This window comes from Phyllostomus discolor, chromosome 5 (assembly GCF_004126475.2).
Source record: "Phyllostomus discolor isolate MPI-MPIP mPhyDis1 chromosome 5, mPhyDis1.pri.v3, whole genome shotgun sequence".
Taxonomy (NCBI): domain Eukaryota; kingdom Metazoa; phylum Chordata; class Mammalia; order Chiroptera; family Phyllostomidae; genus Phyllostomus; species Phyllostomus discolor.
Genome location: NC_040907.2, coordinates 89,412,025 through 89,700,382, shown reverse-complemented (window position 1 = coordinate 89,700,382; position 288,358 = coordinate 89,412,025). Strand labels below are relative to the sequence as shown.

The following is a 288,358-nucleotide window of genomic DNA, read 5'->3' as shown; positions in this document are numbered from 1 at the left end:
GCAACTTTCTCAGAATATTTTTAAAGTAGCTCTGTTTAAGTTGAAGTCGATATCATATCTGGCTTAACAATACATTTTTGCTATAGTTTTTAATTGTAACTCATCTGAAAAACAGGTACATCAATTTTTAGTCATCTGCTTTGATTCATCAGAAAACGAAGTGTTTAATCCAAATTAATGTAATAGATTATAAAATACTTTTTGTACATATTGTGTCTAGAAGGTCTGAAACTTCATTTTGGCTTCCTGGTCTTCTCCCTCCTCCTAGCTCAGGGTCACTATGCTCCTGCACCACACAGGGCCACCACCTCATATCACCTGGTAAGAATATCCCTCCCTTCTTCCCTGTATCATTCTTCCCTGGGAAATAGTGGAAAGAAACAGAAATGAAAACAGCTTTCTCACTGGTGTCTCTTAGGAATAAGCTGGGGTTCTTTACAGGTGTTCTACCTGCTACCTGCTGTCAGACTGATTGTGTGAGTCTCCAGAGAAAGGCCAAAAGCCCACAGAACATCTCGAGAGCTAGTCTACCACTGATTATGTAAAGACTTCTTTAAATATCAGGAATAGACTGCTCGTGGATAATTAAATTAAAAGTGACCCCTGGAGAGCACACCACATTCAGGAGAATAACTAGTATCAGTGCAAGAAGTGGAGACAAGCAAGCCAGCAATTCCCAAGGCCTCTTGTCAATAGGCCCTTAAGCCTCTGAGAACTCAGAGGCCTCTGGGGTTCATTAGCTCCTGAAGCGCTGTTCCCATATAGGCAGCTCTATTAGACGGTTCTTTCTTTTACTGAGCTGGAATTTCTCTCCACCCCCTGGGAACAGCTCTGTCTGTTAGGGGCATACAGAATAGGCCCAGTTTTTTTTGGATGAAAACACCATTCTGCTTACCTCCAGATTAAACACGTTGATTCAAGTAAATAATTTTCACATGAAGGGTTTTTTTTTTCAGTCCCCTCACCAACCTTTGGAATTCCTTCTAATTTCTCTCTGTCTGACTGTGCTATGTGATGTAAGCCTCCTCCTTCTGTGCCCCCCACTTCTTGCTTTAATCTCCCTCTCCCTCTCATCATGAACTCTCCCAGCCCCCCTCTGATGGAAAACACTGGATGGTATCCACTACATGTTACCTCCACCTTTTAAGTTTGGTTAGATGGCTCTACCTCTTTTATAAAACAACCACTTACATTCCTAGAAACATTAATGATGTATATGCGTGAATTTGAATATGTATTCTTGGTGTAATCGGTAATTCATATGTATTACTTTCTGTGTTCTTATACCCAGGAAAGGCAGCTGATATAGGGTGGGCTGTCCTTCCAGACAGAACTCATCCAAATGTCCTCTGATGCAGTAACAGCATTACGTGTTTCTACCGAGTGCTCTTTGATAGCAGTCACTGCTCTGAAAGCTTTACATGGAGATTCTTGAACCCTCACAAATTTGCAAGGTAGATGCAACCAAGGCTTAGAAGCAACACATAGCTTACCCAAGGCTCCACAGCTGTTATGGTAGAGCCAGGATTAGAATTCACCTTCCCAACCTGTGCTCTTTGACATGGGGTCTAATATAAATACTTGTTGATTTACTACAAATCAAAAATAAACTCTAACCTGTGTCCCAATTTTCTCCATTTTGGTGTTCATCTGAAGAGTTTTAAGCAAACACTTAAAGTATTTTTTGAAGTCAGGTGCCTCGGTAAAGATCCAAGGATTTGGTTATATACCAGGATGTGTTAATTTCTTCGTGCTTACTCTTAACAAGATTTACAGCGTAATCATTCAAACACATCAAAATAGTATTAATGTCTTCCTTTCCTACTAGGTGAACTGTAACACAGTGACTTTTTTGTGCTTTTTACAATAAAGTTTATTGAGGTATAATTTGCATGATAAAACGTATACCTGTAACTACCCGACTATGACAAACATGGTACAGAGGGTTTCCATGAAGTCAAAAAGTTGCCTCGTGCCGCATTTTACAACTGCTCGTCTCTTTCCCTTATCCAGACAACTGTCTCATCACAGTAAACAGCAAGTGCTGTCACGGATGTGTGAGAGAAGGGAACCCGCACGCACTGTTGGTGGGAATGCAGATGGTGCAGCCACTGTGGAAAGCAGTATGGAGTTGCCTCAGAAGATTAGAAATGGATCTGCCTTTGACTAGCAATTCTGCTCCTGAGATCTGAGAAACCCAAAACACTAATTTGAAAAAATATATGCATGCCTAGGTGTGCGTTGCAGAGTTATTTTCAATAGCCAATATTTGGAGCAGCCAGTGTCCATCATGGATGAGTGGATAAAATCTATAGTTCTAATTTTTTAGGGAGGAACTTCATGCTGTGTTCTCAAGTGGCTGTACCAATAGCAATCCCACCAACAATGTACATTTCTCTATATTTTCTTCTAGAAATTTTGTATTAAGTTTGGTCCATGATAATTTTGGTACCAGCTGGCACAATAATATAACCATATTATGTTGACTATTACTCTTTTTTTAATTTTATTTAATCATTGTTCAAGTCCAGTTTCTCCCATTTACCCCATTCCAGACTACTCTTTCGGCTGTACTTTACATCCTATGATTATTGTGTAACTACCATTTGGTACTTTACTTCCTCTACCTTTTTTACCTAGCACCCTCTAACCTCCCCTCCCGTCTAGCCTATTAGCCTGTCCTCTGTGTCTGTGAGTCTGTTTTCATTTTGTTTGTTTATTTTGTTCTTTAGATTTCACATAAAAGGAAATCCTGTGGTATTGTATTTTTTCTGTCTCACTTAGTTCTTTGCCTAATTACCCTATCGTTCCATCCATTTTGTCGCAAATAGTAAGATTTCATTCTTTTCTGGCCAAGTACTATTCGATTGTATATTGTACCACCCATTTTCTTTTTCCTCCTCTCTCTTGTGGGCACTTAAGTTGCTTCTGTTTTCGATATTGTAATTCTATGTACCTCATGTAAACGATGCCCCATAGGGGTGTTGCCTACCTCTTTTCAATTCGTTGTTTTGGATTCCTTTGATCACACCAGAGTGAACACATGCTGGGTTATAGATAGTTCTTTTTACTTTTTTGAGGAAGTTCCACTGGTTTTAGTGGCTGCAACAATTCCTCCCAAAATCCCCATTCCTTCTTCCCACTTCTTGCCCCGCTTTATTTGTGGATTTATTGGTGAGCTCGCATCTTTTTTAAAAAATATCTTTATTTGATTATGCTTTTACAGTTGTCCCACTCCCCCTTTATTCCCCTCTGCCCTGCACACCTCCTCCCACCCACATCCACCCCCTAGTCATGTCCATGGGTCATACATATAAGTTCCTTGGCGTCTATATTTTGTATACTATACTTAACCTCCCTCTGTTTATTTTCTACTACCATCTATGCTTTTATTCCTTGTACTTTTCCCCTCTCCCTCTCCGCGATAATTCCATTGTGATCTCCATTTCTGTGATTCTTTTCCTGTTCTAGTTGTTTGCTTAGTTCGTTTTGTTTTTTTTAGGTTCAGTTGTTAATAGTTGTAAGTTTGTTGTTGTTTTACTATTCATATTTTTAATCTTCTTTTTCTTAGATATGCCCCTTTAACATTTCATATAATATGGGCTTGGTGATGATGAACTCCTTTAACTTGACCTTATCTCAGCTGCCCTTCCACTCTAAACAATACCTTTGCTGGAAAAAGTAATCTTGGATATAGGTCCTTGCCTCTCGTGACTTTGAATATATCCTTTCAGTTCCTTCTTACCTGTAAGCTTTCTTTTGAGAAGTCAGCTCATAGTCTAGGGAACTCCTTTGTAGATAACTCTCTCCTTTTTTCTTGCTGCTTTTAAGATTCTCTCCTCTTTAATCTTGGGTTAATGTACTTATTATGTGCCTTGGTGTGTTTCATTGGGCCCAACTTCTTTGGGACTCTCTGAGCTTCCTGGATTTCTTGACAGTCTATTTTCTTTGGCAGATTGGGGATTCTCTTCATTATTTTTCAAATTTTTGCTCTTCCTCTTCTCCTTCTGGCACTCCTGTGATTCAGATGTTTGGAATATTTAAAGTTGTCCCGGAGGTTCCTAAGCCTCTACTCATTTTTTTAAATTCTTTTTTCTTCATTCTGTTCTGGTTAAATGTTTCTTTTTCTTTCTGCTCCAAACCATTGATTTGAGTCCTGGTTTCCTTCCTATCACTGTTGGTTCCCGGTACGTTTTCCTTTATTTCATTTTCATAGCTTTCACTTTTTCCTCTATTTTGTGACCATATTCACTGATTCTGTGAGCTTCCTGATTACCACAGTTTTGAACTGTGCATCTGATAGGTTAGCTATCTCTTCGTCACTTAGTTGTATTTTTTCTGGAGCTTTGATCTGTTCTTTCATTTGGGCCATTGTTTTGTCTTGTTCTGTCTGTTTATGTTGTAAGGGGTGGGCCTTAGGTGTTCACCAGGGCAGGGCTACCCAAGTCGCTGTGTTGTGATGCTGTCATTGGGGTAGGGGTCTGAGAGGCAATAGTGCCACTGGCTCCACTTTCCACAGGCTTTCAGTCATTTCTGGGGCTACCCACAAGCAAATGGGGCCCTTCTGGTGCTGATTCCAGATGGGTGGGTTTATGTACATTCTAGGACCCTGTGGATCTCTCCAGTGAACTCTCTCATGAGGCTGGGAGTTTATCCTGACACCACAACCCTCACAGGTTTTTTCAGTCAGATGTTTTGAGGCTTTATTTCTCCATGCTGGAACCCTGGGTTTTGTGGTCTATCTTGCTCCCCAGTTCCTCCTCCCAGTTTATCTGCATGCGAATGTGGGACAGCCCACTCCATGAGCCACCACCTCTTCTGTTCTGCCAGCTGCAATCTTGCTGTGAGTCCTCTCTGCCTCAGGATGATAGCCATTCTGACCAGTGTGAGAAATCTCATTGTGCTTTTAACCTGCATTTCTCTGATGATTAGCGACATTGAGCATCTTTTCATATGTCTATTGGCCATCTGTATGTCCTTTTTGGAAAAGTCTGTATTCAAATCCTCTGCTTACTTTTTAATTGGGTTGTTTGGGATTTTTTATTTTTTGGTGTTAAGTTATATGACTTCTTTATAAATTTTGGGTATTGGCCCATTATCAGATGTATCTTGGCAAATATATTCTCCCAATTTGTAGGTTTTCTTTGTTTTGTTGATGGTTTCCTTTTTTGTGAAAAAAAAATTAATTTGATATAGTCCCACTTATATTTTTTCCTTTGTTTCCCTTGCTGGAGGAGGTATATCAGAAAAAAAAAATTACTAAGAGCAATGTCAGAAAGTTTACTGCCTATGTTTTCATCTAGGAGTTATATGGTTCAAGGTCTTATATAAGTCTTTAATCCATTTTGAGTTTATTCTTGTGGACAGTATAAGAAGGTGGTCTAGTTTTGTTTTGTTTTGTTTTGTTTTTGCATGTGTCTATCCAATTTTCCTTGTACCACTTATTGAACAGATTGTCTTTATCCCATTGTATATTCTTGCCCCTTTTTTCCTAGATTAATTGATCATGTAGGCATGGGTTTCTTTCTGGGCTCTCTATTCAATACCATTGATCTATGTATCTGTTTTTATGCCAGTACCAATGTGTTTTGATTACTATGTCCTTACAGTATAGTTTGATATTAGGTAGCTTGATTCCTCCAACTTTGTGCTTTTTTTTCTCAGGATCATCGTTGCAAAGAGGGGCCTTTGTGATCCCATATAAATTTTTTAAATACTTTCTCCCTATTTCTGTGAAATACACCATTGTGTCTTGATAGGAATTGCATTGAATCTATAGGTTGTTTTAGGTGGCATGGACTTTTTAGTGATGTTAATTCAATAGGGAAAACACAGGATATGCTTCTACTTATTTGTATTTCAGTTTTTTGCTTCAGTATCTTATAATTTTCTGAGTACAGGTCTTTTATATCTTTGGTTAGATTTATTCCCAGGTTATTTTTTGATACAATTGTAAATAAGATGGTTTTTCCTAGTTTCCCTTTCTGATGATTCATTATTGTATAAAAATACAACTGATTTCTAGATATTTATTTTGTATTCTGTTGTTATACTGAATGTATTTATTAGTTCTAGTGGTTTTCTGGTAGAGACTTTAGGGTTTTCTATATATAGAATAATGTCATTTGTAAATAACAACACTGTTACTTTTTGCTTTCCAACTTGGATGCCTTTTATTTCTTCTTCTTGTCTGATTACCTTGGCTAGGACTTCCAGTACTATGTTGAATAAGAGTGGTGAAAGTGGACATCCCTGTCTTGTTCCTGAAGTTAAGGGAAAGGCTTTTAGTTTTTGCCTCATTGAGTATGATGCTGCTAGAGTATGATTTGTCATATATGGCCTTTATTGTGTTGAAGTATGTATCCTCTTTTCCCAATTTGCTGAGAGTTTCTATGAATGGGTGCTGGATTTTATCAACTACATTTTCTGCATCTATTGATATGATCATGTGATTTTTATCCTTCATTTTGTTTATGTGGTATATCATGTTTATTGATTTGCAGGTATAGTACCAACTTTGCATCCCCCAGATAAAGCTCACTTGATCACGGTGTATAATCTTTTTAATGTATTGTTGGATCTGGTTTGCTAATACTTTCCTGTGGATTTTAGCATCTATATTCAGCAAGGATGTTGACCTATAATTGTCTTTTTTTGAAGTGTCTTTATCTGGTTTTGGAATTAGGATAATGCTGTCCTCATAAAGTGAGGCTGAGAGTTTTCCCTTCTCTTGAATTTTTTGGAATAGTTAGAGAAGAATTGGTGTTGATTCATCTTTAAATGTTTGGTAACATTCGCCTGTGGAGTTGTCGATCTAGTACTTTTGTTCGATAGGAGTTTTTTATTACTACTTGGATTTCACTAGTTGTAATTGGTCTACTCCAATTTTCTGATTCTTCCTGATTTGGTTTTGGAAGATTGTATGTTTTTAGGAATTTATCCATTTTGTCCTGATTATCCTACCTATTGACATATATAATAATTGTTCATAGTATATTATTATAATCTTTTGTATTTCTGTGGTGTCATTTGTTACTCTCCTTTTTCATTTCTCATTTATTTGGATTCTCTCTTTTTTTTCTTGATGAGTCTAGCTAAAGTTTTGTCAATCTTCTTTATCTTTCAAAGAACCAGATCTTGGTGTCATAATCTTTGTATATATTTTTTTAGTCTCTATGTCATTTATTTCTACTGTAATCTTTACTATTTCATTCCTTCTACTTACTCTGGGCTTTGTTTGTTGTTCTCTTTATTTCTCTTTTAGGTGTAAGGTTGGATTGTTCATTTGAGATTTTTCTTGCCTCTTGAGGTTAGCCTGTGTTGCTATGAATTTTCCTCTTATAATTGCTTTCACTATGTCCCTCAGGTTTTGGCTTATCCTGTGTTCATTTCCATGTGTCTCAAGGTAACTTTTGATTTCCTCCTTGATCTCATTGTTGATCCATTCATTATTTAGTAACATGTTATTTAGCTCCCACATGTTTGTGTGTCTCTCAGATTATTTTCTTGTGATTGACTTCTAGTTTTATACCATTGTAGTCAGAGAAGATGCCTGATATGATTTCAACTTTTTTGACTTTATTAAAACTTGTTTTGTGTCCTAACATGTGGTTATTCTAGAAAACATTCCATGTACACTTGAATATATATTCTGCTGCTTTGTGGTGAAGTGCTCTCTAAATATCAATTAAATCCATCTGATCTAGCATGTCATTTCAGGCTTCTGTTTCCTTGTTGATACTTTGTTTGAAAGATCTATCCATTGATGTCAATGGGGTATTAAAGTCCCATACTGTGACTGTATTACTGTTGATCTCTCTGTTTATGTTTATTAGGACTTTCTTTATATATTCAGGTGCTCCTATGTTGGGTGCATAAATGTTTACAAGGATTATGTCCTCTGATTGTATTAGTTCCTTTAGCATCATGTAATGTCCTTTTTCTCTTTTTTAAGTGTTTTCAGAATTTTGTTTATTTATTTTCAAGGAGAGGGGAAAGGAGGGGAAAAGAGAGGGAGAGAAACATTGATTTGCAAGAGAAACATTGATGGGTTGCCCCTTGTATACTCTCAACCAGGGACCTGTCCAGCAACCCAGGCACAAGCCCTGACTGGGAAACAAACAGGTGACCCCTCACTTTTCAGAACAATGCCCAGTCCACTGAGCCACACCAGTCATGGCTGTCCTTTGTCTTTTGTTATGGCCTTTGTTTGAAGTCTGCTGTGTCTGATATAAGTACTGCTACCTCAGCTTTTTGTTTGTTCCTATTTGTATGGAATGCCTTCTTCTAACCCTTTACTTTCAGTATGTATGTATCTTTTGTTTTGAGGTGGGTCTCTTGTAGACAGTATGCATGTGTGTGTGTGTGTTGTTTTCTTTTTTCTTTCTTTTTATTTTAATCCTTACCTGGGGTTATATGTTTACTGATGTTTGAGAGGAGGACAGGAAAGGAGAGTGAGGGGGTGGGAAGAAAGAGAGAGAGAGAGAGAGGGAGGAAGAGAGAGAAAGAGAAACATCAATGTGTGAGAGAAATACCAGTCAGTTGCCTTCAGTATGTGCCCCAGCTGGGGATCAAACCCACAACTGTTTGGTGCACAGGATGATGCTCCAAACAACTGTACCACCTGGCCAGGGCTGGGTCTTGTTTTCTTATCCATTCAGCTACCCTAGGTCTTTTGATTGGTGCATTTAATCCCTTTACAGTTAAAGTAATTATTGACAGGTACTTATTTATTGCCATTTTATTCTTTTTATTTATGTTTCTTTCTATCTCTTTTCCTTTTCCTTTCTCATTTTTAAAGGAGACTTGAGCATTTCTTAAAATGCTTGTTTGGTGGTAATAAACTCTGTTTTTTTTTTGTCCAGGAAGCTGTTTGTTTCACCTTCAGTTTTAAATGATAGCCTTGCTAGGTAGAATAGTCTTGGTTATAGGTCCTTGCTTATTAACTCCAATTCCTTCTGACCTGTAGAATTTCTGATGAGAAATCAGCTGACAGCCTTATGGGAGCTCCCTTGGAGGTACATAACTATCTTTTTCTTGCTGTTTTTAAGATTCTCTCTTTATCTTTAACCTTTGCCATTTTAATTATGATGTGTCTTGGTATGGGCCACTTTGGGTTTATCATTTATTTGTTTATTATTGTTTATTTTATTATAACTGTCTAAATTTCTTTTTTTCTCTTTTGCCCCTCCGTTCCACCCAGCCCACCCCTTTCACCTGCAGTCAATCCCCTCATTGTTGTCCATGTCCATAAGTCATTCACACACCTTCTTTGACTAGTCCCTTCCCCTTCCTTCCACCATCCCCCCTCTCCTTCTACCCCTCCTACAGCTGTCAGTCCATTCCATGTTTCCATGTCTCTGGTTATACTTTTCTCATTAGTTTATTTTGTTCATTAGATTCCAGTTACAAGTGAGGTCATATGGTATTTGTCTTTCCCTTACCAGTTTATTTCACTTAACATAATATTCTCCAGTTCCATCCATGCTGTCGTGAAGTGTAGGAGCTCCTTCCTTCTTTCTGCTGTGTAGTATTCCATTGTGTAAATGTACCAGTTTTTTGATCCACTCATTTACTGATGGGCACTTAGGCTGTTTCCAGCAGTGGCTATGGTAAATAGCACTGCTACAGACATAGGGATACATAAGTTCTTTTGAACTGGTGTTTCAGGATTCTTAGGATACATTCCCAGAAGTGGTATCACTGAATTATAAGGCAGTTCCATTTTTAATTTTTGAAGAAATTCCATACTGTTTTCCACGGTGACTGCACTGGTCTACATTCCCACCAACAGTACACTAGGGTTCCTTTTTCTCCACATCCTAGCCAGCACTTGTTTGTTGATTTATTAATGATAGCCATTCTGACAGGTGTGAGTTGATATCTTATTGTGGCTTTAATCTGCATTTCTCTGATGGCTAGTGATGTTGAGCATTTTTTCATATGCCTATTGTCCATCTGTATGTCCTCCTTGGAGAACTGTCTATTCAGGTCCTTTGCCTATTTTTTAATTATATTATTTGTGTTCCTGATGTTGAGTCATATGAGTTCTTTATATATTTTGGAAATTAAGCTCTGTCAGATGTATCATTGTCAAATATGTTCTCCCATATAGTTGGATTCCTTTTCATTTTGATGATGGTTTCTTTAGCCATGCAGAAACTTTTTAATTTGAGGTAGTCCCATTTGTTTATTTTTTCCTTTATTCTCCTTGCCCTAGGAGATATATCAGCAAATATATTTCTATGTGGGATGTCTGAAATTTTACTGCTTATGTTTTTGATAGGACTGTTATTGTATCATGACTTATATTTAAGTCCTTTATCCATTTTGAGCTTATTCTGGTGTATGGTATAAGATGGTGGCCTAGTTTCATTTTTCTGCATGTACCAGTCCAATTCTCCCAACACCATTTGTTGAAGAGACTGTTTTTATTCCATTGTATGCCTGTGCTCCTTTGTCAAATATTAATTAATGATAGAGACATGGGTTTACTTCTGGGCTCTCTATTCTGTTCCATTGATCTATATGTCTATTCTAATGCCAGTACCAGACTGTCTTGATTACAGTGGCCTTGTATAGTTTAATATCAGGTATTATGATCCCTCCAACTTTGTTCTTCCTTTTCAAGATTGCTGAGGTTATTTAGGGTATTATTTGGCTCCATATTAATTTTTGGAATACTTTTTCTATATCTGTGAAATATGCCATTGATATTTTAATAGGAATTGCATTGAATCTATAGATTGCTTTGGGTAGTATGCACATTTTGATTATGTTAATTCTTCCAATCCATAAACATGGTATATGCTTCTGTTTATTTATATGTTCCACAATTTCTTTCTTCAGTGTTGAGTTCTTGCTTGTGGCTCTGTGCTTCCTGGATTTGTTTGTATTTTTTCTTTACCAGGTTAGGGAAGTTGCAGCCATTATTTCTTCATACAGTTCTTGATCCCTTGCTTTCTCTCTTCTCCTTGTGGTACCCCTATGATGTGAATGTTGTTATGCTTGATGTTGTTCCAGAAGTCTCTTACACTTTCTTCATTTTTAAAAATCTCTCTCTCTCTCCCTTCCTACCTCTCTCTTTTGCTGCTCTGCATGGGTGTTTATTGTTATCTTGTCCTCTTAATCACTGTTTAATCTTCTGTTTCATCTAACCTTTTATTAATTCCTTCAACAAAAGTGTATTCTTCATTTCATGTATTGTTTCTTCACTTCTGACTGGTTTTCTTTTTTAATAGTTTCTATGTTCTTTTTCATACTTCTGTCTCCTTGTCTACGTTCTCCTTGAGATCATCCATTATTCCCCTAAGGTTCTTAAGCACCCTTATAACCATTGTTTTGAACTTTATATCTGATGTCTTGGTTGCTTCCATTTCATTTAATTTTTTCTGGGGATTTCTCATGTTCTCTCATTTGAGGCATGTTTCTTTGTCTCCCCATTTTGTCTGTCTTTTTGTGTTTGCCTCTGTATATGAGGTAGATCTGCTCTAACTCCTAAACTTGTGATGGTGGTTTTATGTTATAGGTGTCTTGTGAAGCTCAGTGGTGCAATCTTCCAGATACCCAAGTTAGGTACTCTGGGAATGTCTCTTATGTGGATTATATGCACCCTCCTGTTGTAGCTGAGTCTTGAATGCTGTTGGTTCACCTATGTGTATGGTTAACCCTCAGAATGGCTGACTATAAGCATTGAACTTGATTACAGAGTTTAAGCCTCTGTGCAGGGTCTGTCCCCCTAAGGTGAAGCTATTTCCAGCAGGGTCTGATGCCTGCTTGGATCTCCCTCTGGGTATGCTGCTAGTGTGGTTAGTTAGGTCAAGCTCTGATGTGGTCTGAAGCCCCCCAATGGTTTTTTGGTTCTGGGTCCACTTGGACAAGGTTCTGGTGCAGGTTGATGTCAGATGCTGCTGTAATTGGTCTTGGGCTATATATCTGGCACTACTATGCAATTTGCTATTTGTGGCTTCCTTTACTGGGCCTGGGTATGCATGGAAGGGACCAGACTGTGTGCAAGGGTCAGCTTCCTCCAGTTCTGAGCTGGGGGCAGATCAATAAAAGGTCCAAGCCTCCCTGAGCTCTGCCTCCACCTGTTGGCTACTGTGCCATTCCCTGAGATATCCTGATCCTCCTTGAGAGTCTTCCATGGAAAGACTGTAGATTGGGCTCAGACTTGTTGTATCCCATATATCCTTCCACAAGGCATGAGCTTCATAGCTCAGTTTGACTGGGGAGGAGGATAGGACTAGTGAATCTACCGTTTTGGGGTAGCATAGCTAGGCTCTCAGTGGGGGACGTGGCCCCTACTCCAGAAAAATACCACTCAGTCTCTGCCTGAGTTTCTGACCCTTGCTCCCCCAGAAGGAGCATACCATAGGTTCAGGTTGGGTGCAGCCAACAGACCCCTCTGCAAGAGCAAGCTCAGCAGTACAGAGCTTCTGAGAGTCAGAGAAGCAGGTCAAATGACTCTCCTGTTGGGTGAGTGGAGCAGGCTGAGCTCACAGGGAATAAGAATGGCTCCCCCTTAGCTTTAGCTGCACAACCCACTGCCCATTTGAGTCCCAGATGAAATCCTCTCAGGGAGATGTGCTCTAAAGGTCCCAGCTCTGCACAAAACTCTGATAGCCCTGTGGGACTGAGCTCAGCAGGGTGGAGCCTCTGCAAGTTGGAGGGACAGGTCAAATGATTCTCCCACGAGGGGAGTGGCATGGATTGAGCTCACAGAGGTAAGTGCCCCTCCAACAGCCTTAGCCACAGAACCCAGTATGAGTCTGAGTCTTGGACAGGTGCCTCCCAGGGAGATGAGCTTCTAAGGTCCCAGCTCTGCATAGCACTCTTATCTTCCTGTGGGACTGAGCTTAGCAGGGCAGGGCCACTGAGTTGAAGGATAGGCCAAGTTAATCAACAGGTTGTTTGGGGGAGTGCTGGCTGTGCACACGAGGTGGGAAGGAGTGGCCCCTGTTTCAAAGCTACACACTTCAATTATTATCTGAGTCTCTGCCAAGAGCTTCTCCAAATAATGAGTGCACCAGTGGTCCCTGTTGGGTGCAGTCAGCAGACCTTTCTGTGGGACTCAAGCTCAGCAGGGTAGTGTTGCCAGTAGTTGGAGGACCAGGCAGTGCACTCCCCAGCCTGGTGCTATAAGAGTAGGAGTGCTCAACCCTGAAAAGATGGCATCTGGGTTTCTAGCAGATACCTTCTCTCCCAGGCAGACTGGATCCCTGCTGATTTTCACCACTAGATGCTATGCAGGCTCCTCTTCCAAGCTCTGGTGCTCTCGGTTGGGGATCCAGATATGGGGTTGAGATTCCATGCTCTTTATGGGGAACTTTTGCAGCCAAGATATTCCTTCAGATTCTCAGCCACCACATCAGGTGTGGGGTCTAGCCCTTTCCATGTCTCTGCCTTTCTTACCAGTCACTCTGTGGCTTCTTCAGTAAATTCTTGGTTATAATACTTCTGTTCAGCTAGCCTTCAGTTGGTTATTTAGGCTGATTGCTCTATAATTTAGCTGTAAATCTGGTTTGGTGCCAGGAGAAGGTGAATGTAGCTTCTACCTACTTGGTAGCCGTCTTGGAATCCATCTCATTGAGTCAGTTTTTCTAAGTTTGTGTTGTTCAACCATATAACAGCTATTGTAAGTTCTCTTGTATTCTCTTGTAAGTTTCATGTAGTATGAGCCAGTATATGTGCAGCCTATCCCTTGCCGAAAGACCCACAGGGAACTCTGTCAGAAATTTTTACCCACACATGTCCTCCAAACCCTGAGTAACTCCCTCTCCTTTGTGCCCATCCCCCATAGATTCCAGCAACTTTTACAGCTCCAAACTCTCATCATCTCTGTCTCCCCAGATCAGGAAAACTGCCATACACTCTTTGGGTTTCAGGTCTCTGTACCATGATCAGGAAATTTTCCCTGTAAAACAGCCAGAGCAATCAAAGGGCACTTCCTAGGTATTACCCTTCTCTCAGGGATTAAATTCTTGTGATGTTTTGTGTCTTGTGTCCAGTACCAGAAGACATTTGCTTCATTTATTTTGTCCATTTTTATAATTGTTTACAGTGGGAAGGCTAGTCTAATAGTAGGTACTCTATTATGACCACAGATAGAAATAACTCTTTGTGTTTATAAAAACAAAAATTATTAGTGAGGATGTCCAAACTTCCATACACAGAATATGTGGCCTCCGAGGACCTGGCTTGTCTACTTTGTCTATTCCTCCAGTCTTTTCTCTTGACGCACTGCCAAGCACTTTGTGCCTCAGACAAACTACACTTCTTAGCATTACTTTCTTTGCCTCACACACCACAGAAGAGGCTGGTGTGCTTGCTCCTCTGGGTTCTCAGGTGTTTGATGTATTCTGTATTTTTTTTTTACCTCAAGTGTTCCCTTACCCTCTTCTAGCTAACTTGTGGTCTTCAGAACTCATGGCAGCTCCTATGGCTGGATGACATGGCTCTCTTTTCTTCTTCTTTATGCTTACTTCTATAATAGCACTCAGCATAGCAAATTAGACTACTCTGTTCATTCTTACTTTACCTCTTCCACTTGTGGATAACTATTACTTATTTGTCTCTAAACAAATAAATACATAGAAGGTCCTTAATAAATACTTGCAGAATGACTAATGCAGTGCTACTAACAGGTACTTTAAATTAAGGCATATTTTTAAATATTTCATGGTTTAAGATAATTAATTAGCTTTATTAAACCATCTCAGAGTACCAAGCTATAGAAATAAACTAGAGTCCTTCAAGCCCAACTCCTGCCCTTCAACCTCAGAGAGGTAGCATCTTGAGGGAGTGGGAGAATGGGAATAGTGGTGTTATCTCATAGACCAGACTCCGTAGCAATCTGGAGTGAGACATTTCATGACTTTTTACTTTTATGTTCTCGGTTCATTTGATAATTTGATTCATGGCCTTGGGGCTGGTTTTCCTTTCCTGTGACAGGTCACCTGAGACTCTACCCATAGTGATCCTTCTGCAGTACTCCTGGTACCTCCTCCACAGCTTTAAGGCTTCTGCAATGGCTGGTTTCCCTTGCTAGAGAACAGCCATGTGACATCTGAACATTAGGTTTCAATAATTTGGGGACCCCTGTTTGCACTCCATTTTAGCGCCCATAATGTTTCCTTGCCCTTCCATCTCAAAGGAGATGACTTTCCTGGGTGGTTTACTTTCTCATTTACATGAGCATTCTACAAAGGACATTTGTATGATATTCTGAAATATAGACTCTGATACTGAAAATAAAACTTTCTTAGGACTGTATCTTCTCCCTGGGAAGAATGACTTATTGGTCAAAGCCCCTGCTTGCTGAAAGGTATTGACTCTCTAGAGCCCCAGCTGTAACTTCTTTGAAGGACCATGATGTCTTATTTTGTACGTGAAAACCACCAGCATTTATATGGGTAAACACAGTCATCTAGGAAAGAATCCACAGCTTAATACTCAGGACTAGACTTCATGGAAACTGAAGTTAATTTTATTAGCAATGGACAGATCAGTCTGTTAATAATAATAATTTTATGAGTTGGATAAAATTCACCAGTAGGAATATCAGAGCCTATTGAGAGGATTCTAAATTTCTGTCTTGATAAAAATTTCAAGTTTGTTAAAAATTTCATCAATATGGATCACCCTTTTTCCCCCAGAAATGGTTTCTATTTCAAATTTATTGAACATGTAAGCATGTAGTTATATAGATACTCCTCTTAAAATTTTAGTGAATGTTCTGATTATTTTTTACATATTGGAAAAAGAACAGGGAGTTGGTTTTTATGATTTTTTAAATATATTATTTGGCCAAGGAACCTAAAAATCTCCAAATCCAGCCTTGGCTCATCAGCCCGCTTTTCTGAAGGGACTCCAAGGGAAATTTAAGAACAGGGAACAATAGCAACATGAAACAATGGAAAGCAAAGTTTAATTTCAGCTGGGACTTTAACCTGGCTCTGCAGGGTTGAATGGCAGTAGGCTGGGCTGGGTCGGGATTGCAGAGCTGTCTTCTATATAATTGAGAGTAGACAGACCAGAGTAAGTGTCTCCTTGGCCCACTTCAGTGATCCAGAAGAAAAGGGGATAGGAGACAGAGCACATTTTCCCCAGCCACTAGCATTAAGCTGGCCTAGGCTGTCTGCCCTGGGATTTTTCTTTTTCTTTTTCAAGTATATTTTATTGATTATGCTATTAGAGTTGTCTTATTTTTTTCTCTCCTTTATCCACCTCTGCCCTGCACCCCTCTCCCTCCCACATTTCACCCCCAACCCCTTAGTTCATGACCATGAGTTGTATATATAAGTACTTTGGCTTCTTCATTTCCTATACTATTCTTAACCTCCACATGCCTATTTTGTATCTACCATTTATGCTTCTTATTCCTGTGTGCCTTTTCCCCCATTTTTCCCCTCCTCCTCCCCACTGATAACCATCCATGTGATCTCCATTTCAGTGATTCTGTTCCTGTTCTATTTGTTTGCTTAGTTTTTGTTTTTGTTTTTTAGGTTTAGTTGTTGATAGCTGTGAGTTTGTTGTCATTTTACTGTTTGTAGTTTTGATCTTTTTCTTAGATAAGTCCCTTTAACATTTCATATAATAAAGGCTTGGAGATGATGAACTCTTTTAACTTTACCTTATCTAGCAAGCACTTTATCTGCCTTTCCATTCTAAATGAAAGCTTTGCTGGATAGAGTCATCTTGGATGTAGGTCTTTTCCTTTCATGACTTCAAATACTTCTTTCCAGCCCCTTCTTGCCTGAAAGATTTCTTTTGAGAAATCAGCTGATAGTCTTATGGGAACTCCTTTGCAGGTAACTGTCTTCTTTTCTGTTTCTGCTTTTAAGATACTCTCCTTATCTGCAATCTTGCATAGTTTAATTATGATATGTCTTGGTGTGTTTCTTCTTGGATCCAACTTCTTTGGTACTCTCTGAGCTTCCTGGAAATACGGAGCTTCCGGACTATAGTTTTAGGTGGTGTGAAGATATAGGTCATCTCCCACGTGGAAAACCAGTGGGAAGCAAGTCAGCACACAGGACCTCGCCCACAGAGAGGTTTTCCTGTGGGGAATCAGGCCTGCATTGTACCTAGGCCACTGTGAGACTTGCTTTTGCTAAAACTCCCTCGCCTTGAATTGAGGCAGCAAGTGCTTACTGTAACTTCCTAAAGTCTGTGCTAAACCTCGCAAGTATGAAGTGTAAATGGTTCAACCACTTTTCCCCTTTCTCTGCAACATCCTTCTCTTTGAAGTAATTAGCAACATTCTTTCCTTTGTTATCTGTAAAAGGTAATCACCTGCAGTGAATCTGTGCATAGTAAATAAGGACCATCCTCAATGTAATGTACTCCAAAAAAGTAATAAAAGCTTGTCCAAGCAGGGGGTGGGGGGCTCGCTCCCTCTCAGAGAGTGGCCACGCCATGCCTTTTCTCCACAGGACTTCTGTAGTCCGTGTTGTATTTGTCTCTCGGCCACAACACACAGATCCTGCCAGCCAGAATCCGCATCACCGTACTTGCATGTCTAGTTCCTTTGCCAGATTGGGGAAGTTTTCTTTCATTATTTGTTCAAATAATTTTCAATTTCTTGCTCTTTCTCTTCTCCTTTTGGCACCTGCCCTGGGATTTTTCTTATAGGCCAGTAGTTTCCTGCCCAATTGCCACACTGGAGAAAAGATAGAAGAGAAAAAAAAGAGAAGACAAGTGCCTCCTGACACAGCCACAGAAAGTAGGGACGGGCATATTAGGGGTGTGGCCAGGGGTGTTGAAGGAGTGTACAAGTAATTGGAAAAAACAAGAACCACTGAATTATACTTGTAATATTTTCTATTAGTAGAACTTTATTATACATTTTAGTGTTGACATATTTTGATGATGATATTGTACTGTGAGCACAAATATTTCTCAGCCCTGTCAGCCACAGGTTTGCTCTTCAGTCATTGCCACGCACATCTGTGACACAAAATAGACACTTTCACATGATTCAAAAAAAGGGATAGAGATTTGTGGGTGGATACAGCATTTTGCTCCAACACTTTCTTTTTTTTCTTCATCTTTGATATTCTTTATGTCCTCTGGTTCAAATATGATTTATCATGTGTGATATTGTACATAACTTAGGTGTCTTTCCTCCTTGGGAAAGTCTAAGGCAACAAAATGGATGTTCTGCTTCTAACTCACCTTCATAAGATGTGCTGAATGGCCAAATAAAATTTTCTATTGACTTATGGCCTAAATGGAATTTAAAATGAATTTGCACTAGTGTTTGTAATATTTAAAGATTATATTTTATTAAATGTTATGTCAAATGTAATATATGTATTTATATATTTAATTTATATATATTTATATAGATATATTTATTTTATAAAATATATTTATATTTAATATAAATTAAATTATATATTAAATATATTTATATAAAAATTATAAATATTAGTTAAGTGTATAAATATATTTATATATTTCTATTAAATATATAATATAAAAATAAATTACATAAATATATAATATAATATTTAAATATAAAACAATAAATATTGTATTATATAATATTATTAAATACTATACACACTAGTGCAAAACAACCTACATATAAAAGGCTAATGATCTAATCTTCATTATTGTTTTATTTATTAAAAATTGTATAAAATGGGTTGGATAGAAAAGCAGTAGTGTTTTTCCTCAAGTTATATACCTAGCATGCTGTCTTATGCAGTTGTTTCCATTGCAAGGCTTGTTCTCTATGTATTTAAGTATTTGACAATTTTTTAATTCTTGTACATATGTTAATAGTTTTCACAGACATTATAAGTTACAGCATGTTACTCTTGCATAGCAAATATACATTTATTTTAACTAACTGGTAGAATTTCAACTAATAAAGTATATAAAAAATTTTATCTAAGTTTCATTAAGTGAGTGAACTGGATGGGCATGTCTTATTGTAAATTGATGTTCTTCTGATTAGAAATTGGGTCACATGGTCATTGATCATTCTCAAGTTAAGGGTAACTGAAAGTGAAGGATAATTCAGCTATCTGGACTTCCCTATGCCAAGGGCAAAGCTGAAGAAGAATAGCAGATTTGTGTCATAGTGAAAGCTGCAGCTGAAATTTGGTGCATCATAATATTTACTTACATTTTTCCTTATTTTTTCTAAATAATTATTTATGGCAATATATACTGTTTTGGCACTTGTTATTTGGAACTGTGTTCTTAAGGATTTCTAAATAGTTTTTTAACCAAAATTTTCTTTTACTTTATAATTTTATCATATCATGATAAAATAAAGCATACTTTTACCTATATCATTCCTTTTTAAAATTTTTCAATTGTTGTTCAATTACAGTTGTCCTTATTTTTCCCCCATTACTCTTCCCCGCCTCCCCCCGTCTTTGTCTTTGTCCATGGGTCCTTTTACATGTTCCTTGACTTAACCATTCCCCTTCTTTCCCTCATAACTCCCCTCCCCCTTCCCTCTGGTTACTGTCAGTTTGTTCTTCATTTCAGTGTCTCTGGTTATATTTTGCTTGCTTATTTGTTTTGTTGATTAGGTTCCACTTATAGGTGAGATCATATGGTATTTGTCTTTCACTGCCTGGCTTATTATATTTTATGTATTTCTTATGGACTTGATCTGTTTCTATTTTATAAATTTATCTGTCAATATAATATGTTAAAATGTCTTACAGTGATTGGTTTTGTCAAAATTTTTGTGTACTTTTTAAAACAAATTCTCCTATGTATGTTTGGTACATTGTCATTCATGTATGAGTTCATTGCACTGTTTTCTGCCCATGTGTGACGATGGCTAGTTGCTTGAATTCTCTGAGCTTCAGTACACTCTTTTATAACCTAGGATGGTAAGGCTCACTTTTCTGTAGTATTTACTGAAGGATTAAATGAAATAATTTGTATAAAGGAGAAATTGTACATTTAATGGTAGTGATTACATCTTCTTTGTGTATTATGCATTTTATCAGTGGCATTTTTTATTGTCTGATGCAGTCTGAGTTTTCCCTGACGTCAAATTAATATCATTGTCCCTGCTCTCTTTTGGTTTTAGTACACCTTAAATATCATTCCCTATTGTTTTGTTTCATTTTTCTATTGTGGTAAGATATGCATAACATAAAATGTACCATTAGAACTTTTATTATGTGTGTAAGTCATTGGTATTAAGTGCATCCTCATTGTTGTCAACCATCAATCACCACCTTCCCTCTCCAGAACTTTTCATCTTCCCAACAGAAACTCTGTCCAAACAACACGCTAATCCCCATTCTTCTCTCCATCAAGCCCCTGAGAACCTTTATTCTACTTTCTGTATCTATGAATTTGCTTCTTCTAGATTCTCATCATACACATAGAATAATATAATACTTGTCTTTTTGTGCCTATTTCACTTAGCATAATGTTTTTAGGGGTCATCCATGATATAGCATATATCAAAATTTTATTTCTTTTTTTGGAGGAATAAAATTCCATTGCATGTATGTTTACAATTTGTTTATCCATTCATTTGTCAATGTACACTTAGGCCTGCAACACAGGCATGTGCCCTGACTGGGAATCGAACCTGCAACACTTTGGTTCGCAGCCCACGCTCTATCCACTGAGCTACGCCAGCCAGGGCTGTAGTTGATTTTTACATTTTAACCCAAAACTTTCTTTAATCTTAATTATATCAGTAATTTGGCAGGTATATAATCTCTTTATTTTATTAGGGCTTGCCTTTAATGTTTAAAGAGTTATTTTCCAGTCTCTATTTTTTTACTCTAAAGTTTGAAATTTTTGAAGATGCTTTTTGACTTAACCTCCTTTTGCCCACAACTTCTATTTGAGCTCTAAAATAATTTAAAAAGTAAATTTAAAAAATTAAAGCAGTTTATAATAGAAAATAAAACTAAAAGTTTTATTATTCTTTTGATAGTGAATAAATGGTGTGGAGAAAATAAAATAAAATTTAAATTATTTTTACTTCTTCATTATTACTCTATATACTTTCACCTCAAATTCCAACTTCCTTTATTTTTTATTGTTGTTCAAGAACAGTTGTCTCCCATTTGCCCCCACCACTTTCTACCACCACCCACCTTCCTTAATATAATCAGGAGTTTTAAATGGAGATTACTGTTACTTTATAGTTTTTACAGGTATATACATGTTAATTTTCAAGTGCTGTTTCACATTTGCCTTGAGTTTAGCAACCATATTTGTGAATGTTTTCTACGACTCTGCCTTTAACGTCTTTAGTGGTTATAGCTAATGCTTTTGGTCTCTAGTTTTTATCTTTTTTATTTGTTTCATCTTTTAGTCAACTAAATAGACTATACCTCCAAGTAATTTTTTTCAAGAGAGAGTGAATACAATGTAGGTTTAAATCAGAGGTAGCTTTAGCACGGCACTCATAAGTTTAAGCTTCAAGTCTTCTCATTTGTAGTGCCCCTCCCAACACCCTATCCCTAAAGTTGAATTCATAGTGCTACATATTCTAATGAAGTTCCACAAATTGTTTTAATTTTGGACTCCACAGAGCCTGGAACTGCCCCTGATTCTCATTCACTAATCTCTGAGCATATTCATCTGTCGCTTTCACAGGAGAAAGACAGAGCTAAAGTCAAAAAGCAATCAGATTTTTAAATCTTCCTGGGAGATAGACTTTTCCTATCTGGAATTCACATGAGAATTGTAATTCAAAATTTTTGCCACACTAAGTCACCCCCACTCACTACAGGTCCCTAGCCTGTTTTTTTCTTCTAACTGTGGAAAGACAGCAATGAGGTAAGAATTGGAGACTTTATTCCAGTTGACTCATATAGAATAACCCGAATTTTCAGCCAGCTTTTAGAGTACATTTCTATTCCAGGTTTCAGACAGTACAATAGGGATGACATGTTGGCCTGTCTTCTTCCAAATATGGCAGAACTGCCAGAACTTACAAGAAACAGGGGTTAATTTTTTCAGCCCAGTTCCACTAGGCTTATAATTTGTGGCAAGATCAGCCAGACTGTTTTCTTAAATAACAGTGTTATTGACATATAATTCACATGCCATATGAGTCAACCTTTTAAAGTGTACAATTCAATGGTTTTTGTAAATTCACAGATATGTGCAACCATCACCAAAATCAATTTTGGAACATTTTCATCACCTCGAAAGAAACAACTCACTGCTGAGCTATCACCCCCTAACCATTCATATCCCCCATCCCTAAGCCACCATTTATCTACCTCCTGTGTTTGTAGATTTTCCTGTTTTGAAATTTTATATAAATGGTATCATGTAACATGCAGTCTATCACAAAGACTGTCTTCATTCCTTTAGTACAATGTTTTCAAGGGCCATTCGTGTCGTAGCTTATATAGGTACTTCATTCTTTTTTTGACCAAATAACATTTCATTGTACACTATGAATATCACCACATTTTTTTCCATTCATTTTTTTCAATTGATAGATATTTGGGTTGTTTCCACCTTTTTTCTTTATTATAAATAATGCTGATGTAAGCATTTGTGTAAAAGTTTTTATAGATATATGTTTTCATTTCCCTTGGGTAGACACCAGTGAGTGGGATTTCTGAGTTATATTCTAAATCTATGTTTAACCATTTGAAGAACAACTACCACACTGTTTTCCAAAGTAGCTGCTCCATTTTACATTTGCACCAACTGTTTAGGAAGTTTCTGATTTTTCCACATCCTTATTAAGTACTTGTTATTATCTGAATTTTTGTGATTGTTGTGGGTGGGAAATAGTATCTCCTTGTGGTTTTGATTTACATTTCCCAGATGACCAGTGATGTTCAGCATCCTTACATGTGTTTATGGCCATTAGTATATTTTCTTTGGAGAAATGACTATTCACATGCTTTGCCCATTTTTAAATTGGATAATCTTTTTATTATTGAGTGGTAAGAGTTTTAAAAAATATATTCTATAGTCCCTTATTAAATATGTGATTTGAAAATATTTTCTCCCATTCTGTGTGTCAAATTTCCACCTTCTTGATAATGTCTTTTGAAGTGTCTGATTTTGATGAAGTCCTGTTTACCTATTTTTTTCTTTTGTTGCTTGTGCTCTTGGTGTCCTACATAAGAAAAATTGCTTACTTCAAGGTCATGAAGATTGATGCCTATGCTTTCCTCTAAGAGTTTTGTAGTTTTAGCTCATATTGTACACTTAGGTCTTTGATTCATTTTGAGTTAGTATTTTTATGTAGTGTGAGGTAAGGGTCCAACCTCATTCTTTTGCATGTGGAAATCCAAATGTTCTGGTACAACTCATTGAAAAAACTAGTCTTTTTGTATTGAATTGTCTTGGAACCCTTTTCAAAATCAACTAACCTTAATATAAGGGGTTATTTCTGGACTCTATTCTGTTCAATAGATCTGTATATATGATCTTATGTCAGTACTACAGTCTTGATTTCTGCAGCTTTGTAATAATTTTTGGAATCAGGAAATATTAGTCTTTCGACTTTCTTCTTCTTTTCAAGATTGCCTGTCTCTTTGGGGTCCCACAAAATTCCATGTGAACTTTAGGACCAGTCTGTCTATTTTTGCAGAAAAACCAGCTAAAATTTTAATAAGATTGCATTCAATCTGTACATAATTTGAGAAGTATTTTCATTTTACCAATATTGCATTTTCTAATCCTTGAATACAGGTGTTTTTCCACGAGTTTAAGTCTTTTTAAATTTCTTTCAACAATGTTTTGTACTTTTTAGTGTACAAGTATTGTGCTTCTTTTTAAAAAGATTTTATTTATTTATTCTTAGAGATAGGGGAAGAGAGGGACAGAGGGAGAGAGAGAAACATTGATGTGTGAGAAAAACAGCCATCAGTTGCCTCTCCCAAATGCCCCCATTGGGTACTGGCCTACAACCCAGGCATGTGCCCTGACCAGGAATTAAATGGGCAATGTTACACTTTGTGGGACAACACTCAGCCAACTGAGTTACACCAGTCAGGGGAAGTCTTATACTTCTTTAGTTAAATTTATTCCTAAGTATTTTATTCTTTTTTATTTTAAAAAATATTTTCTTAATTATGCTATTACAGTTGTCCTGATTTTCTTCCTTTAGCTAACTCCCTCAGGCAATCTCCATATCATTGTTCATGTCATTGGGTCATGCAGGTAAGTTCTTCGGCTACTCCATTTCCTATGCTGTACTTTACATCCCCATGGCTGTTCTGTAACTACCTACTTGAGTTTCTTAATCCCCTCACCTCTTGACCCATTCCCCCACAGCCCCCTCCCATCTGGTAACCATCAAAATGCCCTCCACATCCATGATTCTGTCTCTGGTAATCTTGTTGCTTAGTTTGTTTCTTAGATTCAATTGTTGATAGGTATGTGTTTATTGCCATTTTATTGTTCATAGTTTTGATCTTTTTCTTAAATAAGTCTTTTTAACATTTCATGTAATAATGGTTGCTGGTGATGAACTCCTTTAGTTTTTTTCCTTGTCTGGGAAGCTTTTTATCTGCTCTTTGATTCTAAATGATACCTTTGCTAGGTAGAGCAATCAATCTTGGCTGTAGGTCCCTGCTTTTGATGACTTCGAATACTTCTTGCCAATTCCTTCTAGCCTGCAAAGTTTCTTTTGAGAAATGAGCTGACAGTCTTATGGGAACTCCCCTGTAGATAACTAACTGCTTTTCCCTGCTGCTTTTAAGAGTCTCTCTTTATCTTTAACTTCTGGCATTTTTATTATGATGTGGTTTGGAGTGGGCCTCTTTGCATTCATCTTGTTTGGGACTCTCTGTGCTTCCTGTACCTACATGTCTATTTCCTTCACCAAATCAGGGAAGATTTCTTTCATTATTCTTTCAAATAGATTTCTAATGTCTTTCTCTCCTCCTTATAGCACCCCTATGATGCGAATGTTGGAACGCTTGGAACTGTTCCATAAGCTGCTTACACTGTCCTCACTTTTTTGGATTCTTTTTTCTTCTTATTGCTCTGCTTGGTTGTTTTTTTTTCCTTATGTTCAAAATCATTGATTTAATTTTGGCTTCATCCACTCTACTGTTGATTCCCTGTAAATTGTTCATTTCCATTAGTATATTTCTTTTATGCTGTTGAAATACTCACTGAGTTCCTTGAGCATCCATATAACCAGTGTTTTGAGTTCTGCATCCAGTTGATTGCTCATTTCTATTTTGTTTAGTTCTTTTTCTGGAGTTTTGATCTGTTCTTTCATTGGGCCATGTTTCTTTATCTCCTCATTTTGGCAGCCTCCCTGTGTTTGCTTCTGTGTATTAGGTGGAGTTGCTTTGACTCCATTTCTTGGTAGCATGGCCTAATGTAATAGGTGTTCTGTAGGATCCAGTGGTACAGCTTTCCCTGTCACCCAAGCTGGGTACTCAAGTTGCACTCTCCATGTGGGTTGAGTACACCCTCTTCTTGTAGTTGAGCCTTATTTGCTGTTGGCATGTCTATGGGAGGGATTTACCCAGGTTACTCAGCCTCAAGGACTGGCTATGACCACTGACCACCAACCTGAACCCTCTGTGGAAGATCAGCTATGCCACGGCAGGGTGGTGGTACTCTCACATAGTCTGTAGCTGTCCACTGGATATGCAGGCTCTGGGGTTTCCTGGATGGTATTTATCAGGGTCAGTCACTAACTGTATTCCATCCAGGGCCACCAAGCATGAGCTACAAAGCAGTGTGCAGATAGCTGCTGCCTGTGTTGGGCTTGGAGGTTCCTAGACAGAGCTAAACAGATCCAAAGATGGCTACAGCTAGTACCAGGCCTAGAGCCACTTAGCCAGAAATACAGGACTGGGGGCTGGCCCATAAGTTGGGTGTGGCAGAGATTCAGGTAAAATTCAAAGCAGAACAGTTTAAGCCATGTTGATGGGATCTCAGGTATAGTTCCTGCCTGCCCATTCTGTGGCTATGTGGAGGGAGGGCTCAAAAACAGCACAATGGTCTCAGCCCACCTTTCTGTCTGGGAGAAAGCTGTCCGCTGGCTCTTGCTTGATGCCAGACATTTTAGTTCCTCCCTGTTTGCTACTGGTGCCTTTCAAGCCGATACCCTGGTGGTGTTGGTCTCAGAAGGAATACCTCTAAGTAAGTTTGGCGTGGTCACTTTAAGAGGAACTGTCAGGGAGTCCAATAGTTTGTTTGTTTGTTTTTTTCACTGACTCTAATTTCACTGTTTTTTACACCAGAAGTTATGAGGGGCTTTTCTTTCTGGCAGTGGTACCCTGGGCTGGGGAGCCTAATGTAAGGCTAAGACCACTCACTCCTGAGATATCCCTCCTGAATTTTTATCCACCACATGGGTGTGGGACCCACCTGTTCTGTATCTCTGGGTCTCTGCATCTCCTATGCTTCTGGGTTGATGTGGTTTCTTTAGTTCTGTAGTTATCAGGTTTCCATTCAACTCAATTTCTGACAGTTCTGAGTGATCTTGGTCTGTAGTTTAGTTATAATTTTGATGTGGTTGTCTGAGGAGGTGACCCTTGTTTACCTATACCTCCATCTTCTAATTTATTCTTTTTTAAAGTTTTTATTTATTTTTAGAGAGAGAGGAAGGGAGGGAGAAAACGAGGGAGAGAAATGATGGGAGAGAGAAACATCTATTGGTTGTTTCTAGTATGCACCCACTGGGGACTAAACCTGCAACTTAGGCATGTGCCCTGACTAGGAATCAGACCAGACATCTTTTGCTTTGCTGAACGACACTCAACCAACTGAGCCACACTCATCAGGACTTAAGTGTTTCATTCTTTTTATTCTATCATAAATGTAATCATTTGCTTAATTTTAGTTTCAGTTGTTCTTTGCCAGTATATGAAAATATTATTCATTTTTGTATGTTGATCATGTATTCTGCAAATTTACTAAACTTGTTTATATAGTTGTAATAATTTTTAAAAAATTCTTCAGTATTTTCTATATGCAAGATCATGTAATCTGCAAATAGAGTTAGGTTTACTTTTTCCTTTCCATCTGGATGCCTGTCATTCATTCCTTGTTCTTGCCTAATTGGCCTCGCTAGAACATACAGTTCATTTTGAATACAAATGATAAAAGCAGACACCCTTGTCTTGTTCATGATCTTAAGGGAGGGCAGTTCAGTCTTTCACCATTAAGCGTGATGTTTGCTTTGGGTTTTTCATAGATGCCATTTATTGGCTTAAATAAGTTCCCACCTATTCCTAGTTTTTTCAGTGTTACTATGATGAAAAGGTGTTGGAATTTTTCACATACTTTTTCTGGTACTGTTGTGGTGATCATGTGGTTTTGTTCTTTATTCTGTGAATATATTGCATTACATTGATTGATTTTCACATGTTTTGAATCAATCTTCTTTCATTACTGGAATAAATCTCACTTTATCATGGTATATGACCTGATTTTTATGTTGCTGGATTTGGGATGCTTGTATTTTCTTTCGATATTAGTCTGAAGTTTTCTTTTCTTGTGGTATGTTTTTTTCTGGTTTTACAATTAGGGTAATACTGGCCTCTTAGAATCAATTGAGAACTATTATTTAACTTCTGTTGTTTGGAAGTGTTTATGAAGAATTGGTGTTACTTACTCTTTAAAGATTTGTCAGAATTCACCTGTAAAAGCATCTCATCCTTAGCTTTCCTTTGTGGGTAGTTTTTGATTACTAATTCAGTCTTTTTACTTCCTATAGGTCTATCCAGATTTTCTATTTTTTTTCTTGAGTCAGTTTCAATAGTTTGTGTCTTTCTAGGAATGTGTACATTTCACCTAGACATACAATTGTTGATACCATCCCATTTTTATTTATGTAATATCAGTAGTAATGTCTCCTCTTTTATTTCTAATTTAATAATTTGAATCTTCTTTGTTTTGTTGGTCTAGTCTTTCTAAAATTTTCTCAATTAAACTAAAAAGTGTAGTTGATCTATATAGTGAACCAACTTTTTGTTTTAGAGGTTTTTCTGTTGTTTCTCTATTTCATTCATCTCTGCTTTCATTTTTATTGTTCCCTTCCTTCTGCTTGCACTGAATTTAGTTTGCTCTTCTTTTGCAATAGCTTAATGTGTAAGGTTAAATTATTGATTTGAGATCTTTTTTATTTTTAATATAGGCATTTATAACTATAAATTTTCCTATAAGCATGGCCATAGCTGCATTCCACAAATTTTTATATGTCCTCATTTTATTTATATAAAAGTATTTCCTAATTTTCCTTGTGATTTATTTGGCCCATTGGTTATTTAAGAGTGTGAAGTTTAATTTTTACATATACCATGTATATTTCTTTCCCAAATTACCTTCTATTACTGATCTCTAATTTCCTTTCATTGTGGTCAGATAAGTGTACTTTGTTTGGTTTCAGTCCTTTTAAATGTATTAAGGCTTGTGTTATTTACCCTGGATAATATTCCATATGCACTTGAGAAGAATGTATTCTGCTGTTATTATGTGGAGTGTTCAAATATATCTATTAGATCTAGTTAGTTTATAGTGATGTTCAAGTCTTCTATTTCCTTGTTCATTTTCTGTTGTAATTTTATTATTATTTAAAGTGGGTTATTGAAGTCTCTAAGTATTAATTGTTGGAATGCCTATTTCTTTTTTCAGTTCTGTCAGTTTTTGCATCATGTAGTTTTGGTCTCTGTTATTGGCCCCATACATGTTGATAATTATTATATCTTTTTGATGCTTTACCCTTTTATCATTATTAAATATCCTTTGTCTATGGTCTTGATGCTTATTTTGTGTGATAATAGAATAACCACTCCAGTTCTTTGTGCTCAATCTTTGTGCAGTATATCTTTTTCAACCCTTTTGGTTTCCATTGATTTATCTTTGAATGTAAAGGGTGTCTCTCTTAGCATATAATTGGGTCATTAAAAAATTTTTCTTATCCATCCTGCCAGTCTCCACATTTTGATTGAAGTGTTTAATCCATTTACACTTAATATAATTGCCAATAAGGTAAAATTTAGGTATACCAATTTCTATTTGTTTTTTACATATTATGTCATTTTTGTTTTTTATTCCTTCATTACTACCTTTTGTGTTAAGTAGATATTTTTATTTGTTATATGTATATTTAGTCATTTTCTTAGTGGTTTCTCTAATAATTACAATCAACATCTTAACTTATAACAATCTTCTTTAAACTAATACAAATTGAATTTCTATAGTATTTCTCTTACTGTGGTATTTTTAACAAAATTTTTCTCTTCCATAACTTCATTCCCTACCTCTGTTGTTTTTCCCCTTTTTTAAAATATATTTTATTGATTATAATGTTAACCATTGACCCATTTTCTTCTCCCCTTTATTCCCCTCCACCCTGTACCCCACTCCCACTGGCATTCCCCCAACTTAGTTCATGTCCATGGGTTATACATACAAGTTCTTTGGGTTCTCCATTTCCCATACTATTCTTAACCTTTTCCTGTCTATTTTGTATCTGCCATTTATGCTTCTTATTCCCTGTACCTTTCCCCCCCTTATTTCACCTCCCCATCACTGCTGATAACCCTCCTTATTTCTACTTGTTTGCTTAATTTTTGCTTTTAGTTTTGTTTTTCTTTTAGGTTCAGTTGTTGATAGTTGTGAGTTTGTTGTCACTGTGCTGTTCATATTCTTGATCTTCTTCTTTTTCTTAGATAAATTCCTTTAACATTTCATACAATAAGGGCTTGGTGATGATGAACTCCTTGAACTTGACCTTATCTGGTAAGCACTTTATCTGTCCTTCCATTCGAAATGAGAGCTTTGCTTGATAGAGTAATCTTAATGTAGGTCATTGCCTTTCATGACTTTGAATGCTTCTTTCCAGTCCCTTCTTGGTTGTAAGCTTTCTTTTGAGAAATCAGCTGAGAGTCTCATGGGAACTCCTTTGTAGGTAACTGTCTCCTTTTCTCTTGGTGCTTTTAAGATTCTCTCCTTATCTTTAATCTTGGGTAATGTAATTACAACGTGCCTTGGTATGTGTTTCCTTGGGCTCAACTTCTTTGGGACTCTCTGAGCATCCTGGACTTCCTGGAAGTCTATTTCCTTTGCCAGATTATGGAAGTTTTCCTCCATTATTTGTTCAAATAAGTTTTCCATTTCTTGCTCTTCCTCTTCTCCTTCTGGCACCCCTATGATTCAGATGTCAGAACATTTAAACTTGTCCCAGATATTCCTAAGCCTCTTCTCATTTTTTTGAATTCTTGTTTCTTCATTCTGTTTTGGTTGAATGTTTCTTTCTTCCTTCTGGTCCAAATCGTTGATTTGAGTCCCAGTTCCCTTCCCATCACTGTTGGTTCCCTGTGCATTTTCCTTTAATTCATTTTCATAGCCTTCATTATTTCCTCTATTTTGGGACCATTCTCAACAATTTCTGTGAGCATCCTGATAACCGGTGTTTTGAACTCTGCATCTGATAGGTTGGCTATCTCTTCATCACTTAGTGGTATTTTTTCTGGAGCTTTGAGCTATTTTTTCATTTGGGTCATTTTTTTTTGTCTCAGTGCACCTGTTACATAGTAAGGGGTAGAGCTATAAGTATTTGCTAGGGTAGGGCAACCCACTTCACTGTGTTGTGGTGCTGTATGTTGGGGAGGGGTCAGAGAGGAAACAATGTCACTTGCTCAGCTCTCAGCCAGCTTTCAGTCACTTCCTCTGCTACTCACAAGCAAATTGGGCTCTTCTGGTACTGATTCCCAGGTGGATAGGTTTGTGTACATTTCTACGAACCTGTGGGTCTGTCCAATGAACTCTCCTGTAAGGCTGGGAGTTCCTCCTGCTGCTGCAACCCTCATAGGTTTTTTCAGTCAGAGGCTTTGAGGCTTTATTTTCCCATTTCAGAGCCTGGGTTGTGTGGTCTGTCTCACTCCCCAATTGTTACTCCCAGTTTATGTGCACCCAAATGTGGGATTGCCCACTCCATCAGCCACTACCTTACCCACCCCGGTCCTCCAGCCACTGCCTTGCCACAAGTCCTCTCCACTCCAGTTGCCCATCTCCACCCGTCCTACCAGTCTGGATGAATGGTTCTTCTTTAACTCCTTGGTTGTTGGACCTCCATACAGTTCAATTTTCTGGCAGTTCTGGTTGTTTTTATTTTTAAATTAGTTGTTGTCCTTGTTTTGGTTGTGCAAGGAGGCAAATTGTATCTATGTACACTTCCATTTTGGCTGGAAGTCCTCTCCCTCCTCCTTTTCATTATTATTTTTATATATTTTACAACTTTATACATTGTATGCATATCCACACAGATATATAATTATTGCTTTATTTAGCTATCTTTAAAATTAGATAGCAAAAAAGTTACAAAAATACATATATGTTCTCTTTTATATTTACCTGTGTAGTTACCTTTACTGATATTCTTTATTTGTTTATATGGATTCAAGCTACTGCCTATCATCCTTTCAGGTGAAGGACACTCTAACATATTTATCTAATGTTTTTCTTGCATTTATCCGAAGTGTTTCTTACAGAGCAGCTCAGCTAGTAACATTTCTCCCAGTTTTGTTTATCTGGGAGTGTCTTAACTCTCCTTCCTTGTGTGGTATGTTTTTCTGGTTTCACATCAGGGTAATACTGGTTGTAATCATTTTGAATGATAGTTTCTTTCATAGAATTCTTTGTTGACAATCTTTTTTTTTCTTTCTTTAGTACGTTGAAATAGCATCCGATTGCCTTCTGGCCTCCATGATTCCTAATGAACAATTAGCTTTTAATCTTATTGAGGATCACTTATATATAATGAGTCATTTCTTCTTTGCTACTTTCAAAAGTTTCTCTTTAGGCCTTGATCAACAGTTTGATTATGAGGGCCCCAGGTATTTATCCTACTTGCAGTTTGTTGGTTGTGTATATTAATTTTTTAAATCAAATTTTGGACCAATTTTTTCAATTATTCTTTCTGCCACTTTCTCTCTTTGCTTGTGTTCCAGGAACCCCATTATGCATATGTGGATGTATTTGATGGTGCCTTAAATGGCTCTGGAGCTCTGTTTTTCTTCATTGTTTTTCCTGTTTTCTTAGACTAGATAGTCTCAACTGACCTAAATTCAAGTTTGCTAATTCTTTCTTCTGCCTTCTCAAATCTCCTCTTGAACCCTTTAGACATTTAAAATCTTTTTTAAAGGGTTTGTTTATTTTTAGAGAGAGGGGAAGGGAAGGAGAGAGAGGGAGAGAAACATCAATGTGTGGTTACCCCTCGCACGTCCCCTGCTGAGGACCTGGCAACCCAGGCATGCGCCCTAAGTGGGAATCGAACCGCAACCCTTTGGTTCAAGGCCCACATTCAATCCACTGGGCTACATCAGCCAGGGCCAGAAATTTAAAATTTTTAATATACTTTTTAGCTTCAGGATTTCTATTTGAAATTATAATATTTTTATTTCTTTACTGAATCTCCTTCCTCCCCAGAGTTTGCTGCTTTTGTTATTATTTAATGACTTTTCTGAACTAATTCTGTAAAATCTATATTCTTGGCTGTGTTTGGTCACTGAAGTCTCTTTTTGGTTAGTTTAGTGGACAACTAATGATTGGATGCATATTTTCTTAAAACACCCGACACCAATAAGTCTCTCATTCTTTGTTGAGAGCCTCAGTGTGCGTGTGGGGCATGCCTTCAATATTCAGCCAGGCAGTCGACAACTCTGCCTTAGCCTTCACTTCTTGCATGCACAAAGCTTCAAAGTTATTCAGAAACAACAGCTCAGTTCTTTTCTGAGCCTGCACATGGTCTTCTAGACTCCCAGGAATTTGTTGGAGATTTTTATAACCCCCTATGGGCATCTCCTTCTCCAGCTTTTCCTTAAGTGTTTGTGTCAACCTGTTGTTTGCCATAACTGTTATCACCACCTCAGGCAGCTTTGATATTAAACAATAGCCACTGATTTTTCTTTTCAACAGTTACCCTAGGTTGGGGGGCAGGGAGGAAGGAAGCTATTTATATTTGGTGAGTTCTGAGTCAGATTAAATGAAGGCAATTCTCTGAGTGAGGTTTTCCAAGGAACTTGCAGGCAGGTCAAATAATGACCATTCTCTAGGAATGGGGCTTTGGAGGAGCTCCAGCCCCATCTGCTTCCTCCAGTGGCTGCAGGCTTCTGACTCTCACTGTGATTGTGGATTGTTGGTTTACAAGGCTACTGCAGAGGTCTGTAGGGAGGGATGGCTGTATGGCAAGTTAAAATAACTCAAAACTTGCTATTGTAACCAAAATGCAGGCTTTCCAAAAAATGCTGTTCTGATCATTGCACACAGTTAGTTAATTTTCAAGGTTTTGAAAAATGGATTTGGACAAATTTGGGCTGTTCTTATTGCTTTTATGGAGGAAGATGATTTTCAGAGATTTTTACTTCACCACTCCCACCTACGTCACCCCTTTTAAAATCTCTAATCAGATTGTACCACAGCCTCCATAAAATCTTTCTAACAGCTTCTCTTTACAGTTGAAGTGCCAATTCCTCAGCAGGGCCTGTCAGGCTCTGCAGGGCTTTGCCCCTGCTGCCCCTCTCGTCTCACACCCTGTTGCCCTCTGCTCTTTTGCTACATGGCAGCTGTGTCCTTCTTCCTATTCTTTGAATGTGCCAGTCTTGTTCCTTCAGGCCACTTGCCTCCTCAGAGAGGTTATGCCTTCCCCAGCCCAGCCTCGCTGTCTTTATTACATCTCCCTGTTTACTTTATTTATCACATTTAGCACTATCTGAAAAGCTCTTGTACTTTATTTCTTTATTGTATATTTGCTCTCTACTTCAACTGAACTGTAACTGTTGTGCGAGCCAAAGCATTGTCTGTTTTCTTCTCTGTCACATCTTGCTGTGTAGAAGACATTAGGATTTATTGTTGAATGAATTAAAAACTAAATTTACAGTTTACAGACAACAAAAATAGACCTACTGCAGTTCTTAAAGGGGATTTAAAATTTGTTTTTATCCCCTAAAATTTCTCAAATCTGTCTTCTAGCTATTAAAATAAAGTTCATAAGCTTTCTCTTTAAGGACAGTTTTTACAATTGTTTTATTAAACTAATTATAGTCTACATTAATCATGCCCAATATAGTTCTTAATCCCTTTTTACTCTACCTTCATATTTTAAGACCTCTGTTTATGTTAGAATTCAACTCTGTGTGTTGTATAATTCCAAAGACCATTTTTCCTTCTTTTAATAGTAGAAAATTATCACAGTAGAGAAATTCTGAAGAATTTCAGTTCCTAAAGTGGGAGACCATAAGATGTGAAAGAAAGTTAAACTGTAATAAGCTATAAAACGCATAACCTATGAAGTTCAGGTTGTAAATGAGGCTCTTCAGCATATGAATTTATTCTGCATGCTATCACTTAATATACTCAGTGTTAAATTATTCCCACAGAGTAACCAAACCAAAGCTGTATTTAATGTAAGAAAACTTTCCAGCTTTCCCTGCCATTTTTATGTTTAAGAATTATTTTCCCTCTTATGGAACTCTTTGCAGAAATGAAATGTGTGAAATTATTGTGAGTCCTTTATTGGCATTCTAGTGCGGAGCACGCTGAGGTGTGGCCTGATGACTCACTCTGCATAACCAACTCCGCTCTATCCAGGAACTGAGCCGTGTCCATAAATGTAAGAGATCCAACACCAGATGTCAAAAAGTCAATGTTTATTCAGGAAAGGAAATATGTCATTGAGTGATTAACTCCTAGCAGCTATGGCTAAGCTTTTGAATCATCTGAATTTATTTTAAAGTGACACGTTCCTTCTTTACTTTGTAGTTGGGATTATTTACTAGGCACTTGGGTCTTCAATGAGAAAACAACAGGGGTACCTGTTAACATCAAGTGTTTCCTTTTTATGGCTAGTCTGTAAAACTTAGCCTGGGAAATTCAGCAGTTAATAATTTCCCACTCTGAGAGGAGCTTGAACATTGACAGGGTTGTACCTGGGTGGACTGCACTCAGGTAAGTACTCCCGGAGGCGGGGAGTAGCCTGTACACGTGGAAGGATGTGGAGACCAGGACCAGATGGCAGTGAATGGTACAGGCTGCTTATAAGAAAACTTTTATTCAGGGAACATGTGGCCCCCGAAAGTTTACTATTTAAAAAGGAGAGTGAAAGTTAGCCCTATTCTTCCACTGTAGATGAGTTGCAAGGTATCTCATTGGCTTGGCACATGAAAGGCTGAGAGACCCTGGGAAATGTGCTCGCTTACAGCATGATGCTAACAGGATCTAAGGATGCCATCTGATTGATCTCAGGTCTGTTTCGTGGTTCAGGGAAAGGGAGTCAAACCCAAGGCCACAAGCAATAGTCTTAACCATTCACCCAAACCATTTAAAATTCTGTGACACAATTATCTTCTTGGTTCCACAGGAGATAATGGAAAACTACTTGTAGAAGTCACTTTCTAAATGCTGTCCTCTTAGTTTATTCAAGTTCCAAGTTTATTTCTAAAAAGAAATGTTTCTTAATGTGGATGAAGGTATTTTAATAGCTACATAAACAGAGAATTATACAGATTATGTAAAACATTTAAACATTTGTTAGCCTGTTTATTTAACCAGTATAGAGTATGTGTTTGGGGTCAGGTCCTAAAAATACAAAAGCCATAAGAAAATTCCTGCCATCAAAAAACTGCAATGTAATTAATACCAAGTTTTTGTTATTTGGAATATACAAACTTCTTGAGGGAAAAACAATAATATGAGGTCACATGAAATTCAAATATTTGGACTCATTTCTATAAGTAAATTTCTCATTTTTTATTCTTATTAAAACTATCAAACCTATCTGTTGTGATGTTGCAAAATAATGGTAAATATTTTAAAAGCTTTCTTTCTGATAAACATAATATATACACATAATAATATTCAGCCATGCAGCATCATTTTAACCGATGATGGACCACGTATGCAGTGACGGTCCTGTAAGATTATAGTGGAACTGAAAAATTCTTCTCGCATAGCAACGGAACCGTCCTAACGTCATAGTGCAGCATTAGTCACCAGTTTGTGTGATGCTGGTGCCAGTCGCTATCCTGTCCTGCTAATCATATAAAAGTGTAGCACCTTGTTATGTACAGTGCATAAAACTTGATAATGACAATAAACACTATGTCACTGGCTTACGTATTTACTATACTATATTTTTATCATTATTTTGGAGTGTAGTCTTTCCTATAAAAGTAAATATTTACTGTAAAGCAGTATGCTGTGTTATAACAACAGCAGCCTCACGTATCTCATATCCACTGCATGCCTTGATTGCATCCTTTCTCTAGAAAGAAAGGGTGCTTGATTTAATCTGGTGTTGTTTATAAATTTAGTATAGCCTAAGTGAACAGTGTTCATAAAGTCTACAGTGGTGCACAGTGATGTCCTTGTCCTTCACGTTCAGTCACCACTCCCTCACTGACTCACCCAGAATAACCTCCAGTCATAAGTGTCCCATACAGTTGAACCATGTTTTATCTTTTATATCATATTTTTTCTGGTACCTATTCTATGTTTAGGTATGTTTTGATACATAAATACTTTCCATTGTGTTACAATTGCCTGCAGTATTTAGTAAAGTAACATTCTGTTTGCAGCCCAGGAGTAATAGACTATATCACATAGCCTAGGTGTGTAGTACACATTACCATCTAAGTTTATGTGAGTGCACTCTATGATGTTCACACAGCGAAATCATCTAATACCGCATTTCTCAAAATGTGTCCTCATCATTAAGCAGCACATGACTTTATACAAATGAGTTCTAGGTACTTTTAAAAAGGAATCTAGAGTTCCAGCCAAGCTGGAGGCATAGATAGAAACCCTTCCTTTCCTCATACAACCAAAAGGAGAATCACAACCAATCTAAAAACAATAAACAACCAGAAGTGCCAGAAAATCAAACTGCATGGAACCCTGACAACCAAGGAATTAAAGAAATAGTCAACCAGACCAACCAGACCAACCAGGCAGGTAGCAGCAACACGGGCCAGACAGGCAGACAGAGAGAAACTGAGGCAAGGCAGCGGACCTCACAGGCAGGGCTGTCTGAAAGGACCCTCAGTGAGGTGGCAGACCACTTGGGTCAGGCTGGCCAAATGGGAAACTGAGACTCAGAGCTGACTGGGGACCATGGCAGGGGTTGCCACAGTGGGAGAAACTGTCAGTCTCACAGAGAGTTTGTGGGAAAGTGAGGCTAGAGCCCAGCAAGCGAGCTGCATTGTTCCCTCTCTGACCTCTCCCCCACAGGCAGCACCACAACCCAGCAGACAGGGTTGCCCTGACCTGGTGAATACCTAAGGCCCCACTCCCTTACAACTTAACAGGTACACCGAGACAAAGAAATATGGCTCAAATGAAAAAACAGAACAAAACTCCAGAAGAGGAGCCAAGCAACAGGGAGACAGCCAATCTGTCTGATGGAGAGTTGAAAACCCTGGTAATCAAGAGGCTCACAGAACTGATTGAGCTTGGTCACAAAATGAAGGAACAAATGAAGACCACCCAAAATGAAATAAAGCAAAATGATCAAGAAACCAACAGTGACAGGAAGGAAACCTGGAATCAAAGCAACGGTTTGGAACAAAAGGAAGAAATTAACATCCAACTGGAACAGAATGAAGAAATAAGAATTCAAAAAAGTGAAGGGGGTCTTACAAACCTCTGGGACAACCTGAAATGTTCCAATATCTGAATTATAGGGGTGCCAGAAGGAGAACAACAGCAAGAAATTGAAAACTTATTTGAACAAATAATGAAGGAGAACTTCCCCAGTCTGGCAAAGAAAATAGACTTCCAGGAAGTCCAGGAAGCCCAGAGAGTCCCAAAGAAGTTGGTCCCAAGGAGGAGCACATTAAAGCACATCATAATTAAGTTACCCAAGATTAAAGACAGAGAGAGAATCTTAAAAGCAGCAAGTGGAAAGGAAAGAGTTACCTACAAAGGAGTGCCCATAAGGCTATCAGCTGATTTCTCAAAAGAAACCTTACAGCCAAGAAGGGACTGGAAAGAATCATTCAAATTCATGAAAGGCAAGGACCTACATGCAAGATGACTCTACCCAGAAAAGCTATCATTTAGAATGGAAGGGCAGATAAAGTGCTTCCCAGATAAGGTCAAGTCAAAGGAGTTCATTATCACCAAACCATTATTATATGAAATGTTAAAGAGACTTATCTAAGAAAAGGAAGATCAAAAATATGAATAGTAAACTGACAACAAACTCACAACTATCAACAAATGAACCTAAAAAAATAAAAGAAAAACAATGAAAATAAAAACTAAGCAAACAACTAGAACAGGAACAGAATCAGAGAAATAGAGATCACATGGAGGGTTATCAGTGGGGAAGGGGAGGGGAAGAGCAGAGGGGAAAGGTACAGGAAATAAGAAGCATAATTGGTAGGCATAAAATAGACAGGGAGAGGTTAAGAGTGTTATAGGAAACAGAGAACTCAAAGAATTTGTATGTACAACCCATGAACATGCACTAAGGAGGGGGAATGCTGAAGGGTTGGGAGAGGTGCAGGCCTGAGGGGGGATAAAGGGAAAAATTGGGAAAAGCATAATAGTATAATCAATAAAATATAGTTAAAAAAGAAAAAGAAAAAGGCATCTATATTGAGTATCCTATTTAAGAATATAGCTCTGGGGAGCTGTAATTGCTTAGTTTTTCATTCTTATTCATTGTAAAAAATTTAGAATATGCAAACCAAAATGAAGAAAATACAAATTTCTATAATCTAATCACACAGATATGAGCAGATACCACTCAGATATATTTCAGAATATATCTTTTAGCTTTTTATTATATAAATAATAAAGATTTATTGTATCTGTAATAATAATTAAAATCTCGGCATATTGCTAAGCCTATCACATGCAATATCTCAATTAATAAATGGTCTCAGGCTCTGCATGCATTTTGTGGCAGTTTTTAATTGAGTATATTGTATAATACTTTCTTTTCACTAGATATTCTATTAAGGCATAATTTTACATGGTTGCGTGGTGTTTTAACCATAGATGTGCTTAATCAAATTAAAAAAATAATTTATCCTCAACCGAGGACAATTTTTTCATTGCTTTTTAGAGAGAGAAAAAGGGAGACAGAGAAACATCGACTTAAGAGAAAAGCATCAATCAGTTGCCTCCCGTATGCACCTGCACCAGGGATGGTATGTGTGTGGACCAAGGGTTGCACACACCTGGGCCTGGACCGGTGATCAAGCATGCAACTTAGGTATGTGCCCTGACTAGTAATTGAACCCACAACCTTTCAGTCATGGGGCAACACTCCAACCAAGTGAGCCACACTGGCCAGGACTCAATTTTTTTACATTTTTTGAACTTTTTTTGCTATTTTAATAAATGCAAGCGATGAACATATGTTGTTTATAACTGCAAACGAAACAAAACCCACAAGCAAGAAAATATTTTATCACCTCCAAGATTATTTCCTTAGTATAAATTTCTAGAAATAATTCTGCAAACAAGTACTTGAGCAATTTTAAGGCTTTTAATAGATTTTGACAATAGAATATTCCTTTTGCATTCAATATCTATATTTCCAGAACACAATGGACTTAATGATGAGTGGATATTTTTCCATAATGTAAACAATGTAAACAAGTGTACATTTAAGACACAGAGTGACCTATGTTACTTCTTTCAGGCTGTCCTTTCAGCAGCTACAGCCTGTGAGTTGCCAGGAACTCAACTGACTGGCAAAACTTCAAGACACTTTATTCAGTTCCTGGCACCTATTTGTAACACTTGTGTGGAGGGGTTCTACAATTGCCTTTATTTCAGCTCAAAAAACAAATTCAAGTAAGTGTTATAAGTTTAAATGTCTAAATAAGATTTTTATAGGTTAAAACCTACACTGCAACTTTTTTTATAACCTCTTCCTATTATAACATCCAAGTTCTGAGACATGTGGCTGAATAATTATCAAGAAAGATTAGAATGAGAGTTGAGTCTAGCCCAGCAATGTGATTATGTTTGAACTTGTAGCTCACTTGTAGCTCTGAGGATGTTACACCCTTTTAGGCCCTGCACATCTTGAGACATACAGCTTGCACGGTTAGCCCTAGAAAAGTCACCAGAAGGTTCTGGATGCTCTCAACACTGGCACCAAAGAGATTGCTTAGATCCTCTAGCTGCCCTTGTCAATGTCCTACAATAATTGAGAAAATAAATACAGAAGTCATAGGTATGTGCATTTCAAATAGTGGGGACATTAAGAGGTCAACTGTAAAATACCCTTAACACAAAAGGAGAGTCTATTCATTTTTCAAGACCAAAGAAAAAGCCAGTCTTGGCTAAGTATTAGAGAACTGTGAAAATTCCACCTAGGAAGACAAAAAGAATAATGGTCAGGCAAATTTGACCTCATATTTCTCCCCAACTCACATACTTTCCAGTTCCATCATTGCTTTGGATTTTATTCTGAAACTTTCTTGCATCATTTGGTACTGTGATTTCATTTTGTTTGTCCCTTAGAGAAAATAGTGTGATGTAATTGGAAACTTAAAAAATATATATTTTCTCACATGAATACCAAACCTATAAGTTAAAAAACAAAACCAAACCCTAATTGTTTCAGTCTCTTCCCCCTACCCAATGAACAGAATGTAGAACCACTCATATGTGGTCCTACAAAAAAAGAAATTGACTGGTAACAGTAGTTTCTTCTTTGCCAAATCAAACTGTAAAAACATAGTTATGTATCAGCTGCACACCAGTAGGTTTATCATTAGTTTGAGATATTCTACCATATTTCCTGTGTTAGTTTAGAAGGTGGGGAAGTAGTTGCATGTTTGCTTTGGTCTCCTGTGGGTGCTAGCTGAGAGTTCTATTTTGTTCCACATTATATTACTTACAAGTCATTTATTAGGTTGGCCAAAAAGACTGTTTAGCTTTTTTTGTAAAATAAAAGACACACTTCATTTTCACCAATACCTTTTTGATTTGGATATTTTGAGTATGTCGGCTATCTCTCACATTGTAGAACATTAATTTTTCTCAGTTAATATCTTGATTTGATTGCTATCAACTTTAACTGGTCTGGCCAACCATGGATCATAGTCCAGTGAGAAATCTCCAGCATGAAACTTCACAAACCACTTTTGACCCTTGTGATCAGTCACAGCACCTTCTCCACACACTGCACAAATATTTTTTTGCATTTCAGTTGCATCATTATGTCTCTTGAAATAATAAGCATTATATGCTAAAAATGTTGCTTATTTTCTTCTATCTTCAATATTAAAATGGCTACATAAAAATTCACCAATTTTGATTTTTTTTAAATGCATGCTGTCATGACAGCTGTCACAATACTTATCTAACAAAATTGCATCAAACGAAGTTAAAGACAACTAAGCACTATTAGAGCCATCTTACAGAAAAAAAAAAAAAACATAAAATTTTGGCCAACCCAATATAATGGCTTGTTGACTTCATACTCTATCTATACATTTCAAAGAAGCACTTAGAGTCAGTTCAGAATAGTTTTTAGGTGACAGCATTTTTAAGGCTAAAAGAACTTCTTGTAACATCAATGGTACATTCAATAAAAGTCATTTGACAGGTTTGTGATTTTAAAAATGATTTTTTGCCTTGAAGTAGAAAAAATTTATGAATTTAATTTAAAGTAGGACACTTTAGTTTTAGTTTCTGTAGAGTTAGCTAGGCCCAAGGGAGTATGATTCCTTGTACAATATTTGAAGTCTCAGTATTATACATTGTGTTAGAAATGTTGTTGCTTTTCAAACAGGTTTTCCATCTAAAATATGACTTTTTCAAATTTACCTACTCCTTCAGTATGATTTTTTGTGCTTATATCATATGTGGGAATATACCTTCAATTTTATAGGGAAAGTTAATGATGACAAAATAAGCAGAAACTTATTTGCTCACCCACTTTCAAAAAAGAGCTGCATCCCATAACATGAGATGTGACTTGGCTGGTGTAAAACCCATCAAAATGTAAGATACATTAAGTGATTGAATTTAGTATTTAGCAATATCTTTCACTGGATTCAGTGGTCTTTAACTGGTCATTATTTATAGTATATATACAGGGGTGGGCAAAAGTAGGTTTACAATTGTGGGTACACAAAACACAGAGTAGTATTATTTATTTATAAATTACTTTATTATGTATTATTATTAGCTTACTTTTGCCAACCCCAGTTTTTTAAAAAATGATTCTTTTATTTCAACAAGAATATTTATCACTCATTTACTAAACATCTATTATATGCCAAGTCTTTACAAATAATTGTTTTCTGTTGGAAATGGTAGTAACTGTGAAAAAGTCTTCATTGTGCTCTTTTCAAGGGAAATTAAACATTCAATTATAAAATGGCAGTTACAATTGCTTTAGTTATTGATGGATACTTCCATTTTTAAAGACATCTTTCTAAAAGTTTTCATGATACATGCAAATGCTTAATATAGGATTTCCAAATTCCTTGTTACTTATCTTGGCTGTGTGTGTGTGTGCATGCACGTGTCTTCCTTTTCCTTCAGTCCCCTCATTTCTCCCACAAGGTCCCACTGTGTGCTGGATTATGAGAAATTATATTTCTTTGAACATACCCAGTGGTATTGCAAAATGCTTCTTCATGACAATTCTCCCTTCTCTGATGGTTTTTCTTTTCAAAGTCACTCTGTAAAAGATGCCTGTGCTTGGTTATATTAAAACTAGGACTTCCAAGAAACACTTGAGTAACTGAAAGATTAGAACTTGAGGAGGAAGGCAAGACTGACCAGGTTCCTGGAACCTGGCTGTCCCTTGAGTATAGCTCTTGCTTGTAGTACCTTCACATGAAAGTGCTCATTCTCCCATGTGACTGTCCATGGGCACAGGAGATGAGGTGGGTGTCATGCATGCTCCTCAGTGCTGTTTCTCACAAGGAAAAGGAGAAGTAAACTAGAAGTAGCTTTTCCATTGAGCAAAATCCCCTTTTCTCTTTTGGAAATGGAAGATAGAAGACCTGAAAAGACAGTTCTCCCAAGAAGACATACAGATGGCCAATAGATATAAGAAAAGATGCTTAGCCTCACTAGCTCTTGGGGAAATGCAAATCAAAACTACAACAGAGATGCACCTCACACCTGTTATGATGACTGTTATCAACAAATGTAATCACAAGTGTTGCAGAGGTTGTGGGGACAGGGAAAGTAACACTCAATGCTGGTGGGAATGTAAACTGATGCAGCCACTATGGAAAACAGTATGGAGGCTCCTCAAAAATTAAGAGTAAAACTACCTATGACCCAGCAATCCCTCTTCTGGATATTTCCCCAAAATATTTGAAAACATTTATTTTCAAAGATATGTGCACTCATCTGTTCATTGCATCATTATTCATGTGGCCAAGACATGAAAACAACCAAAGTTTTCTTTGATAGATGCCTGGATAAATGATAGATGCATGTATACTGTGGAATACTACTCAGCCATAAGAAAAGATGAAATACTGCCATCTGCGACAGCATGGATGAATCTTGAGAATGTCATGCTAAGTGAAATAAGTCAGAGAGAAAAAGTCAAGCACCATATGATTTCACTCATATGTGTGATACAAAACTAAAAGCAACAAATGAGCAGACAAGAAAAAAACTCTTAGACACAGACAACAGTATGGTGGTTACCAGAAAGAAGGGGCATGGGGGAACAGTAAAAGGTAAAGGGGGTCAAACGTACGATGACAGAAGATTCGACTTTGGGGGCTGGGCACACAATGCAATACACAAATAATGTGCCATAGAAATATACACTTCAAGTCTATATAATTTTATTAACCAATGTCACCTCAATAAATTTAATTTTAAAAAGCCTCAGCGGAGTCTAAAAGATTAAAGTATACAGTATATATAAGATCTAAAATAAAAAGAAATGGTAGAAATACCACCTTTGTCACAGCTTCACAAATCTCTATGAAGCGTCCCAGAATTGTAGAATGAAGAAAATACAAACTATGACATCTCTGTCTCGGGAGGGAGATAGACAGTCAATAGCTAACAATTGATGAACACTGTCTGAGAGGTGTGAAGAAGTAGAATTAGAGAACAGAGAAGTTTCTATTTGACTGGAAAGGACAGAAAATCAGAGAATGTTCCTGGAGGGAGTCAACACCTGTGTCGCATTGGAGCTGACTATACAGAAATAGGGACTGTAGACACAGAACCAGCCTGGGCAAAGGTCTGGATGAGAGAGAGAACCCATCAGCCAGTGCTTCAGTGTCTTGGCAGTGAGGGTGTGAGGCTGGGAGTGGTTAAGAAATGAATAAGGCAGATGTTGGAGATCAGGCATTTAGATTTCATCCTGGCAAAGTGGGAAGCTTTGGTCACTTCTTATCAAGACTGTAATGCCATACAAATTGTATTTAAATTTAAAAGATTAGCAGTGAGCTAGACTAAATGGTGGGAAGGGTTGTCAGGAACATATATAAAGGACACTTGGACAAAGCTAAAGCGGCTGGGATCAAGGGTGGGAAGCAGGGATGGCTGGGGTTGGGGGCAGTGGTGGGAAGGAGTGGTGGTGGGGAAATGGAGACAACTGTACTTGAAAAACAATTTCAAAAATGTGAAAAAAAAAAAAGACTAAATGGTGGGAGCATGGTTAGAGGAGACATACAACCAGCAAAATCAAGCCAAAGAGGCTGAAACACCCAATTAAGATAACAGAGAGAAGAGAGATAGCCATAGGAACTAGCGAGGAGATTGGATGGATGAGCTTTGGTTGGGTGAGATGGAAGGTTCTTGGTGTCTCTACTGGTGGAATACTGGTGACCCCTCCCAGGTCAGAGAGCTCTCTCTCCCTCTCTCAGCTCCATAACTCAGACCTCACAGTCAACTTCTCTTCCCTCTTGCTCTGTCCCCTTCTCTATCTTTCCCATCTCCCAAGGTAAAGCCAACTCTTCTTTCAGAGTGACTTCCAATCTAGAAACTTCAGAATTCTGCTTAACTCCCCTCTCTTCCTTAGCCCCCCACTCTCTGCTAGTCCCCAAATCTTGGTGCTACTGAGAGGTTCCAAAATCTGGCTCCTTTCTCTGAAGCCCCTGCTCCTGCTCTGACTCAGACCTTAATTTACTTCTTTATACCTCTCTTTTTTTCTACTTTCCACCATCAAAATTTTTGCACTGATTAGCACTAAGAATGATTAGAGATGGGAGAAAGTAAAACTCATTCTGCCTAGCTAATTTCAATTCTTTGAAGGTGTAATTCAAGCAGAGCACTAATGACATTTAGGGAAATTTTATTTTGTTTTTTAATTATAGTTGAAATGGGGAGATATTTTTAAATAACAATTTAATCTGCTTTTTTTGTTTTAGTAAGACTTGATTGAATAACAGAATTATAACAACTTTTTCTAGAACATACTGAATTACATAAATAGCAGTTCTTCCTCTAAAATTACCAATGAAAAAACTACCTGCCCCTCCCTGGCCCCTCTTTTCCTCAAGAAAAAGCTAACATATTTCAATGAGGAACAAATTTTTTAAAAATTTACTTCTATTGTATAGCAAAGTGGTTATATATTCTGGGGAAAAAAAAACAAATTATGGCAAGGGATTACTCTTGATTATGGCAAACATCTAATTCAAATACTCTCTACCATTTCATTTATTCCAAAATATAAAACAATTACTTAAGAACACTACTCTTCCATTGTTTTGTGAAGGTATGTTGGGAACTTACCTGCCTCGCTTCAGAAGCTGTAACCCCCTCATGGCTAAGGCTGAGTGAGTGACCTTGGGACCATAAGCTACTAAGGAGACAAAGCTTATCTCCCTGACAGGAGCACTGCTTCTGCTCCTTTTACTTCATCCATAATTGGCCCCCGATGTTTGATCAGTTAGCCAATGATGGGTAAGATTCCCCAAGAGGGCAACAACCTCAGACAGGCATGATAATGGGGAGGCCTCAAGGAAAGACTTGGGGAGCTATAGCAAAAGGGGGTGATGGACCCTTGCCCCTCAGCTTTGACATAGCCTGAGTCCTCATTCTGCCTGCAAGAAGTCTCCTAATCTCTTGACTGCCTTGCTTCCCTTGCCTGACTTAAACCTGAAACAATGACAGAGGGCAGTGCAGCCCTGTGCTGGAAAGGGTGGGTATCCCAGGTGATCAGACCTAAGAAAGAATACATAAAATCCTGTGAAACCTGCTTTGCTAAGAATGCTCTCCATTAAATTATAAGGGTCTGAGCAGGAAATGAGTTTGTTTCCCAAAGTTTAGTAGCCCTTTAACTAACAGACCCTGACTCAGAATAGGTCCTTATAGTTCTTTGTATGCAATCAATTGTTTGATCCTTACTGCCTAACAATGATTAATGAGCTTTACTTGTATTCCTGTGCAAATTGAAAGCCAATAAAAATCTGTCAAGGCAAGGGTCGGGGCACTTTCCTCTTGAGAGAGTGGCTAGGCTGCTCTGAGGTGCTCTGCCCTTGAAAGAGTAGCTGTGCCATCCCTTTTCCTCCACAGGACTTGGTAGTCCATGTGAATGTATCTTGTCTCCTCCATTACGCCATGGACACTGCGGGCCGGAGTCCGAGTCAAAAGTAGAACAAGTTGCTTGAGAGCTCATGTCAAATAATTTAGCCTATTTAGAGCAGCCACTGATACTAGATGTAGTTAATGAGCACTAATTGCTATTTAAAGACTGTATTTGATGCCTGACTAGTAAAATAAACTCTCATCTCTCATGATAACCCATTGTTCCTGAAACTTTCTCTGCTTGCTTCAAGGATGTTTGAAGATTTTTATTCAGGATCTCTATAGAAAACTCTATTGAATGGACAAGGCTTTCTATATTGCTGAACATATGTATTTCTAGAATGGGCAGGCACAAACCAGAAACCATAGAAGCCATCCATAGGAGAATTAGAATCCCTATTCCATCTTCTTAGAATACAGCTTGAAGGCAAACAAATAGACAATATATGAAGTTATTTGCACTCTTTGTTGAAAGTCATGATACAAATATGATCACAGGAAAGGGGATTTTAAAGGACCAGAGGTGGTGAGTTGCACACATTTATAAGGAAACAACACTTATTTAGAATTGAAATGGCCAGCATTGAAATGCTGTGGGGATAGGATGGGACATTACTATAATCTGGAAAGTCTCTGTTGGTGAAGTGACACAAAACTTCCAGGAGTTTGTGGAGCTCTCAGGCTACACTGGAGCAGGGGCAGGGGCACAGGGGTGTTCCTAGCAACCTGGGAGACTCAGCCTACCTTGATCTGTGAAGACCCCATTTTCTGTGAAAACACATTCACCCACCCAAGACCTCTGGTTTTGGAGGAATCTGTACCATGATGTAAACTATTCTGATGGCAGAAAATGCAGAGATGTTGAGAGTCAGACATTTGGGTTCCACGCTCACCTTTTCCATTTGCTGGTTTTCTATAACATGCAGCAAAAATCTTAATGCCCTTAACTTTGATTTTTCTCAACTCTACACCAAGTGGATAATACAATTTTCCTTATGTACCTCTAATAGTGTGATAAGGGGGGTCAAGGGAGTGGATGGATGTAAGGACAGTTTTGTGAGATGTCTTTATAAAGACAGGTGCTGTTCTGTGCTTTGGTATCTGCCTGTGCAGTTTCTGGAGGCCAGGGAATCCTGTGAAAAGAAAACTGAGTTGAGAAGAGGAACTCTTAGGGGGACTTTGTTTTATATCTAATGTTGGCATAGAATAAGATAATAAGCATGTATTAATAGATTACTTGCAATATTTAAAAAACTGAAAAGTGTAGAAATGGGCTATGGTAATTTTTGAAGGAATATTTTGTCAGTTATAGAAATTTAATATAGAAGAAGTGAGTAATTTGCTTTTCTCTTTGAATATAGGTCCATTCTTTATTATTTGGAAATTTAAAAAGTATTGATAACAAAGAACCTTTTACATAAGATTTCAGAAAACATATTTGATGGTAAAAACATAACCTGAAATAATGTTAGATTAGTTCTTATTTATTCCTTTACTTATACCTTTTGTACATGTACACAGTGGTAACATGCTATATCATACAAGAACCATTTTAACATTTGAAAATATAAAAAAATTATGATATAACTTAAACCCAGGTAAGAAATATGTTGTGCCTGAATGTGCATATTAAATTCATAAATAAAGCAAATAGTCTTGTGGCTCTTTATAGAGATTTACTTAGTATAAACCCACGTATCTCAGATCCAGTAAGTTTTTTGAGGCATAATACAATACAACATATGTTTAATTAATTAGTACTTTGAAGGGAATATCAAGATTAAAAGAGGTGGCTGCAGCCCCTGAGGAACTGACATTATAGCTGGGGATGCACTTTCACTTAAATTTAGTACAATTACATTGCGATCAATGCTGAGGCAGGACCACAATCAGACAGCAGAGATAAGTGAGAGCCAGGACCCCCATGGCGGTGGAGCCTAGACCATTTGGGGGAGGGTGAGGAAGAAGACTGTTTAAAGTCCTAATAATATATTAGACTTCTGGCCAACATGGAGGTGTAGGTAGATACACTTTGCCTCCTCGTACAACCAAAAGAAGGACAACAACGAATTTAAAAACAAAGATAACCAGAACTGCCAGAAAATTGAACTGTATGGAAGTCCTACAACCAAGGAGTTAAAGAAGAAATATTCAGCCAATAGGAGGGGTGGAGACAGGCAGCAGGGGTGGGAAAAACACATGGCAAGGTGGCAGCTGGTGGACCAGGCAGTCCCACATTTGTGTGTGGATAAACCAGGAGGAACAACTGGGGAGCGAGACAGACCTCACAACCCAGGGTTCCAGTGCAGGGAAATAAAGCCTCAAAACCTCTGGTGGCAAAACCTTGTGGGGGTTGCAGCTGTGGGAGAAACTCCTAGCCTCACAGGAGAGTTTGTTGGAGATACCAACAGGGTCCTAGAATGTATACAAACCTACCCACCCAGGAATCACCACCAGAAGGGTCCAATTTGCTTGTGGACAGTGGGGGAAGTGATTGAAAGCCGGCTGAGAGTGGAGCAAGTGCCAATTGTTCCCTCAGACCTCTCCCCCAAATATAGCATTACAATGCAGCTAAGTGGGTTGTCCTGCCCTGGTGAATACCTAAGGCTCTGTCCCTAACTGTGTAACAGGTGTGTGGAGAAAAAAAAAATATGGCCCAAATGAAAGAACAGACCAAAGCTCCAAAAACATAACTAAGTGATAAAGTGATACCCAACCTCTCAGATTCAGAGTTCAAAACACTGGTAATCAGGATACTCACAGAAATGTCTGAGTATTATTGCAGAAACAGAGGAACAAGTGAAGGCTATGAAAAGTGAAATAGAGAAAAATAAACAGGGAACAACACCGAAGGGAAGGAAACCAGGACTAAAATCAATGATTTGGAGTAGAAGGAAGAAATACAGCCAGAACAGAATGAAGAAACAAGAATTCAAAACAATGAGGAGAAGCTTAGCAACCTCCAGGACAACTTTAAACATTCCAACATCTGAATCATAGGAGTGCCAGAAGGAGAAGAGGAAGAGCAAGAAATTAAACATTTATTTGAAAAAATAATGGAGAACTTCCATAATCTGGCAAATAGACTTCCAGGAAGTCCAAGAAGCCCAGAAGGTCCCAAAGAAGTTGGACCCAAGGAAGCACACACCAAGACACATCATAATTACATTACCCAAGATTAAAGATAAGAAGAGAATCTTAAAAGGAGCAAGAAAAAAGGAGAGAGTTACCTATAAAGGAGTTCCCACAAGACTATCAGCTGATTTCTCAAAAGAAAGCCTACAGGCAAGAAAGAGCTGGAAAGAAGTATTCAAATTCATAAAAGGCAAGGACCTATGTCCAAGATTACTCTATCCAGCAAAGCTCTCATTTAGAATGGGAGGACAGATAAAGTGCTTCCCATTAAGGTTAAGTTCAAGGAGTTCATCATCATCAATCCCTCATTATATGAAATGTTAAAGAGGATTATCTAAGAAAAAGAAGATAAAAAATACAAACAGTAAAATGACCACAAACTCACCACTATCAACAACTGAACCTGAAAAACAAAGAAACAAAAAACAAAAAACTAAGTAAATAACTACATTAGGAACAGATTCACGGAAATCGAGATCACATGGAAGGTTATCAGTGGGAAGGGGAAGAGAGGAGGGGAGGAAGGTTTGTGGGGGGAGGGAAGAGAATTGGGGAAAAGGTACAGGGAATAAGAAGCATAAATGGTAGGTACAAAATAGGATGAGGTTAAGAATAGTACAGAAATGAAGAAGCCAAAGAACTTATATGTACGACCCATGGACATGAACTAAGGGGCAGGGATGGGGGTGGGGGATGCAGGTCTGAGGGGGGATGCAGGGCAGAGGAAAATAAAGGGGGGGGAATGGGACAACTGTAATAGCATAATCAATAAAATATATATTTTTAAATTCCTAATAAAAAAGCCTAAACCAGAAAAAAATCAAATTAAATAAAGTCCTAATATTTTAATTCTTTTTTCTTTTTAAGTAATCAACAATACCTTGTGTTGTTAACACCCTTTCTGTGAGACCTAAGACGCTGTATGGGATTGGCATTCCCAAAACATTCCCCAGGGTTGTGAGACACACTGAAAGTGGGAACACTGTGAAATGCAAACCCAGCAGTCCTTTAGAATGATGAGAATTATTGTCAAGTCTTCCTAACCAGAGGCCGTGCTGTTGCAGGGGGGCAGCCTCACCCAGATCTGGGGTTCAGCAATTACTTTTGTCCCTGAAAGGATAATGTTAAAGCCTCCTTTTTTGGTGGTTGATATTGTAACACATTGATTCCAAAGCCCCTGAAAGAGTAGTGGATGGTGAAGAAAGAAACTGATTATTAAAATATGACTAAAACAAAATTAAAACCATGTTTTCCACTAAATCCTAAAAGTGCTAGATATGCTAGCTAGACCAAGCCCTGAGAGTGAGTAAATGAAAGACATGGGGATTCCCCAACCCTACCCAAAGCCTCATTTGTATCAAGGGTACCTTATGGTTTTGGCGCCATTTGTTCCTTTGAAGTTGCCCCCTATTCTTTCAGTCCCACTTTTAGAATGAGCAGCATATAGTTCCATAATATGGACATAATATCATGTCTAGAATGGCAGTGATGCTAGAGCTGCAGGCAGAAGCAGCTACCAGTCATGTAATGAAGGTGTGTGACCTTTCATGGGAGAAAACCTGTGCGTAGGAAAATGTCCAGCATTCCTGCAAACACACGAGAGCAGCTCTAGAAGTAGCAAGGAGGAAGCACTCTCTTTTTGACCTGTGACAACTTCAGCATCTATGTGGCACATATGAGCTCTGGTGGCCTGAGCAAAAAGTCCCAGTGAGGAGCAGCATAGCAGGGAAAAGTGCACAATGATGAAGAGTATAAAAACCTATGTAGTCATTTAAATCTCAGCCTCCAGAGACCCAAGTTGTGAAAGATCTCATGGGAAAGGGCTCTAAAATGTACCTAATTCCACACAGAGGGAGCTGTGGCTCATGGCTCTGGGGAAAGCTAATGGCTTGTTGTCATAATTTCATTATAGTGGCAGTTGCCAAACCAAAAGAGAAAATGGAGAACAGAATAATTTTTATGGAAATATTTCCTTTCAAACACACAAAACCTGTCAACTTGCTTGGCGTTGTGTTCCTCCCAGCATATGCCATCTTCTGAGCTGTCAAACTCATAAGATTTGTGGGTGGCAAGATGATGTCATCTGTAGTCAGCAGCTTGTTGTCATTTCCACTCCCAGCCCTACTCAAAAGTTGAGGTTATTGCAGTAAATGGGATCTGAGCTTACAAATGAAAAAGCCTCACTTTTCTTTTCCATTGAGATCACAATACTCTTCTCTTTAGCAGGATGACAATTGTGGTGTCACCAACATTACATCATGCTATCTCCCTTGAAATGACATCATCTAAGAGTGTGAGCACAGCTGTGAAAACAAAACATAAAACATATTTTGCTGTGAGCTTTGTAAATCCTCAAGGCATACATTAATTAGTTTGCGTTTTTAAAGTAGAGTAATATCACCAATGTAATGTAAGAGGTGTGGCTGCAGGGAGTGAGTCATAAGCAAGATTCAGGAGCTCAGAAGGCACAGAGAGATCGGGCCCAGGCGCAGTGCCGGGTCGGCTAATGGGGCTCCTGTCACAGGCCTGGCTCATGTGTGGAAGCATGCACTCCACTGCAAATTTGGGAAACATGCTGCTGAACAGGCCAGTGAGAAACTGTCTATCGGCCACGCTAATTCACTTCTAGACCACAAGAAGAGAAACCACTTATGTCACCAGATGGTAACCAAAAGGGGGACCAAGAGACTTTTTCATATTCTGGAAACATTTACCATACAGCTATTAAGATCAGGAGGGTTTTCAACTGCTGATGCCAAATTGGGAGAAGCCAACAAACTGAACAAGTATACAATGACTGGATGTTGTCAGCCAGGCCTGCAAAGTGAAAACAGTGTCTGGTGTTGGAAGTAAACGTCAGCTGACCAGATGTCATGCTGATGGATGGGAGAGGATTAGAAATGACTGGATGTGGATTGAAATGTGAACCCAAGAAAGGTTCACTTCCTTTATTCCAGAAATGGCAAAAACTTTAACACAGAGAAAATGCCTACCTTGTGGTTGCCAGCAATGACTTCAGCCATACTTTGTAAGAAGTGCACCTCCGGACATACACCTATACAGTCACAGCTGGCATGGGTTGTGAACAGTGTGGGGGTGCAGGGGGTCCCTGCTCACAGATACCTGGGACTGTGGCTGGAGCTCTCATGGTAACTTTAGTTCTTGATCATTAGTAGTATCATCTTTTGTTGTGCCAAAAACTACAGAGAGGAAAATAAGAAAAGGAAGTTCACCAAGATGGCAGAGTGGGGTGCCTCCTTCAAAGACAGGCAGAGCCCTCTAGTCAGCAGTCCTCATTCCTGGGATGCACATCTCCTTCCACAATGGAAGGGTATTATGAGGCCCAGCCCCACCAAGTGAGGGAAACTTGGATGATGTTTTACATAGCTAGAGTTACTGTAACAAAATACCTCAGGCAGGGGGCTTATGCAACAGAAATTTACATTCTGATACTCTTGAGACTGCAAGTTTGAGATGAAGGTGTTGGCAGGTTAGTTCCTTCTGAGGCCTCTCTCCTGGGCTTGCTGATAGCCATCTCTTCCCCGTGTCTTCACATGGTCATCCCTCCGGGTGTGTCTGTGTCTTCTTATTATAAGGACGCCAGTCCTGTTGGATTAGAGCCCACCAAATGACCTCATTTTAACTTAATTACCTCTTTAACGTTCTTATTAACTTAAATAGTCACATTCTGAGGTACTGGGGTTAGGGCTTGGACATGAGTTTGTAGAGGGTACACAATTCAGTTCATACCTAACAGAAAGCACTCTCAGAGTCCGCATCTCCCACCAGCTAACCTCGAGCATGCTTGTTGACCTGACTGGACAGCATTGCAATGGTGTGATGAGGAGGGACCACTCAAGAACCTCAAAACTGGGGCCATTTGGATTTGGTCTTATTGCTCTAGCATAAAGTTCTATTACCAGCCCTTTTTTTTTTCCATTAAAAAAACAGGACTTATTGTCTTATAGAAGGGACAAAGTTTAGATCTGCTGTGGAAACTTTTTCTAGAAAAAGAGTGGATTTCTTCCTTCACTACTTCCAAAATAAGTTTCCAGGGTATAGGGCATTTCTTAAAATCCATATGAGGTTCTCATTGTTGTGTCTGCTCTGCAGACAAAACATTTTACCAGCAAGTCTTTTACAGAGACAGTCCCATAACTCAGCGATTCCAGACTCCTCAAGCCTTGGTGACACAGATGGAAGCAGTTGCTGCTGCCAACACACACTGCCTGACTGCACACAGCAACAACACACCTAAGGATGCCCTGTTTTTCTTCGTTTGATAGGAGAGGGAGGATGCCACTGTGTGTGTGTGTGTGTGTGTGTGTGTTGGGATTTTTCTGGGACAACAGGAATAACACTACTCTGTTTAGGAAAAATACAAAGAGATTTTTAATGGAGCAGAAAAGTTAGTTACATCACTGGGGTTTGCCCATCATTAAATGCATTTGGTTTATTTGATATTATGTCTGACCCACATGTATGAGGCTATAGATTCTTCCATGTTTAGTAAAACACTAAACAAAAAGGCACAACTGACTAAATACTAGATATTGAAGACCTAATTTTTAACATTGGTCAAAAAGTGCATGCCTTCACTGTTCTCCCTTTATTTGTAAGCATAAAGAGTGATGGCCTAATCCCCAAAGATGGTGGCAGAATATGTGGAAGCTACATTCACCTCCTTCTAGAGCCAAACTGGAATTACAACTAAATTACAGGACAATCAACTTGAACAGCCAACTGAAGACTAGCTGAAGAGAAGTCTTATGACCAAGGATTTACAGAAGAAGCCATATCAAGACTGGTAGGAAGGGCAATGATGTGAAAAGGGCTAGCCCTGTTCCCAGGAGAGGTGGCTGAGGTTCCAGAAGGATATCTCAGCTACTGGGGGGTCCCCATGAGAAATGTGGGGTCTCAACCCAAAGCCAGGCTCCCTAGCTTAGAACACCAGAGTCGTAAGAGGTACCCACATAACATTTGGATGTGAAAAGTAGTGGGGTTTCTGTCCATCAGGGAGAGATTTGAGTTTGCCAGAGACATAAGTGTCTCTTAAAGGGCCAATGCATAAATCTCATTCATAGCCACTCACCCTGGACTCCAGAAGAGGGAAGGTGTTACAGACTAGAGTTGGGTGAGGAGAGTCTAGGGTTTGTGGCTCTGGAGAGACAGCTAAGGGCATCACCACCAGGATCCCTTGGCTGAGTCCCTCTCATACTACAGATGTCATCTTTCTTGGGTAGAGCACTCCCCTCTGTGTGACATCAGCCTTGGGGGAAGCTATAGCCCCAACCTCTGGACCCCTCTTTCCCTACTCTGTGGTGCTTATTCCCTGTTAATTCAGTTACATGGCCAGGGTTTGGAGGTCTGGACAGACTCAGGAAGTGTTAGTAACTGAGTTACATGGCTTAGGGGTGGGGGCCATTCCTCACACTTTCCTGTGAACCTGACTGGCACTTCTCCTTTATGGAAGATCCACTAGAAGCACCCTCTGAACTTCTGGTGGACCAACACTCTGGGCTCCAGCAGTCCCACCCTCTAGACTCAAGGTGGCTCTCCCCAGTCAAGGTCAGGGTATATTTCAAGACAAACTAAGCTGTGTGACTCTGGGGTGCGGGCCACACCACCACCTTACCAGAAGGCTGAGCAGCACCTCCCCCTCACAGGAGACCCACTGGCCCCATCCTCTCAACTCCTGGCAGCCCCGCCCTGCTGAGTTCTATCTCCTCTTCCCAAAATCTGGGACAGACTGAATTGTGTGGCTCTAGGACAAGGGCTGTTATTTCCTCACACACCCAACTGGAGCAGTGCCCTCCCTTCCCATGGACAAATCTTGGTCTGTTTGGGCCTAATAAACTGATGGCCTCACCTGGATGACCCCCACCCAACTCAAAGGTGTACGAGCACCCAGTGGGTGGCAGCTGAACTTGATAAACCCAGGAACATTTGCTGAGTGGCCTCAGACCCAGCACTGGCGCTGAGTTTGAACCTGTATCAATATAGTGAACACAACTTGCCCCTACCCGATGACTCACTGAGAACTACCTCATGGAACTTGAGTACTGCCAAAGGCTCTTTCAGTGACTGAGCGTATCAGGCAGCCAGCAGGCAGAGGCAGGCAATTGAAAATCTCAGGATGCCTTGGGACTTTTGCTGACCTGTCCCAAAGCCTAGTGTTAATAAAAGCCAGCCTTGGTGTCCAGCTTGGTTCTTCCCACATGCACCCACACCCAGTAGAGGCAGCCACAAGTTGTGAATCATTTGTAGCTCCGAACAGATTGCCAAGGGCCAGTCTCAGGCAGCATCTGACCACAGCCTACACCAGAGTCCCTTCTAAGAGGCCCAGAAACAATCCACCCAGTCACCATCATCAGACAACATCGGAGCAAGAAGCTTTACAAGCAGCATATCCACAGGGAGATCTTAGGAAGCACCAGATCCTGCTGAGGCAAATTCCACTTTGTGTTGGTTAGAACCCTACAAAGCAGCTCATATGCCATGGCTGGGATTAGCCTCACAGTCAGCCAGCCTGGACGTCAATCCCATGCACAAATGGGCTAATAGCGGGCAAGACTGTTACAACAGGAGGCCTCACATAACCCATACAAGGGATATTCCTGGAGCACCCAGATAAGGTGATGAAAGAGACTGCACCACTGGACCCCATAGGACACCTACTACATAAGGCCATCCCACCAAGACTGGGAGTCATAGAAGATCTATCTAATACATAAAAACAAACACAAAAGGGAGCCAAAATGGGGAAACAAAGAAATAGGCCCCAAAATGAAAGAACAAGAGAAAGCTCCCCCAAAAGAGATAAATGAAATAGAAGCAAGCAATTTATCAGCTATAAAATTTTAAAATGATTACAATGATGCTCAACAGCATAAAAAAGGACATAGAAATGATTAAAAGGGACCAGTCACAAATGAATAATAGAATATGAAAAATGAAGAATACACTGGAAGGAATACACAGTAGGCTGGATGAAGCAGAGGACTGAATCAGTAATTTGGAAGACAAGGTAAGATAAAGCACACAGAGCAGCAAAAAGAAAAAAGAATTTTTAAAAATTGAGGATAGTTTAAGGGATCTTTGAGACAATATGAAGCATAACAATATCTGCATCATAGGGGTACCAGAATGAGAAAAGAAGAAAAAAGAGAGAACCTATTTAAAGAAATAATGACCAAAAAATTTCTGAACCTGGTGAAGGATAAAGACACACAAGCCCAAGAAGTGCAGAGAGTCCCAAACAAGATTAACCTGAAGAGGCCCACATCAAGATACATCATAAGTAAAATGGCAAAGGTTACAGACAAAAAGAAAATCTTAAAAGCAGTAAGAGAAAGACTGTTACCCACAAGGGAGCTTCCATAATACTGTCAGTTAATTTCTCAACAGAAAGATTTCAGGGCAGCCAGGACTGGCATGAAATATTCAAAGTGCTGAAAAGCAAGGACCTACAACTAGTACTACTTTACCTAGAAAGGCTGTCATTTAAAATTGAAGGAGAAATAAAGAGCTTCCCAGACCAGAAAAAGCACAGGAGTTTGTAACCACCAAAACAGTATTACAAGAAATGTTAAAGGGCCTTGAAGAAGGAGAAGGCAAAGAAGGAAGAAGGGGAGGAGGAGGAAGTGGAGCAGAAGGAGGATGAGAAAGAGGAGGAGGAGGAGGAAGGGGAGGAGGAGGAGAAAAGAAGAAGGAGGAGAAGGAGGCGGGGGCAGAGGAGGAGGGGGGGAGTAGTAGGAAGGAGAAGAGGAGGAGGAGAAGGGGGAGGAGGAGGGGAGGAGGAGGAAGAAGAAGGAGAAGAAGAATTATTAAAAGAATGAAATGGTAATAAATATATACCTATCAAATATCACTTTAAATGTAAATGGCTTAAATGCTCCAATCAAAAGACATAAGGTAGCTGAATGGTTAAGAAAACTAGACCTATATATATATACTGTCTATAAAAGACCCATGTCAGAATGAAAGATACTCACAGCCTAGAGGAAAGGGTTGGGAAAAAATATTTCATGCAAATGGAAAGGAAAGAAAAGCTGGGGTAGCAATGCTTATTGGACAAAATAGACTTTAAACAAAGGCTATAGTAACAGAAAAAGAAGAACACTACATAATGATAATAGGAGCCATGCAACAGGAATATATAACCCTTGTAAACATTTGTATACCAAACATAAGAGCACCTAAATATTTAAAGCAAATCTCAATGTCCATAAACAGAGAGATTGACAGTAATGAAGCCATAGAAGGGTATATTAACACTCTGTTGACATGAATGGATAGACCTACCAGACATAAAATCAACAAGGAAATGGCAGCCTTAAATGACATACTAGATCAGATAGATTTAACCTAAATATTCAGAGCATTTCATCTCAAAGCAGCAGAATATGCATTCTTTCCAAGTGCACAAGGAACATTTTCTGGAACAGACTACATGTTAGGACACAATACAAGTTTCAGTAAATTTAAGAAGATTGAAACCATGTCAAGCATTTTCTCTGACCATAGTGGTATGAAACTAGATATCAATCACAAGAAAAAAACTGAAACACACAAAGACATGGAGGTGAAATAACATGTTACTAAACAATGAATGGTTTAAAAATTAGATCAAAGAAGAAATTAAAACATACCTTGAAAAAAATGAAAATGAGAACACAAAAACCAAAAATCCATGGGATACAGAGAAAGCAGTTCTAAGAAGGATATTCATAGCACCACAGTCCCACCTCCCAAAACAAGAAAGATGTCAAATACACAAGCTAACTTTACACTTAAATGAACTTGATAAAGAACAATAAACAAAGTCCAAAGTGGGTAGAGAATGGGAATAATGAAGATCAGAGCAGAAATAAATGGAACACATTCTTTGAAAAGTACAAAAGATGGATAAAATCAAGAGCTGATTCTTTGAAAAGAAAAACAAGATTGAACTTGAAAAGATAAAAAAGACAAACAAGACCTTTAACCATACTTATTAAGAAAAAAAGACAGGACACAAATAAAATCAGAAACAAAAAAGGAGAAGTAATAAGGGACACCTCAGAAATACAAGAGATTTTAAGAAAATATTACTAACAAGTATATGACAACAAATGGGACAATCTGGACAAAATGGAGAAAATCCTAGAGACATACAACCTTCCAAAACTAAATCAGGAAGAATCAGGGAATCTGAATAGACAGATTATAGCTAGTGAAATTGAGGCAATAATCAAAAAGCTCCCAACAAAAAAAGTTCTGCATTTTATTGCTTCTCAGGAGAATTTTACCAAACATTCAAAGAAAAATGAACACCTAGCCTTCTCAAACTATTCCAAAAATTCCAGAGGAGGGAAGACTTCCAAGCTCATTTTACAAAGCTAGCATTATCTTAATTCCCCCCCCCCCAAAAAAAAAACAGATTGAGACACTACAAAGAAAGAAAAATATAGACCAATATCCCTGATGAACATAGACTCTAAAATCCTCAACAAAACATTAGCAAACCAGATCCAGCAATACATTATAAAAAGCACAACACCGTGATCAAGTGGGGTTATTCTGAGAATGCAAGGTTGGTACAATGTCTGCAAATCAATAAATGTGATTCACCACATAAACAAAGTGAAGGATAAAAATCACACGATCATGTCAATAGATGCACAAAATCATTTGATAAAATCCACCACCATTTGATAAAAACACTCAGTGAAGTGGGAACAAAGGGAATATACCTCAATGTAATTGAGGTCATATATGACAAAACCACAGCCAACAGCATACTCAATGGGCAAAAGCTAAAAGCCTTTCCCTTAACATCAGGAACAAGACAGGGATGTCTGCTTTCACCACTCTAATTAAAATAGTACAGGAAGTCTTAACCACAGCAAACAGACAAGAAGAAGAAACACAAGGCATCAAAATTGGAAAGAAGTAAAACTGTCACTTTTTGTAGGTGACATATAATATATATAGAACCCTAAAGAGTCCACCAAAAAGTACTAGAACTTATATATGAATTTAGTAAAGTAACAGGGTACAAAATAAATACCTAAAAATTAGTTTCATTTTTATATGTCAATAATGAACAATCAGAAAGGGAAATTAAGAAAACAATCCCATTCACAACTGAACCAAAGTAATACCTAGAAATAAATTTAACAAAGAATGTAAAAGACCTGTTCTCAGAAAGTTATAAGACACTGAAGAAAGAAACTGAAGAAGATTCAAATAAGTGGAAGCACCTACCATGTTCATAGGTAGAAAGAATTAACATTATTAAAATATCCAAAGCAATCTATAGATTAAATGCAATTCCTATCAAGATACCAATGGCATATTTCATAGAACTAGAACAAATCTTTCAAAAAATTATATTAAACCACAAAAGAACCAAAACAGCCACAGCAATCTTGAGAAAGAAGAACAAAGTTGGAAGAGTCACACTACCTAATATCAAACTATAATATAAAGCCATAGTAATCAAAACAGCATGGGACAGGCATAAAAACAGGTATTCATCAATGGAACAGAATAGAAAGCCCAGAAATAAACCCATGCCTTTATAGTCAATAAATATTTGACAGAGGAAGCAAGCACATGCAATGGGCTAAAGATAGTTTATTCAATAAATGATGTTCAGAAAATTGGAAGATATGTGAAGAAAAATGAAAGTAGACCACCTTATTATGCTACACACAAGAATAAATTCAAAATTGATTAAAGACTTAAATATTAGATTCAAAACCATAAAAATCCTAGAAAAAATGTAGTAAAATCTTGGACATTGATGATAGCAATATTTTTTCTGATATATTTCTTAAAGCAAGGGAAACAAAAGAAAAATAAACAAATGAGACTACAGATCAAAATTAAAAATTTTTGCACAGCAAAGGAAACCATCAACAAAATAAAAAGACAATCCACTGAATGGGAGAACATATTCACTGTTACATCTGATAAGAGGTTAATATCCAAAATTTATTTTAAAAACTTGTATAACTCAATACTTAAAAAAAAAATCCAATTGAAAAATGGGCAAAGGACCTGAATAGATACTTTTCCAAAGACGACACACAGATGGCCAATAGGCATATGAAAAGATGCTCAACTTCCGCTAACCATCAGAGAAATGCAAATTAAAACCAAAATGAGATACCATCTCACACCTGTCAGAATGGCTAACATCAAAAATCAACAAACAACAGGTGTTGGTGAGGATGTGGAGAAAAGGGAACCCTTGTTCACCATTAGTGGGAATACAGACTGGTACAGCCACTGTGAAAAACAGAGTGCTCAAAAAATTTAAAATGGAACTGCCTTAAGGCCTAGTGATTCCACTCCTGGGAATATATCCAAAGAAACCTGAAACATGAATTGAAAGAATATATACATCCCTTTGTTCATTGCGGCATTATTTACAATACCCAAGATTTGGAAGCAACCAAAGTGCCCATTAGTAGATGAGAGGATAAAAAAAAGCTGTGGTACAGTTGCATAATGGAATACTACTTATCTGTAAAAAAGAAGGAACTCTTACCTTTTGCCACACATGGATGGACCCAGACAGCCTAATACCAAGTGAAATAAGCCAGTCAGAGGAAGAAAATACTGTATGATCTCACTTATTTGGAATCTAGTGAACAAAATACACTAACAAATTAGAAGAAAAAGACTGACAGCCTGATTTTTTTGGCCTTAATGCAGTTAGTTATTAAAGTATCTTAAACTTTGATCTTCTTTACACATGTAGCTTACAACAGAGGAAGAAAATAGAAGATGTTGAGGTCTCCTGAAGAAATTAAATTTGGACCAGAGTTATTTAAAAGGACATTTTATTTCTATGGGAAATAGAAGTTTACTAAAAATTGAAAAAGAGAAGTAGATGAAACTGTACATGTGTACCTTTAAGAAACATCTCTCAAAGTTTTCCATAAAGATCTCTACTTACAAATAATTTTAAAATCAATTTCATTGCCTTAGACGCCAGAAATTTTGACTAAAAAAAAAAAAGCAAATTTGGATATGCTCATTAAATAAAGTAGATATATTGAATGAGTCATCATTCTTGGGAAGAGGAATAAAATGAAGCTTCTTTAGACATAAATGTACCATTGCTGAGGTTTTTTTATAGATGGTTGCCAATTCACTCTGAATTGATATACATGTATATGTTAAAATGTTACTAAATCAGCTGTGTATAAAATAAGGGCTAAGGAGTCTTTCATTGGAGAGTGAGGGCATTAACTTTCACTTTCACTTTTCAATTCAAAGCAAACAGTCATAATGGATTCTCTTTAATCATGAAGATGAGGTCTAATTTACTCTCTATTTAGTCAATTCAAAAAGTGAATGACAGTTCTAACTTTTCAACTTCAGGAAGGGTCATGTTGTTTAACAGCAAAGGAGGGGAAGAAAACCCACTTTAATCACTATGCCTCAAGATAATTATGATTTTATGTTTAAGAAAAATATTCTAGAATTGCTATAGACTGAACATTCATACCCTGTCCCCCCAAATTTTATTTGTTGAACTCCTAACTCCCAATGTGATGATGTTAGGAAATGGGGCCTCTGGAAGATGACTGGGTTATGAGCTTGGAGCCCTCATGAGTGAGATTAGTGTCCTAATGAAGAGACCCCAGAGGACTTTGTTGGTCCCTTCACATGTGAGGACACAGTCAACCAGGAAGCAGGCTCTCTCCAGACACCAAATCTTCCAGCACCTTCATTTTGGACTTCCTAGCATCCAGAACTGGGAGAAATAAATTTCTGTTGTTTCCAAGCCACCAAGTCCATGGTGTTCTGTCACAGTGGTCTGAATACAGGAGCTTTCAGGGAAAGAGCCTTGGCTATTGCATTCATTTTATTTCTAAGCACTCATCCCCAACCAATCCTAAAAGCTGTATTTTTTGAACTATAAAACACACACCCCCAAATTTGGGCAGAAAGGGGGGTGCATCTTATAGTCCAGATGTAATTTTACATTTACATTGGCGAAATATTGTGTTATTTATGTTATTAAATAAATATTTTACCACATTTTTTTGTTTCAAATTCTTTTTTTCTATTTTCCTCCTGTAAAACCTAGGTGCATCTTATGGTCTGAAAAATATGGTAATAATACAATAATTTTATAAAACTGGGAAAATCATCCATTTACACAGAAAACAGAAAGCAACTAATCAAAATGGCAGAAATTAATCACTCCTCAGAGGCATGGTGTAGCCTCCTAGGAAGTAAATAGCTAAAGTCCTGGCCCCCATGGAGGCTCTGGGCTTGGAGGGCTGTGTTCTGGAGAAAAGGCTGGGTTGTGGGACTAATCTGGAAGGTGCCCTGTGATGTCTGGCTAGGTATGTAGCCTGCTGAGATCCTTTGTTAACAGTCAGTGCAGGACTCGGAGATCCGGGCTGCTGTAATGCCTGTGACCAGTGAGGAACTGTTTTCTAGCTCTGGAGGAGAAGTTTCCCAAAGTATAAAGGCGGCTGTAATTGTGGTGAAAAGCAGCCTGGTGAAATTGGGCTGCTGGAAACCCAAAAGCAGGAACACTGAACAAGAGCTGCTGCTAGTGGCGAGAGCAGCATCCCTGGATGGCAGGCACAGTAACAGCCAAATACAAAAACAGTGCTGAAAAGACAGATATTCATGTGGCAGATGGCAGGCCTAGCCATAAGCCTGGTGCCAAGCCAAGTGGCTTTGATATAAATAGTAGAGAAATTATAGAGACCAAACTCCCCAGTCAGCATAGCTTGTGGCTCAAATGTTCTCTTTGCTATCTGCACATTGGATCACTGGATTAACAACCACTAAGCAAGAATAAAACTAGTATAGCATCTATAAAAAGATTCTTTATCATGAAATCCTGCTAGTAAGATCCAGACTAAGTATAGATATTTGAAAAAGATTTGTGGCAAAAAACAATGAATTTCCAACAATGAATGCTCAATAACATTCAAGAAAATATGTTCTCTATTCCTTTTTCTATTTTGCATTTTTTTACATTATGGAATATATATGTGTGTGTGTATATCATATATATACACACATATATACATATATATGTATATATACTTGTAGAGAGAAAAAGGCTAGAATATATATGTTTTGAAACTCTGATATTATTTGCTGGATTCTAAAACATTCTTCAACACCTTATTATTTCTCTTACCGTTCTGCTTCTATCTGAATGTCACATCATTGTCACCTCATCTTCTAGTTCATCTAATTTGACAGAGAGCTCAGCATTGATGGCTTTGTCTCTTCACTGTTTTTTATCATGTTTGTGTGTGTGTGTTGTAATTTTTTATTAAATGTTGGACATCATGTATAGTACAATCAATGCTGAGGTAAATAGTATTTGTACCTGTAAATGAGCACACCTCTATTGTTAGGCCATTCATACTGGAGGTTGAATAAAGCTACTCAGGAGTTCAAGTGGATTTGAGCTTTGTTGTTGTTATGGTTACCTTCAGTACATCACTGACTTCAATTCCTGTAGTATTACCTCATGTTTAGGGCAGGGCCTTGGGTTCCAAAGTGTTTTCCTCAATATTCCTGCTCTACCCTCAACTTTCAGTCCTTCCTGTGTGCCAAAGAGAAGGAGGTTTCTTTCCATGCTGTTGCCCCCTCCCCACTGTTCTTGCTTACTATTTGGTACTTGATAGCCTGGTGGTAGGGAGTAGGAAGGGATGGTTCTCTGTTGTCCCAGTCCAGCTTTAGTCTTAGGCAGGTCCCCTCCAATCCCACTCATTTCCTTGTACCAACCACTATCACAGTTTAGTATGTACAGCAGGTTGAATTCTGAAAAGCAGGAAAGCATGGAATGAGCAAAGGAGGAAAAGAGCTGAAAATGCATACATCTAGCAGGACCAGTGAGGAAACCAGCCTGTCAAGCAGAATTACACAATGTAGAGATAAGTTTGCAAAAGCAGAGGGAGCTACAAAAGCCAGGCAGAGGACTTATGAATGTGATGGAAAAGGTAATATAGACCCAGTCCTTTGGGGGAAGTAAAGCAGTGACATGATAGACCTGTTATCTCAAGATGATTTTGGACAAAATAATTTGCTATTGCTTGAATGGGAACACATGGAACCAGAAGTAATAGCCAAGACACTATGGAGCTAATGCAGGCAGGAAATGACGAAGGCCTGAGCTAAACAGGGTATTAGAACTAGAGGAGAAGGTATGGAATATGACTTCTCAATTAACTATTTGACAAGTGACACTGGACATTATTAACATATCAAACTATAATGAACTTATGTATTATATGTATACATGGCTGAGTATTACAATTTCTTTTTTCATTTTTAAATCATTTTTTATTTTTTCAATTACAGTTGACATACATTATTGTATTGCTTTCAGGAATACACCCCAGTGGTTAGATATTACATAATGTACCAAGTGATCATCTGATAAATCTTGCACCCATTTGATACCATGCAGTTATTAGAATAGTGTTGCCTATATTCCCTATGCCATACTATGCCATACTACAGCGCAAGTTCTTAAACTAATTTACCCAGCTTAAATTCCCTGATTAAGTATAACCATTTCTCCCCTACATGCACTCTGACTTTGTGGCCTCTCTCGGCCTTTTCTACTTCACATGGCTAAATCCAACTCTTTGTCTACTCTGTGTCTATACCACACAATGGAACAAACCTGGAGAAAAACCAGGTATGTCACAGTGATTTCAGGAAGGCCCTCAAGCCACCAGGCAATCATAACAAAATGCCCTGGTGCATTTACTCTCTCCTTTTCTAGACGGCTATTATAAATCTTTTCTTCCCTCCCAAACCTCAATACTTCTTCCCCCACCTTCAGTCTCAGGTTGTTATTGTTCCCATTACAGTGCCAAAATGGAAGCAAGCTGATATAGCCTCCCACCACCAACCATATCAACCCACCCCTCTGGATCTGTGCTCACCCACTGGTGCTTGCCCTTCTCTTATTATGGACAACTGTCCATGCTCCTTGGGCCAGCCTACCTCTCCTCCCAAGCACCTGGTGACATCTCCCCACTCTTACTCAGGGACATAGCCACAGAAATTCTCTCTTCTTTCTCTTGCCACATCAATGTTTTCTTTTCTGGATCGGCCTCGTCAGCCTAGAAATGTGCTTATTTTTATTTCATATTAAAAAAAATAAAACTCTCTTGGCCATACTCTCCCCTCTAATTACTATTGCATTCCTTGCCTCTTCTTTACAAGAGAAGTTCTTGAACATGTTGTTGATACTCATTGTTTCCGATTCCTCTCTTCCTGCCCTTCACCACTTCAGATTTTTGCTGTTACCTCTGCATCCAGACTAGTATGATCAGGGTCACTGGTAACCTACACATTGCCATATCCAGAGGTAAGTGCTAGTGCTCATCACACCTGACCCATCAGTAGGATGATAGGTCCAATGTGTCCAAACATTTGAGAGTAAATGGGGTGCTAGTAATAATTAAACCAGGACATAGGTGTAAACTGGTACTGCTCAGGCCAAACCAAGACAATATCAACCAACACCTTCGAAACAATTGCTCATTGCCTCCCTTTGAAACATTTCTGTTCTTGGCCTTCAGGGCAACAATGATCAAGTTGTCCTCTAACCTTCCCAACTGCTCCTTCTTAGTCTCTTCTTCCTTCCAGTGAGGTGCCTGGCGGGGCTCAGTCCTTGAATCTCTTCTCTTCTCTATACTCATGCAAACGGTAATATCTTATCTCATGGCTTTAAGTACCAACTACATGCTAACGACTCTCAAATTTATCTCTGGTCCACATTTCTGCCCTGATCTCAAATATCCAACTGCCTAATCTGTGTACCTGCAGACATCTCCAATTTAATATGTTCAATATTGTGAGGCTATTTTCCCCAAACTCTGTTTCCCACCAAAGTTAATGGCATTTCAATCTTCCTCATTGTTCTGGCTAAAAACCTCAAAGTCATCCTTAATGCTTATCTTTCTCTCACAGCCCTCATCTGCCCAACCAGCAAGCCCTGTTGGCACTTGCATCAAAATGGATCTGGAACCTGACTACTTCTCATCACCCTTCTGCTTCCATCCTGGTGTGAGTCATCAGCATCTCCATCTGGGACTTCTTTCCCTGCCCCCTTCATGCTCTTCAGTACTACTTCAGAGCCATGATGTAAAACTGGAAGTCAGAACATGTCACGTTCCTGCTGAAACAACCTGCCCCCCATGACTTCCCTGCATTTATAAAAGCCAATATTCTCACTCTGAACTGCCTCCCTCTGTGCCCATTACCTCTCTGACGACTTCTCATTAATACTCACTACTTCATCCATTCCATTCAATGGATGTTGCTGTTCCTTCAGCCAGGACCTTTTCCTCCAAATATTTGTATCTGTTGCTCCTCACTTCCCTTAACATCTTTACTCAAAAACCACCTCCCTAATGAGCCCCTCTGAAATTCTAGTCCACCTGGGACCCCATCACTTCATATCTCCTTCCTTCCCTTGTTTTCTCCTCCACACTGACCACTGAGCAACATTGTCTAGATCTTCTGTATCTTGTTTATTGGCTCTTTTTCCAGGGAGAATTGAAGGTCCTTTATGGAAGGGTTTATTTTTTTGTCTATTCCCATTGTTGCTGAATATCTGGCACCTATAATTTTGCCTGACACAACAGACACTGATACAAACTTGAGTGAATTCCCTGGCAACTAAGAACATGAAATAGAGGAGGGGGTGTTGCAGCTACAGTAAGTAAAACCAGACAGCTATCTTTCCACGTGAAATATTACTTAACGGTTATAAACCCTTTTACAAAGAGTTCTTCCAAGCATTAATGACACAAGATATACCTCGAACAAAAAGGAGTCCATGATCTGATAAGTTTGGAAAACACCATACATAATACTTTTAGAGATTCCTAGGGTGCATTCACATACTAAAATCTCTAAGTCTCTTGGCAAATAAACATAATTTTTTTCTTTCTTGCCCCATTCCCATTTTATCTGGCCATTCTGTTAGTCTGTCTAGCTTCCTTGAACACCCTTCCTGTGTTTGCGGGGCTTCCCACCTCACATCCCCAAGTTAGAACTAGAGTGCAGACCAGTCAGCCCCAACATGGTGAAGCTGGTTTTATGAAGCAGGTGTCATGCAAAATCCATTCCTGCAAGGGTCGTGGAGGCCAGAGGTTGTAGGGGCCATATCCAGTGCCCTGTGGCAGAGGTGGGATAGGCTGTTTGCACCCAAAGGTGGTAGCAATGGCACCTCAATCTGAGTAGTCTTATGGTATAATTTGGGCATATTCCTGGCTGTTTTGTCTTTGTTATAACCTAGTGTTCTGAAAACATGTTTGAGTCTTAAGGGTCTTTTCTTAAGAAAATACCTATGAACTTCCAGGGAACACCAGCATTCCTTTGGGGGTCTGCTCCATGTTTGTGCCCTAAGGGCCCCTACCACCCACCTCTCCAGGAACCCCAGGAGCAGAGATCCTGATGGTGCATCCTGTACTCCCAGTGCTTCTCAACTCTGGGAGCCAGGCCAGGGCTTCAGCACTGTTCTTAAGACCCAGCTGACTGCACTATGCAGCCAGAGTTGAAAACCACTCAGTTAGGTAAAGCGTTATCCTTGATTCTGAATTTGGAATAGTGTTTTGGGATTCAGGCAGCCATTAAGAGCTGACCTCTAAGCACCATGAGAGAAATATGTCCCCATGCTCATAGGAAGATCACAGACCATGGCCAAGGCCATAAACACCAGCTAGCAGGGCCAAGAGAAGAGTGGAACTGCTTAGTGAGTGGCCTCCATGCTCAGTAGGAAGACTGCTCTTCTGTTCTCAAACCTGAGTACTGACAGGCAAGCTTCTGCTTTCATATGTTGGCCCCACACCCCAGGGGCCTGCAGGAGAAGGCAGGAGGGCTGCCATGAGAATATCCAGTACATGAGCCCTGGGAAACTCACAGCCGAGTAGGGGTGTAAGAGCTGGCGTGTGCAAGGACTGAATGAGCCACAGTGGAAAGCTAGGGCCGGTATCTGTGGACTTTGAGAAATAGTACAGTTCAGTGGTCATAATACATGCAACAGAGAAACTCTTAATTCTCTCTTTGGTATAGGGCTAACATGGATTTTGAAAGATTTATCTCAACTGAATATAGTATGTTGTAATGTGCTTTCCTGAGCTTATTGCTTGGGAGGAGGTAGGCAGTGTTGTCCAAGGAAGTTTTGTGTGCAGTGAGTAAATATTAAATTTCCATTAAACATTTTTAAAACACTGAGAATAGCTCTACTGTTCTGGGTGATTCCAGGCTGGAAGATCACTTCAGTCTTTTTCTTTACATGTCCTCTGACGACAGCAATCCTCTAGCTTTGCCCTTTCTCAACAATCACGTTTTACATTATAAAAGGTCATTGAGAAAAATATGGTTTCTCTTTTTTTTTCATATATACCTTCCAGAATGTTCTGACCAACAGAACAACAGGATGTGAATACTTTTAGTGCCTGCCTAAAAGTAGCACTGTTAGCCCAATAATAACCCCAGGATGCACCTGGTAAAGTGGTTCAAGTGGTGGCATTTCAGTTTCTGTACTGACAATGTTTTGTAGGGTTCTCTTCCCAAAATGACAACACACTGGGGTTCACTCTGCCTTCAGGAGGTGAAATACGAAAGTTGTAATTTTCCCAGTCAGTAGCAATCTGTCCCATTTTAGTTATCATTGCACTCACTGGGATGAGGACAGCTTTACAAACAAGAGGCTTTGCCCCCTATCTCAGGCTGCTCTTGGGGATGGGGGCACAGTTCTTTGAAGGCAATGGGTTTGCAATAAGGGGGCAAGGTAGCACCACTGTTTGTTACTGGTGGTTATGCTGCTCTCCAGGCCTGTTGTCTTATTTGCTGCAGACAGGACTGTGACTGTCAGGGTTGTTTCTCAAGGAAGCCATTAGCTGATAGTACATAAATGTGACTTTTCATTCATTCGCTCATGTATTCATTCAGCAACCAGACCTCATGTTTACACCCCTCACTCCATGGAGTCCAGAGGGGGAAGCCTAACACCAAACAAAAATTACACAAACAAGTAATGCCTGTTTTGTTCAGGGCTGTGGAGAGAAACTACATATATGACAGCACGGTGGGGAGTCTAACTCCTGCTGGGAGTTAGAGAAGCCTTCCCTGAGAAAGTGGTATTTACTTCATTGTTGTAAAATTTAATTCCTGTGGTTTTTTATTATATTTTATTGATTATGCTATTACAATTTTCCCAATTTTCCCCTTTTATTCCCACTCCACACTGTACCCCCAACTCTCCAGCATCCCCTGCCTTAGTTCATGTCCATGGGTTGTACATATAAGTTCTTTGAGTTCTCTGTTTCCTATACCATTTTTTGACCTCTCCCTGTCTATTTTATACCTACCAATTATGCTTCTTATTCCCTGTACCTTTCCCCCCATTCCTCCCTTCCCCCACCCTACTAATAACCCTCCATGTGATGTCCATTTCTGTGATTCTCTTCCTGTTCTAGTTGTTTGCTTAGTTTTTGTTTTCATTGTTTTTATTTTTGTAGGTTCATTTGTTGATAGTTCTGAGTCTGTTGTCATTTTACTGTTCGTACTTTTTATTTTCCTTTTCTTACATAAGTCCCTTTAACATTTCATATAATAAAGGCTTGGTAATAATGAACTCTTTTAACTTGACCTTATCTAGCAAGCACTTTATCTGACCTTCCATTCTAAATGAGAGCTTTGCTAAATAGCGTAATCTTGGATGTAAGTCCTTGCCTTTCATGACTTCAAATACTTCTTTCCAGCCCCTTCTTGCCTGTAAGCTTTCTTTTGAGAAATCAGCTGATAGCCTTATGGGCACTCCTTTGTAGGTAACTCTTTCCTTTCCACTTGCTGCTTGTAAGATTCTATGTTTGTCTTTAATCTGGGGTAACTTAATGATGATATGCCTTGGTGTGTCCTTCTTTGGGTCCAACTCTCTGGGCTTTCTGGATTTCCTGAAAGTCTATTTCCTTCACTAGATTGGGGAAGTTCACCTTCATTATTTGTTCAAATAACTTTTCAATTTCTTGCTGTTGTTGTTCTCCTTTTGGCACCCCTATAATTCAGATATTAGAACGTTTCAGGTTGTCCCAGAGGTTTATAAGACTCTCTTCACTTTTCTGAATTCTTGTTTTTTCATTCTGTTCCGGTTGGATGTTAATTTCTTCCTTTTGTTCCAAATTGTTGTTTTGACTCCAGGTTTCCTTCCTGTCACTTTTGGTTCCCTGAATATTTTGCTTTATTTCATTTTGAGTATCTTTCATTTGTTCCTTCATCTTGCGACCAAGCTCAATCAGTTCTGTGAGCATTTTGATTACCAGGGCTTTAAATTCTCCATCAGATAGGTTGGCTATATCCTAATCGCTTACCTCTCTTTCTGAAATTTTGCTGTTTTCTCATTCTGGCCTTATTTCTATTTTTGGGGCCCCTGTTAAATGACAAGGGAGCAGGGCCTTAGGTATTCACCCAGGCAGGGCAAACCTCCTTACTGTGCTGTGGCGCTGCCTGTGGGGGAGGGGCCAGAGAGGGAACAATGCAGCCTCCTTGCTCATCTCTAGAGCACTTTTCAACGGAACTCTCGTGTGAGACTGGGAGTTTCTCCCACTTCAGCCACCATGGCCACCGCCATAGTCCACAGCCACCTCTGGGTCTGTTTCCCCTTAAGTCAGCCCCTCCCATGCAGCCTGCTGCCCTGCTGCAGCCAGCCCCGCCCCCAAGGTCCGCGGCCTCACTATACCTCAGGACAACTTCTCTCTGTCTGCCACCTTACCAGACTGGTTGTTCTGTTTGACTGTTTCTTTAATTCCATGGTTTGATTTTCTGGCATTTCTGGTTTTTATTGATTTTAGATTGGATGTTATTCTCCTTTTGGTTGTACAAGGAAATGAAGGGTTTCTACCTTTGCCTCTATCTTGGCTGGAACTTAATTTCTCTGTTTACAGGCTTTGGTGAGCTAAAGTCAGGATGCTCAGGAAGGAAATCTAAGCAGGGGCCCTTGTGGCTGCTGTCACAGCAAGGTACATACATGTCCTGCAGGAGGGCCAGGAGGTGAGAGGAAGGGCACGTGCCAATAGCCTGGTGATGCTGAGCGGCTTTGAGGAACTTTTGTTGATGGGTCATCCAGGAAAGGTAGAATTATGATTGGCCCAGAGAAGGGGAATGTCATTCCTGGCCAAGGGAACAGCTTGAAGTAAGTTTGGCAAAGACTAAGTCATTTAGTCTTGTGGAACCTGGGAAAGAGATTTGGGTAGAAAGATGGGCTCTTTCACCTAACACTTGTTGAACATGTACTATGTGCCAGGAATTTGGGTTCCAGGGAGAGAGTGGTGAATATGACAAGTAGGTCTGGAGTTTGTGGGGCTTACTGATGGAGAAGAAGGCCCACTAACTAACCTAACACATAAATCTGCAACAAAACAGCACTGCATTGTGAAATGGGCTATGAGGAAACTGAACTGTGCAGTGATGGTGAGAGCACAGGGAGCAGGGGAGGCTGCTCCAGAGGTGCTTGGGGAAGGTGTCCCTGAGGAGGTGATGTATGGGCAGGAGGCCTGAGGGTGCCAGGGGGCCAGTCACAGGGGAAGACAAGAGAGAGAACAAGCATGGGGCACTGCAAGGGCAAAGGAGGGAAACATGTGGAGGGTACTACAAATCATCCCAAGTGGCTACATCTAGGGGAGCGGAGGCATAGTAGTATGGGAGGAGACTGCATCTTTCCTGAAGGCCCCTGAGAGCCAAGGCAAAGAGCTGGGATTTTATTAAAAGTGAAAAGGAAGCCACTGAAGGAAGTTAAGGAATAGAGGGAGATGATTCAATTCTAGCTGCTACATGAAAAACAGATTGGAGACTCAAGGGTTGTAACACAGCAATCAGGAGACTATTGTAGATGACAAGATGAGTTGGCATATATGGCAGTAGTGGAAAGCAGTAAGTTGACTGGAGCTGGGTTTCAGAAATGGAAATGATTGAGCTTGCTTATGTGAAGTGGAGGCTGGAGTTGGGATTGAGATACACAATAAGGAAAAGGGAAACAAAGGATGTAACCCATGTTTCTGGTTTAAGCAAACAGCAGGGGGGGGGCCATTTATGGAAGTGGAGAAACTAGAGGACCAGCAGATTGCTGTGGGAAATCGCAGGTTTGGTTTTGGCTATGCCTCTAAGATAAACAAGTGCTGATACCAAGTAGATAGTGAGTGTTCAGAGAAAGATCTCAGCTGGTAATACAGATTTTGAAGTCATCGCATACAGACACTGTCTAAAGCCATGGCTATAAATGAGATCGCCTAGGGAGTGAGTGTAGAGAGAGGAAAAGTGGGCCAGAGACTAAGCCCTGAGAAACTAACATTTAGAGGTTGGGTTGAGGAGTGAGGAGTAAAGCAGGAGGCAAATCAGACAAGCTGAGGCCAGTGTTGTTCCAGATGTGGGTCCAGAGGTGGCCAGTATCAACTGTACTAACACTGCCAGGAAGCCTAGGAAGAACAGGAGAGCAAAGCCTTCTTCTGACTTGCCATTGCAGACACCTTTAGTGACTCTGGTTTATGATGGATATTGTAACCAGAATGGCATGTGCTAAAGAATCAGTGGAACGTGAAATGCAGATAATTCTTGAAAGATTGTTATGAAGGAAAGGTAAAGAATTGTGATAGTAGCTGGGGAGGGGGGGCTGTCATGAGGTCAAGGGGCTTTAAAAATGTTTTAAGTTAGGAGATACTAAAGTATGTTTGTACATAGATGGAAAAACTCCACTAGAGTAGTTGAAATTAACACAGGAGAGAGAAGACAGCTGAAAGAGAAAAGTCTTTGAGTTGGGATGGAGTACCAGTTTCCCATGCCTCCTGTAATAAACTACCACAAACTTTGGGGCTTAAAACATGAGTTTATTCTTTACAGTTCTAGAAGTCAGACATTCAAAATCAGTTTCACTGCACTAAAGTCAAATTGTCAGTAGGACCAAAGGTCCCTCTGGAGGTTCTAAGGGAGAATCTGTTCTTGTGCTTTTTGTAGCTTCTAAGAGTTCCATTCCTTGGTTCATTGTCCCTGCCTTCATTTCAACGTCAGCAGCCAGGCATGTTCAAATCTCTCCCTACTCCAGTCACACTGTCTACTTATCTACAGTTACATTTCCCTCTGCTTCTTAGAAGGACGTCTACAGTTACTCTTAGGGCCCGTCCAGATATTCCAGGCTAATCTCTCCACCTCAAAATCCTTTAATCTGTAATCACATCCACAAAGTATCCTTTGTCCTGCAAAGTAACACTCAGAGGTTCCAGGAGTTACGTCCTGGAATGGCTCTCAAGCACCAATGGAAGACTAGCCTTTGCTAGGAGAGGAGGATGCTTTCTACTCCTTTTAACCCAAAGAAGAAGGGGAAGAGTCTCATGCAGGGCTGGCTGCACAGATTTGGTGGTGAAAAGATGAGGGAGTTCAGGCTTTTAGCTTCAATCTTCTGAGAGAAGTATGAGGTCAAGTTGACAGCTGAGAAGGACAATGAGTGAAGGAGGGTGGAGAGGGAATTGCAGAAGTGGGAAAACAAACTACCTTTTAGGTTCAGCATCACTGCAGAAAAGCAGTGTAAGCAAGTGCAGAAAAGCAAGTATAAGGCTGAGAACCCATGGGGTGTATTTTGGTCAGGAGGCAAGGGAAAGCATAGCAGTCTGGTGGATTGTAAGGAGACTGTGAGATGGTGGGACTGGGAGCTCAGAGGTCATGACAAAGGGACATCGAGCAAGAGAAAACTGTAAGTACAAGAGGCGTTGGACAGAGTAGGAATCCTTTAATTCAGACTTTGGAGACACTGCGTTTCTGGTTATGCTAAGTTCTAGGGTTTTCTTTTGGGAGGGAATCAGTGAAGGATGGACAGATGATTATCCACCTAGATGCTGAAGACACCAGGAGTGAAGACAGGAAAGGGAAGCCTTAAAATGGGGTGATGGTGGGGCGAGAGACCTGGAAGAAGTTAGATGAAGGAAGTAGGTGGATGACAGGAACTGCAAGAGCAGTAGGTACCATACCCAAAGGCATCGATTAAGTGGGAGCTGGAGGTTTTGCCAGAGGAAGGGGGAGAAATGGTTTGGAAGGAGTAGTGGGGAGCAAGGAAGCTACCTGCTTTACTTCCTGGCTCTAAGGGACTCAGGTGTGTAGGAGGGTTCCTATGTTCCTATATTTGTACTAAGAAGCACATAATAATGTGCTTAAGCATAATTATTGCTTAAGATGCAATAATAATGTGTGCTAATCCTGCGTTGGAATTTCCCAATATCACAGTAGAAGGGTTTGGGAGGCATGAAGTTCTGGGGAGCATAGGGATGAGAGTCTGGCAACAGGTTATTGGAGAGGATCCCTAGATATCTGGTGGTGAGTTTCACAAGGACACAAACTACATCACAGAGGGCCTTGATAAGAAATATTTTACCTTAAGGTTGGGGGCAGGATGAGATACTGAGCAGCAAACTATTAGGATCAAAGGCAGGCTTTAGGAAAATTAATTTTGAACTAAAGAGGTACTTAGAAAGCTCCTGCAACAGGCCAGGATTAAAGTCTAATAAGGATTCAGGGTATGAATACTAAAAATGGTGAAAAGCAATGACAGTTCCAAGAAGTGCACTTGGTTTGGGTTATAGTACATAAGGGAAATGAGGGAGCCAGTGGGGAATGATTCTCATGTTTCAAGCTTAAGTGGTTGGGAGGATTGGTTTTGAATGGAAATTGATGGTTTTGGTATTTGGCAAACTGTGGTTAAAAGCTCAGCAGTGGCTGAACCCAAGGCTGGAGCCCAGTAATGACAGGTGAATCATTGGGCTCCTCCCCTTTTGCCAGGTCAGGAGTAACTGCCCTGCCCGCTGTTTCCCAGATTGAGGACAAACCAGAATTAGGCAGGATCTCGGGAAGCAACCAGTGATTGTCCCTAATTTAGCTCCAGATCCCTAGGGCAGGGTCTGAACCTTCAATTATCATATACAATAAGGCATGTGTGCAGGTGTGAATGATGAGGTGCCCAAGCCCACGGGATACCTTTCAGCTGTTCCACAAATGCAGCCAGAATAGGGGTGTTGTCATTTATGTTTATAACCCTAACGCACCATGACTTAGGACACAGTAGAACACACCAGCTAGTTTTTCCAAGAAGAAGCCCTGCACAACTTGCCTAACAGGAGGCTTTTTTACCTTTAGTCTCCTACTCATCAGCCAGTTAAGGCAAGGCAGGGATAACAGGCAAGGCTTCCATCACACCTCTGAGCTCAGGCTCAGTCACAGTTGAGGTCTGGCCAAGAACCCCACCCACTTTTGCTCGATTTCCCACTTTCTGCTGACAGCAGCTCTTTTCTTCCCTTCATCCAAAGGCCGGGTCTTTCTCTATGCCAAGACTGACCGAGGCTAACATTACACTCTGTGGCATTCCTGCCTGTCCTCCCTGACCTTCAATATTTACCCTCGCTCCCGGAACTGCCTGCGTCTGGGGAAGCACCGGGGCCCTGAGGGAGTAACCGGAACCGACTGGAGGAGCCAAGCACGTGAAACTCTCTCCAGGGTTAAGAGACCCTCTCCTTTCCCCTCCCCTGCCTCGAGCTGCAGACGCTCGCGTACTCAGTCTCGGCCGGAGCCGGCACTCGCTGGCCTGGGCGGGGCGAGGAAGGGGCGCGGCCTCCGTGGGGCGGTGCGTGGGGCGGTGCGCGCGGCGGGCTGGGGCTGGCACCGTGGAGCGGACCGGCCGCCGCGGCGAGAACGCGCCAGCCCCGCCGTGATGCCCGCGCGCCCCAGACGCCTCCTCCCAACGCTGCCCGGGCTCCTGGCCCGGGCCGCGGTGCTGCTGCTGCTACTAGGCCATGGCGGCGGTGGGCGCTGGGGCGCCAGGGCCCAGGAGCCAGGAGCGGCGGCAGCAGACGAGCCCCCCACGGCCGACGGCGGGGACAGGGAGGACTCTCACGCCAAGCACCTGTATAACGCGGACATGTTCACGCATGGAATCCAGAGTGCCGCGCACTTCGTCATGTTCTTCGCACCCTGGTAAGTGGAGGCGCGGGCCGGGTCCTCCAAGTCCTAGTCTGCGCTCCTGAAGCCGCCCTGGGCCTGGGGGCGCCGGGGAACCGCGGCGAGCCGGGAGCACGGAGACGGGGGCAGTGCGGGCTGGGGCGCTCGTGGCTGACGTGGCGCCGGGCGGTGCTGGAGGGGGCGGTCCCCAATGGGAGCCCGGGAATGCGCTGCCCCTCCCCCATCAGATGCCCCCTACCGGGGACCGAGCGTGGGAAAGGGGGCCCGTCGCCCTTTGTGGCTGCTGGGAGGGTAGAAGCCATCCTTCAATCCCCTGCCCTAAACTTGGTGCGCCGGCCGGAAGCAGTGGCCTGCCTGAGCTGCCGGACCCTGCGGGCCACGTGCAGCGGCTGCTGGCAACCGGAGGTCCCGCGGCAGACACGTACACGTCAGATTCCGTTCACGCGCTGCAGGGCTAATTGTCGTTTGAGAGTTCAATTGAAAAACAGGAATTCACAGCGGTGTGATTTCCTACTTTGTGTGCTCGTGAGGTGGGAAGGGGTGGCTGGCCCAGGCAGAAGAGGGTCGCTGTGGGGGAGTAGTGCGAATTCTGAGGACGCCTCCGCAGTCCTGAGTGCATGGGGAGCTCTGCTCTTGGCTCTCACTTCAAGGCTGAGTTACGGCACCTCCTCCCTTCTGCTCTCTTGAGGTCTGCTCCTCTAGAAAGTGTGACAAAGCTCACCAGGTTGAACGGACGGTGTACCTCTTACCCTGGTTCTGGGGTAGGGACTTCGTATTGGGCCTCCAGGCCAACCCAGAGACCCGTACTTAGGGAGTTGTCCTAACAAAAGACAGCAGGTCGTGAGTGCTCTTCTTCCACGGCACAGATGCCCCAATGAAGGGAAGTTCTCATGGGGCAGAGCAGAAAGCTGGTGTTTGGGCACAAGGCAGTTTGCAGGCTTATTGCAGAACTTGGTGTTCTTCCCTAGCATGGGGGAGAAGCTCATTGAGATGTGGGGAAGGGATGTGGGAAGGAATAGAGAGAAGATGCCTGAGAAAAAAAGGCCTATTCAGAAAATGTGCTGGCGGAAGTTGGAGGAAACTTTTTTCCCTTTCTCCTCATATTCAGCCTACAAACTGTATTTCATTTCATTTGGAGTTAAATCAACTTTTGGGGGCGGGTCTGAGTCACAGCTATTGTGCATCAACAGTGTTTAAAGTTCCCAAGAACCAATGGACTTGAATTTTCAGAACCTCTTTTTGTGTAGAAAATACATTGTACATAAAAATAATTATTCATAGTTACTCTGGGAAGGAGTATTCACAGAGTAACTATTGCAATTATGTACATTACTTAATTGGAGTTTATGCCAGTGGAATAAATCTGTTAATTTTTATTTCTAAAAGAAAAAAATGGCACATAGACACAGTCCATGCAGTGCCAGTGGAGGTTTAATTTCGGAGGCTCTGTAATACTTCCTAGCTGGTCCTGGACTGAATGAGGGAGAAGACCGGCAAATCTGAGCCCTTGGTATTAACTAAATTCCTTTTTCATTGTATGTGGTTTATGGACTTTTAGGTGGATGCCCCTAGAAAAAGTAACTTAAAGTTTTTATTTTGAGGAAAAAAGTTTTTATTTTGCTTCTGAATAGTCTTACTACAAAATATTTAAACAGATGTATGGAGTTTTCTATGACAGCATTTAAAAGTTCAACTGTAACAATAGATTGGAAATCATACAAAATATGCTGTGGGGTCCTCCCCACCCATCTCTTACCAGTTTCAGTGCCTCTGGAATATTGGAAGCCGACTTGTGATTTGGGGTCAGGAGTACCATGTAATGAAAACATTGATCTATGTATTTTTACTCTGAACTTGACAGATGTAGGGTAGTCCCACTGCTGTAGATTTTGTGTCAACATCTCTTGGGCTAGTTTGCAGGTCAAACTGAACCTGAAGATGACAAGAGGTCAAGGTTGGGGCCACCTCCTTGGGAGGATGAGGTAGCTTTGCTCTATTACATGGCCACAGGCCACCTTCTGAATGCAGCTGTTGTCTCAGGTTCATACTATAGCCAGAAGGGTCCCAAACCAGAAGTGCCAACTACATGACATCTATGGACCTATCACTGAGAAATTGCCAAACACTTAGTACATGCCAAGCATGTGCTAGACACAGGGAACACAGTGGTAAAAAGGATAATGCTGTCTCCTTGGCCTGTGTACCACATATACTTACATATAACACTGGTTTTCCCTCACAATTATCTTCCAGAAAAGAGGGAACTATATTGTATTTGAGTTTTTATAAAGCGGCAATTCTCTTAGCTCGCCAAGTAAGTGCTGCTTAGGGAAGACACATTTGCTTGAAGCAGACATTTTTTGTGGTACCTTTAGATATGTATTATTGAGATCATCTGTCAGAAGAAAAAGATTTTATTGAGAAACTATTTTGAGGGTAAGCAGGTGTGTTAAAGATCACTTTAAAAAGCAGTATAGCAGGTAGTTCCATTGTAAGCATTATAACTACACACTTAGCAGGTGAATGGGGAAAACCCCACATGCCACAGTGATGCGCAACTCTGCATGAAGCTTGAGGTAAAGTTTCTAGTGTTGGCTCACACAGAATTCAAATACGGCACTGCGGACAGCTGACAGTGAAAGAAGATAATCAGCTATATGACTCAATAGATTTAGTTGATGAGAAAGAAGCTCATTCTGTCCAGAAATGTGAAGAATAGCAAGAAGCAATAATTCTAAGTAAACTTTAAATGACAGGTGATATAAAAATATCCGAGTAGTTAAATTCGTACAATGAATATTACAGTCATACATTTGATTATATCAAACTTAGAAGTTTGAGTGGACACAAATGCTTTTAAAGCTTCTCATTGGAGAACATGCAGGATTGATTTAATTTGGGGGTTGCCTTGCATTAGTAGACACTTGGTAGTTTAGTAGAAGAGAGCTGACTGAATAATAATGGGTCAGGTATAGTGAGAAGTGCTAAGCTGCTGCAGTAGAGGGAGAGTAGGGTTGCTTTCCAGAAGAGGAGGAGGAGAAAGTGGGTACCAAATAGCCTGGGAAATCAGGCTGACTTCTTGAAGGAAGTAACACCCAAACTAAACCTCTGGGCAAATAGGAATTAGCCGGGTGCATTTAGGAAGGCAGTGTGAGAGTGTATTTTGTGATTCCCAGGGCAAGCCAGGCTCTGGCCCTTTTAGAAAACCACAAACACTGCAGTGTGGCTCAGGGATAGACTGACTGCAATGGAAGGTGGTAGCTAGGGGCATCGAGATGAAGTGGGAGTCCAGCAATTTGGACTTCATGCCGAGAATAGTGCAGGGACGTTCTGGTGGGTCATAAACAGGAGAGTGAGGGGTTTTTCTGGTCTATATTTTTAAATATATTTTATTGATTATGCTATTACAGTTGTCCCATTCTCCCCCCTTCACTGCCCTCCACCCTGCACATCCCCTCCCACCCACATTCTCTCCCTTTAGTTCATGTCTGTCATACATATAAGTTCATTGGCTTCTACATTTCCCATACTATTCTTACCCTCCCCCTGTCTATTTTCTACCTACCATCTATGCTACATATTCTCTGTACCTTTCCCCCTCTCTCCTCCTCCTACTTCCCTGTTGATAACCCTCCATGTGATCTCCATTTCTGTGATTTTGTTCCTAATTGTTTGCTTAGTTTGTTTTTGTTTTAGATGTGGTTGTTAATAATTGTGAGTTTGCTGTCATTTTATGGTACATGTTTTTTATCTTCTTTTTCTTAGATAAGTCCCTTTAACATTTCATATAATAAAGGCTTGGTGATAATGAACTCCTTTAACTTGACCTTATCTGGGAAGCACTTTCTCTGCCTTTTCATTCTAAATGAAAGCTTTGCTGGATAGAGCAATCTTGGGTGTAGGTCCTTGCCTTTCATGACTTGGAATACTTCTTTCCAGCCCCTTCTTGCCTGCAAGGTCTCTTTTGAGAAATCAGCTGACAGTCTGCTGGGAGCTCCTTTGTAGGTTACTGTCCCCTTATCTCTTGCTGCTTCTAGGATTCTCTCCTTCATTTTAATCTTGGGTAATGTACTTGTGATGTGCTTTGGTGTGTCCCTTCTTGGGTCCAACTTCTTTGGGACTCTCTGAGCTTCCTGGACTTCCTGGAAGTCTATTTCCTTTACCAGAATGAGGAAATTCTCCTTTATTGTTGAAATAACTTTTCCACTTGTTGCTCTTCCTCTTCCCCTTCTGGTACCCCTATAATTCAGATGTTGGAATGTTGAAAATTGTCCTGGAGGTTTCTAAGCCTCTCCTCATTTTTTTGAGTTCTTGTTTCTTCATTCTTTCTTCCTCCTGGTCCACACCATTGATTTGAGTCCCACTTTCCTTCCCATCACTATTGGTTCCCTGTACATTTTCCTTTATTTCACTTAGCATTGCCTTTATTTTTTCATCTAATTTGTGACCAAGTTCAACCAATTCTGTGAGCATCCTGATTACCAGTATTTTGAACTGTGCATCTGATAGGCTGGCTATCTCTTTGTTGTTCAGTTGTATTTACTGTGGAGCTTTGATCTGTTCTTTCATTTGGGCCATTTTTTGTCTTGACGCACTTGTTATGTAGTGAGGAGCAGAGCCTTAGGTATTCGCCAGGTTGGGACATACCAATTGGATTTCAGTCACCTCCCCTGCTTTCCACAAGCAAACTGGGCCCTCCTGGTCCTGATTCTTGTGTGGGTGGGCTTGTGTACATTTTAGAACCCTGTGGATCTCTCCAACGAACTCTCCTGTGAGGCTGGGAGTCTCTCCCTGTGCCTCAACCCCCACAGGTGTTTTCAGTAGGTGTTTTGAGGCTTTATTTCCCTGCGCTGCGGCCCTGGGTTGTAGGGTCAATCCCGCTCCCCCTTTGTTTCACCTGGTTTATCTGTGCACAAATGTGGGACCACCTGGTCAGCCGCTGCCTTGACGGCCAGCTGCAGCCTTGTGCGCCCCTCTCCACAATTCGCCGCCTCACTGGGTCCGCCACCCACCACCTTGCAGTGAGTTCTCTCCACCCCAGCTGCCCATCCCCGCCCTTCCTACTTGTCTGGATGAATGTTTCTTCTTTAACTCCTTGGTTGTCGGACTTCCATACAGTTCGATTTTCTGTCAGTTCTGGTTGTTTTTTGTTTTTAAATTTTTGTTGTCCTTCTTTTGGTTGTGTGAGGAGACACAGGGTGTCTCCCTACTCCTCCATCTTGGCTGGAAGTCCGGGAGTGAGATTTTGCAGTACTTGTGAGCTAACCCCTCTCTGCTGCGGTGTGAAGAAAGGAGCAGAGAGTCCTGTTGCCCCGTGGAAATGGCTGAAGAGGTGGGTTGGGCATCCTCTGACCCTGCACTCAGTATGCGTGTTACTCTCACCTTGTTACAGGTGCGGGCACTGCCAACGGCTGCAGCCCACTTGGAATGACCTGGGAGACAAGTACAACAGCATGGAAGATGCCAAAGTCTTCGTGGCAAAGGTGGATTGCACAGCTGACTCAGACGTGTGCTCTGCCCAGGGGGTGCGAGGGTACCCCACGTAAGTAAAAAGGGCTTCCCGTACCTTCTAGGTTTTCCACATCTTATGACCAGCTGCCTTAGGCCATAGAAAGTCCATGTTACATTTTTGGTATCTTCCTTTGTAGGCGAGGGGGGAGGACATGCTAAATTTAAGCAGGCAGTTCCTGCTGTTAGGGAAAGGTTGTATTTACCACTGGGTCTGTGTTGGATGGCTTTTTGTGCCTTGTCTGGAAAAAGCCTTTTATTAATCAGCATAGGTTTGCCTTTTTATAAGAACATATGTTTGTGAACTAAAAATGGTCATCTCCATGAAGTCCTGTCATGTTTGATGTTCACAAGTACATTTACACAATGAATACAGATTTTGTCATCAAATTAATATGAACCTTTGGTCACTCTCTTATTCCTAAACATCCTTCCTAGAGTAATTTCCCAGGTAACAGGCAGAGGATATTTCTGTCGGACAGAAGGTAACAAGATGGAAGATGGAATACAGCAGTTCTGACAAGTGGTGCTACTTATTCCCTTGACAGTTAAAAGAGTTTTTTGGTTTTAAGAAACAGAAATTGAAACTGACTTAATAAACAAAAGAGGGGAGTAATTAGTAGGCTACGGAAGAAGCTCTGTGAGATTCAGCTCCAAAGATTTGGGAGCCTATTTTTACTGTGTCTCCCGTAAGATGACTTAACTTTCTGGCTCTGCATCTCCCTGTTGCCATGGTGTTCTTGGGCCCGCTATTAACTGGCCTGGCTTGGATGGGATGTTCATTCTGAGAACAAACCTTGTGGCCAGAGGGACAGAATCTTGTGTGAAGACAGTGGCCCTGTTCAGACCACGTGGTGACTGTTGGAGAGAAGAGCCCTTTTCAAAAAAAAGGGAAGATGCTGTTTCCAGAAGGATGGGGGAGGGTTGGTGCTGCAGTTCCCAAAGTAATTGTTCAAATCGATGAATTAAGTAAAGTCTGTATTAAACCTGAACTCTATCTTCAAACCTGAGAGTCACCATGGAAAAGTGGAAGGACCTCTGGGCTGGAACCTTGAAGCCAGTGTTTGAATCCCAGCTCTACGATCTACTTATCATGCAGCTCTGGCCACACTATTTAACCTCTGAGTCCAGAGTAGGTTGCCGATACTCACTTCAGCCCCCTACACATCCTTATGAAATAAAATGTGTGCAAACACCAATCTGAATATATACCCAGCAAATGTTAGGTTTTCCCCTAACATTTGGAAATTTGGCATTTCCATATAGGACTCAGAATTCTTGGTCTTTGGTGAATGCTTGCTAATCTAAGTGCCATAATTCAAGTCTACATCAAGCCAAGTCAGATAGAGAGAAAACTTCCCACTATATTTACCTACCTAAAAGGCATCACTGTGCTGTGCTTCACAGCATTGCCTTTAAAGTAAACTCTGCTTGGATGGAGAGCATCCTAAAGAAGTGGTCAGTGAGTAGTGGGAGCAGGTAAGGAGGTGGATGCTTACCTGTTGAGAGCCTGTTACATCAAGGTACAGTGGCAGGAGAAATGGTTGGATGGTTGGCTGTGGTGTCCTGTCTCTCTTTTTTTAAAATTTTATTTATTTATTTTTAGAGAGAGGGGAAGGGAGGAAGAGAGGGAGAGAGATATTGATCCGTTGCCTCTCACATGCCCCCAAAGGGGGACCTGGCCCACAACCCAGGCATGTGTCCTACCTGGGAATTGCACCAGCATCCTTTCAGTTTGAGGAATGATGCCCAACCCACTGAGCCACACCAGTCGGGGCATGGTGTCCACTCTTAAGCAGCTGGCAATCTGTGGCGCTGTGGCTGTGTACACTACAAAACATGCCAGAGGGAAGGCGAAACAACAGGAGCTGCATTAGGGCTGAGAGAGCACGTGTTAGGGGGCAACAGAGAGAGGAGTAGAGGGTTCCACCTGGACCTGGTTATACGAGCTCTCTGGTGCAACTCCACAGATGCTCTTCACAGATTTTAAAAGGTCCATCTTGGATCATGTGTCCTGGTTTTTATTTAGGAGACATGTTCTCGCCCCACCCCCCCAAAAAAACATGCCCAGTTTTTGTGTTGTAAAACAAAGTAAAATGAGCTTACACTCTGCTGAACAAGGTTTGGGAGGGACCTCTGTGACCTCAACACACAGGAAGCTGTAGGAGCTGCCTTTTGTTAAAGGCAGGAGGTGGAATGTGCTGCACAAAACACAGTCACGTTAGGGTATTCGGAGTTACCTGTTGAGCTTGTCCTTCCTCCAAGTGGTACTCATCTCAGAGAGACGTGGCAGGGCCTGAATTGGACAGTGAATGTAAGTGCCTGAGCTTCTGTGTCATTCTCCCTGTTCACCTGGAGCTGGAGGGAAGGATTGGAGAGGGAGGGCATTTGAGTTCCCGTACCTATACAGGTGGCTCACTGCTCAGGAAGATGTTTTGAGGTCTTCCTGTTGAGCCAGAAAGTAATCTTTATCATCTTGGAAGATGTGAGCATGGGCAGGGCTGAATGAAGGAGGTTTCCTGGGGCTGCCATAACAAAGCACCACAAACCATCTGGCGGAAAGAACAGAAATTTATTCTCACAGTTCTGGAGGCTGAAGCCTGAAATCAAGGCATCAGAGGGCCCTGCTCCCTCTGAAACCTGCCAGGGAGTCCTTCCTTCCCTCCTGCCAGCTTCTCGGGCTTTGCTGGCATCTTTGGTGTGCCTTGGCTTGTAACTGCCTCCCTGCAATCCTCCGTCTTCATGTGGCTTCATGTGTGCAGGCCTCTCTGTGTGTCCACATTTCCCTTTTTTATAAGGACACAGTCATAGTAAATGAGGGCCCACCCATCAACCTCAGTTTAACTTATCACTATAAAGACCCTATTCCTACATAAGGTCACATTTTCAGGTACTGTGTGTTAGGACTTCAACAGATCTGTTTGAGGGGGGACATAGTTCAACCCATAATACTACATCATCACTTGTAGTAGAACTATCCTCACACTTTGCCAGAGTGACCCACACATGGCTATTTTCTCCCCTGCAGTCTCCTGGAAAAAGAAATAGGTCACCAAAACAACAACAAAAGCAAATGCTCATGTGGAGGTTCGTGATAGAGAAGTTTGGGCCTGTACTTTGGTCTTCGGCACCATAGCTCACTCTCCATTACCCCCTTCATCTCCATCCTCAATGAGAATTGAAGTCAGACTGAAAAGTCTGTAGAAGAAGCTCTAATTTTATCCCTAGGATCTATAAACATTAGGAAGAATCTCAAACTTGGGCAGACAGATTTTCAATCCAACAGGAAGAGGGTTTTTTTTTTTAATTTATTTTGTTTTGCTTAAAGCACACCAAATTAGAAAAATATCACAGGTTAGGTTTTACTGGTTTTTAAAGTGAGCAAAGAAATGGGAAATGAGTGTGACACCTGATGTTTTCAGGATCCTGAAGCTCTTTGGTGGAGGGAGATGCTCAAAAGATAGAAGGGAGGTAGAGAACAGTAAGCATCTTCCAGTTGTCTGGGCAAAGCACATACTTGCAGAGTTTTGTGGAGTCCCAGGGGTGGGTGTGGGCATTCATCATTGTGAGATTATACTTTGGAGTTGCTTAAAATGTTAAACTTCAGGATGTCCCAGGAACACCAGCCAACAAATCTAGTTAGGTTTTAGCCTTTTGTTATCCTTATAAAAGTACAAGCTACTGAGGAAGCAGCACATAGGAGCTCTGTCTAGAGAAAGTTCAGCTACTAATATAACAAGAACAGTTTGTGCGACATTGATGTAACCTGGCAGCAAAGGCAACTAGACTGGAATGCACATGCATGAACAATGACGCCTTCACTGTACTAGTCAGTGGGGGCGGTAGATGCCATTGAGTGTATATGTGTACTGTGTGGCCGTTGCATTCAAAATGAGCAAGTAGAGCAACAAATCTGCATCAGATTTTGCATAAAGCTTGAACATTCCTCTGTGGAAACTATTCATATGATTCAGAAGGCTGAAGCCAGGGGCAACTGGTGATTGGCAGCTTCATCACAAGGTGACCATTCACACATCACTTCTTTTTTTTTTTTTTTTTTAATATATTTTATTGATTATGCTATTACAGTTGTCCCATTTCCCCCTTCACTTCCCTCCCCCCTGTACCCCCTCTCCCACCCACATTCCCCCCCTTTAGGCCATGTCCATGTGTCATACTTATGCGTTCTTTAGCTTCTACTTTTCCCGTACTATTCTTGCCCTCCCCCTATCTATTTTCAACCTACATTCTATGCTACTTATTCTCTATACCTTTTCCCCCTCTCTCCTCCTCCCACCCCTACTGCTAGCCCCCCATGTGCCCTCCATTTCTGTGGTTCTGTTCCTATTCTAGTTGTTTGCTTAGTTTCTTTTGGTTTTGCTTTAGGTGTGGTTGTTAATAATTGTGAGTTTGTTGTCCTTTTACTATACATGTCTTTTCTTTATCATCTTTTCTTAGATAAGTCCCTTTAGCATTTCATAAAGTAAGGGCTTGGTGATGATGAACTCCTTTAATTTGACCTTATCTGAAAAGCACTTTATCTTCTCTTCCATTCTAAATGAGAGCTTTGCTGGATAGAGTAATCTGGGATGTAGGTTCTTGTCTTTCATGACTTGGAATATTTCTTTCCAGCCCCTTCTTGCCTGTAAGGTCTCTTTTGAGAAATCAGCTGACAGTCTGATGGGAACTCCTTTGTAGGTGACTGTCCCCTTATCTCTTGCTGCTTCTAGGATTCTCTCCTTCGTTTTTACCTTGGCTAAAGTAATTATGATGTGCCTTGGTGTGTTTCTTTTTGGGTCCAACTTCTTTGGGGCTCTCTGCGCTCCTTGGATTTCTTGGAATACTGTTCCCTTTGCCAGTTTAGGGAAGTTCTCCTTTATTATTTGTTCAAATAACTTTTCCACTTGTTGGTCCTCCCCTTCTGGTACCCCTATAATTCAGATGTTGGAACGTTTAAAGGTGTCCTCGATGGTCTTAAGCTTTTCTTCGATTTTTTGAATTCTTATTTCATCATGCTTTCCTGCTTGGTTGATTCTATCTTCCTTCTGGTCCACTGTGTTGTTTTGAGACTCAGATTCCTTCCTTTCACTATTGGCTCTCCTCCGTATATCTTCCTGCATCCCTTTTATGGTAATCTGCATTTTTTCATGTAATTTGCATCCAAAATCAACCAGTTCCGTGAGCTTCCTGATCACCAGTGTTTTGAACTGTGCATCTGATAGATTGGCTATTTCTTGGTCACTCAAAAGGATGAGTCCTGGGGGACTGATCTGTTCTGCTGGAAACATATCTTCTGTCTTTCCCTGTCTCTCCTATTATTTTATTTATTTATTTATTTTTTCTCCGGTCTGGTCTCTCTTGTTATGGTAGGGGGCGGAGCCTTAGGTGTTCACCGGGCTGGGTGCCCCAGTCGCTAGCTTGTGACATTATATGTGGGGGCAGGGGCGGGAGCGGGGACAGGAGGGATCAATGGCGACCGTTCCGTACTCCTGGAGCCAGACACTTCCCTGGGCTTCTGGGCCGTGAGCTCTGCCCTGATCCCCAGTCGCTGCCCCACTGATTCCCCTAGCCGCTGCTTGCGTACTCAGGGATCACCGCTGCACTGCTGCGCTCCCGCGCCCCGGATTGCTGTCGCGCCGATTTTGCGCCAAATTTCCCCCGACCTCTGCGCGCCTGCGACCCGCACCAGCCCCGCGCCCGCTCGCTCAGCTCATCGTCCCCTACCAGTCTGGATGTACGGGTCTACTTCAACTTCTAGGCTGTCCAACTTCCATTTAGATAAATCCTCTGACAGTTCTGATATTATGACTGCAAATCATTGTTGTAAATTATTGTTGTTCTGTTCTTGGTTGTGCGAGGAGGTACGGTGCGTCCACCTATTCCTCCATCTTGCCGGAAGTGCCCCACACATCACTTCTTGTGCAGAGTTTTTTGGTGAAACATCAAATCACTCAGGTGTCTTGGCCCGCCACAGTCCAGATTTGGTGCCTTGTGACTTCTGGCTTTTCCCAAAACTAAAACCACCTTTGAAAGGGAAGAGATTTCAGACCATCGATGAAATTCAGGAAAATACAATGGGGCAGCTGATGGAGATTGGGAAAACTGTATAAGGTCCCAGGGTACCTACTTTAAAGGGGACTGAGGCATCACTGTCCTATGTACAATATTTTTTGTATGTTGTATCATCTATAATGTCTTTTTCATATTATATGGCTGGATACCTTCTGGACAGACCCAGTATATTCTTTATTGGAGGCACATTAGTAAAGTCACCTAAGCCCATCACAGGATCTTAGCTTCTGGATAAGGCCAGGAAGCCCATTTTAATTTAGATACCTACTCCAACCAATGTGTTGGTTTTCTTACATAGCTGTGAAACTTCACTGTGAGGCATTGGGGAGTTAGCTAATCAAACCCATAGTTCTGATTTCTGCACATCTGACTTTTTACCATTTGACACTACATACTGGGCATTTGCTAACAAACACCATATACATGCTTGTGCAAGTGTTAGGGGTGTTTTAAATGAATAGGCTTGCCAAAAAAAAAGCTAGTCTGTGTTTTTTGTGTCAGTAGCCATATTCCTCCATCTTTGACACCTTCTCTTAATTTTGTCAGTGGAAGAATTAATCCCTCCCACCCCCATTCCTTGACACCTTCTGCTAGATCTTATCAGGAGCATGTTTTTCCATTACCAGTGGCATGCTACATGATTTGGATGTATTAATTTCAGCCTCTGGCGATGTCTTTTGCTCACCTATAAAGAAATGCTTCATAGTCTATCTGCAGATATCGTCAGAAGCTAATATGTGTAGAAAAAAGGGAAAGATTCCTTTTCTGTGAAGAAGTGAATAGACTATATCAGCCAATGTCAAGGTTGTGCTTACAGTTGTAGACTTGAATTCTTACAATACCTGGATATTCATGCTTTGTAAGAATAGAGTAGCTGACACAGTAACCTGGAAATACATTTATTGCAAAACAATGCTATTTCTATTACAGCTCTAATTTTTTACATGGAAAAAGAAAGCGGGATATGAAGACTGCTAGAGCCTGGGAGGATGTCAGATGCCGAGCAGGGAGAAGCTTGAGCGTTTTGCACTGTCGAGCTTTTGCCGCTTGGCGTTCCGTGCACGGCATCAGGCTTGATGTGTTCGTCTCAACCTTATTTTTCTTGAATAAAATGTAAAACGTTTAAAGGTTTAGGATTAAGTGAATGTATCATCTTTGCCTTTGGCAAGTTTTATCAGAGAGTGGCAGATGTGTGCCTGGCTGCAGCCCATTGATAACCCGTTTCTGACAGCTCCACCAAACGAGCTTGCTCCCCGATAAGGCAGTGCTCTTGACTCAGAGCAGTTCGAAGTGCTTTAAAAATCTGCTCTGTCTAATCATTTTTTACCCTTTCAGTCTGAAGTTCTTCAAGCCTGGCCAAGAAGCTGTGAAGTACCAAGGTCCCCGGGACTTCCAGGCCCTGGAAAACTGGATGCTGCAGACGCTGAATGACGAGCCTGCTGTGAGTGCACAGGAAGCCCCCTCCCTCTTCCTTCCTGCATTTTTGGGTAATAAGGAGGCCAGTTTAGGTGAAAAATTAGGGATACTATTTTAAGGCTAGTTTTACTTTTTTAGAACTCATTGGTATAATAAGTAAATATTAACTTTTTTCCTTCTTCATTTTTTTATTGTGGTAAAATTTACCATCTTCACTATTGTTAAGTATACAGTTCAGTAGCATTAAGTACATTCATAATGTTGTACAGCCATCACCACCATCCATTTCCAGAACTCTTTTCATCTTTAAAACCAAAACTTAGTATAATTAAACACTAACTCCTCATCCTCCCCTAGCCCCGGGCCACCACCATCTACTTTTTTTCTCTATGATTTTAAATCTTACCTGTGTAAGTGGAAAAGATTAACTTTTTAAAAACTTTTTATCATGAAATATTCAAACATGACCAATAGTGGAAAGAAGAGACTAGTGCAGCAATTTTCAACCAGCGTACCTCAAGAATTTTTAAAACAGGCAGTGCCTGACTATTTAGTCAGGGGCACTGACCTCTTTTCCCTTAGACTGTCAAATAAAAAAGTGTCAACAGCCATCACAATAGTAGCCTCTGGTGTAAACAAATCAAAATTATATAATTTTTTGTCAGATCAGCAAAATATATATTTTTTATTGTGCCACAAAATTTTCCTAATTAGTTTAGCTGTGCCACGAGATGAGGAAGGTTGAAAATCGCTGGTCTAGAGAATGCTGTCTGCGTGATGAGGGCTGTGATGAGGATGGTCCCATGTGCTCATCCCCCAGCTTCAGTAACTATCCCTATTTTGTCAGCCTTGTTTTGTCTTACATGCCTCTCTATCTCCTGTTTGGCTGCAGAGTCAGCCCTTACGGAGTGTCATTTGTAAGTATTTCAGTATGTATCTGACAGATCTCCCTAGTACTTTTTAACATGGCCTCACGACTGCCACCTGTAATACAGTTAAGAATAATTCCTCAGTATCAGAGGTTGACTCTCACCCACCTGGGGTCTGGACCAGGCCTGCACCAGCGTATCCTGTGCAGGCCAGCTTTGGCCCTCCTGCCTGCCTCCCACAGCTACCAGCTGGCTTGTACTTCACTTGCTGTACCCAGAATGTGGATCTTTCCTTTTTCCTCTCCACCCTTAGTCTGTAACAGCCTAACCAACATTGCTGATAATGTAATTTAATACTCTTAAAACTTTTAGTGTCCTAATGTTCCTCTCTACATTAAGGGTAGTATCAGGAAATTGGTGGAAACTGATTTCTGAGATATTTTTTAAAGAAATAGCTGTGTGTGAAATGTTACTTACAACGAAAAAATTACAATCCTCCCCCTCTCCATTTGACGTTGGGAGTCTTCGTTTTCTTAAATCACTGTGATCATAAACAATGCATCGTGTCCCTCCATGTGTGCTACTTCCAGATTAGCGCTGAGTGCCCGGGCCCACCAGGGCTCAGCTGGACTCAGACAGTCTGTGGAATTGCGTTGGTGAGGGACTGGAGGGAGCCCCAGTATTCCCATGCTGTGTGTTTCTGTTGAAAAAATTCAGAGCAGCCGAAGGCTTTGAGTGTTATTTCAATTTAAAACTTCACTTAGACTGCTTTATTGTGTCAGGTAGGTGTTCACAGATGTGGCCGTTCTTTTGCTCGTGTGTAATTCCAGCAGCTTTGTGGGGCCCAGGGGTCTTTGTGGTGTGTCAGCTCTCCCCCAAATGTCACAGCTGCTCAGAAGCTGGCTGCTTCCTGAGTGCATCTATGCCTCACATTTTAAAGTCTGTAAGTACATGATGAGGAATGTTGGAATGTGGTGCTGAATAAGTTGGCCAGAGTCTTATCTAATTTTAGGTAATGGGAAAACCACAAACCTCTCAGAGAGTAAATTTGCATCTCAGTTATGGCAAGAAAGCTGGACGAGCCAGGTGTGACTTTCATATAGATTTAAACTTCAAATTGTTTCCTTTATGAAAGTGTTCTCTGATGGGGGAAGCTAATTTTAAAGAGGAGTTAATAGTCTTGGAAAAAAAAAAACTTTTAAAATAAACATTTTACAAAAAATAAAATCCAACCTCCTCTGCTGACTTTATTTAAGAAACCAGCAGCCAGTATCAGGATGGCAGAGAGACTTCGTCTTGTGAGCCAACTTCTCTTAAGTGGGTTGACAGCCTGGAGTGCATGCTGGAAGGACAGGGAGGCCAGGTTTAGGCACAGCTTAGATGTTTTGAGAAGCAGTGTCCTGTCTCCTGTGGTGGGTGGGGGCATGGTTGTGTGGGATCCACCCATCACCACTCTAGAACCACAGTTAACCCACTGGCCATATCTCTGTCATTCAGAGCAATAGGGATCTCACACAACTGCAGAAACAATGATAGTGTGCCTTACTGTAGAAACAAACTTTATATTGTGAACAGAAAATCCTTTCCAATTTGAACTTTGCTGTTCATTGTAAGCAAAAACTGTTTTAGAAGGTTTTCTCATCTGTATTTATACCTAAGTAACTTGATATATACATTTTTAGATTTATACAGGATAAATTTAGATTCCCCTCTAGTTACAGCAATAATAAACTCAAAGAAAAAACCTACTGTTTCTTACAGTCTATTCCAATTTTTATATTTCCATGTTTGCTTCCATATTTTTTCTTAAACAGTTATATAAACACTTTATTTTATTATCTTTTTATATAGGTATGTTGTCTTTATACTAGTCATATATTATGTGGATTTGCCATAATTCAGCTCTTTTTTGTCAATGGCTATTTAGTATTTATAATTTTTCTGTCATCAGAAATGCTATAAGGAGCATGTTTATCTTTGTAAAGGACATTTTCCCCCACTTTCAGTGATGTTTTTAGAATATATTTCCAGACGTAAAATATCAAGACAGGAAAAAAAAAGCAAGACCACTTTTACTTTTATACCATTGCTCAATGTTGGAAGAACACTTTCTTAAGAATCTAGACTGGGAGCTTCGGGTCAACATGGTGACATAGGCAGACATGGCTCGCCCCTTTGCACAACCACATCAAAACTACAACTAAAATACAGAACAGCCATCATTCAGAGTCATCAGATATCAAGTTGAATGGAAGTCTGACACCTACAGAATTGAAGAAACCACATCCATCCAGACTGGTAGGAGGGGCATGGACATAGAATTGGGCTGGCCCCACACCCAGATGGATAGAAACTCAGGACAGATATCTCACAGGCGAGGAGTCCCAGACCCACACCAGGGCCCCCAGCCCAGGCTCCAGTGCCAGGAAGACAAATCCCCACTACTTCTGGCTGTGAAAACCAGCGGAGATTGAGTCAGTGGAGGAGGCTGTTGGAGCCCTAAGCAGCTCCTCCTGGGGAGGCCACACACAGACTCACCTGCTCAGACTTGCTCCGAGCAGACTTGCTCTGAGCTCCAGCACCAGGGTGGCAGTTTGAAAGGGCACCAGTGGTATACAGGGAGAGAATGAAGTATCTGGCATTGCAGTGAGCAAAGGCCATTGTCCCTTTGCTGAACCTTCCCCCCACAGAGCCAGTAGGCTGGTACCATGTCTGAGACTCCATCAACCTGGCTAACATTGTGTGACCCACCTTAGAGACCCACAGAGGCTCTACCCCACCCAACTTACAGGCCCACCCAAGCTGCTTTTTCATAAAAATGGATGGTTCTTAACCCCTAAGTCCTATCAAACAAGCAACAGCCGACTTCAGTGATCCTTAGCAGAAGCCAGATTACAGTCACAGTTTGGCTTCACTTAGAAATCTCCAAGCCTAACACAAGTACCAGCCATCTCAGATTATTTTACAGCTCAGGCAGGGTGGCCCCAGGCAAAACATAGGTGGGGGCTTACCTGTACCACCCAGGAAGCCCCCAAGCCAGCACACTCAGTGGACAGCTACAGATCACATGGGAGCACCACCACCCTTCCCCTGCACAGCTGATCCTCCATGGAGGGTGCAGGTTGGTGGTCACAGCCAGTCCTTCCAGCTGACTGGCCTGGGTAAATCTCTCCCATTGATCTGCCAACAGCAGTCAAGGCTCCACTACAAGAGGAGGGTGTACTCAGCACACACAAAGGGTGCACCATGAGTACCCAGCTTGGGTGATAGGGGCGGCTGTGCCACTGGACCCTACAGGACACCTACTACATTAGGCCACACTACGAAGAGATGGAGTCAAAGCAGCACTACCTAATCCATAGAAACGAGTGCATGGAGGCTGCCAAAGTGAGAAGACAAAGAAACATGGCCCAAATGAAAAAACAAAACTCCACAAAAAGAACTAAGCGAATGGAGATAAGCAGTCTATCAGATGCAAAGTTCAAAACACTGGTTATAAGGATGCTCAAGGAACTTAGTGAGGACCTCAGCAGCATAAAAAAGACCCAGTCAGAAATGAAGGATACAATAATTGAAATAAAGAACAATTTACAGGGAAATAACAGTAGAATGGATGAAGCCAGGAATCAGATCAATGATTTGGAACATAAGGAAGCAAAAAACAACCAATCAAAACAATAGGAATAAAAAAGAATCCAAAAAAAAAGATAGTATAAACAGCTTCTGGGACAACTTTAAGAGGTCCAACATTCATCTCATGGGGTTCCAGAAGAGGAGAAAGAGCAAGAAATTGGAAATCTATCTGAAAAAATAGTGAAAGGAAACTCCCCTAAGTTGGTGAAGGAAATAGACATGCAAGTCCAGGAAGGGCAGAGAGTCAGAGAGTCCCAATTATGGATGCAAGAGGCCCACTCCAAGAGGTATCATTATTAAAAGGCCAAAGGTTCAGTATAAAGAGGGACTCTTAAAAGCAAGAGAAAAGAAGTTTGTTACTGGAAGGTTGCCCTATGGAGGGAGGAGGGAGATAATGGGTGAAGATATGAGGGGATTAAGAAGTACAAATAGGTAGTTATAGAACAGCCATGGGGATGTACAGTACAGTATAGGAAATGGAGAAGCCAAAGAACTTATACACATGACCCAGGGACATGAACAATGACAGGGGATTGCTTGAGGGAGTGGGGGCTGCTGAGTGGAGGGGGGCCAAAGGGGAAAGTCAGGATAACTGAATCAATAAAATATAATTTAAAAATATATAATTGCTCTATTTAAAGAAAAGAATCTAAAGTGTACCTGTTTCTGTGACGTGCTGTGGTGTTCCCATGAGGGCAGGCACCTCTCCGGTGTCTGCCCCAGAGCACAGGAAGTGAAAGTGTCCCCTAAGTGCCATAAATAACGTCTCAGTACTAAAGCTCTTTGAACACCGTACAACACATATAGAGTGTTTTGTTTCACCTGTTTGGACCTCTTAGCCGTCATTCTCTTGAGCATCCTTTTGTGTGGGTGCTTAGCACTTTGAAAGTTTGACAAGCCAGCCACAGAAAGGAAAACTTCATGGGCTTTATGATTTCAACTCTGTACACCTTTGAGCTGTCAGCACTTTTAAAGATTTTGATGATGTAATTTGAGTATTCTTTTTAATAGAAATATGAACTGCCACAAAGCAATCGAGTAATAACCATGTGTCTACAGCAAAATGGTAATTCAGAGATCTTTTCTTTACCCCAGCTGTACTGGCCTCAAAAACTGAGAAATTTAGAATTGTGTGATAAGTACTACGGTAACTGTGCAGTGGTGACCATTGGTGTTTGCTCGGGTGTCTTTCTTAAAAAGCCACTTCTTGCACCTTCGTTGTTTGTTTCTCTCCCAAACTTAGTCCTGTGAATTATATTTCTTAAAATTACAGCTTATGTTTGCCTGTGATTTTCTCTTTATTGCCTTGATTCATCTAAATGTACCTTCTCATCACCTACCTTTCTCTTTTATCACGTCCTTCATAGTTTTCCTTCACAGTTTTTTTTCTCTTTTTTACCATTTGTGTAAATAAATGATAGCTAGGTCGTTCTCTTCTCTAGTGGTTTTTCATTCTCAGTTTTGTCTACTCTGGTATCTTTGTGTGTTTAGGTACTTCTTCCTCCAGAGCCAGGCGATCAGGAATTTCATTTTGTAGTCTAGGTGAAATCTCAGATCGTGTTTCAAACAGCGGGACAGGGTGCTAGGTAGAGGAGGGCCTGTCCTTCAGTTTTTCTGCTCTGTTTAGTTGTGTTTGGGGCAGCAAAGGACAGGTTGAAGCGGAGATGGCTGCCACCTACTTCCCTCTACTGTCAGTGCTAGGACGTTGCTGGGGAAGGAGGAGGAGGTCAGCAAGAGGCTTCTTACTGATGTGTCCGAAGACCTGACAGTCCATTCCTGCCCTGGCCTTATCTCCCTCAACATAGCGGCATCCCACATAGCTGAAAGGTAGCCAAGTAAGGAAGATCTGCAGAAGGTTATGGACAGACACAGGTCACCTCTCTGATGGGTTTCACTAAGTTTCCACTGACAAGCTCAGTGACTGTGTTCTCATTTCTTCTCATTAGACACCGGAGCCAGAAGTAGAACCACCCAGAGCACCTGAGCTCAAGCAGGGGCTGTATGAGCTCTCCGCAAGCAACTTTGAGCTGCACGTCGCACAAGGTATGGCAGGCGCATTTGTGGGCATTCCCAGTGGGGTACATACCTCTTAGAGCCACTGACCATCCGTCACTCCCTGGCTTGCTGGTCTTGTCCTTCTTGCCACTTGAGGACTCACAGGAAGCAGCATCTATGGCACTAAGTCAGGATTTCTCTCTTCAGGACCCATTAACATCACCCATTAATATCACTTTAATGCTCTTCCTCTCGGGAATTATTCCTCCTTTTTTCTGTTCTTATGGAAATGAAAACTTTTTTAAAGCTTTAATTTATTTATTTTTAGACAGAGGGGAGAGAGGGAGAGAAACATCAGTATGTGGTTGCCTTTTGCATGCCCCCTACAGGGGACCTGGCCTGCAACCCAGGCATATACCCTGACTCAGTCCACTGAGCTGCACCAGCCAGGGCGAGAATTTTAATGATAAGCTAAAGCCATGGGTGTGGAAATTTGGAGTTCATAAATCATGAGTGACATATTCGATTGGTACAGTAGCTGGATAGTGCATCCTTGGGTAAGAAAGTGTTTATATTCGTGTTAATCATGTACTTATTGATCTGAGGAAGAACCAACACTTTCTCTTATCTGTTTAAACTACAGTTTCATTTGTTCAGTGAAGCCGTTATAACATGTGAATTAGAATTCATGCCCTTTACATGTAGAATCTTTTTTAGACTATATCTCATCTTTGAAAATGGTCTCCTAAATATTAAAATGCTCTGTGTACAACTTCTAATGTCAGTAAGTCCTTCTTTCCTCACGTTTCAGAAGAGTTGGCTCAGCAGTGAATGACTTGAAAGTAGATTCAGCTTTCTTGCTGAATCCATTCTCAAATGCTACCATGGAGAGAAATCCTCCCATAAGTCTGGGTTGGAAATGCTGTGAAAAGGGGCTTAAAATCATATTTGGCCTTGTAACTTCATGCCTGCTGAGAGTCAGCCCAACCCCACTCAAGGTCTAAATAAATTTTTCCCCACCACATTGAAGGTAAAAAATAATTGTGATGCTTTCAACTGTTGTCCATTTTCCTTATAGATGGCTATTTAATTTGTACCAGTGCTCTGACAGTGGAACGTTAGGGGTTTCCCCTGCAGGGGATGCACTCTAATTTGAGACTGGCTTGGGCTCCCTGCAGGTGTGCCACCAAAATCACCTTGTCATAGACCATTTCCGCAGACCCTTTCCGGTCGCTCCCTGAGCAGGTCACCGCTGAAGAGCAGTGTTTAGAGATGCCACCTCTGCTGAGTACAGGAGGCCACAGCCACATTTCAGTTTGGTCTCAGCCTGACATCTTTTAGGCTCTAAGATTCTGGTCAAGGTAGAACAGCCTAGAAAAAAAAATCTCCAACCTCTAAATAATGACATTTGGGGGTTTGGTTTTTTCTTCCTAGCCATGGGAGTTATATTGTTTTTATTTTAATTTTTATTTGTGGATTTTAGAGAGAGAAACATCAGTTTGTTGTTCCACTTATTTATACATTCATTGGTTGACTCTTGTAAATGCCCTGACAGGAGATTGAACCCACAACCTTGGTATACCAGGGTGCTACTGGGCCAGGGCATAATTGTCAGTTTCTTAAGCCTTCTGTTTCATTGCAAAATAAAACACAGATATAGGAAACAGAGGTGGGGCTTGGTGAACTGTTATAAATTGGCCACCCTGTAACCACTGTTCAGTTGGAGAAATAAACCAGCCAGCCTGCCCATCACAGGGCCCCTGAGGAGGCACCGTCCTGACTTCTACAGAAACCTCTCCTTGCTCTTCTTTATGGTGTCATCACACAAGTGTGTGCTCCTCAACGCTATCATTTAGCTTGGTCTTTTTAAAATTTATCTCACTTACATCTGTTTAATCTTCATGTACCCCCGACAGCTCCTTCTTCCTTCCATTCCGTTTCTCACCACTTAGGTGGTTTGACTTGTAGAGTTCCCCTGTGTGGCCTTTGCTGATTGTCTCCCCACAGTGTGGTTTAACCTGTGTCCCTGATTCCTCTAGTCCCTGTGAACTGCTTGCTACTTGGATCAAGAGACAGTACCAATTTCCATTTGATGTTTTGGGGGGTGGTTTGGGCAGGACTTCATAGCTGCCAAAGTCCCTGTAATGTCAGGGCCTAGATTTGTTCGTTCATTCTGGACACCAAATGCTGCTGTTTTAATTCAAGCATCCCATCTTCCTTTTTTTAGCAAGAAAAACTTGTCCTGACTTAACCACTTGGTTATCCAAGACAGGGTAAATGCCTGATTCTTTTCCTTTTATTTCTAGTTTTCCAATAAATTGGTTCCCTGTTGTCTTCCAAAGATTACAAATTAATTTTTGTTCTGAGAATTGTTAACGAACTCATGGATATAGACATTTTTGATGGAGAGTCACTTTTTACCAGTTAAAGGTTTCACACTGAACTGAAATTTGCAAGAAAACAAAGATCAGATGCTTCCATTCAGTTTCTAGTTAGGTGTCATGTAAGTTACACTCCCTTTCCCCCCTTCTCTGCCCTGGCTCCCCACGGAAGGCGACCACTTTATCAAGTTCTTCGCTCCATGGTGTGGTCACTGCAAAGCTCTGGCTCCAACCTGGGAGCAGCTGGCTCTGGGCCTCGAACATTCCGAAACTGTCAAGATTGGCAAGGTAAGTGAAAGCCCTTATTAAACTGGAAATAGACTGCCTTTGGCTGGATTAATTAGCAGAGTAGCCCATTATTCATTCTGTGTGCAAAGGCACAAACTTGATTTATTAGTTCCATTTAGTGCACCACTTGATAATTCATTTCACCTTCCCAGATGGCAGCCTGGTTTCTCATGTGCTGGCTTTTCCACGGCCTAGAGATAAATTATGGCTTGGGCTCCTCTGTTTATTTTGAAGCAACAGCCAATTCTGAATTGGCAGCCCCAGAACCCTTTCTGCAGAGATAGGGGGCAAAGCCTTAGGGAATGTTCAGTGGACGTACTTGGAGACTGTTCACATTTGATCTCACCCAAGAGCTCCTTCCTGAAGGACGCTCGGCTCTGTATTCATGCAGACACGCAGAAGCCCCTCCCTGTGGTGAGCCCCAGCCTGCTCTGCTGCCGGGAATTCTTTCCAGCTTTTCCCACTTTATGCAGAGAAGCCAGAAGTGATGTCTAACAACTTCTGTGCCATCAAACACTTTTAATCTTATCCATCCTGTGGCATCCACAGACATCCCTGCCTAGATTTCCTTTAATAAATATCTCATTTTCTACATTGCCAGGGGGCTGATCTCTATACAGAAGCCGTGCTGTGTGTCCAGGAACTCTAGTTAACGAGACAGCTCAGCATGGCGAGATGGGCAAAAGCATAAATCTGGGAGTCAGATGGACCTGGCTAGCCAACCTAGGGCAACCTCACTATACCTCATTCTCCCTCTTTGGAAACTGAGATGAGACCTAACCCTGGTGGTCACAAGGATGAAAGTAAAAAGCTTAGCATGCTTGGCATGGAGCAAGCTTAGTATGCTTGGCGTGGAGCCAATAGCTAGGAAATTGTAATAGTTGTTAGTTAAATGGGCTTTTCCAGGGTTGACTGCAACTTCCCATGGTATGTTCTTATATATATATATGATTATGATTATATATTTATTGAACGTTTCATGGAAGTAGTCATAAAATAATTTTCTTCTGTCTTCCCTATATCTTGTATCCTTACTTTAAATTATTTTTTAAACTTTAATGGGGGATTGTTTTCAGTTTACGTCACTAGAGAGGACACAGCCTCAGTAACTGGTCTGTGGTCCTTCATCTCTGGACAGATATGTACCTGGACCCCAAAATGCACCCCCCCTCAGTTTTTGTTTGACGCTTCCTGTGCTTTAGTTTTACACTGTTAACTGCTCTCTGATTTTAGTCATCTGTTAAAGTAACATTTTTCATCCTACTCTGTTGACATACTGAAAAACAATGTAGTCCCACATAGTTGATTTTAATGCCAGTAGAAAAAGAAAGAAGTGACTTCAGATAAAATATTGCATGAAAATGTTGAACAAGCAGAATCTTAATAAAGATTTAAAAGAAATAAAATACCTGAAGAGGAGCTGTGTTAGTTGGTAAATTGAGTTTATAGAATGAAGGAAATAGTGTGATCTTAATTTGACATCTTTTCAGTTTTGTCTTTTTCATATACCAAGTACTTCTATTTAGAATTGACTACTTACTTCTCCTTGATTTTAAAACTCCACAAGTTTGGACTTGAAAATACATTTCCAAGCTAGCGCTGTGGCCCGGGTGTTGGGCGGGGCGCCCCTTCTCCGCCTTGTTAACCTGCTCAAGGTGAAGTGTTGCTTCTTAAAAATGGGCATTTTAAGTGAGAGAAATAAATCGTGTCTCTAAATCTTGTCATCCCGCTCCCTTAGCTTGAATATTTTGAGGCAGCTTTAGAAAAAGTCTCTGCAGAAACTGCAGCTTGCTGGCAGAGATGCTACAAATCAGGGGCTTTAGAATTTTTCCTTAAAAAAAAAAAAAAGATGAGCGAGTGCCCAGCAGTCCATTTTTATCAGAAAGGCTCACAAAGAGACCGACTGAGGACGTGATCTCTATGATCTCTATTTATAGGTTGACTGCACACAGCACTATGAACTCTGTTCAGGAAACCAGGTTCGTGGCTACCCTACTCTTCTCTGGTTCCGAGATGGTAAAAAGGTACGTCTTGGTGCTGGGACAAAGTGTTTCTCTTAACCACAGTGGGCTGAGTCGTCAAGTAGCTTAACAGCCGTGGCAAATTGCCAGCGTGGACTGTTTGGGCACTGGTTTAAAGGAACACATGTAATGGAATAAAGGTGCCTTCTCTCTCTTTTTTTTATTTTAATCATTGTTCAAGTACAGTTTTCTCCCTTTTACTCCCAAGCCTTCTCTTAATTAATAAGATTTGGGTAGTTGAGAAAAACCGTCAGTTCTTACGCCATTTTGAAACCTTTCACGTGGCTCAGGTTATCACTGGAATAACCCAAATCTACTGTCCTAGGGTAACTGAGCTCTGATCGTGACCTCTGAGCAGGGTTAACATTCACTCTTGGTAAGGTTCTCACGCCCTGCCTCTGTCTCTGGCTGATGGCCAGCTTCTCAGAGTATCTGAGTTGGCACCCAGGCTTCTGTGACTCAGCTCTGCAGAAGGAAGAAGCTGTAGAGTTCTCTCACCAAAGCCAAACCCTCAGTTCATGATCTGTGCTCTCCCATTTCAATTCGAGCACACAAGCTTCACACAGCTCACATAGTCTGCACAGCCATGGGAAGACCGATGATGGGAGGAGGGTTCAACGTGGGCCATTGGGGTCGGAGGAGTTGTGAGTGGTTCAAGCACTCAAGCACACTAACTCGGCCATGTTGCTGTGTGGCCTTATCTGGACAGATTGACCAGTACAAGGGAAAGCGGGATCTGGACTCCCTGAGAGAGTACGTGGAATCACAGCTCCAGAGTGTGGCCAGGGGTACCCCAGAGACCGCCCAGCCCTCTGAGGCCCCGGCGCTGCCTGCAGAGCCTGAGGACAAGGTGGGTATGCACCCAGCACTGCCCACACGGCTCTCTGCATTCTCCTCTGATGCTTGGGACAGAAGGACAATTTAAGGACAGTCCAGAGCCATTCAGATGGTGGTTACCACTGACTTCTCAACACAAAGCATTTTCTTTGACTACTTTTACATGCTTGTAAGGGGTACAAGGAAGCAAGAGCTTCCCCGAAATTGAAGTGAGGAAAATTCGGAGTGTAGGCAGAATCCCTGGGAAATTCGTCCCTTTGATTCAGTCATCACTGTACTTGAGGATATTTACTGTGAAGACTTGTCTGCTGCCTCTTGGGCCCACATTTCTGTTCATTCCCACACTGTGCTGCAGTCATTTTACTCTGACCTGTGGTTTATGAAGACCCTGAAAGAGCCACAGAGGAAGAGCTGTGCATGCTGGCAATGGAAGCTCATGGCTGTACAACACTTACTTTGCTTGGGCAGTCTGACTCACCGAGGGGTGTCTTCATTCATTCCAACAGTGTGAGGTTTCAGATTCATTTGTTCTGTGATTGCCAAGCCCTTGTTATGTTTCAGGCACTGTCCTTGGCCACCAGGAAGCAAAAACAAGCCATTTTCCTGCCTGTGCAGAGTGGTGGGCCTAGTGGGGCGACATGAGGTCACATACATGCAGATGTCACGGGGGCTATGATAAGAGTGGGTGCGGAGCCGGTCACTGTTGTTTGAGAGGTGGGGGCAGAGAGGCAGGAAGGCTTGCCTGATGAAGGAAGAGTGTGAGCAGTAGCCCTGTGGTGAGAACCAGCCGTGTATTTTGGGGTGGGCAGGTGGTTGGCTAGAGGCAGGAGCAGAGAGAAAGGGGTACGGGCAGGATGTTGGAGAGGAGCTGTAGGAGCTGGTTGCAGAGGACTCTTGTCAGCTGGCCAAGGATTTTGAGCATTATTTATAGGGATCCACTAGAGGGTTTGAGTTTTAGAAAGAAGATTGGCAATAGCATGCATGAAAGAGATGGAAAACTAGTGCATTAGGTCGTAAAAGAGGGTGAGACCCCTAACAGGCTGCGGCAGTGGGAATGGAGGGAAGGAGTAGCGCCAGCGTTGGGGAGTCAGCCCTGTGAGTGCCATCAATGAGCATAGGCGGGGTCTGAGCTGACTCAGATTCCCGGCACATCCGGTGCACCACAGCACCAAGCACAAGCAAAAGGGCCAGCGTGGAGCAAGGTGATGCATTTAGTTTTCAAGATGTTGATTTTCAGGGCTGTGGCAGATACTTGGGTGGCAGTGTCCAATGGGCAGTTAAGTATTATCAGTCTGGAGCTAAAGCAGGTTATCTGTGCCAGGTTTATGTGTATGAAGCTTAGGGAGAAGCTGACACTGAAGCCATGGGTGAAAAAGATTATTTAAGGGGAGTCAAAGTAATGTTTTTGCAGGAAATCAGTGCTTGGATTTCCTAACTAAGAACCATAAGGCCTGTTCGTCAACATACTTCCAAACTAGAATGTTTTATGTTGCTACTTCAGTTGACATAGCTATACTTCATAGGATGCCAGGTTCTTATCTGGGACATCGGGGCACTGGGGGCAAGGAGGGGACAGAGTAAGAGGGCAGCAGCCAGACGTGCCTGAACGCCTCCCCAGTCACTCCAACCCTCAGCACTTAGAGGAGCGATCATGAGTCTCCAGAGCCACCTCTCCCAGAGCCCCATTTGTTTGAATTGAAAAACCAGTGAAGCCACCTACCCATTCTCCCAGGGTCAGGGAATAGTGGGCCTCCTCATCCCCACAGCCCATCCCTTAGTTGAACTCTTGCAGGTTGGGGACTGCCGGGGTGTCAGCTAAAAGTTGAAGTTTTGGTTTAAGAAGTAAACAAATGATTCTGTAGCTCTTATGACCACACATGTTAAAGGAGTGTGTGTGTGTCATGGTGGTTATAGAGGTCATCCCAAATTGAGTATAATTATACACTCTGGATGTTTTCATCGAACACAGAACGGTTTCTATTTATAATAGCTTTCCACCATTAAGTGGGTCTTTCAGTCAGTGTGGCGTCGTATTTCTGAACATAAAGAAAGATGGTAGTGTTCTACAATGGCCCCTGGCACACTCCCGGTCACTGGCACACGTGACTCAGCACCGGACTCAAGTGGAGCAGCCCTGGTACATTTAGTCACATGATAAATCATCCATGTTCCCGCTCTCATGAGAAAATTGCAGATGTGTTTTTGGAGAAACAGAAGACACAATTCTCTAAAGAGTTATTGAGATAGAGTCACTGTAGAGCAGACTGCCTTGTGGCACCTTTTTCCTAATTTATCCAGCCAGAACTTAGGTGAATGGTTTTTACATTTACTTTGAATTTAAAAATGGAAAAAAAGTCTTCTATGTAGAACATATTGCCTGTGCTTTTGTAATTTTTTGTAAGGGCCTCCTATGACACAGAGAAGATCAATTTTATGAATCCATATAACACAACAGCATTCAAGTCAGGGAGAGAAGCCACATACATACAGACTTCAGGAGGGCCAGGAAGTGGGTGTGTGGACTCTGGTCAGTGTTGCAGGCTTCATGCCTGGCCGGATTCATGTCCTGCCCACCTAGAACTGCCTGGTCCACACTTCAGAGCCCTGGAGGACAGCAGCTGCACCTGAACTCCCCCGGGCAGGTGGGGAGCAGAGCCCTGGGCTGTGACCTGCCGCCTCCTCAAGGCGTCTCCTGGGCTCAGGGCCTGTGGGACCTGTGATGGATCTCTGCTTTTCAGAGGCCACTGCTCTTCCCTTTGGTGTAGTTTGTGAAGTGCAAGTGGTATGGATATTTTTGTGTGACCTTGGAGTATACATAACAGTATTTAAAAATGTTGATTCATATTTCTGCAATCCCAAAGCATGATCCCACTGTGCTCTAAGTGATGTATTTGAATTGTGGCTTTTGCATCCCCTGAAGGGCACTGTGTTGGCACTCACGGAAAATAACTTCGATGACACGATTGCAGAAGGAATAACCTTCATCAAGTTTTATGCTCCATGGTAAGTGTCTCTGTAATTAGAATCTACTTTGTCCTGGTGCGCTTCAATCCCGTCATATTTTTCAGCTCATTAGCCAGCCCTCCAGGCTCACTGTTGGGTGGGTATTACACTGACACCCAGGTTATGTTGTAAGAAATACGGAGGTGTAATTGTTATGCTGTTGTGGTCATGTATGTTCAAGTTTGGTGGTATTCATAAACAGTTATCTATGGTGAATGATGTTAATTTATTTTAAAGTTCAGTCTGCTTTGGAGAAAACAGTAATGGAGGAGAATTATGATGGCCATACAAAACTTAAGTTTCGTGGTATCTGTGTGCTTTTCCAAAAGGATGGCTTTTTTTGGTTAAATAAACCATGGACATCATGTTATAGCTTTGCTCCTTAGTCTTTCTACATGTTACAGGGAAATCCAGTGGAGCTCAGCTTTCTGGTAGTGCCATTCAGTATGTTGTTACCCGGTCACCTGCCAGCTTCCTGCCACACAGTTCAGGGGCCAGAGCAGAGAGGGCTCGTGTGCACGTGGTCTGAGAACAAGGCAGCCCAAAGGGGTGGGAAGATGAGAAGTACCAGACTTCCCATGAGCTACTGTAACTCGACATGTCCTTTAATTTCTTGAAACCTCAGTTTCCTCAGCTGTAAAATGGAAGAAGGCTTTGTCTTCACAAATGAAACATTCCCTTTGGGAAAGCAGAGTGCTAAGGAGAGTGTTAGATTCTGTATTTCTAAGTGAACAAGTAAGGTCACCACATGTCATGTTTGTTCTTCAGTCTGTTTCAGTTCGGATATTTGTGAGAAACCACAATAGCAGAGATAAAAAGTTAATGAGCACATGACCCGTATGAGTTGTGTAGTTTTAGTTCTTAAAAAATAAGAAACACTAGTAAATAATGCCTTTAAAACTGTTTTCTAGTTTTTAAAAAACCTAAAGCTCTAGATCAAGTTTGAAGACAGAAGCTCCCCTTTCACTGAAGGGGAGCAGGGCCATGTGGTGGGGGAGGGTCAGGGGAGGGTTTGAACAAAACTTCATTGCCCAAGTTTCCGCCTCTGTGCTCACACCAGATTGCTGACCTGGGAGGGGAGCTGAGATGTTGTTTTGAAATGTTGAGACCATGAGTGATCAAATCTAAAATGTTTTTGGCATTCAAGTAATTTAAAAAATAAATGTTTGGAGCCTGTTTTGTTTCCTGTTTATTTCCTTCTGCCCGTGGTGCATTCATAAGCCAGTTAGCCCGATTTACCGTATCATGGAAATGGTTTCAGAATCCAACTGTTCTCAGACCAGCTTGCTTCTATTGGGTTATCCAAAAGTCTACTTCAGATTGACTTCGACTTCCTTGTTTAAGATAGAGAGGAAGAAAATGGGAGGATGTGGAGTTTTATACATTCTTAGACAGTTGTTGACTGCCTCATAGAAAAGTAAAGCTTGACTTTGGCAGTGAAATGGGCCCAGCACTTCAACAAGGCTGTCATTGTTCTGTTTCTAGGTGCGGTCATTGTAAGAATCTGGCTCCTACTTGGGAGCAACTCTCTAAAAGGGAATTCCCTGGTTTGGCAGAGGTCAAGATTGCTGAAGTGGATTGTACGGCCGAACGGAATATTTGCAGCAGGTTCTCGGTGGGTCCCTGGATGGAAGGAAACACGGGCACGCTGTCGTTGGGGGCAAATCCCGGTAGGGCGGAACCAAGATCACTCACGCTGCCCTCACTCCTCAACAAAGTGCTTTTTGTGTCTTTTTTAGGTTTTTTGTTTTTTTTTTTTCATTTTGAAAAGCAAGAGATGCTCGCTGAAAGAAAGGCTTTCTCCCTCTGCTAGTACACACATTTCAGTGGGGCTGGGAGGCCTCACCTGGTGGGTGTGAGGCTGGGCAGTGACTGAGACTTCACACTGGGGGGTGGGGTGCCACCCAAGTGCACGTCCTTAGCGGCACAACGGTCAGATGCTTTTCGGCCTTCATCATAAGTGGCTCGTTTTTTTGGCATAAGCCAGCATTCTGTAGTGCAATGTCTAAACCCTTGAATGTAAACTCCCACCTGAGAGGGCCATACCAACAAGCCAGTCTTGTGTTTGGATTGTTTATTTAACAGCTGCCTTCTTTCTGAGCTGTTTATACCATCTACTAGCCTGTAAGATTTGTAATTTATATTTTTCTTTTGTGTTATTTTCCTAAAACACTGGAGGCTACTAATGTTTACCTCATCAGATTGACATAGATGTAGCATAGACATTTTTTAGTTATTAGAAGATGCCAGTTATTTTTTTGTGTGTGTGCTTTAAAATTCTCAAAGGAGAAAAGTGAGTTGCAGCTGAAAAATATGTCTCCTTGTGGCTCTCGCTACTACTCAGTATGGTCCACTGAGCAGCCTGGGCATCACCAGGAAGCTTATTGGAAATGCAGAGTTCCAGGCCCCACACCGACCTGCCGGGCTGGAAGGCATACCCTCGCCCATCCCCAGGGTAGCATGTGCACAAGAAAGATCGAGGTTTCCACTTTCGGGGAAAAGCAGCCCTTTTTCACTCTGATCTTGAATGTAATGTAGATTGGAAAGTGAATACATAGCCTTGAGGCTTTGCTTTCTGAACTGTCTCATACTTTTTAAATAGTCTGTTCACTTAAAAATTTAACCATAGACTTTCCTGATTACAACAGTAGGTGTTTTTCTGGTTTTATTTAAGAAGTCATTTGTGTATGATTCAGACCACTGGTTTTCAAACTGAATCTTTCCTTTAAAGGTACGAGGCTATCCTACATTGTTGCTTTTCCGTGGAGGAAAAAAAGTCAGTGAGCACAGTGGAGGCAGAGACCTTGAATCGTTGCACCACTTCGTTCTGCGCCAGGCAAAAGACGAACTATAAAAACGCAGATGGAAGTTGCCTGCCCTGCCTGGCCTCCTGGAACCCGGTGTGGAGGAGCCAAGTCATGCGGATGTTGCAAGTTTCAAGTGGCGGTTGTTCAGAAAGCTGAATATACTGAACTTGTGGTATCTTCTTTATGTGTGTGTTTTTAAGCCAGCATACTCTACAGATTCTTAATTAAGTTTCTCTAAGTAAATAATGTAACTCATGACCCCTTTGCAAACTAAATATTTTCAGTGGCAATCTTTCATCCCCCTTAACCTTCTCTTGATGGAATCTAAATGGTTTCTTTTGAGACTAAAGTAGAGTTGAGGAAAATCAAATCGCTGGATTGTTTTTGGCTCCTGAGTGACTTTGGTGAAAGCATCATCCAAAGCCTAGTCTTGAACTGCCCATGAGCCTGGAAAGGGGGCCGTGTGGCAGTATCGATGTGCCTCTGATCTGAAGGTCACAACGGACTTACTAATGATGCGGTTGGTCCGTAGCTTGGAGCAGATTTAAAAACAAAACCCCGCACCTCTGGAAGATACCTCCACGCCACTCCCGATTTTGTTTCTGTTAGTACTTCTCTCATCGTGAGAGGTTTGCCATAATGAAAGCAGTGGGACTTCAGACATGTGCCTGAGTAAGATAACGCTGATGCCATAATCTTACACGTGTGTCGGTATTTGTCAAGTCAGTCATTATTGTTCAAGGGATATAATTCTGTTTGCTTCTCGTGGGTGAAAGATTTCATTAATTATGTTAGCATTAAGTCAGGGTCCCTGTGAAGGTATTTAAGTCCATGTTGAAGTCCATGTTTAAGATTTGATATCTCCCATGGAAAATGTGGGCATGGGAAGTTCCACAAGGCTGGTCCTGACTGTTCTGTTAAATCATATGAAGATTCTGGTTGTATTCGCCACCTGAGGCGAGAGGACTAGATGAGCTTTTCCAGTCCCAGAATTGGGGACCAGGGGAAGCCTGCAGCCTTCCTACAGGGCCCCCAACTGGAAGCAGTTTCTGTTCTGCTCCCAGGTTGTCCTTTCAGAGGCGCACTGTGCATCCTCTGCCTTTGAGGAGGTCAGTCTTCTGCTCTAGGGAGAGTGGGATTAACTTGACCTAAAGACCAAAGAATGAAGTAGGCAGCGCGGAGTCACAGCTGAAGTAGGCTGTGCTACTATCATTGCTAGCCTAGAGTCCTTATAATTCAAGCCATCCTGGTCATTAAGCATTTTTACCATCACCCTTGGAAGTAAGTAACCACAGGACTTGGCTTCCTTAAAATAGGCACCTGTATGTTCTTTGCTGTTAATTTACTTCTCATAACACCCCCTCTGTGTCCAACACTGTTCACCCTGCCCCTCTGCTTGGGGGATCTAGTCACTTGGCACAAAGGAACTGATGGTACGAATCTTAGAAATAAGACCACGTCTGCTGTCTGCGGCTGATGACAACAGAGCAGGATCTCGACCAGCCTCTGCCTTAAAGGAAATCTTTATTAATCACGTATGATTCACAGATGTTCTTTTAAAAAACCCAACTTTCTGGAGAAGCACAATCCTCATGAGTGGCTTCAGCTTTGCATCACGAGTCTTGTATTGAAAGAAAATCAAAGTGGTACAATTTGTTTACACTATGATACTTTCTAAATAAACTCTTTTTTTAAAAAAAAAGTCTGGTCTTTCCTTAAATGTTACAGCGAAACAGATATAAAATAGACAATAAATTACAGTTTATATTTACAAAAAAGCTGTAAGTGCAAGTAGTTATAGATCATAAATGTATTATTTAATCAGTTTAGTATGAAATTGATTTCCTAGTACATGATTTTGAAAAAGACATTTAAACGATATTCTAAGATTTAATCTGAGTCTTGCTTTCTACAAGAGAAAACTGATTTCGGTTCATAAACAGCATGGCCACCCAATCCTGTTCCTAAAGGCTAGGAGCCCCTTTCTCAGTGCATTTCCTTGATTGGTTCTCAGCTGCGACAAGGTGTGCTGTGTAGTAAAAGGGAAAAAACTGTTTTACTGAAATACATGAGAGATTAGAGCCAGCGTTCCTGAAGTTAATGTGCTTTTCAGAGAGCCATTCCAAAAAAAGGAGAGGTACAGAGCTGCCTTCACATGTTGCATGGTTACAATGATGGCTATCAGAGATGCTTCTCAGCCCTGGTGTCCTCGCCTCGAAGTAGGAGCAAAGTACTTTTGGTACTAGCAAAGAAAATGGCAAACGGGGGACAGCTGAGGTGTGGAAATCACATGGCTCTCACCAACAAAATGCCAGCACAAACATGTAACAGCAATTACTGAGACAAAAGGCACTTCCACATGGCCCTGGTTATGGCTCGGGCTGTTGATCCTATATGAAATTGACCTTCCTGCGAATGAAATCAATGAATACAGGCATTTCCCCCCAATTTGTTAACTAAAATCTTCTGAGAAGTGTCACTAAACTGGCTGGTACTTTAGCCAAGGATACTTTTACTCTTTTAAGATTATTTTCCTTCTTTACTCAGTAACACCATGAACAGCTTGATTTAAAGCTAAAACTAATTTTGGTGGGCATTTATGGGGGAAGAGGAACCCTTCCAAGTTACATTTCTGCAGTTACCAGACTTTATACTATGGACAGTCAAATAGCTTCCAACAGACCAACTACTCACGTCATTTTCTATGTGAGCAAATCATTACTGAGGCCCCTGAAAATCTTCCTTGGGCAGTAAGGCACCAACTGGCATGAGGTGGTTCAAAGTCATCATCCCACTTCCACTGTGCTTCTGTGAGCTTTTTAAGGCAGAAATGTAATCTAGGAATCCAAGGCAGTATTTGTGTCCCCAGCAACTATTTTCGAATTAGTGGCACCCACAAGCTCTTACAACCATATTCCTGTATTTTTTCAAGATGACATTGGAGTTGTCATCAAAGTAAAGAACTGAGATGGCATTTAGTTTAGTTGGTGCACAGCATGGTTTGGGGACATACTCAGGATTCATAAGGTGAACCTGTTCCAAAACAGAAGGAGGAAAAGTTCCCATTAGAAACTGTACCTGGTCTTGGCTTATGCCTTCCTATAAAGTGGCAAAGATCTCTGAGAGCTCACCAGTGTCTGTACAATCGCGTGGTTCGTCGCGTTCATGTGTGCATTGAGTGGGAAGGAGCATTCTCCATCACAGTAATTGGCAGCATAGCCCTTGGGTGCGATGATCCAGTCCTTAATTGAAGCAAAAGGAAGCAACAAAAAGGTGGTTAACACACACTCCTTATGTCATCTGTGCTTTCAATCATCCTGTGAGAAAAATTACATGGACAGGAAAGGAGACATGGAGGAAAGGCAATTTCACATTCAAGTGGCAAAGCTAGGGTGTGAACTGGTCCGTCAGACTCCAGCGTCCTTGCTCCTCCCACAGGCCCACGTGGCATTTAGTTGCTACCTGCCTGCGTGGCCTGGGAGCACAGACGTGGCTGGCTTTAGGTACTTGGACCCAACAGAGCCTCTCCAGGAGCCCAGGGTACTCCCTGTCACCATGCCACGTATACATGGAAATACCTTCTATCACTGCCACCTGTAATTTGCCTCTTATAAACTAGTGGTGGCTTTCAGGTGTGGGGCAGAATATCTGTGCTTTTCTAGATAGTTTGAGCCAATTTATAGCCATTGCAGACAGTAACTATTGGTCCATTTTCCCAATTCTTTCTCAATACAACTAAAATTTGTTAAAATGCCCAAATGTAAATACATACCCTGTGGACTTTGAAAGAATGAAGAAAGAGTGTTGGGAAACATGTGACTATCGATTCTGAGGTACACACAGCAGGGGAACCCTGGGCTTCCTGGGAAGGTGCCAGGAAGGGCTGTGTGCACCAGGCCAAGCCTTCCCCCATCTCATGCCAAGAGACTGGGCATTTGGAAGGGCTCCTACGTTCCTTCATGGGAGACATATCTTAGTCCTAAAGCTCAAGGTTGTTGATGACAGCTTCTGCCATGAAGGTGAGAAGAGACTGCTGAGAAAGGAACTTTGTCTCTCCTGTTGTTCTGAGAACTCACCTGCCATCCCAGGTCTTGGAAGCTCACATAAAGCTCATGCTTCCTGCATGCTGTTTTTAATTCACTGCTGTTATAATCTGTTGGAGGAGATCAAAAGATGCATCCATTAACTCATTCATTCCCTTGCCAGGCACTTTACTAAGCTCAGGATAGCAGAGAACCAGGACCCTGCTAGACACAAAGCTGGTCACCAAACAGCTCCATCAGGTTCCTGATTGCTTGGGGGATTCACACACTCTGTCTTGTCTACTGTGGGCTTAGTGCTGGGCATACTTGCAAACGATACATAATATGGACTTGAATGGACTCCTTTAAGCAACAGATGTTTGTTGTGAGCCTCTCTTATGTGCAAGCTCCATGGAGGGGGTGTGCCAAGATGCCCAAAACACTCCAGGCTCCTGACTTGGAACACGTCATATTTACAGTAAAAGTTGATTACCCTGGGCACAGACAGTGTTGAAGCTGCACAGGGGCCTTAAAGATAGCTGCTGGGCCAGGAAAATGTCCTGGAGGAAGAATTACGGAACGGTCCCTGAACAGGAGGCCCAGGAGTGAGGGAGAGAGTGAGGCTGCGCTGCAGGGGCCATTTCCCCTGCACTGTCCTCCAGTCTCACGGCCAGGGGTGAGCCCTTTGCCCTACACTTAAGCAACAACCCCTAAGCCATCAGTGCCAGTACCTGTGAGAATCTGCTGAACTGCATATACTGCTGTGTGTGATTCAGGAACCACTGGTCTGGGTTAACCTAATCACTGGCAAGAGGGCACTGGCAGTGTCCTGGTTCATTTAGGACAAAGGGAGCAGCTCTTGGGTGATGTGCCTTCTGCTAGGCATCACGATAAAAAAGGAAGATAAGTTAGAGAATGCTTCCATCCTCCAGGAACTTAGGGAATCAGAAGGGTGATGTGAGACACGTATCCACCTAAGTCAAATACAAAACAGTATGAATGCTATGGGAAAGGCCAGAGGGAAGTCCCACTGGGAGTTCAGGGTGGGAGCAGGAGGAAAAGAGAGCAATTCTACTGAGATGCATTTAAGGATATGAAGAGGAGTCAGTGGATATAGAGCTGGAGAAACTTTATCTTGATTGGCTTAGAGCACTAACCAAAATTATTTGGACTTTCTACCAGAGGCATTAAATGAGCCTTTGTAGGTTTCTGTGTCAGGGAGTGAAATGATCCAAGCTCGGATTCTAAAGCATTGATCTGATGATAGTAGTGCTTGAGAGTTCTAGAGAGGGGAGAGACATGACAGAGAAGGTGTAAGAAGACTTTGTAAGAAGAGATGTAAGCAGAGTTTGGAGAAAGGTTCTTAATCTAAAATGGACTTTGATGGATGTGAGAGCTTAAGTCCATTTGCCTGGGACCTCTGTCCTTTTTAGTCATATGAGCCAGTAAGTGACCTGACTGCTTACAGCCTGCTTTGAGCTGGCTCTTGTTTCTTTCACTCCTGGACCCCCCAGCCCTGAGGCAGGACCCAACACACAGCTCTCACAATTTTGTAAGGGAAGGAGACCAGCTGTACCCACTCAGCCCAGTGACCTATCCTGGAGGAGAGGCTACTTTTCTGAGGTGGGTTCTAATTCTAAACTTATTCCTTCTCCCCATCTGCTTTCTTCAACCTCACAGAAACCCCCTTACTATAATTTAAAGGACATGGAAGAAGTGAATGCAAAACCACACAGGAGGGACATTTTCACAAGGAAGGATACCACAGACACTCTCAGCAAAAACAAACAGGTACCCACCAATACCACAAAGCAAGACAAATACCTCCTGTTGAAAATAATCCTTCAACAAAAAGAACCAACCACACGAAGAAATAAAGTATCCTGAGAGAAGATTTGTAGTTCCAGACAGAGAAAATATAGGATCTCAGGGACTGTAGGCAAGAGTAGTCTCTGAATGGAGTTACAAAAAATAATATCTAATATAATGAAAGATAAAATAAGAAATAGAACCCTGGACTTCCGGCCAAGATGGAGGCATATGTAGACGCACTATGCCTCCTTGCACAACCAAGATATGGACAACAACAATTTAGAAACAGAATAACAACCAGAACTGACAGAAAATTGAACTGTCTGGAAGTGGGACAACCAAGAAGTTAAAATAGACCCGTTCATCCAGACCGGTAGGCGCAGCAGAGTCAGCAGCTGGGCACGGGTCACAGCGCAGAGAGCAGAGAGTGTTGGGACCAGGCACATAAGGCATCCGGGGTGAGCAAGACCACAGCTAGCAGACCCCAGCCAAGGGGTGGCAACCATCAGACCCAGTGAGGCAGCGATTGTGAAGCAAGGTACTGTGTGCAACCCAGGATCACAGCACTAGAAGACAGAGCCTCAGAACACTAATTGAAAACAACTGTGGGGGTTGAGGAGCAGGGAGAGACTCCCAGCCTCACAGGAGAGGTCCTTGGAAAGTTCCACGGGGTGCACAAGCCCACCCACATGGGAATTGGCATCAGAGGCGCCCAGTTTGCTTGGAGGAAGTGGCAGAAGGGACTGAGGTCTGTCAGAGAGCAGAGCAAGCACCATTGTTCCCTCTCGGACCCCGCCCCCACTGACAGCACCACAACCCAGCGACTGGGGTGCTACGCCCTGGTGAACACCTAATGCTCCGCCCCTCATACGTAACAGGCGGGACCAGACCCAAAAAAAAGAAAAGATGACTCAAACAGAAAGAAATCCTCACAACAGTACTTTGAAGTGACTGAGAGACAGTCAACCTATCAGATGCACAGTTCAAAGCACTGGTGATCAGAATGTTCACAGAATTGGTTGATTTTGGTCCCAAATTAGATGAAAAATGAAAGCTACAATAAGTGAAATGAAGAAAAATGCACAGGGAACCAACAGTGAGGGAATGAAAGCTGGGATTCACATCAATGGAGTGGACCCGAAGGAACAGAAAAATATACAATCAGAAAGAAATGAAGAAGTAAGAATTCAAAAAAACAAGGAGAGGCTTAGGAACCTCCAAGACATCTTTAAACGATCCAACATCTGAATTATAGGGGTACCAGAAGGAGAAGAGGAAGAACAACAAGTAGAAAACTTATTTGAACAAATAATAAAGGAGAACTTCCCCATTCTGGCAAAGGAAATAGACTTCCAGGAAGTCCAGGAAGCTCAGAGAGTCCCAAAGAAGTTGGACCCAAGGAGGGACACACCAAGGCACATCATAATTACATTACCCAAGATTACAGATAAGGAGAGAATCTTAAAAGCAGCAAGACAAAATAAGAGAGTTATCTATAAAGGAATTCTCATAAGACTGTCAGCTGATTTCTCAAAAGAGACCATACAGGCAAGAAGGGGTTAGAAAGAAGTATTCCAAGTCATGAAAGGCAAGGACCTACATCCAAGATTGTTCTATCTAGCAAATCTTTCATTTAGAATGGAAGGGCAAAGAAAGTGCTTCTCAGATAAGGTCAAGTTAAAGGAGTTCATCATCACCAAAGCCCTTATTATATGAAATGTTAAAGGGACTTATCTAAGAAAAAGAAGATAAAGAACCTGTACAGTAAAATGACAGCAAATTCACAATTATTAACAACCACACCTAAAACCAAAACCAAAACAAAAACTAACCAAGCAAACAACTAGAACAGGAACAGAACCACAGAAATGGAGATCACATGGAGGGTTAGCAACAGGGGAGTAGGAGGACGAGAGAGGGGGAAAAGGTACAGAGAATAAGTAGCATAGATGGTAGGTAGAAAATAGACATGGGGAAGGCAAGAATAGTATGGAAAATATAGAAGCCAAGAACTTATAAATATGACCCATGGACATGAACTAAACAGAACAAATGTGGGTGGGAGAGGGTATGCAGGGTGGAGGGGAGTGAAGGGGTAAAATGGGACAACTGTAATAGCATAGTCAACAAAATATATTTTAAAAAATCTTTTAAAAAAAGAATTGAACAACATATTTGAAGAAACTTCCAGAAATATAGCCCAGGGTCAAATGGCCAAAAAATATGGCTATCTGTAAAGAGGCATGGAATACAGAATAAAGGGTCCAATGTTATTTCTAATAGGAATCTCTGAAGAAACTAGTGGGGAGAAGTAATAGTTGAAGACATAAATGTGAATTTTCCAGAACTGAAGAAAGGCAAGTTTCTTCAAATTGAGAAGGCATAATGAGTCCTGAACAGAGTATATAAATTCCTATCTAGCCACATCTGGAGTATATCAAACACATAGGGACAATTGTTAGAAGCAAACCTGAGATGAACAGAAAATTACCTGCAAAAGAATACAAAAGTAGACCGATAGCAAGTTTCTCAACAGAAATACAGAACATAAAAAAAATAAAAAGCTATGCTATCAACCTATAATTCCATACACAGCTGCAGCAGACATTTATTGTTTTGCCTACCCAGCCTCCAGGAAACTTCTCATCTGGGGGAATTCCTAGATCGGTGGGAATCAAGGTCCCGTTTCCCACAGCAGATAGCTACTGTTGTTGTCCCCCAGCAGAGAACAGGTTCCTGACTTCATTAAAGCCTATCCAGTGCACCCACTTCTGAGAGAGTGACTCAGAGGGGAAACAGAATGGCTGGCGCAGCCTCGGGCATTCTGGGTGACGGCCCTCGTGGCAGCATTCAAACTCCACTGTCCCATGACCAGGTTCAAGCTAGACCTTGATTCTGAGTTTTGCCTTCCAGCCTCACTGGTTGGGTTGATACACTTAAATTATTTTTCACTTTAAGTAAGTAAAGAGTTTGCCTCTATTCTGTGTAATCAAGAGCCCTGACTAGCTAAATTATTATTCATGGTTATAGAATAGGGGGCACAGAGTGCAGTGGGCTCACTGTCTCCTACAGGGTTGGTGAGCCCATCTTTCTGTTGAAATATCTTCTAAGCAGAGACCTGAAGGAACTTCGGGAGTGAGGCAGGAGTCTATCTGAGGGAAGGATAACAAACATGAAGGCCTGCTTGGCATAGTCCAGGAACAGTGTGATGGATGCTGCTATGTGTTTATTAAAAGTCCATATCCTCTGTCTACCCCAGGGCACGTGGCTATCTGACATTCCCCACTGCCTTTAGGTGTGGCCATGTGCTAGTTCTGCCCGTGAATGTGGGGAGAAGGGAGGTATGCTGCTCCCAGGCCCAGGCTCCTAAGCTCACCTGCAGCACTCCACCTACTCTCTCCTCTCCTGCCAGCTACACATAAGGGCCAGGCTTCTGAAGATGCCAAGGCCCTGGTCCCCTTGAACTCCTGAAGGTGTCCTGGGTTAGATAGGTTATATGATCCCCCCGCTTATAGTTTCAGTCTGGAATGTTCCATGCCCAACGTTGTTGGGCCTGTGTCCCCTAAAATGAACTTCCTTTAAAAGGACTTCTCTGAGCTGGGGACCAAGATCTCCCCAAAATCAAACTTGGAATTGTTGGCGATGTGAAAGACAGATTTCTAGGGCAGGTTTCCTTCCAGGTCAGTGAAAAAGGGCAGTGTAATATAATAAAGAATATATCCGATCTTTGTCCTGATTCCTGGCACAGAACTAAAAAACCATGAAATTTCCTAATTGATAATTCCAACATATGGCGGGCCCTTGATAGCTTCAGGATGGGGGCTGGTCACCAGGAAGACCAACCACATGACGAGAGAGTTGGAACTTTAGGCCACCCTGGTACCATGAGGGGAGACTGAGTTCAGTCGTGTGGCCAATGATTTAATCAACCATGTACAGTAATGAGACCTGTATGAAAACCCTGGATACTGAGGTTCTGTGGTACTTTGGGGTTGGCAAACACATTGGGAGAGCGAACTGCCCAGATTCCATGAAGAGAGGGCATGGAAACTCCGTGTCCACCCCTGGCCTCAACATCCCCACCCCCACAGAGCTTGCCCGGTACATCTCTGCATGTGGCACTGCCTCGTGTGCATCCTTTACGATAAAACTGTAATCATAAGTATACCGCTTTGCTGAGTTCTGTGAGTTGACCTAGTGAATTATCAAACCTAAAGGGGGTCATGGGAACCCCTCAGTTTGTAGCCAAGTCAGACATAACTGGTGGGCTGGGGACCTCATCTGCAGCTGGCATCCAAAGTGAAAGCAGTCTTGCTGGGGACCTCACCCTTGAACTCATGGCATCTGTGTAAACACCAGTTGGTTAGTGTTAGGACTGAATTGGATTGCAGGTCACCTAGAGGTATCAGAACGAGGACTGGGACAACTGCTGCATGTCTGGATTTCCAGTTTCTTCTGCTGGATGGAACCAAGATGACGCAGTAAAAAACTTCACTTCTGCCTTCAGCACAGTTCTTGTTGTCAGGACCTCCTGCTAATTGGACCCTCTCAATGCTCAATGAAGAGAACTTTCTGAGCAAGAACAGCTATTTCTTGTAGAGCTACGTATTGGCATTCTTGTTGTCAAGTAAAAACTGGGGCCAGAGTGAGGAAGAGAGAAATTTGGCTTTCCTGTTTTTCTTCTTAAAGACACTTCCAAGCCACACTTCAGGTTCCTTATAACTCCATATTAAGTGTTGGCAAAGAATGTATAAATATTTGTGAAAGTCAGTGCTCCTCAAGACACTTAATATCTGCTGCTCAGGGGACAGGATCCCATCCTGAGTTTGGCAGTAGAATTACACTGTCACACATTGTTTTGTTTTGTTTTGTGGGATTCTCAGAATGCAGAAAAGCATTCTCTCCTCCCCCACGCCCGCCTCCCCTTGATATTTGGTGAGACGAATGGTCTGGGTGGAGCCAGTTGAAATTTCACAGGCACACAGCCACTCCCGTGGCATAAAGGAAGGCAACACAGCTTTGTCCAAATGGTTCCCCAGTTGAGGGCAGGGCAGAGAAAAGAAGCCATAGGGCTGAGGAGACGCAAACAAACAAACGCACAGACTAGAGCAATGCACCAGGCTGACAAAACCATCCCCAGCGGCTGCAGTCCTTGGTCTGACTCACAGCTGCCTGTTTCTGAATCATGAGAACCTTCGGGGAGTTTGAGCCTCCTCCCAGACCTGCAAGTCGGAATGGTCGGGAACAAGTCCTCTGCTCTTGCCCAGGCAAGCCTATGGACACTAGCCCTTGACACATGCACAGCCCTCTAGATGAGAGGCTCACACGTAGGTGGTGGCATCACCCCATTCCACACGGTCTGTCCTTAGACACCAGCTCTCCCTGCACTTCCCCGGCACACAGCTGTGGGGGAGGCCGGTCTTGGTTCCAGGAGAAATTTTCAAGGTATCTGGCTTTTCCAGTGTTGAATGTAATAAGTGAAATCTGGTTCTAAAATCATTCCATGTGATTCTTTGAACTAAGAGTGGAGGCCAGGGCAAGCACCGGGAAACCCATGGGATTCTGGCCCACCCAGACCAGGCCCGAGACAGTCATCTTGAGTAACCTGGACACGTGGGACTCAGCTATAGATGGGTTTTGTTTGGGCAAAAACTGTTAAGTGATCAGGTGACAAAATATACCAGTCATAGCCTACCCCCTCCAGGACACTGTTCTTCCATAACCAGAAGCAGGCAGCTGCCTCAGGTGCTCTTGAACAGGAGGAAGCCATCTCCCCACCAGACTTTCAAGCTTCCAGCTGTCAGAAGCGCATTGGTAACCCTCAGCAGCACTGCTTCACCACTCCACTTTCATAAACTGCTTCAGTAGGGAGAGCTACAGATATGATTGGTTTTAAAAGCCCCAGTCCTTCCTCTTGTCTCCAAATGAATATCACAAACATTTAAACAGGGGTTTTAAATGGAAATTTCTATTGGTTTCATCTCACTGTGTGAGGCAGATACGGACTGTCACGGAGGAAGTTTCACAGGCTCCACCCTGGCAGAAGGGGAGAAGCTTCGCAGTTCCAAAGCAGACCTGTCTGGTGGCCCCTTCGTGAAGATCTGATCTGTCAGCAGCACATGCGTGCTCTGTCGTGGGAAAGCTCTGTCATGGGAAAGCTCTGTCGTGGGAAAGCTAGAGTGACTGCCACACAGACACACAGGCCCTCTCAGAAAGAAGAGCAAGTAGAAGGGAGATGGGGCAAGAGGGCCAGGCTGCAGTGCCCACAGTGTCTTTATTAAGTCTTTATTCTTCCAATACTTTGCCAAGGGAGGTTTGCATCTCCTCCAGGCCTTCTGAGCAATTACACCAGTGGTACAGAAACACACCGAAGCATCATGTCTGTTGCTAATCATCAAACTGGTAACCAGTATCCTACATTTTGCACCATGGCTGGTGACAAGAGGGCTTGGGGTAGTCCAGTCAATTGTTCATCTTTGAATGAAGCATCAGCTCCATCAGTGGCTGTCACCTCATGTTCCCATCTCAGGTATGTTTTTATTATTTGTGATTCTGGGTTACCAGGGAGCTAGGAACACCTGGGAGATGCTGGGAGGCTGGTGCAAAATGAGCTGGAGGAAGATATGTTTTCCTGAAGTCCAGCTGATAGCAGGAGAGTATGGTGATCAGGAATCTTGTCCTTAAACTTCAGACACAACTTAATTCTCACAACTGAGAGTCCTGCTTGGAGGGTGGGAGTGGGGGGATCAGTCAAACCTGGGTGGGGCACCCAGGGCCGATGCTATAGCTCCACTACACAGAGCTCTTCACTAACCCCTGTGTTCATCCTCATTCCCATCTTCCTGTCCCCACCAGGCCGCCTGGTCCCCCTTCTGTTTCATTTCTACATTCCACGCAGGCTAGGCTGAACAACAGTCTGCTTTCTTGGTTCTGGCAGGGAGCTCTTTCTTCTTAGCTTCAGGGCCATGGCCTGATACCCACTTCCACCGCTGACAGCCACTGCTCTCTAACCTTCTGTTCAGTCTTCCCTGTGAGGGCTGACGGGTGTATAACCTACAGAAAAGACCTGATGAGGGGCCTGGCTGGGCCCATGTGAGAATGCAAGCCACCCATGAGCCCCACTCAACTCAAGGCAAGCAGAACACCGCACAGGAACATTTCTCTCATTCAGATGCTGGGGAGAAATGCTGGCCTCCCAGCATCCCTGTCCACAGGCAGTGGCCATGCACACTGTATGTTTGCTCTGCCCCAAACCTGAGCATCACCTCCTACAGCCCTAAGGAGGGCATCTGGGTTAATTTCACCCAGTATCCCTTGTATCTGGTCCCCCTGAAAAGCCACACTTACAGCAATGTGCAGAGGAGCTGTGTGCTAAGAGAGCCGGGCTCTCACTGCTGGCTTATTTCTGAAGCTGCGGCATTAAGTGCAGTGGAAGGCCAGGAGATTCTCAGGGGAATGGGCCCTGGATGTGAAAGGAAGGGCACTGCAATGACCCTGACCTGCAGGGCAGGTGGCATGAATGCAGGGAAGCTGCATGGCCAACTTGAGGGGCATCATCATGACAGAGGTGGGGCCATACAACTAAAACCTGGGGGCCCCAGGGACCCCCTGGACACCTGAGTCACAGGGCCCAAGCCAGCTCAGGTCCCAGGGGTCTGGGTGTCCTGCCCACTTTCCTTTCCAACCCCAAAAGAGGAGGAGGAGAGAGCAACAATAGGGAAGGCATAGAGAGGAGAAAAGGCAGAAAACCAAGTCAGGGCAACTGTCCAAAACCAGATGAGAGGGATCAAGGGAGAGGAGCAGCCAGGGGGCGTTCCCCATGCTGGGACTTCTGCAGAGGGGCTCCTCAGCCTGGTGAGCTGACCTCTGCAGGCCAGGCCAGCTGTAGGCTGGTGTCCCTGCTCAGCAGGACACACACTCAGCCAGGAAAACGCTGGCACAGCAGGAGCTGGGGACAAAGTGGCATGGTCCACACTGTATCTCCTGGCACTTCTGAGCTAAAGCCTTAGCTTCTGAGTCTTCCCAGAGAAAACTTGTTTTTTAGAGTGAGCCATTCACTGCTCTTATTTCCCTTCTCTCCTACAATAACAAGGGGAAGGATAACACACAGCTGTTAAAAGAGCACCTCTGTCTTCAGTGGCCTAGCCGCCCTCTCCTTATCCCTGGGCCTTATCAGCCATCGCATCCAAAATGAGTACCTGGCTGCCACGTACTCCAAAGAGTCAGCACAGTCATTGAAAGCAGGCTGCAAGATGTCCCGCTCCTGTGCCACTGGCACTACAGGCCTCAAGGGACCATGCTGGGACCTTGATTTCTAGTGTCAATAATCTTCTCATAAGATGTAGGAGGGGGCAACAGATAAGTTTTCAGAGTCTAGGTTTTGTTTACAACTTGGATGGTTAGCACGAGAGGCAACATAAAGGTCCTATCCCTCTGTTGCTCCAGGATTCCAGGATCTCATAAGATTCCATTTAATCTGGTGAGACTTTGGCCTCTTCTCAGGCTTTGCCTTGATTCTATAAGAAAATGGAGCTAAATATCTTGAAAATAGACAAATGCTTCCCTTGAACATTAGGCTTAAAGACCCCCTGTGCTCCAAGCACCTCTGCTCCCTGTCAGTCCCAATACTGAGTCTCCCAGCCCCAGGACCCCCACCAGCAGGAGCTGGTGGCAATTGCTGAGTCACTCGGCAGTGCCTCTTCATACCTTGTTATAATTACTGCCTTTTAGCACTGCTGCCATTACCACCTCCGTAAGGATGGACCCAGGGATCGGACAGGAGATAACTTTCTAGTCGGGTCCACTCTTGATAATTATTATCGTAAAGGCACTTAGAGGCAAACAAGAGTCAAGTATGATAAATATGGCATCTGAAATGATTCTAACTTTCAAATCACTAATGCCATACCTGTCCTCCATAGAGGTAGAAAATTAAGATTTGATTTCATTTAGAAAGATCTGAACTAACCTCTACTTCTTGACTGAGACATCTGGAAGCCAAGCTGTAGGACATAAAATTTTAATTTAAGGTCAAAATGGCAAATTTAAACTCCCCACTCCTTTGAAGGACTGCAAACAGTCCATTCTCTGAAGCTTTGGCCTGTTACCCCATGGAAGCAAGGCATGACCCAGCGGGGACACCTGCCAGGAACATTGATCTATAAGAATGAGACCTCCTAGCCTGTGGACTGGAGTTCCCTGAAATCTAAAGCAAAAGATTTCATAGTCATAATAAAGTATCCAAACCACTGGTTTGCAAGCAATGAATCGTGGTTACCTTTATTATCTGGAAGCATACTGAATGTCTCAACTGGGAAGCTCAAGGAATAGAAGATATGAACTGTCAACACGGTCTGAAAATTATATCTAAATGTACCAGATCCACATTTCCTCCAGATTCTTAAAGATACATGTTTGGCTGTGTTGAAAAGAGAACTGACTGTAGGAAGTACTAACTGGTAGCATTCGAAGGACTCACTCCAAAGGACAGACAGGGTCTTGAGAAGTTGCCTGTTCACAGATGGCTGGCAGAGCTGGTGGTGGCAGCATAAACATCAAGGACTAAATTTCAAGACCTAAAGGTCACCTCATCCAATTTTACATGAATTGTTAAAAGTGGCAGAAAATGTTTCCAAAATACCATCTGCCCAAAAAAAGTCCACGTCTGTGTCACACTGTTGGAAGTCAGTGGGTTAACATGGTAAAAACCTCACACTCACCAGCTGACTTGAAATCACATTAACTGCCCCCTCCCCAAAGATGTCTTGGCAAAATCCTGGAAAATTAGCTAATATCAGTATCTAGGATCCCCACACAGACAATCCCTCAAGGCCATTTGTTCACAGCCCTCATAATGGATGGACCAGGTGGTGTCACAGTCCCCCAGAAGACAAGAGAATGAACCCCAAGAGAAAGATACTATAAAAGATGATATACAAAAGCAAGTAGAAAGAGGCTACTAAAGGAGAGCAAAAGAATGCAAGGGCATCTAAGACCCATAGGCTGGTAGACTTGGAGACTGAAAAAGAAATTGCCAGATTGACTGGAATCCCCAGTGGGCTGCACAGCATGTCTTGGACCTGGACTCATAAAACATGTGTAAAATTGATAGATGAAACTGTCCAGATGATATTCAAGCCCACTGGAGAAGTGCGACACAGCCAACATCCATCACTCATTCAGAGCAGACAGCTGCAGAGAAGCAAGAGCAGGTGAAAACCATGCAGGGGGGCTTCAGCCCACACCCCTGTAAGGTGCATGTGTTTGGAGAGTCCAACTTAAAGACTGAGGACAGATGTGAGAGCAGATTTTGGTGGGTGGTAGGGAGGACACGGACGGGGGGGGGGCTCTTGGCCTTTCCCTTGTTGTGGACTGGTCTCGCTGTCCCAAGCATCTGCAGCTCGGTTCCAAAAATAGCTACACATTCCCCTGCCATGCTTCCCCCCTGATGACAGGCACTTTGATGAATTTTGTTAACTTCTTTACCCAGATGCAGAGCATTCTCAAGTAGGCCTCTCCTGGCGGCGGTTGCTTCAGTGGAGAGATATTAATTCCCTGGGAGCACACTGTGGAAGAAGGGGGGCAGCAGAGGAAAAGCAATCTCTTCCTTCAAACTTCTGAAAGATTTACAAGGGGAGAGGCCTGCATGGAGTCATCCCAGAGGCCGCAACTTTTTGTCTCTGCAGCATCTGTCCGGTTCATGAATGCCCAGGAACATCTGGCTCCACCACAGCCTGGAAGGAAATCACACACTGGACAGCCCATTTCTCGGGGTAGCAGGCCATCTTTCTGGAATCCCCTCCTCCAAAAGCAATCTCCTCCTCTGCATGTCCACTCCCATTAACGGCATGGATAAATAAGGAAGAAAGAGCCAAATATGTAATGCAGCACTTCAGTGGGCCTCACAAGAGCAATTTCTCAGAGAAACTTAAGAGGGTCTTTGAAGATAGCGAGAGGCAAGGAGGATCCTTTGTAGTAATACTTTCTCTGGCTCTGGCCGCTACACAGCTGAGACCAGAGGTATCTGTGATAAACTCTTTTGCCATAGTACTGCTGAAAGGAGCAAAGCAAATTGGAAAGTACTGGATTGGGGGGGGGGGATGGGAAGACCAAGTGAAAACAGATATACTTATAGCTTATTGTGAAATAGATAAACTTTAATATTCATATTTAATTTGAACTCATCAAATAAAAAAAGAGTTTAAGTTCAAAAAAATAATTGGTTGACACTGCTAAAACCCAAATCAGAGACAACATGTTTTCTCAATTAAAAAAATTCCTGTGTGTATTAGGGAGGGGAGGAGATGTTGAATAAATCAAGTGAAATTTTAATTTTAAAAGCAATCAACATTTCAAGAGCTGTCTTCATGTCTGAGGACCCAGTACCAGACTGCCCACAGTTCATTAGGGAGGTGAAGCCCACCATGGGCAGACCCACCCCACATCGTGCCCTGAGGAGCACTCTGAGATTATTAACTCTGTTCAGCAGGCTTCTTCTGAAGCAAATAAAGGAAAGCAACCACTTCTTCTTCTTTTCTTTTAAACCCCAACCCTGACTGTTTCCAGTGGTAAACACAGGAACACCCATGCTGTGTGATGCATCTAAGAAACACCAGGATGACAAGAAGCAAAATGTCACATCACACTGGGTGGTGGATCCTCATGTTCCACATCCAAGTCACTGGTAAAAAATAATGACTTATTAAGTCAGAATGTAAACTGAAGACACTTCTTCCCAAAGAAAAACTGGAGATTTTAAGGAGTTGCATGAACTCTTTCCAGCCACTGAAAATGACACATTTAAACAGTCACCTGGAAGAATTAATGCATCTTCTGGAAGTATTTCACTGCTTTCCAAGGACACTAACAAATGTCCTGACAACCTACTTCCTACAATTGGGTGCAACTCACCTTTAAGTGCTATTATGAGCCAAATCAAATGCTTCTCATTTAATTGTAGCAAATCTACCAAGTATTAACCACCCCCACTGTGTAGATGAGTGAATGAAGCTGAAATGGATTAGGTTTGTTCAAAGCCATGGAGTAGTAACAAAGGAAGCAAGTTCTCTGACTGAAAATCCCACAGCAAATCTTCAACTTCATGCTAGGTTCCCAGACTATTAAACAGCCAAACAAAACTCAGAACTTGCAAGCACCAGCTTTAGAGTAAGATGCATCTGGGTTGGAATTGCATAGTTACTAGCTCTGCGAGGTGCACACCCATTCCCATGGGAGGGAACATTTCTGAAGAACCAGTGAACTGACACTCAAGCAGTGGGAGCTGTTCCCATTCTCTTGTCCTTTGAACCTCCCTGTTCAGGGCAGGATGGGTTAATGCCATTACCTCACTTCAGGGGTTGGCACATAGCCCCCGCCTGGCTTTCTACTGGAGCTTCTATGAAAAAGAAGCTTCTGGAACTCTTGATTGCCTTCCTTACCACTTCCTAGAGATCGTCTTTCTGAGAGTGCCCGCCAACAAAGGAAAATAGAAAAAGAGAGAGATTCCTCATATCATCTCAGCCCATGGAGGCAGCCATGCCTAAAGCTAGAACCCCTAAGCTTCCAAGTTAAATGAACCAACTAAACCTGTCATACAGGGCTGTTTGAACTGACTTTCCACCACAGCCAGCCAAGGGCACTGAAAAATACAAGTCCATCTAATACAACTGTATGAAATTTGTTTCTGTACCACAACCTTCCAGGCATAATGAAACTAGAAGACTAGGTCCTCTCAAGATCTTTATGGCAGTAAAAAAAGAGTTGGAGAACTCTTACCAAACAGAAGGATGCTTTTCTGGAAAAAGAGACACTGAGGATGTCTGCAGCCTGCAAACTCCATCTCTAGGTAACAAGATGGCCCTAGGAACCCGTCTAGGTAATTGGTGACAATGATGAGGCAGGTGCAGGCCTTTGTATCTGCCATGGAGAAGCTGTGCAGCATATGAAACTATCCACACGTCCTTCATCCTCACTGAGGCCTGAGAGCCAACAGGAATAACGGGCTTTACCAAACCTACCTGAAGCACTGGAGACCCGGGACACGTCCTGGGACTGGGTGGAGCGATTGCGACTCTGCTGTCGGCGCCGACCAGTGGCTGACCTCGTGGTGCGCACGTGGACCTCGCTCACTTTGAAGAAGGCCACCATGAAAGGCTGCTTGTCATAAGGGCCATCTCTGCCCACCAGGCCTGCGGCTCGGGGGTTGATGTTGAGTCCTTGAATGCAAACCAAAGCACGCCCCTCTTTATTCCACAGAAACTTAGTCCTGCAGCTGCACAACTGATCCTTCCCAGCCTCCCAGAGCCTAGTCATAAAGGATGAATGCAAGGGGCAAGTACACTCATCCTCTGATCTCTGATGGCTCCCTCTGATGGACAAAACCAAAACACTCCTTCCAAAGGTCCATGAATCAAAGCAAAGAGTGGGTATGCCCAGGCATAGACTAGCCCATTTCTGCTAGTCTTTTTCCTTCCCATTCAATCTTTCTGATTATATTCACCCCAACCAGTGAGGTGACTTCATAGGCAGAGCACGTCTAGCGTGAGGACCCATGAGGGGACCTCGATTTGCCGAGCTTTGATGCTACAGCGTTCCCTCACAAACCTACTCAACAGTCAGGATTAGACTGTGCTCCCATCTTTCTCTTCATCTTAACATCATCTACCTGCCTCTGCTTCTGAGTGCTCTCCTCCCACTGTTCCTCTCAGAACCATGACCACCTAACTAGCTTCTAGTCCTCCTAGGGAAAGGTTTTGTTTTTCAATAGCAGTTACAAAGGAACAGTTAATAAAGCCATCCTGAGCCCAGGACTTGACTGTAAACCTCAGCTCTCCTACAACTGTTGTAAAGGAAATGAACGACAGTGACCATTTGCTTGATTTTGGCAAACTTACCATCTCGAGTCACCACACTCAGCTGGAGCCCCATGTTGTGCTGTGGGGTCACAACCCACAGATTGCTAGTGGCCGTGATGTCGAATTCCAGCCAGCCTTCTTCTGAGGCCCACACTATGCGGGTGTCCAACAGAAATAGGTCAGAGTCTCTGAAAGAAAGATAAGATGGCACTGTGAGTAGCATGCTACCCTCCTGGCTCATTCTCACTCTGCCCTGCCTTGCTGTCACAATAAAAGATGCCAAAGCCAGATCAGGTCCACCAGAAAGCACTGTGTACAGTGATCTGCAGCAGCTCTGGGGGGCATGACACTATGTAGGTCACATGCATAACACAACCTGGAGAGAAATGAATGAATGCTATGGCCCTTCAGAAAAATCAGCTTTCTCCTGAACAGAGGAGGGTCCCTCAGCTTCAACAAAAGCCTTGCTGTAATGCTTATACCAGATTTTCTTTGGAATTAGGGTAAATGACACATAGTCAGACAGACGGGTAGAGAGATAGACAGATAGAGTCAGACTGTTGCTTACTTTATGGCTAATGAACTCTAGAAAGAGAAAGTGTGGAAGCAGTAGGAAAGAATTGAGAAAATACTAAAATCAGGATCAATCTGAGCACTGACAAGGTTGTGTTTTGCTCATTTTTGTTTTTAAATAAAATTAGGGCCTGACATTTTTTGCATGTTGATTCCTGTGAAATAAGGAGAAACAAGAAGCTGCATCATATCTCTGAGTAATCATCAGTTCTTTTATTTTAATTAAGGCACTTGACTGGTCTATGGCAAGTGTCAAGTCCTTTCTCGTCTGGACTGTGTAATATGGGTGTGTGTATGTTGAATGATGTTAAAGTTTATCCCACACAGCTGTTGAGGTTCTTTGAGGCAAACTAGTTAAGTCTATTCCTTCCATTGGGTTCCACAGGGAATATTTTTATATTTTTTACAATTTTCAACTAACAATTGTAAGGGTTGTGGGAAGATGGAGTGAGGGTTTCTTCCTGATCACCCAAATGTCATGGCAGAGCAGTGTTAGGGGCCAGTCACCTTCATGTGTTGCAAGGACACTCTGAATCTGAGCTGATGTCCCAGGGTCAGTGGCATGAAATGGCCTGGAATGCCCATGACAGGGAAGGGTGTGCTTTGGCCATGGAAAGATTCAAATCCCTGGTGCTGGAAATATTTTGCTGAAATATTTTACTGGATAGAAGAACTCAGTGGAATGAAACACAAAATTTAAGATGAGCTTCTTGATACAAGTGAAGCACATTTAAACAAGTTATAAAGTCCTTCCATATATTTTGCTTTTTTCAGTTCTTAGAACAATCCTGAAAGCTTGGTAGAACATCATCATCCCCATTTTACAGTTGGGGAAACTGAGACTCAGGTGTGAGGTTAGGGTCATGTGGCCAAGATCAAAAACTACTAAGTGAGAGAACTAGGTAGAGAAAAGAAAGTGGATTCAGAGTTTTCCATAATGACATATTGCCTTTTGAGATCATTATGAAAGATAATCTGTGACAAATGAATGCAATTTATCTCTATTCTTTTGAATTTGTGAGGACAGTGAAACATCTGAGTTAAGAATTTTAGATTTCTCAGAAGGGAAACAATTTTTCCTGTTTACATGGCTTAGAGTTAGAAGAAAACTCTTTTGTCATTTTTTCCAAGCTTAAAACAGTAGGAACAGCTAAAAGAAGTTTACTCAGCTGCTGAGCAGAGTCTACAGGGGGCACATTCAGACCTGCCATCTTTAAAGCACGCTCCAACATGCATGTGTCACACCCCCTGGTGACAAATCAGCCCTTCCCGTCACTTAGGTAACTGTGAGCAGGGAGACGGGGTGTCCATGGAAAACAGCAAGAGGGGAGTGCAAGTCCAAGGCTTTGAAGTTAAGATGCAAGAAGACATAAATTCTCTTCTGGAAGGTCAGAGAAGACCCTTATCCAGCAATAACACAGACATCATGCACAGCACTGTGGGAAAAGTAGCCCTGGCTCTGAACGCAGTGCAAGACATATTCACGTCAGAGCAGCACCCTCTGGAATGAAGACACATTGAGAATTCCAGGGCATGAGGCTGACCCTGAGACAGAGAGGATCAGTGTAGGCCTCTAATGCCATGGGTCCCTTGTTGCTATTTATAGAACTTTGATTATGCTCATAATTTTTAAGGTCTTGTAACAAAGATGGAGAAAAATACAGTCCAACATATGAGTGGGGCATATTTGGTAGAAAGAGCCAGAACAAAGATTTTTTTTTATTTTTAAAGTATATTTTATTGATTATTTTTTATATTTTATTGTCCCATTTTTTCTCCCCTTTAGTCCCCTCTACCCTGCATCCCCCCTCCCACTAGCACCACTCTTAGTTCATGTCCATGGGTCATAAATGTAAGTTCTTTGGCTTCTCCATTTCCCATACCATTCTTAGCCTCCCCCCATATATTTGTAGCTACCATTTATGCTTGTTATTCCCTGCACCTTTTCCCCCATCTCCTCCCTCCCCCTTCCCACTGATAACCCTCCATGTGATGTCCATTTCTGTGAATCTGTTCCTGTTCTAGTTGTTTGCTTAGTTAGTTTTTGTTTTTTAGGTTCAGTTATTGATAGTGTGAGTCAGTTGTCATTTTACTGTTCATAGTTTTGATCATCTTCTTTTTCTTAGATAAGTTCCTTTACCATTTCATACAATAAGGACTTGGTGATGATGAACTTCTTTAACTTGACCTTACTTGGTAAGCACTTTATCTGCACTTCCATTCTAAATGAAAGCTTTGCTGGATAGAGTCATCTGGGATGTAGATCCTTGCCTTTCATGAATTTGAATGCTTCTTTCCTGCTCCTTCTTGCCTGTAAGGTTTCTTTTGAGAAATCAGCTGATAGTTTTAAGGGAACTCCTTTGTAGGTAACTGTCTCCTTTTATCTCCGTGCTTTTAAGATTCTCTCCATATCTTTAATCTTAGGTAATGTAATTATGATGGGCCTTGCTGTGTGCTTCCTTGGGTCCAACTTCTTAAGGACTCTCTGAGCATCCTGGACTTCCTGGAAGTCTATTTCCTTTGCCAGATTAGGAAAGTTCTTCATTATTTGTTCAAACAAGTTTTCAATATCTTGCTCCTCCTCTTCTCCTTCTGGCACCCCTATGTTTTGGATGTTGGAACATTTAAAGTTGTCCTGGAGGTTCCTAAGCCTCTCTTCATTTTTTTGAATTCGTGTTTCTTCATTCTGTTCTGGTTGAATGTTTATTTCTTCCTTCTGCCCCAAATCGTTGATTTGAGTCCCAGTTTCCTTCCCTTCACTGTTGTTCCCTGCATATTTTTCTCTATTTCACTTTGCAGAGCCTTCACTTTTTCCTATTTTGCAACCATACTCAACCATTTCTGTGAGCATCTTGATTACCAGTGTTTTGAATTCTTCATCTGATAGGTTGGCTATCTCTTTATTGCTTAGTCCTATTTTTGAAGCATTGATCTGGTCTTTCATTTGGGCCATATTTCTTTGTCTTGGTGTGTCTGTTACATTGTAAGAGGTGGAGCCTTAGGTATTCACCAGGGCAGGGCAACCTGTGTTGCCGTGCTGTGGCGCTATATGTGGGGGAGGGGTCAGAGAGGAAAAAATGCTGCTTTCTTGGCTCTTGGCCAGTTTGCAGTCACTTCCCCCACTACCCACAAGTAAATTGGGCCCTTCTAGTGCTGATTCCTAGGTTGGTGGGGCTGTGTAAGTTTTAGGACCCTGTGGGTCTCTCCAATGAACTCTCTTGTGAGACTTGGAGTTTCTCCCTCTGCTGCAACACCACGGGTTTTCACAGCCAGAGATTTTGAGGCTTTCTTTCCCCATGCTGGAACCCTGGTTTGTGCAGTCTGTGTCTCTCTCCAGCTGTTCCTCCCAGTTTATCTGCACGCAAATATGAGGACTGTCAACTACCACCTCACTCAGTCTTCCAGTTGCTACCTTGCCACACGTCCTCTTTGCCCCTCCTACCAGTCTGAGTGAATATTTCTTCCTTAACTGCTTGGTTGTCGGACTTCCAGACATTTTGATTTTCTGGCAGTTCTGGGCTTTTTTAAAATTGTTTTTAAATTTGTTGTTATCCTTCTTTTGGTTGTGCAAGGAAGCAAAGTGTATCTACTGATGCTACCATCTTTGCCGGAAGTCAGTGTGCCAGAAGAGTGTTGATAAGAAGGATTAATAATCACAATGTAGAAGAAGTGAAATCTTCAATGTTAGTGGGGATCAGTGGACATGGAGAGCCCATGTTTCTATCTTGACTCTGCTCCTAAGTCAGGCTGGGCCCCTGGGAATTCCTTTCTCTGCCACACTTCCCTGTACAATAAGGAAAATGCCAGGCCTCACTGCTCAAGCAGCCTGTGGGCTACATGAACACAGTCTAATGGTGAGTGTAGAAAGATAAAAAACTTGGGCTCCTGGCAGTCAGGCAGTCTTAAATTTAGAAGTTTAATTCCAGGACACTCAGATTCTGTGGAAGAGAGGTGAGGTTGAGAACGGACTTAAAATAACTGGACTAAATGGAGAGAGAAACAACAAATATTTACTGTGTCCTTTCAATACATGGGCACGTGTGCAGAGCCTCTCCTTTACTCCTCGGGAAGCCTGGAGAGGCAAGTCCTACAGCTGATAACATGGAGCCTGGAGAGAGTAAGTGTATTACAGTCCCAGGTATTAAATGGGCTGACCAGAGCTCAAAATCAGAGCCCGGACTCTTAGCCACCACCTATCTAAAAAACAGAGTCAAGAAAAGTCTAGGTCACAGATTGAATACTCTGAGCAAGGTCTCAGAGTAAGGTAAGGGATCAAAATCTACTGCACATAAATGCCAATGTCAGGTGGCTACAGAAAACAGATGAAGATACCTGGGGCTGCCACAGGACCCCAAATCAGGAGCAGGTGCTCATATTGGGGTCTAGAGAGGAAGGGGTGACAGGTGCATGCAGAGATGGACTGCCCACTCTCGCACTATCCCTCATCCTAGGCAGAACAGTCTGTCTAGACCAAGACCACCATTGGCATGCCGTCTCACAGCCAGGGTGAGGAACTTGAAGAATTACAGCTTTAAGGAATAGCTTTGCTGGTTGATCCTCAATGCCTCCAACAACTCAGGTATTTGAGAAACATGACTTATGGCAAATCATTGAAATGGTTCTGGTCTGACCCACATCTGTTTACTTTTCTTCAATGACACATGGCCTTCTTAGTCTACCTACTCTCTCAAAGTATAGCCTCAAATAAGATGCACTTCATTTTGTTATGTGAAAAAACAAGGTCCCCTTCTGAATCTCACTGCAGCAGGGTTGAGTTCTGTTATTACCATCTGCAATATGAGTCACTGGTCAATAACAAATCCCGGGGTCTGGCCAAAATAACTACCATGACTGGACTATTTGGACCCTCCTACTGAGATGACAGACACTCAAGTAGGCATGCTATAAAAGAAAGTCCTGAAACAAGAGGGAGATAACATTTTGAATGAATTTATTTCCTATTTTGTTCTCAACCAACACATAGATCCATGTTACATGATGAATATGTTTTCCATCTTCAAGGGTACAATAGTGTTATTCTCAATGCTATCCCAACTTGAGGGCATGTGTTTCCTTGTATTGTTACCATCCAGGAAAAATGAAGTTCTTTACAATTAATAAGCCTAATAAGAAATTTCTAGAAATTTTCAAATATTCATCCTGATGCTAGAGTTGCCTGACGAGCACACCACTGAAAAGACTTGCTGAGTTAGTGTTTATGGGCAAGGTCACCCCTGTGTGGTCCGTCCCATCACATAGCCCTCAAAGCACCACTGCTTGTTAGGGGCACTCACTCCATCGGGCTGAGAAGCAGGCAGCACCAAGGGCAAACACAAGGGCACAGTGGTCTTTCTCTCCTTTGCCCCTGAAAAAGGTCTAGAGGCATCTGAGCTTCTAGTTTTGACCTTTCCTGACAAATGCTATCCATTAAAGTCTCACTGCCTGGAATAAAGTACAATTGTGCTTATTACTAACCATTTTACTAGAGAAATGTTCTTCATAAAATGAAATTTATAAGTTTGAAGCAAGCAGATTTGTGAAATATTTGATAAGGTGAGTTTGTGGTTTGTTTCTTTATTTCTTCATAACACATTGCTCTGCCATTTATGTGTCTGGATTTAATGGTAAACTAAGACACAAAACAACATTCATACACTGATGAACCAAATTTATGAGATAAAAAATTCAATTTTCAAATGGAATGAAAGTAAAAAAATTAAGCAGTTTAGAAAATTAGATAGTAAGACAAAGATTTATATTTTTTCCTTATGTAATGTATCACATATTAAGGATTATGTCTAAAATTTTACCACTAAAAAGAGAAAAGAAGCCCTGGCTGGCGTAGCTCAGCAGATTGAGCACAGGCTGGGAGCCAAAGTGTCCCAGGTTCGATTCCCAGCCAGGGTACATTCCTGGGTTGCAGGCCATAACCCCCAGCAACTGCACATTGATGTTTCTCTCTGTCTCTCTATCTCTATCTCCCTCCCTTCCCTCCCTAAAAATAAATAAATAAAATCTTAAAAAAAAAAGAAAAGAAAAAACAGAAATAAAAATAAAGTTGTTAAAAAAAAGAGAAAAGAAGTAGGATTTGAATAGACAGCACTACAGCTCAGGGTGAAGTGCTACACACACATAGATTTGAGTAATATGGATGAAGAGACATTAGTATTATATAATTAGCTCAGTTCTCATTGATTATATACCACTTGATATTACCCAAATTTTACCTCAAGGATGAACATAGTATGAAGAGAGGTTTAAAATATCAGTCACCTTAACTCTGTAAGGGGTATTTCATCAACAAACCAACACAAATCACTTTGCTGTCAGAATATTAACATAGCAAGCCCTTACATGGTACTTACTACCTGGCTGTACTAACTGTTCTTATGTATGTTATCTCCTCACAATCACCATAAAGAGTATTAACACCATCACACTTTGGCAGATCAGGACACTGGGAAACAGTGAAGTTAAGTAGTTTGCTCCCAGTCACTTAGCCAGTGAGTGCAGAGCTGGAATTTTTTTTTATTGTTGTTCAAGTACAGTTGTCTCCATCTCCCCCTCTACCACAGCCCCCTGCCCCACCCATCCCCACCTCCCACTCTCAAACCTACCCTCTTTGGCTTTGTCCATGTGTCCTTTATACGTGTTCCTTGATGGCCCTTCCACTATTTCCCCCCCATTATCGCTCTCTCCCCTCCCCCCTGGTTACTGTCTGGTTTGCTCTTTATTTCAATGCCTCTGGTGATACTTTGCTTGCTTGTTTGTTTTGTTGATTAAGTTCCACTTATAGGTGAGATCATATGGTATTTGTCTTTCACGGTTCAGGTGTTATATATATTCTTAGCCATAGAGCAGTAGTTCTCCAGATCAGTCTGCATTGGGATCCCCTGGGAGCTAGCTAACTTAGACTGCTAGGCCCACCCCAGAGTTCCTGGGGGTGGGACCTGAGAAGTCGCTTCTAATAGGTTCCCAGGTGATGCTGATGCTGCTAGTCTGAGGACCAAACTATGAGAGCCATTGACTTACTACATAGTCCCTCTCTCTTCTCTTTTCTTTTTTGTTGAATTTATTGGAGTGACATTGGTTAATAAAATTATATAGGTTTCAGGTATACAATTCTATAATCTGTGTATTGTGTTGTGTATTGTTTTGTGTGTTCACCACCCCAAGTCAAGGCTCTTTCCATCACCATTTATACGCCTTTTACCCTCTTCTACCCCCACCATCCCACTTTCCCTCTGGTAATCACCATACTGTTGTCTGTGTCTATGAGTTTTTTCCCCTTAATCTCTTCACCTTTTCCACCCATCCCTGCAACCTCTCTCCCCTCTGACAGCTGTCAGTCTGTTCTCTATGAGTCTGTTTCTATTTTGTTAGTTTATTTTGTTCATCAGATTCCACATGAGTGAAATCATATGGTACTTGTCTTTCTCTGACTGGCTTTATTTCACTTAGCATAATGCTCTCCAGATCCACCCATGCTATTGCAAAAGGTAATATTCCCTTCCTTTTTATGGCCAAGTAGTATTCCATTGTGTAAATGTACCATAGCTGTTTTATCCACTCATTTACTAATGGACACTTAAGCTGCTTCCAAATTTTGGCTATTGTAAATAACACTGCAGTGAATATAGCGGTGCACATATTCTTCCAAATTAGTGTTTTGGGTTTCTCCAGATAGATTCCCAGAAGTGAAATAATTGGGTCATAATCCCTCTCTCTTAAATATGGGTGGTATTAACTTCACCTGCTTTTTAGACTTAAGGTTCAAACCTATCTGCTCTCAAGATGGATTGTTCCACTCCCTAAACAGTACAAAGCAAGAATGGGCTGCTCCATAAGTAAATGTTGGATTGTCTTATGGACTGACCTTACCCTCAGGGGGTTATCAACCCAGGCTAATAATTGGAATCACAGGTAAGACCAAGTCCAAGGTAATAGTAATATGAGAAGGCTTGCTTCTATGTGTCTAAGACAGAGAGAATGAGGAAGGTAGAATATTATTTTATATAAATTCATGGCTACCTAACCTGTTCTCTTTGGCCACATAAACAAAATAATGTTCCCAAACACTGGGGTATACTCCAACATGCCCTAGTGACGAGGCACAGATTAAACAAGGGATTCTACCACTTTTTACACATGTGCGCAAATCTCACATATTTTAGTTCTCATCACCAATCCTACATTTCCATACCTCTGTCCAATATGGAGAAATAAAGCAGCAAAAATACTGTTAACTTGTGATTTATTATTTTTTTAAAGATGTTTCACAAAATAAATTTAAGTGCTACCATGGCCTGCCTTCCAGAGCTGGCCATACTGGTAAGGTGGTGCCTGCACCAAAGCAATCCATTTCTGGGAGCAAAAAATACAGAAGGCATAGTTCACAGAAATAAAAATCTATCTCCTTTTCTCTTTCATGTTTACCAAGTGGATAAGCAGTTCTCAGACAAGAGTTTCCTCTGTCCACCACACCCTGACTTCTCCTCTCCCTCAAACTTAGCATTCTTTTGAGTGTATGCAATTCTTTTTTAAAACTTTGATTCCTCTCTGAAACATTCTTTTCTACTCAGTGCCTTTGCAAAGAACAGAACATACTTATGCCAAGGAATAAGCCTATGTATGCAGCCTATGAGGCAGCTTTTTGAGCCTTTACTTTTAAAATTTCAGGTAGATAATTCTAAGTATAAATAATATGCACTGCACTAAAAAGATAAAACTAACTAGTTATATAACCTGAGCTGTGCGTTAGTTGTATTATCTATCGCTTTTTCAGGGGCAAAGGAACAAATAGTGAAAAGTTCAATGCTTGCCTGAGGCCCACACTGAGTGTGCCAGAGATTATCAAGTCAGTGGTAAATTTCAGGAGTCCCTGAGGATCATACCTGTGAAAGGCAGATACAGAAAGAGAAACAGGTGTGGCTGCACTTAGTGATAAAAGGCTTTAATTTTGTTCTACCAAACTACAATAGCATTCTCCTATCCTGGCTTTCTCAAATTTGCCCTTCTCTTCAAAGCAGAAAATAGTCTCAGATATCACCCTTTTATCTCAGTGATGATAAAGTTCACTCTCCAGTTCAGCAGGCAGCCCTGAAAATGCAACAGAATTCATAGAGCAATCAGTCTGTAAAAAATGCTTTTCCAAGGAAACTATCCTCTTAGATCCTGGAACTGGATCAACTACTGGGTTCATGTCTTGTTTTCAGAACTACACTATTTGGTTAATGAATCAAATATCAACATTTGTGGGAATTCATTATAAAGATTTGCAAATAAAAATGATACTTCAGAGATATATGCTTCTGGATATAATGTATCAAACTAACACTCCCACTATGAACAAGTTTTTAAAAAAAACCTGTTTGAAGTTATCTCACAGCAAAAAAACCACAGTCAATACATGATGATTCAAGATCTCAGAAAGAAGGGAAATGCATTAAGGTAAGGTTTGTATTTGCTGTTGGCTTTTCATCTCAAGGCATTTGTTAATTCCTTGTATGAAGCATAGATGCCAAACAAAAAGGAGCAGCAGTCTAGACACTGGAGCAATGTCACTGGCTGGGGATCACTGGAGTTTAAGGTAGCTAGGAGTTGAAGGTCTATGGCCCCAGAGGAAAGGGGCTGCATAGAGGTGAGCTCACAAGAGTGATTCATAGAAGTCTGGGTTCACTTCCTCCAGGATCTTGGCTCTTCACATTCTGGCTGCCTTGAACTCTTATATTTTGCCAAATATTAATGTGTATGTGCATGGAGTAAGAAGCTGAGAAAACAAGCAGAAAGAAACTGCTTAGATGATAAAAAGCAAAGCAGACTTTGGGGCAGTCTTACAAGGCTGGGGAGTTAAAAATTAGAGTTTAGAGCCCACTAAGGAAGACAGGCTCTGGTAAATCTCCTAGATCTTCAGCTGAGACCCCTAAAGGGCTGACCTCTAGGAGAAAGGGAAAACCAGGAAGAGATGAGCCTTAGCACATCCTGAAACCCAGCTTTATCTGGAACGAAAAGAACAAGGTAATCTGTTTGTATTTTGTCTGCTTTCTGGAAGAAAATAAAATCCAGTCTGGGAGAAGATAACAGTATATAGAACTGTTTTTCATAAATAATGTCAAGAATTTAATTTAAAAAATTATCAGACATTCCAGGAAAAAAAAATGAGGGAAAATCAAGGGAACAAATAGATGATGGAAATAGATCTATAGGTGATCCAAATAACAGAGATATCAGACATGATTTTTTTCATCTAGTCTTGTATAAAGAGGATTATAAATCACAAGTTGGGCCTGTTCCAGGGATGTGAAGTCAATTTAACATCTGAAAATCTTTAATGTAGTGTCTCACACTGACACTATAAAGGAGAAAAATCATATTATCTCCAAAAATTCAGCAAAGTATTTTGATAAAATTTTACACCAATTTCTAATTTTAAAAAACTCTTAGCAAACTAGGATTAGAGAAGAGTTTCCTTAAATAAAGAATACTTACAAGAACATTTAGTGGGTTTGGAGGGGGTGGGGGAGGGAGGGAGAAAATATGGATAACTGTAATTGAACAACAATAATTTTTTAAAAAAAGAACATTTAGAGCAGCCATCATCCTTAATGGTAAATTATTAATTCTTCCCTCCATCCCCCATTAGTTTAGAAATATGACAAAGATTTCCAATCTGAGATTAGAAATCTAAGTGGAATTCAGCATTGTACTGGATGTCCAGCTAGCACAACAAAACAAGAAAGAAAAGAAACAAAAAATATAAGAATTACAAAGGAAGGAATAAAATTGATGTTTATAGATGGTGTGACTATATTTATAGAATTTCCAAACTAGTGCACAGAAAAATTATTAGAATTTATATGTGAATTTGCAAGGTTGCTAGATAAAATAACAATATACAAATTCAATTGTATTTCTAAGTGTAAGCAATAAACAATTAGACACTGAAATATTTAAAAGCTAATAATACCATTTACAATATCATAAACTTAAATACCTGAATTAATTCTAATGAAAATATTCAAGACACAAAAAAACTACAAAATATTATTTAGAGAAATTAAAGAAAGCCTAAATAAATACCATATTATTGGATTGGAATGCTCAATATTGGTAAGAGTTGATTCTCGCCAAATTAATTTCTAGATTTAATGAAATTCCAATCAGAAGTCCACAATTTTTCTTTGTAGAAATTGAAATGTCTATTTTACAATTTATATGGAAGCGCAAAGATTCATACATAGCCAAGAAAACTTCAAGGAATTGAGTTGGAGAACTTACACATAGACATCAAGCCTTCTTTAAAAACTCAAAAGAATTAAGGGTATAACATTGGTGGAAGAAGAGAAAAATTAACAAATGGAACAAAATAAAGATCCTAGAAACAGACCCATGTATATGTTATCACCTGACTTAGGACAAAGTTGCCCAGAAGTATAATGAAAATGAAAACTATTTTCAATAAACTACTGGGTCAATTAGGTTTTTCTATTCTTACACAGCTGGAATAGCTAATCAACTTCAATATCTCACATAGGACTTCAAACATCTACTACTATAGTTTAGTTCATTCTGCTGAGTTAAGCACTGCCATTCCCATTGCCTTGTGGGCATCCCTTCTGTGACTCAACCATGGTCCAACCAGAACCCATCTCCATTCCTTGTCCTCACTTACTGTGTGGTTCCTATCTGTGAGTGGCTCAGAGTATCATATCAAACTTCATGTTTTGGGGAAATGTATATTTGACCTTTGACAGTTATTTTCTCTCATGGAACAATTATATTCTATCTGTAAAATAGGTTAAAATTGGTGAATTTTGTCTAAAATTTAGTTTAAGCCATAGTTTAGTCTGGGATTTTTCCTGAGACCCCACAGCATGACTTCAGGGCTATCCTAGGGAAATCTTTTACTTTTGAAGACTGGCTCTATGGCAGCACTGCCCTGTTTCCTTGATTCAGAGATGTACTTCTTCACATCCCAAGGATTCTGAAGTTAGAACAAGACAGACAGGCCAGGGCAAATGTAGGTGTACAATTGCTCACATAGGAAATAACATAATAATTAATAAATAATATTACAAGAATAAACTGTTTTGCATACTCACAACTATAAACCTACTTTTTCCCTGCCCTGTAGTAACCAAAATAAAAAATATATATACAATTAAAAATGAATAAATCTGCCTGTTTGCAAACGGAGTCAGCTGTGGTACTGTTCATACCAGGAATAATGAATTTTAAATTTGGCAATTATTTCTTATTTTAAATGCACTATGAGAGAACATGGAAAAGTCACCATATACACAGAAGGTAGGCTATAACTACCAAGCAATGCAATGACCAAAACATATGGAAGAGCACACAGTATTTCAAAACTAGCAGAATCAAGTGGGGTCAATTCACATACCAAACAGGGCCATTTTTCAGATGCTAAATGTGTTCCCCTGTTAAAATTTCTGTCTGGCTCTCAGGAGATGCTCTTTGACTTCTAAGTATACAAAATCAATTAAAACAAGTAAAGGTATGTCTTTAGCCAAATAAGAAATATAGATGAATATTATATTCTTCAAAGGCCTCAGAATTGCACTAGTAACCTAAAGGTGCCATAGAAATAAAGATCACAAGTACATGTTATGATAAGCAACATGCTACCATCATACTAATGTACATGAATAGGAAAGGTCAAAAGTTATTGACAGCAGCCTTTACACTCCAGGTGTAAAGAAAGCTTACTGTGTATGAGATGCAGGAGAAAACAGTGAAGTAAATGGACAAATATAACACTGTAAATAAGTACAAATACTTCTGTATAAATTTATTCTAGCCTCTCCTCTAGAAAAGCTGCTTAAATCAATGTGTGATCAATAAATCAATGTTTGATCAATAGATCAACAAAGGTTTTCCATAGGAAGACCATGAGATTCAATGTACCAGGAACTGACAGACACTTTTTTACCCCCAAGAGAACTGTCTCACTTGCCATCCAAATCGAAGCATCCTTGGGATGTTCCCATCAAGGCTAAGGAGACGGAGATGTGGAGCATGCCAGTAGGAACTGTCCCCATGTCACTGGCGTGACTTTGGGGAAGCATAGCAGACAAAAGTTTAGGCATAATTTGGACTTGGTAAAATTCACCTGTGACACATTTCATTCTCTAATAGGTAATATGCTTGACCTGCTTATCTGAGGGGATCACGGTTAACCTCTAATGAGGGAATATATGAGAAGGTGTTTTCCAAACTTTAAGTACTATATAAATGCTAATTTTTTACCAATGTTATCATAAAAACGTGATTGATAACACCAGATGTTAACACCAAACTCATCTTAAAGTGTACATACCACACCACAGCATAGATTATGTTTACAAGTCAAATGCAAAGGCATCTGTGCTCCTCCGGTTTAACTGTGCACACTGCTACTGGCTGGTCCCACTCTCCTCAGACCTTTTCAAGACTTAGATTCCATCTCGGGACTTATTCTCAGGCTTTGAATAAAGTATCAAATGTTTCCCTGTTCTTACTCAAAGCACCATCTATAAAAGTAGTCACTTTTTGAACTTACCTGGTCCAGTGATTTCTTATCAGTCTGAGGAATATGTTTCTGTAGAGATCACAGCAACGGCCTATCTTCCAAGAATCTTTTCTGGCTGTCCTTTTATAATAGGAGGCCCAGTGCATAACTTATTCTGCCTCAGCTGAGTATATGAGGGCATTTAAAAACCTGCCTTTTTTTTTTCTTTTGCAAGGAGGCCAACTCTTTTGCAACACAAACATTTGTTAAATTAAGTTAATCCATCACATACTACAAATTTCACTGGAACACAGATTAGAGAAACAAGTTTCTTTACAAGCCTGGAGAATCATTTTTGGCCAAGACACCCCAAGACGGTACAGATGGGGGGATCAAACCTCCCCCAAGAGTCTTGTAGTTAAATCTGGAGCCTCTGGAAGGACAACAGGAGACAGCAGGAGGCCTGGGCTCCTGGCCTACCGATAAGAAAAAAAATCTGTTCCTGGCCAACCTGGAACCCTTCAAAAGCATTCATGAAATTCTCCCAATCCTCCCAGTATTTTCCCTTTCCTGTACATAAAATTAAACACATCCAATCACCAAACAGCCCCATCCTAGAAGGCAGAGAAATTACAACTCTGCTTTGACAGAGAGCCATCAAAGGTTGGGACAGTTTGAGATTTTGTTTTCCAAGCTCACTGCTGGCCTCAAGGAAGTATGACACCAGCGCTTTAAGCACAAGGCAGCTGTTCATTTTTGGCTGAAGTTCAATATAAACCTCACAAATGGTCTGCTAGCTCTCTTTTTAAAAATAATAATTAAAAAAATTTTATAGTCACAAAACTCACAATCTAGTGTTTTCACTATAAAGCTTTTCCTGCAGGACAGAGAAAACTATATATTCTGAACAAAGTTCTGAGCCAAAAGAGTACCAGGAGGGTATTTCCTTCAGAAAAATATAATGGGACAAATACTTAGGCAGATTGAAAATCAATGGCTAAATCAGTTCCAAAAAAATCACTGAACATCAATTCTCTCTGAAGTATTGAAAGATGAAAATCTAGCAACAAATAATTTACTTTTCAGAAGAGGTCCTTAATGGTTAAGTCACTGAATATACTTTTATTAGGGAGTGAAAATAAGACATCAGAACACTTCCCATTCATTCTGAAATTTTGGTCTGTTTTAAAGATACCACAAATGACTATATTTTACTTATAATTTTACTATTCCAGCAAGAATTCACATAAACATCAATGTGTATGTTCAACACCATGATGTGTCCCCCAAAACTGGCAAGTGTCCTTCCTTCTCTTTTATTTCCCTCCTTAGAGATATAAATGTGCATAAGGGCCAAATGTTGACAGTGCTCTCAAAAGTAAAATAAACCTTTCATGGGGCAAGTTAACGTTTGTTATTATTCTAGTGTGCATATTTATGACAGACCCACACACAGATTTATAATTTCAGGATAAACTAAAGTCATTCCTAAACCTTTGGACACTCTTGGGAAGTTAATAGACTTCCAAGACCAAAAGCAAGAATGTGGACTTGGTTTATAAAGCAAAGCCTGGCAGATCCCTCACCGAGTCTGTAAGTGTGGGCTTCCCTCCCTGTCTGTATTTTCTCCCTTTAGTGTTTATGTCCACACCTACCACCTGACTGCCAGGCTGTCATACCACATGCTGAGCTTCCACCTCATGCCCAGTGAGTGTGTGCAATGCTAACCTACTGTGCGTCAGGCCCTCCACCCTCCCCAAACCACTAAACTGAACTCTACGTAGTAAACAAAATTCAAGGTCATTGGCTTATTTTCTGTGTGCTATAGGTTTGAACTAACTGCTATTATCCTTCATCCTCAGCCCTTCATCCAAATTTCGCTCCATGGAAGTTTTTTTTTTTTGGTTTGTGGAGCAAGTCCCATAAACGTACTTCATTGCAGTTCTTTTATAAAATAATCTGGCCTCATTTCAGGAAATAAGAATAATGCAGACATAGAAAAAATATCTATCACTCCCTTGAATTCAAATGATAAAAAAAATGCATTTGATGCACATACTCATTTACTGAAAGACATATCATACATATAATACATACAATATATGTATATATAATATGCACAAATACATAGCCTTCTAGTCACTTGAATTAGTATCATTTGTAAGTATCCTTACACAATTTTCATTTTAGCCTCGCTGACCCATTATTCAAAGTAGGGACTAAACAATAGTGGGAAACATTTTATCCCCAGTAAATCATACATTCTCTCTTCACAAAGGCTGCTTAGTAAATATGGTCTACTGGCTTGCTTAAGAAAATAAACTATTTGGAAAGTCTTCAACGTATTAGCAAAAAATCTTCCTACTGGCTAAACACTGCCATTTAGAACACACCCCTCATCCTGCTCACGTGCAAGCCCTGAACTCCAAATCACCATCCACAGACATACTTGGGGTCATGGATGACAGGGTGAGAAACGGGGGCCAGCCCCACCCTTGGGCTTCCTTGAGCCTTCATACCTGTGCTGATGCTCCTGTAAGACTTGATAAATGCTGATAAGAAAAGTTTGGTTTTTAAAACTCCCCACAACACAGTCCTTGTAGATTCGGAATTCTGCAGCCGTCACCGCCTCACCCTCAGGAATCTGGGATAAGTTGAACTTGAACTCTTTGTGGTGTCGCTGGCGAGGGGAGAACTCCTTGTCGTACTCCACTATAAGATTAAACAAGAGAGAGTGACTATTGTTACTTGACTAAGTGCCACAGGCTCACCTCAAAAGAAAGCCTCTCAATTTAATTCATAAGTGGATTACAGGTTACCAATGGTTTATTAGAGGGATTGGGGTGGTGGAAAGAAAATTGTCTAGGCTGTCAAGCAGTCTGGGATTAAAATCCTTTATTTTACCCAAGGATTAAATAAAATTCTTAGATTTTATTTAATATAAATACCTTAGATACTCTAGTTTAACTAAGTTGCATGAAAGCAAGTTATTTAAATTCTTTGCTTCGGGTTTCTTGATCTGCAAAAAACAGGAACACTATGGCTTCAAAGGGGAGTTGTAAGAATTAAGAAAACAGTGACTAAGAAGGTGTCTGGTGATCCTGGCCATTATCCTCTCCCACTCTGTTTCCTCCCTGCTGCTTTGCCCCCTCCCCTCATGTCAATTCATATCATCCCATCAGCAGTGGGTGTGTGACCAAGGGTAGCCTTGAGCCCACCTGGTATGCATTGTGCTGGAGGGGAGAGCAATGAGCTGTGCATTTTGCCTGGGCCTGAAGCTCCAAGTGCCTTCAAATCGTACCTGCTGCTGTTTAGTGGAACTTATTGTTAAGGGGTTGATGGCGAAGCTTCATAGATAAGTTGCCCTAACTAAAGTTCACTGCCCACACCCAACCCCCACTGGTGGAACCTGATGGCTGAAGGACCGGGGTTGGGGTGGCAGAACAGAGGGACCCATAGTGCTGTGAAGCTGCTGGAGTCTCCATTTAATCTGTGCATAGAACTCAAGTATGAAAATGGAGATGTGGAAGCAAATCACTAATGGGGCATCCTGCTATTTTCTGATGTTTTTCTTAAAACTAGGAAAGGATTGAATACAAAAGCTGTTTTTTTTAAATGAACTCTTTTCCCTGCTTGAAGAGAAGACAAATCATGAAAAACTACAACTACTACTAATTATCATTTCTCAGTCAGCTATCAGATATCTATATAGAGTCTGTGTGAGAGACATGATATCAACCTCACATGCTTAACTCATAATCGTTGCAGAGAAAAGAGAAGTTCTCTGCTTCCTACCGTCAACCCTCAACTCTGTTCCCCAGACTTCAGAAATGCTTCCGCCCTGCTGTCTCTGTTAGTTTTTTTCTTAAAAGCAACCGCAGTAAAATCTCATGAGCAAATTAATCCTTTATGGCAAAGTTTTCCCAGGGCTTGTGGGTAGAAAAAAATAAAATTATTTGCCAGCTCCAACTGCCCACTTTCGCCAACATGTGTTGTTCTTCATAAGCACCAGAGAAAAGTTTTGGGGATTAAGCTTCCTTAAGAAAAAAAAGCCAATAGCTCTTTACAAGAACCTAAGACCTCAATGACATTTGCAGAGGCTAGGGAAGGTTAAGCCATCTATAGGTATGTGGCTTTAACTGAAATTGCCATGTGACTATGCAACAAATCTTTTAGATTCAAGTTATCTCTCTCACTTTTTTTAATGTGGAGGGTTACAAAAGGACAAGTTTTGGCTTATGTAAGTGCTTGAATATAAGTAAAAAAAAAAGATCTAACCAGAAAGTAAACCATGGTTCAGTCCCAACAAGAGAGCAGGTTTTCTAATTAGTGGCTAAGCATGAAAAGCAATATTGTTAGGGAGTTCACCCAAGGCCACCCACACATGACGGTGTATCACTTTTCCCTAAAACTGATCTGCCTTTTAAGTTTGATATGTTATCATCGGTGTTTAAAAGTGAATCAAATCTGATTTCCCAAGGAGACTTTCTACAAAATAGTCACACAGCTTTTCTATAGGGCCTTTTGGGTGCTTAAATTTTAATATCACTAAATGAAAATATATTCTTTAGATCTGCTTGAGAGAATGCTTAAGAACTCCTCAAAGAAGTCTTTCAATTGCTCTTAACAATTAGAAAGAAAAAATATAAACATGAAGCAAGCTATAAGATAGTAACAAGATATTTCAGTTAAAAGGATCAGAGAAAGGGACAGAAATGTCTATAAATGAGAAATGTGGTAGTTAGTCTTTGGAGAGGTGGACCAACCCCAATAACCCACACCTTCCAGTATCCACACCCCTGAGTGGTCTCCCTCCACTGGAGTGGTTCTGGGCTGGCCTTGTGACCTTCTTTGGACCAAAATGCAGCAATGGTGATGCAGAGTGACTTTCTAGGCTATATCATAAGTTTTAAACTTCCTTCCACTTACGTTTCTTAGAATGCTTGTGTGGGGAAAGATGTCTACAGTCTTTAGAGTAGTTGGACTAAGAAGTCCAACTGTGTGGAACTTCCATGCTGTGAGGAAGCCCAAGCTGATATTATGGAGAGGCTGTGTGGTGCATGGAGAGGCACAGGGATAGAGAGGAAGGAGGGAGGAAGGGAAGAGTCCCGTCAGTCCCCAGCCATCTCAGCTGAGGTACCAGACATGTTACGAAGATGCTATTTTAGACGTCCAATCCAGTGGAACCTTCAGATGACTCATACCCCAGCCACCTCTCACTACAATTGCATGAGCCGCCTAGTGAGAGACCTGCCCAGTTGAACTGTCCTTTCACAAGACTGTGAGAGATAATAATACTTTATTGTTTTAAGTTACTTCATTTTGGGTGACTTGTTATATATTAATAAGCAACTAACAGAAAAAGAGAAGGGAGAACAGGAGAGAATAACAGAGGGAGATGAAGAGGAAAGGGAAGTTTGACCTTGCTAGGGAGGGGGAAAATTGCATGAGATTCTTAAGGGTAAATATTTTGAAATGCTGGGAGAAAAAATGTATGGAAAAGAAAGAATCCTGGCAAATGCTCACAGACAGATGTGAAAAGAGAGATAAAGAATTTAGAAATGATTAAAAAGACTAGTTCAAAGCTTTCATTTTATTACAATGTGAATTAGTACACATTGCCTTATATGTGCATTTTCTCATTTCTCCTTTACCCTGACAACATTATCTTGAGGTATTCTGAACTTTCTTCTGCTTTCTCTTTATCTTTCTCTGAGGATTCTCATGTGTTGCTGATTGCTACCCACTTGCTTTTAAGTTCTTTTAGCAAAATCCTTTACTCTGCTGTCTTCTGGTGCCTCTACTCTCCTCATACCTTCTTGCTGGAAGCTAAACCACCTACCTCGCTGTCCCCATGACACTGCTGTTCCCATGACACCACAGCCACCAGTCACTGGAGTTTGCTTGGAACTCCTTTCTTCCCCAATCTTTTCCTCCTACTGAATTTACACAATGTGTTTTGCTAATGTCTCATTAACAAAAAATAAGCACAATTAGGTCACTGCCTACACATGCACTTGGAGACCACAATGGTGAAACACTAATATTTCCAATGAACTTAGTATTCCCCATTCAAGCTGTGTGATTCTCCTTAAATTTCAGAGAGTTCAAGAAGTACGACAGAGGGCTGAGTTCTGAATTCAGCGCTCAGTACCTATTTTGCAGTCCCTAGCATTGGGAGTTTCAACAGTGATGCCACGTGTGGTTGACAGTTAAGTGTGTTGATGAAGTGTTAAACTGCCAAACTGGTTTTGGATTCCAGCTCCCTTTCTTCTTACTTATATGATGCTGAACAAGATATTAGTCAAATTTCCAGTTATCAGTTAAATGGGAATAATAACATTTCTGAAGATTAAATACAACAATCTATACAAAATACTCAGTGGTAGAGTAAGTGCTCCATAAATGTCCATTGAGTTATCATTAGCTGATATTTGAGAATCTGGCTCCTCTGAGCTTAGAATATGTCAATACTGGGTAATTCAAATGCATTCATGAGTCTGTAGATAGGGCTGATTAATGCTTCTGCTAAATTAGCTCTTTAAATTAGAGATACATTCTGTGAAAAGGGCAGCAAATGAAATCACCATTTTGAGTTACCATCGGCCTTGGTATTGGCTACCAGATATAGTGCTGTGTTCTCTGAAGCAATAATTCCTAGAATTTTTCATTTTAAGGACTAGTGAAAATATTTTTTAATGGTAATGACCTTGCACAAGGTCACCTACTTTTTCTGTTTGCCATTTGTAAGTACAATAAAACAAGACAACAAACTACGTTCCTTTAACTCTATGATTTGATTTCTAAAGGTCCTTCTAACACCAAATAAAAAAGGAAAGTCATAATTAAAGAATACACACAATCCTTGAAATTGAATAAATTTAGTTTTATAAAACGTACTCTATTCTTTCTTCTTTTTTTTTTTTTGCCCCAGACTATACCATTTGGAATTTATGACCAGGTCCACACCTTTAGCCAACATGCATGGCCACAATACTACGGAATAAAAGTTACTGGTTTAAGATTTAAAATGTAAATTATATAATATATACAAAAGAATATATGTAACTTATGAAGGTAACAAAGCACCAAGAAAACCAGCACCCAACTTAAAAACTGGAACATGACCAATACCATGGGATGCCTCTCTAATACCAGCCCCCTTGCCCAGCCTACACAGCACCTAGCATCAGGAATAGTATCTAATGTTCCCTTGCCTTATACATGCATTTTCGTATTCTACCTCTACCCTTTACTATATACACATGTATCACTAAATCATAGAGTGTTTTGTTTTTCTTTTTTCCCTTAAAGTTGATGTCCAGATGATGGAAGTTTTATGTGGAGACTATAGGCGCAGTCACAGCTAAGAATGAAGGCAGCACAGGCAGACAACTGCACTACCTGTCAAGTGGTGGGGAGCTGAGCTTCCACGGGTGAAACATGGCCACTCCGCAGGCAATGGGTGACTAGTAAGTCTTCTCTTTCAGCTCTGCCTCATACAGCTCTATGAGAAACATGGGCATTTTCTCCACAAGTGCTGGCAAGGATGTGAAAAAAGTGCATTGTTGGTGGGAATGAAAAATGGTGCAGCTGCTGTGGAAAACAGTGTGGAGAGTCTTCGAAAAATCAAACAGAATTATCACACGATTCAGCAATTCCACTTCTGGGTATTAACCCCCCAAAAGTAAAAGTGGGGACTCAAACAGATATTTCACATCCATATTCATAGTAGCATTATTTACAAAACCAAAAGGTGGAGGTAACCCAAGCATCTATCAGCAGATGAATGGATAAATAACATGTGGCATATACATACCATGAAATAAGATTCAGACTTAAAAAGGGAGGAAATCCTGACGCATACTACAACATGGATATACCTTGAAGACATTATGCTGAGTGAAATAAGCCACAGAGACAGAATATAGAACGGTGATTACCAGGGGCTGGAGGGAGGAAATGGGGAGTACTTGTTTAATGAGTACAGAGTTTCAGTTTGGGGTGATGGAAAACATTCTGGAGATGGATACTAGTGACAGTTTCACAACAATGTGAATACACATAATGCTATAGAACTTAAGTGTGTAGAACTTACACACTTAAAAATTGTTAAAGTGGTAAATTTTGTTATACATATTTTGCCACAATAAAAAACTAATTAAAATGGACATTTTATTACACAATCACAATGCATGATCATATTTAACTCAACATAATTCTCTACTGTCTCTAATAACCAATAATCAAATTTAAGAGATTAAATGACAGAAAAGAAAGAGACACATTACAAACTGTTGAATCTCATGAGAAAACTTAGCTGACTGCCTCCTTGACTATCTCACTGAGTTCAGGATGCTGTAACTAGAATACCATAGTCTGAGTGCCTTAAATGACAAACATTTACTTCTCACAGTTCTGGAGGCCAGAAGTCCTGTGAGAGCGGGGTGCCAGCACGATCAAGTTCTTTTTGAGGGCCCTCTTCCTTATTACATTCTCACATAGCCTTCCTTGGAGCATGAGTGGAAGGATGAGCTCTAGTCCACGGGTGGCAAACACAAGGCCCGCAGGCCAAATCCAGCCCTCCACCTCAGTATATCTGGCCTGGCGTCTTGTTTCTACCCAGGGGCAGTGCCAAGCTCCTTGCCCTTAGTTAAGGAGTAGTTACATTATACAGTCCTAAAATTACATTCAACCCTTTGAAGGCAACCTCGAGGCTGATGTGGCCCCCAGTGAAAATGAGTTTGACACCCCTGCCCTAGTCTCTTTCTCTTCCTATGAGAACACTGATTCCATCGTGGGCTCCACCCTCATTACTTCATCTACATCTAATCACCTCCCCAAAACCCCACCTCCTAATACTGTCTCACTGGGGATTAAAGTTCCAACACTATGAGTTATGGGGGGACACAAACACACAGTCCACAACATTGGCCGTAAGGTGTCACATCATTTGTTCTGCTTGCTACCTTTTGAATTTATGGTTTGGCATTTCTGGTTTGTGTTTATAAGTGTCACTGGTGATGGTCTCATCTCATACAGTGCTATTTGGTTTTAAGTTATACTTGTTTCTGGAATAGGTTCCTTTGGTGAATATTTTTAATTACTCATTCATTTTCCTTTAAACATATAAAGATATTCCTGGGAACCAAAGTGTTCCAGGTTTGATTCCCAGCCAGGGTACATGCCTGGGTTGCAGGCCATGACCCCCAGCAACTGCACATTGATGTCTCTCTCTCTCTATCTCCCTCCCTTCCCTCTCTAAAAATAAATAAATAAAATCTTTAAAAAAAAAGATATTCAAGCTATCTAGTTCTTTTAAAGTCAGCATGCTTTTTCTAGAGGTTTATCGATTTGAGTTAAATTTTTGAATTTATCACCATACATTTTTTTCAGAGTATTCCATTTTAAAATATTTGCTCTACCTATGATTCTTTATTCTAATACTGTTTATTTGTGAATTCCTTTTCTTTCGATTCATCTTAGTGGAGGTCATTTTCTTTTTTTTCCTCACTACAGCTTAATGTGGTTCAATACAGATATTTTAAGGGGCATATTCTGAATATCATCCCACAAAGTCTGCATTATTTCAGTTAAAGTTGTCTAGAGAAAAATAAAGATACCATCTATTTCAACTGCAAATATAAAAGAGAAAAGAAAAAGAAGAGAGGGAGGAAAATAATAGAATACTCTCTAATACATTTAAGAGTAGTCACATATTTATTATTACTACCTGAACTTACTTGATAGTTAATTCAAATTCTACATTTTCTAAATGTTTCATGCTTTTACTTATACATCAAAATTGAAAAGCTTGAAACTTTTAAAATTGCCATTCCATTGACTTCTGTAAACAAGTTTTTGTGCTGTGGCACGAGTTTATTTAATTTGAGGCAACAAGCACAGTTCTGGCTCGTCTTCCAAGGGCTGGAACAATGGCAGCCTACTGACTTCTATGGTGCAAGCATACAACCTTAAATAGTAGTAGAGGTACTGAACTCAACTGTCCACTCACTTTTTAACCACAGTGAGATGACAGACTTTACCCTCCAGGATTCACCAAATATTTTAAAATATTTGTATTAATGTTCTATGAGAATCACAAATATCAAGAAGAATCTACTTTCCTGGTTGCCATGCTCCAAGTGACTTCTTTTCCCTCAATTTTACTTTTCATTTAAAATAATTACAGACCCAAAAGTAGTTGCAAAAATAGTAGAATGGATTTTTAAAAATACAGAGAGCCCATGCAACATCCTACATAACTGAATAGCAAAACCAGGAAATTGACATTGGCATTATACTTTAAATACATTTTTTAAAAGATTTTATTTATTTTTAGAGAAGGGGAAGGGAGGCAGAAAAAGAGAGAGAGAAACATCAATGTGAGAGAGAAACATCGATCGGCCACCCCTTGCATGTGCCCTAAAAAGGGACCAAACCCGCAACCCAGGCATGAGTCCCAGTCACTGGCCACACTCCTGCTCTGTGGGGCAACGCCCAACCACATTGGTCAGACTGGCACTATACTTTAGACTGCACACTGTACTATGCTTTTACCACTTTCTACATGCCTTTATGGCATGCATGTATACAATTCTATGACATCTTATAACATGTATAGATTCCTATAACCCCCACCCAATCCAGATACAGAACTATTCTGACACTATGAAAAAGTACTCCTTGGGCCTATCCTTTTATTCCAGATGGCTTTCTAAGACTAGCCCTAGTACATATATTGTAAAGAGCCTACATGCCAACAATACATGCCTACATATTATCATTTTTAATAAGGGTTAATCAAGTCCTTTAAAAAATTTTTAGCCCTGGCTGGCATAGCTCAGTGGATTGAGTGTGGGCTTGCGAACCAAAGTGTTGCAGGTTCGGTTCCCTGCCAGGGTACATTCCTGGGTTGCAGACCATAACCCCCAGGAACTGCACATTGAAGTTTCTCTCTCTCTCTCTCTCTCCCTCCCTTCCCTCTCCAAAAATAAATAAATAACATCTTTAAAAAAATTTTTTTAAAAGCTCATTTTAGAACCACTTTCACACCCAAATACAGATGTTAACATCACTTAGGCTGGGAAGAAGCTCAATGGCTTCTTACAATGGAAATAAGTCAATAGACCTCAGCCAACATCAGAGAATACGCTTAGGTACTTAAATCAATAAAGGTGTCATTTTTTTCTTTTTTTTAATTAATTTTTTATTGTTGACACTATTACAGATATTCCCCATCCCCCCACCCCTGCTTTACCACCCCCAGCCTGGCCCCTGCGCTTCCCTCTGGCCTTCACTACACTGTCATCTGTGTCCATGAGCTACGTATACCAACATATATGCTCTTTGGCTAATCTCTTCCAGTCCCACCACCATCCCACTTCCCTTGGAGATCTGTCAGTCTGTTCTATGTATCCATGCCTCTGGTTTTATTTTGTTTGTCAGTTTATTTTGTTCATTAGATTCCACATATGAGTGAGCCAGGTATTTTAGCAATAACGATGAAGTACCTTTTTTAAGCCTTATAACCAAAAAGTTACTTTATTATTTTCAATAGTTTATTGTTATTGTATTTTTCCATTACCATTTATCCCCTTTATACCCTCTTCCACCTCCACCTACCTACCTCCTCCACCACAATCAACACACTGTTGTCCATGTTCATGAGTCTTTTTTCTTGTTGCTCAATCCCTCCACCCTTCAAGCTGCCAGCCCTGAGAGCAGTCAGCTTGCTGTCCATAAGTCTGTCCCTATTTTGCTTGTAGTTCAGTTTGTTCATTAGATTCCACATGAGAGTGAAATCATATGGTATTTGTCTTTCTCTGACTGGTTTATTTTACTTAGCATAATGTTCTCCAGGTCCATCCATGCTGTCACAAAGGGTAAACTTTTCTTTTTTATCACCACATAGTATTCCATTGTGTAAATATCCTATAGCCATTTTATCCACTTATCTACTGAAGAACACTGGGGCTGCTTCCAAATCTTGACTATTGTAAGTAATGCTGCAGAACTTAGGGTGTTTATAGTCTTTCAAATTAGTGTTTTGGGCTCCTTTGGAGATATTCCCAGAACTGGGGTCACTGAGTCACAAGGCAGTTCCATTTTTAATTTTTGAGGTATCACCATACTGCTTTCCACAGTGGCTGCACCAATCTGCATTCCCACCAACAGTGTAGAAGGGTTCCCCTTTCTCCACATCCTCAGTAGCACTTGTTGTTTGTTGATTTATTGAAGATAGCCACTCTGACAGGTGTGAAATAATATCTCAGTGTGGTTTTAATTTGCATCTCTAATGATTAGTGACATTGAACACCTTTTCATGTCTATTGGCTGTCTCTATGTCCTCTTTGGAAACATGTCTATTCAGGTCCTTTGCTTGTTTTTCAATTGGATTATTTGTTGTTTTTGGTGTTGAGTTTAGGAAGTTCTTTATAAATTTCAGATATTAACTCCTTATCAAATATATTGGCAAATATGTTCTCCCATTCAGTGGGTTGTTTTTTCATTTTGTTAGTGGACTCCTTTGCTATACAAAAAGTTTTTAGTTTGATGTAGTCCCATTTGTTTATTTTTTCCTTCATTTCCCTTGCCTGAGGTGATATACCAGAAAAAATATTGCTATGAACAATGTCCAAGATTTTACTGCCCATGCTTACTTCTGGGATTTTTATGGGTCTGAATCCAACATTTAAGTCTTTAATCCCTTTGGAATTTATTCTTGTTTGTGGTATAAGAAGGTGGTCTAGTTTCATTTTTCTGTGCATATCTGTCCAATTTTCCCAACACCACTTACTGGATAAACTTTCTTTAGCCCATTGTATGTGTTTGCTTCCTCTGTCAAATATTAATTGACTATAAAGGTGTAGGTTTATTTCTGGGCTCTCTATTCTGTTCTATTGATCTATGGGTCTTTTTATGGCAGTACCAGGCTGTTTTGATCACTATGGCCTTGTAGTACAGTTTGATATTAAGTAGCATGATTCCTCCAATTTTGTTCTTCTTTCTCAAGATCACTGTTGCTATTCAGGATCTTTTCAAAAAAAGTTCTTTTAAATGGTCATTTACCATACATGTTTTCATTGGCTTTGATATGTCCCTTTCAATTAGTCTTTGGTTACGACAGCACAGGTGCAGTTTCAAAAATTTCAAAAATTTGATGTTCATAATTCTGCCCTCTTGTGGCTAGGAAGACCTCATACTGTGTTCCAGTTTCAGCACTCAAGGTGGGAAAATTGTTCTTTGTGGGAAAACCACAGCCATGATCCCCAAGGCTGTGGTGATGGCTGATCAAAGTTCCTGGACCACTAATCAGAATGCTGTGGTGGAGCAAAGACTGTTCTCTCAAATGTGAATTTATTTATTTGGAATTTATTCAAGTAATACAAATAAATCTCATGTACATTTAACCAAAAATAAATAAATAAATAAAAAGCATCATGAGGAAAGACAAACTGGAAAACTGCAGCCTAATAAAGTTCCATTAACAACAAATAACTACAGTTGTGCCTATTTATAAGGCCTGTTATAACAAAGCAATCAGACCACATATAGTAAAATTCAATTTATACAACATGCATTTTTTCATAATTAAAAAGTTTATCATCTTCAGTCAAAACTCAAAATAGGATGTCTCAAAGAGAAAAATAAAGACTCTCCCACACTGCAGAGCAATTACGGGCAGAATATCCTCACTAACTGAGAGAATAAATTTCCATCTGTATTCATTATATCAGATAACCATTTCTTTTTAGATGACCTTGTTTCTCATGTTGCTTTTATCACGCCCTTGTCCTTGGTGTGCTGGAGATTACTGCAATATACCTAATTGTGTTTCTTTTTGTTCAGTCTTCTCAGATCACACTGCACTTCACGAACCTGCAGATTCCTATCTCCCATCAGTTCTGTAAAATTCTCAGTCATGAGCTCATCGGTTAGGGCCTCTTCTCCATTTTCTTTAGTGTCTCCTTTAAGAATGACAATTAGGTGTGTATTAGACTTTCCCATTCTAATTTCCCTGTCTCTTAACTGCTTTTTTTTTTTTTTTAAATCCTTGATCTCCTTGTCTCTTGGCTGGAAAATTTCTTTCAGTGTATCAACAAGTTCACCAGTTCCCTCTTCAGCCAAGTGAATGTACATGTATTTAAAAAGCCATCTATTAGTTTGACTTTTTTAAAATGCTAACAGCTCTATTTGTTGCTGTTGCTGCTGTGTGGTCTGCTTGGTCACTTTTGATTGTCTGTTGTCCTACATTACTATAATACAGTATAGTAGTCTTTATTCTTTGTTTATTTCCTATATAATTATACATATATAACAATATGTCTTACATTTTCTCTCCAGCTTGGTGTCTGTTTCCTAATATGTGACATCCTTGGGGAACTCAATCTGTGCTGCCATCCTATCCCTCTGATGATTTTCATTTTGGTGGTTTATTTCCTTGTGGGTTTGGAGACTTTTTAGGTAATTTGTGATTGAAAATAACCTTGGGTGTTTAAACTGTTGTTGCTTTTTTCAGCCCACAAAAATCATACATTTGCTTTTGTGAGGAACACTACCAACCTGGAGCTGCCTCTCTCCCTCTGAGGGCCCTGGCTTCAGCCGGGAATCTCTGGAGCAGCTCTCCCACGTTCCTGGACCCCGAGCTTGTCTCATGGTCTGCAGCGGCATTGGTGTTTGCACTCACAGAAAACTGGCTTCATGTTTGTTTGCTCACAGCAACACACTCCAGCAAGTGCTCAAAGATATCTCTGAGTCCCTGACATTCACGCTGTAGACATACTTGCTCTTGTTTATCCCAGATCTAGTCATATGCTAGCAGGAAGGCCTTACAGATTATCTAGTGTACAACCCTTCTAGAATTTGAAGACTTTATTGTAGCTTGTCTGTTTAGAAAATAACATTTGGGGCACATTCCTCTCAACTCTTAAAGATATAATAAAACCCGCCTAATGATTGAAGAGTTTACAAACATTTCAAACACATTATCTCATCTGTTTCTTAGAATAGTCCCAGAAGATAGGCAAAGCAAATAGTATCACTATCATATCAATAGGAATCTGAGGCCAAAAGCAGTTAAGGGGCTTCCCTATGCCACTCACTTTTATGATTTCAACTATTATTTTTATGCATCAGCCTTTCCCAATTCCATCTTCAATTCGTTGCGCTCCCTTAAGGGATGTGTTTCTTTTATTGCTGGGTATACATCTTCATCCAGATGCCACTGTGTTCTTGAAGCCAACATGCACAAAATCAGACTTGCCATCTCCCCCTTCACTAACTTGTCCCTGTAGCTATTTCCCTGTCCATCTGGTCACTCCAAACTGGAAAATTAACCACCAAGTCCTCTTGATTTTACCTTCTAGAACTGCACTGCCCAACACAATAGTCAGTAGCCACATTCAATTATTTAAATGCAAATTGATTAAAAACTAAAAATTTAGTTCCTCAGTCACACTAACTACATTATAAGTATTTAGTAGCCCTGTTTGACTGGTGGGTTACTATATATTCATATAGATACATCACTGTAAACTTCCATCATTAGAGAAAGTTCTATTGCATAGCACTGTTCTCGAAATTTCCCTAGCCTGCCTGGTCCTGCACCTCCACAATCACTGCCCTTGTGCAGAGCCTTGTCCTGCTGCCTCTCCTTTTGCCTCTCGTCCACCCCTTCTTCATACTGCAGCTAGCAAACCTAACCTTAAAACTTGCCTGAGTAGAGCCTTCAATCTGTTCCCCAGTCACCTTCCAGCCTCATTGCTTACCTTTGTGGCCTTGAATGATACTCTTGGTAGACATTAAACTGCTCTGTTTTTTCTACCACATTTCCCAGGACTTCATGCTTTTGCCTTTTTTATATAATCTCTTAAGCTTTAAATGACATTTCCCTCCCTCCCCCACAAGATAGAGGCTTTTTACCGACCCAAATTTTGAAGCAGCAGCACTGTAGGCCCAGGATACCAATTTGCATATGGCTTTGCATATGCACTTTGAGTTCAGGATGCAAAATCCAAGCATGTTAAATTTTAAAAGCAAAGGAAAGAAATTAATCTGCTGAAATTACTTCAATTATATGCAAGCCATTTCACAAGGTCACGCACAAGAAAGATGGAATGGATTTTTAAATCACATCCTTAATTCAGAGAAACAGACCTCTGACTCTTTCTCTTTTATTTTTTTAAGATGAAGTAAAATTTACATATTAAAATGAACTGTTTCAAAGTGAACCATTTAGTGACATTTAGCACATACACATTATTGTAAAAGCACTACCTCTACCTGGTTGCAAAGTGTTTCCATCACCCCAGAAGAAAACCCCATACTCATTAAGCAGTAGCTCCCCATTCTTTCCTCCTTCCAGGTCCTATAAACCACCAATCTATGTTCTGTCTCTATGGATTAATACACTGTGGATATTTCATATAAATGGCACCATATAATCCTCTGTAACTTCCTTCTTTCACTTAGCATAATGTTTTCAAAGTTCATCAATAGTGTTAGCATGTATTAGTACATTTTTATGGCTGTATGATATTCCATTTTATGTATATATCACATTCTTTTAATCCACTCATCCACTGGCAGACATTTAGATTGTTTCTACCTTTTGGATATTGTGAATAGTGCTTCTAGCAACATGCATGCACATGTATTCAAATGCTTGATTTCAATTTGTTTGTGCATAGAAGGTGGGGCAAAAGTAGGTTTACAGTTGTTTGTATGGAAAATAATGCAATAATTAATGGATAATAATACAAGAATAAACTGTTTCACATACAACTGTAAACTTACTTTTGACACACCCTGTATATCTCTTTCATTCTCTTTTGTTCTTTGTTCTATCTCCTCAGTCATTGATTCCTCAGTTAATGTGAGAGGGATTGACAATTATCTGTCAGAGTTTAATCATAGCCTATCCTAAACACAAGGGCAATTAGCTATGCACCTTCCTCAGGGCCAGGTTTTGTAAGACATCTGAGCAGAAAGAGGCTGCAGAGTGAATGAGTGTAGAGTAAACGTGCCCAGGACAGTCTCTGGCACAGAGTAGGTTTGTAATAAACATTTGCTGAGTCTCAAGATTAATCCAGGGGAGTTGCAGAAGAGACTTATAGAAGGGGAAATAGACAGATGCTGTAAACCAAAAATCAGAAGAAAAGAACACCTCAGAGAATGAAAATCAAGCACCAGTGAGAGATAGCTTCTTACCAGAAGAAATCCTGGTAATGTTGAAAAGAGAGGAACCCTAGTCAATGGCGATTGTTTCCTTTTTTTGAAAGTCAGGAGTCTATTATACAGGAAAGAACATGGGATCCACAGGCTGAAGATGGGAGGCCATGCTGCAGTATTGTCTCTCTTTAGCCCTGTCAAGTTACTTAGCTATTTTCAGTCTCTTAAATCATCTGCAGGGTGGCCATAAAATATGGAAACAAAGGTAATATTATTTCATCACGTAGTAGAATGTGATGTCAATAACCCATTTATTGTGAGTTATTTTGTCTGTGTTTACTGATTTGATGACCACACTCTATAAATACGTGGGGTAGGAGCATGTACCTAACAGGCTAGGGTGAGAGGCACATGAGACCCTGTGCACCCAAATGCTCTGTGACCACCCAGCAGAACGACAAAGTACCAGGAGATGCATTCTTTTATTAAGAGCACCACTCATCAAGATCACTTCCAGTAGGGTTTTCCTTCATATACACCCTTACCTGGCCAGTACATTTTATTGCTTCCACAACTTCTGCAGAGACACAGAAAGAGTGAGAGCAAAGCATGAAAAAATCCACAAAATGAAAAATCAGTCCTTAAATAATTGAGAATTGAACTATGTTAGGCAATAGTTTCTCTCATTGGGTGGCAGCTTAAATTTAAAAACACTAAATCCTGCCTTTCTCCACAGTGGACTTTTGACCATGACAATGGAGCTATTCGGTTTAATGAAACATTCAAGTTTTAAAAGTGAAAAGTAACTGACAGGCCAGTTCCTTGCTTCAGTTCCCAGGGTTACCAGGGTTTCATATTCCTATCGAGTTACACTGCATCAGATGACCTGTTATTATTCACGGCACTGAGGCAAACGTGCCAAGCATGGGGACTTGGGGAGGGTTCTTTCTCATGATCCCTTCCAACCTTTCCTCCACGTGACTGGTCCAGGGTGGCCTGACCGCAGGAGAGTGGGGGCCAGCACACACCCACACTCAGGGACATCTGCACATGGCCCTCCCCTCCGCCTCAACAACACACTGGTGGCCACAGAAAAAGCAAACACAGGCATATTGCTGCTGGTGCCTGGAACTGCCCTCAAATGCGGACCCTACAAGGGCAGGAAATTTGTCTTTTTTCCCTTACGAGTCATGAATGCCTAAAACAGTACCTGGCACATAGTAGGGCCCTGTACTTGTTTGCTAAACGAGTGAATGATGGAGCCACACTTCTCAAGCTGTGACTGGCTGGCCTAGCATGAACAAGGGACATTTTAACCTTTCCTGGTCAAACAAAGACCTGCAGTGCAAACCCAAGATGTGATCCTGGTTGTGGAGGTGTGGGTGGGACACAAGCTTGTGCCCAGGGGTCTAAACAAGAGAATAGAAAACGCCGCCATGGGGGCTAGGCTGTCACACGGCACAGCCGTGCACCATGAGCACACAGACACAGAAGACGACCAGGCCTTTCCTTGAACAGGCAACACTGGGACCCCACATCCTTGTACAAACATAACAACATGCTTCTCTCAGGACTGTTCTTTGAGAATATCTTTCCTTTTCTGGTGCAACAGCCCTCACGGTCTCTTTTGAGCAATGGCTACACTAGTATGAGGTATATTTAGATCTGTCTGATTCAAAGTCCTTACACTCAGTGCTTCCTAAGTTAAATAACAACACTCATCAAAATTAAGCGTTTCAATGTATAAATTGAAAAACAGAAAAGAATAATAACAAATACCAAAAACCTGACCAGAAACTTAAAAGAATGGGAAACATACTGCCTTATCATTCCCATCTCCCTGCCCCCAAAATCAAATGAATAAACAAACAAATAAACAAACAAATCACCTAACATCTGAGTTAACTGAACAAGCTTATGTTAACAAGGTAATTTCCTAGGAAGTTTTATTTGGAAGACTAAACTGGACTCCAGTCTGTCAAGGCACCTTGGGGCACTTGTACTCCTAGAGGATGACAATGATGGATTGTATAAAGTGAAAAACAAAAATAAGCTGGGAAACACCCAAGCATGACAGATTCGTGGTATGTACTTGTATTTTTCATTTGGTTCTGACTTGCTAATTAACAAATGTGGCAAGAAAAACACATTCAGGTTGAGCTGGAACCTAACGCTCTCACAGCTCATCTTCACTTCCTGGAGCCTTCAGTGGAATAATAATCTTGGATTTGTTGCTCTGCAGTAATTTCCATGTCAAACATGGCCTGTCATTTCACTGCAGGATTGAGTTCAGGAAAAACCAGGCTGGAGAAGAGAATACTTATCCCAGCATATATCTGAGGGAAGGAAGGGAGAGACAAAGGAGCAACAAAGTGACCAGCGAGAGGTTTCTCAGTTACTCTCTCTCACTCTTCTAATTCAAAACATTAGGCTTTATTATTGGTGTAGCACCAGAGAGTACATTCCTTGCTCCCGTGATTCACTTCATTTTCCTGAGAACACAAAGAAAAGAGTATCTCAGTGTAAAGTTACTGATTTGTCTCCAGATTAAGTCCAAGCTAAACTGCTCACTTAACATTTTGTTTTCCCGGAAGCGCAGCAGGTCCACATGGTGGGTGAGTCCACAGGGTGGGTGGCTCTCCCTGCCAAGTCACAAGATCTTGGTTCTTTCAGGATCTGAAATCACACATTGATGAGACCAGCAAATAGGCTTGGCAAAAACGGGCTTGGGAAAGAAGCAAGGAGAGCTGTAAAGTTGATGGGAAATCACCAAGGACATTGGCCCTTGCTTTTGACACAGGGCTGTGATTCATTGGGACCAATATTTCAGCCTCATGAAGGCACTGAAATTAACAAAGGTCATGTTTCACAGAACAAGAAAAGACAGGTAGGAGGAAAGGGGAAAGATGTTGCCTGGGGATCCCAGGGACTACCCCACATAAGTCAGGAAGCACAGTATTAACAAAGGAATGGGCCATGTAACCTCAAGGAGACAGGTCTGGTTCCCCCTTAATGGGCAATTGTCCTCTCACTGTACCGGTCAGGATGGGCGGGGTAGGACAAGTGGGAACCTAGTCACAATTAGCATTTTGGACTACAAATATGGCCACTGTTTGGACTACAAGTAATATGGTGGCTGAACTCTGACCCAGAAGAGGTGACTGACATCAGACCAGGAACCACCAATGATATGTTGCTTCTTTGTTCACCAAGAACCAATCCTTGGCTCCCACGTGAAGTCAAGCCATATAAAACTCCCACCCTTTCCCTTCTCCCCTGCGGTCTTTTCTTAGCCCTTTCTCCGGGCGGAGAAAACATCGCCCGGGAGCACAAACTTCCAAAATAAAACTTATCTGCCTGTTTCCATGGCTAATTGGCTGTTTATTTCCTTGGTGGGGTCTAAGAAAATCTTACAGTACCCTCAACACAGGTGGCTGTGTGGCCTGTGCATACTGGGTACAATCATATGCTGTATTGTGGTTTGTCCACATCAGGCCTTGACTTTTCTCTTCCTGTCTGATATTGGGAATAATCAGACAAAGTAAGTCAAAAGGAGAAAAATCAAAGGTAATTATTCAAACAACCTTTGATTATTAGTGCTTCCCCACAAAACCTTCCACTAAAGTAATTAGCAATCAGTGCAGTTAATGCTCTGAATTTTAATCCTTTTTATAGCCTTCAAATGCCCAGATGTTGGTAATAAGGAACCCAGTGCAAAATAAACCATAAATGCAATAACTAGTCCTCAGGTGATTCAAACCCAGACTGACAAAAGGCATTTCCATAGGTCCCTCCAGGTGTGGGATCATTCCAGCCTCCTGAATTCTGCTGCATTCTGAAGATTAGAAAGCCACTTCTGAGATAAATACATCAAAGGAGAGTAAGGAGAACAAGTGGAAGTGAATGTGAAAGCTACAATAGAAAGGATTTCACTTGGCTGGAAGTGACCTGCTACTTAAGAGAAAAAGAAATTGTTGCCTTATAGCCCTTTTGAACCAAAAAGGAAGTCCATGCAGCATGACTTGGAAATAGAGAGATACCAACATATAATACAGCACAGCCCCTACCAAGCTGTGCTGGCCTCCCTGAGTAGCCCGGAAGGATCTGCAGCCACTCTGATGTAGTCTCAACTCACAGGAGTAAACTCCATCTCTGAGATCCTCCTCAGTCCTGCTCCTGACTGGAGACCATGACCAGACAGAGCCAAGATGGGAAGCAGAACATGAACCATCACTGTGGACTGTGCGAGCTATACAGGAGTAGAGAACAGCTTTTCTTCTTTGTGACCCCGACACAAACAGAATGCTGAGAGGGAAAAAGAAGACTGCAGAGTATTGTCTGGTACAGGTGGCCACTGGATTATGGTAGGTGGAACCTGTGCTATCCCCATGGTTAGAAGCAGTGCTTGGGAAAACACTTTATCTCCTAAAACCACTTAAGTTTTAAAAGTCACCAGTTACCAGATTGGGCCAGATCTTACTGTCAACTAACACTGCCAACAAAGTCCAGCAAAAGAACATGAAAGGCAGGTCTGTAGGTTGAAGTTCACACATTTTCTCAATGGTGTGACAAAGGTGTGGGTCCCAAGACCAAATGCCTGGGATGCATCTGGAAGATTCTCCTGCATGTCCCAGCCCCAGTGATGAGGAGCTGACAGTGTCACGTAGGTGAGCACCTCTACTTTCCACCTTTTCCCATCTCAGTTTCTTCATTGGCAAAGTACTGGAAATACCAACACTAACCCCACCTAAGAGTAAGGTGTGACTCTAATCACCAACATTAGCCAGATTGAAACATACATGTTTCAGAAGGAACCAATGCTCAATGTTCAGCTGAGGAAAATCACTGAATTCAACGAATACTGAACACCTATTACCTACAAGCAGGCCAACAAACCTTTAGGATTATCAGATCATCTTCTATAGAGCTCACATTTACTCATCTTCTATAGAGCTCACATTTGCATGTGAATTTTAAAGGTCATTAACGGGCTGTTAAAGATATTATAAGTACGCTAAATGGTGTCTTGCTGTTTAATTGGATATTCAGTAAGGCTCCTCCCACACTTCCACATCCTTGAAATAAATTAAATGACTACAAAACAATAATTTACTAACTTCCCTCCTCTCTTGTTTACCAATCAGAAAGGATCAATAAATGTCTACGGTCAAATGTCCTGGGCTTGACCAAAGGAGGAGGGAGTCTTGTAGCAGCTGCATCACTTGTCAAAAGACTCCCATGGCCACAGGGAGAAGGCAACTGTTACTCCCTGACTCTGGCTCAAAGGTTTCTGGAAAGAGCACCAGGAGATCCAGTCAATCAGGAGGCCTGGACCAGCCTTTAGCTGACAACAACATTGTTGTTATAACATTTCTTGAATTCTTCCTCTGAGCTTAGAGTCCTCCTTGACTCCTCTCTTTCACACCCACCTCTGTGATACCAGCAAATCCTGCCTGCTCTGTCTGCAATATTGAGCAGACAGTTCGCTCCCCACCTCCACAGCCACCACCTGTTATCTGAACTACTGCAGTAGCCGCCTCGGTGTTTCTGATTCCACTTTGCTCCTACAGCTTGTTCTCTACACAGTGGCCACAATGATTCTTTAAAATGTAAGTCAGATGATGTCATCTCCAGTATATAACTCTTTCATGCCCTCTCACAGCAGAAAAAAATTCTGAATATAACTCAAAATCCTTAGGCTGATACACAAAGGCCTGATTCACTCCCTGGCTTGCTCTCTGACCTCACTTCATACCACTGAATAAGTTTTTCAGTAGAGCAATTCCATGAACCTCCACGCACCTTCTGGCCACAGGAACTTCGCACTCACCGCTTCCTCAAGCAGAGACAGTCTGACCCTAACAGCCATGTAGCTCACTCTCTCACTTCTCGTATCTGCCTGCTCAAATGCCATCTCCTCAAGAAGCCTTCCCTGACCACCTAACTAGCAGCACAAATGGTCACTTTCTGTCTGTCCCCTTAAAATGCATTTTATTGACATCTGCATTTGTCACCACCTGACGTTATACTGAATTTATTAATTTGTTGTCTGCTTCCTTCTCTAGAATGTATGTTCCATCAGTGTAACAAGTTTATATCCTATGTGCCTGGAGCTGTGCACAGCACATGGTGGAAGGTAAATATTCCTTCGAATGAATGAGTAGCCACCTTGATCGTATTTTCTTCTTTGGCTTTAGGGAGGATATAATAACTCCTCTGCCTCATAGAAGTGTTCAGTGCCTAAATGAGCTGATATATGGGAAGCATTTTGAAGAGGTTAAAGTGCAATACTCTGTAAGTGAAAGAAAGCTACTACACATTTCTTTTAGCCCGCCTGCCTTGGAACAGAACAGAGTCAAGAACTCAATCAGCATCACTTCCTACCAGTGAGCTGCCCATCTGCAGGGAAATGCATGGCGACACGTCGTGGTGGTACCTGAAACTTAAAATTTTTTTCTGTGGGAAAAGACAATCAGGGAGAACATAAAATAAAAAGGCTTAAGGAACGAAATGTCCTAGAGAACGTTGAGCAGGCCTGCAATCATATGCGGATTCCACACTCAGAAACGTTAAAATGAATCAAAGCAGAACAAAGGAGGAGGCGGGAAGCGCCTTCACAATCCCAGCACTGATCCCGCCGCAGCGTTGAGGGCTGCTGCGGCTTCCAGAACTAAATGGCCTGGAGGAGCTAGTGGCTTAAGATTCCAGCACATCAAAAACTTTCTGAATGCTGGCACTGATGACTTCTGGAACTCAGCTTTTGAAAGTCACACCACTCCTTTGGTAATTTGTCCCATTTTGCTTCATTTTGTTTGGCTACTCCCAGAGGAGTGGTAACAATTAGGAGGGAGAATCTAAAGGTGGTGGAAAAAAAGGAGTGTGCAGGGGCTGATAGCACAGGGAGAAGGAGGAGGGGTGAACCTGTGACCTCAGAATGGAGTGGGCCTGAGGAAGGGGAGGAGGATGTTTCCACACACGCTCCTGCTCCCTGGATGGAAATCAACCCCACAGAAATAGGCCAGCAAGCAGCAGAGCTCCAGGCTGTGTGGCCTGATGTGTGGCTAGGCTGCAGGTCCTGGGCTCCAGGTGTTAGAAGATAAAAGGGGCAGAAGAAACACTTCGGGGGCCCTAACTGACATGCCCAGTAAACACAAAGCAGACCACCTGTCTCTGCAGGCTGCCCCATATCCAGTGCCAGGACCTACTAAAGAGTCCTTTCCTCTGTCAGGCCTTGGTGGCGCAGGGCGAAGGGAGTGTGGAAAGTTGAAATCCATAACTTTCAGTCCTTTGTTAGGTTAAATCTCCTTCCCAGAAACTCTTACTCCTCAGGACCTGCAAAGGATCCTCAGATCCCAAACAGCCGAAGTCCCTTTCCAGATCCCTCTTCAGTGTACCTAGTGTAGAATATTCTCAGAAAGTAGAGAACAACCTGCTTAAATAAGAATATGTTGAAAACACTGGCTGGGCCAGAGAGCTTGCAGAGTGATGTACGTGTACTATCTCACTTAATCTTCATACTGCCTGAGTATAGTAGTCACCATTACTATAGCCATTGCATGTTTAGGGGAAAAGACTCTCAAAGAGGAAAGTACCCTACTCAAGGTCACGTGACTGACTGGGTCAGAACTGGGATTTGACTCCAAAACCCACGCACTAATCATTAAACCATAGTTCCTGCAGGTAGCTGGCTGGGGAAGGTCTGAGAACACACAGGTAGCAGCAGAGTTCACCCAAGGCTTGAAGTCTCGATGGGCACAATGCAAGAACCCTAAGACCCAACCTTGAGTTCTCCCACTCTGACTAGAGGCCAGCCCTCAGGTGTGGCTGGGGAAGTCAGGGCACAGGGTCCAAACCTCACAGATTGTGGCTCCAACAGCCAGCCATGTACAGAGGAGCAAGACAGAGAGTTTGGAAAGCCTGGCTGTCCTATTCAGCTCACGAATGTGGACGTTGCCTTGGGAGAAAGGAACCCCTGGAGAAACATCCCACAGCAGGCAGGACTATGTCCAATGGGACAAAGGTCTGTGGGTAATTAAAGACAAAGAATGAGCAGTTTAAGGACTAGAGAAATGGGGTCCGGTCTTCCCTGCCTCGGGAATGAACAGATGCCTCAGATCCTGCTGACTGTCATCCACCTGATTTCCTTCAAAAATTCAGGTACTAGCAATTGTCATGGTGACCAGGCCACAAAGCAACTGCAGAGCCAGAAAAGTTCCTAGATACAGCTTCTCATGGCAGGGAAAGTAGAAGGGGCCACATGAAGCAAAGAGAGCCAAAGCCGTCAGTCATTGCAAAGTCCTCGGACCCAAATGAAACACTTTTCTGAGAGCTTCTGAGCTTCCATACCCACTGAAAATCCACCTGAGTTGGAATTTACCATCTGCAGGTAAGAGCTTTAGTCCTGTGTCAGCGAGTATTGCAGCACCCAAACCAATCTTTTTTAAAAATTAAATTTATTGGGGTGAAAAAAGAACAAATCTTCATTATACGTTTAGAAGTTGCTAAGAGAGTACATCTTAAAAGTTCTCATCCCAAGAAAGAGAAACTGTAACTATGTGTGGTGACAAATGTTACGTAGGTCAACTGTGGTGATCATTCTGCAGTATATACAAATATCAAATTGTCATGTTGTGCATCTGACACTAATGTAATAATACTGCATGTCAATTATATCTCAATTTAAAATAATGTTTTTAAATAACAAAACTTTAAAAGTTATCTCTTTATTAAACTATATGTGCAGGATGAGCCATTTGTATGTACAAACATATTAAAATGTGCATACGCAACTTTTAGAAGGCTGAAAAGATATACAACAAAATTCTAGTTAGCTGAGATGATAAAAGGAATATGGGTACTTTCTATATCCTTATTTCTGCCTATCTCTATTTTATAAATTATTCATAATAAAAATACACTACTTAAAATAAAAAACTTAAAAGTACGTCAATTAAGCAAACCACAGATGTCCCCAATTTCACCAATTCTTAACTTTATTTCTCAAAGAAGGTGCTCAATGCTCTCAGTCAACTAGAAACATAGTTGAAATGCCCATTTCCATCTCGGCTGGTATGGCTTAGTGGATGGACGCTGGCCTGCAAACCTAAAGGTCACAGGTTCTATTCCTGGTGAGGGCACATGCCTGGGTTGCAGGCCAGGTCCCCGGTTAGGGGCATGCAAAATGCAACTGATCAATGTTTCTTTTTGCATCAGTGTTTCTCTCCCTCTCTTTCTTCCTCCCTTCCCCTCTCTTTAGGAAATAAATAAAGTCTTAAAAAAAAGAAATGCCTATTTCCATCTGGTAAAAATATTACTCTCTGTAGTCTAATTAATGGTAACTCTGCTACTGAAAAAAAATGCATCTTCTGTTTCTGGTTGAAAATCACAGTATTACCTCAACTCCAGCTGAAAGATGGAAAAACAACAGCTAGGCTTATATGCTGAGTTGTGGAAGAATATTATAATTAGAAAAAAACACAACTAAAAAGTATTTCTGGAACAGATTCATTCTCATGGTCGGGCTCATTTTGGTGTGGTGACATTCCTGAGACCCTCTAAACAGGGCCTAAGGACCTAAACCCCTTCTCCGGTCCTTCTCTTTCTCCCTTTCTCTAACCTACTGTCCCCTTTTCACTTCTTTCTCTGCCTACTTATTTGCCAAATTCAAATTTAAAGAACTGCTAAATCTCTACATCTGATGTAAAAAACACTGTTGTTAGGCATGCAATCCCTAAAATATTAGCACATGGATTTACCTGGGAATTCCAGCCAGCTAACTGTGAGCAATGAGATAGACAAAGATACCGGTATGCAGTCATTCTAGGTCTGAAGTTCATCTGGATCATTTTCATCAGCAGACCTTAAAAATGAATCTGTAAATAAGATATACAGCGACTCTTCATGCTGGTTTGCACAGTGTGAGGCCAGGACACAGGCCTTTTAGCACTAAAACTGGATAGTCTTGGACAAACTAGGCCAAGTTGATCACCCTATTGCCATAGAAGAGCTACTTTAGTAACACCTCAGACTCTAGAAGATGCCCAGATTAGAGATCACACATGTACACAGTGCATGCATGCACATATGTACACATGAGAGTAACACACAGTCACTAAAAACACACACACACACATGCCTACATGAGTTCTTGGTCACAGCTGGTCCTATTCTTTCCCTTATTTTCTTCTGCAGCCAATTCTTACAGGTCACCTTGTCATTACGAATGATGTTCCTCCCTCTAATTATTCATGCTCTTATGTCTTTTAGCTGTTGCACACAGACGTGGAATATCTCTCTCTGAAATCTGAGAAAACCATCTTGTCAATTTCATATGTTGATGTTTTTATAAAATAAAATCATCAGCTCATTAAAAGGTTTTCTTTCCCCAGATCATGATGGCCCTTTCCTTTTTTTGATATTAATACATCTACAAACGACCTCTGACCCAGGTAGGCCCTGACAGTTGTCTGTGCGGTGGTCCTGAAGATCATGAGCAGCGGCTTCCCTGTTCACCGGGAGAGCAAGCCTTTGGAGCAGGGCTGCAGGACCCCAGCCCTGGGTGAGGCGTCCTCTGGCTCTGTGTGAATGCAACCCAGCCAGCAGGAACACTTCCCGTGGAGGCTGACTGTGATTAGTGTTCAGTCGTAGACAGTGTTTGTCTACATGAAAGGACACCTCTTAAAGCACCAGCAACAATAAAGAACTGCTCCACTGTGTATGTTGACAATGTGCAACTTACATAAAGATGTCAGTTATTGCCTACAGCTGCTAGCGACGGGAAGATCACAAGTGCTGAAACATCCCACAAGTTGTGGGAGGGAGTTAAATAACATGATTCTACAGAGTATTAAAGATTCCAAAATCTCTTCTATTTTTCACCCAATTGCCTTCAGCCAAATATAAAATGTCCCAAAAGTATAAATTGAACACGATGTTGCCACCCTTGTCTTACATAAAAAAGAAACATTTAGGAATGCTGTTTTATTCTTCTATGGTAGTGAAATTAGGGAATCTGAGAAGGCTTTCTGGCCCTAATTTGTATGTATTTGCTTATTTTTGATCTACTGAAATTCTTTGTATTTTGGAAAATCTGAGAAAAATCAGCAGAACAAAACAGTCTAAGCCATGGATTTGGCCTAGTTAATGCTTTTTGAAAAATTTCCAAGGAAACACTCCAATTATAAATGTGCTTAAAAAAAAAAAAAACAATGTGTGGACATAGCGACATGATCTGAATGTATTCACCTGTCAGAGCCATAATGTGATTACCCACCACAGACGGGGCCTGGCTGGTTGAGTAACGAGAGGCAAAGGGCCAGGCATTCTGGACCTGCAATGCCTCACTTGGCCGAGTGAGGTGGCTGCACATGATTCCCAAGGCCCATTCACCCCAGCACAACATCACTATCATCATTACAGGAGGGGTTTGGGATAATCCGATATTCTAGTCAGCTGAAGGTCACATAAAATTTAAACACACTTTTAGCTGAATTAAAAGCTTTTAATTCAGCTTTAAAACATGAAGCAGTTTTCTGCTTTAATAAATATACTATAATACATCATTCTTTAATGACTGAGTCTCCTGTAGAATGTCAACAGTAGTGTCCACTGAGAAAGGAAGGTAAGAAGGAAACAGTCTTTTAGTTGAAAGAACCTTAATGACTGGAAGACCTGAGGATCACAGCATGTGCCTCCCTCCTTGCCCCCGACATACACAAATCCAACCCCCCCATGCCACAAAAACAGAATTAAATGAGGTCATTAACACATATAAAAGCACTTCACAAAGTTCAAAGGCAAGGCAGTACTTTTTCCAGAGTGAAAAGTTGGTTTCTCCAGAGTGAAATGGGGATGGTGCTGTGCGGGCCCTGTTTCCGAGTTTGGCTCCTTCTTCTGGAAATACAGTTCAGAATAATAGACACTCCTGATTAACTGAAGGATCTGATCTTAGTAATTGAAGCATTACTGTAATAAAAAGGCCAATCAGTTAATAACTGGAATTAGACATATTGGAACAATAACTTTTTGCTTATATAGCATTCCTTAGTATTTTCCCTTAATGTTATAGTGGATTCTTTAAACTTAATCTATAACCTCTGTAGTCAAACCTGACACTAACAGAAAAATGTGAAACCAAAAACAACCACCACCAAAACAAATGAACTATATACTCTGATGTGCTAATAATGCAATTTAATCAAGTTGACCTAGTGGTCCTGGTTTAATTAGTCTAAAATATGGGTCAACATGAACACAAAATGTAATCATGGATGGGACTTCAACTGAGAGACATCCCACTGGGATGGATACCCTTAAAGTTTGTTTTAACCTCATCTCCCCTTTCAGAGTTACCATGGCTGAATATACGAACACTTTCCTAATTATGAATTTTACTTTGGGCTAGAATCCAAAGTCATACCAGTGGGAAAACACTTGGATTTTTGTGATCAGACAGATCTGGGTTTAAATTCAGCTTTATCACTTATCAGTTAATATCAATTGCTTACTTTTAATAGGGGGGAACACCTATTTTGTGGATTGTTTAGAAAGGATTAAAGGTAAAAGGACCCAGGTGTTATATAAATGTAAATGCCATTCTCTTCTGCCAACTCCTCAACCTATTTCTCTCCTTTCCCACTCACTCCTCTTCCTTTCTTAATATTTGTCCAGAAAACATGCACACAAGCCTTCCTAGCAATTTTCCGTCCTACTAATGGCTGGCTATGCAACCAAGAGGGCAGGGCTTCCTTAGGTCCTCACTGTGGGAGACGCTCTAACTTAAAAGCACAACCGCACCCTGAAGTGTCACAAAGTCACACTGTAACCATTTTGCCAGCAAGTACAGCTTAAGCCATATCAATACACAAATGATTAGTAAAATACTCCTGCCAAGTACTTGGTTTGCAGCCAGAATGACTATTTCTGTGCTACTGTATTCTATTTTCTCTTGTTCTATTTTTGTATTAGGAAGTCCAGAAAGCGGAGACAAAGGAAACTGTTAATACTAAGCACATCTTTGCTCATTGTTAATTATAACAGCAATGAGGTAAGCTCTTTTCCTCCATTCTTAAAGACCCTATTATAGTGTGTAATCTCAATTTTTGAAAATTAAGTATTAATTTATGATTCAACTCTATGATCCTTCTATGACCATTTTAACCTCTAAAGTGTTTTCATTATATTGTCTTTTTAACCAAGACTATTGCTATTGCCACCATTAATTCTTAGCAGCAGAAGTAATAAAAGCTATTATTTATTGAACATTTATTATGTGCCAAGCAGTGACGGGCTCTTTACAGACAACTAATCCTGCTTTTTTTTTCACAATGTCCAATATTATCCAAATTTACTGATGAGAAACATGCCCTGATTCCTAAAGCTCATCAATGTCAGAGCCAGGATGCCAGTGCGGATATTTTTATTGCAAAGTAAGTGCTCCTACGCACTCTGTTATTCTGCATGCATGTAGGTGGCTGCCATACAGTCAAAAATGTCTCCACATTCATCAGTGTTTTGGTGCCACAGGACTTGGTGGAGATCTGGAGTGCACAGCTTCCATCTAGGAAGTACTTTGGGTCAAGGTTCTACTTGGTTGGCAAGAGAAAACCAAGACTGATCCCTTGATTAAATCCCAGGAGTTCTTGGACTTAGAGGAACAGCACCTCAGAATCCTAAGAAGAATCTTGCAACAGGTGATTTAGGAGCTTGGCATCACATAATTTAAATATTTTTTAAAAATTTGATAAGCTCATTATACGCCCCAAACAAGTTACCAGAGACTTGGTTGTTGCCAGCTGAGGAAACCAAGGCACTAAGAGATCAGGCCACATTCTTTCTTCAGAGACAGACTGGACCTCCTGAGCTGCAGACCTCTACATGCCTCCTCCCATGGCCCAAAGAAAAAGTGAAGTACAATGAGAGGAAGAGAAAGGTAAAGAGAGAGACTCCCCATGGTTGCTAGTGAAGAATTCAGACATGGTGACAAAGGATAAGGTCAGGGGATGTGTGTGTTTTATGTGAAAGAATAAAAATAACCCTGAAATAAAACTGAAGAACACCAGTAGCTAGTAAACAACAGAAAGACAGAAATGGGGAATAAAATACATACCACCTTAAGGATGAAAAGAAGTTAAGAGTTTTTGACGTTTGGCTATGGTAGGTAAATTCCTAAAATGATCCCTAAGATGTCATGCCCTGATCCCTGGGACTGTAAGTAGGATAAGACATCATGCCCTGAACATGTTATATTACATGGTAAAGGATTTTCTGCAGGTGTAATTAAGGTTACTGAAGGGTTGACTTTGAGTTCATCAATGAGGAGATTATCCATGTGGGCCTGATGTAATTCCAGGAGCCCCCGAAAAGCAGAGCTTTCCCTGGCTGATGGCAGAAAAGGAAATCAGAGATTCCAGGTAGGGGGTGCTATTGCTGCTCTGAAGATGGAGAACCTCCTATTGAGGAGTATGGATGGGTTCTAAAATATGAGGGCAGCCCTGGCTAATAGCCAGCAAAAAATGGGAACATCAGTCCTACAGCCTCAAGGAACTGGATTCTTGCAAATCCCTGAATGAGCTTCAAGGCAGTTTTTTTCTGCAGAGCTTTCAGATAAGAGGCCAGGTTGGCTTCTGCTATCTTGATTTCAGCCTTGTGGGACCCTGACAGAGCACCCAGCCAAGCCCCCCATGCTTCCGATCTACAGAACAATGAGCTTACAAATGGACATTGTTTAAGGCCCATAGGTTAGTGATAATTTGGTACATAGCAGTAGAAAATTAATATACTGACTGACTTGGATTCAAATCTTAGCTTTGTCCAGTTACCAATTTGTGATCTTGGGCTAGTGACTTAATCTCTTTGTCTTCTCATTGTAAATGGAGATGGTAATACTCAGCTCAGAAAGTCAGTGGGAGTACTGAATTAGCGTCCTGGTCCTGGCACCTAGAAGCAGTTGCTTGTGAGGAAGAATCAAAATAGCTGGAGTCTCTAAAACTGGCCACCAGGTGGTGCCACCAAACAAAAACAGCTGGGTTTTCATTCTGAACCCTGGGTGGAGTAGAGAAAAGGCAGTAACAGAGGGGCAGGCAGCAGGAGTGAAAAGTCATTGTCTAGCCTGCTATTATACAACCACTGTTTGTAACACAGGTGTTCAGAATCAAGGGAATTTCAAAGATAAATCATAAAATATCTGTAGGCATTTTAAAATATATTTTTATGTAACAATTTACTTAAAGCCCATGTCTTTCCAAAATGCATTTGAGGTAGTTTACAAAATCAAATCATACAGTAGGATAGGATAAAAGTAAGAAACTGGGTTACAGAAAACAAACCTAGGTATATAAAAACTGCATGGAATTAAGATCTTCTGGCCACGCTGAGGATGATTCGTGATCTTTCCAGCAACTACTGAAAGCAAGGACACATGGCCAGTTACACCTCTCACCGATACCAGTTGCTCAGAGGAAGCCCAGGCCTGGGAGGGAGTCCTCATGCAGGGCCTCACAAATGAAACGCCACGTCCTATTGTGAAAGATGAATCGTTGAAAATACACCATAGACATTCATATTTCTTTCTCAGTTTTCCCATCTTTTGCATATTTTAAATTTTATTATTGTTCTTCATGATATAGATGGGCTCATTGTACAATAAGAATCACTTTTTGTCATATTTGTTGTCTGTCATATATGCAACAGTTTTGCCACAGGATTAACATCATGAATATATTTATTTGTTTTTTTTGCTAATATTTTGTTTGCTTAATTTTGTTTGTATTTTGGCATAAGTGGGTTTAAAACTTGTATGTCATATATAGGTATGTATTTCTTTGCATATATGTGTAAGGAATATATATGTATATATACACACACACATACATAGATATTATACAATTTTCTATTACTTTATAGCTATGATGCATTTCTCCATCTAGGCACCAGTTGAATAATCACCTATATTTTCTTCTAGTTTGTAATGGCTTATTTCGTAAATTTCTCTGTTGCCTAAACACTACTGAATTTTAAAATGCATCTGAGGTCCAGGCCATTGTCCATAGGAACAAGAATGAATAGTGTTCTTTAAGGAAATAAAAGGAAACTTTTTCTTAGATCGGAAGTTTAAAATGGATACTTGCTAACTGGAATGAATTCACTATCAGTCCTGAGAACAAGCAAACAGATTCACTTATTTTCTTTCCCCTAAAGTCCTTCCAGTTTCTCAATCCAATTATAACACAGCTCTATCAAAGTATATGAAATGTACCAGGATTTGCTTTAATTCAACCCTAACCCGAAACAACTAAATCAATGTTGAATTTGGAACCGCAGTCCTGGGTTCTCTACCCCCACCCTGTTTGCTCCATTGGAACACCTGCCTGTGTTGACACAAAGCTCAGAGCAGAGGCGCTACCCTGTTCTCTCACAACCATTTGCAGAGCAGTCATTTTCATGTATACATTTTTCATTTAGTTCAGAATCCCAATGTTAAAACAAAAAATAAATATTTTCATTACCAGGGGCTTTTACTGCCCAAAGAGAAAATTAGGTGCTTCCATCACAGGAGTTATCTGTGGAAAGGGTTCTCACCTCTGCAAGTTTCAGTGGAAAAGTTTCACTGAGGGGAAAGAGAACCCATGTGAATTTAATAAAGGGGCGGTGGGGGGGCCATGTTAGTGAGACAATGATGAGGCCTGGAATCAATTAGGTCAAATTATACCCTGTGTTGCATGCGCAAAACTCCTCCTGTTACAGTCAAATGAAATGGCAGAAAAGAATAGTACCCTGAACTAAGACCCTATTTCAGAACACAGAGTGCTTTATAAACAAAGTCTCCTTAATCAAGTTGTTTCAGTTAGACAGTGGGTCAGCAACGCCAGCTGAAAAAGCTTCTCTCAAGGGGATATACATTTGCCCTGACAGGGGGCCCATCCCCATGGCAACAAGTTACCAAGCCAACAGTTATTGCTACAAATCAGACCTTCCTCCCAAACACTCTCTCCCCATTTCCTCTTCTACCATTGTTTTCTTCCTCCTGTCATTTTGTCCCTCAAGCCAACATTTCCCCTCCACAACCTGACAAATACCCTGATCTTGGCCCCTGTGAATCAACCCTCAGGACCCCCAGTTCATGTCCCCGTAGGAGCTGGGAATGCTGAGCACCTGAGCACCGGGAGGGCATGTCCTGGATTTCTGGGGACAAGAACAAACAGGGTGGGCATGGGGGTAGGTCTGCTTACTCAGGAATCATTGCTACAGTAACAAGATGGTGGCCTGGGAAGGTGTCAAGAGCCTGTGACACAGTGGGAGGTGGGTGCCTTCTCAAAGAGATAGCAGTCATGCTATGTATTGACCTTTGGCCCTGTTTAGCACGGAGCCTAGTGAGTTACTAAACATGATTCTTTAGTCAGCAAGTGTGAGCTGCACTGAACAGAGCACTTTTCAGGCTCCGGACATGATGTTTACCAGTCGGGGGGAAAGATACAACAAAGGGGACTACAGTGCAGACCCAAGTCCAGAACATGGGTTAAAATTCTATTCCCAGCATACTCCGTAATTTGCCATCCTCGTGGGAACACACAGGAAGGACCTCTCATTTCAAAACCCCTAACCCCAAGAATCAGTGTTGGCCCCGCAGCAGAGAGGCAAGGCAACAGCCACATCTGACATATACTTTGAGATTTCCTTTCACTGAAGAATGTATATATTTTCACATCTTATAAATGCTTTCAGCAAAATATAATGAGTGCAACTACTAAGTTTAATGAATCCTTCAGAAGATAATCTTTCTGACAGACCCTCTGGGTAATTTTCACACTTCATACACTTCCGGTTTGTAGCATTAGAGGAAGAAAGATCTAAGACAAATATAAACAGTGAGCTACTCAAGGACAAGGACTTTCAATTTCTTTTATTTATTGTTTTAGTCATGAAATCCAGTTTCAGGGTCTGGAACCAAGTCAGTGCCCTCGGAAGAGTGGTGCAGGTGGAGCATTTACCCCGAGGTAAACACAGTCCTGAGTTTTATGGTCGGGAATCGTGCAGCCCTGTGCTGGGCTAGTCCACCCGCCGCCCAGCAGCCTCAGGACAGCCACTTGCGTGGAGCTTACTGGGCTTCAGTGTGCTCACCTGTAAGCTAAGGGTATTCTCAAATACCCCTTGAAGCTTTAAGAATTCCACTATGCTACACAGCTGTTTTCTTAAACTTTGGGTGTAACACAGCTTGAGTGGAACCATTTTGCTATTTATGGATAAGATGAACTACTTGGCCCAAAGAAAATGTTTAATTTGTATTCTTCAGTGAGCCAAAGAAAAGTACAGGGTGGGGCAAGAGTAACTTTACAATTGTTCATATGGAAAATAATATAATTAATTAATAAATAATACAATAAGCTCTGTTTCACTTACACCTGTAAACCTACTTTTTTTTTTTGCCCAGCCCTATAAATATTTTTCTATGAATACATACAATTAACCAAGAAAGTAAGATCTAACTTGGGGAATTTGTAGAGCTGGATACATAAATGTACATATATATATACATACACACACACACATAAATGACTTGAAAACTTTGGGCTAAACCTTTTAGCTTTACATAAAGTAAGTAGTGAACAAATACATGAATGAGTGATCTCACCAAGTACAAGACTTTGGAGAAGTAATACAATAGATTTTCATGATCAGATTCAGATTTTCTATCTTTGATAATGTTTTATTTCCCTACAGGACTTACTGAGTATAGTATAAGTTCCAACACAACCACACACTGTTCACCCATTGGGCTTTAAACCCTAAAAAAAATATCAGTAAAACCATGTCAGTCTATTTTACAGAGTCTGAAGATTTCCACTGAATGGTGGTGGGTGGAATGAGGTTTATGGTCGGGAGTATCTCCTGGATTAAATGTTTTCTGGCATTTCTCAGAAAAGGAGAGCAGTTAGTCTGCATTTAATTTTTAAACCGCATTTCATCCCTTTCTGCCTCTACATAGCCACACACAGGAAAAAAAAACCCTGTTGCTCATGCTACGCATTCTTTCTCCAATTCTTCAGGGCTGTTCTCCCATTTCTGTTTAGAACAACTAATCTTTCACAAACCTGGATTGAGTGCAAGAGGCACATCCTCACATCTCTAATCACACAAACATAAATAAGGTTTGGATACCATTAACCCCTTGAATAACAGCTCTTTTCTGGCCAGGAGCCCAAGGAAGGTTCCAGAAACATATGATAGCTATTTCCCATTCATTCCAATGAGTTTATTACAGGTTGCAATAAGCTACCACAGTTCCACTTAAACACACTCATGCCAAAAGTTTTTAAAGGATGTTTAAGCCATCGCTATTAAATCTTTATCAACACAGACATTAAAAGGGATACATTTCGGTACTATACACCCAGTGGAAGAAGCAGGACCCTTGCCAAAGCACCAGAAAAAAAATAGCTCAAAATTCTCCTATGATCACAAGTTCTCAGGAATCTCAAGGCTCAGAAGTGCTAACAGGAAGCGGAGGCTTCTGATCACAGTACTTGAACATTTGCCTGGTTTGCTCTTTCAAAGTAAATAAAATCTGACAACTTTGGTACCTGTTGCAAAAGAAGAGAGAAGCATATTCAGGGACCATCCAAATCTTCTTAAGACCTTCCAAGTCCCAAGAATAAATGTAAAATTTAAAACGGACAACTCGGAACTTAGAGTCTTGAGAAGTTAACCGCAGCACAGAAATTCCAGGCAATTGGTTTTGGTGAGTTTGCAATGTATCCCCCACCCCCATCCAAGAGGCATTGAGCAGTTTCTGATCAATGAATTGTGCGTGGCTAATAGGTCTACTTCAGAAATGCTTCTCCATCCATCTATCAGCAAATGTTCAGATTTTACAGAGGTTTGTCTTCTACCAACTGAAAGTACAAGCTGACTTTAATTATAAGTGCAATCAATCCTGTATATGCCTATTTGCTTTCTTCTGTTTTAGCTAACCAAAAGTTTTACAGCCTTTCGGTTAGTAACTCAAAAAAAGAACTGGGGGATCATCCACAGGCCTGGGGGCTTAGCAGGGCTGCATTTTGTGGTTGTCTCCATATGCATCTGCATTGTGATGGAGGAAGGATGCAGTTTGCTCTCTTAAGGTGTTTTGACTGGTCCTCTCCCTTTTGTGACTGCCTCTCCCCAGCTTTCTACATAGCAAGGGTTCTCAACCTTAGCATGCATCAGAATCACCTGGAAGGCCAGTTAAAATACAAATTACTAGGCCCTACCCCTAGAGTTTTTGATTTAGTAAGTCTGCAGTGGGGTCCAAAATGTGCATGCCTAACAAATTTCTCGGAGAGACGCTGATCTGCTGATTTGTAGACCACACGCTGAGAAACACTGCTAATGTGCATCAAAGGGTGGGAATGGGAAAGGAGATAGAAGGTCCCGTGCTGCATCATTCTCTCCCCCTAAGGAGGATCACTGGGAGAACATTACCTAAGAGACTGAACATCATTTTTTATTCATAAGAGTAAATGGAGACGTAACAAACTGAAACAAGAGATGTTATGATAAGCTCCTTAGAGAGTTGTTAAATATTGAAATGGGATGGCAGAGAGACAGTGGATTCTCGTCAGGAATTTATTAAGATTAAGGGCAACTTTTAATTCAACAGTATGATTTAAACTGAAGAGGGGAGTGTTAGCCAATCCATTCCCATCCTGTAATACATGAAGTTTTTCCTTTCCTACCTGCCTAGCCACACTAGATTAATCAGCCTCTTGATAAAGCACGAAGCTTTAATTCTAAGTATAATTTTTAAAAAATTATTTAGTAATTCAATCATGGTTTTGTTAAGATGGACTAAGTGGAAAATATTAATTTTATTAATATTTTATTACTAAGAAAAATAAGTCCTAAAAATTGACTACTCTGACATACTCCCTTTATTTAAGTCACTTTCTTTTTTACTAGACTGGACCAGTAAAAATACATGTTTCTTAGAATCAGAGAAAAATATCAAGAGCCAATGGAATGCATTTGTGCAACCACAAAAGCCATACATTTACAAGTCAAAAATCTGGCTAGAGGAAGAAAAAGTTACAAGTTACACATGAGAAAAGCTACATCACTTTTCACTGTGAGAACATACAGGATTATAAAGATGTTTGTACACAAGGAAATCACCTGGTTAGCAATTCTAGACATGGGGCATAGGAATGTAACTTGTGGATTGCCTACCCAAGTTAAGAAGTGATCACTATAATGGAAATCAATTTCATCAAGCTGGCAATGCATGTGTCACCTTCACTTGAAGATCCTGCTCCCCCATGTGAGAGGGAGAAGGGAAAGTCCTCAGCGTGCTGGAAACCCAGAGCAGCACTTGCCTTATGTTCCCTGGGTGTCTGGAAGGCAGGCACCAAGTGGTTAACTTGGTGTATTAAGCAGGCTTTGTAGAAAACATCTTAGATAATAATCTCCTAAAAAAGCATCCCACCACATTGCTGACCCCCACATCCCAGAAAGCAGCAATCCTATGTGTGGAAGACTGCATTCTTTCCAAGTCAACACTTCATACTTTAACAGTAATGAGACTAAATGTGACTGTAGTCATGTACCATTCCAACCGGAGATAAACAGACTCAAATGTGCCTTCCATGACGACCTCACTTAGTGTGGGAAGACTCCTTGGGACATTTTTCACACTGGGGAGTATTTAAGAATTTAATGGCCTTGTGACTTCTGTGCTAGAATACTTTATGATCTCCACTGACCCTCAAAATGCTTTTTGTGGGGTTTATTTTGCCTTACATGGTCTTACAAGTGCTCCCTAAATCTGAAAAGTTCTTGAACCGAATATTGACACTGTTTGTTTTCCCCAGTCATAATGAAATACGTGCTCATTGATTCACATTCATTCCTGTAACTTGAAACCTCTACAAAACTCTAATGGGGATAGATCTGGTTTCCTTCCAGAGTATCTGATGCATTTATACAATTAAAATTCCATCCATCCTAAACCATTAAAATAAGACAGCAAGTCAGACTTGGTTCTTTAAATGAACCTGACCATGTCTCGAATTAAAACGACACAAATTTCATTCTAACATTCGAAAATGACTGTAACCAAGATAAAAATCTTGTATGTGTTGAATAGATACAGTTCACTTCACATACCTGTATGTCAGGCTATAGCTTTGTAATCCAAAAGATAATATTTATGAATTTCACATCATGTAAGGTCCTGACAGTGAGCTTGGCAATGACTCTGGCCCCATCAGAGGGATGACAGATGATCTAGATGCCCAGCAAAGCTCTTTTACATGGGAAAGACTTTGGTGGGAGTCCTGAGCCTTTGCCTTGCTCTTTGTCTATTAGATCTAATTTACTCTATTAGACCAGCGATTTTCAACTGGTGTGCCACAAGAATTTTTAAAACATGCAATACCTGGCTATTTAGTCAGGGGCACTGACCTCTTTTCCCTTAGATTGACAAATAAAAACATGACAACAGTTAAAACAACAATAGTCATTCAGTGTGAACAAATCAAAATTAAACCTATTTTTTGTCAGATTGGCAAAAAATACTTTTTTTGGTGTGTAACAAAATTTTAGTCAATAGTTTATGTGTGACACCAGATGGAAAAGGTTGAAAACTGTTGCTCTAGATCAAAGACAAAAAATTAAAACAGACAAAAAAAATTACAGCATATCAACGACAGTATTGTAATTTGATAGTGTTATAATTTGAACAATGAAAGTTCTTTGAAATTAATAGAAAAATTTGCTTTCTATGAAAGATTTTATCCCTCTGGTGTGACCTGGAAGTGAGTTTACAAGTATTAGGTAGGTAGAGATGGGGAACAATATTTCTGGGGAATGGCTAGTGTTTATACACTAAAAATCAGTCATAGAAAAAAAAGGAAAATATATTTTAAGTCACCTAGTCAAGTCTAAGTGACTTAAATGGAAAGCACCCGATTTAAACCAACCCAGTATAGAGAGTTGTCCATACATGTCTAAGAATAGGTACTGACTATGCTTTTTCAGTCACCATGTAAGTAATCTCATAACCAACTCTCTTTGTGTTTAGAATAGAAACTGCTAGAAGGAAAGGTACACATCTTTGTATATTTTCTGAACACAGCATAGTAACTGGCATACAGAAAACACTGAATGTTTGCCAAATGAATGAATGAATAAATTTTTCAATAATATGGAAAGAGAAGAGACTTCCAGCATTACCCATGTCTCTTTGGATTCTAAAATCCTTATCCCCATTGATGTTCTAGTTGGATGTGAAATTAATAACTTAAATAAAGGACTAGGGTAACTGGTCCTGATCATCACAGAGCTGCCTGAAAATTCTGTCCTGGCATTCACTATGTATAAGAGTAGGATGTCTATTAAACAATAAAGACAAAAGCAAAGGAAAAGAGGAAGGGTGTGTTGGAAACCAAGTTTTATGGTGAGATGACTAGTGGCAAAAGGAAACAGGTTTTTTAAAAATCTGCAGTGTTGTAAGTGGGAAAATCATGAAAAAATTATCATAAGTGAGGCTTAAAACCAAAGGAAAGTTAATAATATCCTCCTCCCCCTTAGTTTTTCACTTCTTACTTATACTCCTGCTTTAATTTTCCACCTCAGCGGCTGTTTTGATTTAGGCTGCTATAATAAGAACTCCATAGACTGGGTGGTCTATAGACAACAGAAATTTATTTTCTCACCATTCTGGAGGGAAATCCAAGGTCAAGACACCAGGTACTTGGTGAGAGCCCACTTCCTGGTTCATGTGAAGCCATCTTTTCAAAGTGTCCTCACTTAGCAGAAAGGGTATGCAAGCTCTTCAGTGTCATTTATAAGGGCACTAATCTCATTATGAGAGCTCCACCCACAAGACCTCATCTAACCCTAATTACCTCCCAAAGATCCCACCTGCTAATACTATTGTATTAGGGTATAAGATTTCAACATATGAATTTTTGTGAGGACACAAGCAGTCAGCCCATAACAGTGACTTTGCATCTAACTTGTAGTCTGAAATAATCCTAAAGAGGAGATGCCAGTTCTTTAGCTTGGCATTTGGGCTCTCTACTAAACTGGTCACCCACCCCATTCTAGATGTTTATATCTCTTAAAATGCTCTGATTTACTCAGATCTAGCAAGGATAAATACCCTATTGTTTCCTGCATATTTTTCTCTCATTTATCATTTCAGATTCATTGTGGAACACCAAGTGAATTTACCTTGGAACATGAAAAGGGCTACCATGTGGTTCCTCAGCTCAGAGCTCTCATTTCAGGAGAGAAAAATGCAATTATATTGATTACAATAGTATTGGTGGACTGATTACTACATCTCATCTGATCTAAGATGCCACTGATTGTAAGACACAGTATTCATTTATACAACTGCTAAGAAACTTAAAAGCACTGCCAACTATATACTATGATATACTATCAACTGCTAGGCACAACCTAACTTGAGAAGTTAAATGTGGGGGGAGAAGTGCATCTTGAAATTGATTAATATAGTGGTATTCATAAGTTTCAAAGGGCTGGTGGAAAAGGGAGATCCATCTGGGCTGGGAGAACTGTGAAAGAAAGGCAGCATGAAGGGGATGCCATGGGAACTGAGCCTTGAAGGGGGTGAGTTTTCTGGAGATGGAGATAATGGCAGGGACAAAGGCTTAAGGTAGGTGAGTGCAGAGAGTAGAGGTTGACACTAGGCTGGGCCTTAATTTGCATGAAGGGAAGAAATAAAACACAAGACAATCTGAAGGACACATTCAAAACTGGTTGGAAGGCAGTGGGGAGTCCCTGAGGATTCTTGTGTGGTGTAGCAACCCATAGAGATCATTAATCTCATTGTAGTATCTAGGATTATGTCACAACTGTATTCAAACACTTTAATGGATACCCGTTAGAACAAATACAAACTCTTTTTCAAGAAATCCAAAGCCCTAAATGATCTGACCACTGCCTTTTTCCACAGCCTAACCCACCTCTCCTCCTGAACCACTGATGCCATCATGCTTGAACCAGCCAGGGTCACCCACCTTGGTACATGTGTACCTACTGTTCCCTTTGCCTATAACGTTCTTCCTTGGCTCCTCACAAGGTGGGTCCTTCCCATTCTTCAGTTCTCTACACATCTCAGATGAAGGGACCTGTCCAGGCTGAACCCCTCCAAAATCTGTTGTTTTCCCTTTCAACCCTCTATATTCCTCTTTCCTACCACCCACTATAGCCTGAGGTGTTTCATTCATAATCTGTTCACTCGGTTTTAGTCTCCCTCTTTAGAATAAAAAGTTCATCAGTGTAGAGACCAGGTCTCTCTTATCTTCTGTTGCATCCCAGCATGTGGCAGTGTCTAGCATGAAGCAGGCACTCAGTGAGTATCTGGTGAATGAATAATCTGAATGCCTAGTCTACTCCTCCACTAGAGCATATGTGCTCTAAGCCAGAATGCCAGGTCAGCCCCAGGTCTATGCAGTCTCACCATCTGGAAAGATGAAAAAAACACAGTGATGCTATTTTTGTCAGATGACAATCCAAAAGAGAAGTCTCAGTCCATTCAAGGCCACTTTCCTTTTAGCAACCTGCTCAGAAGAGGCACTTGTTATCGATGGCTGCACCTTCTCTGCTGATCAAGTTATTGCCCTGTCCATTTCCCTCCCCAATGGGAGGTCTAACCTAAGCTTCTCAAACAGTATTCTTCTAACTCAGCCAGACCATAAATCCAGGTTTGTGCTGAATATTGTGCCTATTCCATTCATTCTGCCCACCATGTGAAAAGCCTCTTGCTTGTAAATATTACAACCCCTGGAAACCAGGGTTTGAGAAAGATTAACTATAAAGACTATCCTTATATCCTTAGTCTCTGAATGACACTCAACCATATGAATCAAACAGACTGCAGGAGGACAGGGACATATCTGTTTAATTCACCACTGTATAGGTAGTTCCAAGAACACAGAGCTACTCAATATTTATTGCTTTAGTGAATGAAAACTTTGAATAAGACATTCCTTCCATTGAGCTTAATAAATCACAATTTTCTTTGAAATCCAAAGTATTTATATTCTGGCTGGGTAGCTCAGTTGATCAGAGCATCTTCCCAACATGTCAAAGTTGCAGGTTTAATCCCCAATCAGGACACATACAATCAACCAATGAATACATAAATAAGTAAAACAACAAATCATCTCTCTCTCCCCCCTATCTCTCTCAAAATCAATAAATAAAATTAAAAAACAAGTATCTGTAAACAATACAGCTTTTTCTTTAATGATAATAATAACAATAACAATAAACTGAATTAGATAGTAAATTAACAGGCGCACATAAGGTTCTCATTCAAGCTGAAGATCTCTTGAGCATTCTACCAAATGCCTTCTAAATGGACTCTTGGCAGGTGCTCTGTGTGCAGGAAGCTGTTGGGAATCTAACCTCTGGATCTCTGTCTGGTTAAGGGCACTCCAAATCTCCCTGAGAGAAAGGTCCTTCTATAGACTTTTGGGCAGTACATCTGTCTCCCTGACCTAGATCAAACTGACCTTGTTCATCAATTCTACTATAGAACCATCTGCATCACATCTTGCTAGATATCAGTCAGATTGCTGCTCCTGCCAAACAGAGCCACATCTGCTATGTGTGCTGTGGCTCCAGGATCTACTAACTCATGAAAGTTATCCCTGTGCCTAAGTTCTTCGTAAACCTCGTGGAGATATAGAAGGCATCTGTATTCACACCACATTCTGCAAGCCACTTGAGCTCCCCACGCACCCCAGTTTGGCACACATCTCCCAAATGGAGGGAAAATATTTTCTCTGACAGTACTCTATTTTCTGGATATACCTCTTCAGTCCCTAAGCTATTTCATGAAATCATCTGAGATCATGGGTGATGCCAAGTCTGAAGGCAAAGCATGATTTGGCAGCACCCAATTGTTCTGGGCTTCAGCATTTGATCTTTGCAGATCTCAGAACTCAGTGCTGACCAGAAGGAAATGATTTCCTGTTCTCCTGGGTTTACTCTTAAGGACATATTCAGGTGTAGCCTGGCAGAGTCTAGCCCTAGTGTCAGTCACTGCAGGTGCTTCTTAAGTTTCTCAGTGCATCACTGCTCAATAATGAAGAGGTGCGTTGAAGTCCAATGGTATCAGCTAATGCCAAAAACAAGAGGACCAGTCTTCAAGAGAACAATAAACAAAGCAGTTTGAAAATTCTGCAAGAAAGTTTTTCAGAAGATACTGTTCAATTTAGTAAATACTCTATTTAAAAATTAATGCTAAGCCACCAGAATGAATACTATTTATTTGTATGGGAGGAATCATCAATTTAGAAATATTGTGCTCCATCATCTTTGCCTTCATTACTACATTCCCAAACAGAGACACATTTCTACTTTCAAATTAAGTAGCCAAATAAGAACAATCTAGATTCTGAACAGCTTATGGATAGCTACTTCCAAACTGAGGCAAGCTGACCCTTTTATGGCCACAACCAGAACACCTAACCTGACCAGTTCAGGTAAATAATCACTGGAACTAGCCCTGACTGGCATGGCTCAGTTGGTTGGGCACCATCCCACAAAGCAAAAGGTCATCCGGGTTCATTTCCAGGTCAGGGCACATGCCTGGGTTGCAGGTTTGGTCCCCAGTCGGGGCATGCACAAAAGGCAACTGATTGATGTTTCTCTCCCACATTAATGTTTCTCTCCCTCTTTCTCCCTCCCTTCCTTCTCTCTAAAAATACTAAATAAATAAATAAATAAATAAAATCTTTTAAGAAGAATCACTGGCACTAGCAAATGTGGACTGACTATAATTTTTTTAATTAGTGAAGTTTTATTGAATCAGTTTGATAACTTGTTTATAAAATAAAGTCATTCCATCAAATACGTCCACTATACTGCTGAATGTAGAAACAAAACAGAATAAAGATACCAAAAATAACTAAATAAATGTATAGATTTACCCCTGATCCCTATAGTAAAAGAAAACTTATGTACTTATTAGGGGAAGCTTCTATTGAACTCCCAGAACCTAGCAAGAAGAGAACCAAGAGATTCCTCCATCCAGATGTGGTTAGACTGGGCTTCCCAGAACTGGGGTCAAGGGAGAAGGGCAGAGGCAGAGCTTTTTCAAGATATACATGTTAGAGATTCTGTGAGACATTTGATCTACAAAGGTGAAGGCCAATACATGGGGAAATATGAGATCAAATGGAATTTTTTATGGACACTGTTATCTACAAAGTTTTCCACTGGGATTATTTGACTCTAAGATAATTTTTTAAGCCTGTATTTAACAGCTGTCTTCTTGAGTTCAAAGAATGTTCATATTTATTGTCTCACTTGTCTCTACTACTTGTGAGGTAGGAAAGATAAGGATTATCCCATGTTATAGCCTTTATCTGAGATAAAGAGTAGCAATCAATGTGACGTGTTTGGAGGTGGTTGTATGGTAAGGTAGCTACTTTTAGATCATGTACACACACTCCGCTTCCTTCATTGTAATAACACTCAGCTCTTGTGGTTAGGATAAGACATACTGATAAAGATAATATAAACAACAGAAAAACTCAAAAAGCATCATGTATTAGAACCTCATCAATTCAAGACTTCATTAATTTGGAATGTCTGCATACTTGTTGGCACCTGACCTTTCTCCATTTGCACTCATCAATCAATAAGCAATGGGTTGCTTGAGCAAATGGAAATAAACACCTATGTAAGAAAACAAGCTCTACAATTAACAGGAGTAGGAATTAAAATCAATGCTCCTCTCAAGTTTTTCTTAAATTATATTTTATTGATTATGCTATTAGAGGTATCCTGACTTTTCCTCCTTTGCCCCCCTCCACACAGCAACCCCCAGTCCCTCAAGCAATCCTCCCACCATTGTTCATGTCCCTGGGTCATGTATATAAGTTCTTTGGCTACTTTATTTCCTGTGCTGTACTTTACATCCCCATGGCTGTTCTGTAACTACCTATTTGTACTTCTTAATCCCCTCACCTCTTTGCCCATTCTCCACCACCTACCTCCCATCTGGCAACCATCAAAATTCTCTCCATATCCATGATCCTGTCTCTGTTCATCTTGTTGCTTAGTTTGTTTTTTAAATTCAATTGTTGATAGGTATGTGTTTATTGCCATTTTACTGTTCATAGTTTTGATCATCTTTTTTTCTTAAATAAGTCCCTTTAACATTTCATATACTGTTTTTGCCATGTATAATGTGAACTTTTTTGCCCAAATTTTTGAGGGAAAAATAAGGGTGTGTATTATATATGAGTAGTACTAATTCCATATCTATATATATGTTTTTAATTCTTGTATTTTATGCTTATGTGTTAAAAATGTAACTCTAGAAAGCAATAATGTATGCAAAATAATACCCTAAAATACAATCGTCGGTTCTGTTTCTAAATATAAATTTTAAAAAGTCAATTAAAAAATTAAAATGAAGGGTTTTTTTCCTGAAAGTTTGGGCCAAAAACATGGGTGTGCATTAGACACAGGAGTACATCATACTCAGCAAAATATGGTAATGATGGTTTGGTGATGATGAACTCCTTTAGTTTTTCTTGTCTGGGAAGCCCTTTATCTCCCCTTCAATTCTAGATGATATCTTTACTGGGTAGAGTAATCTTGACTGTAGGTCCCTGCTTTTCATAACTTTGAATATTTCTTGCCAATCCCTTCCAGCCTGCATGCTTCTCCTGAGAAATCAGCTGATAGTCTCATAGGAACTCCCCTGAAGGCAACTAACTTCTTATCTTGCTGCTTTCAAAACAAACAAGCAAGCAAAATACAACCAGAGACATTGAAATAAAGAACAAACTGACAGTAACCAGAGAAGAGGGGGAGAGGGATAATGGGGAAAAATAGGGGAAGGGCCATCAAGGAACATGTGTAAAGGATACATGGACAAAGCCAAACGGGGTAGGTTCAAGGGTGGGAGGCAGGGATGGGTTGGGTGGGGGGTAGGGGGTGAAAATGGACACAACTGAACTTGAACAACAATAAAATATTTTTTAAAGATCCTCTCTTTATTTTTAACCTTTGGCATTTTGTTTATGATATGTCTTGGGGTGGGTCTCTTTGCATCCATCTTGTTTGGGACTTTCTGTGCTTCCTGGACTTGCATGTCTATTTCCTTCACCAAATTAGGGAAGTTTTCTTTCATTATTTTTTCAAATATATTTCCAATTTCTTGCTCTTTCTCTTCTTCTTCTGGCTCCCTTATAACGTGAATGTTGGATCACTTAAGCTGTCTCGGAGGCTGCTTATACTATTCTCATTTTAGGGGATTATTTTTTTCTTCTTTTTCTGATTAGTTGGTTTTTGTTTGGTTAGTTGGTTGGTGTTTTTTGTTGGTTTTTGTTTTTGTTTTTGTTTGCTTCTTTATGTTCCAAATCATTGATTTGAGTCTTGGCTTCATCCACTCTGCTGTTGTTCCCCTGTAAATTGTTCTTTATTTCAATTAGTGTGTTCTTTGTTTCTGACTGGATCTTTTTTATGCTGTTGAGGTCCTCACTAAGTTCCTTGAGCATCCTTATAATCAGTGCTTTGAACTCTGCATATGATACATAGCTCATCTCCATTTTGTTTAGCTCTTTCTCTGGAGTTTTGATCTGTTCTTTCATTTGGGCCATGTCTCTTTGTCTGCTCATTTTGTTAGTCTCCTTGTGTTTGTTTCTATGGATTAGGTTGAGCTACTATGACTCCTTGTCTTGGTAGTGTGGCCTAATGTAATAGGTGTCCTGTAGGGTCCACTGGGACAACCTCCTCTATCACCCAAGCTGGGTACTCAAAGTGTGCCCTTTATGTGGGCTGAGTATACCCTTCTCTTGTAGTTGAGCCTTGGTTGCTGCTGGCAGGTGTATGGGAGGGATTTACCCAGGCAAGTCAGCTGCAAGGACTGGATATCACCACTCACCACCAATCTCCACCCTCCATGGAGGATCAGATGAGTGGGGCAGCGTGGTGGTGCTCTAACATGGTCTACAGCTGTCCACTGGGCATGCCAGCCCTGGGGTTTCCCAGGTGGTGCAGGCCAGGGTCAGCTCTGACCTCTGTTTAGCTCGGGACACCCTGCCTGAGGTATATAGCAATCTGAGATGGCTGCTACTTGTGCTGGACTTGGAGATTTCCAGGCAAAGCCAAGCTGTGAATCTAGGCTGGCTGCTGCTAGTGCCCAGCCTGGGGATAACTGAAGCCAGCTATTGCTTGTTTCATAGGATTTAGGACATTGTGAAGCATGAGCCAAGACCAGCCCTCCATATGGAAAAGCAGCTTTGGTTGCAGGGGGGCAGTCTCATGGGATCTCCAAGGCGGGTCAAACAGTAGTAGCCAAGTTGATGAAGTCTCAGATATGGCACCAGCTTGGGAGGGTTTAGAAAAGGGACAATGGTTCCTGCTCACCTTGATGCCAGACACTTCAGTTCCTCCCTCTGTACCACTAGTGCCTTTCAAGCTGCTACGCTGGTGCTGGAGCTCGAGGGGAGTGAGTCTGAGTATGCAAGCACATGTGGCTGTTCTTCAGGAGGAACTGCCTGGGGCTCCAGCAGCCTCCTTCACTGACTCAGTCCCTGCTAACTTCTGCAGCCAGATGTTGTGGGGACTTATCTTCCTGGCACTGGGACTCTGGGCTGGGGTCCCTGGTATGGGGCTGGGACTCCTGGCTCCTGAAATATTCCTCCCAAAATTTCCATCCACTATACGTGGGTATGGGGCCAGCCTGCTCTGCGTCTGTGCCACTCTCAGTATTGTGATGGATGTGGTTTCTCCAATTCCATAGTTGTCAGACATCTGTTCAATCTGATTTCTGACAGTTCTGAGTGATGGTTGTTCTATTTTTTAGTTGTAATTTTGATGTAGTTGTGCAAAGAGGCAAGCCACATCTGCCTATGCTGCCATCTTGACCAGCAGTCCCTTTAAAGTTTTAAAGATTATAACATTACATGCTTTTAAACCCTATATTCATTTTTTAAAACACAAACATTGTTACTATAATTCAGGAAAGGTAGATGTGGGCTACTGCTGTTTTCAACTATAAATCACAGCTAAAGCTGATTGGTTGGAATGATTACTAGCTTATTACCAGATACTGCAGGTATTTGAAAGTAGTGGTCTTATGCTTATGAGGTGTTGGCACTGGAAGGGATTTTAAAATTCATCTTGGTACATCCTCATTTACAGGGGAAACCTGAGGCCCAGAAGAATTAAATAACTTGAACAATGATATACAACTAGAATCAAGTAGCTTTTCTTTGGAAAGAACACAGCAATAACATAACTTTAATCTCTCTATTAATTTCAACAGGCCTCCCCTGAATTAATCCATGTTACTGGCAGTTTTCTGAATTATCTTTATACACAATTACTGATTTAGCATCTGACCCTGACCTCCTGCTTTGACTGGGTGAGACTTGGTGACCATTGAAAATCCACAATGTAAATAATCCTCGAAATGGATAATTGAGAACTGAGTGTAGTAATTTGAACAAATTAGCTTGGCACTCGGGCCTTAAAATGAGGTTATTCTGTTGAATAAGCTGCTCTCTCCTTTCTGCCTCCTTTGGAGTCCTTGCCAGATTTCACCATGCAAAACCTTGGAATTCACAGTAGCTGAAGTTTTCATGCTCTATGTTGGAAAGTTCGAGTAAGCTTGTCACTCTTAGGCTACTGACCAATTAAAATCAGTACATGATGTGGTGAGAGAAAGTGAGCAAGTGAGGTCAAGAGGTAATAATTAAAAATGATGTAATGAGATGATCCAATCTCCCTAGGCCTGCCAGAAAACCCATTGGTCACCACGTTCCCAGTTTCCCTATATCACTCTGGCATCTAGCCATGAAATCTGTGAAATAAAGGGCATTTCTAACTCTGCCAGGGGTTTCTCTGGTTCCTGAGCTGAGGCTAGTTATTTTAATGTCTGAATCTAAGGGAATTACTGTATAGATCATCTTCCCTAGGCTACATGTGGCAGGGGAGAGGGGGCACCGGGGACCATTTAGACATATTTTGTATTAACATGTGTGCAATGTGTCCTTGCACTCCTACCCCAAGCACCAGTGTGTGGCACACAGCAGTGCTCAGTGCATGAGTGTGGGAGGAATATCTGTATCCTCACTCTCAAGACGAATGGGACTGAAAGCATAGAGAATGTAAAGCAAAGAACACATGGATTACAAAACACTAAACTGGAGCTTTTGCTTGCTTCCAACAATGATAAGGGATATTTGCTAAGACATCTGTACACAATGGCCCAGGAAAGAAAAGGACAGGAAGGGGGCCCTCCAGTACCAATTCTAAGAGGCTATGTGACTGTGAACAGGGATTTGACTTCCTTGGGCCTCAGGTCTTCATCTATAAAGTAAAAAATTGATGTAGATAATCTCTGAATGCTTGTGTCCCCCCAAATTCATGTTCAAACCCTAAACCCCAGTGTGATGGTATTAGGAGGTAGGCTGCTAGGAGGTGAGTGGGTCATGAGGATGGAGCCCTCCTGAATGGGATCAGTGCTCATGTAAGAGACCCTAGAGTGATCCCTTGCCCCTCCTGCCATGTGAAGGCACCATGAAAAGATGGCTGTCTATGAAATAGGAAGCAAATTGTCACCAAATTTCAAATCTGCCAGTGACTTGATCTTGAACTTACTAGCCTCCAGAACTGTAAGAAATAAGTTTCTGTTGGTTATAAGCCACTGGATCTATGGTATTCTGTTATCACAGCCCCAAAACACCAAAACTATCTCTGTGGTTCCTGCTGTACCCAGTGTCCTCAGCTGTCTGGTCTTATATCAAGTTCTATTTCATGACTCATGATAAGGACTTGGCTGACTTGGACTACAGGTATAGTTTGTGCCCTTAATTATAAGAAAGCTAATTGACTCTACAGAGATAAACATACTCCATAACATAGGGTGATTTTTGTCATATTAAATCCAAGACTTGGGTCTTCTTAGTACTTCACTCAGCCCAACAAGGCAACTAATTAAGAGATGGAGATTAGACTGCTAGAGAGTTTCTAGAGGCACATTTACCTTAAACAAAAGAACGACAGAGAAGCCCAAGTCCCACAGTATAACAGCAAGCAGAAGTCACCCTGTTCCAGGGGAAGGATAAAAGAATTGGCATAACTGATTTTTTTAAACTGCTAGTTTCTACATTTTTCAAAGCATTATAAAGGAACAAATTATCGGAGAAGTTCATTTAGCAAAAAAGAAATACACATAAAACAAAAAAGTAGAGACTAAAATAATTTTTTTCACTTTGGGGGGTTCTCTAAGGCTTGCGTCAATCCACTTTTTTGTTGCTGTTATTAATAAACTTGAAGTCTAAGAGATGAACCAAGCAATCCCTTGGCACATGGAACTTACTACTCATGCAGTTTGTACTCCAAAAAAGAGATTTACAGACCCAGTGAGAAAAATAAATCAAAGGTGCACTTGTGAATAATGTCCAATGAGTACAGTGGTGTGATGACATGTCACCATTTGAAGTTTGATGGTTTATTACTCCCTCTCAACACCCACTCTTGTTTCTCACCTAAAACACAATTTCACATTGAAATAATTTATAAGCATCAATTTACTGAGGTCGATTGCTAACCTTAACTTTTCACTCAGTGAATTCTTAGGTGCATATTAGGATTAAAATACATCACCTCTTAGAATATTAGTTCCCTAACTTTATATGCCAAGACAAAGTTGAAGCAACTATACACTTCATTGCTTGGGATTTGTAACAGCCTACGTTTTGTACGATGGATGAAAGAGGGGTGCTGCCTGTGCTAGATTTATTGTGGAGACTGAGAACTTAGGGACACATTAAATAGAGCATACATTTAAAAATAAGCACCACCTGCAATTTCCAGTGTGTCATCTCCACAAAGAGTATGATGATGTATATTTGTTGTAGTTACTGCAAAGTTTCCTATTACTTTACCAAACTGTCCTCATTATTGGATTTGTTAGTCTACATTGAAGCGTATTATGAATAGGTAGTACTTAAGAAACTATTCTTTGAAGAGGACACTTAGGCTCAGCATTTTATAATTTAAATTGATAAATAATAAAAATAAACCCCAACTCACATGACAAAAAAAAAAACTACTTGGAGTTCTGTTTATGACTTAAGACTGTGCTGTTATCTGGAAAACAGAACCAATTATCCAGAAAGATTTGGGTAGTTATGGATCGGGAATAAGAAGTTAATTCACTGGATTATTTCACTAACTTACAAAATATAAAAATTATATTCAATTGTAAATCTAGCAGTCTTCTTTTATTAAAAAAGTTCTGCTATTAATTTGCATAGAGAGTAAATATTGTACAAAATGGAAATACATTCCACTCTACTGATTATACTAAAAGTAAAACAGTAAAAGAAAACAACATTATTTTGTAAGTATTAGTTTTTCTGGCAAAATAAAAACTTCTTCACTGTGAATTTTAGACCCCATAAAAGTGAAGACATTTGACACACACACAATTCTTTTTTCTCTAGAGAAACTGTCCAGGATATAACTAAGAATTTAGGAAAAATTAGCTAAGCTATTCTGGCATCAAGACAAAGCCCAGAGCTAATATTCCTACATCTGAAAAAGGGAGAAATGTTATTTAACATGCCTTAATGCAACAATGTTGGGAACCAGGTGAAAATAACATTCTTTTTCCACCAGACACAAGAAACTTCCCTGCAATAGAACCAAAGCCTTTCCAGCCCCAATGGCTGCAGTTGGACTCCATCCTCAGTAATTCTGCCAAAACATTCCTCCCACCAGTCACCAGTGAGCTCCCCATTAACCACCCAGGTGTCACTCTCCCATCTTCTTCTTTAAAGAGTGCTGCAGAAGCAATATTTTCACTGATATTGTCCCCTAGAGCAAAGGACATAAAAGAAGGAACAAACAAATGGGACTTCATCAAAATAAAAATCTTCTGCATGGCTAAAGTAAACCAGCAGAATGAAAAGAGAAACAACCATATGGGGAAATATATTTGCAAATGATACCTTGGACAAGGGTTTGATCTCCAAAAGATATAAAGAATGCACATGACCCCACTCCAGGAAGACAAACAACCCAATTAAAAAATGGGCAAAAGACATGAACAGACACTTCTCCAAGGGCGACATAAAGAGGGCCCAGAGACATATGAAAGGATGCTCAATACCCCTAGCTATCAGAGAGATGCAAATTAAAACCACAATGAGATACCACTTCACACCGGTGAGAACAGCCATCTTAACCAAATCAACAAACAGCATGTGCTGGCAAGGCTGTGGAGAAAAGGGAACCTTGATACACCATTGGTGGGAATACAGACACTGTGGAAAACAGTATGGAATTTCCTCAAAAAACTAAAAATGGATCTGCCTTTTGACCTGGCAATTTCATTCCTGAGACTGTACTCTAAAAATCCTAGAACACCAGTTCAAAAGAACCTATGCACCCCAATGTTCATAGCAGCACAGTTCACAATAGCCAAGTGTTAGAAGCAACCTAAGTGCCCATCAGTAAATGAGTGGATCAAAAAACTATGGTACATTTACACCATGGAATAGTACATAGCAGAAAAAAAAGGAGGAGCTCCTACCCTTCGAGACAGCATGGATGGATCTGGAGAGCATTATGCTAAGTGAAACGAGCCAGGCAGTAAAAGACAAATACCATATGATTTCACCTATAAGTGGACCCTAATCAACAAGACAAACAAGTAAGCAAAATATAACCAGAAACATTGAAATAAAGAATAAACTGACAGTAACCAGAGGGGAGGTGGGAGGGGATAACAGGGGGAAAAGGGGTAGGGTCATCAAGGAACATGTATAAAGGGCACATGGACAAAGCCAAAGGGGGATAGTATTGAGGGTGGGAAGTAGGGATGGCTGGGGTTGGGGGGAGTGGTGGGAGGGAAATGGAGATAACTATTCTTGAACAACAATAAAAAAAGAGAAAGAAATGTGAAAAAAAGAAAAGAAGAGTAGACATTGTTGTAATACAGCTTGAATTAATATAAACATATAAAAATAAAGGCCCCTGCAGTATGTGACCTTATGATCCCATGGTCCTCCTCCCTCAATGTTTGCCTCCTTTATTTTGGGGGTCCCATGCATTTCTGATTCTGTTTATCATCCTTCTCAGGATCCTCTTCTTCTATTGAATCCTAGTCTATCCCAGAAACAACTTCATCTTCATCCTAAGTACTCTCCCTGAGCAATCACATACATTCTATGGTGGTAACTATCCCTCCATGCTGTAGACTCCAAATCCAACACCTCTGGTCTTGACCTTGCTTACAAATTACGTACCTGATTCCAGAGGCCTATTTGATACTTCCCAAGGGCTCCTCAACCTCAACCAAACTCATAATCTTTTCCCCAAAGCCTACTGTTTCTCCTCCTGATGTTTAATTTTATGTGTCAACTTAACTGGGCATGAAGTGCCCAGAGTAAACATTGCTTCTGTGTGTGTGTGGATGAGATTAGCATTTGAATTGTGGACTTTGTAAAGCAGACTGTTGTTCCCAACAAGAGTGTGCAGAATCCAATCTGTTGAGGGCCTAAATAGAACAAAAGGTAGAGGCAGGGGAAACACCCCTTTTTCCCTGATTGCAAAAGGTGGGACATCTCAATTTCTCCTGACCTTGGACCAGCTTTCCTGGGTCTCCAGCTTGCAGATAATAGGACTTCTCAGCTTCCATAATTATATGAGCCAATTCCTCAAAATAAATCTCCTTTAAATTATATATAATATAAATTGATTAAATATTTATAACTTTGGTATATAAATACATAACACACAGATGTATGTAAATATATAAACCCCAGGTGTATGTATACATACATCGTGTGTGTGTGTGTGTGTGTGTGTGTGTGTGTGTATGTCTCCTATTGGTTCAGTCTCCCTGGAGAACCCTGACTAACACACTCTTCATTCTTTCATTTAGAGGTACCACCTTCTACCCACATAGCCAACACAGTTGTCTGGAGTCATCTGCAACACCCCATTCCCTACCCTCACTTTCCCTTTTCAATTAGTGCTAAGTCCCAACAATCTGACTTCCCTCTGTCCTTTGAATTTGTCTCCTGCTCTCCATCTACACTGTTACTACCTCAGCCTAGACCCTCATCTCTCTGCTAGACAATAGGATAGCTTCCCATCTTCAAGTTCTACCCCATCCACCCTCCTCATTGCCACCCAGACTGCACTTAAAAACACATCTGATCATATCACTCTTGATTTAATTCCTTCAATGGCTCGTCATCGCCTACAGGGTTGAGTCTAAGTGGCATCATGACAAATTTAGCTCTTTGTGGCAGGACCTCACCTCCCTGTCCATTTGCATCACTCTGTGTTGGAGATCCATGAACTAACAGGGCTGTTTTATAACCCAATAACCTCATTCCCTGTCTTATCAGCCTGGAATACCCACCACTACCACCACCACCATCACCACCATCACACCCTCCAGATCATCTTTCTGAGCCAACTCCTCCTTCCTTAAGACTTGACTCCATCCTTGGGAAACCTGTACCAACCACTTTAGACTGGGCCAAGGTCCTTCCTTCTGCTTCTGCTGACCCTTGTACAAGCCTCTTTTAAAATCCCAGGTTGTATATAAATTAAAATTCCCTACCTTTGTGTTTTTCCCTATGAAAGACTGTCAATCCCATTGTATCCACAAACCCCAACACACAGTAGGTGCTTTACCTCCTGTGTTTAGCAAAGAGATGTTCAATATGCTTTTCCCCCTTTCACTTGGAAGCTTCTATATCATTTTTTCAATTTAATAAACAATGAGAAAACATTGTTTCCTAAAAAGGACTTGGTATTTCCCTGGACAGTACTGATATTCTGAGGTCTGGAAACTTTCCTGTACGAGTAGAAAGAAACTATGACAGGTGTCCTTTGGAAAACAATGATTCCTACATGTTTTTTTCTTATGAACAGTATGGCATAGTGAAGTGAGACCAACATGTATCCAAACGATTGCTCTACCACTTACGACGTTGGGCACATGACAGTTCCTCAACTCTCTATACTCCATTTTCTCATCTGTAACCTGGGGTGAGAATCCTAGCTCCTGGGTAGATGTTAATGTGGCAGAGTTTATGGTGATGTTTCAACTAACGCATTATTTTCCCATGACCCTTTCCATTCTTCAACCCTTTCTTACTTGGGGGTCCAGATCTTGTTTGATATAAGTCAACCCATTATTTCCCTGAGAAATCGTTAGAACAGAACAAGAAAACAAAGTAGCCCAACTTTTGGTGTTTCAGTTTCAAATGTCCAGATCATTCCATAAACAATCATTTTGACAGAACATGTGCTGAACCAGGTGCACCTCCTCTACTCCCTCCCAGACACCTGAAAGGAAGTGTCCAGGTTATGGGAGAGTAAAGAGCAAGAGAGAAGAGCAACAAGAGAGACACTGACATGGGCCTCTGAGGACGAGCCTACCACTTCAGCAGAGCTCTGTGTTGGGAATGACAGAACTTCAGATGGGTCTGGAGATCCAGATCTTTGTTCCCCTCTGAAGCCCTGGACTACTACCCTCTTGGAGTCCCCATAGGCCCAGGGAGCCTCTGCAGCAGACTAGAAATGGCTGTGTGGGTAACTGGGAGAGTCACAGAAAACTTTCTGGAGATCCCAGAGGGAGTGCGAGAACAGTAATAATTTCTCTATGAGCTTCAGAATGGAATTAGCTGAGATGTAGCTGGCAGCTCTGAAAAGGCCTTGCAGTGTAAGAGCAGCAGGTTCTGGCCCAGGCTGGATGGCTAGTGTTCAGGTGGAACCACAGACTTATCTGCAGATGTCAAGGTGGACTGAGGACAGTGCAGGGATGAGATGGGAAAACTTACATTCCAGGGGACATTGCTGGAAAGGTGACATCTGAGGACAGATGTCCTCCTCTCACCTCTACGAACACCCCACAAATGAGATGCAATCCCACAGAGGAGGACTACTAAGATTTAACTGAGAAAACTTTGAGTGGATTGAGTTTTTCTGCTGTTAACTCTATTCAGTGTCTGCCATCAGGCTTAAGTGGGGAAAGGACAAACTAATTTATAGAAAAATAAAGAAATAATACTTTTTGAAACCTCAAAGTATGTGACATGAAATGTATAATTGCCACATAATGAAAAATCAGGTAACCATTTTAAGCACATGTTATATGATAGGTAATGATTAGTAGTTATTGTTATGTGTCTCTTAAGTATGAGAATATTTAGCTGCAAAGTGCCTAATCTTTTCTTTGTTTTTCTCTTTTGCAGCTTTGTTGGCTGTTGTTGGATCCAGATGAGGCTCTGGTAAATCTTGGAATATTAGTAGTATGGCATATTAAAATGTTCATTTCCTGGCATCTATCTACTGCCACCAAATGTCATTTGTTACTAGTAGTACATTGTTGGGATGTTGCTTCCCATAGACCATCCATGAAAACAAAGAGACTGAGAAAATAAATATTCATTCCTTCATTCACTCCTATATATGTATGTATGTATGAATGTGTGTGTGTGTGTGTGTATGAGTGAGTGTGTACACATGTGTGTGGTGTGTATGTAGTATTCCTACTTTATGCAAGCATTAGGTTAGGTGGACAACATACAGTGCCTGCCCATAGTCTGGCAGTGACACAGATTAATACCCAGCCCATTTTAATATAGTGGAATCTATGCTCATAGTTGTGAGTTTATGGAAACATCCACCCAAAAGAACTGTGATGGTTACTTTTATGTATCAACTCAGCTAAGCTACAGTATCAGGTTATTTAATCAAATAGTAACCTAGGTGTTGCTATGAAGGTGTTTTGTAGATGTGGTCAAGATCCATGATCAACTGAGTTTAAGTGAAGTCGATTACCCCAAGAATGAGGAGGAAGGGATTTATCCAATCACTTGAAGGCCTTATGAGCAAAAATCAAGGCTTCCCAGGAAGGAAGAAATTCTGCCTCAAGACTGTACATCAACTCCTGCCTGAGTGTACGACCTGCTGACCTGCTGCATGGATTTGGAATTGTCAGCCCCCACAATGGCATGAGGCAATCCCTTAAAACATATTTCCATCCATCTATTCATCCTACTGCTGCTGCTTCTCTGACTGATACAAGAACATCACCTGTTATGGTGAGGTTAAGGAAATCTTCCAGGGTATTGACATCTAGGTAAATGATGAAGGGTAAAAATAAGCAGACAGATATGAAAAAGAAGTAGATGTATGTGAAACATATTAAGGATGCAGAGTTGTTTTGATTTGGTGATTGAAATGGGTAGGTGGAGGACAAGAGAAAAGAAAAAATCTGAGATAACATCCTTTCTTTGGTTTAGGAAGCTGAGCATATGGTGATGCCACTCACTGGGCAGAGGACACAGAAAGAGTGGTAGGTTTGGGGGACATGATGAAACCAGTTTCCTGTATGTTGAATTTGAAAGGTCCTTGGGACTTTCAAGTAGTGACTTTCAGAGAACAGTTTAGAGAGGGAGGTCTGGAGAGAGAAGAGGAGGGAGAGAGAGAGTTAACTGAAGTCCTGGGAGAAGGTACAGTTGCCACAGGAGAGAAGAGAGGCACAGAGGACAGAGGGCCTAGAGCAGAGCCTGAGGAACTTGAACGTTGACGTGGTCTGTGAAGGTGACAGAGAGAGATGCCAGGAGCCAGAGATTGCAGAGGAAAACTAAGAGTGGAGCAGCACAGAAGCCAAGGAAGATGGTGATTCCCAGAGGAGGGGAGATGAAGCAAAAAGGACACCACAGAGGTGTCTCACTGACATGGTGGGGGTGACGTAATCACCCAGGGGAGATACTGTGTCTACTGCAGAATGGTCCAAGGTCAATGAAGTCAGTCAAGTAATCTATAGAACAAGACATGATTCTATTTATGCTGGGATATTGTAAAACCCACAAAATTTTAATACAGAAAATCAAACTTTGCCACCCCCTTGTGCAAATAACCACTTCCCCTGCACCCTTGGATGGGGGAAGGCAGGCCATAGTGGTAGGCAAGGGAAGGAGGTGTGGAGGGAAGTATGACTGTTGACAACACTTTCAGGAATTTTGTCTGGGCAGAGGGGAGGAGGGAGACAGAGTTTGTGCCTAAGGAAGAGGAGGTCAAGGGAGGCTTCCTGTGGCAGACAGACAGATGTGAGCATGTTTAAGTGTTCAGGGCAGGAGCCTGCAGAAAGGGTGAATTTGAAGCTATAAAAAGGAAGGAAGATGAATGGATGGGCGGGGGGTAAGAGCTGAAAGTAGCATGACAAAAGGGGTTAGAGCTCTTCCATGTGATGAGAAGAAAGGAGGAAGAGATGCTCCTTTCAAGAAGCTTAGACATGTGGTGGTGGGAAAACCTACAGGAAGATGTGTTTGGAAATGAAGTGACCTTTCGCATGCATTAAGAGAGAAACTCAGTGGGTTTCGTTTAATTGTGTCTTCTTTTTACTACAAAGGCCTTGAGAACCATAATGAACAATGACAAATTCTGCCAATGCTGTCGACTTACACTCTGCCAAATGCTAGAAAAATTTTCACAAAGTCGAAGGGGCAGAAGGAAGGGGACCATGTGAAGAAAACACTTAAAAACAAACTTGAATAAACACGCACACACAGATGATCACACCCCAGTAAAAACAGCTGTGTGTGTGCACATTCCTGAGCCAACATCAAAACAAGTGACATGGGTTCAGAAACCTGGCTTGAAGCAATTGGTAAGACACAGAGGCTTCTGGAACATGCGATATCACTCAGGAGAATTGATGGAGGGAATGGCCCGAGTGACAACTCGACAATCACTGAGGGATGCTGACCAGCACTGGCAACCCTGAGAAAGTCAGGGATGAGCCAGTGGCTCAGAATGCAGGACCAGGGCCAGCCCAGCAGCCTCCACTCCTGAGACAGTCAGAGGGTATGAAAAGCAGAGGCCTCCAGACCAGCAAGGCCCACCATAGCTGGCCGGGGTCATCAGGGGCCATAAAGGGCCTGCTTAATCTTGAAGAGATAGAAGTGTCATTTTGAAAAGGCCAGCCAGGGAGAGTCTCCGAAGCAATCCTACCAGCTGGAAAATAATTACCAGCCCAGAACACTTCCAGAAAGGAAGTTGTTAGGACACTTTGGAACTGGCCTCTTAGGAGCATGTTACCCATTCTCCCTGAGATTCATGGAGCATCTGCCAGCCTGTCTGTCTGCCTCCTACTCCGACATTATCTACACATTCAATTCAAGGATCCATGTGAATGACAGTCCCATGGGTCACATTCTTCCTTGCATTTTTCTACCTATTTTTAAACTTCCATCTGCTATTCAGATACTTCAATTTTATTTTACACAGTTTCTTTAGAGATGCTCTTCCTTGGCCTTTCCCTCTACAGTATGCTGGCTAGAAGTCATGCACTCAAAATCAGGAGTCTCCTAACTCGGGTCCACAAACCCCTGGGGAATGACAAGGATTTTTCTGCAGGGGGCATGAACATAGATGGTTATTTTAAGTAGATTATATTTCCACAACCTCAGTTTTCCTAAAACTGACCACCCTAAGATTATGCTGGTTTTCCTCTTCTACCTCCTCTTACTTCTCTGCCCTCCTGAATCATAAAGCCCATTGACAAGGGTATAAAAACCTCCAGGTGCCAAATAAAAGGAGTAATTCAAGAATGCATTCCTGAGGGAGAGCCCAGGAGAGCACAGCACAGAGAACTTCTCTTTAAAACAAATAACTATATGATATAATAAGTAGGGGCAAGAGGACAAGGAGGGGGTACAAGGGCCTTATTTCTACAAGATGACAAATTCACTGCAAGCCCCTTGCCTTTCTGATTTACACATTTTAGAGTTTCAATTCAGAAGTCAGATGGTTGATTGAAGTTGTATGTTAACATGTTAATTAAAATGAAAAAACACAGCAACCACTTCTGATTTACTTGATTTGTTTTATAATGAATACTGGTTCTGCCACTATTCTTTTCATATATACAGTGGACATTTCAAAATATAGAAATCTATAAATTCAGCAAGAGATAAGGGGACAGTAACCTACAAAGGAGCTCCTAGCAGACTGTCAGCTGATTTCTCAAAAGAGACCTTGCAGGCAAGAAGGGGCTGGAAAGAAGTATTCCAAGTCATGAAAGGCAAGGACCTACATCCAAGATTGCTCTATCCAGCAAAGCTTTCATTTAGAGTTGGAAGGGCAGATAAAGTGCTTCTCAGATAAGGTCAAGTTAAAGGAGTTCATCATCACCAAGCCCTTATTATATGAAATGTTAAAGGGACTTATCTAAGAAAAAGAAGATAAAAACTATGAACAGTAAAAAGACAGCAAACTCACAGTTATTAACAACCACATCTAAAACAAAAGCAAACTAAGTAAACAACTAGAACAGGAACAGAACCACAGAAATGGAGGTCACATGGAGGGTTAGCAACAGGAGAGTGGGAGGAGGAGAGAAGGGGAAAAGGTACAGAGAATAAGTAGCATAGATGGTAGATAGAAAATAGGGGGAGGGCAAGAATAGTATGGGAAATGTAGAAGCTAAAGAACTTATGACACATGGACATGAACTAAAGGGGGGGAGGTGGATGGGAGGGGGTGTGCAGTGTGGAGGGGAATGAAGGGGGGAAATGGGACAACTGTAATAGCATAATCAATAAAACATATTTAAAAAATCTATAAATTCAACATTCTGATAAAAAATATTTAAAGAATATACATGAATATATACAGTCTGTCCAGAAGGTATCCAGCCATGTAACATGATATGAAAAGTAGAGACATTTATTGAAGAAGATAGAAGATACAAGAAACATTGTACACAGGACAATGATGCCTCAGTCCCCTTCAATGTAGTCCTCTTGGGATCTCACATTGTTCTTCCAGCATCTCTTCCACTGTTCAAAACACTCTGCAAAATCCTTTGTTGGAATTGCCATCAGATGCCCCATCGCATATTCTTGAATCTCACTGATGGTCTGAAATCTGTTACCTTTCAAAGGTGATGTTAGTTTAGGGAAAAGCCAGAAGTTACAGAGCACCAAATCTGGGCCCTAAGGGGGCTGAATCACCTGGGTGATTTGATGTTTTGCCAAAAATATCTGCATGACACATGTGATGCATGAGTGAGTACGTTGTAGTGATGAAGCTGCCAATCATCAGTTGCCCGCAGCTGTGGTAATTTCTGGTGTATTGCATCTCTCAACGGATGAAGAACATTGAGGCAGTACCACTTGTTATTCATTTGGCCTAGAGGGGCATACTTTTGGACAATACCTTCCCAATTGAAAAACACAGTTAACAAGGTCTCAATCTTAGAGCAACTTTGCCACACCTTCTTCAGGTGTGGAGGACCAGGTGACTTCCATTGGGATGCCAGGGCCTTCATTTCTGAATCATAACCATAGCCCACAATTCACCTCTCATTATGATCTTCTTGAGGAAATCTGGGTCATCAGTAGTGGTTTGAATCAAGTCATTAGCAACTGCAGCATGATGTTCCTTCTGCTCTGGTAGCAGAATCTAGTGAATGAATTTTGCCACGACATGTTTCATACCAAGATCTTGCATCAAAATCTCAGACACAGTAGATTTTGGAATCCCCAGATCAGCTTCTAGTTCTCACCCTGACAGTCACTGATCTTTGTTGACTGCAGCCCATACACATTCAGCATTCTCATATGTTCTGCTTGTTGCAGGCTTTCCAGAACATGGATCACTTTCAACAGATTCTTGACCATCTTTGAAGCATTTGCACACACTTTTAATTGCAACGCACTCATTACATCCTCCCTGAAAGCGCTCTGAATCATCCAAATAGTTTCCATGGAGGAATACTCAAGTTTAACATAAAATTTGATGCCGATTGATTGCTCTACTCATTCAGTCATTTTGAATGCAACACAGTACATATGCTTACTCAATGGCATCTACCATCCTTACTGCCTAGTACAGTGAAGTCATCATTGTTCATGAATGTGCATTCCAGTCCACTCTCCTTGGCTGCCTGATCACATCGATGTCACACAAACCATTCTCATAATATTAACAATGGCTGGAATTTTTCTGGACAGATGTGTGAGTGTGTGTGTGTGAGAATAATTGTATATTTTAAAACTTCAAATTTATTCTTTGTCCATATTTTTAAGATTTTATTTATTTATTTTTAGAGAGGGAAGGGAGGGAGATAGAGAGAGAAAGAGAAACATCAATGTGCGGTTTCTGGGGGCCATGGCCTGCAACCCGGGCATGTACCCTGACTGGGAATCGAACCTGCGACACTTTGGTTCACAGCCTGTACTCAATCCACTGAGCTACGCCAGCCAGGGCGCTATTCAAATTTATTTTTAAAAAATCTTTGTTGGCTTAAAAATGTGTGAAGGAGTCAATACTTCTTTAGCATATACATGGAAGACAGTATTTGGGGCACATGACTAACCATTTTTCCATTTTGTACCATTATATAATAGTATACCCTTGTGTGCCTTCTCTGAGGGTGAAGTCACTCATAGTATGTACGGAGTCTAGCTGTAAAGACTGATGTATGATCTCCTGTTCTTTCCATATTGGATGCAAACTATGCCTCTTTTTTTCTCTAGTGCTCTCAACTAATTGCTACTGACCCTCTGTCTAAAAATACTTGGAAGTCTAAATTTAATTGATTGAGCTCTGTCAAAATGCTGCCTAAGACTCCATATTATTCCACTGATTCAAGAAATATACTCCAGACTTATGTAGGGACTGCCCTCAAGCAAGGGGCTGAACCATTCTTGTAACTAAATGTTAATCATCAGTTTCTATTATTTCTAACCAGTCACATGTATCACATGTAGTGTGAAGCTATACTTGAAACAGGCACCCTAGCCTGATATAATTTTATCAAAATGACTTTTAATTTAAAAAACATATTCGACCATAGTCAATCGTCCAAATGATGGATAAATCATACTGAATATAAATGTGAGCCCACCAATCAGTAAAAAGGAGAATGCTAGAAGGGAAATGTCAAGCTCAAGTGATTTATAGGATTCTAGGTAAGAAATCTTGTTATTACTATAATGAAAGCAATAAGCATTCCATAGGAGTTGAGAAATACAAATTCCAGAAAGTTCTACAAGCGTCGAATATTTACTAAATGGAGAGTCTTCATTCCAAACTAACACACAAATATGCCACAGCCAAATGTGGCCTTGACCCTTTCAGACAGAGCAGCCACAGCTAAGAAACAGCGATGTGGGGGCACAGCAGGCAAAGCAAATGGTCTGTTGGTTTGCTAACAGGGTTGCAAGCAAATATATCCCTGCTCTGAGTGAGGAGTCTAACAGATTCCTCTTAGAGCTCTTTCGCAGCCTGAAACAATTCATCTGTCAAAAAAGTGCATGAATGGGAAAAATCCAGCGCCTCAGCCAAGGACTATGTTGCAAGTGTCTAAGATTTTTGAGAGCTGGCCAAACACGCCTTTATGGATTGTTTTCACTCTCTTGGCTCTGCAGCACCTCATCCCTAAATACTTGATAACTGTTTTAGAGGTGTTAGTCTGTTTCAGACAGACTCGCTTAGGCTCTTCCAGAAAATTATGTACATTTTTCAGCACAGATGGTGTATTTGCATATGTACAACTGGCAAAAGGACAAATAAACACTCTTCCCTTTTTCTAAGAACTGATCCACACTTAGCTATTCAAGGACTGTTTTCCAAACTCCTTACTTCTGCTTCCTCCCTGATGCTGCCTACTTCCATTGGACTTTTGCTTCTACCAAATATCTTTATCAGAGGATCAGTGGAAAGTAGAGAAAAGCTGACTGTACTCAAACTAGTCAAAATAGCTCCATATGGCAGCTCTCAGGAAAAGGATCATGGTGAAGGCTATGAAAACCATGACCAGGATTTGGGGATGATTTGTGGATCCTAATGATTCCTGTTCTTCCCACTGCAAAAGGTCAGGTATGATTAACAAGCTAGGTGCTGGTGAAGTCTGAAGTGGGACAGGCTATCAAATTGGTGGACCCTCAAGAAAATCTTTCCTTTTGACCCCTGAATTGGGTCACCTACACAGGACTTTTCTACCTGATGCTCTGAGTGCACGTTATAAATGATAAATCACTACTTTTCTTTCTACTTTCTGGGTTGTCTCATCAAAGTCTAGGTAGGGCTTGTTTGTCCCTTTTCTTGGCTAATGGGTTGTCTTTTCTAGGCTAATTGAATCTACAGAGTTTTGACACACATACGTACAACTACTTCTTATTCACACAACAGCAACCAGCTAAATCAATGGCCTGCCTATAGCAACAGGTGCTGGTGGGGAGCATGGCATATTATGTGAGGGCTTCCACTAAGGAAGCATTGCCAAGGATGTGAGCTGAAAGGTTTCTGAAGGGACTTTTTTTTAAAGGAAAAACAAAGTAAAGAAGGGAAAAGCAGCTGTTTGGAAATAAACTGTAAAACATCTGTAGCACACGACCAGAAATGTCTAAGTAGGAGCACGAAATTTTAAAGGGACCTCATTTTTCTGGAACAGTCCCCCCACTATGCAGTAGACACCAAAGTCAATCAAACCTTATAAGTATTCCTAGCAGGAACGAGAAAAGGTGTGCCCAGATGTGCTATTACGGGGAAAAGTTCAGTTTGCCTAGCAGCCACTGAAAACAATTGACCTCTACCACACTAAGCCACAAAGAAGAGAACATTCAGAGGAAACTTCAGAAAGTTAAGAAAACTTAACTTAGGGGATTTAAAGAACCAAATGCATGTGGACTTGCTCTCTCGCTACTGGGAAGTCTGGGCTTCTGCTTGGTGTGTTTTCTGGACTCTGGGTACATCAGTTAATAGGAGGGCAAAGAAATATTCTGCAGTTTCTTTGGCTTCATTTGCATCACTGCAATAGAATTCAGAAATCTTTTTTTAAATCAAGGTTCAAGGGTCTAAGTAGCTCAATTTATTTTTCAGTAACTAAGTTACCAGAAACTTGTAGCTTGGCTGTATTTATTTTCTGAAGGAGGCTCCAAGTTGGCAAAGGGGTCCTTGGAAGGACGTATTTCTTCACGTTCTCTTGATCTCAGTGTGTGGAGATTCTCTTAACAGCTGTTTTATGTACAAGCGGTCTTTTCAGCCGTGTCCTCTCTCTGTAAACAGACTTTTTTGAAGCAAAAGAGGTCTATAAGACACAGAAAATATGCTGCACCTCACATTTCTTCCAGTGGCAGACACAGTGTGAATTTAAGATTATCATGGTGCATGCCCCACCTGTCCCTCTAATGGCCTCAGGTGAAATTGGACTTGAAAACAAAAGATGCTCTCTGTTATTGTGTTGGCTAATAAGACCTTTCCCCAGTTTACTGCTTCTCAAAAAGCCAATCTTGATGGAAAATCATAATAAACACACCATTTTACTAAGAGTCTGACAATTCTCAATTTCAAACACTGAAGAACCCGTTTCTCAATAAGCAAAGTCATGACACATGAAAAGAAATGAAGAGAAACAAATTATCATTCTTTTAGCTATACGTATTTAACTTGTACATTAACTCCTTGCATTTTTAACATCATTTATTTGAAGAATGCCAGACCCAATAAGCCTGTTATCCCTTTCCCTCTAGAGCACTGTTGGGCTAAAGACAAGCATTCTTTTTATAGACACTGAAAGTAGATCATCACAAAAAGCTAGCAGGTATAACATCACAGTACTCCTCTAGCTGCCTGAATAGGTGTCTAGGGGAGAATATATTTTGTCCAGAATTCATCTAAATGTTTCATCTCCATGATATTCTTGTTTTGCCCGTAAAGTTATCCCTTGCTAAATAGGTGGTAAATGGTTCTAGGGACTTCCTTTTCCTGAACTGAAAAGTCTACCTTAGGCTGTAATAAACACAGAAGGCTCCTTCACTTCTTCAGCACACCTGGGAGCCCCAGGAGGAGGAACTGGCTCTGTGATTGGCAACCCCAAGGTAGAAGAAAGCCAACTTCCATGTGGACAATTGGTCCCTCTGTCCCTCAGTGACTCCTATAAGCTCAGGGTTAGTTCAATGAGAAGATGGCTTTACACTTCTTCCAAGATCAACCGATTACACATCCTTCTCAATTGTGTTTAGTCTTCCCCCATGGTCATATTAAATACTACCATCTAAAGTCCAAAGAATTTTCTAAGAAAAATTGAATTTTGCCAAATGTGTTAATTTAAAAAATAAAGGAACTCTGGAAAAATATTTGAGTTGATGTGTGAATTTCTTTAAATTTATCCTGGCAGAGAAAATTTATTTTGCAATAACACTTGTGATAACACTCTGAACACTTGCTATCATGTAATTTGAACATACACTCAGTATAAATACACACATACAGACCATCAAGCTATACTTGAAGATGGTCAATTCATTTTAAAAGAAACTGGCTCTAAAGGTTACTAAGTTTTGTATTTCTTTTAAAAAATTAGATCAATTTAAATAAGCAAATGGAGGAGCAAGAAGGTGGGTCCAAAAATAATGATAAAATGCAAAATGTGTCAACAACCATACAAGGAAACTGGGAAGAAAGAGACATTTTAGGTTCCCATGAGCATTACACAGTATAACAATTAGAAATAAAGGCATCTGAAATTTTATGTAATATACAAGATGATTTCCTCAAATTGCTCAAGGATATTTATATCCACTTACCAGACAATAAAGAATATTGAACTTTAAAAAATTGATGAGAGAGAATGAAAATTAAAAGAAATAATTTTTCTGTGTAAAGGCAATAAATGGCAGAGAAATCAAATAAAAACAATTAAGACTTTTCCAACCAGAAAGATGGAACATTAGGAAGAATCCAATAAAAATATACCAACATCATAGAGAATAGGAACATCAACTGCTTTAAGAATTTTACATGTTATCTCAATTTTCATAATAGTATTCTGAAAAAGATATTTGTATTTTATATTCTCAATCATCTATTCTTTCTCTTAGAGTCAACCACTCCCTTCAACTAGATCATTCCCAGGATTTTATGCTCAAATCTCTCCCAGTGAAACCACACAAGTTCCCCTTTGCTCTTCCATCATCTCCAGTGCATACCTTTGCTCTCTCCTCCCCTTCACATCCAGATTTCATGAAAGTTGTCTAGATTCTGTCTGTATTTCATTACCTCTTATTCTTACCCTCACCCCTCCCAATATGACTTTTGCCTACATCTCACCAAATGAATCTCAGGAATCAGTAACCTCCATGTTGTGAAATTCAAAGGACAATTTTCAGTTCTCATATTAGTCACTTTAATGATTTCTCTGCAGTATTTGAAACTGTTCATCACACCCTTCTTCTTGAATATCCTCTCCCCAATGCTCCCAGTTTTTTTCCCCACCTCCCTAGGCTTTTCCTTCTCAGGTTTTTTGTTTGTTTGGTTGGTTGGTTTTTGTTTGTTTGTTTGTTTTCAGGCTTTGTCCTAGGCTCTCTTTTCTCTCACTCTATCCTCTGCCCTTGGGTAAGTTCCTCTATGCCCATTGCTCCAGTTACCTTGCACACACCATGGCTCCAAAATGGCCCCAAGTTCTGTCTACCCCACCCCTGTTCTTCAGACTCCCGAACTCTATAAACCAGTGCCTACCCAGCAAGTCCCCCAGCATGGCTCAAAGACACCTCAAACTCAACACAATCATGACCAAAAGTATAACCTACTCCCCAACAAATTCCAGAGTTCCCTATCTTAATGAGTAACACTCCCTCTACCCAGGTCTGCAAGCCAGAAACTGCATCATTCCCAATACCTCTCACACGCTTCTTCATGTCTCATCCATCACCAGGTCCTGTCCATTTACCTGCCTCAAATCCATCCACTTCTGTCCATCTCCTCTGCCACTTAAGTCACTGGTTCTTAACCCAGCTACTAAAAAAGCTTCCTAAATGGGCTCCTGGCCCACTCCAAACTTTCCATTCTGTCTGTTCTCTAAACCAATCACAGTGATTTTTTTCAAATGCATATTTGATCAAGTCAGTTCCTAACACAAGTCACTAAAAACCTTTAATGACTTCCCATTGCTCTTGGCATAAAATCCCAACTGTACCCTACAAAACCTTGCACTTACCACCCCATCTTTCAGTGCTCAAAAGTTGCACATTCCCTGGCGCTATGGCCTTTGACCAAGCACCATTTATTCTAGGATATATTTCCAGACCTCTCAGTCTTGGTTAATAGCTTTTGCTCCTTCAGAGAGCTTGCCTCAGTTTATCATTATATTCAGTACTATAATCCTTGATTGTAGAAATGGATTAATCCTTGATTGATATCCATTTCTTTTTTTTATTTAATTGTATCCCGTGTACAGTTCTTAGCACTTGATAGGTACTCTACAGACATTTGTTAAATGAATGAAAGAGACACTCAGTTAAATAATGTGCTAAGGCACTGGGTGATAGAACAAGGATTTGGAGCCAGGCTTATCAAACACTGAAGGTTGTGTTCTTCCCACTATACCACACTGCCTCCTATAGAAAATGTTCTCAGGGTGCTTATTGAGTCTTACTCTGTACAGAGTTGACAGCAAACTAGCTCACGAATTCTTGGTCCACATCAATGAGGAGCATGACTCAAAGCTGCCAGAGATGGTGTGTGAAGGAGCATGGGTTTTACCACTCCAGTACATTATTTAATGTTTCTGTGTCTCAGTTTCCCCATCTGTAAAGTGGTATTAAGAGTAACAATGATACTTATTTTATAGAAATTTGGTGTGGAGGAAAGGGAACCCTAGTGCACTGTTGGTGGGATTGCAGACTGGTGCAACCACTGTGGAAAACAGTATGGAATTTTCTCAGAAAACTAAAAATGGATCTGCCTTTTGACCCAGCAATTCCACTGTTAGGATTATATCCTAAGAACCCTGAAACACCAATCCAAAAGAACCTATGCACCCCAATGTTCATAGCAGCACAATTTACAATAGCCAAGTGTTAGAAGCAACTTGGGTGCCCATCAGTAAATGAATGGATCAAAAAACTATGGTACATTTACACGATGGAATTCTATGCAGCAGAAAGAAGGAGCTCCTACCCTTTGCAACAGCATGGATGGAACTGGAAAGCATTATGCTAAGTGAAATAAGCCACATGGTGAAAGACAAATAGCATATGATCTCACCTTTAACAGGAACATAAACAACAAAACAAAACAACAAGCAAAATATAAACAAAGACCCTGAAATAGAGAACAGGTTGACAGTGACCAGAGGGGAAAGAGGAGGGAATTTCAAGGGAAAAGGGGAAGGGTTTACAGGAACAAGTATAAAGGACACATGGACAAAAACTAAGGAGTGGTGGAAATGGAAGGGAGGTGGGGAGGGCTGAGGGGTGTGGTGGGATGGGAGTAAAAGACAGAAAACTGTACTTGAACAACAATGAAAAGAAAATATTTTAAAAAAGAAATTTGGTAAAGATTAAATAGAATGCAAATAGGCATTATTAAACCTTGGATTAGAGGGGCTAGAAGTGGGAGTAACTTTAAGGATAGTCAGGGCAAGGAAAACCTGTATTATCACATAATGCATTATACTGTTTGGGTTAGAAAGTTGCTAGGAGATGATGCAGATTAAAAACATAATTGTCTCATTCATATTTAACAAATATTTATTGATCCCTTACTACATAGAAACTTAATTCAAGGATTAAGGAAGACTAAGAAAGAGTGAAGGGTCTTCCTTACTTTTTAAAAAAAGAAATAGAAATGCTCTTGAGGTAGGTGGACAGTCTGACACCAGCAACACACACCAGGAGATGTAGAATTAAATTGGTCACAGAAACACACAGAAGGGCGAGAACACCTTGGCTCTCCAAAGTAAGTTGTGACAAATTAGCACTGCAGTCCAGAAGAAGCAGAAGCACAGAAATTACAGGGCGTGTGCACCCACTGCATGCTACCAATTCAAAGCCCCGCTCAACCCCATACAGCCTATGGAGTGAGGTAGAATGAGGTGAAACAGGGCTACAGATTGGTTTACCAAAGGCAGCCTGTGGTTTCAGGGAGGAAAAAGACCTTATGCACCCAGACACTCTCATAAGAGACCACAAAAAGACACAGCGAGCACCTAGGAGAGACCAATAAAAGGCTGTTTCTTATCCAATCTCTCCTTGACCTCAGATGGCGCCTTTTTGCTATTTAGGTATTCTCCCTGCTTTAGTGTCCCTATCTCTAAAATAGGAATAATGGCCTCACAAGAACACACCTCAGGTAATACAACATCCTGCCCCTGAGAACGTTTTGGGAAATACAAAGCTCTATCTATGCAGGAGTTATAAAATTTTTACTATCATTCTTCATAAGTATGCTATTTGCAAATCAAAAGCTCGTTAGAGATTAAATCCACCCAGGTGAGGAGAAAGGTAATAACTTGAGCATTCCCCCAGGGGCACCATGGTCAGTAGGCACTTTGGACATCACACTTGAAGGCAGGGTCTGGTCACATGGGTGCCCACCACACACACCTGCTCGGCTAGAACCTGGGTTGTAGGGCAGGCACCTGGGTCCTCTTGCTCTGCTCCTCAGTGAGACTCACAGGGACCCAAGGTAATGTATCCAGTAGCACCAGAGTCAGGAAACACTTCTCTCCTAGAAGCATAGTTATATGGGTGCCTAATGTTACTTTCAAATCACAAACATTTATATAGCTACATGTTTGAGGTACTGGGCTCAACATGTACGAACTTGAGGAATAGCAAAGAAGTTGAACAGTACCTGCCCTCAGAATGTTTTCATTTTCATTGGAGAAATAAGATATGAATAGAGAAAAAAATAATCAGTGAGACAAGATGACTAAATATGAAATGGACCATAGAGAGAATAAAAACAATAGGTAGAGCCCTCCTTGACTGGACAGGATCGAGGCCAAACAGCATAAGAGGGAAGAGTCTGGCATCCCGGCCTCAAGGCCAGCTCTGTCACTGACTTGCTCAGTGAATCTGGGAAGTCACTTCATAGAACCAGATTTCAGGGAAATGGTAATGGGTTAAGGCAAGGTCATCATCTCTGCACTCTTTTCCAGGTCTGATGTTACCAAAACTGTAACATAAGTTCCAATTTCTTTACTTCTTTCAAGTTTTCCCCATCCCTCATTTTAAGCATTTGTAAATGTACAACTACAGGAACAATGTCTAGGAAACTACTCCATGCTGGCTTATTTATGGAGAGAAAGAATCCCTCAGCACTCAAAGGGATGGGATCTAGAGTCAGACACACCTGCACTCCACTGTAGCTGCCTGTGCAACCATGCGCAAGGCACTGAGCTTCCTGAAAACCTGTCTCCTCATCTCTAAAATGGAGATAATGTCAACTATCACAGTGTTGTGGAAATTAAATCAGCACATTTGGTGTATAGCCAGTACTCAGTACATGTTAGCTGTTAATAATGTTTCAGGTCACACAAACACACACACACCTACACACCTGTTTCCCTCTAGCACACTTATCCTCTCCAGACTTCCTGCTTCCAGATGAGAAGGCCTGAGAGACATGTCACATCTTCTATAACACAGCTTCCCCACAAGGCTTCCTACTGTGCTCTAAAGCCAGCTGACAGTCAGTAAACAGTTATTTAAGACAATTTCCAAATGGCACACTTGCCCATTCTGAGGAGATGTAGCCCTGCCTAAGGGCATGTAACCAGACTTCTGAACAGGTAATGTTCCTTATATAACAGTTATTAGCACTCATTTTGGGAAATGAAGAAAAACAGAAAGGCAATGCTATCATTATTTAATGTTCCAGAGGCCAAAGAAAACACTAACATATACAGCCCTGCCTCGGGTGGAGGCCCAAAGCCAGCCACCTCAAGCAAGGTCACTCCCGGAGTGGTTCCAGCTCTAAATATAAAGGTATGTTTGCAGAGAGAACTAATTTGGTATTTACTAGGGTTTTATGCTTTACTTTCAGCTTTTTCTGCTCTGTTTATTAAAAAAATAATGATGCCAGAAAGATACAGGTCTTCATTAGATGTGTTGTTGTTTTTTTTTATTTTAATAGTGGCCTAAGTTCCTCCCTCTCTCCTCAGATTTTCTCTCCCCCACCTCCCTTCCCAAACCTGCAAACGCCAGAAGTCTTCCACCAGAAGTCTTCTGAGAAACAAAGCACTTCCTACTTCTACAACTGGCCTCCCAGGGAGCTGAGTTTCCTCTATACATCTCTTCTTTTCCAGTTAGGGCATTGCAGCCAGAGAGAGCTTTCTTTTTAACACAGAGCCACTTTCAGGAACTTCAGAATGCTTTAAAGAATAGTCTCGTAAAGCAAGCATTCATGCATTATGCATATAATTTTTTTAAAACCACAATGTGTGAAAATGTATCCAGTCCACTCTCTCTTAACCTGATGGCTGCCTATTTCAAGAGTGTATACACATCCAGTAAAAGTGTCAAAGAGATGGTTGAAGTGCACTCAGGGCTGCCAGCACCCAGGGCTGATGGGGCCAACTCAGCAAGCTTCTTGGGCCTCTTTCACTTCACCATGTACCCTGACACGGAAGATGCTGACCAGTTTGAAGGACCTCTTTCTCAGGTAGAAGACACCCTTCCTTGGTCAGGGACATGGGAAATGCTCTACTTCCCTGCTGGCACCCTCAGGTGAGGTTGCCATTTACAAAGCTTTACAGCACAGTTCCTGATTATGACCTCCGCACATTGTGGTAATGTGGGTGCTTGACCTTCTAAAAAAAGTTTGACACTAGATATTCCAGTGATGACCAAATCATATCCCTAAGGACTGAATCTCATCTTCTCCCCTTCTCTTCACTCCTGCTGTCATAAGGTAGACTAGGGTACAGTCCTGAGGGCATTTCCATATTGATAAAATGGTACTAAATATGCTGTGCTTAATACTTTTTTAATTTGCCCACCAGGAGTAAACCAAGAGTAAAGTAAAGTTGTGAAATGAAACATAATAACACATTTTGGGGAGCAGACCACTCTGATGATGAAGTGTTTGACGGACACTGTGAGGGAGGTTCTTTCTCCTGAAAGACTGGAAATAGGCAGGGGACTCACAGACTAAACAAGAAGGAGAGATTCCTTGGGCACCATGCTTTTTCCTGGGGACCCAAGAAAGCAAGATATAATAAGCAGCCCTGCAATTCTTAAAATCTCTTACCAAGGTCATCCTTGGAAAAGAAGAGAAAGAAGTTTACTGATCCAGATGTCTCTAGCTTAGCTACAGGTCCACCATTTCCGTGACATTCATGACTTATTTTAAACATTATATCCATGTTTTAATAAATAATATCTGAAGGTCTTTATCACTGTAGAAAACCGAGGATCCAGGAAGACATCTTGTATTAATCCCTTATACCTTAGGAAGCCACCAGAGATACATTCTCCTGTAAAGCAGCAGGTGGAAAGAACCCTAGAGGGGAACTGGAAGATCAGGACTCTATTCCAGATCCAGACATGAGGCAGCTGTGCCTAGACCAGCTGTGGGCCCCTAGGCCAGTCACTACCTCTTTGAACTAGATAAGCTCTGTAACAGTTGATTTGATGTGTTCACTTGACAGGGCCATGGGGTGCCCAGATTGTCAGTCAAACATTATTCTGGGTGTTTCTGAAAGGGTGTCTTTAGATGAGATTAGCATTTAAATCAGTAGTCTGAATAAAGCAGACTGTCCTCCCTAATGTGGGTGGGCCTTATCCAACCACTTAAAGGCCTGAATAGAATAAAGGCTGACTCTCCTCCAAGTCAGGGAGAACTCTCCTGCCTGATATCTTCAAACTGAACACAGCTCTTCCTGCCTGATGAGCTGGGACACTGGCTCCTCCTGGTTCTACAGCAGCTTCCAGCCTCTGAACTTAAATTGGAACATTGCTTCTACAGATTTTGGACTTGCCAGCCTTTGTAATCACATGAGCCAATTTCCTACAATAAATCTCTTTCTCTACATATGCATATTATATTGGTGCTATTTCTTTGGAGAACCCTGATTAATACAAGCTCTAAATTTCCACCTCTTCCAAAATATTATAATTGGAATTAAAATGCATTTAATGCTTTTCGCTGCCTCTGTCCCCCTGTCCAAATTCTAATAGAATTTGCACTTACTTATTGGATACACTTTGCCCCTATCTTCTTCTGGTTTATATATTCCTAGAGTTATTATTAGTTGGGTGGGAAGAAACTTCATTAATTAAAAAATACAATATTTTTTAGAATTTCACAATGCAGCTTGATGTGAAAAGACTAAGTCTTGCAGTAAATAAATTTTTTAAACTACTTGCAATCCTTTTGTAAGAAAGAATACTTCTTAATATTCCCACAATAGTTCAGCACACATTCTGGAAAATGACAGATTAGAATAACTGTTCCAGTCCTGTACACTGGCATCTCTCTCCTCACCTGTCACCCTAGTGATGCAGACACTAGATAAATAAGCAGTCATTCACCCAGGTGGCCATACAGAGGGAAGTAGGTGGCTCAGCTCTCACTGAGAAAGTGTTATGATCTTCCCATCTTATAATTATCCCTGGCACCTCTCTCTCTCCTTGTCCCCAAGGTAGTGATGGGTAGAACTAGTTCTCCTCACTTCAATACCCTCCAGCTGCCCTTGGTTTTTAGCTGAATCTAAACTCACCCACAAAATCCAGGATAATTTATTCTTGACCCACACCCCACTAGGATGTGCCTGCTGGTCAGAGTTTATATGTATCCTCTATCTTATCCTCTGGCCTAGGGACCAAGAGCTTTGTTCATTGTGTATCCGCCTAGCATAGTACCTAGCACATATGAAACACCCAATAAATACCTGTAGAATATGTCAATGAATGAATAAAAGTACAGAGCCACACTTCAAATAGTGGAACTTTCCATAGAATGAACTGCATTCTGACAGTCTTCTGGCAATTGCCATGAGAAGCCATTATACAGCACTTCCCTTTATGCATCTCAAACCCTTGGTTCATGACAATAAAAAGGAACACATAACCCCCTAGGATGCAGAGAATGCATGAAGGATACACTATACAGTATCCTGTTAGGGCAACAGTGGATGGGGCCAATCAACACTCATAAGCTACAGCTTGACTCAGACAAATGAGGACTCTTCTTGTCATCAGATCGGAGTTGGAGGAGTCATCAGACTCTCAGTCTGAACTCAACAGGCACAGGGGTGGATCCCACCTAGTGTGTGCAATGGGCCTGTCCCTCAGCCACCCAAGGGCAAATCAGGAAACCAATGCTGTCAGGGGGGCAGCCATGGTTGATAAATTACAGATTGAGAGAGACATTTAAAGCCAAAAAGAACATCAGAATGATCTATTCAATCCCTATCATTCCACGAACAAGAAAACAAAGCCAAGAGTTGCTAAATAACTCAACCAAAGTTTAAGATTTCAGAGCTAGGATTTAAACCCAGCTCTTCTGGTTTCAAGTCCAGTATGTTTCCTATGACACCACTCTGCCTGGGCCTTGCTCAAGCCTTAGACCTGTCACTGAAGCTTTTAACACAAATGTTTTGAAATTGTTTTAGGAAACTCTTGGAAACATCTGCTTACATTCTTTCAAGTTGTCAGAGGATCCAGAACAGAACAACAGCAGAACCCATGTGCAATCCAACTGACCACACGCAGAAAGTTCTGATTTTTTGTGTCCCCTTGCAATTACTCATCTATATCAGGATACCAGATCTACTAATGCTAAATGATAACATCAGGTTGAGGGTTCAACTCCTGGTCAGGGCACATATGGGAGGCAACCAATTGATGTTTCTCTCTCTCAGAAATGTTTCTCTCTGTCCCTCTTTCTTGTCAATAAGCATATCCTCAGGTGAGGAGATTATGTATATATATTATTTATATCTATGTATATTTATATAAATTAGTATATATATACACTAATATATATATTTATATATATTTAGTAAATCTATTACTCATCTATATCAGGATACCAGATCTACTAATGCTAAATGATAACATCAGGTTGAAGGATATATATATATATATATTATATATTTACTAAAAACAGTTTTACTCTGGGATCTGGGGTAGGTGAGGTAGAGGCATGTAATCCAAGAAGCACATCCTGTTTCTTCTATGCTCATCACACAGCATATGCATTAGCTAAGCAATATGCCAGCACAGGGTTTCTTAAGTAGATTTTATTTCTTGCCCTAATACTTTGGAAATACTTTTCTTTTGGTAGGAAATATGGATAGGAAGATGTAGCTTTTGGGTTTGCTGTTACAAACATGTATGTTGTTGTAAATAATTCCATCCAATTTGTTCAAACCATTTAACAGAAATGACTTCACAGCTTTCAACAAGTATAAACTTATTTCAAAGTAAGAAGTCAAAAAAACTATTAAAAAAGGAATGGAAGAAGGCAGGAAGAAAGGAGGGGAGAAAAGGAGGAGGGAAGTGGAGACAGTCTCAGGGGCACAAGGTCTTGCTTGTTTTGCCATCTGAGCAGGGTAAGTACTTAGGTCCCACCATGCAGTGACTCAACCAAACAGTTAGGGTGCAATTGCAGGTAACAAAAACCAACCGAGGAACTTGAAGCAGAAAGATGTTAATTCAGGCCCTCAGGTGCTTATAAAATTGAAGGACGAGCTGGAGGCACACGGTCTGGGCTGGGTCTCCAAGAATGAGGCCCAGAACAACACTCTAGAACCAGCTGCCAGAATTGCAATCAGTGGTCAGTCAGGAAGCCACTGCCCCATGCTGGCCCCAGGACCACACACCATCTTAGCCACCACCAGGGCAGCAGGAAGCTGCTACTGACTGCTGGCTCTGCAGGCACGGTGGGCTGACAAGACCAGCACCAACCAGCAAATGGGTGCCTCAGCACCTGCCTCCCACCCCCTCAAGTTGGTTCCAGCTTCAGTTCCTGCAGGGTATATTTGACTGGAGGAATGTAAGTCACATCTTGAACTAGGACTGGATGGCCTTATGTCGGGGAAATGGCACTTTCAGCTTCCCAACTTCTACAGGACAGCAGGGTATACCAGAGGGAGGGTGCAGCAGATGCTGGCCACACCGATGTAGGACAGAGATGTAGGACATTAGTGCTGTATGTCCTACATCTACCTACCAGCCAGAGAAAGCCCTCCTCCTGTGGAGCAAATGCCTTAGTAGTCTGAGGAGCTGTAGGATTCTCCTCATTCTGCATTATCCCTTTTCTAGAAGATCCAGCCCAAGCCCTCTTTCAAGTTAGCCAAACTCCTACAAAAACAATAGGCTCCAAAGAATAAATGTCAAAGAATACATCCAGGTGGCCAACAGGTGCATGAAGAAAAGTGCTCAGTGCCACTAATCATCAAGAAAATGCAAGTCAAAACCACAATGAGATATCTCCTCACATCTTTTAGAATGACCATTACTTTTACAAGGATGTGGAGAAAAGGGAACGTGTGTGCACTGTTGATGGGATTCTAAATTTGTGCAGCCACTGTGGAAAACAGCATGGATGTTCCTCAAAATTAACAACAGAACTACCACATGACCTAACATTCCATTTTTGAATACATACTGAAGGAAGTGAAACACTATCTTGAAAAGATGTTTGCATACCATGTTCATCGCAACATTATTTACAATAGCCAAGCCATGGAAACAACCTAAGTGTGCACCAATGCACAAACGGATATAGAAAATGTGTGTGTGCACAAACATGCATAAATCTGATGCAGCCATAAAAAGAGGGACAAACCTACCACTTGTGACACTGACAGACCTTGAGGGCATTATGCTAAGTGAAATAAGTCAGAGAGAGAAAGACAAATACTGCAATGATCTCACTTACATGTGGAATCTAGAAAACAAGCAAACAACAACAACAACAAAACACTCATAGATACAGAGAGAAGATTGGTGGTTGCCAGAGGTATGCAGAGGTGTGGAGGCATGGGGAATGAGTGAAGGAGGTCAAAGGTACAAACTTCCAGTTTTCTAATATAAATAAATCTTGGGGTCATGATGTACAGCATTGTGACAAAAACAAAAGCAGACACATGGCATCCTTGCTGGAAGCAACTGGGGACCAAATCCCTGAATGCCCATCCACTCTAGCCTAAGCTACTTTCTGCGTAGGAGAAACCTGAGGACCACATACTGGCATTTGTCCTTGATTAGGCCCTCTGTCCATCTCCAGCCCCCTCCTAGATACTGAGGCATCTCTGTACAGCTTTTGAAACTGGATTCCTTATCCACTCCCTGCTTCCATAATTCCTACACTACTGTTCTCCCCTGACCCCATTCACTTTAGTTGTATTTCTGCTACCTGCCACCAAGTAAGCAGGGAGCTCTGATATGATGGAAAGAACAGAAGAAATGGGTTTAAACCCTGGATCTGTCTCTGACAGCTTAGTGAACCTAAATGAGGTACTACAACTCTCTGAGCTTGAGTTTTCTAAAATGTAAAATGATGAGCCTAGTACCACCCAGGTACAGAAAGGATGAAATGAAACAAGACTTTATATTAAACTGCCACAGTAAGCGCTCAAATCATCCTTCATTCTTTGATGGGGTTTTTTCACTGCCTGTAGATTTTCCCATCTTTCTTGCCCCCATGTGCTTGAGGATGACCAGTACACACCTGACATCACCTGCCCACCTCTCTGGACTTCCTCTGATGGCCTGCTGCTGTGCAATGTCCCGATCTGCAGCCTTTCCCCCATGCCTCTTTTGAGCACAGTTGTTTTTAACCACACTGAGTCACAGAGAAGCATAATAAAATGCTGGAGTCTGCAAAAGATTCACATTTTTAAAATGAGATGAATTCAGGTCTGTCCCAGTCTCACTCACCTAGTTGCATTTTGATATGCTTTTCTGGGTGGAAAGGAGAGCTCCCTCATGGGAGCTACCATGAGGAGAACTATCTTTGTCACAGTCCTGATGGAGCTACCTAGACCCTTGATGCATTGTGTGCCATTTGTGTATCTCTTCATTTAATAAAATTCTCTAGAGACCCTTATTCTAGTTGGTAAGACCCTTTGGTGAAATCCAGGTTCTACCACTAATTGCCACCCACTCCCCAAACTTGGCTCAGGACTAGCCCTACCTGGGACCAGCAAGGCTGGAATAACATAAGATCCTCTGGAAATGACAGAGGTGATGGTCACATTCAGGGCTCCTGGCCATCTGATACATTCCCAAGAAATCATTACAAACTGGTTAACATGCTGTTATCCAAATTTTCACATAGGCTCAAGAAAAGGGTGTCTTCCAGGAGAAAGAAAAATGGAGGGAGGGAATCTGTCCCATTGACTCTAGCCCAAATACAAACACCAAAAGTAGGACAGTCAATACATGGAAATTCCAAAAGATCTAATCAGCTGCCTCAGAAAAAGTAACCTGCATATGGATTCACTTTAGAATTATCTAATATTTAAAATTTTAAGTCCTATGCTTAAGTTTGCTCATTGTTCATACTTCTCTTTATCCCTATTCTTTTTAGAACCTTTGGCTTTAGGATGATGCTCTTTTGAAGGTCTGTAAATGCACATACATATTAATGAAATAGAACTATGATACATATTCTAAAGTCATTTGAATAATTTACATATTCATAAGAGGCTATGTTTATGCATGCTGCAGGCCTGTGGCAAAATTTGGCTTACCTATCTTTTCCCTATTTCTGATTTTGTCTGCAGGATACCCTGCACAGTGATTTCACTGCTTTTTTGTTACTCCTTAGAGTAACCACATTCTGCCCAACCACACTCACTAGGAAAACGCATTGTGATGAATGAACACAATTAACAGCAGATGTTCTGTTCTCCTGTTCCTTCCCTAATTCCCATTGGAATATGGGAACTCATCTGGCTTTGCCAAAAATGCCATAAACAACAGTAAAACTGGATCTACTGGGCTGCATACATGTGTGTAAATGAAGACGAAGGGCAGAGGGCGGTTACCCTGGGTTTTCTGCACACTGCTTGAGAGCACATGCAAGTAGAAACTACGGAAACAGTATGCATCAGGTGAGTGCATTCTATGAAAACAGAGAATACTGGTCCTTCTAGGTATCTTCCATCATTTTCCTGACTGTAAACATCATACAAGGTCTATAAGGAGGCATCCCCTCCAAGAATATGAAAATCAGAAAAAATTGTCCTTGAAAAATGAAATTTTAAAGTCAATCTGCAATGAATCCAATTAAGCCACTATAAAGAGAAAGACTGACTCCCAAACTTGCAAGGCATGAGTAATAAAATCAAATGTTCTATAAAATATCTAAAGAAAGGATGTAAAAATATGCTTGTCTACAATAGGCAGTGGGGGTGTGTGCTGTCACCTGTTGGTCATTGAGCCTCAGAAAAAAGGAGTCCACCAATTATGGCAGACAGGTTTACCTAAGCACTGTCCAGAGTTAGCTTCTGAGATTCAGAACAGAATCCTGATTTTAGAAGTCTAATTCACTCTTGCATTCTAGTTCCAATTTGACTCTGGTTATAATTTGACTCTGCAGCATTAGTCCTCCAGGAGAGAACATCCTGGCAGGAGGACACAGTGGCTTGGTCTCATTGGCGGGCACCATTCTCAATGTAAGTGAATAAAATGGCCTCATCTTTGCGATGTGGCTTGCTTATAGCCCCCTTCTACAGACAAAACATTCTGCTATTTGATACATTTGTCTGGTTCCCTCAGAAGTTACGGTCTCATCATAAGTCAATAAATTCATTACTGACAAAATGGACTGTGGGTCCTTACAACTATGGCACAGGATCTAAGCTCACCAAGGAAAAGAGTCCCCAACAGGTATGATTCTGCATGTGAGGAAAATGGCACATGGGAACATACCTATGCAATAAATAATGACAACAAAATGGAGGGAGTCTCCACAACCTGGAGGCCTCTCTGTGGGCTTAGGACCTCGCTGAGTGTGGCTATGCCAGGTGAGAGTGGAAGTGCTCTGTAAAGTAGAGGAAGAAGAGTGTTCCCAAGGGTGATCCTGAGAGAGGGGAGTGGGGGTGACATGCTGGCACTGTCAGGGACACAGACCAAGTGACTTCTAATGAAAGGAATGACTGATGTGCAGTTTCAGGCTTCTGCTATGCAGTCTGCTAAGCCACCACTCCCTGTGACACTCTTCAGCACCCCAGTTCAAAGTATTTAGTCAAATCCACCACAGAGAGGCAAGATTGCCTGTATGGAAAGAGACTCTGGGGCTAGGCTGCCTGGGCTCAGTGTCTGGCTCCACCACCTAACTTATTGCAGAATCCCAGGGAATGTCTTCTAATCTCTCTGCCTCAGCTTCCTCACTTGAAAAATGGGGAGAATAACAGCAAGTACATTACATAAGTGCTATGTATGTATGGCATTATTATTATGAGCAAGAAATGATTTCATAGCTAGGGCAACTTGGTGTAGAACAAAAACCTCTAGGCACAGCTGCAGACACCCAGAACCTGTGGCCAACAGGACCACACAGATACCAGGACAGCAGAGAGCTTAAAGGGGACAGTGGAGACTCCATGCTATCAAATTGAGACCTTCAGGAGCTAACTAAGCTCAGCTGACATCTGGATTATACCTACAGCGGTGAACATTAATTGAACATTTACCATGTGTCAGGTACTCACCTGTTTTTCTGCAGAGGTTTCATTTGGTTGACCAGTATGACTTTATAAAGAATTAAATCAAAGATAAAGAAGTGGGGAAGGGAATCACAACAGAGGGCTTCAGTCTCATTCCTTTTATGCAAAGACATGGTATCTACTCAGTTATCTCATCTTGATTTTCGAACACGGCAAGTAATCAATAATTATCTCAAAGAATTCCACTCAGTTCTACAGAGAATGATGAAGGTCAATGACTATCAGTGCTAGTGCTGCACATTTAGAAAATACTGGTGCCCAGCCCTCAGCCCCAAAGATGAAATCCCTTGGTAGGTGAGTCCTGGGCATCAGGATTTTTAAAGCTTCCCATTTTTTTCTAATGTGTAGTCCAGGTTGAGAACCACTGCTATAATGAACTTTAATCCATTTCCACATAGATTGTTCTCCAAATTTTCCTGATAATAGAGATCACCTGGGATAATTATTGACTGTACAGATTCCCCAAGTTCCTTCTCTAGGATTTCTGAGTTAGTAAATCTGGGATGGGGCCCAGGAATCAGCATATTTACAAGCACCCCTGGTGGTGTATATCATCAGGGAGGTTCAGGAAACAGGGTGCACTTTTAGGAAAAGATGTGTGTGGTATTGTCAAATCAACAGAGGTGATTAGGTTGAGAATAATGACTCTAAGTATATATATATATATATATTTATACCCATGAATCCAGAATCTCTCCCTTTAGGGTTTTGTTCCAATCTTTTTCTATGTCCAGGACTTAGCCAACAGATAATACATGAAAAAGAATTCCATGTTCTGCAGATACTTGATCTTTATTTAGTGGGTCATTGGCCCAGAGAGAGGAGGAACAATTGTTACATGTGGTTTCTATTGTTCCTTAAGGGATCTTTCTTTTCACCATTATTCAAACCAAATTACCAGGACCTAGTATTTAACAATGATGTAAGCCATATACACACCATTAAATAAGCACTAAGAAATCAGTTCTCTTGAAAGTATGTTCTGCTGCTTAAAAACAGGATGTGGCTTTTTTATTTCACATGTTTTATGCTGTATTATTTAAACTTTTCCATACATTTGTTTAAAAAGGCAGAAAACTTCCAAGTTCATTCTTTCAGTTGACACTGTAAGTGGCTATATACCCACTTACAAGTGGACAAGACTAGAAAAAAATGGTAATGTATAGCAATTTCATTTGACCATATCTGAAGATCTTAAAATAGTCTATTATAATAACTGTATTTAATAAGAGTTTAATCCAGGATGCAAGAATGATTCAACATGAGAAAATCTGTTTACAAAGTCACTACTCTGAAGGATGCCTATTGTTAATATTATTAAATTTTTTAAAAAAAGTATTAGTTTTAGGATCTCTCAGAGGTCCTAGATAATGAAAGATGAGAAAAAGACAGGAATGTTGGAAGAAAAATACAAATCTATCTTTATGTGCAGATAGTTTGATGGTCTACCTTAAAAAACACAAGATAATCAACCTCTTTACATTTTTTTCCTGTTTGGGTTAAAAAATTGTAATATAAATTAAAATTTACATATACATAAATGATAATATATAATTTTACAAAATTGTAATATAAATTATAATAATTTCCAAATAGGTTTTTCCCATAACATTCCAAAATTTTTAAAAAGGTTATTTATTTATTTATTTTTAGAGACAAAGGAAGAGAGAAAGAAAGAGAGAGAGATAAACATCAGTGTGTGGTTGCCTCTCAAGCACCCCCTACTGGGGACCTGGCCCACAACCCAGACATGTGCCCTGACTGGGAATCAAACCCAAGTTATTTTTACCTTGTCTGGGAAGCACTTTATCTGCTCTTCCATTCTAAATGTTAGTTTTGCTGGATAGAGTAATCTAGGTTGTAAGTCCTTGTTTTTCATCACTTTGAATAATTCATGTCAGTCCCTTCTAGCTTGCAAAGGTTCTTTTGAGAAATAAGCTGACAGTCATATAGAAACTCCTTTACAGCTCACAGGTCCAAGCTCAGTCCACAGAGCTACACCAAACCAAGCCATTCCAAAATTTTATATTCTTAAAAAATCCTTTAGAAAACTAGAATATCAACCTCTTTACATTTTTTCCTGAGTTAAAAAATTATAATATAAATTATAATATACAATTTTACAAAATTATCATATAAATTATAATAATTTCCAGTATGTTTTCCCCCTAATACTCCAAATTTGATGGCAACTACCTTACGTACTTAATTTCTCTGTGACCCCACCAGATAAGTCTTTCAAGTTTTAAAATCAAAGTCCAGAAAAATACAGAAAAACAAAACCCCTCCAAAGGTCAAGTTAAAAAGTCTTTAAAGTTCATGTACACCTGTGAACTTGACCCTACCTAACACACGTGATGCATAAGGCCATGGCTCTCAAACTCTGATGCACACTGGAATCACCTGGGGTATTTCTAAAAGAGTCCAATAACCAACCCCTACCCCCAGACACAGTGACTGAATAAGTATTGGATACAACCTGGGCAATAAGTTTATACAAGCCCTCCAGTGGATCTGAATGTAGAACAAAGCTTGGGAACCTTTGCTTAAGTAGTTCTCAGGTTGGTCATCATTTTGGCAAATCTGGGTTAGGAAGAGTTGGTCTGCAGAATTTACATCGTCCTTTCCAACAGCTAGCTCAGTTCCCTTAACCTACAACCAGTGTATTTTCTTTTTCACTTTTAAAAAAATATATTTTATTGTTTATGTTATTACAGTTGTCCCAATTTCTGCCCCCATTTGTCCCCCCTCTATGCAGTACTCCCATTCCATCAATCTACTACTTTAGTTCAATCTCCCACCTGGAGTCATGCATATAAGTTATTTGACTACTCCATTTCCTATACTGTCCTTAACCTACCCCAGTCTATTTTGTACCTACCAATTTGTACTTCTTAATTCCTATACCTTTAAATGATCTCCATATCTATGATTCTGTTCCTGTTCTTCTTGTTTGCTTAGTTTGTTTTTTAGATTCAGTAGTTGATAGTTGTGAATTTGTTGTTATTTTAATGTTCATAGTTTTGATCTTATTTTTCTTATATAGTTTCCTTTAACATTTCATACAATAATGGCTTGGTGATGATGAACTCCTTTATTTTTACCTTGTCTGGGAAGCACTTTATCTGCTCTTCCATTCTAAATGTTAGTTTTGCTGGATAGAGTAATCTAGGTTGTAAGTCCTTGTTTTTCATCACTTTGAATAATTCATGTCAGTCCCTTCTAGCTTGCAAAGGTTCTTTTGAGAAATAAGCTGACAGTCATATAGAAACTCCTTTATAGGTAATTATCTGTTCTTCTCTTGCTGCTTTTAAGATTCTCCCTACATCTTTAACCTTTGGCATTTTAATTAGGATGTGTCTTGGTGTGGTCATCTTTGGGTCTAACTTGTTTGGAAATCTCTGTGCTTCCTGGACTTGCATATCTATTTCCTTCACCAAATTAGGGAAGTTTTCTTTCATTATTTTTCTTTTTCTTTTCTGAGGTATCATTCATTTATTTATAATAAACAGCTAGTAATAAACATCATTGCCAAAATAAGCAGTCAATCTGTCTTCTGTCCTGTTAATAACAGGAATTCAGATTAAGGGGTACAAATGCATCCTCCCTCTCACATTCTACTTCCTTCTTTTTAAAAATATATTTTATTGATTATGCTATTACAGTTGTACCATTTCCCCCCCCCTTCATTCCCTTCCACCCTGCACACCCTCTCCCACCCACATTCCCCACTTTAGTTCATGTCCATGTGTCATAAGTTCTTTAGCTTCTACATTTCCCATACTGTTTTTACCCTCCCCCTGTCTATTTTCTACCTACCATCTATGCTACTTATTCTCTGTACCTTTTCCCCCTCTCTCCTCCTCCCAGTCCCCTGTTGCTACCCCTCCATGTGATCTCCATTTCTGTGGTTCTGTTCCTGTTCTAGTTGTTTGCTTGGTTAGTTTTTGTTTTGGTTTTAGGTGTGGTTGTTAATAATTGTGAGTTTGCTGTCATTTTACTATACATGTTTTTTATCTTCTTTTTCTTAGATAAGTCCCTTTAACATTTCATAAAATAAGGGCTTGGCGATGATGAACTCCTTTAACTTGACCTTATCTGAGAAGCACTTTCTCTGCCCTTCCATTCTAAATGAAAGCTTTGCTGGATAGAGCAATCTTGGGTGTAGGTCCTTGCCTTTCATGACTTGGAATATTTCTTTCCAGCCTCTTCTTGCCTGCAAGGTCTCTTTTGAGAAGTCAGCTGACAGTCTGCTGGGAACTCCTTTGTAGGTTACTGTCTCCTTATCTCTTGCAGCTTCTAAGATTCTCTCCTTATTTTTAATCTTAGCTAATGTAATTATGATGTGCCTTGGTGTGTCTCTTCTTGGGTCCAACATCTTTGGGACTCTCTGAGCTTCCTGGACTTCCTGGAAGTCTATTTCCTTTGCCAGATTGGGGAAATTCTCCTTTATTATTTGTTCAAATAACTTTTCCACTTGTTGCTCTTCCTCTTCCCCTTCTGGTACCCCTATAATTCAGATGTTGGAACGTGTAAAGTTGTCCTGGAGGTTCCTAAGCCTCTCCTCATTTTTTTGAATTCTTGTTGCTTCATTCTCTTCTGTTTGGTTATTTCTTTCTTCCTTCTGGTCCACTCCATTGATTGGAGTCCCAGTTTTCTTCCTATCACTATTGGTTCCCTGTGCTTTTTCCTTCATTTTCTTATTGTAGCCTTCATTTTTTCATCTAATTTGTGACCAAGTTCAACCAATTCTGTGAGCATCCTGATCAGCAGTGCTTTGAACTGTGCATCTGATAGGCTGGCTATCTCTTTGTTGTTCAGTTGTATTTACTGTGGAGCTTTGATTTGTTCTTCCCCTTTGGCCATTTTTTTTTTGTCTTGTCACACTTGTTACATATGAGGGGCAGAGCCTTAGGTGTTCACCAGGGTGGGGCAACCCAGTTGTTGGGTTGTGATGCTGTATGTGGGGGCGGGGTCTGCAAGGTAACAATGGCACCCACTCTGCTCTCTGTCGGATTTCAACCCCTTCTGCCACTTCCCCCAAGCAAACTGGGTCTTTCTGGTGCTGATTCCCATGTGGGTTAGCTTGTGTATGTTCTAGGACCCTGTGGGTCTCTCCAACAAACTCTCCCATGAGGCTGGGAGTCTCCCCCTGCACCTCAACTCCTACAGGTGTCCCCAATCGGTGCCTTGAGGCTTTATTTCCTGTTGCTGGGGCCCTGGGTTGCGAGGTCTGTCTCACTCTCCAGCCTGGCATGGTTTATCCTCGTGGGAATGTGAGACCACCCAGTTAGCCAGCCACCTTGCATGCAGTGCCTCGCTTCACGATCGCTACCTCGCTGGGACTGCCCATTGCCACCCTGCACCCAGGGTCTGCCAGCCGCCACCTGTGTGCCCAGGTGTTACAGAACTAAGGGCCAAGGGAGGCATGATTTGCAATTACTGAAAGGAACCCCCAGGTTCATTATGTCTGCCCTCTTACAGGAAAGACATCTCTCAATGCCAGAGATTTGTGAAAAGGAAATGAAATGTTTATTTAAAGATATACAGACTTAAAGTAGTGACCCAACATCATCATTAAGATATCAAAGTCCTTTAGGATACCCACTGACACCCACAGTGCTCCCTTCTCCCCCTGCCCTAATTTGGGATACCGTAACTCCAGAAAAGAAGCAAGTGTCCGTGTTTCAGGCTCCCAGTACCATCAGCTGTGTCACCATCTGGGCAGGATCTCCAAATAATCCAAAGCCATGTGGCACCTTCTCATGGCCTAATGGCAAGAGTTCTCTCCACCAAAGCTGCAGGGGGTTGGGGGATTGTCACTCTGCCAAAGCCGCATGGCAGTTCTCTGCTAAAGCCACATGGTGATTCTCACAGGACTGCAGAAGTCCCCACTCTGCTAAAGACCATGTGGTTCTCTCTCCAGCTGTGTGGTCCTCTCTCTGCACTGCCACAGCTGCATGGTCCTCTGTCCTCACTGCCGAGTCTGGGTTTAAATCCCCGTGCCAATCCTCTGCAGCCCCATTTCCAACTCCTCCCACAACTGGCTACACTTGCCAGCACTCTCATATCCTTCCAGCTTCATTGGGCTGCAATAGTGAGTCTGGGCAGGCATGGCCCCATGTCATGGAGCCAATATTCTCCAAGCTCCCATGCAGGCTCTGTAAGTCGCTGTAACTCAGGGGACCTGCCCCCCAGTTATGTCTTGGATAGAAGTCACTCCCTTCTCCCTGGCTCAAAGCCTGGCCACAGCTATTTAACATATCTATGCAACCAGTTAAGAGTTATAGATATGTTAAATGACCACGCCAGATGTTAGCTGCAAAGCTGTTGCTATGCAAAACAGCTCTCAATGGCCATGAGTCTCTTCCCCCAACTCACGCCTAGGGGAAGGAGTGAGAACATCCTAATATTTCCTGGACACCTTGAGTTCTGGACCCCATTCTAATCCCTATCTGGGGCCCCCCTCTTGGCTGCACCCTGAAAAACAGGGTCAGCCCACTTCTATCTTGCACAGCTGGTGTCACTGCTTTTTGTGCCTGGACCCCTCTCCTCCCGGCCTCCTGACTCTACCCCATCTACCAGTCTGGATGAATGTGTCTATGTTAACTCCTTGGTTGTCAGACTTCCATACAGCTCAATTTTATGTCAGTTCTGGTTGTTATTTTATTTTTAAATTGTTGTTGTCCTTATTTTGGTTGTGCGAGAGGGCACAGTGTGTCTACCTATGCCTCCATCTTGGCCAGAAGTTCTTCCATTATTTTTCAAATAAGTTTTCAATTTCTTGCTCTCCCTCTTCTCCTTCTGGCAACCCTAGGATTTGGAAGTTGGTATGTTTAGAGATGTCCCAAAGGCTCCTTAGTCTATCCTTATTTTTTTTAATTTGTTTTTTCTTCTTGCTGTTCTGATTGAATGCTTTTTTCATCCTTATGTTCCAAATTGTTGATTTGAGTCTCGGCTTCATCCCCTCCATTGTTGGTTCCCTGTAGATTTTTCTTTATTTCACTTAATACAACCTTCATTTCTGCCTGGGCCTTTTTTGTTGAAGTATCCAATGAGTTCTTTCAGCATCTTGATCACCAGTGTTTTGAACTCTGAATCTGATAGGTTGCTTATCTCCACTTCATTTAGTTATTTTTCTGGAGTTTATTCTGTTCTTTCATTTGGGCCATTTTTTTTTCATCTGCCTATTTTGGCAGGTTCCCTGTGTTTGTTTCTATGTATTAGGTAGAGCCAGTTTTACTCTCTTAGTAAGTGGCCTGTTGTAGAAAAGACACCTGTTTGAGGAGGAACCTTAGATGATCACCAGGGTGGGGCAACCTCTTTTGCCACTTTGTGGCTCTGTGTGGGGGAGGGCTCGGGGAGGCAACAATGCCACTGCCTGACCTCTGGAGTTTTGCCTAGGAGGAAGTGTCTCTTGGTACTCTCTCCTGCTGCCAGTCACTTCACTTTTTCCCGGAATGCCTTTTGCATCCTTCCAGCTGTTGCCCTGGGACTGAATCCCAGAGGTGGGTCTACATGAATCCTGAGACCTTTGCAGGCCTTTTAAGATGAATCTCCTGAGAATTCTGCAGTTTCTTTTGCCAAAACAACCTCCACTGGTTTTTACAGCCAGAAGTTATGGGGACTTATCTTGCTGGTACTAGAACCCTGGGCTGGATGGTCTGGTGTAGGGTTGGGATCTCTTGATCCCAAGGTATCCCTCCTTATTTTTATCCACCACATGTGAATGTGGGACCACCCATTCTGTTGCCTCTTCAGGCCACTCTGCATCTCTACACCTCTCCACACTTCTCCAAGCCTTTCCACATCTCCTACCTGTCTGGATGAATGCGGCTTCTTTAAATCTTTGGTTGTTGGACTTCCATACAGCTCAATTTTCTGACAAATCTGGGTGATATTTGTTTTGTAGTCTAGTTGTAATTTTTGCTGTAGTTGTGTGAGAAGGGGAAGCCTATTTACCTACACCTTCATCTAGGCTACTGGTGTCAAACTCATTTTCACTGGGGGCCACATCAGCTTTGCAGTTGCCTTCAAAAGGCCAAATATAATTTTAGGACTGTATAAATGTAACTACTCCTTAACTAGGGGCAAGGAGCTTGGTGCTGCTGCCGGATAGAAACAAGGTGCCAGGCCAAATAAAGCAAGGATTCACCCGTGGGCCTTGTGTTTGTCACCTGTGATCTATACCAGAATTCCTAGTCTCTTTTCTAATTCAGAAATTACCTGCAACTTTTGAGTATCTTGTGTGCCTTGGTTCTGTTTTTTTTACCTGCATTATAGTATGAGAACATTGTACTTACTAATAAGTTTGGTTTGAGGGGAAGTATGTAACCCTTTAGAACTGTTTTATCTAGTCAGTACATTAATGCTTTCATTGTATTTATTGACCACCTACTGTACAGGCAAAAAGGCACTTTGAAGTAGCGGCAATGATACGGCCTCTTCCTTGGGTGTTCATGGTTTACAACGAGCTAGAAAAGAACACCAATCACCATAACACATCACAGGTCATAATGAGCAGTGATGAGTACAAAAAAGGAGGCACTGAAAACTGTTATGGAGTTCAAGAGAGAGAGGAATATTCCTTCACTCCACAAAATAATGAGACAGGAAAAAGTAATGAATCGGAGAGGGCTGAAATAAGAAAGTGGAAACCTCAGGCACCTGAGCAAGATGGAGGGTTGTGACAAGGTTATGCCAGACTACTTTTCAGAGGAACCACAACAATCAAGAACAGGAAGAAAAAATGGGAATGGTGAGCACATTTTTCAAGGAAGTAGAAGTAAGGACTCCCAGGGGCCAGAGACATAGGTTCAGATGTTGGTGGCCAATAGCAGAAGACAGTCTGCATAAGTGGGTGCAAAGAGAACAGAGCCCATAACCGGGGTCAGGGTGTCTGGAAACACCCATGCGATCCAGCTCTGACTAGGGTAGGACACCAAATGCAAGTGCAACAGATAGTTTTCACTTCTCGTTTTGGTTTGGCATGTAAGGATCTTGGAAGTCACCAGTTCATCCACACAACAAGTAAAAAGCTAAGCAAATTGAAAATCAACAAATCTTCTTGGAACCACAAGAGAACCGAGATCTCAGGACAAGCTACCACCCCACAAATTGGAAAGGCAGACCAGCAGATACAAAGAATCACGATTCACCAGAGCAGAAATCCGTGAGCAGAAACCTCTATGAAAACCAGTAGGGAGGAAGGAAAATCTGAACTGTAATTGTCAACTTACTGGAGGCTCACTGTGGACAAGTCTTTGAATTAAAAACTCCAGTGGAAAACTTCCAGTCAACATGGCAGGTAGGTAAACATGGCTTGCCTCCTTGCACAACCACTTCAAAATTACAACTAAGCTATAGAACAGAACTGTCAGAAATTGAGTTGAATGGAAGTCCTACAACTATGAAATTAAAGAAGAAACCACATTGAGACTGGTAGGAGGAGCAGAGATGTAGAACAGGCTGGTCCCACATCCACGTGTGGTGGATAAAAATCACAAGGGACATCTGAGGAGCAAGGGATCCCAGACCCAACCATGCCCCTCAGTCCACGGCTCCATTGCCAGGAAGAGAAGTCCCCATAACTTGTGGCTGTAAAACTCAGTAGGAATTGAGGCTGTGGACACAGGAACTGCTGGAGCCTCAAGCAGTTCCTCTTAAAGAGCTCCCACACAGACTTATTTGGACTCATTCTCTCTGAGCTCCAGCAGACTGAAAGGCACCAGAGACATATGGAGAGGAACTGAGTTGTTCAGCAACAGGGTGAGAGCTAAGGGGCAGCTTTCTCCCAGATAGAATTGCTGGCAGAGGCCATTACTCCTTTTCTGAACCCTCTCCCAACAAAGTCACAGAGCCAGCAGGCAGGCACCATATCTAAGACTCCATCAACCTGGCTCACACAGTTTGTCCCACCCTGGTGATTCCTTGAGGCCTACCTTTCAACTTTTAGGCCCGTCCAAGCTATTTCCAGTGGCTTTTCCATACAAATGGCTTATATTGGCTCATGCTTCAGATTTTCCTAAATTGTCTCAAACAAGCAGCATCTGGCTCCAGTAAGACCCATAGCTCTTGCTAAGTTGCTCCAGACCCAGCATTAGCAACAGCTGGCCTTGGTCCACAGCTTGGCCTTGCCTGGGCACCTCCAAGCCCAGAACAAGTAGCAGCCATCTACAGATCATTTTACAGCTTATCCTGTGTGACCCTGGACAGAAAACAGTCTGTGTGTGACACTAGATGTGCCAATAGCAATTAAGGCTCAACTACAACAGGATGGTGTACACAACCCACATGGTGGGTGCACCCTCAATAGCCAGCTTGAATAATAGGGGATGCTGTGTCAGTGGACTCTATAGGGCACCTACTACATTAGGCCACTCTACCAAGCCTGGAGAGATGCAGCAGCTCTACCTAATACATAGAAACAAACATGCGGAGGCTTCCAAAATCAGGAGATAAAGAAATATGGCCCAAATGAAAGAACTGAACAAAACTCCAGAAAAAGAACAAAATGGAGATAAGCAACCTACCAGATGCAGAGTTCAAAACACTGGTTATCAGGATGCTCAAGGAACTTAGTGAGGACTTCAACAGTATAAAAAAATCCAATCAGAAATGAAGGACACAGTAAATGAAATAAAGAATAATTCACAGGGAATCAACAGTAGAGTGGATAAGCCAAGAATCAAATCAGCAATTTGGAATATAAGGAAGCAAAAAAAATTAAATCAGACAAGTGAGAAGAAAAAATAATCCATAAAAATCAGGATAGTATAAGGAGCCTGTTATACTTTAAGCATACCAACATTCACATTATGGGGATACTGGAAGGATTAGAGAGAGGGCAAGAAATTGGAAACCTATTTGAAAAAATAATGACAGAAAACCTCCCTAACTTGGTGAAGGAAATAGACTTACAAGTCTAGGAAGCACAAAGAGTCCCAAACAAGATGAATGCAAAGAGGCCCACATCAAGACATCATAATTGTTAAAAATGCCAAAGGTCAAAGATAAAGAAAAAAATTAAAAGCAGCAAAAGAAAATCAGTTAGTTACCTATGAGGGAGCTCCCATAAAACTTTGAGCTGAAATCTCAAAAGAAACTTTGTACCCTAGAAGAGACTGGCAAGAAATATTCAAAGTTATGAAAAGGAAGGACCTACAACCAAGATTATTCTACTCAGTAAAGCTATCATTTAGATTTGAAGGACCAGGAGTTCCAGTTAAAGATGGAGGCATAGGTAGAAACCCTTTGCTTTCTCACACAACAAAAAAAAGAATAAAAACAAATCTAAAATCAATAAACAACCGAAAGCACCACAAAATCAAACTGTATGGAACTCCGACAACCAAGGAATTAAAAAAAAAAATCAACCAGAACAACCAGACCAGTAGGGCGGCAAACTATGTGGGCTGACTCAGAAAAACAGCAGCAAGGCAGCCGGCTGTGTGGGTGGGGCTGAATGAAGGTGAAACTCAGACTCAGAGTTGGCTGTGGACTACCTTGGTGGCCACAGTGGGAGAAACTCCCAGTCTCACACAGGAGTCTGTTGGAAAGTGCACTAGAGATGAGCAGGCAAGCCACACTGTTCTCTCTCTGGCCCTCCCCACTGGAAGCGCCTCAGCACAGCAAAGAGGGTTGCCCTGCTCAAGTGAATATCTCATCTGATTGGCTTCAGAATTTTGGTGCACCAAGACAAAGAAATATGGCCCAAATGAAAGAACAGAACAAAACCTCAGAAAGAGAACTAAGTGATGTGGAGATAGCCAACCTATCTGATGGAAAATTTAAAGCCCTGGTCATCAAAATGCTCACAGAACTGATTGAGCTTGGTCAAAAAATGAAAAAACAAATGAAGGATACCCAGAGTGAAATAAAGAAAAATATTCAGGGAACCAACAGTGACAGGAAGGAAACCATGACTCAAATCAATGAATGGAACATAAAGGAAAAAATAAACATCCAACTAGAACAAAATGAAGAAACAAGAATTCGAAAAAGTGAAGAGAGTCTTACAAACCTCTGGGACAACCTGAAATGTTCCAATATCTGAATTATAGGAGTGCCAGAAGGAGAAGAACAACAGCAAGAAATTGAAAACTTATTTGAACAAATAATGAAGGAAAACTTCCCCAATCTGGCAAAGGAAATAGACTTCCAGGAAGTCCAGAAAGTCTAGAAAGTCCAGAGAGTCTCAAAGAAATTGGACACAAAGAGGAACACACCAAGGCACATCATCATTAAGTTACCCAAGATTAAAGATAAAGAGAAAATCCTAAAAGAAGCAAGGGGAAAGGAAAGAGTTACCTACGAAGGAGTGCCCATATGGCTATCAGCTGATTTCTCAAAAGAAAACTTGCAGGCAAGAAGGGGCTGAAAAGAAGTACTTGAAGTCATGAAAGGCCAGAATCTACATCGAAGATTACTCTATCCAGCAAATCTTTCACTTAGAATGGAAAGGCAGATAAAGTGCTTCACAGATAAGATCAAGTTAAAGGGGTTCATCATCACCAAGCCCTTATTTTATGAAATGTTAAAGGGACTTATCTAAGAAAAAGAAGATCAAAACTATGAACACTAAAATGACAACAGACTCACAACTATCAACAAATGAACCTAAAAGAAAAGAAAAACAAAAACTAAGCAAACAACCAGAACAGGAACAGAATCAGAGAAATGGACATCACATGGAGGGATTTCAGTGGGGAGGGGGAAAGGAGCAATAGGAGGGAAAATGTACAAGGAAGAAGCATAGTTAGTAGGCATAAAATAGACAAGGAGAGGTAAAAAATGGTATAGGAAACAGAGAACTCAAAGAACTTATATGTACAACCCATGGACATGAACTAAGGGAGGGAATGCTGGAGGGTTTGGGGGCAGGGCAGAGGGGGGACAAAGGGAGAAAAATTGGGAAAACTATAATAGCATAATGAATTTAAAAACTTTAAAATAAATATACAATTTTTAATAATAATAAAAAGAATTGAAGGACCAATAAAGAGCTTTCCAGACAAGAAAAAAATAAAGGGGCCCATCACCACCAAACCAGTATTTAATACTCACTCAGTACTGAGTATTAGATGAAATGTTAAAGGGTCTTCTTCAAAAAGAAGAATAAGATAAAAAATATGAACAATAAAATGACGATAAATACATATCTATCAACAACTAAATTTAAAAAACAAAATAAATAAACATGCAGAGCAGAAACAGAGTCATAGATACCAAGAATGTTTTAATGGTTGCCAGATGGGCAGGGGGATCAGAAGGATGGGTGAAAAGATGAAGGGATTAAGAAGTACAAATGGGTAGTTACAAAATAGTCATGGGATGTAAAGTACAGCATGGGGAGTAGAGTAGCCAAAGAACACATATGCATAACTCGTGGACATGGACAAAGGTGTGGGGATTGCCTGAGGGAGTGGAGGAGGGTTGGGTCGATGGGGGCCAAGGGGGAGAAAGAAGAACAACTGTAACAGCATAAACGATAAAATGTAATTAAAAATAAAAATAAAAACTCCAGGGGGGCCCATACTCTTGTGAATTTTACTGTCTTCAGGAGCTCAATTAAGTTCTCAAAATTAGGATCAGAGAAAAACCCTCATACATTACAGAAGGAGAAAAGTAGCCATTTTGAAATATACCAGAGCACCCTGTTCTTAATAAGACCTGACTCGTGAGAAATTATTTCACTAGAGTCTAATGAACCTGGGGAAAAGAAAATACTCACTCAAGTCCCCTCTAGCCATCCTGTCCCACCTAAGTTGGGGTGGGGGACGGGGAAACACTGAAAAGCACTGGTGAGGTACACAGCCCAGGGCCACAGGCTCACCAAAAGCCTGGGACCTAATCATAGCACTCTAGATCGCTCCCTCCCACACACACCTGACCACCGCATTACTAAGGGCTGAGTAACTGAAGTTCCTTTTACACAGAACACCACGTCTTAATAATGGTTGTTTTAATGGTTGCCAGATGGAAGGGGGATCAGAAGGATGGGTGTCTTTCAACAACAACAACAAATTACAAGGCATACTAAAAGACAAAAAAAAAAGTCAGTTTGCAGGGACAGAGCAACAAGCATCAGAACCACACTCAGATATGGCAAGGATGTTGGAATTATGAAATCAGGAAACTAAAATAACTGTAACTGTCAAGTGCAAAAGATTTGCCAGCTAGTACCTAAATAAGAATTATCTCTGGCCTAAATACACTAGCAGCATTAAATTTTCACCTAACAAATAGTTTTATATCTGGGAGAATAATGGTGAGAACTGAGTTTCCTGAGCACTGTCCCCCAACCTCCTAAATCAAAGCTCCAGGGAGGGACTAAGAACTCTACACTTTACTAAGGGACCTTAGCACCCTGGTGATCGGGCAGTTTGGGAGTAACTACTCTGTGCCAAAAGAAAGCAACCCAGGGGAGTGCTTTATAACTCCCCAAACAGAAATGAATGACTTAATTGGAAATTTACTATCTTCTATAATGAGCACATTAAGTATAAAACCATCTTCAAAATATGCTATTTCCATACCCTTTTGGTTTGTTCTTTACTGGGGCATTTCTAATTGTTTTTTTTGGTTTTTTGTCTTGTTTCACTTTTTAACAAAATAGTCTTCAAAATGGGACTGTAAGGTTACCAACAGGATAAGGATGGTATCTAAAATATCTTCATACACATCACTCTGCAAAGTCTCCTGCACAGAAGATATGCCTTCAAAATATATACTGATATTATTTAATTGTGTACATTATTCTAAAGAACAAATCTACATTTAGGCATAAGGAAATAGTCTACCATTACATACCTTCTAATTAATAATTTCTAATTGATTTTATTGATCTAGCTCATTATTAGAAGTAGATTGCAAAGCCACTCAGAAAATTTGCAGATGAAAATACAATCCTCAAAATTCTTCACAGGATCTTCCTTCCTCCTGCAAAAATAAAAAACAGCTGGAAGTACACACTAAATGCAGAAAAAAATCTCCCACTTAAAAATTGTGAAGTTCTTGTAAAGGCATCAAACTCACCATGACAAGCAGAACAGTGGCCCCTCAATGGTGTCCATGTCCTAACCCTGGACCTAGGGATACATTACCTTATATGGCCATACGGATTTTGTGGGCATGATCAAATTAAGGATTTTGAGATGGGGAGCTTATCCTGAATTATCCATCTGGGCCCAATGTAACCACAAGTGTAAGGGAAAGAGGGAGGCTGGAGAGTCAGAGGCAAATGTAATAAAGCAGGGTGAGAGTTAAAGAGAAACTTGAAGATGCTATGCTGCTGGATGTGAACGTGGAGGAAGGGCCACAAACCAAGAAAAGCAAGTGGTCTCTAGAAGCTGGGAAAGGCAAGGAAATATATTTTCCTCTAGGGTTTCTTGAAGAAACATTGCCTGTCTAACACCTTAAAGTTAGCCCAGTGAGACCCATGTTAGACCTCTCATCTGTAGAATGGTCAGAAAATAAGTTTGTGTTGTTTTAAGCCACTGATGTTGTGGTAATTTGTTACAGCAGCAGCGGGAAATACTCTTGGTGTCTACCAGCATGTGCTGAAGGGGGGTCAGGCCAGTGAGTTAATGAAGAGCAGGAATTGGTACCTTGGGAGGTACTGATGTAGACAAGCTGAGGAATGTATTTTAGTTCATGTGTTTTGAACCATTTAGACATTCTTGTTAAGGTAAGGTGGGATCATGGAACAAAGTTAACCTAAAGGAACCAAGCAAGGATTGACAAATCAAATTGTTTATTTTAGGGGAGGAGAGGGGGACTCTTTTTCTCTGAATCTGTAATGGTGAGAGTTGAGGCAATTATCCCCTGTCCTTCCTACAATCCTTGAAGCAGATAACAATGAATATGGTTGAATGAATTGGAGTTCCCCTATGGGAAACTAAGTTGGCCTCTTTGAGAAATAAACTCCCAACCCCAGACATCCCAGACAACTAACTTAACCAATCAGGAGGAAGTGCATAAACCAGTCACGAGGAAAGTCAAGGTTCTAAAGTCTCAAGACTGATCCATTCCAGGAACATTTCATATGCCACCATTTGTTAGAGCACTGTTTTATAATGACAGAATGAGCTGCATCCCAGTGAGAACAAAAGCAGGGTGCTGTATGTGTGTTTGACTAAACCTTGAGAAGATGGAGCCCACAGACTTCCCAGTGTGCTGGCAACATCAGTTTCCCCAAAACCAGTCATGTAACACCAAGTGATAAGTCTCAATTCCCATCAAACATTTAAAGTCAAACATCTTAGAAGTTCAATCTGTGATCTCTCTTTAAAACCAAGAGCTAGGACAGTGACTCATTGAAAATATTATTCCAAAAAGGAAAGGGAGAGGAAGAAATCAGAAATGAGACAAAATTCAAACTTATCACAAGTCTCCCACTACTGAAAGAAGACTTGGTTTTGAAGTCCCCTAAATTCCTGCATACCATAAGTGTTTAATAAATGTCTATTAAATAAATGAAGTCATGAATAGAACCCCTCAAACTGTCAACTGCCAACGTGGCAAGATCTCCACGCACAAAATAAATCTCTTGTTGGCTTTACTCTCTAGTCCCCTTGTGCTTCCCTACTGCTGAGGACCTTGCAGTTTCGGCAATGAGAGCCTGGTGGGCAACTAGACCTCGAGGCAAGGAAAAATCTGACCTCCACTAACATCTCAGAACAGACAACTGACTTGCCAAGGGCTGTCCCATAACAGCATGCTGTCTATGCATTACAGATACCATACTGTAAACTTATGTTTTGGCAGAAAGAGGAAAGAAACAGCATTGTGGTCCAAGACTTATTCTTAGTGGGAAAAATTAGCTATAAATACAGGCTACTGGGCCTATGAATTTCTAATGTTTTTTCTCAAAGTTGCAGATTATTTCAAAATAAGAATAAGTGGAGATAAATAAAATTCCCTTCCATCACTTCCAGAAAAAAAAAAAAAAAACAACAAACAGCTAAGTGCTTGTATATTAAACAGAGGTTTAATTCAAGGAAAGAAGATGACATTTCAGACTCTTTTTCCCCCAAAGCCTTCCCAAACTAATCATTCTAAATATTTTAACTGCCTCAGCTGAAAATACAGAATTGCCTCTCCTCACAGCCAGCTTATCCTGGAATACACAGCATATACCCCGTCCCAGCCCCACTGAGGACCGCCTGCTCCTCCAGAGTCCGGTCACATAACTTCTCTCCCCTGCTGTGGTCTCTCTGGCAGGGCACAGGGCACAGCTGTTTTTTTTTTTTTTATTCCCCCACCATTTCTGAGGATAGATCCTTCACTCAACAGCTGTGTTTGTTTACAGGACTAGAAATGAAGGCAGAACACACACCCTTGATCCAGCACAGTTTTTCTTTTGGCAACTCCTCCTCCAGACTATACAATATATTCAACCTCATAGTCCAATTACAACTGGCCATTGGTGGGAGCCAAGAGCTGGGTAGAAAAAGTCACCATGTAGGGTAACCTTGCAGTATTTGCTCCACATTCTATACACAGGCAGACATATATTTTCCTTTAAACAGGCTGAGTCCACACCTGCACATCCACCTGAATCTGCCATTTCCTTACAACAGGACAGGGTCCCCACCTGTCAGACACAGGAGGGTAGGCAGCCTAGTCAGTGGCCCTGTGAGGCCATCAGAGGCTCTGCTCAGGTATGACAGAGCCAACCTGGCTGTCATGATCACAAACCACACTTTCATATCTGGCCAATTGTCCCCTGCAGCAAATAGCTTTTTGGAGGAAACCCACTAGCCTCTGTCTTTTTAAGTAGTGTTTTAAGGGATCAGTGTAAAAGTCTGGAACATAAAAGAAAATGCAGATGTTTTCTTGAAACTTTTTCTGTTCAGAAAAATACTTTTCATTTTTGGTGTTTTTTTTTTAAATTCCCATAAGAGTACTTCCCCACCTTTTTAAAGTAAAATCATCTAGAAGAGGGTCATTATTTTCTGTAAAAATATAGATCTTAATCATTACACTTTTTTTGAAATGAATACTTACAGCCTTCTTGTTTCAAAGAAAAGGGGTGTCCTGTGCTTTCACTTCTTTGAGCTCTCTTTTATATTATTCCTCCCCTGGGGTTGGCCACGGAGAGTGAAAGCTGAAAACATTGGCAAACTTTTTCCAAGTGCTAAATTTGCTTCTCAGATGTATGCTTCATACTTCAAAACACAGATTTCTAAAGGCTAACCTATTCCTCCAAGACTTCCAGAATCCACAGGAGTACCTGCAAAGCAGAGTGTGGGACAGAAACCTGCACAGGAGTTGAGGGGTCAGGAGGGAAGCCCTGCCACATTTTATGGGCTGTGGCTATGCCTCACAGTTGTTAAAAGGCCTCTCTTCTAGATTCCCAGTATATCTTAACAGCAAAACAGATTTCAGCTGGCTCCACATTTGTGTCACCAGGCAGCTTAAACACCATGCCGACCATCAGAATTCCCTCTATCATCTTACTATTTATCCCCTAAAGGAGAAATGTGAAAATACAAATGCACAGTCAATGTTTTAATAGGTCTACAGAAAAAAACATTTAAAATGTGTGGACACACACTCAAACATGCACACCAAGTTGTATCTTTTTATTAAATTGGGACATAAGTTTTGTTATAGATGCTGTTATATTTAGAGCAAGAAAGAATATTTAGTAAAACATGGATTAAGATTAAGCTAACATTTCTATAGTATTTACTGACTATTCTACTCAGTTAGCATGTAAAACATATTTATGTCATGTCTTTTTGTTACATTATCTTAACTCCCCTGATATGCTATAAACCCCAAGAGGATAAGGACTACTGTATAAGGACTACGTTTGAATCCCCCACACAGCCCCTTGGCAAGAGTAGATGCCCAGTAATACTAAGATAACTCATTATTAAAGCAAATGTTAATATCTGAATGAAATGTCAACCCAGGAAGTCCCTGGCGAGGCATGGACATACATGTCCTTTGAAAAATAACACATAACATTTCACTGACACGTGGCTACTCACATCTTAATGAAGACTCAACCTCTTTCCTATAACAAATCCAAGGCAACACACTGCCCATGTTATCAAGAAGGTTACAGACATCTAGGGACAGTGAAAAGTTAACAAATGACAACTGAGCCATGAGGAAGTGCAAGCAAAATACTATAAAGACATCAAGGAGAGGAAGTTGAGCCTATTCAGAAGAGCTCAGTAAAGATGTTAAAGAAAGGGCTGCAACTTCAGATGGGCCTTGAAGCTTGGCTGAGAGCAAATCAAGTGGAGCCATCATCAATGGGTACCTACCTAAGGTGATGAGGGCAGGGGGCAAAGAAACAGTGGCAGCACTCCTGGCTCACCACTCCCGTGCCCGTGGCTGCATCCTGGGCTCTGACCCAATCCATTCTTCCACCCCTGTTGCCCCACTAAAGTGTAACCATGGATGGGCTTGCTTATCCTCTCAGCTGCACTGGAATTTTCTATGGTATTAATTGATCACACTGAGTTCATTACAGAATATCATATGTCTTTCTCAATCTTACAAAATGAGAAATGCACTTGGAATCTATGTTAAAATAATATACTATGCTCCTTATGTCTACTGCCCAATTATATTATGTTGGAACATTCTACTGGAAAACTTACTATAATGACCAGCCAAGTGCTGAAGGGCATAATGTTTTGATTGTCAAACAGGTTGTACATGATGCAAATATATGACTTAAGAAGTGATTTCACAAACATTTTGGTAACAGTAATCTGACTCATAAACTCCAATGCAGTCTCATAAAACAGCTGTGTGTATAAGTGATCCAAAGATGGTCCTTCAGAAATGTTACAGAGAAAAGCATAAAATAAGAGGAGAGTTTGAATCTTGAAGAGACTATCAGTTCACCTTGTAACTTTAATGTTCAATATAAAGCAAGGGCCAAATTGACTGCAAACAAAATGTGCCATTTGCATTCAGGTTTGCTGGCATTGCTGATCCAGGGAGAAAAATATATGTCTAGGCTCATATCATCTTACAAAATTAACCAGTTATAGCACCAGACAAAGAAAACTCACTTAAGAGGCCCCATAAGATAATGCTGATTTCACAAAGAACTGTTGGATCCATTCAAGACTTCTACTTTGATTTGTACATTTTATTCACCAGACATCTTTTTGTACATGTTAAAACACAGATCCAGGAGAGGTAAGTGATTTGCCCAAAGTCACCCAGTGGCACAGTCAGGGTGAGGATGTGATGCTCCTCACTCGACTCAGATTCACTTCCTTTAAGACACAGACTGACAAAGATACTTAGAAAAAGGGCCAAGGGCCAAATAAATTATAATTCTGTATTTTCTGTTTCAATTTCACTAGTCTCAGTTATCATACCAGCTCAAAAAATGTTTGAAATTTTAGTTTCTTAAAAATAAGAATGGAACCAGCAGGTGTTTAAAATTTACTTTGTTCTTTTACTTCACTCAAGATCTTAAAATCTGATTTAATCCCATGTAATGAGTCCTTTGTTTAAATTCAAAGCAAGTCCAAGGCAAGAACTGAGAGTAAAAGAGCATGTGTTTTATTGACTAGGCCACTGGGGTATAGAAAGGTTAAGTGACTCCTTGGTCACCAGCTAGTTAGTGGCAAAAGCAAGACTAGAAAAAAAATGCTCTGAATTTCAGCACACTCAGTGGTGGCTGAGGGCTAACTGCATAGAGCTTGCATTTTTTTCACCCGTGCTCTGACATGTCCTGAGCTGCCCAAGGAACCATCTAGCAAAATTCACATCTGTTGGAATTATTCTGTGGCAATATATGACCTTCCTAGGGACATAGGTTCCTAGTAAGATTGATGTTTTTACTAGTGTTGAGGACACTTACATGGTCATGAGGGACTTAAAGAACATCTAACTTCAAGGACACCTCCAGAGTCCCAAAACCAGCAGTGAGAATGATATTCTGAGAAAAGGAGAGCCTTTCTTGTAGCATTTAGCCATTCAAAAGCTAAGTCAATGGTTATCATGTGCCAGGCTTTGCTTAAAGACACAGGAATAAGACAGTCCCTGCTCTTAGACTGGTCTAGGGGAAGCACTGATAAGTGAATAGACCACTCATGTTGTGGCAACATGAGACACCTCTACTTCACCAGTGCTATCAGCCTCCCCTCAAACCACATATGCATGTGTGCACATGGTGAGCAAACAAAGAAGGGAACATTAGCTCCACCTCCTGTGGTACACGTGAGCTCATGGAAGGTGGGTGGAGAGAGGGTGAGGTGGGTTTGTGGTTAGGTCAAAGAAAAGGCTGAACACCCAAATTACTAGGCACAGTCTGACCCAAAGGCTACATTCTTCTAACACGTCAGGTTTGGCAACTGGCCTCTGGTGCCCAATCCCTCTAAAGCACCCTAATGCTTCACCTTTTAGCCACCACTGCCACAGATATTCCAAAAAGTCAAAACTAACACACAAGACCACAAAGCACTAGAAAGAAGGCAGAGCAGAGCTTTTGTTCATCTTATTTTGAGCAGGTGTGGTTGCAAACCATAGTTGTCAGTAGGGCCGTTTTCCAAACACAAATCTGGTGTGGTCCTGCAGCGACTCACTAGAATCCCAGATGAATTTCTCAGTCTTTAGAAAATGCCTGGTGGTAAGTATTTAGCCAAAATTCACTAAATCTATTCCTAATTCTGCCAGCAATTTCTAGCGTTGAGTGAGAACCTTTGTTTCTTTATTCAGCTCCCTGCCTGTATGGTGAAAGTATCACTTAACTAAGTGTGGTGGCTACTCAATTTGCATTCACAATTTCAATATGAATTCAAAAAGATGCTGGCAGCTGTACAGATTATCACCTTTCCAGAAAGAAGCTGAGCTATCATGCTGTAAGGCAATATGGGAAGTGTTTGTGAAAAGCATTATCTATTTGGTTTGTTTTCCCCATGTGTGAACTTTTTTCTCTGACCAGAAAGAATAACTTGCCATGATTCTGTTTCTCATCTGCAGAACTTTGATTTATATAAGGAGCCACTTTGGGGGGAAATGTGTCACAAAAGAAACTTATGAAGATAATTTGAGACAAGATTCTAAAATATATGAACTTTCAGAGAATGGCCATTTTAGCAGGGTAGGGAGTGGGGACCAGCTGGTATGACTAAGTGCTGTAAAGAGAATGAAGAGGAATGCTAAATGGGGTTTCCTCCCTGCTTTATAGTGCAGTGAGCAAAGGGAGAAAATACATAACATCTATGAAGATGAAGCTTTGGGTGCATTGTGTAACAATAAAAGAACACCAATGGATTGCTGGGTAGGGTGGGGAGACATAAAGGAAGAGATCTGGAAATACAGGCAGGATCTCTAAAACTAGTCTTGTTTCAGCATAAAGAATTCCCTATCAACAGTAATAATATACATTCCTTTTTCCCTGAGAGAAAGTGAAAGAATCAAAGATATTTCATAGTTTCAAGGGCTAAAAAGTAACTTAGGGGCTTCAGAGTTGCCATACATATTGGGTTGGATAGTCTCTCCCCAAAATTCAGACCTCAGAATGTGGCCTTACTTGAACATAGGGTCCTTGTAGACATAATTAGTTAAGATGAGGTCATACTAGATTAGGGTGGGCCCTTAATTCAATATGATTAATATCCTTATAAGAAGATGCGAAGAGACACAAAAACATACATGGTGAAAGTACCATGTGATGACAGAGGCAGAGATTGCAGTGATGCTCCTACAAACCAAGGAATGCCAAGAGCTGACAGCGATACAAAAAGCCAAGAGAAAAGCATGGAACAGATTCTTTCCTAGAGTCTTCAAAGAAAGCATAACCGTGCTGATACTTTGATCTCAGACTTTTAGCTTCCAAAACCATGAGAGAATAAATTTCTGCTATTTAAAGCCACCCAGTTTGCTGTCACCCAGTGACAGTTTGCTATGGAAGATCTAGGATATTAGTATACTATATTATGCATTTTGCAAATAAAATAATATAACTCATGTAGTTATTAATTTTACTTTTTTATATCATACAATGGAACTCTCCCTTCTGTCCATAAAGGATCAACTGTTATGGAATTGCCCTCCCATCATAAAACACTTAGAAAACTGCATAAAAGTTATAAAAAAAAATAATGTAAACCTTACAATGGCCCCAGATCACTGCCTGGAGAGCTCAAGAGTGGGGGACCAAATAAGACCCAATATTCTCACTGAGTTCAGGAGACAAAGATGGGAGTTTGGGGAGGCCAAGGAAGTTAAATTTGTAGGGATGAACACCAGGAAACAAGGAGCTACACAGAAGAAAGAGAGCTCCAAAGATCTGCAAAGGGTCTTCTCTAGTCTTTGGTTGAGTTCTAAACTTCTTGCATATGAGAAAAACCTCCAAGGCAGGGAAAGACATATGGGAAAGCAGTAAGGGAAAAAAACACATATATATGACCAGTGCTCACACAAGGTGAGGAAGAGTTGTGTGCCCAAGAACTGGAGTGTACAGACTTTATGATATATGGAGTATTGGATAGAATCCTCAAAAAAAAATGTGTTTTAGTGGTGGGATAAATCATTTCTAAAATCAAGGCACCTCTGGATCCATCAAAACAGGGTTCAAAAGGAAACCTTAAAAGGATTCTCAAACAGATCTGCAAATTACTTAACTGCACAACAAAATCTAGTACACAGCGCCAAATAAAAAATTAGGGAGCATGCTAAGACATGTCACTTGTAACTAAAAGAATAGTCAATCAATAAAAGCAGACTCAAAAATGAAAGAGATAATAGAGTCAGTAGTTATTATAAATAGTTATCATAAATCTTCAAAATTTGCTCAAGAATCCAAAGAAAAACATCAGTATGAAAAACATCCAAAGAAAAACATAAGTATGAAAAAATCAGGAAATAAATGGAAGCAATAAAATACACAAATTAAACTTTTAAAATCAAATAAAAAATACATTCGATGAGGTTAACAATAGCTTAGATACTGAACATGAAACTGTTAGTGAAGTTGAAGACAGAACAACAGAAACTATGCCAAATGTGATAGCACAGAGAGAAAAAAGACTGAAAATACATGGACAAGGTTTGATGAACTGTGAAATAATATAAAACAGTCTAGCATTTCCATAACTTGGGTCTCAGAAGGAGGGAAAGAAAGAGGAAGAATGAGAAGTGATTTGAAGAAGTAATGGCCAACTTTTTCTGAATTTGGAAAAAAAAAAACCTGTAAATTCACAGATCCAAGAAACTCAAAGAACTCCAAATAAAAGAAACATAAAATAACACCAAGACACATAATAATAAAATTTCTGAAAAACAGCAATAAAGTGAAAATCTTAAAAATCATTCAGATAAATGAAGACACATTATGAACAGAGGAACAAAGATTAAAATGATAGCAGACTTCTCATCAGGCCATTTGGGGTAGTAGTCAATAGAAGAATATCTTTAAAATGCAGAAAGAAAAGTATGCTGTTAATCTAGAATTATAATTAGAAAAAATTAAAAATTGGAAGTGAATATCTTTCAAATGTGGAGATAGGGATGGTTTCAGATAAATAAAAGCTGAGGGAATTTATCATCATCAAAGCTATATTACAGGAAAGATTTTTAAAAGTTCTTCAAGTAGAATGAAAATGATTCTAGATGGAAATTTAGATCTTCACAAAGGAAAAAACAACATAAGAAATGATGATTAGGCAGATAAATATAAAAGACTTTTCTCATTTTTAATTTCTTTAAAACAGAATTGACTGCTCAAAACAAACAAAATTAGTAATAGACAATTATGGGGTTTGTAACACATTAAAAAATAAAATGTATGATAGTACTAGTAAAAAAGATGGAAGGGGAAAATTAAAGTATGCTTTGTAAAGTTTTTATACTATATGTGAAGTGGTAAAACAATGTTTAGAGGTAGACTGTGATAAATATGTATACTCTGAAACTTAGAGCAACTACTAAAAATATAATAATAAAATATAAAGGTTTAAGCCATAATGTAGACAAAATAAAAGCATAAAAATACATAATCCAAAAGAAGGCAAAGAAAGAAGGAAACAGAGCAAAGAACAGACAGGACAAAAAGAATATAATTAGAAAGATGGTAGATTTAAACTCAACATTGTCATTAATCATATTAAATATAACTGGTCTAAACACTGCCATTAATAGGCAGAGATTGCCAGATCATTAAAAAATATATTTATAATAAATATCTCATATATTTCTATATCATAAAAGTCTATATTTATAAGAAATCCAATTTACATATAAAGAAACAGATATGTTAAAATGTTAAAAAAGTCTACACATTTAATGCTTATTTAGAAAATAAGAAAGTTCCATATACCAAAGTGATTAGAGTACTTACTTATCATTTTGGCATTCAGAGTTTTATTTTGTAGATTTCTGAGCAAAGTCTAGATGCCACTGGAAGCATGGCTTCGCTCCCCCATCTCATGTCCCCCCAAAAAACTCAAGTTCTTTGGGAATACGTGCATTTCTGAAATGAAGACAGCCCTGCCCTGTTACCTCTGAAAAAGGAGGCTTGTGAACTAGATCAGTGCCTCTCAAAACTCTAATGCGTGTATAAATCATCTAGGGGTGTTGTAAGGAGATTCTGAACCAAAAGATAAAGGGTTGGGCCTGAGAGAATGCATTTCTTACCAGCTCCATAGTGAGGCAGGCTACACTTTTAGTAGCAAGGAATGAGAACCCTCTTCCCTAAATAATACATATGCTTCATTTTAACCAGGAGCAATTTCTCCCACCAAATCTGATTTATTTTTAATTCTGCTTTTGTCTTCTGTCCTCTCTGGAGAAAATGCCAAGAAAAGGTCAATGTGTGATTGGGGCAAAGTTACTTAATATGGAAGAGATAGGGCTTGCCAATGGCCATTTGACCAATTAAGTAGCAGGTATTTAATTGAGGTGAGGACTGGCTTTAAAAACCATTACTTACTTAAAATGCTCTCAAACTTTTTTTTAATGCCTGAAATTACTTTGGACACAGACCAATATTTTTTTAACAATAGCAGTGCGCCTACCATATATAATGTGAAATCTTAAAAATGAAGCTGGTTCTGTGCTTAGTATTACCTGCTTCTGTAGTATGATAAACTATGACTCCTGGCTGACCCTGTTTCTTGATCCCCTGAGCTATGTGTAGGTGTTTATTATGTCCAGTGGATAATACATTGACACTACCAGGGTCCTACAGAAGAAGCTAATCAATAAAGAGAAAAATATGAAGGGCAAAAGGTAAGGGGGAAAAACATGGGAGCAATGCCTCATGCAGCTATTCTGTGCATCATCTAGATTACAACCCATAGCTCTGAAAGGATGATTGTGTTCAGAACCAAAAGAATATTCTTCCCTTAAGAGTAAAGATTTTTGTTTACCCTGCATCTTCCTCATCCCCAAATGGCCATTTTCCATCCAAGAAATCTCAATGATGGAGCACTAAAAGCACTTTCTTGAAGTTATTGCTTCATGACATGAAAATTATATAGTACTAAAACTTTACTCTTTGAAAAAGGAGGGAAAACTATCTTGAACTTCATAATACTATAATCCACACTTAAAACAGCAGATAATTCCAGTTACAAATTAATTTCTATTAGGACTTAAAAACTCTTGTTAGATTTATGGAATGACTTCAGATAGACCTTCCTAATTAATTCATCAAGCAGGAAAGGTGGAGAGTAAAGGCCCTTGTAACTGTTAGTAAACCAGCCTGGAATTGAAAGTTTGGGTAATTCATATTCAGGACCTAGATTATATGGATATAGAACAGAAACCAGAAAACTACAGCCCGTGCGCTAGCTACCTAGTTTAATTAAAATACAGTGACTCCCATTTGTTTAAGTACTGCTTCTGTACAACTGCAGCAGAGTGGTTGTGACAAAGACCACACATGCAAAGTAAAAAATATTTACTATCTGTCCCTTTAAGAAAAAGTTTTTCAACCCCTGTTCTAGAAGAATGGGCAAAGACCAAGAAGTTTTAAGGAGGTGGAAAATTATTTTACTAAGAATTGAAGTGTCCTTGTGAAGTAGTAAGTTTCCTGTAACTGGAAGGGTTTAAGCAGCTTTTAGGTGGCCACCATCTTAGAACTGTAGTCTTGGGGATGTATGTACTACTCAAAGGATTGCTTTCTTAAAACTCTTCTGAGATTCTGCATTTTATGAGGCCCATATTAGACTGCTTGAAAAATAGTCTCACTTGGGTCCCTGGCTGGCGTAGCTCAGTGGATTGAGCGCGGGCTGGGAACCAAAGTGTCCCAGGTTCGATTCCCAGCCAGGGTACATGCCTGGGGGCCATAACCCCCAGCAACCACACATTGATGTTTCTCTCTCTCTCTCTCTATCTCCCTCCCTTCCCTCTCTAAAAATAAATAAATAAAATCTTAAAAAAAATAGTCTCACTTGACTCATAAGTAAAAATATCTTACATTATAGCTAAGAAAATCTAAAGAGAGCATGCATCTTGAAAAGGAGGGGCCCTAGGGGAGGGGGATTGCAGAGCTGAGTGAAAAAGGTGAAGGCATTAAGCAAATAACAACAACAACAACAACAAATACCTCATAGACACAGATAGCAATATAGTAATTACCAGTGGGAAAGGAGGATTGGGGAGATGGAAGAGCATATGAGGGGTTAAATGGTGATGAAAGGAGTCTTGGTTTGGGGTGGTGAACACACAATAAAATATACAGATGATATGTTATAGAATTACACACCTGAAACCTATGTAATTTTATTAACCAATAAATTCAATAAAAAATAAACAAAAAAAAAAAAGGAAAGGAAAAGAAAAGGAAAGCTATGGGTATCTTCTGGTGACCAATTTGTCTTAATTGGTCCATAGAAGTGACTCCACTGGACAAAAGCCATGTTTAATTCTGTGGCCATTATAGCTCTTAACATTCTGTGATTGCTCCACAGAGATTTGTAAATATAACTTAATGATGTCTCTGTGTAATCCAGATTGCCAGATCCTTCTGCAATCTTACTCTTGGGCAGAGACTATATGTGTCAACTTAATTATATACTCTGAAGTATCTGCTATACTCGTGGGCTCTTTTAGCACAACACTAAGTATTGTTTTCTAGAAACCCAGGTGGGTGGGCTAATAGAGAAATAAGGTAAGCCTTAAAAAAATCAAAGATGCATCACTGTTGTTCATTTCTTATCCAAATTACATTTATAATATAGCAAAGTAAAATGTTTTTCTTTGATGTTCCCAATTAAAGCGCTTGACATGTCTACATCTGAATTAGGGAGCCTCGTGAAATGGAGCTGGGTTCCACTCCTCTGCGAGCAGAACACACTTTGCAATTCTCAAGCCAATTCTTTCTTTGACCAATTTGGCAGTGTGATTGGCTGGGCTTGCAGGTAGCAGAGCAAGCACTCTCAGTAAAATGTTCATTTTTATGGTGTTGGCTTTCACCTAAATATCAGCAGGAGGCAATACACTTGGTCAAGTCTGCCTTTAAGCTACATCAAAGGCTTGAGCTTAATGTGGCTGAGAACAGCGGAATCCAACAACATTCGAAGCTTTGGGTTACAGCCAAAGACAAGTAGGTTAAGAATTTTAGCTCTGGCTCTAGATTAAGAGTGACTTAAGCAGAATCCTGAGATGGGCCCTTCCCCCATCACAGTTAATACACTTCAAGAAGAGACTCAAGGTGGAGAGAATTAGACCTCAGACATCACAGAATTGGGGCAGAAGTGTAGTTGAGTAAGGAGGTTACCTGACATTTAACCTCCAAGTGTTTGAAACCATGGAAACCAGGCTTAAAAAGAAATAAATAGTAGCCAAGTTATTAAAAATCTTACCATCTATTAAGTCTCTCTTTCAAGTAAAGAATGTTCACTTTGTTTCTGAAGAATAGAAAATTTAAAAATCAAAGAGGTTTTAATTTTCTTCAAATTTTAAATTCCAGAACCAGCTGGAAAAAATCTTAAGGTACACCTAGTGGATGTCCCTGTATTTATATAGTTCATTTAATTAAGTATCAAAAAGACAGGTAAAACACAAGGAAACCATCCAATAAAAATCACATTATTGTAAAAGTCACTGTGAAAAACCTCAAGCTAACTTGCTGCACTGAACAATTTCAGAAACTCAGAAGAAAACTGCTCAACTTTCAGTTTCAGAGCCCATCTGCCCCTGTGTCCTACCCTCATCACTGCCTAATTAGTATACCCCAAATATATTTCTATCTTAGCACCTGCTACACTCCAGAAGTCCTGTGTATCTACACTCCTGCCTCTCCCCTCTGAAAACCTGCTGCTGGCAGAATGGCCTTTATATTTTAGTACCCTGGGCACCCAGCAAAGCAGCTGGCACATAATAGGCACTCTGGTGTTTAAGTGGATGGATATACAAACCATACTGATAGTAGGAAAAGTGCCTTCAACGCACATGGTATCTACCCACTAGCCTCACTGTGTGTCACCCATTCCTGCCCATTATCATAATAGGCCTTTGCTCCTGCTGGTCCTATCTGGAGTGCACTACCCCTTGCCTCTTTAAATACCAGCTACCCTGTAAGAAAGTGCTTCTCCAAGTCTGGTTCATGAACCACTTGATTAAACACTATTTAGGATGCTTCCTAAAATGTAGATTCTTTGGTCCCATTGCAGACAAATTGAATCAAAACCTCTGAAAGGGAAGTCCAAGATCATGAATTTTAAATATGCTCCTCAAGTGATTCTAATGCCCATTATCCACAAACCACACTCAGAAAGTTTAATGTCAAGTCAAACCTGCCTTCAGGGCTAATCAACCAGGTGACATCACATTGTCCCATCTGCACTGGGAACAGTGTATGACATGTAATGGTTTGGCAAAAGATCCCAGCCCTGCACGCACAGTGGCATAACACAGGGTATGGGACATTTCTTTAGAGAAGAGTCCCAGAGGCATTGCATAGAGGTAGGTGTGGGACCTATTAGCTCCTGTGAAAGCAGGCAGTGGTTTCCCTGATAATCTATTATTGCTCTTGACGGGTCATTTGTTTCTCCCCTGCCATCTTCTGAAAATAGGTCTGGAGACAATTCACAGAAATACAATTTTACACGATAAACATTAAACAGATGTGAAAATAGGGATGCAGGGAAAATAGGGCAAAAAAGATAAGGTTAATATAGAAAAATAACATCCAATAAATTATAAATAATTCTGAATTTCCTAGTGACCAACAAAAGTGGAAACATGATTATTTATAATATTCATAGCATAACACAAAAGTTAGTCAGAAAAAAAAATCCTGCATTTCCCTGGTACAGGCAATTTGAGCTAAGCACTGCTTCATGTTCTGAAAAACATATCAACAATATGGAATGACTTATTCCCACCCCTCCCCATTGGACATACAATGGTTCATCCGGGGTTGCCTTTTGTAAATGAAACATAATAGACAATGAATATCCACAGGAAAATTCTAAGCACTAAATATTGAAGGAGAGAAAACCAGTGGCCTCAATGTAGGAGTCCAAAATGGCAGTACTAGAGATTTTTTCCTATTGTATTAGAATACTTCATTTGGCTAAATGATGTGGGAGTTTCCTAATATTTTTTGCTAGGTTCATCTTCTACTGATTCCAGAAACAGGACATCATCATGACACAGCAGCACACTTGCTATCCTAGAAACTAGGACCATCACAGGATGCAAGAAAATCATAGGACTATGGAAATTATGGGACTATGGAATTCCAAAATTATAGGCCTATAGAAGTGGGAAGTTTCTCAGCACATGATGGTTATTTGGATATTAACAATGAATCTTGGGTCACTCAGCTTGGTTAGGCTGCAAAAGTCTCCACCTAATCAGAAGCTGACTGTGGGCACTGAACTTATCCACAGGGTATTTGTGGTTCCCACAACTGGCGTAGCCCCCAAACACCCTACTTTATTTTACCTTATGCTGACATACTGCTTTAGCTTTATAAATTTCTCTCATGAACATCTTCTCCTTAAGTTCCAGAGAGCATGGAAAGTGTAAATGCATTCAAATTGAACTTAATAAATATGTATTGCTCTAAATTTTCCAGTTTTCTTTTTTGGTGGCTTTCTACCTTCAGAATAAAATGATGATGTGTTCAATAGTATGACAGGCCAAAAACATGTAGATTTTTTAAAATGGCCCCTTATTGCAAACAAAGCCAATAATAGCTTATAACTGTTACACTTAAGATGTACCAAACACCATGCTAAACTCGTTACATGTAGTATCTTCATCCTCACAACCACCCCAGTAACTAAATGCAATTATTATTTCCTACATTTCAGGTGTAGAGCTGGAACACAGAGAGGACAACTGACCGAGAGCCCACATGCAGACACAGGCAGTCCAACAGCCGCGGGCTTGGCCTTCCAGAAAGCCACCCTTCAGACTGCTCTGATTCAAGGGGTGGCAAGGGGTTCCGGGGAAACAAGAATAGTATCAAAGCCCTGTGTAAATAACATTTATTCAATTTCTATTGCTGCCTTAACAAATTACCACTAATTTAGTGGCTTAAAACAACAGATTTCCGGCCAAGATGGAGGTATAGGTAGACACACTGTGCCTCCTCACACAACCAAAATAAGGACAACAATAATTTAGAAACAAAATAACAAACAGAACTGACAGTAAATTGAACTGTATGGAAGTCCAACAATCAAGGAGTTAAAATAGATACATTCACCCAGACCAGTAGGTGGGGCTGAGTTGGACAGCTGGGTGGAGTGGGGTCGCAGCACAAAAAGTGGTGGCACCAGGCGTGCAAGATGGCAATGGGCGGTGAGGGAAGGGAGGGACCCAGCGAGGCAGCGACTGTGAAGTGAGGCACTGCTCGCAAGGTAGCTGGCTGACAAGGCGGTCCCACATTCACGTGCCCATAAACCAGGCAAAACTGGGAAGCAAGGCAGACTGTGAAGCTCAGGGTCCCAGAATCAGGAAATAAGGCCTCAAAACACTGATTGAAAACACCTGTGGAGACTGAGGAGCAGGGAGAGACTCCCAGCCTTATAGGAGATTGGAGAGACTCACAGGATCCTGGAACATACACAGGCACACCCACACAGGAATCAGTGCCAGAAGGGCCCAGTTTGCTTGGGAGAAGTGGCAGAGAGGACTGAAATCCAACAGAGAGCAGAGCGGGTGCCATTGTTACCTCTCAGACCCTGCCCCCACCTACAGCGTCACAACCCAACAACTGGGTTGCCCCACCCTGGTGAACACCTAAGACTGCCCCTTACTATGTAAAGGCATGACAAGACAAAAAAAAAAAAAAAATGACTCAAATGGAAAAACAGATCAAAGCTCCACAGCAAATACAACTGAGCAACAAACAGATAGCCAACCTATCAGATGCACAGTTCAAAGCACTGCTGATCAGCATGCTCACAGAATTCGTTGAACTTGGTCACAAATTAGATGAAAAAATGAAGGCTACAATAGAGAAATGAAGGAAAATGCACAGGGAACCAATAGTGATGGAAAGGAAATGGGGACTCAAATCAATAGAGTCGACCAGAAGGAAGAAAGAAACAATCAAACAGAAAAAAAATAAGAATTCAAAAAAATGAGGAGAGGCTTAGGAACCTCCAGGACATCTTTACACGTTCCAACATCTGAATTATAGGGGTACCAGAAGGGGAAGAGGAAGAGCAACAAGTGGAAAACGTATTTGAACAAATAATAAAGGAGAACTTCCCCAATCTGGCAAAGGAAATAGACTTCCAGGAAGTCCAGGAAGCTCAGAGAGTCCCAAAGAAGTTGGGCCCAAGGAGGAACACACCAAGGCACATCATAATTACATTACCCAAGGTAAAAATGAAGGAGAGAATCCTAGAAGCAGCAAGAGATAAGGGAACAGTAACCTACAAAGGAGTTCCCAGCAGACTGTCAGCTGATTTCTCAAAAGAGACCTTGCAGGCAAGAAGGGGCTGGAAAGAAGTATTCCAAGTCTTGAAAGGCAAGGACCTACACCCAAGATTGCTCTATTCAGCAAAGCTTTCATTTAGAATGGAAGGGCAGAGAAAGTGCTTCTCAGATAAGGTCAAGTTAAAGGAGTTCATCATCGCCAAGCCCTTATTATATGAAATGTTAAAGGGACTTATCTAAGAAAAAGAAGATAAAAAACATGTATAGTAAAATGACAGCAAACTCACAATTATTAACAACCACATCTAAAACCAAAACAAAAACTAACCAAGCAAACAACTAGAACAGGAACAGAACCACAGAAATGGAGATCACATTAGCAACAGGGGAGTGGGAGGAAGAGAGACAGGGAAAAGGTACAGAGAATAAGTAGCATAGATTGTAGGTAGAAAATAGACAGGGGGAGGGCAAGAATAGTATGGGAAATGTAGAAGCTAAAGAACTTATGACACATGGATATGAACTAAAGGGGGGAATGTGGGTGGGAGAGGATGTGCAGGGTGGAGGGGAGTGAAGGGGGAAATAGAACAACTGTAATAGCATAATCAATAAAATATATTATAAAAACACAGATGTATTATCTCACAGTTATGTAGGCCAAAAGTGCAACATGGGTCTCACTGGAGATCAAATCAAGGTGTCAGCAGAACTGCTTTCCTTTCTAGAGCCTCTAGGGGAGTATTGGGAACTGCCCTGCCTGGTATCAGAATCTGTAACCCCTCCCAAGGCTAAGGCTGAGGGAATGACCTTGGGCCGTAAACCAGCAAGGAAACAAAAGCTAATCTCCCTGGCTGGAGCACTGTTTCTGCTCCTTTTACTTCACCCTGCCTGGCACCCAATGCTTGGTCAGTTAGCCAATGATGGGTAAGATTCCCCAAGGCGGGAACAATCTAAGACAGGCACGATCATGTGGGAGGCCCCCAAGGAAGGACTTTGGGGGCTACAGCAAAAGGGGATGATGGACCCTCAACCCTTGGCTTTGACATAGCCTGAGTCCTCATCGTCTGGGAGAAAATCCCCTTATCTCTTGGTTGCCTTAGTTCCCTTGCTCCACCTAAGCCTGAAACAATGACAGGGTGCTGCAGCTCTGTGCTGAAAAGGTCAGGTTCCCCGGGTGATCAGGCCTAAGAAAGAATATGTAAAATCCTGTGAAATCTGCTTTGTTTGGAATGCTCTCAGTTGAATGACAAGGGTCCAAGCAAGAAGTAAGTTTGTTCCTTAAAGTTTTTTACAGCTCTTTGACCCTGACTCAAAGTAGGCCCTCAGACTTCCTTGTTACCTATTGTTTGATCCTTACTTTCTAGCAATGAATAATGAGCTTTACCTGAATTCTTATGCAAACAAAACCAATAAAAAGCCTCTCTGGAAGGGGAACGGTGTGCTCTCCCCACCAGAGAGAGTGGCCATTCTGTTCCTACTTTCCCACAGGACCTGGTTGTCTCTGTGTATGTTTTTCTCACATGTTGACAAGCCATCCGCAGCGTTCCACGGTCACTACCAGCCAGTGATCGCATCCAGGGAGAATCTGTTTCTTTGCTCACACAAACTGGCAGAATTCAGTTCCTTGCAGTTGAAGAACTGGAGTCTCTGTTTCCTTGCTGCTGTCAGCTGAGGACTATCCCCAGCTTCTTCAGACCACTGTAGTCATGGGCTTAAGGCCCCTTCCTCATGTTCAAAGAAAGCAACAGCAGGTTGAGTCCCTCTCCCCTAGAATTGCCCTGCCTCTTCTTCTATCCCAACTGTCTGGCTGTTTTGCCTTCCTCTTCTGCTTTTAAGGGCCCATGCAAATAATCACCCAGGCTAATCTCCCTATTCTAACGTCAGCTGTTTAGCAATCTTAATTCCCTCTTGCCACATAAGGTAACGTATTCACAGGCTAACACCAGAGGGCAAACACCATGGGGTCCAGAATTCTGCCTCCTGCAAATACTAACCGTGAATGTGTATACATCTAAACCTGATATCTCGCACATGGTTGTCCTGGTTTTTGTGGAGCAAAGCAATGACATTTGTGAACTGCACACTGTAAATAAAACTTTCTTAGGAGTGGGTCCTTATGTGATTAATTGAGGAGATAGGAAGGAGAAGAGTATGTCACCTGCTTGAATTGGCACTGGCTAATTCCAGCCCCAGGAGATGACACCCCTCTCTCACTCTACCTGTTGTAAGTGTGGGTTGGCCTATAGAGTGGAGACAAACCATGTGGAAAATGCAGCTGAACTTCAATCTGATTGGTCCATTTGGGCTGAGTCACCTATAAATGAGGCTTAGTTCACCGCTGAAGTCTCCTCATAAGCCAAGTAGTTTCAAAAATGGAAACATTCTCCACACCTTCACCACAATTCTAAGCTCACAAATGAGTGTTTTTAATTGCAAGGAGAAATGAGAGGGAGTTCCAGGAAGACCAGGTTAAGTCTATTTAATGTCTATTTAAGTCATAACCTTTCAGATTTTAGTTACTGGAAGTAGCATTTTTCCCACAAAATATAATCTCTTAGGTGCTATTCATGAGCTTGTCATATAATTTCCCCTCTTTATTAAACATTTTAAACTTAATTGAAGAAAAGGAAAAATGAAAAGTGCTTTTAAAATTTCAAAAAGACCCTCAAATGCTGCAAAGACTGATTAAATAGGGGTTTTACCTGGAGAACTGCAGAAATATCCTAGCTGGTCTTCCGCATCCAGCCACTCCCTGGCCCCTTCTATCCCGCTACCAAATACATCTTCCTAAAGCACACAGCAGTCATTCTACAGCCCCACTGAAAAACTGTAAGGAATTCCCCACAGCCCACAAAATAAAATTTGAATTGTCTAGAATCACTTCAATATCCCTCACAATCTGGTCTTAGCCTATTTTCTCAACCTCCTCGTGGCTCAGTCTCCCACTACCACTGGGATACACTGGGCCTTGCTCCCCACACCTCAGGCCTCTCCCCATGCCCAGAGCCCCATTGCCATTTCCCTCATGTGTTCCTCAGCCAGGGACGCCTCTGCCTTCCACATCCACCAGCAGAAATCCAACTCTTCTTTCTACATTCAGCTTGAATGCCATGTCCATACATCCCCCCAGATAAATCAATCATGTCCTCCTTGGTGCTCCCATATTCTGTTTTTACCTCTATCATAGAGACCACAACACTCTAGTTGGGGTCAGAGTTAGGTGTTCCTACATTCAAATCAGCAACTACACCTCTCCTCTCCCTACTGTAGTAAGCACTTCACCTGTTGCCTTGTAAAGCCTCTATAAACACTGGACAACCAAATGACACCTGATACTTCTAATAATGAAGATGCTCCTGAGTTTAAGGAAACTTCTTCTCAGGGTGTGACCCAGTGCCTCAGTTTCCATTTGATTAAAGGTGCACTGTCACCATATCTTCCAGAATGTAAAATGATGCAACAAACAAAACCTATATACTTTTGTCTTCATATGCTACATGTAATCCCTTTATACATAGACCTTTTTTGCATTCTGTGGAGGGTATACAGATATTCACTGTAAAGCCTTTCAATTTTTGTTTATGTTTGAAAATTTTCACAATAAATACTGTCAAAAATTAAAAGAGAATCACTACTTGGAATTTGTTTCCTCAAAAAGGTGGAAGTAAATCACAATATTTGCAGGAATCAACATGGAGAGAGCCAAGAATTCATTGTGGAATTGTAAACGAAAAGCACTTAGGTAAGAGTTTGGTAAAACATGTTTTCTGCCTAGTAGGAAAAAGCATGTACCACAGCTGACCTTAGGGAATCATGGAAATAAATTTCTCACTCCAGGGAAATGTTCTGGTGACATATTTTATTTTTGTAGTGTTAACAGGGCTATCCCAGTTGTCTCTGTGGTTTTAGTGATGTAAGGTGGCACTCAGAGGTTTTGATTCTGAGCTCAGCTTCCTATGAGCCAGGCCCCGAGCACCAGAAGGACCGTGAAAATATGACAACCTATGAGAGAGACAGAGAGAGATTATGAGCTCGAGAATGAGCAAGCATTTCTACTCTCCTGAAAACAAGGGATGATCCATTTGCTTCAGAGAAGAGTGCCATCCAACACTGAGATGGGAGAAGTGCTGTGGTTAGATGAAAACTTTTGATCCTAAAAAGATCCAGCCAAATGAAACAAAATAATACTATGGAAGAGATAGATATTACAATAGCCAAGACACCTTAACCATTATTCAAGACACCTTGAACAATGCAACATTACGCACTATTACTTGTTCCTAAATATGGCTGGAAAAAAAACCCCGAAACAGTAAATTAGTCAAGAGATTAAAACAACCTAAGTGTCCTCCCTTGACGGATGAATGGGTAAAGAAAACATGGTATACACACAATGGGATATTATTCAGCCTTAGAAAGAAGGAAATTCTGTGACAACATGGATGGACCCGAAGGGTGCTATGCTAAGTGAGATAAGCTAGCCTGTGGGTGGCAAACACAAGGCCCATAGGCTGAATCCATCCCCCCACCTTGTTGTATCAAGCCTGGCACCTTGTTTCTACCTGGCAGCAGCACCAAGCTCCTTGCCCCTATTTAAGGAGTAGTTACATTTATACAGTCCTAAAATTACATTCAGCCCTTTAAAGGCAACCACAAGACTGATATGGCCCCTGGTGAAAATGAGCTTGACACCCCTGAGCTAGACACAGAAAGATAAACAATGTATGATCTCACTTAAATGCAGAATCTAAAATTAGGCAAATTTGATGTCTGGTAAAGGCGGTGGCCTAGATAAGCACGGCCCGCCTCCTCACACAACAACATTAACAAAATTACAACTAAACTATAGGATAAGCATCACTCAGAACCATCAGAAATCAAGTTGAATGGAAGTCTGACAACTATGGAATTAAAGAAAACACATCCCTCCAGACTGGTGGGAGGGGTGCAGACACAGAATGGGTTGGTCCCTTGCCCACGTGTGGTGGATAAAAATGTGGGACGAATATCTTGGGAGTGAGGAGTCCCAGACCCACACCAGGCCTCCCAGCCCAGAATTTCAGTGCCAGGAAGATAAGTCCCCATAACTTCTGGCTGCAAAACCCAGCAGGAATTGAGTAAGTGGAAGAAACTTCTGGAGCCCCAAGAAGCTCCTCTTAAAGAACCCACACACAGACTCACCTACTCTCACTCACTCCCTCTGAGCTCCAGTGCAAAGGTGGCAGCTTGAAAGGCACCTGTGGTATATAGGGAGAAATTGAAATGCCTGGCATCAAGGCAAGCAGAGGCCACTGTCCCTTTTCTAAGCCCTCCCCCCACAGAGCTGGTAAGTTGGTGTCATATTTGAGACTCCATCGACCAGCTAACACTGTTTTACCCACCTTGGAGATCCCTAGAAATTCTGCCCAACCCAATGATAGCCCACCCAAGCTGCTTTTCCATATGAAGGGCTGGTCTTGGCTCATGTTTCACAACTTCCTAAATCCTATCAAACAAGCAACAGCTGGCCTCAGTGAGCCCCAGGCCCAGCACCAGTAGAAGCCAGCCTAGATTCATAGCTTGGCTTCACCTGGGAATCTCCATGCCCAGCACAAGTAGCAGCAACCTCAGATTGCTTTATAGCTCAGGCAGAGTAGCCCAGGCTAAACATAGGTGGAGGCTGACTTTGGCCTACACCACCTGGGAAAACCCCAGAGCCAACACTTCCAGTGGAAGCTACAAACCACATTGGAGCACCACTACCCTACCCCTGCACAGCTGATCCTCCACGGAGGGAGGAGGTTGGGGGTAAGTGGTCATAGCCAGTCCGTGCAGCTCACTGGCCTGAGTAAATCCCTCCATTCATCTGCTACAAGAAGAAGGTATACTCAGCCTACACAAAAAGCGCACCTTGAGTACCCAGCTTGGGTGATAGGGAAGGCTGTGCCACTGGACCCTATAGCAGACCTACTACAATAGGCCATGCTACCAAGACCAAGTCATAGCAGCTCTACCTAATGCATAGAAACAAACATAGGGAGGCTCACAAAAAGAGCAGACAAAGAAACATGACACAAATGAAAGAACAGACCAAAACTCCAGAAAAAGACCTAAATGAAATGGAGATAAGCAATCTATCCCCAGATGCAGAGCTCAAAACACTTGTTATCAGGATGCTCAAAGAACTTAGGAAGGACCTCAACAGCATAAAAAAGATCTAATCAAAAACAAAGGGTTCACTAATTGAAATAAACAATAACTTACCAGGAAACAACAGTGGAGTGGATGAAGCCAAGGATCAAATCAATGATTTGGAGCTCAAGCAAAAAACAACCAATCAGAAGAAGAAGAAAAAAGAATTTTAAAAAATGAGGACAATGTTAGCAGCTTCTGGGACAACTTTAAGCAGTCCAATATTCACATCATAGGGGAGCCAGAAGGAGAAGAAAAAGAGCAAGAAATTGGAAATCTATTTGGAAAAAATAATGAAAGAAAACTTCCCTAATTTGGTGAAGGAAATAGACACGAAAGTCCAGGAAGCACAGACAGTCCTAAACAAGATGAATGCAAAGAAGCCCACTCTAAGACACATCATATTTAAGATGCCAAAGGTTAAAGATAAAGAGAGAACCTTAAAAGCAACAAGAGAAAAGCAGTTAGCTACTTACAGGGAAATTCCCATAAGAATGTCAGCTGGTTTCTCAAAAGAAACTTTGCAGGCTAGAAGGGATTGGCAAAAAATATTCAATCTCATGAAAACCAGGGATCTACAACAAAGATGGCTCTTGGTTCTACCCAGCAAAGTTATCATTTAGAATCAAAAGCCAGATAAAGAGCTTCCCAGACAAGAAATAAACGAAAGGAGTTCATCCTTACCAAACCATTATTATATGAAATGTTGGAGGGACTAATTGAAGAAGATGATGATCAAAAGTATGAACAATAAAATGACAATAAATACATGTCTATCAACAATTGAATATAAAAAACAAACTAAGAAAACAAGAACAGAGACAGGATCATGGATATGGAGAGCATTTTGATGGTTGTCAGATAACGGGTGAGGGGAAGAATGGGTGAAGAAGTAAGGGGATTAAGAAGTACAAATGGGAAGTCAGAATAGCAATGGGGATATAAAATACAGTAGAGGAAATAGAGTAACCAAAGAACCTATATGTCTGACCCATGGGCATGATCAACAGTGTGGGAATTGCCTGAGAGAGTGGGGGGTGCTGGGTGGAGGGAGTCAAAGGGGGAAAAACTGGCACAACTGTAAAAGCATAATCAATAAAATATAAGGACTTCCAGCCAAGATGGAGGTGTAGGTAAACACACTGTGCCTCCTCGCACAACAAAAATAAAGTCACCAACAATTTAGAAACAAGAAAACAACCAGATCTGACATAAAATTGAACTGTATGGAAGTCAGACAACCAAGGAGTTAAAATATACACATTCATCCAGACCAATAAGAGGAGCAGAGTCAGGTAGCCTGGCAGAGACAGGTCACAGCACAAAAAGGGGTGGTACCAGATACGTAAAGCATCCCGGGCACATAAGGCATCCCAAGCACAAGAGCACAGCAGGCAGACCCAGAGAGGCAGTGACTGTGAAGTGAGGCACCGCCTGCAAGGCACCTGGCTGTCCAGGTCACATTTGCACACAGATAAACCAGGCAAAATTGGGCAGTGAGACAGACCACACAACCCAGGGACCCAGTGCCGGGAAATAGTACCTCAGGATACTGACTGGAAATACCTGTGGGAATTGAGGTGTCGGGAGAAACTCCCAGCCTCACAGGAGAATTCACTGGAGAGACCCACAGGGTCCTAGAATGTGCACAAGCCCAGCCACATAGGAATTAGCACCAGAAAGGCCCAGTTTGCTTGGGAGAAGTGGCAGAGAGGACTGAAATCCAATGGAGAGAGGAGCAAGCACCATTGTTTCCTCTCAGACCCCACCCACATGTACAGCATCACAACCCAACAACTGGGTTGCCTGGCCTTGTGAACACCTAAGGCTCCACCCTTCATATATAACAGGTTCGACCAGATAAAAAAAAAAAAATTGGCCCAAATGGGTGAACAGATCAAAGCTCCACAGCAAATACAACTGAGCAACAAACAGATAGCCAATCTATCAGATGCACAGTTCAAAGCACTGCTGATCAGCATGCTCACAGAATTCGTTGAACTTGGTCACGAATTAGATGAAAAAATGAAGGCTACAATAGAGAAATGAAGGAAAATGCACAGGGAACCAATAGTGATGGAAAGGAAATGGGGACTCAAATCAATAGAGTCGACCAGAAGGAAGAAAGAAACAATCAAACAGAAAAAAAATAAGAATTCAAAAAAATGAGGAGAGGCTTAGGAACCTCCAGGACATCTTTACACGTTCCAACATCTGAATTATAGGGGTACCAGAAGGGGAAGAGGAAGAGCAACAAGTGGAAAACGTATTTGAACAAATAATAAAGGAGAACTTCCCCAATCTGGCAAAGGAAATAGACTTCCAGGAAGTCCAGGAAGCTCAGAGAGTCCCAAAGAAGTTGGGCCCAAGGAGGAACACACCAAGGCACATCATAATTACATTACCCAAGGTAAAAATGAAGGAGAGAATCCTAGAAGCAGCAAGAGATAAGGGAACAGTAACCTACAAAGGAGTTCCCAGCAGACTGTCAGCTGATTTCTCAAAAGAGACCTTGCAGGCAAGAAGGGGCTGGAAAGAAGTATTCCAAGTCTTGAAAGGCAAGGACCTACATCCAAGATTGCTCTATCCAGCAAAGCTTTCATTTAGAATGGAAGGGCAGAGAAAGTGCTTCTCAGATAAGGTCAAGTTAAAGGAGTTCATCATCGCCAAGCCCTTATTATATGAAATGTTAAAGGGACTTATCTAAGAAAAAGAAGACAAAAAACATGTATAGTAAAATGACAGCAAACTCACAATTATTAACAACCACACCTAAAACCAAAACAAAAACTAACCAAGCAAACAACTAGAACAGGAACAGAACCACAGAAATGGAGATCACATGAAGGGTTAGCAACAGGGTACTGGGAGGAGAAAAGGGGGGAAAAGGTACAGAGAATAAGTAGCATAAATGGTAGGTAGAAAATAGACAGGGGGAGGACAAGAATAGTATGGGAAATGTAGAAGCTAAAGAACTTATGACACATGGACATGAACTAAAGTGGGGAATGTGGGTGGGAGAGGGTGTGCAGGGTGGAGGGGAGTGAAGGGAAGGAAATGGGACAATTGTAATAGCATAATCCATAAAATATATTAAAAAATAAAATATAATAAAAAACAAAAATACAAAATAAAGTTAGGCAAATTCAAATTCATAGAAGAAAGAGTATAAGGTCTTGGTAGAGAGAGGGAGGAAAAAATAGGGAAGATACTGGTCAGCAGGTATAAAGTTTTAGTTTTGTAAGATGAGTGGGTTCTGGAAATCCAATGTACAACTAGGTGAATATAATTAACAATACTGTATTACGTACTTCAAATTGTTAACAGGGTAGATCTAAAATGTTCTCACTACACAAAAAAAGGAAAGAAAATGGTAAGAATGTGCAATGATGGATATGTTAATTTGCTTGATTGTGTTGATATTTCACAATATATCAAATCATGATGTACAATTTAAATATATTCAATTTGTATTGGTCAATTACACCTAGATAAACCTGAAAAAAAAACAACAATAAATTACTTACTTGGGGTTAGGGTCATAAAAGTCATATATGCTGTATAATATACCTTCCTTTACATCTACATATATTTAAAAAGTATGAAATACAAAAGATTATCACTTGATGATACTCGCAAATATGAGTCACAAATTATTTTCATATTTCCCTTGGCTACAGCCTTCTGGTTCATCAAATAAAAGATGAATGAGAACTAGATTTGGTACTTCTGTGATCTGTATCAACTCCATCTCTCCCCTTCCTCCATGCTAAAGCTCACATATATCCTGGAAATGAAAGTGTTTATGTCTTGCATACTCTGGTAGGGAGAGCAAAATCTAAATGGGATAGGGAAGAAGGGATAAAAAGCTCTCTGTTCCAGGACCTACCTGCCTCATTATACATAATTTAAGTACTGAAGAGTTGTTTAATTTTAAACAACTTTTCTAACAGTCTATAAAAAGAGAAACATCACATCTTGTATGTGCTTACTCTCAGTTGACATTTTTTCCAACCTATTTGGACACACTTGCACCCACTTAAGCAGTCTCTCTGATTGGCTGCTCAGAGTTTAATTCTGCCTGATTCATTTCACCAGTGGTCTGGAAGTGCAGTGAGGCAATAATGCACGTATGTTCTGGGCAACCAACCAAGAGACCACCCCCTCCCTGGCCAGACTGCTCTGCTCCTGGGTAGGGGTATCTCAACCCTGCCCATTACTTTGATCTGTTTTTGGTTTTTAAATGCTCCCTGTTGCCTAGTGGGGAGCTAAGTGACTTTGCTTCAATAGACATTATGTCACCCCCTCAGCCCTTATGTAAACAGAATGTCTAACACCTTCACGATGTAAGCCAAACCAGCCGGCCTAAAGTAGAAGCTGACAAGATAAGTATTTTGCATCGGCACCTGCAGGAGGAGTCGTGCCTCCTCGCATGCAAGCTTTTCTGCACAGCACAACCAGGACGTTTAAATTTAGACTCAGCAGCACTTCTTTCTGACTCCTATTAATACTTATTAAAGTCATCATGACATCAGATAGATGGAAAATTATATTTCTTCTTCCTGAAGCCTTTTTTCCCTAACCCATCTAGAGAATAACACAACATAAACTCTGTAAGGCGAAGGCTATGACTCTTTTTATAACCACTACTGTGAATGGAGGTGCATTCCTCATATTAGCACAGTGTTTCACAGTTTATAATTCCCTCATTGAAATGCTTGACGGCACTTGTCATGAGAGAAAGAAGACAGCACACATCAATTTTACTTTATTTTAGAGAAACTGGGCATCAATCATGTAAGACACCATGCTAGGTACAGGGTGGGGGAGGGGAAGAGGAGGAGGTATCACAATAAATAAAGCATTAAATAATGAAGAAGCAGAGAAGTTGGTGTTGAAGATGATTTGCCCAAATCCACACAGCTGCTGGGTGGCAGAGCCAAAACTGGAACTCAGGGCTCCCTACTCCATCCTTTAAGCTACCCAGAGCTCATCTGCACACGTATGCCTGAAAGTAGAATGCCACTCTGTGGTGCTCTGTTCTAGGGAAAGTCAATGTTCTTGCAAAAAGTGGGAGCATGTGATAAGTAAATTTCAGAAAGGCTTCCTTGATAAACTGGCATTTGAGCTAGGGTTTAAAGAGCAGATAGAACTGAGAACATGGAAGTGGGCAATTGCACGATGTAAATGGGATATACTATAAGAAAAGGCCAGAAAAAGGAAATCATGGAGCACAGTCAGTTGGCTGAATGATATGTGCACAAACAGGAGTAGAAGAACTGAAATCGAAAGGGAGTGGAAGTCAGATGGCATCTTAGCTTTATTCAGTAGGCCAGGGGTATCAAACTCATTTTCACTAGGGGTCACATTAGCCTTGAGGTTGCCTTCAAAGGGCCAAATGTAATTTTAGGACTGTATGAATGTAACTACTCCTTAACAGTGAAGGGAGAGCTTGGCACTGCTGAAGGGTAGAAACAAGGTGGAGAGCCGGATTCAGCCCATGGGGCTTGTGTTTGCCACCTGTGCAGTAGGCCATTAAGGTGATGGATGATTAAGAGTAGGATCCAATAAAGGTGATGGACAAGGGATAACAGATCACACCTGTGCTATAGAAAAAGAGAGCTGATGTTGATGCAAGGACAGACTGGCAGTAGAGGAGACTGGAGTAAAGTCAAGGCCAAGATCATAAAGCCCTCATCTAGGGAACTTGGGGAGAAAATGGAGAAAAAAGATGGGAGGATGGGAGTGATTGATTAGATGTGCAAGTGAGGTCAGAGATTGAAGTTCAACCTGAGTAGTTAGCACCCTGATTCTCAAACCTTAGTCACCACTCTTATCTCCAGTTTGTAAAATGGAGATCCACACATGAGATCCAGAGTCAGGGCAGGTCCAAAAGGGCAGGTTGGAACTGCATATGAATAAATAGACTAGGTCTGTGCTGATCAACAAACTCTGTAACTGGCATGCAATAAAATAAATACAAAAATGGAAACTACCTATACAGTTTGGTAGCAATTTAACTGACAGTGTTATATCAGTGGAATCTAATAATTAAAAATAGAGGCTTGATTTCATGTGCATTTGGTTTTATTCCATTTCACTTTTCTAGTAATTCTGGGACAGGACCACACTTTGAATACATGGGTTAGCAAGAGAGGAGGAAAACATATGCTCAGAACTGAGAGACTTCCCTATAGCTGACATCTGGCCTCCTGAATACACCCGCTGCTGGGTTCTCCATCACCATAGTCGATGCTACCCTAACCAGGCCCCTGAGCTACCATAGGGGTTCACCCAAAAGCCTGGTCCCTGCCCTTCACCATGCTCAATGGTTGCGTATTATCTCCTCACTCCTGTGGCTGGATATGCTCCCTCCACTTCAAATCCATGCGTATCTCAGCTCCATGTGTAGGCCTAGTGCCTCGTGCCAACCCTCCCAAACTGTTTGCTGTTTTCTAGGAAATGTCCCAAAATACAGTAGCAGTCTATGGGATAGAAAAAGAACTGAAAGTAAGTAAGCAGCATTATAGAAGCTAAGGAGAGAATTTCTTAGAGGGATTATACAGCATGGGAAAAAGGAGTGTTAAGGTGATAAAGCTTTGGAGAGTGGAGAGTAAAGACTCAGAACAGAGTCATTAGCTGCCTCTGATACAAGAATTTCAGCAGAGTGATAGGAACAGAAATCAGATGGCAAGAAGCAAGGATTAAGTGAATAGAAAGGAGAGAAAGCAGCTTCCCTGAATTAACTTCACAAAACTGTTCTATTATGTGCTGGGTGTTATTTGGAATAGTAATGGTACTCTAAATAATAGTTTTCTCCAAAAGTCTCCAAATTTTACCCTATCTCACTGTCCACTAATGGTTAATACAAATTTGCAGCTACAGAAGTCTCAGATTTTGCCCTGGCTGGTGTGGCTCAGTGGACTGAGTACCAGCCTGCAAACCAAAGGTTCGTTGGTTCGATTCCTGGTCAGGACACGTGCCTGGGTTGCAGGCCACATTCCCAGTGGGTGGCGTGTAAGAAGCAACTGCACATTGATCTTTCTCTCCCTCTCTTTCTCCATCCCTCCCCTTCTCTAAAAATAATTAAATAAAATCTTAAAAAAAAACAAGTCTCAGTTTTTGCCTTGCTGATAATACAGAATAGGTGACATCAGTCACTCTTTAAGGCAAAAGGCCACAAAAATAAGCAATAATTTTTTTGCAGAAAAATGCAGTTTTGACTTAAGCTTACAGAACATTTGGAAAAGGGTAAGTGTGCGGGAAGAGTTGAGGGTAAACTGGAGTCTACTTTTGTAAATTTTTTGTGTCCTACCTACATTGCCAGAATTTGACACAAAAACACAGGGAAGTATCTTTGCAATTTTTCAGAAGGATCAGATCATTTAAACCTGAATGTTACAAGATGCCAATAGGATCACCAGCAACCCAAAATGCCCAGATGCTTGTTCTCAATATTAGAAAAGATATCTGCCTATTTTGATTATTATTTCCTAAAATAAATATAGGGATAAGGTATAGGATAAAGGCCAGTCACAAATGCAAAGAGCAGGCTTGAGCCCCGAGTTCTCTGATCCAAGAAAACCATTCACAAACATCTTCACCAAATTCCATTCATAAGGATATTCAAACTGTATAAGAAAAGCATGAAGAGCAATGGCATTGATGAAAGATGGGAATTTTCACTGCCCTTCCTGTGTGTTAGGACTGAGTATTTCATTCCCTGGTTTAGACAACTGGTTAAAAGAAAGCTCTGGATATATTCAACTGACGTGATTGTGGTGATGGTTTCACAGATATACATATATGTCAAAGCTTATCACATTGCACACTTTAAATAAGCAGCTTATTTTATGTCACTTATACCTCAAGAAAGCTGTTTAAAATAAGTAATCACTCAGAGATATACAACAGGGAACATTCTTAGAACTGATTTCTGAGTATCATCCAGTCTGGGGTTTCTCTACTGTGTTGCAGGGAATTAAGAGGCTGTAGCAACCAGGGTCCCACCAAGAAAAGAGAAAGCCCTGCAAGTGCTCACAGCAGAGGGAATTTAATAAAGGAAGCTGGTGGCATAGCAGTGGGAGAGCCAAGCAGCCAACCAGGTCATGGACTAGCATGACCCACAGTTAACAACAGCAGAAAGCCCCTTCCACCAGCAGGAAGGAGGGGAGAGCCTGGGGCCACAGTGGAAGGTGGAGCAGGGCAGCCCTTCCAGTGAGAGCTGGACCCACAGAAGAGCAGAGTCACCTGGAAATGCAGCTTTGTGGGGTCTCACCCTGGGGACCAGTAGTGGATGTGGGAGCAGAGGCCTGGGTCTGACACAAGGGCCTTTCAGAAAATAGGGGTTACAGAATAAAAGTAAGTTAAAAAAACTATTAAAACACGAAAGGAAACTTCTTTACCACTGGGCTTGTTAGGGCTTTGAATCCTAATAGACTTGAAAATCTCAAAGAGAGAAATATGGCATAAAGTGTTTCTGTGATCATCTTTCACAGAGCATGTTGGAAAGGTCATGCTCCATGAGACACTATTTGGAAAATGCAATACTCACATTTTACAGAAAAGGAAATTTGGTTAAGTGGCTTGAACAAGATATTATAAAAAGAGATAATACTAACACTAGAGACTAGACTCAAGCTTTCTGGATCTTAAACATGTGTTCTTTCCACAACTCTGTATTGAATAGGCCTTAAGCACTTCCTAGCAGCATCAAGAAAACCAGCTACTTAACCATTCCAGTGAGCAATGAGTCACTTTGGTGGTATAAACTACCAGGCTTCATGGAATGAATACAATCTTCTCTGTTAGGTTAAGAATAACTAAGGGCACCAACACTATGTCAAAAGACAAATGTAAAAGAGGAAATAAATGCCGTAGAGTTGCCAAATGTATTAATGGTAGGAAACGAAGAAAAGGAAAGGAAATACAAGAGAGAAAGAAGGAAACTAACCTCTACTGGGGACCACCTATATCCTTGCAGCTATGCTAGTGTCTGCATCTTCTCATGACCACACATGTGCATGTGTAACAATAGCGTCTAACAACCTTAATTAAGTAGAAAGAATAACCAAGGTGCCACATTTGTGGGACTAGTTCCCAAAGCTGGTGTTAAGGGATTCTGCCCTAGATAGACACCATAAAAATGCAAAGGTATTTTCCACGGCCCTCTGGGAGAAACAACTCTCCTAATACCTTCAGCCAAAGGCACCTATGTGCTCCTCAGTATTAGCCCATTTCACTCTTGGCTCATGTCAACATCTATCCTGTCAGAGAGGTAGTTAAACCACAGCACATACTAAGGCAAATGTTGTGAAAGAAAGCTGAATTTCTCAAGCCCCACCCTGCCTCTTAAGTGCCATGGCCCAAGCTCTTCCCTCTTTCTGGGGTTTCATCTTTGCAGAGGTGGAGGGGTAGGGGAGGACATAAGAGGTGAGTAATTTAACTGGAATTCATAGTTGACAGGGAGAAGTCATATCTCACTTGTACAGTACTTGTAAGGAAATGTTCACAAGTTCCTAAATATCACAAATGCATTGCTAGCTATTTGTTCAATAGCACTCTTTGTAGTTACCATGTTGCTTGCTTATATTATGGCATTTTCCCATTTATTTACCATTAATCTGTGTAGCCCTTTCTCATAGAAAACAGCTCAAAGCAAATGAGCCTAATCTATACATCACTTACAAAGACCTCTGAATTTATGGAGTCTTTACAAATTTAGTTTTAATCTGATCTAAACAGTCTTTCCTGAGGAAACCTCTAAAGTTCTCTGATCCTACCTTTAGGGCCAGTAAAAGGTATTTTTGTGAGTTTCTCAAGCCAAAAGTCACACTAAGTTTTAGTATACATTTCCATAAACAAAGAAGAAATATTTAACCTCTCCCTTACCAACTCCCCAAATTTCAATAATTTACAAGCACAGAATTCCCATAATTCTTATTCATTCTTCAGTCTTCTTTCTTTTACTCCCCAAATCCTGCTGAGCATGGATCAAACAGGGCACAAGCCAGGGAGAAATTTAATCACTCATATCTCTCTGCCTGAGGGATTGTCTAGGTACTATGGTGACAGACACCTCACTGAAAGTATGTGGAAGAAAAAAGATTTTTAAACTCCTAGATGAGAGAGAGGGAGATTTCTACTAGATTTGCTGTCCATACACAGAAGCACAAAACAAGGTGCTCATATTCATTCAAAATTACTCATTTATATACTCATGTGGTAAAACACCAGAAACGAAATAATGCTCGACAAAGGCATGTTATTTCTATTTCCCCCAAACTCTACATATTTTGAATTTTAAGATTTTTATTGAGTTGTTTTTCTAGTTAAAGGTACAGCAGGCCTTTGAGGTCAGTGAAACTACTCTGTCATTGGATGGATGGATGTCGTTATACATTTGTCCTAGCCCATAGAATGTCTCACGCCAATAGTGAACTGTAATATAAACTATGACCTTTGGGTGATAATGACATATTAATGCAGGTTTGTCAATTGTAACAAAGGTACCATGCAGGTTGGGGATGTTGCTAGGAAGGGCGATGTTTCCCTTCCTGGTAGGCAGTTTATGGGAAATGGCTGTACCTTTCACTTAATTTTTCTGTAAGCCTATAACTGCTCTAATAAATAAAATTTTTAAAAAATGCATAGCTTCTGTTTTTAACTTATTCTGATATGGGTGTTCAAATAAAATCTGGAAAAACAAAGTCAAGAAAAACTTTAAGTGCTTAGTTTTATAGCTTACAAAGCTCTGTTTTCAGAATATTTAAACATACTTCACAGATTTAAATGAAGGGAGAGAAAATAACTGGTCTCAGAGATTAAGCCAGGCTGATTATAAAAATCTCCGGGCCGAATCAGCACATAAAATAGCTCACACCAATGATATGGTTAGTTTATGCTCTGCTGATACACATATCTGAATTTTTTGCCAGCCTGTGTTCATGTACAGGAAACCCACAAGACTGTAAACACAGGAACAACAATCAACAAACGCAGATGTTTAAGGCTGGAAGTCACATTCTGGAAAAGGTGAAAAGGGTAAGTGGCAGAAGAGTCATAATAAGGATCTCGGGGGATATCCAAGTTCAGCGCAGAGAGGGCGCAGGGGCTCTGCGGCTGGGGCACTGTTTTCTGCCTGCTGTGAGCCACTGCACTCCCCCCCCCCCCCCCCCCCCCCCCCCCCCCCCCGCCCCACCACCATCACTCGGCTCTCCGATGATGAGAAAACAATCTGAACCTAAAACCAGCACTACGGAGCAAGGATGTTTTGGGCCTAGGACAATCCCAATCTATCTAGCAGGATCAGTAATCAAGGGCGTGTGCCCAGGAACCTGAAAGTCAGGAAGACTCTCCCACTCAGAACCAGAATCTCATTCTGCAAAAATGTTTGAAGGAGAGTCTTCAACGCAGTCTTTCGGGACTGGGTTAGAGATAACAAAACCGTGGGGACCTATCAAGGAATTACCTGATGTAATTTAGATATCATCTCTATTATGGACCCAATCTCTTTAATAATAGGCATGGGAAGGGCAGGAAGAGGATCGGTGCCTGCGGACATCAGAGGAACAATGCCACTCTGAGCAATGTGGTTTTCAACTCACTTTCAGAGTAGAAAAAAAATTCTTAGGGGTCAACAATCCTTCCACATATCAGATGTTTATAGATATGCATAGCTTTTTCCTTGCTAAAATCAGAGTTCTAGAAGAGAATGCTATCCACTAGTAGACAACCCACAAAAGTCCAGATTTGGTCATCCTAGCTATACCCCAAGGCTGTGCTCCTGCATGCTTCTGTAATTACTCCTCAGTCATCCATTCATGCCTGACCAATAACCCTATGGCCCTACTCCCCTGATGCATTAGGATTTCTTTGTGGTTCTCCTGGCTGTCCCTCAGCCTTCAGATGTAACAGCAGTGAGGAGAAACTGATCCTGAATAAATGTAACACATTTAACTGCAAATACAAGAGGCTAGATGACATGCAAGAACCTTTAAAGCTCTAAATTCTATGATCTATGAATAATGCAAATTTACCAATAATTTCAAACTTCCTATCAATGACAGAGAAAGCTCAACATAAAAATGGGTTGTTTGTTGCTGGGCACATTTCCCAAAAAAACAACGTTATGGAAGGTAGCTGTGGCCTCAGCCATCTCCAGAGTCTAACTTTATCCATAAGGGTACTGAAATACTAGGTGCTTACAGTGGGGAAAAAATGTAGAGAACAATATATTCAAAACTTTACTGATCAAACAAAAAAAATGCAATCAACTTCAGTGAACTACAATGTCATTTATTTCTAATGCTTGTAATAGAGAAAATTAGCAGGTATAACTCTGAAGTTCTGACAATTTCTGGCATTCTCAAAAACTTTAGACGTTAACAGCCCTAGTTCTTTAGTAACTCTATTTTTTACTAAAACAGGAATGGTTTTCCAGCTCCTTGACACAAGTGTCATCGGCTCCATGTATTCCAGGTAAGACTGGAGCCACTTTCTGGCTCACAAGTTTCCAGGGGGCAAGCATTGGGAAAGAGATGGAGCCAGAGTGTTGGAGAAGAGGTGAGGGGATTATGAAAGGAAAACCATGTTTGAATAAAAGCAACTTCACTGTCATGATGAAATCAGAGACAGGACAACAGAATTCACTAGCTTTTGGTGGGGAACACAAAAGAAGACTGCAGCTGTCCCCCACACCAGCCCCTGGGTGACCCAGCTGGTGGCTGGGCTAAGCAAGGGCCTCAGGGAGGATGGGACAGAAAGGTTAATGTGTAATAGCTGTTTGCATGCATGGGGACTCTGCAAACTGTTGCTGTCTTAAGGAGTTTCTATATTGATTTCTGTTATTCAGGTACTTAAAGAAGCTTCTAATCAGGAACAAAATTATCTGAGTAAAATATTGTCTACTATCCTTCCACTGATGGAAGCACTAAAGTGATGTAACTAAAATTCAAAAAGGATGGGGGGAGGAGGAGAGAATAAGACTCACAGTAGAAAAACTAGGAGAAAACTGTAATGGCTTTAAGTTAAGGAAAAATTAAGCATTACATGGACTAATTCATTTTTAAATACAGGACAGGAAGCAGAGAGCAGATGACTGACTTGGGGAAAAGTTTCAGAAAGCTGATTAATCATCCCAGAAATTTTACCCTCTTTATTTTCCTTTTCTAACTCAGCATTTAAGCAGATGAGGTGAGGTGAAGATGACAGAGCTGTTATCTTTAAGAGTCTGCTCTACTACCTTTGATACCCAACATTCACCCACCTACACACTCCCTCCCCCCACCATATTCAAGTAGAATATTAATTTGAAACCCAATATGTAAAGTAGCTAAACTCAGAACACAGTGATGAAACAGAATTATTACATGCTGACCCTTAGGGGTTATTTTTCACTTACTTCATTGTACCACTGAGAATCCTTTTGTCCATGCAAATCAGAGGTAAGCTCTTCAGAAGAGGAACTGAGCATGATTCAGCATATTTAAAAAGGATTTATACCCATTCTTAGAAGGACAACCAGAGGAAACACCATCTGAGGTCTAAACAATGATATCTGCTTGCCCTTTGATCTGAGTTTAAGAACACTTTGTACAACTTTTTTGTTGAAATACCACTGAATTTCACATTTACTATTTTAAATCTCTTCAGGAAAAAATCTACTCTCTTTGAACCACTCTCTCCAAACTATTTTTGCTGTGAGTAGTTTGCAGGCATGGGTTTATTTGCTGCTAACAAAAACCTTTCTTCTTAAGTACAGGCAGCTTAAATGAAAAATAGTACCACTGATCCTATGTTTATGAGAAAAAGACAGTATAGTGTATCTGGTTACACATACGAGTAAGGAATATTTCCATTTTTCTTCTAATTTATGTTTCCCAAGAGTAATCTTGTCGGAAGATTGCCAGTATTTTCAGTACTAGTTTCTTATTACTTGTACTAATACATACTGATTCTTTTTTTGAGCATAATTTGAGTTTTTTATTTCATTTTACCCTAGCATCTGGAGTTCAATACCTCATTAATTCAAAATAAATAAATGAAGTCTGAAATGCAGAGATTTAAAGAAACCTTTGCACAGGTTTGAAATGTAATACATATTACAAATTAATATACATATGGGTAACTAATGCAAAATAAGTTTATTAATCAATCATGATAGACATCAAATACCATGAAACCTCAATATCCTAAATGTCTTCACTTATTTACTTATAGGTGTACCATCTCTAAATTATCACATTAGTGAAATATAAATTTTAAGTAAGAGATATGCCTATGTTTTCATTAACTCAATTTTTATTAAGCAGCTCTTATGTGCTCGGCATTATGTAAGGAACTTACATTACAACAGTAGATAAGCCTGGTTGCCTTTTGCAGCTGATATCCTAGAGTGGTGACAAATAAATGAGTAAGCAAATTTAAAAAGAAAAAATATACCCCTTGTGATAAGTGCAACCAAGGAAATAAACAGGGTGCTCTGATGGTGGAGGAGTAGGGGGTGGGGTGGGGGGAGCTCTGACTCCTGTGGAGTGGTTAGAGAAAAGTTCTCTCAGAAGGTGAATTTTGAGCTAAGACCCAAAGGGTATTTCAGGATACTTCTCCAAGGTCACCAAATTGGCAGCCTTGTTTATTAGGCTGCCAAGACATTTTTAGCATTAGAAAACAAGTAGAAAATGGCATCTGTGGCCCTGATTGAATGCAAGTTCATGAGTGCACCAGCTTCCCCCAGCACTCTGCACAACAACCAGTTAGCACTTGGGAGGTTACACACCCCCAGCCTGTTCACCTGGAGGGAGTTTAAAACAGTCAGCACAAACAACAGTGACTAGCATTTGGGATATGCAAGAGAAATTAATGCTGTTGAGTCATACTTCCTGATAAGCACTCTAGCCCACAAGGATCAGGGATTTTTACATGTATTTCTTTAAAAAAAAGATTTTATTCATTTTTAGAGAGAAGGAAGGAGGGACAAAGTGAAGGAGAGAAAACATCCGTGTTGTGAGAGAAACATGGATCGGTTGCTGGGAACCTGGCCCATAACCCAGGCATGTGCCCTGACTGGGAATCAAACCAATCACCTTTCGATTCTCAGGCCAGCACTCAATCCACTGAGCCACACCAGCCAGGGCTAAATGTATCTCATGAGTAAATTATTCCTCAGCCCCAAGGAAAAATGATTTTTACAGCTATGTTTCCCTTTCACTTCCACTTTATAATCTGTCTAACTCAATGAGTGTAAGAGTAGTTTAAAACACAAAACTGTAACATGGATCTTTCTGTAGGCTCTCTAATAGAAAAGTCATGCAATGCAGCAGCTAACATGCCATCAACACAGATTAGGAAATCTGTGGAATTCTCCCAACATCCTTATTTAAAGAATCCACATTGCTAAGCAATTACTTTCTTCAAATGAACTGTTCTTCTACTCAGAGCCATTTTAGCCTCTTATTATGTATGAATCCCCTTTTCCTACTGAGAAATGGCTTAAGATTAAATTGCTTGACTAGCAGGTGGCATGGCTTTATGACTTCAATTCCACTTACCTGGAAAAGGTTTCCTTCTGTAAGTACCCAGGTGGAGTCCAGGTCTGGACCTACAGATCAGTACTTATAACTTATAGTCAGAAAGCCCAGTGGCTTGACATAGGGGGCTTGGGGCAGAGTTCCCTACCCATGAATTTCAGTTCCATGTCAGCCTGGGAGGGAGGGTAGGGGGAAGGATTGAAATTAACATTAGTATTGTTGAATTCTCTTGGAATATGTAAATTTTCAGTGGTATTTTTTGGATCTTTAACAATCCTTTATGAAAAAATGAAAGTATCCCTAGGGAGACACTATGTTAAACCATCACTTTAGCAGGGTTAGTTGGCAAACAACTTCAAGCAGTGGGACTCAGAAGCAATGTGTACCTGTAGGCCAGGAAAGGTCAGAAAAGCGAGGAGGAGAATTTGGAGGTCATTAAGCACCATAAATCTCAGGGTACTTTACAAACTTGCCTCAGGCCAACTCTCACAATTTCAAATACCATCTAAGGCAGTAGTTCCCAAACATTGAGATCACTGGGGATCTTTAAAAATACTGATACCTGGGTTATACCACATACATTCAGATTTAATTGATATGGGTCCCACCTGGGCATCTAGATTTTTTTTTTTTAAGCACCCAGCTGACTCAAACGTGTAGCACCGTTCGGGAGCCATTAACATACAGAAGCACTGCTCTTAATCACGTATTGGGATGATTTATTGACTTCCTTCAGACAACAGAATCTCCTATGCCAGTGCTTGTTGATCATGGTAGCACATTAAAAGAGCCTGAGGCACTGAGAAAGCAAAAGGAGAGAAACGAAGGGAAGGAAGAGAGACCACCCTCAAAGCCTCTGACTTACTTGCTGCAGGGAGAAGCCCTAGCATCCCGTAGTTCTGCTAAGTGTCCTCAGGTATGCTAATGGGCAGCCAAGGTTGAGAATCCCGGTCCAAACCCAGGAACTGTTTTTCGGCAGACTACAACAAGATTCTCTGCTTCCACTTTGTCCAGGCCGGGACTACCCACAAGAGGCAATAAAACATTTCCCCAAGACCGTCAGGGAAATCTTGAGGTGGGGGGTGAGGTAGCGGGCAAGAGGCGGAATTTACTAAGCCAGAAGAATCAGAGATGTTAGAATAAGGAACAGCGCTTGTCCTCTGTACCCCGCCCCCCAAATTTTATCGACTGGCAGGAGAATTTCATTAGAATGCTTCCTGGAAGTAGCTCAACCTTGGATTTGGTTCCAATAAATTGTGAAAATTTTTGTCCAATGAGAACCCCTCGCACTGCAAGTAGCAGGATTGGTAGGCCTTGAGCCTGTGAGATTCTAATTCATGAATTTCCCAGGAGGATTTCTGCACCACTCGGATGCCAATCGTCCTGCTGCACATCCCCACCCCCTACACCCCCGTTCTTCCTTTCTGCCCCTAAAATTCAGCGGAGTTAAGGATCATCTTATAGATAGATTTGTGAAGAACTCGCCAGGATATTTTACATGGTAGTCATTCAGGTAAATAATGTCCTTAAATGACGGACGGAGGTCTTTGACTTGGCTTGGCGACGTTTGTGCTTCTTTGGCAAGTGCCTGCTAACCCACTTTGGGGCCTTGGCAGAGCCACGTGTCCTACGGGAAAGGAGACGCACCTTACAGTGCCGCTGCACCCACTCCAGGCGTGGCTACTGCACCCTGATTTCTTCCGGTGGAGAGTGCGTCCCCACCATCCCTTTGTGTACGTTAAACTGAGCCAGTTTACGAACGAAGATGTGCACAAATCGGTGGCATTGACTGGGGTTGGGGGTGGGGGTAGCCTTCCTTACCGCCTTCTCATTTACAGATTAGAAAACTTGGGAGCGGGGTGGGGGGAGGCTACCTAACTTCGTCGGGGTTTGCCACAGCCACTTGTGGCGGAGCCCGATTTAGCCGCCCTTAAATTTCCATTCTGTTGCCTGGTAACCGGTTCAGACCAGCTCAGCGCCCAACTCCGGCACCCCAACCTGCACACTTTCTCTGCTCGTAAAGCTTGGGTAGCGTTGATCAGAAGTTCAGCCTTTGGGGACAATGGCCAAAGGCATGTGACAAACGTTACTGGATTGGTTACCCCGGAGTTAGGCTAGACATCCAGCCCCAAACCAGCTCCATCCCCGCCAGGCCGGAACTGGAGCGCCTTCCACGGTCCTTTTAGGCACCTTCCTCTGTAACCTTCCTTCCCCAGTTCCGTGGATGCCACCTAACACAACCACATAAAGCTTCCAAAGCTCTCAGCTGCTGTCGGACTCCCTAAAAGTCCTGGTGGGAAAACTGGCACTCAGGGCATTAAGAGCGCAGAAGGAAACAGGCGGGGAAAGAGTGTCGAAGGGCCTTCTCGTTCCCAAGTGACTACACTCGGGCTGGACCTTCTCCTAAGTCTAGTTAACTTGGCCCAAGCCGCGCACTCGCACTCTTCGGGAAATCGCGCTGAACGTGCTCTGAGCGCCCGCAAAGACGCACCTGCGTGGCGCCGCACCTCAACCAGTGAGCGCTGGAGCCGGAGAGTGCCACCAGGCCCGCAGCTATGGGGGCTGCACGTGCTGCCCACGGCCGCACAGGTGGCAGGAGCCGGACCGCCCATTCTCGCGTTCCCGCCTCGCCAGCCCCCACTCGAGTGCCAAGGGCTCTTCCACCCTCTCAGCCTGCACCGTCCCAAGCCCGGAACACTGGTAAATGGGGATTGTTCTCGTTGTACGCTACCCCAGATCCTTACCCAGGTTCACAAAGCTCATGACCATGTCTGCGTCGTTGAGGAAGGCGCTATCCTGCGCGCTGGTCAGTTGGGACGTGCCGCTGCCGCCAGGTCCTGGGGCCAGGAGGCTCTTGTGGTTGTGGGGTCGCACTGCTCCCAGAGGCTGCTGCCGGGGATGGGACGCGTCGGCCCCTCTCCGGGGCCCAGGCTGCCACCTCTCCTCGTCTGACGGCCAGCCCTCGTCGTCGTTGTTGTCGCTGGACAGGGCGTTGTACAGATCCAGCATAAAGAGCGGCGCGGACTTCAGCCGCCCGGGAGGCGGCTCCCCCCGAGGCTGCTGCTGCGGGAGTGCAGCGGGCTGTGGAGGCTGGAGGCCGTGCAAGGGTCGGGGCCGGTGAGGGAGCCCCAGGACCGAGAGGATCTCCTTCTGCATCTCCCTCTTCTCGTGCGTCTTGAGCCGGCGGTAGAGGAAGCCAGAGGAGGAGGAGGACGGTGGCGGCTGCTCCGCACGGCCCGGGCTCCCACCATCCGCAAGTAGCGCCCCACGGCCGGTGGCGGCGGCGGCGAGCAGGGGCGGCCGCAGCGGCAGGGGCCCACAGCAACTGCACAGCAGCCCCCACCACCAGCACAGCCACTGCGCCCTCCGTCCCAGCCCCGGCATTCCCGCCCGGCCGGGCTGGCCCCTTGGGCCCCGCGAGGCGTGGAGCCGGGGAGCGAGGCCGGAGCGTGGCCGGAGCGCTGCCGCTGTGGCCCTTGGCGAGAACAGCCCCCGCCACCTCTCGGCGGGCTCGCTTCCCCTTCCTGGCCCTCAGTCCTTATCTCTCATGGTCCAGTGGGACGCCCCCACTTGCCCAGTATGGGGGGGGGGGGTGGTAGGCGGCGAAGGAGATCACCGGGAGAACCACTCGCCCGCGCAGGTCCCTAGAAGCGCAAAGTACAGGCCAGGTGCGTCAGAGTCCGGGCTGAGCTGTGGCCAGCGCCCTCGTTCTAGGCAGGTCACCGAGAGGTAGCTCTCCGGCCTCGCTGCCCGCTCACGTGCGCTAATTCGCGCCCGCTGAGTGGGACCGGGGGCGGCAGGGAGTGGGACCGCTCACGGGCTGGAGGTGATGCCGGGCAGCATCGCCGCGCACGTCTTTCCTTAGCTCGCACAGCTGCTGTGAAGTTTACCCCGCCGTAGGGCCCAGGCTGCGGTAACAAGGAGTCCTCAGATGCCAATCTTCTGCGTGAGGCTTAACTCCCTTGTCGCTCACAAATCCTCGCCCCTCCGCCCTCGGCACTGTCGCTCCCCCTCAAAATCTCCGCGCGCTGCTCTGTTCCCCAAAGCGGAGGCGGCAAGGATCTTCCTTTCCGTTTAGTGATCTCCCGGCTGCCCTGCAAACTCCACTCACAGAAAGGACGAGAGGGAAGTGGGCCGGTGTTCGGAGCAGTGACTGCGGGGTCGGCGCGCCGGAATTCGCAGACTCCCGCCTCTGGACGCTGCGCTCCCCGCAGCAGCCAACGTGGGCTTTCTGGTGCGCTTTTCGCTCAGGTACCACACTCCAGCCCACTGGACTCCCCGCCCTCTCGGGTTACAGGCAGGCGGGCAACCAATAGAGAGGCTCGTCTCTCTCATATTTAAAGAGGCCCACCCCCTCCTTTCACTCCCTCTCTCCCGCGAATGATTCAAGTGCACATAGAATTTTAGGAGGCACGCAAGGAACTGCAAGGTAGCAAAGGCGAAGAAGTCCTCACTAGTGAAAATGACCTGATCGGTTCAGCACCTCAGTGTGAACCTTACTCTTTTACGATCACGCAAATTGATGCTTTAAATAAGAGCAAAACCAGCTGTTAAGTCAATGCTGCCTGGATTGAGGAAGAACCGAAAAGTGATAGTTTTCCCATTCTTGTCTTAGTTTCTCTTATTGATGTAAAATAGGCTTTCAGCAGACACGTGGCTTTCAAAGGCAGCTGCTGCAAGTTGGGACACACCCTCCCAGAAGCTGCTCCCAAACTGGCCGCGGAGAGGGCCAGATATAAGCCAGACCCAGTGTCTGGAGGGTTCGGGCATGTGCCAAATATTTTGACTTATCTCTTCATTTGGTCTTTGGCTTGGCTTCTTAAGCTAGCACCCCCCAAAAAGAGGCTGTAATCATATATATAATTAAAAAGCCCCCCTCCCTTCCTGAAAATGTTTCAGTGCTTCTCCAGTTTGTTAACATTGCGTTTTACTGTATTGAATGAAATACAGTAGATTCTGGATGCTCTATGCCAGATAAATAAAACTTGAGGCGAGGGGGTAAAGCTACTTCCTGTTCGGTGCAGTAGACAGGGCCCTGAAATCCAGGTTGCTGTGAACATTAGACAGGATCAACTTTGTAAAACACATGTTTTACTCTCGACAGTCACACTTCTCAAAGACACTGCCCACTCTACCAAACACCACCACCACCACGGCCTTTCAGGATGCAAATTTATTTGCTTTATACTATCCAAGAATGTTCAGTAATCTATAGACCCTGGGCAAACTCACTTAAAATATTAGGATCTTTTACCTGGTGAAAAGTGTTTGGAATAGAAAACAAAAGTCTGGCAGCCTCAGTTCAATAGTCCATGGCATTTGAGAGCCAGAATATGGGATTCATGGACTTTATGAGATCATGGGGTTTCTGCTGACCCAAAATTTATTAGCATTTTTATCTTATTTCAAAGAATCTGTTTTTACATGGCTAAGGGTCTTTACCTCTCACCATCCCATCATCCATCAGATCTTGTTTCCTCCTTCTGTCTTGGCCCATACACAGTGGTAATTTAAGACATTCTTTAATTCTACAGATGTCCCATAATCATTGAGCTCAGGCAAGACAGTTTCAGCAACACTGGAGGCCAGTTTTTAACCATCTGCAGGCATTCTTTTCATCTGAAAAGAGAATACATCACTACTTGGTCTGGGATGCTAGGACCCTTGGAATTCAAGAGCCTACATCACATCTTTCTCTGTGCAGGACTTGTTAGGAGCATAAAATCATTGCAGTGCATAAAATCACAGCAGCCAAGATTTCTGATCAGAAGACTGAAATCTCAGTAAGTATATGTAGGCTTCCTGCCAAGTTCCTCTTTTCTCAAACTAACTTTCACCTTCTTTTCAAGACTTCTAGTGATATATAAGCAGGGTAAAAGTAGTTCCAGTCTATAAGGGCAGTGGGGAAAGGACTAGGAAAACTGTAAAAACCCTGAGGATAGACAAATGCATCTAGGTAGGGCTATGCCATTTAAAACACAGAAGCAGACTGTGACCCATCCCTATGTACCTTTTGTAAAAGTATATATGATCTAGTGGTAAAACACACATGTACATGTACAGTCATCCCATTTTCTCAATCCTTGGTAAGAGGTAGATGCACCTATATGACAGGGGTCTAAAATGGCACTTAGCAATTTATTACCAATTAAAAATGTCTGAGCAGCAACCCTGATTGAAGTCTGCCATGGGCTCCCCATCCCCACCAACATGGTCTCTCCATTCTTGTATAATTCTAGAAAAGGGGGGGTGCTGGTGATGAACAGAAAAACACACAACTCTGTGAAGAGCCAGAAAGAAAAATACGTGAAGTGAGTTATGAAAATGATCCTAAGGACAGTGACATTCAACTGAGGGCCACAAAAGAGGATATGCTCTACTCCCATTCCAAGCATATGCTCATGATTGTCAGAAAAACATTCAGAAACGCCCTTGGTTCCATTATGGACAAAGGAGATGAAGAGATGCAGTTCTAAACTTTAATAACCTCAAAATTTGGGACCACTGCTTTTCCAAGCCAGTTGGAACTCATGGTGGGTGAGGAAACCCTAACCACTACTTCACCCACTCCCTGTTTCTGTGCGCCATCCCCATCACACATCCTAGCACTCCCATGAAGTCTCAGGGCAGGGAACTGGACATGGAACAGATGTGATTCAGGCCAGGTGGCGTGAAGAGAGAGAAACAGGTCTGGCTTTGGGGTTTGCTGGAATGTATGAACGGACTGGAGAAAAATCAGAGGTAACTTCGCCCCCTGCAGGACACCAAAATATTGCTGCTCCTTCCTCTGCACTGGACAAGCTTCATTAAGTTCTCTGTAACTGTCACCAAAACATCTGGGTGGAAAGAGGAGGAACTGGGTCAAGAAGCCGGATGTGGGAGCCAATCCATACCAAAATCTGGTTGCTTGGCTGACATACCATGCAGATGGCTGTCAGTTTTCTGGAAACAGGTTGCCTGTCTCACTACCGCCCCCTTAATGAAGGAGTGAAGAACCTTCACCGTAAAGCACAGGTTCATCCCGTGCCTCTGGTGATACTGAGGCTAGGGTGAGAATCCCATACCCAAGTGTTCGGTAGTGCACAGGGTAATTCACACAACAAATTTTTGAAAGCAGCAATTATCCTAGTTCCTTTCTATATTATGAGGGTTTCTATTATACATTTATAACACACATGACTAAATAATTTTTTAAAAGATGCTGTTTTTTAATTTGATATGTTAAATACTCTATACTTTTCCTTTGAATTATATTATTAGCAATAAAATGCAACTGCAGTCTTGATTTTATATTAAAACAAAGCTTGGGCGCCCTGGCTGGCGTAGCTCAGTGGATTGAGCACGGGCTGGGAACCAAAGTGTCCCAGGTTCGATTCCCAGCCAGGGTACATTCCTGGGTTGCAGGCCATAGCCCCCAGCAACCGCACACTGATGTCTCTCTCTCTCCCCCCTCCCTCCCTAAAAATAAATAAAATCTTTAAAAAAAAAAAAAAAAACAAAGCTTGGCACCTTTCAGCTGACTTTCCTGAAGATGTAAGTTGCTGCTTTTAGAATTAATTTAAAATATAAGTGTCATAGCTATGCTGCTCTTGTGTCGAAAAGCCTGAGATCTGGTCACCTTGAATCCTTAGGAAAAACTCCACTTAAAATGACTACATTTTTATCTTTAATATTAATGTAAGGAGTTGGGTATTTCTTAACATTAATTTCTAAATATAATAATTTGCTCAAATTTTTAAAATACCAATTTGGAGTCAAGTAAAAAGGGAATATGTTAAGTAAATATTTGTAAAGTATGAGAAATGAAAATTGGAGAGTTAAATAAATATTACTTCTGAAAGCTACACCTGTAAGGCGGCCTTCAAAATATGTGTCTCATCCAAAGCCTGTGGTAACGTTTACATTCACTCACACTTTCCTTTCACTGTCAACTATTCAAAAATGCTGGGTATTCACACTTCAAAATATCATTCAAGTCATCATATTTTCCTACTCATGAAGGACATCTGGTGGCTAAGTGAAAAACTAATACATAAACCTGTTTCCAGAGATTTTTTTCCACACTATACCCCAAATAGCAATTCTGTTACTTATGTATGCTTCACACTTTTCACACAAGCTCGTATCTTTATCATCCTAGGATTTAGGCTGTCTGCATACAATTAAAATGAAGTATGTAAAAATATCCAGGTAATCCGATTTTTAAAATTTTCATTGGATAATTGACATGTGCAGACTAAGTCATTTTTTTTTCTTACTGGGCAAAACAATGGGCAACACATTTCCATGACTAGCTATACTATCCCTGAAGAATTTTATTCCATTAAGTCATAGCTATACTGAGTAACGCCTGAAGCTTCATAGCCTGTGCTGCCCTCTGAACAGCACTCCATTCTGTGGCCCCCTGGGTACCCCATGTCCTGGATGTGTCTCCTGTGTGTCAACTAGGAGGTTCCATGAAAATATGATGCTATTGTGTTGCCAATACTTAAGTAGCAGAGCTATGACCAGCAGTGGGGGTGGGGAGGCAGGGGAAACCATACAGACTAGATAAACTCAGGTTAAAATGAAGGTCAAGGCCATCTTTTAAAGAGGAAGTTTGACATGTTTATCAAAGGGAGGACAGACGTTGATACTAATTATAATATGCATTCATTTATTCAGAAAATATTTGAATGTGCACCATGTGCCAGGGGCAGTGTTCTAGGTTTGGGGGCACCAAAGAGTCAGAGATCCCTGCCCTCATAGATTCTAGGAAGAGGATATTGACAATAAACAAAATAACTAAGAAAATATATTGTGATAGGCAGAATATTATCCCTCATGCTTTTTGCCATGACTGTTACACACCTGTGAATACATTACATTACATAGCAAAAGGGACTTTGCAGCTGGAATTAAGTTTGCTAAACAGACAACCTTAAAACAGGAAGATTGTCTTGGATTATCTGAGTGGGCCCAGTGTAGTCACAAGGACCCTTAAAAGCCAAAGAGGAAGGCAGATGAGATGTGGTGGCCCAAGGGGGACTCAACCTGCCTTTGCTGGATTTAAGTTGAAGCAGCCACCAGCCAGGGAATGCAAGTGGTTTCCAGAAGCTAAGAGCAAACCTCAGTGGATAGCCAGAAAGAAACCAGGGACCTTTCAACAAACTGAATGAGTCTGGAAGTGGATCATCACTCAGAGACTCTGGATAAGAAACTCCCTGGGCAGCTGACGCCTTGATTTCAGGCTGCAGGGACCCAGACCAGAGAAAGCAGCCAAGCCTACCCAACTTTCGATCCACAGAAATGTGAGATAGTAAGTTGGTGTTGTTTGAGGCACTACATGTATGGTACTTTGTTTTGCAACAACAGGAAACTAATACGTATGTAGTGTGGTGATGAGTGCTGCAGAGAATCGAACAAGGAAGGGGGGTGGTCAGGAACAGCTTCACAGGGAGGCAGCACTTGTGTGCAGACCTGGCAGACTAATGAGAAGCAGCCATGAGGCTCTCTGGGGAAAGAGATTTCTAGGCCGTAGATACAGTGCAAAAGCTCTGAGGCAGGAAGAAGAGCAAGGAGGGCGGTGACCACAGCAGAGGAATGAAAGACTAATAGCAGGAAATTATATCAGAAGGCCAAAGAGGATAGAAATTGGGGGCCAAGGTGGCATAAGTTTCTTGTAAAGGCTTCAGCTTCTAAAAAGCATCCTAAGATGGCACAACAATATAGATAAAACTCACAAACATAATGCTGTGGGAAAATGTCATATGTAAAATAACACTATTAATATAAAATTCAAAAACAGACCAATCTAGAAGTCAGGTTAGTGGTAACCTTTGTAGAAGAGGAAAGTAGAAGTCAAGATTGAATAAAACCAAGGGAGGTTTCCCAAGAGTTGACCTATTTTATTACCTGGGTAGAATGTTTATATGGAAGTGGTCCATTCTAACAATTCATTGAGTGATACACATATGATTTGTACACTTTTCTGCATGTATGTTACAACACGATAAAGAATTT

At 41.2% G+C, this 288,358-nt stretch overlaps 2 protein-coding genes across 2 annotated transcripts; one reads left to right on the top strand and one right to left on the bottom strand.

The window, feature by feature from the left end:
* Positions 1-76,255: 76,255 nt before the first annotated feature.
* Positions 76,256-108,950, top strand: TXNDC5 (thioredoxin domain containing 5). The gene is made up of 10 exons (XM_028512049.2): positions 76,256-76,578; positions 81,956-82,105; positions 89,479-89,584; positions 96,008-96,104; positions 98,610-98,725; positions 100,663-100,749; positions 101,456-101,596; positions 104,504-104,586; positions 106,072-106,201; positions 107,318-108,950. Exons 1-10 carry the CDS (start codon positions 76,316-76,318, stop codon positions 107,438-107,440), a joined length of 1,296 nt encoding a protein of 431 aa, XP_028367850.1. The 5' UTR covers positions 76,256-76,315; the 3' UTR covers positions 107,441-108,950.
* Positions 107,812-282,614, bottom strand: BMP6 (bone morphogenetic protein 6). Its single transcript, XM_028512819.2, has 7 exons — positions 281,101-282,614; positions 143,683-143,875; positions 127,120-127,268; positions 126,244-126,441; positions 111,470-111,546; positions 110,525-110,635; positions 107,812-110,426 (listed from the first exon to the last, which is right to left on the bottom strand). Exons 1-7 carry the CDS (start codon positions 281,738-281,740, stop codon positions 110,277-110,279), a joined length of 1,518 nt encoding a protein of 505 aa, XP_028368620.1. The 5' UTR covers positions 281,741-282,614; the 3' UTR covers positions 107,812-110,276.
* Positions 282,615-288,358: the final 5,744 nt, after the last annotated feature.

Excerpts from the sequence above, each read along its gene's own strand:
- TXNDC5 (XM_028512049.2), top strand. The coding sequence starts at position 76,316 with ATGCCCGCGCGCCCCAGACGCCTCCTCCCAACGCTGCCCGGGCTCCTG. Across the intron at positions 100,750-101,455 it reads GGTTCCGAGATGGTAAAAAG|ATTGACCAGTACAAGGGAAA; the intron begins GTACGTCTTGGT and ends TTATCTGGACAG. Across the intron at positions 104,587-106,071 it reads ATCAAGTTTTATGCTCCATG|GTGCGGTCATTGTAAGAATC; the intron begins GTAAGTGTCTCT and ends TTCTGTTTCTAG.
- BMP6 (XM_028512819.2), bottom strand. The coding sequence starts at position 281,740 with ATGCCGGGGCTGGGACGGAGGGCGCAGTGGCTGTGCTGGTGGTGGGGG. Across the intron at positions 127,269-143,682 it reads TTACAGGAGCATCAGCACAG|AGACTCTGACCTATTTCTGT; the intron begins GTATGAAGGCTC and ends TCTTTCTTTCAG. Across the intron at positions 111,547-126,243 it reads CCGGGTCTCCAGTGCTTCAG|ATTATAACAGCAGTGAATTA; the intron begins GTAGGTTTGGTA and ends CTCCTCCAACAG.